This window comes from Mytilus californianus, unplaced genomic scaffold (assembly GCF_021869535.1).
Source record: "Mytilus californianus isolate M0D057914Y unplaced genomic scaffold, xbMytCali1.0.p SCAF_5, whole genome shotgun sequence".
NCBI lineage: Eukaryota > Metazoa > Mollusca > Bivalvia > Mytilida > Mytilidae > Mytilus > Mytilus californianus.
In genome coordinates, this window is record NW_026262701.1 from 42,076,702 (window position 1) to 42,365,059 (window position 288,358).

Here is a 288,358-nt window from a genome sequence, read left to right on the forward strand (position 1 = left end):
TATTTGTCAATGTCCCCTTTATAATCTCTTGAGAAAAGAGTTGTATGATAAAATTTAGATAAGTTGTAAAATTTTCGAAATGTTAAACGCAAGTGCCAAGTTTAATTGGCTTTTTATTGAAGAAAACCTAGAGGTATTGAAAATTATTGCAATTTATATTAATAAATGTTTTGAACTCATAAAGCTATCAATATAGTACAGATATGTTTTTATTTAACCCATTGAAAATATTTGCCTGTTGATATTAAATATATAATTGTTATGCTTTTTTTTACTAATATGTGTATGGCTCTGATCTGGCTGTTGTTTAAGATCTTAGAATTGAGATAATTATATTCATATTTATATATGATTATCAAAATTATTGTGTCAATTATCTAAATCATTGTAATAAATTACTTTGCTCTTCATGGGCCCTTTAATTGGAATAGAAATATCTTATCCATCTTATCTTATCTTATTCATCGGGAAAAGTTGTTTTTTACGAGTTTGAATCTTATTTTAATGATAAATGCATTTTCTACCCATGAAGCTATTTTATATTGCCGATGTGCACGCCATGCTAGATTCATTTCAATCGTATTGGTAGTCTGTCTCCTATGAAGGAAGGAATAAGTCCGGGAAAAGACGAGCATTTTGGTTTCCATAGGAATGCCGACTGTGTTATAAAAAACACGGTAAACAAACGTCACAAATATGTTGTACAGATAGTATAATGCTGTTAAGAAAAGGAAAAAAAAACGGGACTCTTGATGATGTCAGTTTCAGAGGAACTTTTTGTTTCAATCAGTGTAATTTCAATAGGAAAGTTTTTTATACTATTGCACGAGGAGATTGGCTAGGATTACAGTGGTGTAGCAAGGTTCAGTTGGCAGAGCACACGCGCAAAGTGGACTCACAAGGAGCGAGCGGCCCAGTAGCTCTGAGGATTTAGATACTTAAGAAAGCAAACCATATTGTATTTCTTTCCTTTTCTAGCAGTCCCTCTGGTTTTTTGTACCATTTTGTTCTTTTCTAAAATTGTCTGTATTGACGAGCTTAATTATATCTTTACAGATGGATATGAATGTTGGATTGCTGGTCGACAATTTACTTATAAACACATCATTATGATCAAGCTATCCTTGATGGATTGACGGATCGATGATTGATATCCAGTGGCAACTATTACGTGCATATCAAGACTAGAACATGTTATTATGGTATGAATACAAATTAAATAGACAGACACGTTTAATCGGATTTTAAATGCTAGTTCACGAGGTAACAGTCCACAAAACTCCGAGCCGATTATTTTTTGCTATAACTCTTTAAATGACACGTGCTTAACGGAGAAGTAGCAAATACCAATTTCCATGTCAATGGTTTCACCCGGAATCGACCCACGACTAATCGCACTTGAGGCAAGCAAGCTACCACGAGTCCACCGAATCTGCATGGTTTTTACCCCCTGGAAGACACAAAAGAACTTGCTAGCACCATACCACTGAGTAATTGACTAATTTCTTGCAAACATGCAGTACAAACATATTTTGACCCTTTCATAGAGACGTGTTGTTGACAATGTTAAAGTCTTCAGTTATAACGTGGTCAACCGGAATATGTGAATTGGAAACTTGCACTAGTTTAATCAGAAATACTAAGTAAGCCGAAACATGATATTAATTGAGTTTTTTTTCTATTCCTTATTGATTGGTACGAGGCTTAAATTGCTGTATTGGCATGAGGTTAAATTCATGTCCAATTGACTTCTCCGGTCCGTTTGCAAATCTCGTGCTATCGGGAGCTGCCCCTTTGTCTCTGTGGGATGTATAAATACTCAGCAACGTCCGACCGATATTGGAACTTTAAACCCGATACTTGGGGTAGAGAGAGGGATACGCTATTTGCACTTCAAAGAACGTTTGCTACAACTCTTTGACGGTCCGTATGTGGCATGTGGTAAGACTAACTCGCTTCCCTATCTAACATATCCTCATTTTCCAGTGGCAGTTCAAGTGTCCCGCCCTTCATCTCATCCGAAAACGTAGTATTGTATAAATGTGTTTTCGTCAAAGATATACATGCGATATTTGCCACTGGGTGTTCAGATTTGAAGTATCATTCAGAAGATTGTTTACGAACTGGTAAAACTAGGAAACAGTTTAAAGGTTTTGCGTATATATATAATGCTGAAAACCAGTTTTACTATAGGATTTGACTGAAAGGTTACGCATTGTTTGGCTACTTCAATAGTTTCGTCATACAGAGGACAATGTGCAAATTTTAAAAACACGAATGAAGGTTCGGCATTCATCGTCACACGTTGAGTCATACCTTTCATTTTACCAACATATCCCAATCTGCAAAGGTTACACTGCAATTCGTAAACAATCCAAATCAATGACGAATTGAGTATCTTTTAAATCAACATTTTACATGTACTGTAGTTTGGAAATATGCGGTGCGTTTAGACATTTAGTCCAAAAATATCTTGAAGCTGATTGGACACGACAGCGTGACATGAATATGAATTATTCCAGTTTAGTTGTTTGTTGCATCTGAGATAGACAACTGTTATTCCAGACGACACATTTATTGTTCTTGATGACGTCTTTGACAGACCTTATCACCAGTGACGACTCACACTAATAAAGTGTCACAGAAAACAGCGAAACCAAGAATTTTACTAAATGAAGTTTATTTACAAGTTTACAAAAAACACGGTTCTCCAAAAAAAAAAAATTATACTTTCAAACAATGCATGGTTTATCTCCGACTATCTCAATATAAAAACTGAAAGCAGTTTAAATTGCAAATACATATCCCATTCTTATCAAGCAGTATTCCATACTTCGAAAGTCACCTAGACTGTGTCTGTGCTCTGTACATATGTATGTTGCTCAGTTTACCTCGACAGAGCCAGAGAGCACCTGCTGATGGCGTTGGAGAGCTGATTTGAAGCTATCTACTGGCTTAGCCTATTATATATATATATTCTTCCAGCTGGTTCTAATGAACCAAAGTCTTAACGAAGAATAAGTTCAAAATATTGACTAAAAAATTCAGCCTGACTTAGTACTAACTAATTCCTCCATAAGACCAGAAAAAAGATAGTATTCGTTTGCCGAGTTGAAAAATTAAAACAGTCGGTTATCTTTGTTTTATTTAGTGTAAATTGCATGTGTAACCATTAATGATAACATTTTGATTTGTCCATAAATAAGCATGGGGCGAAAGATTATGTGGTGAGTAAAGACTGTTAAAAATATGGATTCTCTTCGTCTCTATCCCCGTACTGATGGAGATCCGTGAAAAATGTCACAATGGAGTGGCGAACAGTCAGTTGCAGAATATGGGGATTTGCAGGTAAATTAATTTAAAAATAAGTTCAATATACTTGTAATATGATTTATTAGGGTATGGTGTACAATACTAATCTAGAGAAATGATTACTATTCAAAATTGTCAACCCATAAAAGTCATTTCCCTGAGGGCGCAGCCAAAAGTGAAATAATTTTAGGGTTGACCTATTTTGATGTTCATCGCTTCTAAGGGGACATAATGGTTTTATTATACTTTTAAGAATTCTTTTTGTATCTTAGAATTTCTTGTTTGACCATTCAGAACCAAGGTAAACTTTTTGTTAAATATTGATGGCCCTGATAAGGGCCAATTGTTAAGCCAACTTAAGGGCTATCCTTGGCACTATATAAATTTCCAAACTTGTTTCCTAGTCACTAGATGGACAGTTCTGACCTAGCCATTGTTTTGATGGGGAAAATAGGGTATTCATGGGTGAATAATCATGATAATAGGGTTTCTTAATATTCATCATGTGCATCGCACATTGTTAATTTTTAGTTATTCTCCATCAGACAAACAAGATGATTTTTAGATCTACAAAAATGACAATATGACCAAACAATTGGATGACACCTTAAAGAGTTATTGTCCTTAAAAGTTAACTGATGATTTTTATTCATATTTTTTTTTTTGCATTTTGGGCAAAATTTGTAGTAGTTAAAGAGAAACTGTAAACATAAAAAATGATCAGCAATACAACATCAACAACAAGATATTTTAATTATCTACTAATCTGTTATGTTGGAGAGTGGCCAAATTATGTAACAATGGCATTGTTCAGGATGAAATTCATTTTTATCTTCAATGTCCATCACTTAGAACTGAAAGGTCCAGTTTCATTTTAGATTTGTCTTTTAAATTTACTAATTTTAAAATTTTTAATTACCAATCAAAATTTATATGGTTGATGTCAAATGAAGATCCTATTGTTAATAATATAATGATAAAATTAATAGATAGTTTAATAAAGACTAGAAGAGAAAAATTAAGTAATAAGACATGAGTGGCCCCAGCTCTTCCTTCAATAATACAACGGTACTGATTGTGTTCACTCGCTCATTATCTTTGGGAATACACTGTGTTTGTTGTCTCCCTTTTCCAAATAGTTTTAGTTTTATTGTAATTTTTCAATAAAAAAATCATCACAATTATTTGTACACTTTGAATTAAACTGTAATTGTTCTGCTCCTCTGGGCATCTTGATTGACAAATAAAATTGGTGTTGTTGTAACAGTTGTACAATAGTATGATGAGCAGAGGATCCCTATTGATTTAAAAGTCACTGGCTTTAGTTACTAAACATAGACTGACATTTTTGCAGTAAAGTGGATATTATTGGTGCTAAACCTTACATGGATACATTTGGTTACACTTAAAGAAAATATCACGGTTTATTTTGATGTCACTAGGTATAAGGTCAAGGTCATAGTTACTAAAAACAAATTTACTCTCTGAAATCATAACAGAAAAAATCCTATCTAAAACATGAAAAGCAGAAAAATATTAATTTCATAAAAACATAATGAATGTATTGGAAATAAATTATTTTCTTACTCAACAGATATAAAAAATCCATGATCATGATGATAAAACACTTGTAAACAGATAAATTTAATTGTATTTAAACAAAAAAAAACAACTCAAGTTCTTTTTCGCTCTATATTATTTGCTTATTTTTTTAAAGCTTATTACCATGATTACAGTAGAATTTTAGGGTTTTTTTCTTATTTTCTTCCACCATAAATATAAGACTCAGATAAGGAAAAGGGCAGTGATCTTGTTCTTCAGAAAATTGCACAAATCAGTGCCAAAAACAATAAACCTCTGGACTCACTTGAAAAAAGTCCTAACGAGAACCCTACAGTGTGAAACTTCAAATTGTATCAGTGTCAATTGGCATAAGACATGCTCTTACTTGCATGGAGTCAAAAAAGTTACTAAAAGAGCCGTCAAAGCTACCAGGCTTATTATTCAGTATGCCCAGCATGTATTTTGTATGTGCATATGTATATTTACTCGTCAGTCATTCAGTGGAGCTTGAATCAAAACAGTTGGCCAATCAACTATGATGTTGAAGAACCTTGAAAAAAAAATTCAGAATAAGAAGTAAAAAGAAATGAATATATTAAAGATCTGAAATCAACACCAAACGCATAGACGAAATACAGAAGTTGAAAAGAACACAACGGGTGATTCTAAACTTGATGATGATGATATTTCTCCATGAATGCTGGTTATTGCATGTGGGTAATTCACTCCGAAATGTTTCTCTGTATATTCAATACATGATAAATGATACAGGGCTGTACATCAGCAATCAATATATTTAACTGGGATTGACTCTACACCAACAAGGGTGATTTTTACGTACAAACATTGTAAAGAGAGGATGTAAAAATCAATATTGATTTTTAGATACATGTATAAATGTACAGTATGATGTATATATGGGTGTATTGTTTTACATTACAGGCAAGTGCAATGGCAGTGGACTGCACTGGACAATTTGCTGTCTTGGCTGGGTAAGTACTTAGACTTGATGATATAGATTTGATGTTTTGTCTCACTTTCGATGAATATTACAGAAAGCGAGGCATACTTGGCATAGGGATGCTAATCATGTAGCAGCAACAAGGAAAGTGTAAACTGTTCAAATTTAGCTTTACATTTCATAAGGTACAATAGAAAAATCTAGAAGAGCTGAATACTTTAACTTTTTGATCTGCAGTTTCTGTCTGGCATGTATCCATTGTCCTTGACCTCATTTTCATGGTTCAGTGGTATAAGATAAGATATTTTTATTTCCAATTATGGGCATAAATTTCTCACGAAGTGATTTTGCAAGCGCTTGTCACTTTCGTAATTTGCAAAACTGTTTTCAAAATGAAAGTATTTCAAATCAATTTCGTCACTTAAATTTGGAAAGTGTAAAAATATTTTCGCATGAAAATGCTATACTACCTGTCTACATGTTTCTGACAAGTTTATGACCCTCAGCTAATTAACATTTACAACAGGTGTTATAAAGTTGTGATTACAGCTAATCCGCTTATCGCCATCGGATGGGTAACTAATCCGGTTAATTATTTTCCCCAGTAAAGTTAGTCAGTCTGCATTTTAATTTCAATATTTCTCAAGGCCAACGACCACAATTTGCAGTTCGTTTGTCGTAGTTTCGTCGTTTGAACAAAATAGTTTTTCCCCGGACAGTTTGCATTTTAATTTCAATATATCTAAAACGATCATAATTTGCAGTCCGTTTGTCGTAGTTTCTTCAAATGATCGTATTTTCGTCATTTTTGATATAAACGTTCAATTTCGATTAAAAAGATAGAATTTTATTCAAAACAATCAGAAATGTTTTCATGTTAAAAACTTCCATCATCATCAACGAGTCAAACAGGTGCTTCTTTTAGGAATGTCCCCTGAAACTGATTGAAGTATAACTTTGAACTAGATTTTCAGATCTTATATCCTAATCTTCATATTTTAGTGACACATCAGTCAAATCATGCAATTACTGCCTAGTAAATTGATGCCTTAGTCCTTCAAAGTCTGACAAAGATGTATAGCTAGTAATATGCATACATCCTTGGTCCCTTGCTGTTACCCAAAATAATGTTGATTTTCATCTCGCGCAAAAGTGACTAAAGCCCTCATCATCCTAGCTTAAACCCTGCTCACTTAACATAAGTTATTGGATGACAACATAACAGTCACTACATGTATATTTGGTAATTTGGATCCTTGCAAGGTCTACATGTCTGCCAGACAAGGTTCACCTGACTTTGACCTCATTTTATGAATGGGTGACCTCATTTGCACAGTTAATTGGTCAACGTTAATTATTTTGTGGTTATGACTGTTTCTCAGATATATACTACACATGTATAATCAATAAGTCAGCTATATTTGATTTATGAAATGATCATAAGGTGAACATGTTTGTCTGCCAAGGTTCGTTTGTTACTTAAAGTTTTTTTCTGGATTTGTGATGTTTAGTTTATGTGATACTTGTTACAATGTATGAAAACCAAATCAGTAAAGCAGGTAAGACATTTCAGCTATTAACTGTTGTTTTTAGATTCTCATCAACTGTCAAGAAAAAGATTGACGTAGAATTCTATATATATATTATTTACATTCAATTTTAATATTCAACCCTGTATTTATAAATCATCGCTAAAATATCAAACCTGACCATTAATAACTTGACTGAATCTCAAGTGAACTACATATATCTATATCTATATATATATATAGCTTACACCTTTGTGAAATGTGATTTTATATATTCAAAGCTTTAATAGTACAAGTACAAGTATCGTTTTTTTCTACAACATTTAGAAAATATGGTAATCACTGTTCATATTGGTAGAAAATTCCAATGAAGATTTGAAATGGATAACTTTTTTTTCTAGATGGAAAGTTCAAATGTTACACTTATCCAAAATGAAGTCATTAGCTATTTGGTTAATGATCAGATTGCTTCAATATCGTGAGGACGCTGTTTTAGTTGACATTAACTTGTATTTACTTACTGTTCTCTTTTTTGTAGCCGTAAAGTGATGACCTTGGTAGATTTAGACAATCCAACTGATAGAGTAACAAAATTGACAAGACAAAGTAAATTTGATATAAGTTGTGTACAGTGGCACCCCTATCCTGTTTGTGGAGACCTATTTGCTACAGCTGTAAGTTTGTTAGTTTTGTTCATAGTCTGCTTCAACCAGTTTTAAGATATATTGAGATCTAATTTATGATTGAATGGAAAAACTAATGTATCCAATGCATTTACTGAACAGTTGATCATTTCAAGGATTTTAAATTTCATGATTTTTAGGGCCAAACCTGTTAGTAGGGATTTATTTCATATTTTTCTTGTCCATGATTTTATTCCTCTTTAAATGTCAATTTTACCTTAGGGGATATTTCATGTTTTTTTCTTATTCACGTAAAAAACAAAAAATAAATCTTTAAGTGGCCTTTTGGTGATTCTTATGACGACATGTGACTGTTATCTATGATACATATATACTTTTTATATATTTTTTCTAATATTATATGCAATCTTTCTGTGAAGTTTCAGTTACATTTTTTGCATTTGTTTCACCATATTATATAAAGATATTGTAATTGAAGGATAATGTTGTTATTTTCAGTGTAACCAGAGATTAGATTTATTTTCTTGGACGAGTTATGGAAATATCAATCAGAAATGTTCTATGAGAGGACACTCCAGAACTGTCAGGTATTTTTTCTTGGACTTAGAGATGATAATGATACAGAACCATATTAGTGATCTAGTGATATAAGAAAATTTAAAAATGGTATTATTAATATTACCAATAAGACAACCATCCACCAGAGACCACATGATGTTGATTTAATCAACTATAGGTCACTGTACAGCCCTCAACAATGAGCAAAACCCAAACCGTAAAGGAAGCTATAATTGGCCCTGATTTGGCAAAATGTAAGACATTTCAACTTTTCAAGTAAGAAAACCAACTGCCTGATTTATGTTCACTACAATAAAAATAAACAAATATGATAAAACCTACCAACGACAACCACTTATTTACAGGCTCCTGACTTAGGACAGGCACATGTATAGAATGTGCCAGTGTTAAACAAAACATGTTAACAAACTCTTGTAACATGCTTGTCTTAAGTAAGGGAAGTTATGGGTTAGAATTCCATCTGGGTCAAATCAAAGACTTTAAAAATTGTTATTTGCTGCTTCCCTGCTTAACACATGACAGTTAAGAGTAAGAGCAAAGATTGATCAGAAAAATTTGTCTTGTTAGCAAGCATATTGAAAATTAGGATCATTGTGTCCTAGTACAAAGCAGGGTATCTGCATGTTGCATTAATAAGATATCCTCTTGACAATGCATGTTATATTTGCTGCCATCAATTAATTGATTAATATTGATACCTACCTACCTACCTAGTCCTTGTTATGCCCGGAGGCACAAAGGGGAAAGACTAGATCTTTGCACTCATCTCTGTTCTGTGCTCTCTTTTCTATCTCGCCCCAATAATGAAGACCGTGACTGGAATATAATTTCTGAAGATAAAATCTTGAACACTCAAGCTTTGAAAAATAATTTTGATATGCTTTATAACATAGTGATATTAGAAGTTAAATGCTATTAATTCAAGACATTTTTTGGCTTGATTTGTATGGTGCATATAAAATTCTGCCTAAATTTTTGATGTTTTTAAAATCCTACTATCATTCCAAATGTTTGCAATCGACTCATTCTAAATGCTGACAACAATTTGAAAAATAAACTATATACTTTTCAACATGGAGATACAAGATTCAAAACATCTTTAAAATGCATACAATAGTTGTTGTGATAAAATGTTTTAATTGTGTGTTGGAGAATTCTAGAAAAAATAATTACCGGTATCATATGGAAAATTGAACCCATGGAAAATTGAACCTTGGGTGATTTTCCATAGCGGGAAATTGAAACCCCCATGAAAAATTGAACACACCTCTATAGACCTCATATTTTCAAATTGTCATAGCTATTTAAACTACTTTATATAGTTATAATGTTTAACCTAATGTACATTTGACATTTATTTAAAGGAAATACAGGGGGTTAAATTTTCCATGGGGGTTGGGTTCAACTTCCCACTATGGAAAATTGACCCTGGGTTTAATTTTCCATATTAGATTTTGACCCCGGGTTCAATTTCCAATATTACACCTGTGTTAATAGACCAATTTGAAACTTGTGATTGCAGTAATTGGTAAATTGTCTAAGTTTGTTTTCATCTTTGTAAATATTTTAAGGATTTGAATTTTTTTCAGTGATTTAGATTGGTCTCCTTTTGATGTTAACATAATTGCTTCCTGTTCTGTGGACTCTTACACACATTTGTGGGATATCAGGTATTTGACAATAGTTGTTAGAAATACTTTATTTATGTGACTGTTTTCTTGAACAGAAAAATTTCCTATGTATTTAATGTTTTGGAGGTTCACCAAGGAGACAGCAACCAAAAAACACAAAAAGGACATCTATAAGACAACATATAAGATTGTATCTCAAGTTCTAAAGCACACTGTGTCAATATAGAATAAATAGCTTTGACAGAAACTACCAAAAATCAACAACATCATTACAGCATTTAACTCAATCACTTTGTAACAAACATGTCATCAGCCCAGCACCTATCCCCCTCCCTGAAAAAATAATCAAATAAAATCTTTCATTCAATAAACAGAATCTTCTTTGCAAGCAAGTTAAAAACTCACTAAAGTACAGATTTTTTGTTGTTGTTGAGTAGCTGTATCATTGATGTATACCAGACTTATGCTTTAATTCATATACAGTATCCTGTAAAAAGATCTAAAAAAAAAATACCATCCCTGCAACCATTGTATATGGTTAACACTCATCATCATCTTCAGCTTAACTCTTCAAAAAACCTCAAAATGTTATCACAATAAATAAGAAAACATCACCCAAAGGATTTCAATTACTCACAATCTTATTGCAACTAATTGAATATGCTTAGAAGACAAAAATCATTTGGGATTTGGGAAAAGAAAAAAAAAAGGAAATTTGTGTTGATAAATGATGGGCCTGTTTTATTATCAAGCAACATATATGATGGGTTCTCCATGAAATTATGAGGCTGTTGTTAGAACATTTAGATATTGAAGAAAGGATTTTATAAACTTACAATTAATAATTTGATTTTGTTGCCTTACAGGGATCCAAAGAAACCAGCAAATTCATTTCAGACAGTAGGTAAGTGATGTATCACTATAATAAACATATAAACATATAATTATATATATATATAAAAGGTTATCATTATGAGAGGTGTATTAAATGAAAAAAAAAAGAGAAAAAAACCATGGACCGATTCATGCTAACAACAATAAACAAAAACAATTATGACAGCTAATAACCAATTATAAACACTGCATTATAGGCTCTTGTCTTGGGACAGGAACGCAAAGAAAGAGGCTTGGGTTATACAGATTTCAGTTTGTTCAACCCTCCCCTTTCTTTGGTCAGTGGTTAACAGTCCAACGATAGGACAAACCTAGAAAATCCGTTGAAAAAGACTTCTCATCAAAATTGGTATTAAGCTCAAACAAACAACCAACAAAAGGACAAAAGACTCAAAGTTCCAGAGGACTTGCAGTTACTGAAAGTGTTGAAAGTTCAATTTCAACTGATAGGTCAATATTTGTATTATTCTATCAATATTACACACAGCCAAGACAATATCTGTGTTAACAGTTTAGTTGTTTTGCTTTAATGCATACTAAGTCAAGGAAAAAATAAAAATTTACTTCATATTTGACACTTTAAAAGGCTAATTATAAAGTCTACAGAAAATTTAAGAGTGCTTTCAGTGTTTATTTCTTAAATGCTAATACTTTTTTGTTTATAGGAAAAATTCAGATCATGGCAAAGAACGATAAAAATTTGTCTTTATTTCTGAGGTTTACTAAAATAAGGAATAAATCAGTATTAACATAGAGCATTAATGATAGATTGTGACATTATGTTTTCTTTATCTTTATTTCCATAAACATGATAAACACTAAATCACTTGCTGTTTATTGTTAATAGCTGGAGCATCTCAAGTGAAATGGAACAAAGTGACTAATAACTTATTTGCTACAACACATGAAGGAGATGTAAGGCTGTGGGATCCAAGAGTAAGTTATCAGTGTAGATTTATAGATTATTGAAATAAGGATATAGCATTGATGCATTGCTGTTTTACAGGCAAAACAAATAAATATGTGTCAAATATCCAGATATGAGCTGGAGTCATTTAATGTTTTTTCCAGATATTTGGAAATCTGATTTTTAAATCAAATCTTCTTTATAGGTCAAAGTTTTTTAGAAAAAATGCCTGTGGTAAAACAACGGCTGCTTTGTGAAAAGGCAATGACAACACATTATCCTCCTTCCCTATATCACCCTGCTCAGCTGCTCTGTATTCTCGTATCATGGCTTTGAGATGTGAGCAGACATTATCAGTGATGTAACAATGTCTGAGGTAGAAGTTATGAGCGGCATCACAATGTGTGAGAAGACATTATCAATCTTACTTTCGTCAAGCGTAATACTGTTTAAAGGAGGGAGAAAAGAACAGTGATAGAAAGATAAACAGGTTATTGGGTTTTTACACAGTGATATTGTAAAATATCAGCCACTCGACACAATGTAAAGCTTTTTTGCTCGCTCACTGCACTTACTTACCAAAAAGATTTACATTGTGGCTCGTGGCTGATATTTTACGATATCACTGTGTAGAAAACCAAATTAGCTGTACATATCAACACAAAGTGTCAAAATTTAACATAAAAATTCAACATTAAAATGAACAACAAGCCTGGCATTACAACCTCTGTTCCAGGATAAATGGTTTACAATATTACTGTATCAGTTATTTAAAGGAATCCAGTAAAAAACCACATAATTGTTGTAATAGGAAATGATTAAAAAGATATTTAACAAAAAATGCATGCATCTACAAAAGAGGGAGAAAAGGGGACTGTCTTGAAGGTTATTTTCATTAGCTCTATATCTGTAATTATATTTAATCAAAACTACATTTTGAAATTAATTTATTATTCATATTTCTTTATGCTATATGTTCTGACACCCCTAGGTATGTGCACTACTTATATTCTTCAGACATTCTGGTCATTTTCCTATATATTTGCATTTAGATGGCAGATATCAAACTGATAAGATCTCCTTGGATGATAATAGTATTGTGTTGTTGTTTTTTAGAAGGGAAGTTCACCACTTCAATATATAGCTGCTCATTTATCAAAGATCCATGGTTTAGACTGGAGTCCAGAAAGTGAGACAAACTTTGCAACCTCAAGCCAGGATGGTACTGTCAAAGTGAGTGTGTAAAAATTAGGATGTACGAAAAAAAATAAGCATATAATGTTCTTAGGTCGTTTTGCTAAAATGCTACTTGTCAATTATTGACATCACTTGGTGATATTAAGGATATTTGTGGTGAAAATTCCCTAGAGACCACCCAAGCCAACATATCACATTTTACATGATAATTAATTAAATCTTACTATTTTTATCACCTAATTTACTTAGATAAGGGCATAACAATCAATTTAGAGTAACCTTTCAAGTAAGGAAAAGAGCAGATATGTATTGTTCAACATTTTTAATAAAAGATATAGCAACGAAATATTTTTGTAGAGTATTGTCAAAAGATATTATGCAATATCATTTATAAATGGTAACAATAATGGTTATTGAACATTTGCAATTTTTTCGTTTTGAATGTTTTGCCAGTTATTTCATGCATACTTGTGAATGTCAGCCTTTGTATAATATAAATAAAATCACAAGCTACTGCAATATAATATTCTAAAATATATATAAGCATGATTTTTGTATGTATAATTTCAGTTTTGGGATTCTTCCAACCCTCGTCAGAGTAAAGGTGTCATTACATCAGGTTCACCGGTATGGAGAGCTAGGTACACAGTAAGTTCTATCTAAACATTAGCTTCCTCCAACCCATGTCAGAGTGTCATTACATCAGGTTCTCCTATATTGAGAGCTAGGTACACAGTTAGTTCTTTATAAACATTAGCTTCCTCCAACCCTTGTCAGAGTGTCATTACATCAGGTTCTCCTGTATGGAGAGCTAGGTACACAGTAAGTTCTTTATAAACATTGGCTTCCTCCAACCCTTGTCAGAGTGTCATTACATCAGGTTCTCCTGTATGGAGAGCTAGGTACACAGTAAGTACTTTATAAACATTGGCTTCCTCTAACCCTTGTCAGAGTGTCATTACATCAGGTTCTCCTGTATGGAGAGCTAGGTACACAGTAAGTTCTTTATAAACATAAGCTTCCTCCAACCCTTGTCAGAGTGTCATTACATCAGGTTCTCCTGTATGGAGAGCTAGGTACACAGTAAGTTCTTTATAAACATTAGCTTCCTCCAACCCTTGTCAGAGTGTCATTACATCAGGTTCTCCTGTATGGAGAGCTAGGTACACCGTAAGTTTTATCTAAACATTGACACTGTGTTACTAGACAATAAATGTATAAGTTTTGGGTTGTTGGACTTGTGACTTCAAAATTTCAGCACATTAAATAAAAGGAAAAGTTATACTGTATCTCTTGTATTTTGATACATATAATTTTGTTTTTTACACACAGGTAATAAAATACAATAAATATTCTTGTAGCCATTTGGACATGGACTAATAACAGCTGTTGTCCCCCAACTAAGAAGAGGAGAAAACTCTCTATATTTGTGGAATTTTGAAAATTATGTAGCACCAGTACATCAGTTTGTCGGACATCAAGATGTTATTTTAGAATTTGAATGGAGAAAACAAGCAGAAGGTAATTTTAAAAGTGGAAATATTTTATTTGATTAATATTATATTTATACATATCCTTCTGCAATACTCAAATTATCTGGATTTTTGCTGAAGATTGACCTTCAAGGGGGCCTCAATGGCTGAGTGGTCTTAGTAGTTCATCTATTTTATCACTAGCTTATCAACACTGAGGTTGTGAGATCGAACCCAGAATATGGCAGGTGTGTTTGTACCCTGCATGGTAGGTGTGTTTGACTCCAATCTTAATTGACTAGGATTGCCAGTTTTCCTGTTGAAGGTCTTGGTTTTCTATCGGCACTCCGACTTCTTTCACCAAAAAAAATTGGCACCCATTAAAAATAGCCAAAAGTGCTGAAAGTGGCATTAAACACCAAATTTCAATCAATCCAAAAGTATGTTCAGGTGAGGGATCAGAGTCATTGATATTGGCAAATAACATGAGACAGTAAAATAAATGAAAAGTGAATCACTAATTTTGAAATTCATTTTTTTTAAATTATTATTAAATAACCAAGAAATATTCTGTATTTATTCAGACCCCTGCTGATTCAGTATTTCGTCACGGAGAAATTAGCTGAAAACAATCTTGACTATTTCTACCTCAGCCATGTTGGGATTGTGGTAACTGCAGTTACCACGATCAGTTTAACACCAGTGATTTCATGAAAAGGAATGTATTCATGATTATTTTTAATAGATTTTCCTGTATTTCAAATGTTTTTTTCTTAGTTAATTAACTTTATTAAGTTAATTTGACAGAGACAATGAAATTCAAAGTACATTTTATTGTTTCTTTTTATTAATAAAGGTCTCAAGGACTATCATCTTGTCACATGGTCCAAAGATCAAAGTTTAAGGATATGGAAAATAGACCAACACTTACAAAAGGTAATTGTAAAACTCCATCTTTGGAAATTATTGTATGCATAAATTTTTGCTTTTTTTTATCAATAGATAAATTGTGAGGCTTTGCATGAAAATCAGCTTACAAATAATGCAATCAGAAATGTGAGTTCTAATTAAAACAATATCAATCGTCAAATTTTTGCAATAATATAAATTTCACAAACATTTTTTAATTTAAGTAGCAATAAATTGATACCATGATGTGATACTGTGATTAATTTTTGCTTCAAAACAATATTAGGTATGCATGCTAAAATTGTTTAGCATCTGAAAAAGTTGATACAATAAAAAAATAAGAAGATTTGGTATGATTGCCGATAAGACAACTCTCCACCAGAGACTAATTTATATAGAATTTTAAATAACTATAGGTCACCGAATGGCCTTCAACATTAAGGAAAACCCATGAGTTGGTTCAGTTTTTATCATTTCATAAATTAAGAAAAAACAGTGTTCTTTAATGCATTGTACTTTAGAGATATCAAGTTCAGCAATGTGGTATACTTTAATACATCATACACGACATTTTTTACATGAATGTTAAATTCTAGTTTTCCATGAATTAACAATTAAATATATTACATGCATTCTAGTACACATAATTTGAAAAAATAAAAAAGGATCTGACATGGTATTTAATTTTCTGTCTTATAACTTGACGTCTTTGTGTTATCAAATGAAAATGAAAAATTGGATTGTAATTACTGTGGACTTATTATTAAGCGTTGTATACTATTTCTAGTTGATTTTTGTTGATACAGGTAAACCACGAAATTAAATGTTCAATGAAGTACAAATTTTCTATAGGCCTGCATGCTGACTTCGGCAAAACCACAAAATCAAATATCCATGAAAATAAAATTGTTCCTCAATCCCCACAAAAAAAAATTAATCAAAAGTTTGAAAAAACTATATTGATAATGTTCAAAAATATCTTTCTGATTACAAATATTTATATTGGTATGTTTTCAGATTAATATTTATAATTTTTTTCTTGAAAATTACCAGTTATGTGGTCAAGATGTTGGTGATATTAGTGATTCTTCAGAAAGTGAAAGCACATCATTACCCTACGACACCAATGGATCCAGTCCTCCAAAAGACCAAGAACATGATTTTCAGAGACAGATGTCAGCTAGTCCTGAAGTATACCCTGGTCAGAAGCCCCGAACTTTAGAACAGGAGTTTTTGATGGTCAATGTAGCTATAGATAATGTTAGAGTAGATGAGGTAATTGAATAAAGACACAGTATTTAAGTCACATCTTTCTATTGTTGTTGCTGAAGAGGTTTTTGTTTGAGATCCTCTACTCTATAAAGTAGGTAGTATAAAAGTATAATTGATTGATTGATTGTTGGTTGCTTAACGTCCAGTGGCAAATATTTCATGCATATTCAGGACGAGAACAAGTTCACAATAAATACAATAGGTAGGTTCTGTAATAGATTAAGGGATTAAGGTCGGAGAAATTTAGACTGCCACGGGAAATGAGGGTATATTGGATAGGGACAGAAATTAAGCCTTGCAACAGGTCACCTACGGACCCCTCAAAGAGTTGTTGCAAGGGTTCTTAACGTGCAAAGAACCTGGCACTTTCTTTACACGAGGCATTGGATTTAACGTCCCCATTCTGACCCGACGTGGCTGCAAATTTGTACATCCAGCACAGCCAAACGGACGCCCCACTTTAGCACAGGTTTTACTGTTGGTCGGAGGAAGACCAATGGTGACCATACTTCTATTCCCCAGTCTCCCTTGGGGGGTATAAAAGTATAACAAAAATACCGAACTCCAAGGGGAAGTCTTTTAAAAATTGACAAAATCAAATGCTATCAACCAACGGAACGAGTGAAAAACAACTGTCATATACCTGACTTGGTACAGGAACTTTCCAAAGAAAATGGTGGGTTAAACTTGGTTTTATAGCTAGCTTAACCTCCAAATCAAATGATGATTAATATAGCCATTGATTATGTCTGTAATGATGGGGGATATTTAGTTGAATTGATATACTTCAAGTCACAGACTATTTAAGTCTTTGCATAAAAATATCTTTTAGAGAAATCCTAAATAAGGATGCTTTCTCATTTCAAACAAGCTGTTTTTATTTTAAATTTTCATATTCTGTACTTGTAAAATACCACACAGCCTGTTCCATTTCAACAATGATAGTTCATAGATGTTTCCCTAAAAAAATTGGGTTTCTCTCCATAGAAGTAATTTTAACCTTCTCATGCTTTTAGTTCCAATCAATTGTTTTAGGCACTCACACAATTGATTCAGACTTTGAATGCAATCCAAAGGTACCATAAAAATAAAATTGAGAATGGAAATGGGGAATGTGTCAAAGAGACAACAACCCGACCATAGAGCAGACAACAGCCGAAGGCCACCAATGGGTCTTCAATGCAGCGAGAAACTCCTGCACCCGGAGGCGTCCTTCAGCTGGCCTCTAAATAAATATGTATACTAGTTCAGTGATAATGGACGTCATACTAAACTCCAAATTATACACAAGAAACTAAAATTAAAAATGATACAAGACTAACAAAGAACAGAGGCTCCTGACTTGGGACAGGCGCGAAAATGCGGCGGGGTTAAACATGTTTTTTGAGATCTCAACCCTCCCCCTATACCTCTAGCCAATGTAGAAAAAACAAACGCACAACAGTACGCACAGTAAAACTCAGTTTAAGAGAAGTCCAATGTCAGAATAGGAAACAAAAGAAAATAAACAAAATGACAATAATACATAAATAACAACAAACTACTAGCAGTTACTGACATGCCAGCTCCAGACCTCAATTAAACTGATTGAAAGATTATGTCTTCATCATATGAATATCAGGCACAATCCCTCCTGTTAGGGGTTTAGTATAATACCATCATAAAATATATGAGAAGAACATAACCCGTGTCATGACAACAACTGGTTAAAAAAGCTTATTGGGGTGTAAAAGCGTTGACCAAAGTACATTTTGTATGAATGTTAAAAAAGAAAAGCAAATTTCATGACTGTTCAAAAAAATTTCCACATTTACAGAAATAATTTCAGTGTTCTCCTCAGAAATGTTTTATATCATCCTGGTAAACAGGAAATTATGAAATATCATCTCGTTTCTAGAAACTATAGCATCACTTAAGAATTGAATGCTTCTTTTTGTAAATTTATTGGGGTGTAAAAGCGTTGACCAAAGTACATTTTGTATGAAGCGCGGAAGCTTTTACAACCCAATAAAATTACGAAAAGAAGCATTCAATACTTATAATTACATTTTTTGTCGAGCCTGCGACTTTTGTCGCAGAAAGCTCGACATAGGGATAGTGATCCGACGGCGGCATTAGCTAGCTTCTTAAAAGCTTTATATTTTAGAAGCTAGAAGACCTGGATGCTTCATACTTTGTATATAGATGCCTTATGTTTACGTCTGTCATATATCCATTGTCCTTGACCTTATTTTCATGGTTCAGTGACTACTTGAAAAAAAGTCAACATTTTTTGTAATGTTAATTTCTTTCTTATTATGAGTAATAGGATAACTATATTTAGTATGTGCGTACCTTGCAAGGTCCTCATGCCCGTCAGACAATCTTCATTTGACCTCGACCTCATTTCATGGATTAGTGAACAAGGTAAAGTTTTCGTGGTCAAGTCCATATATCAGATACTATAAGCAGTAGGTTATACTATATTTGGTATATGGAATGATTGTAAGGTGAACATGTCCAACTGGTAGGTGTAATCTGACCTTGACCTCATTTTCATGGTTCAGTGGTCAAAGTTAAGTTTTTGAGTTTTGGTCTTTTTTTCTAATACTATATGCAATATGTCAACTATATTTGGTGTATGGAAATATTTTATGATGTACATGTCAGTCTCGCAGGTTTTATTTGACCTTGACCTCATTTTCACGGTTCATTTCTCAGTGTTAAGTTTTTGTGTTTTGGTCTGTTTTGCATCAACTATAAGCAATAGATCAACTATATTTGTTGTATGGAAGGATTGTATGGTGTATATGTCTCTGGCAGGTATCATCTGACCTTGACCTCATTTTCATGGTTCATTGGTCAATGTTAAGTTTTCATGGTTAAGTTTGTTTCTTAGATACTATAAGCAATAGGTCAACTATATATTTAATGCATAAATTGATTGTAAGGTGTACATGTCTGTCTGGCAGGTATCATCTGACCTTGACCTCATTTTCATGGTTCATTGGTCAATGTTAAGTTTTCATGGTTAAGTTTGTTTCTTAGAAACTATAAGCAATACGTCAACTATGTTTGGTTTATTGAATGATTGTAAGGTGTGCATATATTTCTCATTTGGTTTATCTGACCTTGACCTCATTTTCTTGGATCATGTTAAGTTTATGTGTTACTTGTATTAAAGCTTTATATTTAGGACTATCAACATACAATTAATGGTTAGTAAAGAAGGCGAGACATTTCAGCATGTGCACTCTTGTTTGCTAGGATCATGAAAATACAATTTCTATCAAGTTTTTCTTTTATTTACCTGTGCACTTTATTGTGGAAGCTCGTGTTATCATGAATGTTACATTTCATTTTGAAATGAAGGTTAATTTCAGAATGACACGAGATTGCTGTTAGCCAATCAAAATAACGTATTATAATGAATCATACATGTAATGTAATTATATCCATATCACTATCTATCAGAAACTAATTTCAGGTAGCATCATTCTAGCAATATAGCATCACATTACACATTGCCCTGGGGAGAACACTGAATATATATTGGGTTAAATCATGTTAGGTTTTGTTGACAGTTGGGCCTTCAGAGGGTCAATTTTATCTTTTCAGTGTTCATTGTTTAAAGTCTGGGCCTTTGAAGGAAAGTTTTATCTTAACAGTGTTCATTGTTTAAAGTCTGGCCCTTTGAAGGAACAGTAATACCGTATAGCGTTATTTTTGCGGGGTGTTTATTTTCGCTTATTTTGGCGGGTAAAGGAAAATCGCGTAAATAAATTCCATGAAAATTTATGCATACGTTCGGTACTTTCTAATAACTAAAACGTTTTGTAAACGATCTATTTTTTCTAGGTCGACGGGTCAATAACAGTTTATGATAATTTGAACAACATAAATGCCAAGCCAAAGGGTATTTAGTTTATTGTTGTCAAATAATATAAGAATGTAAGGTACTCTGTCAGGTATTTTACCCTTATTAATTATTGTCAAAATTATAGTCACTCTTGATAATTTTATAATCTAATTAGTATATCAAAGGTCCGGTCAATTTCGTAACAAATCAACCGTAACTGTGTCAAAATGTAATCAATAAATAAGACATCATGCAGGTAAAACAATAATTTAACCATAACAATATGAACAATAGATACTTGTTTGTTAATTTTTACAACTTTTTAACTGCAACCATTAAGTATCCACCAAACTTTTTAATTAAGTCTCCCAAACGAAGTTTGGGAAGACTTATTGTTTTTGCTCAGTTCTTATTATTATTATTATTCTTCTTCTTCTTCTTCTTCTTCTTCTTCTTCCGCCGCTTTTAAATTTGAACTTGTCCGCACCCGTTCTCCAAAACCGCTAGTCAGATTAACTTAGGGTTTCACATTATGTTAGACTAACATGTCTAGTGGTGCAATCAGGGTTTTGTTTGTTCAATGGGGTTTATAAAGGGGTACTTTGAGGGGTAAAAAGAAAAGAGGGTTTTACTATAGAACCCTATGGGATTTTATTTTTTAAAATTTTCAAATGATTATAAATTGAAAACCGTTTGTGATAGACACAATCTTTTTAATTGAAAATGTTCTAAATGATAAAGCCCATTAAATGAAATACAGGGTTAGTCCCCAGGGGTCACCCCCACCCCCTGCCATTTAAGAAAGTTCTAATACCTTGTAAGTGGTCAAGATCCCCACCCCTAAACCATATATATTCTGGTTTGTCATGCTAAGATGGTTTGAATGATATACAGGGTTAGTCCCCAGGGGTCATCCCGACCCCCTGCCATTTGAGAAAGTTCTAATATCTTGTAAATGGTCGAGATCCCCACCCCTAAACCATATATATTCTGGTTTGTCATGATAAAGCACATCAAATGAAATACAGGGTTAGTCCCCAGGGGTCACCCCCACCCCCTGCCATTTAAGAAAGTTCTAATATCTTGTAAGTGGTCAAGATCCCCACCCCTAAACCATATATATTCCTGTTTGTCATGCTAAGATGGTTTGAAAGATATACAGGGTTAGTCCCCAGGGGTCATCCCGACCCCCTGCCATTTGAGAAAGTTCTAATATCTTGTAAATGGTCGAGATCCCCACCCCAAAACCATATATATTCTGTTTTGTCATGATAAAGCACATCAAATGTTATACAGGGTTAGTCCCCAGGGGTCACCCCCCACCCCCTGCCATTTAAGAAAGTTCTAATATCTTCTAAGTGGTCAAGATCCCCACCCCTAAACCATATATATTCTGGTTTGTCATGCTAAGATGGTTTGAATGATATACAGGGTTAGATTGGGGTCATCCTGACCCCCTGCCATTTGAGAAAGTTCTAATATCTTGTAAATGGTTGAGATCCCCACCCCTAAACCATATATATTCCTATTTGTCATGTCTCGAACATTTGAATGACGTATACGGTCAGTCCCCAGGGGTTCCCCCCACCCCCAATGTTCTAATATCTTGTAAATGGTTGAGATCCCCACCCCTAAACCATATATATTCCTGTTCGTCATGTAATGAACATTTGAATGACGTATAGGGCCAGTCCCCAGGGGTTCCTCCCCACCCCCAATGTTCTAGTATCTTGTAAATGGTCAAGATCCCCACCCCTAAACCATATATATTCTGGTTTGTCATGCCAAGATGATTTGAATGATATACAAGGTTAGTCCCCAGGCATCACTAATGCATATAACTTTACTGGACCAAACCAATTTTCACTGGACGTTGCCCAATGTCAGGCGACCCTGGGAATTACGAATTATGGGAGCTTCGTTTGGGAGACTTCGTAACAGCATCCTGTTACAATCATTTCTTGTTGGAATGGAGGAATCGACCAAAATAAAAACCTCCAAAATTTTTCGTATACTTTATTGCCCCTGAATCACGAAATTTTACACCTGCGAAAAAAACCCGCTTTACAGTATCTTTACCTTTTTCATTGCTTTCATTTCACAACCTTGTATGATGCATTTAGATAAGCTTAAATTTTTGCTGTAAAATGCCTACTGTGAAAACAAAGTGAAAATTAGACATAATGAAATTTGCTAATGTACACAGTATGTTATTTTTATTTTCAGCTGGATGTAAATACCAGAACCTGTAAAGTAACCGGGATGATTGGGAATAACAGTCTAAAGCTTATGATAACATTTCCTCATCATTATCCCATCCATGGCGTGCCTTTATTTGAATTCACAGACATATTGGTTGATAACAATGTCATGCTGAGACTGTTGAAGGTATTTTACAAATTTATCAAGAGAGGCCATATTAAGAAATACACTATCAAGAGAGGCCATATTAAGAATATACTGTCATCTTAAATTGGGTACATTTGAGGTTTTTTGGAAAAGTCAGTTGTTTGCATCATAAAGACATGGCTTTTTATATTCTGAATCTAGTCACATTTATAACAAGGTATTTCCCAATTAATTCCTAAAATGAAAAGTTTTGAAATGATGATACACAGTTTTATACCTTAAAATGACACTTTTTGAAATGCGGTGAATGGCAAAGTTACAAGCAATAGTGAAAAAATCAACAGTAATTATGTATCCAATATCTGTTCCCTGATACATACCTGAATGTAAAATAAAGGGAAATAGTCAGCCAATATGTTTTTTGCACAATGGATTGACTGGAAAAGGAAAATCACAAATAAGAAAAACAGTAATGCATTTGTACAATACATAAAAAAAGAATGATGAAAAGTTGAGTGAATAAAGCATTTTGGTTGGTTGGTAGATACATTTTGACTCAATTGGCCAAAAGGAATAAATAAGTCATATTTTGTCAAAATCGTTAGTAGACTCTTTATAGGAGGGATTGCCCTTAAATTATTTTCATAGTCCATAATGTTGGAGAGTGTCCTCTGTTGAAGATGCACACTGACCTAGTATAGGTGAGCAACAAAGGCTCTTTAGAGCCTCTAGTTATTTTGTGATCAATTTTGAAAAATAGTTTTCACAAAAGTTTTTTGTGTTTTTATAAAAATAAGGAGATGAGGTATGATTGCCAATGAGACAACTATCCACCAAAGTTCAAATAAAGTGGATGTAGGCAATTATAGGCAACCGTACGGCCTTCAACAATGAGAAAAACCCATACCGTATAGTTGGCTATAAAAGGCCCCGACATGAAAAATATGAAATAATTCAATTAAGAAAACTATTAGTATTCAACAAAAAAGATTTTACAAAATATTATGTGCATATAATTTAGTGACTGTATAGCTGTGGAAATTAATTTGAAGATAGTTGTTAATATTAGTACTGGTTTAATTTAGGTGTTGAAGGATACAGCAAATAGACATGCCAGAAGGAATTGTCTAGAACCATTACTGAGACAGTTTTCTACAACACTAGATTCATTGTCAGTAAGTATTTATTAGGAATATGATTTCAGGGACACATAACACATAAGTGACATAAAATATGTTGAATGAATTAAAAATTTTCGTCAGCCATTTCTCCAGTACTGCTGAACAGAATGACTTCATATTTCACCAGCAGCTTGATAGTGATGTGTTGTGAAGTGTGGTGCACTTTTAAGATCTGTCAGATACCTACTTCCTGTTTGTGGAATCTTTGAAGTTTTAAATATGTTGAATGACCTTAATCTTTTTTCCACATTTTTCTAAAAATAGTACTGAACAGAATGACTTTATATTTATATTTAGTTAGCAGCTTGGCAGTGATGAGTTGTAACATGTAACTATTTCAGACCTGCTAGATACCTTCCTCCTGTTTTCTGATACTTTGAATTATGATTGTGGGAATGTTTGATAGCACAACATGTGCATTTTTGTTGTATGTTTGTTTGTCTATATCATTTGGCAATTGGCATTCCCAAGCCTCAATGATTTTGCTATTTTAAATAATTTTTTTGCCAGGAATACACTGTTGGGTTTCTAATATAACAGTGACTTTGGAGAGATATATTTGTGAGCTACAGTTCATATAGTTTTCTGACTATGACATCGGATTGTCTACTTATAAGTTACAATATGTTCAAAATAACCATGATAGAAATGTTTTATTATACCCCCGCTTTAAAAAAGTGGGGGTATACTGTTTTACGTCTGTCTGTCTGTCAGTCCGTCCGTCCGTCCCATGAATATTTTTCGTCACATCTTTCTCAGGAACTACATTACAAGGATTTCTGAAATTTGGTGTCAGGGTTTATATGAGTCAGCTATACAGTGTGATGCGTTTTCAGATTCTTCACTCAACTACTTCCTTTTTACCGAACACTTGTATCATTTTACACATGATAGCCAATTTGAAAATTTTCGTCACATTTTTCTCAGGAACTACAATACAAGGATTTCTGAAATTTGGTTTCAGGGTTAATATAAGTCAGCTATACCATATGATGCGTTTTCAGATTCATCACTCAACAACTTCCTGTTTACGGAACTCTTACATATTTTTACACTATTAAAATTATCCACTTGCGGCAGGGGTATCATCAGTGAGCAGTAGCTCGCAGTTTCACTTTTTTTTTTTGTTGCTAATCACTTTATTTACAGTTTCAGACAGAAGAAAGGATAACACCAGATACAGAAAATTTACCTGCATTTTCTCCTTTCTATTTACCTTATGCCCGAGGAGATATACCTTATGTTAAGTTTGGATCCAGACAGGATTCTCATATTCCATTTCCTAGAACTAGTGGTGCAAGATTTTGTTCTGCAGGTATTTTAACATTATAAACAAGAAATTGATATAAGTTATTGAAACAAATCTTCTTTTTTCATATTTATTATTATATGGATAAGGTTTTTGATATGATAGATGATAAGTTATAGTTTTTCTGAAAGCGTTAAACGTATATGATGTTATGATGTTTTCTTCTTCCATCAAAAATTTGTTCTCGTAGTCTTGGTTAAAAAGCCCACTGGAGAATTCTTTATATGTATAAAAATAAGAAGATGTGGTGTGATTGCCAATGATACAACTCTCCACAAGAGACCAAATCACACAGAAATCAAAAACTTTAGGTCCCCGTACGGTTTTCAATAATTAGCAAAACCGATACCGCATAGTCAGGTATAAAAGGCCCCTAAATGACAAATGTAAAACAATTCAAACAAAACTAACGGCCTAATTTATGTACAATATGTGTATGTTTTGTCAAGGTAAAGTTATTTTGTGTCTATGAATGGCATTCTTCAATTTCACCCTTACTAGATTAATGTATTAATAAAAGAAGATATGGGTGATATATCAATGAGACAGCAACTTGACAACAAAAATAACCAAAAAGACATCTACAGGGTATATTGTTGACATTATATACAAAATTATATTTCAATAATCAGTCCTGTAATTTCCCTTTTTCAGAATTTAGAAGATTCTATTCTAATTATTGGTAATTTAATTGTTGAATATTTTATTGGTTTAAAATAAAGGCATTGTTAAAAAACCACAGTGTGAAATATATATTTTTTTCCAGTGGACATTGAGCAAAGATCAATGAATCAATATTTTTATACAGCATGAAACTTATGAATAATGCCTTTTAGGTCATTTAGTTATATTTGGAAGATCAAAAGAAGCACAGAAAGGATCAGATTATACACCAAAGTAAGTTACTGTCTGTGTCATGTGTGATGAAAGTATAAAGGAAGCACAATCATAGGGTCCATTCTAATTATAGTGCAAAAGTTGATTTTGGAGATGAGGTTTTGTACTATTAAACATGCATTTCAACAGTTTATAGTTATTTTAGCCTATGAAAAAAGTATTTTTTTAATAACAAATATTTGTCAAGTAGTGGACTCCACTTAATTGAATCCTTGTTAATTGCATGATCCTGTTATTTGTATAAAAGCCATGTTTATCTCTTACATATGTATTAAAAAAACCTTTTATTTGCTTAGGTAATAACAATCATTCCTGTTTAAAAAAAATACATGATGAAAAACATACAAGTTTTGAGCCTGAAAGTTCTCCTTAGATACATCTTTGTCATTTTGTAGGTAAAATATTTACTATAAATGTGTCTTTTACTGACTGCTGTTTTTATATTAAATTTTCAGGGCAATGTCTGACTTGAACAGCTTAGTTCAGAAAAACAAATTACGTCCACATCAGACAGTTCCCTTCAACTTTGCTACATATTCCCGCAGTCCTCCAACAGCTCAACCTGACATAACTATCGCTACATATTACTATGTAAGTAAAGAAGATTACTTTTTTATTACATAATGTCCAGAAGCATATTCAGTTGGATTGATGTAAGATGTTGATGTTTTCATTTGGAAGATGCTGCATACTGTCGATTCATTATTATTCCTTGGATACCAATTTTCATGAAAAACGTTGTTGTAAATGAATGACGAATTTAAATGTTTAAATTAAAAAATTATATTTCCCTTTGCCAGAATTTATAGGATTATTGGTAATTTTATTGTTCAAGATTACATTGGTTGAATTGTTAACCAACCATAATGTGAAATATTTGCCAATGGGTATTGGGCAAGAGCATATTCAGTTGTTCAGATTTACCAATTATCATGGAAATCATGGTTGTAGATGAACCACAAATTAAAATGTTCAAAGAAATAATAATTTCCTATAGACCTCTTCACAAACTTTTGCAAAACCACATAATCAGATATCCACCAAACTGAAATTTTTCTTCAAACTATAAAAGATTGCTACCTATAAAAATGAAACCACAGTATCTTACTTTTTCCAAAATAGTTTGAAATTTTGTTTAACCCTTTTACTAGGAAATTATAACTTTTTGCCCAACAATGGTTTTATTTCATCTTATTATTTATTTAAATGCACCATTATACACTGCTGGAAAATTTTGTTTTTATTTTTGAAATTTTGAAATTCTCATTTCATACTTATCTAATATGCTTGAAATATTTGCTACTGGAATTTAAGCCACCAAAAATCAGTCAGTTTCTATTTTATTTCCATTCAAAACAACGAGATTTTGATCTTGGAAATATTAACTCAATCAGTCTTTTATCATTCTATACTGGTCATTTTGATGTTTTGTATGTACACTATCATTGAAGAATGTCAAAAGTGGTCCAAAGAAGAACAGAGCACCAGGAAAGAGGTTCAGTACTGATGTAAGAGACACAGAAACCAAGAAACCAAATATTGCTCCCGTTAAAATATATGACAGTAGTAGACTTTTAGCATTGCATAAAATTTTGGGAGAACATTACATGTAAGTAAAGTCATATTAACAATCAGTTCAGTTCCTGAAACAGTTCTTGAATTAAACAGAATTTTCCCCAAAAATATACATGAGATTGTGCTATCAAAACTGATTCCAATTCATGTAAGACCTTTCTTTTTGTAAGCTGTCTCTTGGTATCGGGCCAACCTTTTCAGTGTATACCAGATGCCATTATGAGTGTAGTGTTATTGAAAATTCTGTTTTTATTCCCCTGCATAAAGTATTACTTTTGTATGTATGTCCTTTCCTAACATAAGTCCCAAAAATGGTTTCAGGATGCTAGCTTTAGTAAGCCTTCACTAAGTAATTTGAAATTTTTATCTGAGGAACCACTAAACACAGATCTATTTTGAATTTGACAGATTTCAAGTTTGTCTTTCCAGAGTTAGCCCTCTTTGTAACACAGAACATAGCATATTTTTTTTTGCTTCCACCAAATCATTTGTTATTTTCAATTATGTTATAGTTTTTTTGTCATGGCACTGGCAGTTTCATCTGACCTTGACCTCATGTTCATGGTTCATTGGTCAATGTTAAGTTTTTTGTGATTTGGTCTATTTCTCCGATACTATAAGCAATAGGGCCACTGTATTTGGTGTATGGAATGATTGTAAGGTGTACATATTCTGCCTGGCAGGGTTCATCTGACCTTAACCTCATTTTCATTGTTCATCAGTCAATATTTAGTTTTCATGTTTATTTCTGTTTCTCTGGTACTATAAGCAATAGGTCAACCATATCTTGTGTACTGAATGATGACATGTTGCACATGTTGTCTGGCAGCGTTCATCTGACCTCGACTTCATTTTTATAGTTCATTGGTCAATGTTCAGGTCTATTTCTCAGATACTATAAGCAATAGGTAATTGCATGGTGTGCATATTGTCTGGCATGGTTCATAGGACCTTGACCTAATTTTCATTGATCATTGATAATGTTGAGTATATGTGATATTTGTAGTAAAACATTCATATTACAGACTTTCAACATAAATTCAATCATGATTAGTAAAGCAGACAATACATTTCAACGTGAGCACTCTTCTCTTTTGTTAATACTAATATCAAGTCAGAAATCACACACAATTGATAATTTGTAACTCTATGGATATTAAAATGTTCATGGATTAAGAAAATGTTTATCCTTGTATAATTTTGCTGAAGAAATTTAACCAATTTAACTGTTTTTATGCCCCACCTTACAATAGTAGAGGGGCATTATGTTTTTCGGTCTGTGCATCCGTTTGTTTGTTCGTTTCATTCGTCTGTTCGTGTGTCCATCCATCTGTCCCGCTTCAGGTTAAAGTTTTTGTCAAGGTAGTTTTTGATGAAGTTGAAGTCCAATCAACCTGAAACTTAGTACACATGTTCCCTATGATATGATCTTTCTAATTTTAATGCCAAATTAGAGTTTTGACCCCAATTTCACGGTCCATGGAACATAGAAAATGATAGTGAGAGTGGGGCATCTGTGTACTATGGACACATTGTTGTTCCTAATCAAATAAAAGTTTCTTCTTGGGTTTATGCTAACATTTATATCAAACATAGGATAGGTAGGTTGCTCCCAATGTAGACATGAATTTTTATATGCCCGTCAAGAACTTAAAATTTTTTAATTTACCTATTCAAACCATATCATTATTATTTGCTTTTTTATATAAATCAGAAATAACCAATTTGAAATGGAAAAATTTTAAAGAAAAAAAAAGGAAAAAAAGAAAAAAAGGAAAAAAAATCCCCCCCCCCCCCCCAATTTTTTGAACTCCCTTATGATTCATCACCCCCAAAACTCAATCCCAGCCTTCCCTTTGTGGTATGGTACCTTGCAGTACAATTTCAGAGAGATCCATACACTTGAACACAAGTTATTGTCTGGAAACTAGAAAAATGCTTGTTTTTTTGCCCCTCTTTGGCCCCAAATTCCTAAACGTTTAGGGCAATTACCCCCAAACTCAAACCCAGCTTTCCCTTTGTGCCATGAAACCTTGTAATACAATTTCATAAAGATCCATACACTTACACACAAGTTATTGTCCTGAAACTAGAAAAATGCTTGTTTTTGGCCCCTAATTCCTAAAATTATGAGGCAATTACCCCCAAAATCAATCCCAGCCTTTCCTTTGTGGGATGGTACCTTGGAGTACAATTTCAGAGAGATCCATACACTTGAACACAAGTTATTGTCTGGAAACTAGAAAAATGCTTATTTTTGGCCCCTTATTCCTAAACGTTTTGGGCAATTACCCCCAAACTCAATTCCAGCTGTTCCTTTGTGATATGGAACCTTGTAGTACAATTTCAGAAAGATCCATACACTTACACAAGTTATTGTCATGAAACTAGAAAAATGCTTGTTTTTTCCCCTAATTCCTAAAATTTGGAGGCAATTACCCCCAAAATCAATCCCAGCATTCCCTTTGTGATATTGGAACCTTGTGGTACAATGTCAGAGAGATCCATACACTGACACAAATTATGTCTGGAAGTTACAAAAATGCTTATTTTTTGCCCCTTTTTGGCCCCTAATTCCTTAACTGTTGGTATCATAACCCCCAAAATCAATCCCAACCTTCTTTTTGTGGTATTGAACCTTATGGTAAAATTTCATAGAGATCCATTCACTTAAACTAAAGTAAGAGTGCGAAAACCAATGTGTCTTCGGACGACGACGTCGCCAATATCAAAATTTTGCGGTCGTATAAAAATTGCTGAATTTTTAGTTTCTGTTCTCTACTTAAGTTAGCCTCAACCAAATGTTATGAGACTTACACACAATGCTTATTATCACAAAACTCGGATCAAGTTCAAATTTAGGTAGCGTCACTTTTACTGTTCTTCAGTTATGTCCCTTTATAACTATATGATATGCAAGCGAGGGCATCATCTGTGTCCACATGTGGACACTATCTACATTTATTTTCACATGTCGTGCCGTATCTCAAAAACGATTTATCTTTACTGCTTAAAACTTTACACACTTCTTAGTTATATTAATCTAAAGATCTGTATACTTTTTGGTGATGATTCAGAATTTTATTTTAGAGTTATTGAGTGTTTTGTAAAAAAAAGGGGAGGGCGAGGAGGTTTCACATGTCGCGCCGTATCTCAAAAACGATTTATGATTATTGCTTAAAACTTGACACACTTCTTTATTATATTAATCTAAAGATCTATATACTTTTTGGTGATGATTCAAAATTTTATTTTAGAGTTATTGATTTTTTTATAAAAAAAAGGGGAGTTTTCACATGTCGCGCCGTATCTCAGAAATGATTTATGATAATTGCATAAAAGCTCACATACAAGACAAACGGGCGTATCATGCACTCGTGACGCAGCTGTTTATTTATTATGTTTTAGTATTAATACCGGTTTGGTTTTACAGAATAAACAAGTCAGATATATCTACAATGTGTAAACACAATACCAGTGTTGCTGCCACTGTTGGCAGAAAAGATCTTGTTCAGGTAAAATTTTTCTTGTAAAGAATAATGAGAACAACATATTAAGATATATAATACTGTTTTCATCCCATTAAATTTGCAAATAATAAGAAAAGGAGATGTGTTATACATGAATGAGACAGCAACCCATAGATACAAAAAAACCAATGGACATCAAGAGGTCAAAATGATTTCTTCATCAAAAGACCGCTGTCTATACAATATATCAAGTAGGATTGGCAAAGTTTTACCCTGTTTGGAAATCCTGATTAGAAAACATAGGTTTTTCTGGGACTGAGCAATACTCCCAAAAATGTTAATACTGGGCAAAATGATTTTAAGCTCACCTGGCCCAAAGGTGACACAAAATCAAAATCAGGGAATGACATTGATGACATAAGAAAAAAAAGAAGACTGTTAAATTTTTGAGGTTGAAATATCTAAAAAGCAGAAGATTTGAAACTTTGAACGGAACAGGGCTTGAAATTCAGGAGATTTTTACTCTGCCGGAAAAATCACATGTCGGAAAGATACAAAGTCAGTATTTAATTCTATAATAAATATCTAAAATGAAAACTGAAAGATGAATTAAAGGCTGAAGTAGAAGAAACCAAAGTTGTACGACTTAAAGTGAGATAGCATCACACTTCTGCAATATAAATTATTTTCAAAAAACACACATTTTCTCTTATTGCAAATTGTTTGTTTTTGTCGAGCCTGCGACTTTTGTCGCAGAAAGCTCGACATAGGGATAGTGATCCGGCGGCAGCGGCGGCGGCGTTAGCTAACTTATTAAAAGCTTTATATTTTAGAAGGTGGAAGGTCTGGATGCTTCATACTTTGTATATGGATGCCTCATGTTACGAAGTTTCTGTCAGCCACATGTCCAATGTCCTTGACCTCATTTTCATGGTTCAGTGACTACTTGAAAAAAAAGTTCAGATTTTTTGTAATGTTAAATTCTCTCTTATTATAAGTAATAGGATAACTATATTTGGTATGTGCGTAACTTGCAAGGTCCTCATGCCCGTCAGACAGTTTTCACTTGACCTCGACCTCATTTCATGGATCAGTGAACAAGGTTAAGTTTTGGTGGTCAAGTCCATATCTCAGATACTATAAGCAATAGGTCTAGTATATTCGGTGTATGGAAGGACTGTAAGGTGTACATGTCCAACTGGCAGGTGTCATCTGACCTTGACCTCATTTTCATGGTTCAGTGGTTATAGTTAAGTTTTTGTGTTTTGGTCTGTTTTTCTTATACTGTATGCCATAGGTCTACTATATTTGGTGTATGGAATGATTGTAAGGTGTACATGTCTAGCGGGCAAGTGTCATATGACCTTGACCTCATTTTCATGGTTCAGTGGTCAAAGTTAAGTTTTTGAGTTTTGGTCTTTTTTTCTAATACTATATGCAATAGTTCAACTATATTTGGTATGTGCGTACCTTGCAAGGTCCTCATGCCCGTCAGACAGTTTTCACTTGACCTCGACCTCATTTCATGGATCAGTGAACAAGGTTAAGTTTTGGTGGTCAAGTCCATATCTCAGATACTATAAGCAATAGGTCTAGTATATTTGGTATATGGAAGGACTGTAAGGTGTACATGTCCAACTGGCAGGTGTCATCTGACCTTGACCTCATTTTCATGGTTCAGTGGTTATAGTTAAGTTTTTGTGTTTTGGTCTGTTTTTCTTATACTATATGCAATAGTTCAACTATATTTGGTGTATGGAAATATTTTATGATCTATTTGGCAGTCACGCAGGTTTTATTTGACCTTGACCTCATTTTCAAGGTTCATTGCTCAGTGTTAAGTTTTTGTGTTTTGGTCTGTTTTTCTTAAACTATAAGCAATAGGTCAACTATATTTGTTGTATGGAAGAATTGTTAGCTGTACATGCCTGCCTAGCATGGTTCATCTGACCTTGACCTCATTTTCATGGTTCATTGGTCAATGTTTAGTTTACTTGGTTAATGTTAAGTTTATGTGACAGTTGTAATAAAACTTTATATTTAGGACTATCAACATAATATCAATGATTAGTAAAGAAGGCGAGACATTTCAGCGTGTGCACTCTTGTTCTTATATGTTAAAGAGATTAGGTACCACCTGGCTTATATTGATTTTGTATTTATTTATAGCTGTGGTCATTGGTGGCATTAACTGCTGATAAACGACTTCAATCATCTGAAGATCCAGATGAAGGTCCACCCTGGGGTCGACATCCTTTTGGTAGAAATTTAATGCAATCATTGTAAGTAATAATTGTTGTAAGGTTTATACAGTCTGTTACTATACTCAGCTTGAAAATGGAAATCTATACTAGTGTTATTCTAATCACATTTAAATACAGGTCCTTTGTGAGGGTAGGAAAGGGGTATCCCACATGATGACTGACAGTAAAATATTTGTTAAAATAACGTTAACAATTATTATTTTACTTTATTTAACGCTAAGGGGAGCTACTAAATGAGATTTGAAGAAGATGTTAAAAAATTAAGGCTCATTTGATGGTAACGGTATCTTAAAACAGACGTTTGGCACTTGATGATAAAAGGCATTCTTCCCTCCTGTGTCCTCGCTTTCCTTACAAGGATCTGACGCTGTGTTCTACTTTCTGTTTTATAGACCTTTCAGGATCCTCTGGTTTTATCGTAATGATACATACCTTCAAAAATGTGTAGATAGGAATCTCAAATTACCAAAACAGAAAGTAGAATGGAATGTTGTCAGATCCTTGTAAGCAAACTGTAGACATATAGGATCTGTATTAAACAGAAAGTAGAATGGAACATTGTCAGATCCTTGTAAGCAAACTGTAGACATAGGATCTGTATTAAACAGAAAGTAGAATGGAACATTGTCAGATCCTTGTAAGCAAACTGTAGACATAGGATCTGTATTAAACAGAGAGTAGAAATGAACAATGTCAGATCCTTGTAAGTAAACTGTTGACATAGGACCTGTTTTAAACAGAAAGTAGAATGGAACATTGTCAGATCCTTGTAAGCAGACTGTAGACATAGGATCTGTATTTGAATCAGATTGGTTTATTCATTTACAAGAACCTGATATTTTTGTTGGGTGTATAGACTTGTAATTGAACATATTGGTCATGAACTGTCTATATATTTTACATATGTTGCCTGTAAAAATAATTATCTTACCTCCTATACATTTCCAGGAATATCATTGATTAAAACCAACCGCGTGGAGACCGTGTATATTTCATATGGGGTTAGTAGGCATGGCTTATTTCAATACACGGATAGAAGTGGTGTTACGTCCCTTTATAAATACAACACGACGTTGGGATAAAACTGAAACGTTTCAACAAACGAAGAAATTGATGATGAACAATTGAAATAAATGCAGAAAACACATTAAAAGCTAACAAGTTGTTATTGTTGGCATTTGTTTTTGTATAGACCAATGAAAGTAGGTTCTTTATATTGAAGACTTGATCACTTTGATCAGGGTTGGAAAAGTATTACCTCCCCCCCCCCCCCCCCCCCCCCCTTTTTTTCCCGGGCTGGGCAATACTGGGCAATATGATTTTTTAAGCTTATTTTAACACAAAATAGTAAAGACTTGTTATAGTTTCATAGCATTATAGCTAAATATATACATTTTATACAGATAACCATTGAGAGTCATTTCTAGAAGATTGAAAATTCAATTTCATTCTCTTCTCCACTAATTCCATGTAGGCAGAATTCAAGATTTGCACATTTTAGGATACCTTGTTAATTTCCAAGCATTGTTTCAATAATCCAAACTTTGAAAAAATGCATTTTATTTGAATGTTTAAGTGAATTGTAAATTTAAATTGCTATGCAATCATACTGCTAAATAAACACCCTACATGGTCATGTCATTAACACTTATAGAAATGAAAAGGCTGATTATTGTTATATAAACATATCTGTGTTCTAATCTGAATAATTACTTATTAATTAGTGATGTACATATAAATTATTTAAAAGTAATTTTTTTTACCTGTAAGTGTTAATTGTTAATATTAGTTATATATATTTGAAAAAAAAAAAAAATTCTTTGGCTTTATGTTAACAGTTTGACCAATCTAGACAGAATGGTAATTTAATAGTTTTTTAGGAGAATTATTGCGAAAGGCTTTTTCCATTAATATTTGTCTAATGTGTCTTCATGTACACTTGTCTCAGAGTTGCTAGAATAATACTTTCTCAAATGTGTACACTTGTATTATAAGACTCTCAAACAAGTTAACTTATCTATAAATCAAAATATGTTTATAAATATCTTAAATGTATTGCATTTGTGTTTGATCACTGAATCCTCTTTAAAATTCAGGCCAGTATTTTATATTACCCAGTATTGCCCAGTATTACCCGGTTAAACCCAGTAAAACCCGGGTTTTCCCAGTATTTCCCACTGGGCTGGGCAATACTCATAAAACCCGGGTTTTTGCCAACCCTGACTTTGATAGGCCACTAGTCTAAATGCCACATGATAAGATAGTCTGTAAGATAAATTCGTAACACAGTGTGCTAGTGACCCAATACAATATATATGGGGTCAATAAATTTCTTATGGGGTTCGAGTTTCGCTCTCACCCCATATGGAATTTACTGACCCCATATATATTGTATTAGGTCACTAGCACACTATGTAACTAATAATATGTGCAAATGTAAATTAAGTATTAAAATGTTGTGGGCATTCATAAAAATATTAAATCCATAAATTCAGGCAAATGTAAATCTCCCATAAACTCCACTCTTCACAGAAAAAATTCACTTACAGCCTGAGGACAGGAATGTAACTGAACAATACAATGAGTTTAAACTAATACACCTTATTGATATTTGTTCGCCATTATTGTCCATCACAAACATTCCTGTAAAATTTGTACGTCATAAGAGAAAATGTCTGAGGCAAAAGTAAAAGTTGTATGGTGTCAATAGTTAAAGTATCTCAAAATCTGGGTTCAAATTTCACAGATTCTGAAATAGAGATGAGGTTTAAAGGTGAGAGATGAAACCCAGCGATTCTTTTCACAAAAATCTTATGTAAAAAAATACTTGTGAGTCATGAACATTCAATATAAGCATTACGTATGATAAATTTTTGTTGTAAGATTTTTTGTGAAAAGACACCCCTGCCCCTTAATAACACTTTTATGATAAAGCTGTTTGTTTTTGATTTTTGTAGAATGGAATATTATATAAAACTGAGAGATGTGCAGACTTTAGCAATGTTATGTTGTGTGTTCTGGAATGGTCAGGAACTGATGGCGCCACCTCCACCCAAACCACAGCAGTCAATATCAGTAGAATATTCAACACCACCAAATGTAAGATCAAAATTTCCTACCATGCTCAAATTTAATGAAAATAATATATGTATATGAATGTTTTTAAAGTCATACCTTAGAATACTGTGAATTCTTTTATTTTTTGTGGACACCAATTTTTGTGGATTTAAGAAAAATTGTAAATACTTGATTGTGTGGAGTTCACAAATTCTGCAAACAAGCCTAAAGTCAATTTGTATTTATTTGAACATTATAATTCATGGTCAATCTATACCCACGAAATTCACACATATTAGTACCCTGCAAATAAGAATGAATCCAAAGTATAGAAAAAAGTTTTATTTTTTTGGATCAGAATAGAATACTCAGAAAACAGAAAAAACACAAGTTTGCTCTGTTTTAGGGAGAGGTAAATGAAAAATTGAATTATCAGAATTTGTTGAAGATTTAAACAACTATTCAAAAATGATGGCTGAATTTCAAATGAAAATGTTTTTAACTTTGAAATTACAATACTGCAATGAGTTTGGAAGTCACACACACACAGGCAAAGATTGCCTTCTATGGTTTTAGCTTTACTCATTTGTTCTTGCATTTGCTCTCTCCAGTGTTTTATATTTTTGGCTTTCCTTACTTTTGGTCTCAAGTGTACTTGATAATAGTTTTTCCAGAAAATGTGGTGTGTACACAGAAAATATTCCAACATTAGACAAGTGTCTATACAATATGTTATTCTCTGAAATGCCCTGAGTCTAGAAAAGTTAAAACTGTAAAGTGATACATTTACAGTAACTAGATCTGCATTCTCAAAAAATGCCTATAAATAAGATTTTGGAGACCAAAAGTACAGAAAGCCAAACATTACATACACAGGTGAGCTCAAAATCAAAAGGGCATAAACAGAACAGCCAAAAACTGTTAAAAGGTCAACTGTGCCTTAGAGATCTGTAACCTTAGCTTTAGAACAATTACACTGTAAATCATTGTTTTTATTTTAGGACAGTTACCCATGTCCAATTCCTAAAATTCATTGCCTATTCCTTAGCTTTAAAGCAGATTAAGCTTGTATTTTTATGTTATCTAATAGAAAATACATTTGAAATGATGTCAGTGTCTTAGACAATTTTGTGTCTTTAGACATGTCTTAACATGAATAATGTCTTTATTAAAGACATGTCTAAGGACAAGAATTTGTCCCAAGATGTTTCAAGGCACTGAAGATCATTTGTTATGTATTACTATTGCAGAGAAACCATTTACTTTCATGTATTTAAAAATTCACCATTTCAGAATCAAAGGAATTGTGGGTATTATTTTCAAAAGTATGTCTGAACATAGTGATTGGTTTAGAACATTCTGAATAATTTACATCTAAAGTCAATAATAATTTAATGCTTTTGGGGGTAAAGATTGCATGAAATCAAATCAAAATCTTCATATTGTCATTGGCTTTTTATCTGTATTTTCAAAGCCTCATCTCTATGTTTGAGAGCACAAACAACATAGTGCAGGGAATTGAACATACTTCAGATCCTATCCATGTCCATGTCAAGCATTTCATTAATGATTTATACCCAGATTTTCAAGTTACAATTATGATGTCACATCATGTGCATAGTCATGATTATCAAGAAAACTGTCATATTGAAAATTTTATAAGTTGTGCATGGTATATGAATCTATATGTTCTAAAAATCAACTATAATTATATATTATGGACAAAGGGAAATAACTCCAATTTTGAATATTTTCTAAATGTGTTCCATTGCTCAATACAATGAAAGGTTTGATTTAAGTTCACATTGCAAAATGAAAACAACCTTTTCCCTTCAGTGCTAGACTTTGATTATATTTGTAGGACTCTAAAATGCAATGGTACTCTAAAGTGTGATGGTCACGCTAAAGTGTGATGGTCTACGCTAAAGTGCAATGGTACGACACTCTAAAGTGCGATGGTATATGACATGCTAAAGTGCGTTGGTTTAACACGCTAAAATGCGATGGTGTAAAGGGAATGGGGTTCAGGCAATGGTTTTTGATTTTTGCTGTGTTCATATTAGTTTTTCGTCTATTGTATTTTTTCTAAATCATGTCGTTGTCTTTCTCTTTTGATATGTTTTACACAAGTCATTTCGTGATCCTATATAGCTTTCTATGCGACGTAAGCCCAGGCTCTACTTTGAAGGTCATAACGTTATTAGGTGCATGAATCAACGATATTTCGTCTTTGGTGGATATTTGTTCGTTGAAAATTACACCACATCTTATTTGTTTTTTTGTTTATTGTTTATTTTGTATATAAATCATTCCGTGATCTTTCTCTTTTGATTTGTTATACACTGGTCGTTTTGATACCCTTTGGTCGTTAAAGAATACTATCTGCGGGGTTAGCCATACGGTAACCTATAGTTAATTACATTAATGACATTAAACATTGGATAGCAACTTGTCTCATTGGCAATCATATTATGATACTATATCTCTGGTCGTTAGGTTACTGTCTTGTTGATGAGTATCCATCTCTTTTACAGACATGACGAACCATATTTTAAAAAATTGTTTTACAAAATTATTCAAGTAGAAAGTTAAAAGTTTCTCGTTTTTTATATAGATTAGACCGTTGGTTTTCCCGTTTGAATGGTTTTACACTAGTAATTTTTGGCGCCCTTTATAGCTTGCTGTTTGGTGTGAGCCAAGGCTCCGTGTTGAAGACCGTACTATGACCTATAATGGTTTACTTTTATAAATTTTGACTTGGATGGAGAGTTGTCTCATTGGCACTCATACCACATCTTCTCATATCTATTTATTTCACGCAAGTAAATGACATGGGACGAACTAAATACTTTGACACTTATTGTATTTTCGCTCTCTTTCACGGTATACACCTTCCCCTTACTAACGTCAGTTTCTATGTTTATGAGAATTTTTTTTTTTCCAGTATGACACAGCGGGATCAATGGTTTGCATGGATCATATGTTTCTTGTTTGGTAGAAAATCTTTATCTGCACAAACATTCTCGTTTACTGGCATGTCCATTTTTGTTTGTACAAACGGCTTGTAGAGTCATAATGCGATTTAACGTTGCAAATGTCAATACTTCGAGGAAAAACGCACTTTAGCGTATCGTAGCATGTGCCATTAAATGGCGCAGACCATCGCACTTTAGCGTATCAAACCATCGCACTTTAGCGTATCAAACCATCGCACTTTAGAGTAGGCCATCACACTTTAGCGTGATCATCGCGTTTTAGCGTCCCTATCGCACTTTAGAGTCCTACATATTTAAGTACCTTTTCATGAAATTGCCTTTGGTCCTTCATAGATTCTTAAATGGTGAATTTATATCAGCTACTGTAAAAGTATTAATGTTTAAAGTGTACTAATTTTCCATCGCATAAAGGCATAAAAATAACACCACAAAAGGAACTATCTACAAAGCAAAATACTTATATTAAACTCTGAAAATAATTACTCCTGCACATGCGGTGACTAACAAAATCATGAAAAAATGGATGCAGTGAAAATTAATACTTTTACTGTAGTATATTTAAGTCATTGTTGAAGTAAAAATGCCAAGAGATAGGTGGAGCTTATTATGCTTTAGGATTTGTTATCTTTGAACTTCTTTTCACACATGCTTTTTAAAAAAAATAAAATTATTTTCAAGCTTTCGTAACTTCTTCAGATGTGAAAAGAAATAGAATTATAAGTCTCTGCCAACAAACTTTTAAGTGTTCTAATCTTGACATCTATAGATTGTATACTTGAAAGTTAATTTGATTTGAGCATTATTATTTAGGATTTCTTCTTCCAATATTAGTGATATATGCATGAAATTTTTATGATAACTATTTGCATAACAAAAAAACGACCAAAAAAAATGTAGTACTAAACATTCAAAAGAATTATTTATACAAATGCATTACAACACAAAATATAAACAATGATTTGATAAGAAATAACATAAAACAGCGATGTTTGTGCCTGGTATCTCTTTACTAGAATGAAGCTAGTTATTCTTTGGGAAGTACTGACAGCGGCTGGAATGTTTTACGTAAGTCTTGCACGGCAGGAACTATTGGTAGGATTATTTTTCTCTACTTTCTTCCGTCAATCTATTAAAAAAAATTTATATAAAAAAAAAAAGATTGAAGGATGATTTGAGAAAAATAATCCTCATTTATTCATATAAATTGTAATTATGGCTAAAAATTGTGGTATTTAGGCATTTCCATACAGGTTCATGTGACAACATCTTTAATTGAGACTTTTTATGTCAAAATTAAGACTTTGAAAGAAATGTACTTATTTATAAATATTGGCAATGTTTTAATGAAAGTATTCTAAATATTTTAAATGATACAAAGAAGTTTAGATTTTAACTTTCTTTTCTTTGATTGTTACCTCAAGCTCAACCACATTTCAATAATTTAATACTGGAGATGTGTTGTTAAAGGTTGTATGGAAAGTTGCTATTTAGTCTTTTAAGTTCCCTATTTGTTATAGTTCTTAATATTTGTATTAAAATATTTATTTTCAGGGATTATTGACTGTTTATTTTTTACCTTACTGTGCATAAGAATACCTGTGTAAGAAAAAAACAGGGCCACAATTTGCCTGTTAGGGTAAAGATAAACAGAAAATAGTCATATCAATTGGTTATGGGATAGTAAATTACACTTAGATGCATTAAACAGAGGGATAACAAGTAGTCAGTGTGCACTGAAGCCCCGAGAATGTTTTTCATCAAATTCCATAACATTCTGTGGATCCATTATTATTCATGGGCATACCTGCCAACTTTTCAAAATCTCAATGGGGGATTTTATGTGCAAGAGGACCTTATGCTCCTCTTATATTGTAATAAGTGTTCTTAATCTACTACTGTATTGTTTAAATGTGTATAAAACTATATATGTGCTTAGATACCCTTTTTAACTCATTTTAATGTCTGTTTTAAGGTTTTATTATTAAGAATTTCAAAATTTAGGTCAACACCTCTCAGGGGGGATATCCCCATATATCGGGATAGTTGGCAGGTCTGCATGGGACACCAGTTTTCATGGATACAGCTGAACCATGAATTTAAATGTTCAACGAAATACAAACTTTCTAGAGGCTTGTATGCAGACATCAAATCAAATATCCACAAAACTACAAGTTTTCTGCCATCCATGATAATTGGTACTCACGAAAAATAAATGAATCCCCAGTACCTGTTTTGTATTTTTTTCTTCTGTGGCTTTCTAAACACTGACTTCTTTATGCTTTTCTAAACAACCATTTGGATTTTAAAACGTCTCATTAGTTAATATTTTGGAGTATAATTTTGTTTACCTCCACTCCTACTGCTTTGAAGCTTCAATCTTTTCTTGCTTTTTATTGTGCCATATTAAAAAAAAGCTAACTTATTTCTTTAATATTTAATGCACTCTTGATAAAACTTTTGTGACTGCATACGATCTAAGTTTTCACTCTTTTGCCGTTAATACCATATATATATATATATGCATTTAATAACCTTTAAATGGCTAATTTCACAACCTTTTAATTCACATCTTCAAAATGGTTGTTTAGAAAGTTTATTATTTGGGTGTGAGTTAATAAATAATATGAATATTTAAAAATCTTACTGACATGAGTATGTCCGATTCTTTTTCTTCAGTACAACCCATATCATACGGTATCTTCCATGTCAAACCTTGTGAAGGGCTTGCAGAGTAAGTCAGTGTTACCAAATAACTAAAAAAGGCTGAATATAACTACTAGCTTAGAATGTCTGTCAAACATTTTGTTGCTTTTGATTTTCTTTATTTCGGTGTCCCTCTGGTGCTTTCCATTAACAGGTTGACCATTTTTAGACTGGTTGTTTGTTACAATTTAGAGCTTATCAATACTTATAAGAGATTGGGCAGCTTTAGGTCAAAACACAGAAAATTACATGTTTAATAGCTTTTGTGTTAGAATAAATTGTTGCTTTTAAAAGTTTATATTTACTATACAATTTTATTTAACTTTTTTTCATTAACTAAAATGAAAAATAGAATTAGAAAAAAATAATTAAGAAAAAGAACATTTTCACATATTATTGAAAATTGTTATTTTGTTGACTAAATAACTTATTTTTATATGCCAAACGTTAATGGTACATATGTAATATGATAAACTGCTGTCCATTGGTCCATCTACAATAAATGCAGGTAAAATTTCTTCGACTGATTTTTACTTGATTCAACACAAAATAATTTTTTGTGGAAAATATCTCCAATGATTACCTGCAATTTTGTTGTCTTTTGGGTTATATGTGCAACTTTGATTGTAAATAACGATGATTTTACCTATATTGGCATAAAATTTTACACAAATATTTCAACCAATATAGATGCATGCTTTTACATTTTGATGATTTTCTAATTTGTTGTTTCGCAGCAGTGAGACTATCATCCCTTTTTCGCCATGAAAATGACAGATGTATCATAAGTTAAAAAGCACAGTTGTTTATACTATCTTTATACTGTAATTTATCTCTGCATTTCCTTAAAAATGTTGATTAAAGTACTGTAAGGTTTAAATATGAATTAAATAGACCTAAGAAAAAGAGAATATGTTGATCATTTTAAAATTTTGATAAAAATTGTTCCATTGTTTTGTTCAATGTGGCTTTGCTGTTCATGCAATCTGCTAATAGAAAGTGCAAGTTACGTATACAGATTGTTTACTGTAAAATGAGAAATTTTCAATAATTTTGTGAATTAGATAAAATTACAAAAAAAACTTTTCCCACATTTTAATTTTATTTTCATGGTGAATAAGAGTTGGGGTTCAGGAACAAGAAAAACGTGAAGATCTCTTGAATAGGTTTGGACTTGGAAAATCGTGAAAATAAACCATTTTACAGTAATAAAGCATCTAGAAATAAAAAAAAAACAAACAAAAAAAACTGCAATGATATGAAGCACATTAGCATGTTTAGTGATGTGGCTAGAAAAAGAATACTTTAAAATTAAAATTGAGCAAACAACCAGTTCGACCAAAATTTAATCACTAAATACTTGTAGTGTGTCATTTATCACTTGTGAATTGTTGTACAGATATATGCTAATTTAAAGTTCAGAGGACTATTTTAACCTATATTTTATATAGTAATTCACCTTTCTTAAAAATAATTCTTTCACCCCTTCTGAGTCCCTTGAGTTCACCCATTTTTGTGGGGTTTGTTTTACACAAGCTACTGTTTTCTGTGTAGTGTTTTGCCAAATGTTGTCTGCTCATCTTTTTTATTTTGGCCTTGGTATTGTCCGTCTTTTTTCTGTTTTTGGTTTTTGATTGTGCCTTTTGTATCTTCTTCCCTTTGTTCACCATAATAACATGATTGATGTTCATTGAATTATTCTAATTGTTTAAATACACTTGAACTTGTATTGTCCATCATTTAGAAATTTTGCAGTTTGAATTTACAAAGTTGGCATTTAGTGTTACCCTTGTCCGTGCATTGGTCCGTACATCCCAAAATTAGTTTTCTGTTCTCTAAGTTTAGTTTGCTTCAACCAAATGTAATGAAACTTATACACAATGCTTATTACCACAAAACACAGATCAAGTTCGAATTTTTGGTGGCGTCACTATTACCATTCTTGAGTAATGTTCCTTTATAGCGTTATATGCAAGCACGGACATCATCTCTGTCCCATGGACACATTCTCCATTACAGCTAAGGAAAAATAAGTTACAAAAAAGTTAAAAACTTCTAAGTAAATTCTGTGAAACAAGAAAAAATGAAAATGAATGAGTAAAACAATTGAAAATTGTAGTTCTCATATACTAATAGTAATAATTTCACATCAATTATGGTTAGCTACACATAGTCCATTCCATATTTTTTTAAAGATGGTAGTTTTGTATTGAATATTTTGGCATTTGGAAAAATAGTCTTGTGAATTTGATTTTGGCATGTATGTGTATAAACATGTACAATAAATAACAGTTTGGTGTGTTAGATGTATCATTTTATTTATATCCATGGTTCCTTGTTGTATAAAACAAAATTATTTAAAGAAATTATAGATCTCTCCAACTGCCTCTTTTGTCTATTGACACAACTTGATGTCCAATATGAGCATAGTCCAATTTTGATAGATGTTTTGAAAAAGGCATCCTTTGAAATTATAGACCAATTTAGCCAAAAATATGCTTGCCTGAAACATTTTCTCCTTTTCATAGAAGTCATATGATCAATATAGGCCTTTACAGCCGCTAGATAGTTTTACAAATTTAGACACAAAGAAAATTCAAGTAAATGTATTTTTACGGTAATTGGTCACTCACAAATGTCTGTGTTTCAAGATCTATTGCATAATTTGATTTCTTTAGCTCCGTAAATAATATTCATAGATTTTCAACACCAATTATCAAGATAGCCCTTCTATTTTTTTGTGGAGGAGAATGATTGGTCAACCTGAAGTTTAAAAGCTACAATGTCCAGCATGAATAAATGTTATGTTTATATTTAAGTATGTTGATCCATACATATTGTATATTCAAGATTTCTTTCTGTTATATTTCTAATATGCTATTTTATTTAGTTCCCACCAATTTAGACTTTCCCTGAATGAGAAATGCTGTATTCATTGGATGTTTGTGTTCTTTTGAAATATATTCAATGAATAAAAATTGATTCACAAACTTGCTGTATATAGCAGAGTGAAGTCCTACAAAGTTTATGTAGTTGTTTATTGTATAAGTGGTATTTTTTTTTTACATCTGGTGAAATCAGTCATTCGCATACACGATCCCAAATTGAGTTTGATATCTGTTGACAAAATTGTAAAAATAATGCTCTAACCTGTTCGATAACTTTGATTTTTACAACACATTGTCGTGTAAGATTTCCCACTAAATTTTGAAAATTTATCTTGCTTGAATAAATATCTCAATCATCAGAGCATTCTGGCAGATTCTATATGAAACAAAAACTGAATTTCTTGCATTTGACACTCTTTTCCTTGATACCAGAGTGTTGAACCTTGTTGGCTAAATCTAAACCACATCGAAAAATACCACTTATGTGATGGTTAATAATATTATATTTTGTCATACATTAAGATCAATGTGATCTTTGTTTATGCTTGCTATTTTGTTGCTTTGTTCATATAGCAATACTTTGTTTTATGATGTTTTTGAGGGAGTTGGTAGGATAAGTCCCAAGCCCCCACCACAAATAATAAGACAAGGTAAAAGCATTTATGATTAAATTTACATTTATTTATTTTTTGTACTTTAGTGTATGAATTTAAATAAATTATATGTTTACTTGATTTGATAAAAAAAGCTACATTGAAAAAGGAAAAAAAAAGACTTAGTCTGTGTACTTACTTATAGAATTATTTTGAAAATGTCTGTTTTCTTCTTATTTTTATAACTGTATTTAATTTATTTTTAGATAGACCTATGTCTGCTTCAACTAAGAAATTAAAGAAAACAGTTAGATATATATTGATATATAAACATTTGAATAAACAAATTTATAAAATTCTTGTCCTACCTCTTCCTTTAAAATCATTATAAATTTCCTAAATAAAATGTTTATTGTTTGTTTGTTTGTAGGCTTTGAATACCATGTTCTAGTAAATAAATAATTTCATGGCAGTGAGTCATTTGTCTTGAGTCCCATAGTGTAAACTACCAACTTTTCAGTAACAGACTCTTTCACTTATATTTACTTGTGAATAGAGTGCACCTTTAATTCCTTCACACAATGTCAGGGCAGTAAATAATGGAACTAGAATTCCAAGGGTAATTTTCCCAATCTTTGTCAAATAACTAGCAAATTCAGTGCACCCTGCCATTTTTTGCAAATGACTGAATCCTTACATTGTGATTATAGGCTGAAGTGATCAGAACAGGTCTATAATTTGCAAACAAAATTTACCTACCAAATTTAATTGTCTTAATGGGTGGAATGGTGTTGTAGGAATGTGGTCTTTATCCCTACTACTCCTGTTATGGGCTGAAGTGATCAATACACATCTGCCACTTGCCATGGCAATTTCCCAACTTAAAGGATTATAAAAAAAGAAAAGGGGGAGGGTTCAGGCTGCATACTGATGTTGACTAAGAGTAGGTCCACTTGGTAATTCTGTAAGTCTATTGTGTATTGCAAATTTCATTTTAAGTTACATTTAGGATATATATATATTTATTATCATTTTTATCTACATGATATATCAAACATAGTCTTATCTTTTCTAAGTATTGTCTGAACAGTTTAGAAAAGGTAGTTTTTTTCTATACAGTGAATGAATATACCTGAATATATAGTAATAATTATTTGGTTTTCTTTTATTAAAATAGTATATTTGATAGATGTTTTAAACTATATTTATTTCAGATTATTCAGAACATCACTTTGTACTAACAGTATTGCTCTCATTTGAACCTTGACCTTTTGATATTTGAACTTGTAACCATACCAACTATATTTTATTTACACTGGTTAGATTAAAAAAAATCAAATGAATTATGTTATTATTGCTAAGGGTAGATATTGTAAATGTCACATTTCTTATGTTGAAGGACATTTAATATTGTTAATGGTCAAACTCTTTTGGTGATATAGTTAACTCTTATTAACATAATTATCTTTGATTTATATGTTCAATTACTACATCCTAGCTCACATGACCTAAAGGCCAGTGTGAGGTATTGCCATTACTTGGTGTCCATTTTCTGTCATAAATTTTAAGAAATTTTCTTTTCCATCTTAAGAAGCTATTTCAAAATTTAGTAAAGGTAAAAAAAACTTGGCCACTAGATCAACCTCTTCAGCAATTCTTTAAATAAGACATAGTGAAAAAATTGACAAAAAAATAAATATGGTAAAATTTGGAAAAATCCTGTAAGGGCTAATTTGCTACAAAACTTAGAAAAAATGATAAATTTTTAATCCTCTCTTAAGAATTATAGTTGGTGTTCAAACCAGTTGCCAAAAATCACAGATACTGAAACAGAAAATTTGACCAAAATATTGTTAAGATGGAAATCCTCATAAATAGTTAGGTGGCTTTTAATGTACAGTTGTGTAATAATAAGTTACAAAATTCATTTGGCCTACTTTTGACCTAATTGCAGCCTTTAAACTTTTGTACCTATTAGTTGTAACAGGTCATTTGTTGGTGTCATTCTGGTTGATCTAATTTTGACCTTGTTATGACCTTTGGCCTTTTGAAATTTTAGTTCTGTTTCAGTTGCCCCTTCAATTATTCTGCTTATGTTATGAATACTTATAAATCTAATATCAGCTAGATTTTTTTTCACTCTTGCTTTAATTTCATAAAAATTTAATATAAAAAAAAATTATCTCTGAAAGCGGGGCAGTGAAACAGACTTGAATCACCCAAAAAGTAGCATGTGTTTTGTTTTTATTTTATATTTAATGAAGTGTCTTGCAGCTAGAAAACATAGTTTTCCACTATTGTTATAGTATTGGAGAACATTTTTCTTTAATACAATAAACAAGGAATTATTTGAATCTGCAATAATTTTGAATTCTGGAAAATTGATAAGAAATATATGATGAAAACTAACCCAAATTAGGAGGTTTTTTGCATGCATGGCTAAGGGGGTTAGTTAGTTCGCACTGAAATATCAGTGAAAGTTAGATTAACCTTAGCCATGCATGGCTAACCCTATTTAATTGGGTTAGTTTTCATCATATATTTCTTATCAATTTTCCAGAATTCAAAATTATTCCAGATTCATTTAATTCTTTGTTTTTACTGCTTTGCTACAGGTGCCTGGTGAGCGAAACAAGGCTTTTCTTGAGTCTTGACTATTCTAACAATGATACTAAAAAATGACAGCAGTGAAAAATGTACTAAAACTATAATATTTCATAAAGATGATTCTAAAATTTATCACTTTGTATTCTACTAGAAAGTGACATTGTTACTAATTATCACATTTTGTTTGGTTTTCATTTTGTTTGATCACCACTAACCTTGCTTCATTATAGCTCTTCCTGTTGCCAACAAGCTAGCTGATATTGTTAGCCTGCTATCACCACCTCTCTCAGAAGTCTCATCACACCCTAACCTTCCTGAGTTAATACAACCAACCAACCAAGGTATGTCATGGTTGGGGATGGGATCTTGTCAAACCCTAACCTTCCTGAGTTAATTCAACCAACCAACCAAGGTATGTCATGGTTGGGGATGGGATCTTGTCATACCTTCACCTTCCTGAGTTAATATAACCAACCAACCAAGGTATGTCATGGTTGGGAATGGGGTCTTGTCACACCTTAACCTTCCTGAGTTAATTCAACCAACCAAGGTATATCATGGTTGGGATGGGCTCTTGTTAAACCCTTACCTTTCTAAGTTGGGGTCTTGTCACACCCTAACCTTCCTGAATTAATGCAACCAAGCAACCAAGGTATGTCATGGTAGGGATGGGATCTTGTCACACCCTTACCTTACTGAGTCAATACAATCAATCAACCAGCCAAGGTATGTCATGGTTGGGGTGGGATCTTGTCACACCTAACCTTGAAATGATACAACCAACCAACCAAGGTATGTTATGATTGGGGATATGGGGTCTTGTCACACCTAATTTCCTGAGTTGATACAACCAACCAACCAAGGTATGTCATGGTGGGGGATGGGGTCTTGTCACACCAAACCTTCCTGAGTTGATACAACAACCCAACCAAGGTATATTACGATTGGGAATGGGGTTCTGTCACACTCTTACCTTCTTGAATTAATACAACCAACCAAGGTATGTCATGGCTGGGGATGGGATCTTGTCACACCCTTACATTACTGGGCTAATACAACCAACCAACCAAGGTATGTCATGGTTTGGGATGGGATCTTGTTACACCCTTACCTTCCTGAGTTAATACAACCAACCAACCAAGGTAAGTCATGGTTGATGATGGGGTCTTGTCACACCTAACCTTCCTGAGTTGATACAACCAACCAACCAACCAAGGTATGTTATGGTTTGAGATGGGATCTTGTTACAGTCTTACTTTACTGAGTTAATACACCCAACCAACCAAGGTATGTAATGCTTTGAGATGGGTCTTGTTACACCCTTACCTTCCTGAATTAATACTACCAATCAATCAAGGTATGTCATGATTTGAGATGGGATCTTGTTACAACCTTACCTTACTGAGTTAATACAACCAACCAACCAATATATGTTATGGTTAGGGATGGGGTCTTGTCACACCTAAACTTCCTGAGTTAATACTACCAACCAATCATGGTATGTCATGGTTTGGGATGGGATCTTGTTACACCCTAACCTTACTGGGTTAATACACCAAACCAACCAAAGTATGTCATGGTTTGAGATGGGATCTTGTTACACCCTTACCTTACTGGGTTAATACACCCAACCAACCAAGGTATCTCATGCTTGGGAATGGATCTTGTTAAACCCTTACCTTCCTGAGTTAATACTACCAACCAACCAAGGTATGTCATAGTTTGGGAATGTGTTTATACATGCTACCAACCAATTTATATATCATGTTCTGCCCTACAACCAATCAAAGAGTGTCGTATGGAATGGATTTTGGAAATTCTTATATTTCTGAGTGAATACAGCCAGACCTTCAAATTGTTATTTTTATAGTTCGGGAAGGGATGTCGGCAGTCGCACACTAACCATCAAGACAGCTCTATAAATAAAAAGAGTTGTAGGATAAACTTCAAGGAGACATCAACTCAGTAAAGCAAAAAAAACTAAAAGACGTTTGATTGCTAACATATACTGTTTTCAACAAAAGACCAGTATGAATATAATATGTCAAGCATTGAATACCTCAGAACTAAAAAAGTAGTGAATAAATTTAGCAGAGAATATCACAGATTTTTCCATCGACACCAAATTCCTTAGAGGACAAAATAATGTAAAGATATAACTACCGACTTCTGTGTGTTGAAAGAACAGTAATTTTTACAAAAACTCCTTTCCTGTATCAAAGGCCTCACATTAAGTGACATGGATATCTGTATACCTGATGAGCAATATTAGCTTTGATTGCTTTAAAACTCCTTTTGAAAAAAAATTAAGTCCTATTATCTCAAAACCAACTCTGTGTGGTCTTGTGGTAGCATGTTCTTCGACAAACCGAAGATGTTAAAATTAGTATTTGCTACTTTTCTGCTGAGGACATCGCATGTAGTGAGAGCAAAGACTAGTCTGCACAGAGTCGGAATAATGTGTCTGTCGCTTAGTGTTTTGGTCTAGTACAAAGCAGGGTTAATATTCATATTACATTAACATGTTCTCCTCATGAATATGCTTTTAATTTGTCGCTGGATGTGAAACAGCTATCCATCATAGTCATCATCAGAAAATTACTTTTTCTCATGCTTGCTTCTCCCAGAATATATCGTATTTGTATGACAGTTATGACCTCAAATCATTATTGTGTTTCCTGCCGTCTCCACCTGCCAGTGACTCCTAGTGATCACTTCTTTCTCCTGGCATTGTCCATGTCACACTTTTGTTAATCTGTAATGCTGCCTTGAAAATGGATCAACAGACTTCAACCAAACTTGTACAGATTCTTCTAAAGGACATTTAAAAGTTGTGCACCTGCTATTTTAATTTTTGATCTGCGTGAATATTTGTGTTTTCAAACCAAAACATGGATCAAGGTATTTCTGCTAATATCAGTTTGTTAATTTGCAACTGCTTGAAAAGTGCTGTGCAGATTCTTCTAGAGGACATGGAGTTGTGTATCTGCTATTTTAGTTTTTGATCTAATTGATTTTCTAGGTTTTGCTATTTATGTGACACACCTCTTCCTCAGAAGATTTGAACATTTTGTTTTAGAGCTATTGCATTTGCTTGTCTATAGACCATACCTACACTTCTGAGTTTTAAGTTCCCCAATTGCGGAAATTTTAAGATTGGCTAAGAACAGTACAGTTAGAAGCTAGTATCTGTTTTTATCTTCATATAAGTCCTGTTTGAATAGAACTTCTTCACCTATTTTGCAGAAGAAATAAATAATTTGTAATTTTCAATAAAAAAACCAAGTCTGAATACATGCTTTACAATTTTCTTTATTTTCCTAATTTAAATTTCCCTCAATTTAATGCAGACTATTTTTTATTTTAGCAAAATACAAGAGTAAACAATGTTACATTTATTACAGCCAAAACTAACATTTGGTGTAGTTTTCTAAAAACATATTTTCTCTCTTTTTTTTTTTTAAATGTTAACATCCCAGAACTTATATAAGAATAATACAATATGCTATTGTTAATTAACAGAAAACATTTAATTGATAAACCACACTTTTCTTTAAAAATATGTCTTAAAAACATGTAACATGTACAGAATTGACATTTAAAACATGTAACATGTACAGAATTGACCTTTAAAACATGTAACATGTATAGAATTGACCTATGTTGTTTTTTTACCACAAGAAATGTTTTTCAGCTGTGTGATATTGGTAATCATTTATCAAAGTCGGAACTTGTAAATAAAAATTAAACATATTTTTTATTTAAAACATAATCAGTTGGTAAAATGTGCTGCAAAATGCACTTTAAAAAAAAACACTTTTGTACTGCAAAGCTGCCTTGATGCATTTTTGTTTCCATGTTTTCTCTAAAGTTTATACTTCTTTTAAATAAATTGGCTTGACTTATTTATTTGTCATTTTACCGATGAAAGCTTTATTAGGGGGATGACACTCTTTTGGAATGTTGGATATTTGGGGGGGGGGGGGGGGGGGGGGGGGTAAAAATAAGCGAGGATGTAGGATATGGGGGTAAAAAAGGGATCTGGGAAAAAGAAGGATTAAGAAGTGGGAAAGATTTACAAAATAAGCGGGATTTGTGAAATGAGCACACCTGTGTCATCCCACTCCTTTATTTAGAAAATGTATAATAGTGATAAAACAAAATCAGAATGATTTCTTTTGCAGTAATTTATTTTTCCCTTAAGAAATTTTTTTGTGTGTATGAAGTTGTACTATAATTTCATAAATGAAATTATTCCAAAAATTAATGTTATCAACAAAGATTGCTTCAAATGAACATAAATTGTTATCAGTAAAAACTTAAAAATTAAAGAAAATGATACATTTTTAGCTCACCTGGTCCAAAGGTAGACAAAAGCAGCAAAAATAATCAGCAAGACTTTGGCATTCACACGTTCATATTTTACACAAATAATCTTTTTGGATAGTATTAGTTTTATGTAAAATGCCAGGTGAGCAAGAACAGAATCCTGGTAGCCTCTAGTTACTTCCTCCAACACTAAACTACAGAATAGTTACTGAGCTACTTTTTTTATTATGTAGATTATTCAAGTAATCAAGAATATTTTAACAAATTTTATTTTAATTGTGTTTCATGTTGGCTATATCTGTCTGTCTTTTGTGTTTTATTTCTGTTAATTTAAAAGAAATCATCTTTAGCATGTAGGTCATATGAGTATCGGTATATACGCTAACAAGAGCTTCTCTTTTGTAGTTCATACTTTTACTAATAGATTTCACCAGGTTTTACTCTACAGATATTGTTTCCTGAAATTTGTATCTGTGGTAATAAGAAAATTAAAATTTTCAACAGAAAAAAGGTTTGTTTTATTGCCTTTTCAAAATGAAATTCATAGATGGTGAGTTTTGTTTATATGTAACACTGTATGGTAGAAAAATAAGATTAAATTAAAAAATGTAATTGCAATTTTTTTTTTAGCAAACCATGAGTACTGCAAAATCAGTATGTTTCTCCGATGATAAAATTTTTATTGTTAAGTTGCTTTATCATTAAAAACTCTACATTTTATTCATATCAACCATTAGTTTTCATAGATTTGTTCTAATACTTGTAGGCGTGATGAAACTAAAAAGGTCAAACAGTTATTCTGGATTTGAAATTGACACCATTGATAATGATTTCAAATTAGAAGAAGAGGAGGATATTAAAGAAAGACAAGATCAACTAGATAAGACAGCTCATGAGAATTATTGCAGGTAAAAATAGAGAATATCTTATGATTTTGTCATATTACATTTCTTTTGATTTTGTCATATTACATTTTCTTAATATATATTTTTACCTCACCTGGCCAAAATTGTCAGTTTGAGATATTTTCTGTTGTCCGACAATCACTGCTGCCATTCGTTCCAAAATTTGTTACATTTGTAGCTTCTCTTCTGAAACAACCAGGCCATTTGGAATGAAACTTCAGTGCTATGATCTTTTGTGGTGGTCAAAGCCAAAACCATAATCAAAGATAGTCATAAGAGCCTCTATGTTGTTGAACCATTTTTCACTCTTCTCTGAAACTTCTTTGCAAAAACAGTTGTCTCTGTACAAAACCATATCCAGTATTCCAGACCAATATGGTCATCAGAGTCTCTGACTAAAATACTTTAAAATCTCTCTCTAAAACAACTATGCCAATTAAAACCAAACTTTGGTATAATCATTGTGCAAAATATTAAATGCCAACAATCCTCTGTGGCCCTAATATGATTCAGTTTTCTGATTTCATAATCATCAGAAAAACTTTATAGATAGGTTACAGTAGCGGATCCAGAAATTTTCATAAGATGGGGCCCACTGACTGCCGTAAGAGGTGGGCCCGCTTAGTCATGCTTCAGTGATTCTCTAAATAACAAAATTTTTCCCACAAAAGGGGGGGGCACCCTGCCCCCCACCCCATATCGGCCTCTGGGTTAGAATAATCCTTGTATCATGTTTATAGTTCACATTCAGAATCATTTGCTGTTTAGCATCCAAGATGGCTGGTGTTGCTATAAAATTGGGAAATTGTTTATAGACATCTGATTAGATAACTTGTTTTATGAACTAAACATGCTAGGCAAAAACATTCACATATAATAACGCAGCACAAAGTAGGTTAGTTTGACCTTGACATCCTGTATAGACACTTGTCTTTTTATTTTGATGTGTTGTTGGGTTGCCATATTATTGACATATACCCTACATCTCCTTTTATTCATATTGAAAAATATTATATAATAGTCAGCTTTCTTGATTATTTCTTTGAAATGTCACATATATGAATAAGTGCCTGCTTCTCAATCAAGACCTTCTTCAACCATTTAGCTTGACGAGTGTTTGCCTTATTGTTTACAGAATATTGAAGAGTTTCAGATTTTATTTAAAATGTTGTTTAACTAAACATTTGTTTTGTTATCCATTTTGCAGAATGTTAGATCCTGTTGACAAGAACAAGTATGATGAATACTTGAGATGTTATGCCAACATACTTGACTGCTGGGGTTTAAAGAACCAAAGTAGAGAAGTGATGAAATTTGTTTCAAATGCTCCACCAGAACACAGAGGAATTGGTGAGTTAAAAATAAGAATTTTTGCAATTTTATCCTTTCTCTGACCAATAATATCGTAAAGTTAATAATTTCTTAATCAGCTTAAATATAGAATTCTGGTCATTTTCTTTTTTGCCTGACTTTAGGCATCCAATAAGGTATGTGTAGTGAAAGAAATTATCTTTGTGATAACATGTGTACTGGATCGAATATTTTAACTAATTATCTGCATAGGATAATGCTTCAGAAGTGGGGCTACATTGCAATCACATTGTCTGTCTGTCCATATGTATCCAACAAATATTTTCGTTGTACTTTTCTCAGGTACATTGTTTTACTCTTTGCATTGACATACATAGAAATCCTTTTCAAGATGATTAATACCCATTTTGTTTGTATCCAGACAATAACTTTAGAAAGCCTCCACTTAACCATTTAAAATATTTTTAGGGACCACTGTATGCAGATGTAGATGGAGTTTGATGATTTCATTAATGTCATTCACGAATTTAAGATAAATATGAACTTATAATTAAGGATGGATAAAATCCAAATCATTTGAATTTTTGGGAATGTTTTCAGAGTTAGCGGAACAAGTGTCAAGATCAAATTTGAAGAAATTTATATCTTTCTTTATGGAGATATGCCCCCAATAATGTGATGCTACTCTTATCTACATTATAGATATATAGACTGGGGATATATAATGTGATGCTACTCCTATCTACATTATAGATATATAGACTGGGGATATATAATGTGATGCTACTCCTATCTACATTATAGATATATAGACTGGGGATATATAATGTGATGCTACTCCTATCTACATTATAGATATATAGACTGGGGATATATAATGTGATGCTACTCCTATCTACATTATAGATATATAGACTGGGGATATATAATGTGATGCTCCTCCTATCTACATTATAGATATATAGACTGGGGATATATAATGTGATGCTACTCTTATCTACATTATAGATATATAGACTGGGGATATATAATGTGATGCTACTCCTATCTACATTATAGATATATAGACTGGGGATATATAATGTGATGCTACTCCTATCTACATTATAGATATATAGACTGGGGATATATAATGTGATGCTCCTCCTATCTACATTATAGATATATAGACTGGGGATATATAATGTGATGCTCCTCCTATCTACATTATAGATATATAGACTGGGGATATATAATGTGATGCTCCTCCTATCTACATTATAGATATATAGACTGGGGATATATAATGTGATACTACTCCTGTCTACATTATAGATATATAGACTGGGGATATATAATGTGATGCTACTCCTGTCTACATTATAGATATATAGACTGGGGATATATAATGTGATGCTACTCCTATCTACATTATAGATATATAGACTGGGGATATATAATGTGATGCTCCTCCTATCTACATTATAGATATATAGACTGGGGATATATAATGTGATGCTCCTCCTATCTACATTATAGATATATAGACTGGGGATATATAATGTGATGCTCCTCCTATCTACATTATAGATATATAGACTGGGGATGTATAATGTGATGCTCCTCCTATCTACATTATAGATATATAGACTGGGGATGTATAATGTGATGCTCCTCCTATCTACATTATAGATATATAGACTGGGGATATATAATGTGATGCTCCTCCTATCTACATTATAGATATATAGACTGGGGATATATAATGTGATGCTCCTCCTATCTACATTATAGATATATAGACTGGGGATATATAATGTGATGCTCCTCCTATCTACATTATAGATATATAGACTGGGGATATATAATGTGATGCTCCTCCTATCTACATTATAGATATATAGACTGGGGATATATAATGTGATGCTCCTCCTATCTACATTATAGATATATAGACTGGGGATATATAATGTGATGCTCCTCCTATCTACATTATAGATATATAGACTGGGGATATATAATGTGATGCTCCTCCTATCTACATTATAGATATATAGACTGGGGATATATAATGTGATGCTCCTCCTATCTACATTATAGATATATAGACTGGGGATGTATAATGTGATGCTCCTCCTATCTACATTATAGATATATAGACTGGGGATGTATAATGTGATGCTCCTCCTATCTACATTATAGATATATAGACTGGGGATATATAATGTGATGCTACTCCTATCTACATTATAGATATATAGACTGGGGATATATAATGTGATGCTCCTCCTATCTACATTATAGATATATAGACTGGGGATATATAATGTGATGCTCCTCCTATCTACATTATAGATATATAGACTGGGGATATATAATGTGATGCTACTCCTATCTACATTATGGATATATAGACTGGGGATATATAATGTGATGCTACTATCTACATTATAGATATATAGACTGGGGATATATAATGTGATACTCCTCCTATCTACATTATAGATATATAGACTGGGGATGTATAATGTGATGCTCCTCCTATCTACATTATAGATATATAGACTGGGGATGTATAATGTGATGCTCCTCCTATCTACATTATAGATATATAGACTGGGGATATATAATGTGATGCTACTCCTATCTACATTATAGATATATAGACTGGGGATGTATAATGTGATGCTCCTCCTATCTACATTATAGATATATAGACTGGGGATATATAATGTGATGCTCCTCCTATCTACATTATAGATATATAGACTGGGGATGTATAATGTGATGCTCCTCCTATCTACATTATAGATATATAGACTGGGGATGTATAATGTGATGCTACTCCAATCTACATTATAGATATATAGACTGGGGATGTATAATGTGATGCTACTCCTATCTACATTATAGAAATATAGACTGGGGATATATAATGTGATGCTACTCCTATCTACATTATAGATATATAGACTGGGGATATATAATGTGATGCTACTCCTATCTACATTATAGATATATAGACTGGGGATATATAATGTGATGCTACTCCTATCTACATTATAGATATATAGACTGGGGATATATAATGTGATGCTCCTCCTATCTACATTATAGATATATAGACTGGGGATGTATAATGTGATGCTACTCCTATCTACATTATAGATATATAGACTGGGGATGTATAATGTGATGCTACTCCTATCTACATTATAGATATATAGACTGGGGATATATAATGTGATGCTCCTCCTATCTACATTATAGATATATAGACTGGGGATATATAATGTGATGCTCCTCCTATCTACATTATAGATATATAGACTGGGGATATATAATGTGATGCTACTCCTATCTACATTATAGATATATAGACTGGGGATATATAATGTGATGCTACTCCTATCTACATTATAGATATATAGACTGGGGATATATAATGTGATACTACTCCTATCTACATTATAGATATATAGACTGGGGATGTATAATGTGATGCTACTCCTATCTACATTATAGATATATAGACTGGGGATATATAATGTGATGCTACTCCTATCTACATTATAGATATATAGACTGGGGATATATAATGTGATGCTACTCCTATCTACATTATAGATATATAGACTGGGGATGTATAATGTGATGCTACTCCTATCTACATTATAGATTTATAGACTGGGGATATATAATGTGATGCTACTCCTATCTACATTATAGATTTATAGACTGGAGATATATAATGTGATGCTCCTCCTATCTACATTATAGATATATAGACTGGGGATATATAATGTGATGCTCCTCCTATCTACATTATAGATATATAGACTGGGGATATATAATGTGATGCTCCTCCTATCTACATTATAGATATATAGACTGGGGATATATAATGTGATGCTACTCCTATCTACATTATAGATATATAGACTGGGGATATATAATGTGATGCTACTATCTACATTATAGATATATAGACTGGGGATATATAATGTGATGCTACTCCTATCTACATTATAGATATATAGACTGGGGATATATAATGTGATGCTACTCCTATCTACATTATAGATATATAGACTGGGGATATATAATGTGATGCTCCTCCTATCTACATTATAGATATATAGACTGGGGATATATAATGTGATGCTCCTCCTATCTACATTATAGATATATAGACTGGGGATATATAATGTGATGCTCCTCCTATCTACATTATAGATATATAGACTGGGGATGTATAATGTGATGCTCCTCCTATCTACATTATAGATATATAGACTGGGGATATATAATGTGATGCTACTCCTATCTACATTATAGATATATAGACTGGGGATATATAATGTGATGCTCCTCCTATCTACATTATAGATATATAGACTGGGGATATATAATGTGATGCTCCTCCTATCTACATTATAGATATATAGACTGGGGATATATAATGTGATGCTACTCCTATCTACATTATAGATATATAGACTGGGGATGTATAATGTGATGCTACTCCTATCTACATTATAGATATATAGACTGGGGATATATAATGTGATGCTACTCCTATCTACATTATAGATATATAGACTGGGGATGTATAATGTGATGCTACTCCTATCTACATTATAGATATATAGACTGGGGATGTATAATGTGATGCTACTCCTATCTACATTATAGATATATAGACTGGGGATGTATAATGTGATGCTACTCCTATCTACATTATAGATATATAGACTGGGGATATATAATGTGATACTACTCCTATCTACATTATAGATATATAGACTGGGGATGTATAATGTGATGCTACTCCTATCTACATTATAGATATATAGACTGGGGATATATAATGTGATGCTACTCCTATCTACATTATAGATATATAGACTGGGGATATATAATGTGATGCTACTCCTATCTACATTATAGATATATAGACTGGGGATATATAATGTGATGCTCCTCTTATCTACATTATAGATATATAGACTGGGGATGTATAATGTGATGCTCCTCCTATCTACATTATAGATATATAGACTGGGGATGTATAATGTGATGCTACTCCTATCTACATTATAGATATATAGACTGGGGATATATAATGTGATACTACTCCTATCTACATTATAGATATATAGACTGGGGATATATAATGTGATGCTCCTCCTATCTACATTATAGATATATAGACTGGGGATATATAATGTGATGCTCCTCCTATCTACATTATAGATATATAGACTGGGGATATATAATGTGATGCTACTCCTATCTACATTATAGATATATAGACTGGGGATATATAATGTGATGCTCCTCCTATCTACATTATAGATATATAGACTGGGGATATATAATGTGATGCTCCTCCTATCTACATTATAGATATATAGACTGGGGATATATAATGTGATGCTACTCCTATCTACATTATAGATATATAGACTGGGGATATATAATGTGATGCTCCTCCTATCTACATTATAAATATATAGACTGGGGATATATAATGTGATGCTCCTCCTATCTACATTATAGATATATAGACTGGGGATATATAATGTGATGCTCCTCCTATCTACATTATAGATATATAGACTGGGGATATATAATGTGATGCTCCTCCTATCTACATTATAGATATATAGACTGGGGATATATAATGTGATGCTCCTCCTATCTACATTATAGATATATAGACTGGGGATATATAATGTGATGCTACTCTTATCTACATTATAGATATATAGACTGGGGATATTTGTCCATCTGTGTCTTTATTTATTTTTTACTCCCCACCTAGGGGTATTATGTTTTTCGGTCTGTGCGTCTGTTCGTCCGTTCATCTGTCCGTCCGTTTGTTTGTTCGTCCATCTGTCCCGCTTCAGGTTAAAGTTTTTGGTCAAGGTAGTTTTTGATGAAGTTGAAGTCCAAACAACTTGAAACTTAGTACACATGTTCCCTATTATATGATCTTTCTAATTTTAATGCCAAATTAGAGTTTTGACCCCAATTTTACGGTCCACTGAACATAGAAAATGATAGTGCGAGTGGGGCATCCGTGTACTATGGACACATTCTTTTTCTCCTTATTATATCTTTTTTTTTCAGAATTCAGTGTGTATTGCTACAAATGTAACCAGCCAGTCCGTGGAGCACAATGTCTATCATGTAAATACCCAGCATTCAATTGTGCAATATGTCATCTAGGGGTCAAAGGTCAGTATATTTACATAGTGATCGATATTTTTCTTTATACTAACTTATATATAGGCAATGCTTGTGGATAAGACTTGACATAAAAACCAAAACACCATTGTTATCTCTGTACTCAGATCTAATGCATTTCATTTTGTTTAGTAACATTTCCTCCCATTCCAATTCTTTGTAGTAGTATGCTGCTTTTATTTCTAGAGTGTGGCATTTAGGATTAAGAGCTCAGAGTCAGAATAATGTGTCCAAGTAGGGCGACATATCTTTACCTTGTGAGCTAGCAAGAATAACTCAGCATGCAGGTCTTAGTAGTACAAAGTAGGGTATACTCATATCTCATTAACATGTTATCGCCCTGAATATGCATTTAGTATTTGCTGATGGACGTAAATCATCTGTTTATTCATTCATCTAAAAATGTCTCTAAGCATAATTAATTCTGTGTCTCTAAGCATATTTAATTATGTGAAGTAACAAAAAATGATTTCATGAACAATTATGACAGATTTTATCAAAATTATAAAATTCTGAAAGTAACTACTTTATATAGTATACTAATAAATACATATCAACAAGAAATAAGTGTTGTCAAGTTTAAAAAAAAAGAATTCCATAGTCTCTTTGAAAGCATGGCCAAAGAAGCCATTATAGTCTAGTCAATTTAGTGAACAACCTGCAACTAATTGCAACACAAAGTTTTTCTCTGAAAAACAAGTCTGTTACTATCTATGAACAACATACTAAAACTATACAAAAATATATTTTGCGGAAAGTGGTGTAATTCATGTAAGTATTTTTTAGTAACAGTAAGGTTATATGAGTTGCTTCCCCTTATTTGCCAAAATTGAAAAAATAAATTTATACAAAAAAATGTTCTGTATTTTTTGAAACAGTTGTAGTAATACAATACAATACATAATTATCTCAATTCAAAATAATAATATCACAAATGCATCACTTTCCTGTCTCAAAATTTGTATATTTAATTAAAGATATAGACCGAGATTGTGTTCTGCTATTTTACAATCCAAGAATCTAATTCTCCACCACATTGTTGGTATGTAATCTATAAATGGAACACTGTACTGAGATAAATTAGCCAACTTAGTCACAATCTTACTCAGTATTTGAAAGAATTATGCCCCTGTGTTAAGGCATGAACAGTCAATTTTAAGTTGGGGGAGGGGTTCTCGAAACACATGTTTTGTCCTTTATAAAAAAAATGCTTTTGCAAGACTTAATTTTTAAAATTCAAAGTCTTTAATGAATTTTTTTCCACAACTTTATAAAGAAAACATTTTTTTTTGTATTCTACTTCTTGAACAAACATGTTAAGATTTAGAATCCAACAATGTTTTTCATAAAAAAAAAATAAGAATGATGCGTGTTAAATGATTATATGTTAAATATTTTTTCACAAATGAAAATTTCAGGCTCCTCGAAGCAAATAACTACTCATGTAATTAGCGACCATCTCAGTATTCACACACCATATAAATAAAGCTTTGGCTGTAACACTGAACCCACTTTTCACTGGTTGCTAATCGGATGTGTACTGATTTATATTTCAATCGGTGCCAACATTATTTGTTCATCAACTGTAATAAGCTTTGAACTAGCAATTAGAACACAGTGTCACTTTGTTAATTGGTTATATACTCCATGCTGATCTTTTTGAGTCGAGCCCTTTCCAACTGAGTTTTACAATTGTACTTATGTTGTTTGCTATTCAAAACTGTTCCTGATTATGGGAGGGCTGAGTGCTCGCAAACATGGTCAACCCTGCACACTATGAATATGATGATCACAAGTAGTGGCCCTTTATTACTTGCATGATGGTTATTGTTTGCTGTCTGTCATTTGTTTTTCCATTTATTGTCTTAACAGTTTTATATTTAAACGATGAGCTATTATAGTTGTTAACATGCACACCCACATCATAGCTATCTCATCTGGAAAGTTTTCTCATTGGTAATCATACAACATCTTCTTATGTTTTTAATTTGGGGAGATTTTACAATAAACTATGGTTTCACTGGCAAGTGATCAAACATACTACCAAGAGATCACTGATAAAGTTTAGTCAATTTTAAAAGCTAAACATGTATCATGTTTATATTATTTAGGCATGAGGTGTATTTTTTTAAATATCTTTTCAGTCTGATTCAAATGAGTTGAATACAGGTCAGTACATTCCGGAGGCAAAAACGGTGTCTTTAACATTGATATTTCTGTAATAGAGTATAATTATGAATAAAGAGAGATTTGAGGTTTTTAAAGTCACTGAGAAAGCAACCCAAACGACTAACAAAAACCAACAGACATAATTTCAGATTAGTCATGAATATCTAAACGCTATCTTTGGCCATAAGTCGCCCACTTTTTTACAGTTCTTAGGCTATGGCTGATTACCTTTTATTAAATTAATTCAATGAGATATCTTAAAGAAGGAACTTGGTAATGCTTTTAACCATAATATTTTCATACAGCAGGCAACCCATGTTAGTTCTTTTGTTCCTGTAAAACATACATGTTTAATTCAGGGTACACACAAAAGGCGCTGTTACTATTAACACTTCCTCCAGGAAGTGATCCCATCAATTCATTCAACAGTGTTATCTCATTTTCAACATCCAGAATTGGACCACTTTGGTACAATTACTATTTAAATTCAAGCTCTTGAGGTAAACTTATAATCATATTGACAAAGCTTCCCTTGAAATAGCCTTTAACAGGAACAGATCTACATTTCATGCTAATTCAGTGAACTAGTATATGTTTCTAAATTTAAAAAGCTTAAATATCTAAAATTAAACGAAGATATTGATAGAGCTTGCTAAAAAAAACTGTCTGTTTTAACTGTGACTTTATGCAATTCAAATGTTGAAAAAGTAGCTAATGAAAACATACTCAAAAAAGGACTACAATCAATGACGATGCAAGGACACTAGAAAAATAACTCTTCCAGCAATTACATGGCCGAAATCAGAGTCAGTAACTAAAGTGATTAATTTTACAGTTATTTTTTAACACTATATAAATAATATAGCTGAGAGGGTGATAGAGCAGATTGTTACCCCGAGAAAACATTGTCAACTGAGGCGAAGCCAAGGTTGACAATGTCTTTTCGAGGGGTAACAATCTGCTCTATCACCCTCTCAGATATGTGTTATTTAATTTATTATACTGAATATTCTCTTATTACTGTCAATTAAATTTCAAATTCAAAGTAATAAACTATGACGTCTTGTACATTACAAACGTCCGTATTTAATAAAGCGCACACTTGATCAAGTGTCTCTGTGAAGGGTAATAGAGTATTTGCCATAGGATAGAGTCGTATTTAATAAAGCGCACACTTGATCAAGGGTCTTCGTGAAGGGTAATAGAGTATTTACCATAGAATAGAGTAAATTAACACCCTCGTATAAACCAATCAAAATATTGCATTTTTACGTGAAGTATAATAAAATCATTTGTTTTGATTATTATACATACACGTATAATTACTATAAATACATAACAGAAACATAAGATAAAAATTTCAAACTTCCACAAAATGCACTTCTTTAAAATGAGTTTTACTGTGTGTTTATTTATTCTACATTGTCTAAAGAAACTAGGGTAGGGTGAGTTCTCACACAACATGTTTTACCCCAGCCACATTATTGCACCTATCCCAAGCCAGGAACCTCTAGCCTTTGTTTGTCTTGTGTGTTTTTTGTTGTTTGATAATTTTGGTTCATTTGTATGTATTGGAGTTTCAGGAATGGTGTTCATTTCGCTGAACTAGTGCAAACCATCATTAAGGGGTCCGCTGAAGCCCACCTCCGTGTGCTGGATTTACTTGCTATGTTAAAGACCCATTATAGTGGCCTTGTTTTTTTCTTTGACACATTCCCTGTTTCCATTCTCCATTTTACGTTTTTAAAAGTCAAACTGGAAATAACCAAGATTTTTAAATTCTCATTTTTTTTTTGCCCCACACTTAGGGGTATTGTGTTTTTCGGTCTGTGCATCCGTTCGTTCCTCCATTCGTCCGTCTGTCCTGCTTTTATTAAAGTTTTTTGTTAAAGTTTTTGGTCAAGATAGTTTTTGATGAAGTAGAAGTGCAATCAACTTGAAACTTAGTACACATGTTCCCTATGATATGATCTTTCTAATTATACCCCACGCAACGAGTTGTGGAGGGTATAATGTTTTTTACCCGTCCGTCCGTCTGTCCGTCAGTCCGTCAGTCCTGTTTCTTGTCATCGCAACTCCTCTCAAACCACACAACAGAATTTCACGAAACCTTTTTAGATAATAAGGACATACTATGTAGTTGCGCATATCAACAGGAAATTGCGATTCAATTTTTTTTTTAGGAGTTACGCCCCTTTGAACTTATTTACTTTAATGTACTACTGCAACAGTTTGTCATCGCAACTCGTCTGATACCACACAACAGAATTTCATGAAACCTTTTTAGATAATAAGGACATACTATGTAGATGTGCATATCGACAGGAAATTACGGTTCAATTTTTTTCCTAGGAGTTACGCCCCTTTGAACTTATTTGCTTCAATGTACTACTGCAACAGTTTGTCATCGCAACTCCTCAGATACCACACAACAGAATTTCATGAGACCTTTTTAGATAATAAGGACATACTATGTAGATGTGCATATCGACAGGAAATTATGGTTCAATTTTTTTTCTAGGAGTTACGCCCCTTTGAACTTATTTGCTTCAATGTACTACTGCAACAGTTTGTCATCGCAACTCCTTAGATACCACACAACAGAATTTCATGAAACCTTTTTAGATAATAAGGACATACTATGTAGATGTGCATATCGACAGGAAATTACGGTTCAATTTTTTTTCTAGGAGTTACGCCCCTTTGAACTTATTTGCTTCAATGTACTACTGCAACAGTTTGTCATCGCAACTCCTCTGATACCACACAACAGAATTTCATGAAACCTTTTTAGATAATAAGGACATACTATGTAGATGTGCATATCGACAGGAAATTGCGGTTCAATTTTTTTTTCTAGGAGTTGCACCCCTTTGAACTTATTTGCTTTAATGTACTACTGCAACAGTTTGTCATCGCAACTCCTCTGATACCACACAACAGAATTTCATGAAACCTTTTTAGATAATAAGGACATACTATGTAGATGTGCATATTGACAGGAAATTATGATTCAATTTTTTTTTCTTATACAATTTTTTTTTCTTACACATATTTTATTCCTCCAATGACAATGTGGGGAGGTGGGGTATGTGAGCGCGCTTACTAAGGTTCTTTAATTTTTTAATGCCAAATTAGAGTTTTGACCCCAATTTCACGGTCCACTGAACATAGAAAATGATAGTGCGGGTGGGGCATCCGTGTAGTATGGACACATTCTTATTTTGTAAATAGTTCGTTAAACAAAATATTTCACACAACAAGTTGATTATTATTGATATCCATAACAAGAGGAATACATATGCATATAAACATAAGATAATATAAAGATCCTATGTTAAAAGTTTTAACCATGAATAAACGAGTTTTTTATTTTTACAATATTTCTCTACAAATCACATTTTACACAAAAATTACAATTTTTTAAAAATACTAATTACTATAGGACTTCTTAAGATAAACATCAGATGGTATTTTCTATTTAGATCCCAATTCTAAAGTTTTAACCACAAATAACCGAGATTTTTTTCATTTCCAGTTATTGGGTTTTCTGTCTTAAAACATATATTCAACCAAAATTACCCAAATACTAATATTGATAACTAAAGGACTTCACAAAATAAACATAAAATAGTATGTTCTTTTTTTCTATATAGATCAAATTTTAAAAATATTAACCATTAACAAAGAGATTTTCTACGTTTCCAGTTTTCCACGTTTTTTTCTTTAAAAATCACTCATTTCACCTCAAAATTACTTCAATATGAATAATACTAACTAGAGGACTACATAATAGTCGATTAAGATAAGGTTTCCTGTCTTCAACAAGCTTTAGGTCTAAAAATTCTTTTCCAGTTTTCAGCATTTTTTCTTTAAAAACCACATATTTCACCCAAAAATAACCTTTTCCGCAAATTATATCAATGTATAGTTTTAGTATGTTGTTAGTACAAGTCTATATCAGAATTTGCACTAAAAAAAGCTTGTGTTGCAATTAGTTGGAGGTTGAGTGATTTTTAGAGCTAAATTGACTAGGCTATATTATATGAAAATATAGTCAAAGACTATATAAAACACACAAATTTATTTGTTCAGACCAATTTAACTGCTCAAATGTATAAACTATAGCAATAAAATTACTTTTGAAAAGCCCAGTTAATACATGCATTCTCTTGTATGCAGATGTTTTCTAAAATGTAGCTTGCCCAAATCATTTGTTGAAATTTTACCTTAGTCATAGCTATGAAATTCTCACAGATATGTATTACAGCTAATGTTCAAGATTAATTTCAGTTTTATTGTATGAACTACTGAGATTTTATTAGCTTTCTAAACATTAACTTAAATACATATTAACCTTTTAAAATTTTAACACAAAAATATTAACTATGACATTCAGGTTAAACTTGATATTTGCAGATATGACACATATTGTTCAAAAAAAATATTAGGAATTGTCAATGAAAGTTGTATTGTACCTTTTAACAGACTATTTTGAAAACTTTACATGATGTCGGAGACCATAAATAAAAATATTGTCAATTTTGTCAGATTTAACTTTTCCTGTTCAAGACTATTGCCCCTGTAATTTAGAATACTATTTCTGGAGTGATAAACCTTTCTTTAATGGTAGCTGTTGTCTGGGGTATTTTTGACCACTTGTCTTAATTCTGATTACTATCTGCAAATGAATCTTTGTATACAGAAGCTAATAAAGTTTGTTTCATTGAAATTTATTGAAGACTCAGTTTATTAGACATGTATATTTTGGGGGCCTCAGTGGGCGAGTGGTCTAAGTAGTTCAACTACTGTACCACATGCCAACACTAAGGTTGTGAGTTCGAGCCCCGTAAGTGGTAGGTGCGTTCGACTCCAATCTTTATTGACTCTGATTGCAAGGTTCCATTGAAAAGTGGCATTAAAACACCAACAAATCAATCAATCAATCATGTAGATTTTGTAATCTTTTTATTTTTTTTGTAGGTTTATCAAACTTTTGTCTTGCTTGTGGACATGGTGGTCATACTGCCCACTTAACAGAGTGGTTTAAAGTGGAAAATGAATGTCCAACAGGATGTGGATGTCAGTGCTTAAAAGCCAAAATACATATAAGTTTACAGTAGATAACATGGATTTGTTAAGAAGTTTCCTATCATGGATAATCCTTAATCCGAGGATGGATATGACGGAAATGATACAAATAGGTTTACTTCAATCTTGTCGATTTTAGAGAAGTTAAATATGAAGGCCATTTTTATTTTGAGGATTGATGGAAAAGGATAATGACCAATGGCTATTTTTATTTTGAGGAATGATGGAAAAGGAAAATGACCAATGGCCATTTTTATTTTGAGGATTGATGGAAAAGGAAAATGACCAATAAGTTTACAGTATTATATCATGAATCTGTATGGAAGTTACATGTATTATTTAACTGTTTTGAAGATGGATTAGAAAGTTGTGTGTCTTACATGGTCAACAGAGTGCAAGTATTGTGAGTCATTGAAAGAGTTTGTATTGCATTAAATATTGCTTATTAATTCACTTATTCACTTGAAAAATATTTGACACAGTCATTTTTCAAATCAGTCATACAACAGGTAATACTTATCAGTATTATAAGAGAAGAATTAGTCACAAGAAGGTAACAAAAAAGTCCTCAGTTGATGGTATGAATGTGAGGTCTAAAGTAGACAGATGTTATGTTAGTATGTCCTGAGTTAATGGTATGAATGTGAGGTTGCAAGAATGATTGTACTTAAGATGTCATGTAATGTAATACCATTGTCTTTCAAAGTTGTTTGTTGTAATAAATGATATTTGTTATTAATGTTTATAATATTTCATAATTATTGATCAAATTGGAGGTTTCCATGTGATTGACTCTCTTTATTTGTCTTTAATTTTTATTTAATCATGAAAATCAAACTAGCAATTCTGAAATCCTTCAAACTTTTATAGTTTTCTGAACCTATATAAAAAACTTTTATAGTTTTCTGAACCTATATAAAAAGAAATGGAGAATGTGTCCATTGGACACATATAAATTCCCCTCTTGCATATAACGTTATAAAGTGACATAACTCAAGAACAGTAAAAGTGACTCCACCCTAATTCGAACTTGATCTGTGATTAGTGGTAATAAGCATTATTTATAAGTTTCATATCATTAGTTTTAGACAAACTTAAGTTAGAGAACGGAAACGAAATACTCAGCAATTTTTCCATTTGTAAAGGGCCATAACTCTAGAACGGTAAAAATGACACCACCGAAATTCAAATTTGATCTGTGTTTTGTGGTAATAAGCATTGTGTATAAGTTGTGGAGACATCTAGGAAACAGCATTCTTTCTCTTTCATTGATTGTTGGTTCCTTAACATACAGTGGCAACTATTTCTTGCATGTTCTAGACGACCTCTTTCAAATGTCCATGCTATATGTCTAGATCTTAAAATCGTGAGTCATGAGATGTTATTAATGAATTGAACAGGCCACTTCAACTGGGACTACATGTATATCAAATCTACCATCAATATGTGGGGTATTCATGAGGGTCTGGATGGGGAGTTCTTTATTTTTATGCCCCCGCTGTAGAGGAGGGGGCATTAAGTTTTAGCGTTGTCCATCCATATGTACGTACGTACGTCCATATGTCCCAAAATTGGTTTCCATTCTCTAACTTTAGTTTGCCTCAACTAAATGGAAAAATTGCTGAATTTTTTGTTTCCGTTCTCTATCTTTAGTTTGCCTCAACCAAATGTTATGAAACTTATACACAATGCTTATTACCACAAAATACAGATCAAGTTTGAATTTTGGTGGTGTCACTTTAACAGTTCTAGAGTTATCCCGTTTACAAATGGAAAAATTGCCGAATTTTTGTTTCTGTTCTCTAACTTAAGTTAGCCTAAACCAAATGTTGTGAAACTTAAACACAATACCTATAACCACAAAACTCAGATCAAAAACAAATTTGGGTAGTGTCACTTTTACTGTTCTTCAGTTATGTCCCTATATATCTTTACATGATATGCAAGTGGGGGCATCATCTGTGTCCCATGGACATATTCCCCATTTTTTCATACCGTTTTTCTCTATTCTTTGATTATTTTGCTCATAATTTTCTATTCTTTATTATTTTTGCATATTTTTCTCTATTCTTTAATTTATTTTGCCCTTTATTCTGCAGCTATTTCCCATTATTCTCTATTCTTTAAACCCTATCCAGACCCTCATACATCAAAGAGAGAACAATTCAATGACAAAAATAACCAATGGATTGTGAGAATTCAACCCATCACCCCTTTTTGTCAGAGGAATGAAAAAACATAAAGAATATGCATAGATACATGTGTACATATGGCTAAAGTCACTTTACAAAATACCTTGTATTGTTTAAACTGTCAAATTATTTATACATCTTGTCAATCAGCAGTCAAAATTAGCCTTAAGAGGATTCTTTAGCTTGTTCATTTACATTGTACTGTATTTGTACATTTTCGAGTATAATTAATTTCAAATATAAGGTATTAATTAACAAGGATTTATTTTAATCTGGAATAATTTTCAATTCTGGAAAATTGATAAGAAATGTGTGATGAAAACTAACTGAATTAAGGGGGGAGGGGGTAGTTAGTTCATACTGAAATTTCAGTGAAAGGAACCTGAACCTTGGCCATGTGTGCATACAAATAAAAATCTTATTTTCATATAAAGTAAATGATAAATCAGAATTCATGCAGTTTCATGTCAAGAAAAAAAAAGTTCCAATATACCATTTCTATATTTTAATAGAAGATAATACATATAAAAGATAACAGGAATCACCAAAAATATTGGACAGTACAACTGACCACACCAAAAATACTGGACAAAACAACTGACCACACCAAAAATATTGGACAGTACAACTGACCACACCAAAAATACTGGACAGTGCAACTGACCACACCAAAAATAAAATACTTGCAGATGTGCAAACAAATACTGATATGAAAGTTGTACATTCTCAAAAAAAAAATAGTTTGATAATTATATCCTTCCCATTTAACTTGAAATAAAGGATACCAAAGATATGCTAGGTCGGCTCTAAGACATAATGTATTAGTTTTCCTCTTCCCAGGTAGGTTTAACCTTGATTTACACCAATGAAATGCCATTGAGGTCCTGTTGAAAAGTTGACTTTTAAGAATGAAGTGGGGAGTCCCGTTTCCGATTAATTTTCAACTGAGACTACTATTCTGTTTATAGAGCAAGATCATGTATCTTTCAGTTGATGCTATATTCCAGCAGATGTTTTTACTGTCGGTATTCCTTGATAAGTGGTTGCTGCTACAAAAGATGCTACTCAACCACATACTCTTAATAGTAAAGTTGAAATTCATGGTTTTTATCTGTAAGGGTCAATGTCACGAACTTAAGACTTCTTCTCATCAGATCATACGTACCCAAATTTTTCAGTGTGGTTCATGATATTACTCAAATTTCTTGAAAGACACGAATAAATTCACATTTCCTTTTAGATATAAAATGTGCTTATATAATTTCGGTTTTATGGCTTTTCAGTTGCTGCCAATAATTGTTCTTCAATTCAAAAAGGTCCAAGCCATCATTCTTGTTTCATTCATGGTCATTAACTTTTATCAACGTCGTTTTACAAGCTGCAGTTGTCAAGGACATGTACTTAAGACTTACATTCCGAAGTACATAAGGATACATTGTAGTCTTCCATATGGAGGCTCAAATAAATTTTCTATATCCATATATTCATTTAAAAAAAATCATTATTTCTTTCAGATAAATGAAATTTTACCGTAGGATTTTTTTTTTATTTATTTGTGCCTGTTATATTTCTTACAAGTTATTATTATTCAAATAAATGCCTATATGTATGAGCATAAAATTATGACGAAAAAAATGCAGACCACTTAAATCAATAAGAATTCCAGCTATTGTTCTTGAAATTCACATGAGAGATGAAATTATCCATGTGATAAATCTTCATATCAACGGATTACATTTCTGAATCTCTTCGTGACTGTAAATTTTAAAGACTGTATAAGTAATATTTCAAAGAAATAAAGTTTTACTGCTCTATAGCATATTCTATAATATCTGAGATTAAACTAATTTGTTATAAGTACATAAGTTAACAAATTTCATACAGTTCCGTTATTTTGATTGTCCGAGTCGCTCCAGAAGAGAGGCGAAAGGTATCAAAGGGAAATTCAAACTCATAAGTCGAAAAGAGACTGACAATGCCATGGCAAATAACTCAAAACGAACAAAAGAAAAATAACAGTATACAAAACACAAGATCGAAAAACAAAGAACTGAGCAACACGAACCCCACCAAAAGTTTTTTTTTCAGTATAAAATGCAACCTCTATGACCGTATACGTGCTCTCTTTGATAGCGTGAAAGTAATGCATATAAAAACAAACAAAAGGTTTGATTAAACTTGTGTTTTCATGGTTGTAGCATAAAAAATGTATTTATAGGAACTGAATGCGTCTTTTTGTAATTTTGTAAAAGCTTTGAACGTGCGCACGCTTAGTATGAATTCCGCGCTTCATACAAAATGCTTCGGTCAACGCTTTTAACACCCCAATAAAAAAGAAGCGTTCAATATAAATGTTGGGCCAATTTCCACTTCTTTTTTTTTTACTCGAGGGGTCAAAATCAGAAATCTGTTAAAACCTCACTCATAGCACTCAAATTTAGAAATACGCAATGATGTTAGAACCTCAAAGTTCACACATGAGGCTGCCATACTGTGAATTTTATATAGATTTGAATACTTTTAAAAATTGGCCGTGATCGAAATAAGTTCAGGGAAATTGACCCTACCTCTTTATTTTGACCGGTTAAAATTTGTTCCCGAATGTCCCCAAGTCCTTGTGTGATAATAAACAAAAGATGCGTCATATGCCCTGAGCAGATGAATTTTAAGTCAGTACAAGTACTTGTTTTTAGGTGCAAATAAAAAAGAAACATTTTGTATTTCGTTGTCAATGAAAAGTGCTGAGAATAACATATTAACTTGCTTTTGTCATATATATTTTTGGTAATTTAACCTTAGGGTAACATACTTTAACATCCATTTAATTTAATTTTAATCAAACACGTTTTGATTTAATTTCATAGAATCTTCTCTTTTGTAATGTATATATGGACTGAAATTCGAATAGCTATTCTGTCGTACCTCAATAATAAAAATGCTCAACAAAAAAAAAGCGGTTGAGATTTGCATTACACTCGAGGAACAATTTTGAGATTTGCATGTACACTCGAGGAACAATTTCTATCGAATTTCAGGAGAAAGCTCATATCATTGTCCCTTGGTTTCAGTAGGCTTCACCTGCCATTTTAGTAAGATATTCCGAAAAATCATGATTCGAATTATTTCATTGATTCTTCGAATTAAGCGAAATAATGAAAGAAATATCTGAAATACAAAAGTTGCAAGCATTGTCGGATAAAAATTTCAGTCACATGGCATTCGATCAATGTTGAATTTGGCAATTGTTCTCGACGCTTCATTTACCCACAGGTACTACACGAGATTATAACACTGAATTTAGTATGTATACATGTATATAGGTTTGAACTTTGTATTCAATTTAGACTTTTACATGTATGTAGTACTACATATATTAAAAAAAAAATCTCTCCTTGTACTCGCGCACTTACCAAGTGTTTGTTAAAAATAACAGAACCAGATAAAACCTTTCAATCTTCGAAGTAAAGTGTGGTTTTACCCCCACTAGCAATATGTTGACTATCTTGTTAAAACCTACACCATTTCTGTTTTAATACTGAAAAGTTTACAGTTCTAGGTCAAGAGTTATTTATTCAGCAACACTCTTTGTATCCAGCCTGACGTTTTTATTTTCTAGATTCTAACGGACTCTTCTGTAAAAAGCAATGAACAAGAGATTTCAAACTCATTCAGAAAATGTTACAAAGTTTGTTTATTCGTTTTTTATGTCCTTACATAACACGGAACCATAAAGATAGATTTATATATCCATATATACAACAAGCATAATAAATCCTCAAAGATGGGCCATTTTTTACGTGGTCAGGTCTCACGATTATAGCTATTAATGACCTTGAAGCTTGTTTTACTGCGTATTACAGGAAATAAAGACATGTCAAACATTACTCCTCTTCAAAAGAACATTCAATAAAATGTTTGTTAAATAATTTTAACGAGTGTTGATTTTAATAGTTTATGACAATTTTCCGAATTAAGATGAATGACAAATTTATAATTTTCACTCACATGATCGGAGTCAGACATGGCATACATTTAGCACCTTTTCTTTCTAGTATTATTTAATTTATACACAACAAACAGTTAGCTCCTGGAATTTTTTTGTCAAAAAGGTCAGTATTTGTTTTTCTAAATTGCAATTAATTTTGACTGTTTACAAAACATTAAATTGATAATAGTAAATATATTTCGAAGAAAAAAACTCATGAAGAAAACCGCAATCATGATTTTATGCATGTTCGGCGTAATTTTATTGTCAATTACTATTTTTAGCATCTAGTCATTGAAAAGCTTACTATACATATACAAAGTATAAATCAAAATATATCCTTAAACATATTAAACAATAATTCCAAAAACAAAATACGTCAAATGCAACTCTTTTAGCTGTAGCGAAGGTGGCGTTCTATGAAAGTCACAGAATGAAAGAAGACAAAAAAAAAAAAAAAAAAAATCAAAGTCGAAGTTCGATGTCAGTTCAGCTTTCATGGACTAGCATATACATAAGCTAATATGTACAGCTAAGTTGGTCTGCTTTTCGTTTAATGTCATCTGAATACACATAAAAAAGGTAGGACCAAATTCCCCTATAATATCCTTTCACACTAGTGCCTCCTTTAATAAATCTTTAAATATTTACTACAATTAACAGTATCATATATAGTCTTGTGTATACTATGTGTGGTTGTTATCGCATTGTATTGAATTTTTGAATTAAAATTCAAAATGCTTTTACATCTAGAAAAAAAAGATCAATAAAGAAAGATTTCGATAAGTTCAGAATGTTTATTCAAACATTTAACGTCTTAACCTGTGTGTTGTCTTTCAGTTGCACATTGATTCAATTTTGTCCTGGTTGTCCTTTGACACAAATTTTATAAAAACATGTAAAATTAGCAGTAAAGTACAGAAACTGTTCATAGAACCAATGTATAGCAGTAAAGTAAAGAAACTGTTCATAGAACCAATGTATAGAAGTAAAGTACAGAAACTGTTCATAGAACCAATGTATTCGGAACTGAATACCATTTTAATTGTATAAATGTTTAAAATTTCTTATAAATTAATTTATTCAGATTCAGTCACTCTGTAATATTCAAATTGAACTAGCTTTCCCTAACTTTAAGATTTTGACCATGATGGTAGCGAAACAAATTCAGAGGAAATTGCCAATGCTTCCTTTTTAACAAAAAACAAAAATGTGTCCATAGTACACGGATGCCCCACTCGCACTATCATTTTCTATGTTCAGTGGATCGTGAAATTGGGATTAAAACTCTAATTTGACATTACAATTAGAAAGATCATATCACAGGGAACATGTGTACTAAGTTTCAAGTGAATTGGACTTCAACTTCATCAAAAACTACCTTGACCAAAAACTTTAACCTGAAGCGAGACAGACGGACGGACGGACGGACGAACGAACGGACGCACAGACCAGAAAACATAATGCCCCTCTACTATCGTAGGTGGGGCATAAAAACATGACATATCTTATACATTCTTGACTTTCAAATATTCGGCTTTGAGCGATCCTGATGAAGGGTAAATCCACAGAAGCGCTTGTAATTTATAAAGTGTTATTTTCATTTTTCACTGTTGCAGATGATAATCAGAATTTTTATAGCGTTGTCACTGGTTACCAGCGCCAATGCCATGATTGAAGAGATTTCGGTTCCCCCTAATCTACTGGAATGTTTTCAACATTACGCATCTAAAACAAGTGCCGCCAAGACAGTAGGCCAATCAATTCATTGGATGTGTACCCATTTATTTACATGGCGAGAGTCTGGAGTTAAAGGATGGTTAATGTTTAACATGACCCACGAGGCCAGGGTTTGGTACCATTCGTTGTTACCTGTTATCAATAAAGGTTTTACTGTAAAGAAAAGGAGTGCCCGGATGTCTCGGGGATATCGCATAAGAAAAGAAATTCGTATGATGACCAATAGGGAGAGAGATGACTTCTTTCGAGCAATTCAATTACTAAAAGCTGATTCAGTAAGTAATACGTTTATCTATAATTTACTAATTACATTGATATCTGAAACAACATATGATTTCTAATTCCCAGTCTTTTATTGATTGATTGATTGTTGATTGCTTAACGTCCAGTAGCAAATATTAAAAATGAGGGTATATTGGATAAGGACAGCAACTCTGCCTTGCAACAGGTCACCTATGGACCCCTCAAAGACTTGCTGCAAGGGTTCTTAACGTGCAGAGAGCTTGGCAATATCTCTACACAAGGCTTCGGATTTAACGTCCCCATTCTGACCGGAAGCCCCACTTTGGAAAAGTTTTACTGCCAGTCGGAAAAAGACCAAGAGTGACCATATTTCTATTTTCCAGTCAACCTTTGGGTCCCGGACTTTAAACTTTCTGTTTACATAGTCTTGAATTATTCGAAACACTAAGGTACTTCTACCCCAGCCATATAAACTTTAGCCGAATTTGGCACAACAGAATTTTGGGTCCTCAATGCTCTTCAGCTTCGTATTTGTTTTGGCCGTCCAACTTTTTTCTTAATCGAGCGCCACTTATGTGTCGTAAGTAGATGAAATGCGCGACTGGCATACCAAATTACGAGTTTGTATATTTGATGAGTATGGACTAACCAAATATACCCATTCCCAGTGGTGACATGACATATTATGTTTCTTCAAATTGAAAACACACGAAACATTGTTATTAGACACAAAGACCACGAGATTGAGAACCCATCGAATGAAACATTTGGTAGAACGAGAACAGGATATGTTTTATCAACACACGAACCAAAATATAAAACTATTGGTATAAAATTAAAAAAAAAAACTGAGTAAATTTTTATATGAAATTCCGTAATCATTTCATTTGCGCGAATTTCGTTGATATAAACACACCTATAATACTTTGCATAATGATTATATTCCCTTTTTCAAAACAGGATAACCTTTGACCTGTTTTTGGAAAAAACGCTAAACAAATTATTCGAGATTTTTTTTAATCCATTTATTTTCCCCCTTTTTGCCAAGGAAAATCGAAAGCATTTTGAATTTTAATGAAGGAAACACATTATACCCAGAAACCCTAAGGTAGATCGGTAAAACAAAGTTATGCATGTCTTGCAGACTCATATATAATCAGTGGTAATCCAAAGCTATGAATAGGGAGCATATTGTTTTTGGATTGTCGTAAATTGTTTTAATCTTTCAGAGTATTCAACCAAACAAATATAGTGCGTTAGCAGCATTGCACGAAGGACTTGCTGTCGACTCAGCTCATGGTGGTCCAAATTTCCTCGGATGGCATCGGTATTTTCTGCTAATGTAAGTGCCTGTACCCTTAGATTATCACGGCATAAGCTGGTTATAGATAACATTTAAAAAATCATTATCATTATATGAGGAAGCAGTTAAACGAGCAAACAATGTAAGTAATCCTTTGAAACTAATTTTATTTGTATGTTTTCCCAAGTTGTTTAGATTTTGCTATTTCTTGACAAAAAAAAAGAACAAACACTTGAAATTAAATGAGCACCATAAAAAACCTAAATACTTAATTGCATAAAAAATGTCTTCAAAGAAACCTTTTCATTGAATTTTTTGTCGACAGGTTTGAGAATGCTTTAAGAGAGAAAGTTCCTGATGTGTCAATACCGTATTGGGATTCATCCCTTGATGAACCAATGACAAACCCAAGACAGTCATGCTTATGGAGTGAACATTTCTTTGGTAATGGTGATGGTATTGTAACTGTCGGTCCATTTGCGGACTGGAATACTGCGGTTGGACCGTTAATTAGAAATATGGGGCACTTTGGTGAACTTTTCAGTAAAACAAACATTGCAAACATTATGAGTAGAACATACGTTTCAGAAATAACAGAACCGCTTGGATTACCAGAATATAACATAGAAGTTCAGCATGGAGAAGTCCACAACTGGGTTGACGGACAGTTAGGCGAGTTAAGTACGGCAGCCCATGATCCGGTCTTCTACCTTCATCATGCATTTGTTGACTACTTGTGGGAACAATTTCGAAGACAACAACGCATGCGCGGCATTAACCCAGATCTGGATTATCCCTCCATTGTTAACCATACATTACATGCAGCAAATGCACCTCTAGGATTTGGTAATCTTCAAAATATTGACAGTTATAGCGATTATTTAATTAGTGGTATGTATGAATACATGCCATCACCGTCCTGTTCATTTGAAAATCCGTCTTGTGGTTCTCCGTTCCTTCAATGTGCTGCAAATTTTACAAGCTCGTATTGTGTATCCGTAGACCGATCCGCGCTTGGGATGAGCGCTTCAAATATTCAACAACAGCAAACAATGAATAACAGAGGTAATGTTCAGCGAAGGTGGAAACGACAAACACCGGTGTTCTCCTCCAAAACGTCATGGCAATCAATGAACAATGCGAATAATTTTAATTCAGGTGCAATGTTCCAAAGAAGTTTCCAAAATTCAGTAAATATGATGGGACAGACCAGTCCAGGAACAATGCAACGAATGATGCAACGACAACCTCAGTCTCCCTCAGCTATTTTGGCAGCATCTGGTCGACAAATGATGAACCCAATGAGAACCCAACAAAACCAAGTCGGTGCGGTACAACAGAATATCCAGAACTTTGTAGCATCTAATAGAAGGATGATCGAACAGTCAATGGCTCCGAATCCTCTTAGAGGATTCAGTAATATGCAACATGAAATGACATGTCCGGCTATTCCTGTCAATCGACGTTACCAAAACTCGTTTAATATCAACGGCTTAAGTGATGTGAACCAGTGGGTATATTTACCGGTTAAGATCATATACAAACGTCCGCCAAACTACAATTATAATTCATATCCAATCATCAATGGCGCTTTATCTAATACAAACGATATATACTCTTCAATGGGTTACACCAATCTTCACCAAAGACTGAAAACAATTCAACTGGCAACATACTCCAGTTGTAAAACTTCCACTTCCGGTGCTGGAATGGTTTATGTACAATCAAATGGATTGAATTATCTTGGAACTTATAAAGAATTTGCAATTGTTGATAATCGAATGGCCTTATCTCTTTCAACAACATTCATAGCTGTCAAAAGTCCAGAATTAGGTGTTACAGATGTATTGTTGTCTGCTTTTGATTCTTGTGGAAGAATATGTACTCCTTACTGCCGTAATCCTGCGTCACCAACTGGTGAGTCCCATCCCTGTTCCGGAGCATTACGGGTTACCTCAAATTATCCGAAGTTATATAGTAAAAACTATGGGGACGCTGTACTAACAACATGGAATATGGCGACTGGAAATTGTCCAAAACTAGTAGAAGATCAAGTTTTTGTTTCATTTTATTGTGATTATGTTCAAGAATGGCCATTACCGGGCCAGATGCCAATACAAACACCACCAATGCAACCACAACCACAACCAAACAACCAAGGATTTATGCACTTCTTACCTACTATTCCACCAAATACAGTAAGAGGTATAGTTCCAAGTCACGAAACAACCGCCGTCATCATTGCTAGTAATGTTGGTAAGTTTTAATTGAACGAACGTTATTAAATTTATCAACTGATCAACTCTGTTCAAATAACAAACAAATAAGAATGTTAATACAAAATGCTCAATGAATGAGACTACCACCGACACCACCACCACTATACCATAACAAACAACAACAATAACGATAAACATTTGAAAAAAATATTGATAATAATGATAAAGAAAATAACAAAAAAAATAATCCAAATAATCCAAGCTTTATGGTCTATTAAAAGTCTATTTCTGCACGAGTTTTTCTTTTAGCGCTTACAATTGCTTGATAAATAAATATTACTATCGACGTCACTATGTATACATCCTAACTCAGAAGAAAGCAATACTATGGTGGCCGGTTAAGACCATTTCGCGTTTTCGCCCTTCATATTCTATAGGGCGAAAACGCGAAAACGTGAAATCGCGAAGTCAAAAACGCGAAAACGCTAAATATTTTTTTCTTTCCTTTTTCGCGTTTTCGACTTTGCGTTTTCGCGTTTTCGCCCTATAGAATATGAATGGCGAAAACGCGAAATGGCCTTAACCGGCCACCATACCATACAGATTGACTTTTCAAATCCGAAGACTTCATTACATTGTGCGAGGTGTCACGTGCAGTAACTTAGCTATAAATGTTTTGAATATTAGTGCATTACATTTTTCAGTAACGAATTAAGGCATAAAGGATAAAAATTTGAAGGAAATAACTCTCACATTATAAAAAAAGACTAAAAAAGATTTTATGTAAAAAAAAAGAGTGCTAAATTTTGGTCGTTTGAAATTGTTTTGTTCGCCAGACAGGGTTCACCTGACCTCGACCTCATTTCATGGATCAGTGATTAAGGTTAAGTTTTTGTCCATTTCTCATATACTTTAAGGTCAACTGAGTGTAAGGTGTACATGACCGACTGGCAGGTTTCCTCTGACCTTGACCTCATGGCTCATTGTTCATTATTAAGTTTTTGGGGTTTGGTTTATTATCAGATACTATAAGAAATAGGTCAACTATATTTGGTGTGTGGAATGATTGTATGGGATTCATGTTGTCTGGCAGAGTTAATCTGACCTTGACAACATTTTAATGGTTCAATGGTTAATGTTCAAGTCTGTTTCTCAGATACTATATTCGGTGTATGGTATGAAAATTAACCAAGATAAGTAAATCAGGCGCGACATTTCTGCGTGTACACTCTTGTTGTATATATATATATAACATTCTTTTTTTGAATGATTTCAGCGTGTGATGTTGGGTATGGATGTATAATTGGTGCACAGTGCAGACCTTGCCAACATGGGATTGCCATCAAGTGTCATGGGACATGTTCTTTGTACGCACAGTGCGGCATGGGGACATTTTCGTTCAAACGCTGTGTTGACGGTGGCAAATTTGACGCTGCTACGAGCACTTGTGTTACAGGAACATGCGCTGAAGACGAAATGCCACCGAATTATACAGGATATAAAATGAACGGGGCTCAAACTGTCACTAAACGTACTGAAGTGGGTGGAGATTGATATTAGTTTCAATATTTTTACTAAGGTTGTTGGTCATATACATAGTTTTATTGTAAAATATATTGTTTTATTTACTAAGTGTTTGTGCTCTCTGTGACATAACAGTTGGTAAAATGAGATATAGGTATGTTGTTTTCTTACTCATTTGTTGTTTTACTCATTTCAGACATGTTTGGTAAGATTTGCTTTTATCTATGACTCGTACATGACTAAAAAAAAAAACAAAAAACAAAAACCTGGAAGGCTTACCCTCGGGTGTCAAAGATTATCCAGCATTACACTACTTCTAGTGTTGAATTATTTATTTCTCAGTAGTGCTAATGTAATTTCAGTTAATATCATGTATCTCAGGAATAAACACAATTTTGCTCAAACTTTGAAGTAGGAACTTGTTTACAAACCAAATAACTCCTTAGCGACCATGCAATTAAATTAGTTGAGAAGATTTTTATGAAAATTACAAAAAGTGATTAGGTGAGATATTCTCGTGTGTCCACACTGGAAGTAACCATAGAACGTACAATATGCTCGTGTTCAATCTTTTTGAAACATTCAAATATGTTTTATGCAGCCACACTGAAGCACATTCACTATTTCAGTCAAAGGGAACTAATTTCCCATTAAATTCAATGGATTAATTTAGTCTCACTATTTGTCTTTCATAGTACATGTGTAGAATAGTTTGTTACTTGTTTATAGCACCAGGACCATGGACTGTCAGTGTTTAATTGTACTCGCTTAAGTGATAAACTTATGTTTTAAAATGGCTTTAGCCTTATTGTTGTGTCTTATTCAAATGTTATACAATTTCTAAAGATGACAAGCTAGAATTCAGCCCATCACACGTAATTGTTTTTCCAACTATTAGGTCGTACAAGCAAGATACCAATATTTTACATTCCCGCTTTGAAACCTGTACAATATAATACACTTTCGATGTTTTATATAGACAGGGGCTCTGCAAGTGAAGATTTTCTCATCAAGATTTCTCTACATCGTGTAGATTGCCGTGTAAAGTGACAAGGTGCTTATACTAGTATTTCATAACACTCAGTGTGAAGTCTAAAAGTAATTCAAAGTTTGTTATTAGTAAAACATACTCGAAAATTTCGACATCCATGCTTATGCATTTGAACTAAGGAACAGAATTTAAATAAGTACTACTAAGACAGTACGATCTCCAAGGATAACAAATCGGAGTGATCAAAATAGTTAGAGGGAGCTATCATCCTGTTTTTCATGTGACACGTGTAAACTAACCGAGGTTAAGATAAAGACTTTAAGGTAAAGTCGGTGTGACTGAAGAAAATGTCTTGAGAATTAAAAAAAAAACTACAACTGAGAACTTAAAATAGACGTTACCACACATTTATAACAGCTGGACAATACACATTCCTATATAAAATCAAGATTTACAATAGGCACTGGATGGGATTCTAAGTACTAACAATTAACTTTCATTATTACAAAAAATTATAAACGATGTTTTATCAAATTATATTTTTTTACACGTGAAAAATCATGTCAATCGGCCCAAGTAATCACCAGAACAATGCAATTCAACTACAGTAATCATGTCAGTCAGCCTCAATAATCACAAAGACAATGCTAATCAGCTACAGTTATCACCAAGGTAAACATGTCGGTCAGCCTCCGTAATCACCAAGGTAATCATGTTAGTCCGCCACAATTATCACCAAGACAGTTCGAGTCAGGTATAGGCATCGCCAATGTAATCATGTCTGTCAGCCCCAGTAATCACCAAGACTGTTCCAGTAAGCTGAAGTAATCACCAAGGTATTCATGTCAGTCAGTCCCAGTAATCACCAAGGTAATCATGTCAGTCAGTCCCATTATTCACCAAGACAGTTCCAGTCAGCTAAAGTAATCACCAGAACGATGCAATTCAACTACAGTAATCACCAAGGTAATCATGTCAGTCCGCCACAATTATCACCAATACAGTTCCAGTCAGCTACAGGCAGAGTCAATGTAATCATGTCTGCCATCCCCAGTAATCACCAAGACTGTTTCCAGTCAGCTACAGGCATCGCCAATGAAATCATGTCTGTGAGCCCCAGTAATCACCAAGACTGTTCCAGTCAGCTGAAGTAATCACCAAGGTAATCATGTCAGTCAGTCCCAGTAATCACCAAGACAGTTACAGTCAACTAAAGTATTTACCAAGGTAAGCATGAAAATCAGCCCTAGTAATCACCAATACAATTCCAATCAGCTTAAGTAATCACCAAGGTGATAATGTCCGTCAGCTCGAATAATCACCAACTTGAAGAAAACAGACAATTAAAAGAGAAAGTCATTGAACAGCAATCAAGATCAATGAGGGAAAACGTGTTACTTGATGATTAGTCGAGGACACTGAAGCAATTTTGAAAGAAAATGAAATACAAATAGAAGAGGAAATAAACTTTCTGTGTTGTACACAGACTGAAACTTAAAGAGGACAAGAGGCATAATGGCTAAATTTGTGCGACGCAATGTTCAGTTAAGTGCTGAATGCAAAAACTGAAAGCAAATTCGATCTGAAAACTAATAGATACACAATGCAAATGTGGCCAACTTTTTCCATGAGTCAGTTCAGATAATTTCACCTAACGCGAAAGCGAAATACTTTGTTATTTTATATTTTTATTACTTTATATTCAATTCGTCTGTTTTAACTTAAGAATAATGTACCCTTATGTTGTTTCAATGCTAAACATATGGAAAAAAATCCACAGGCTTTCTCCTTGTACTCCTATATTTGGCAATTCGGTGCTCAAAGACAGAGGATTAATGCATGCAGTGCTAGCAAGGATTTTCCTAAAACAAGTATATACATAAAGATATTGGTTAAAACAAGTATAGAAATGGACTTGTTTAAGTACACATTCTAGGGGGCGCTCGACTTTATTGACTCAGCACGAGTTTTTTTTATTGTAAACGTTGTTTAGGGCTTTTTGTAGACGGTAAATAATAGCAAATCATGAACAAACAAGTGGGTAATCTATGTTTATAATTTTATAACGAAATTCTCTGTAACAAAGTCTGGGTTTTTTTTTGCAAAAATATTAACTTAATTTGCCACCAAATAGATATAGGAAGATGTGGTGTGAGTGCCAATGAGACAACTCTCCATCCAAGTTACAATTTATAAAAGTAAACCATTATAGGTCAAGGTACGGCCTTCAACACGGAGAAAATCCCCATTTTCTAATAAATGCAATGAAATATTTAACAGTATTGCTTTGAACAACGTGTCCCTTTGGTATATGTACAAAATAGTATGTCACTTTTATTCAGTGTATTTTTACTGTTCTGATATTGTAGCACTTTGAAAATTTCGTAATACCCAGGCCTACAGAAGGTGTCATAAACCTTACCATGATGCCTCATTTGTGTTTGATGTCGATGAAACGCATAAGAAAAAATACAGATAGGTATGGATGACAACATAACTATTTTGAAAATGCGAAACTCTTGGAACAAAGTTTACAATTGTTTTAATTTATTTCGAAACACGTGTGTTTGAAATCTTATATAAAATATAATTACTGAACATTTTTCAAAAGAATTTGTATTATATTATGCATTACTTTCAAAAACCTTGAAATGTATACCAAATAAACTCATTTTCAAACTGTCACAACATATATGTCAAACACATCAGCCATGTAGAATATGTTGTAAATAATACTTGTTTAACACAAAACGAGACATGCGTAGGTGTCTCCTTATCTTGTATCCGTTCTTTTAGGTGTTCAAGTAATTTGTTCTCATTAGCAAAAGAATGTAAACATTTTGAAGTTCGGTAAAATAATATAAATGTAAGTTTTAAATCAAATGTTTGAAGTCTGATGATTAAAGGAGAATGTATGATCATAAAGCAATTTTTCTGGTTCATTGAATTCGAAAACAAAGAGGTATTATAATTCCATTAATTATATCCTTCATATTTGATTAAGACATTAGTTAGACGTCCGTATTTACATTGTTGAATTTTGTCTTCCATATTTGCATAAGAGCGTTAAACGTCTTGTACTTTAAGCCAAAAAAAAAGCAAAAAGTTAACTTCATTTTGATCTCATCAGCGGTCAGCTTTTATTGGTGGAGGAACTCGACCTTTGGCAGGAAAACTGAAAATCCAAGTTAATTAAGATTGGAGTCGTACGCATCTTGTGATAAATAATTATCCACGATAAGAGGACTAAGCTTTACCAAAAAAAGATAAATTACCACAAGATGTATTTTAAAAAAATGTCATTGTGAATCTTTTGGGGTAACGTCTTTGTTGATATCTATTTTGTCCCAAAATTACATGTGAAATGGACATTTTAGCTCAAATATTTCAATTTCGGCATGTTTATGACATCAAAGTGACGTTACAAAGGCACTTACATGTCGAGATTATATTAATGACCAATTCAGTTATTATTAAATTAAACACAATTTAGAATTGTTTGATTTTATTATTTTTGCCACTATAGCTCTGAGTCTTATTCAAACGCCTCCTTTTGATCTGTTCATATACTAGTATGCATGTATTACTAATAATGAACCTAGGTGAGGAAATTGGTTAGTTGTACAAAAGAACAGACAATACCATGACCATTATGGAAAAAGGCGAAAAGACCATTCGGACTAAACAGGGAGTCGTAGTTGCTTACCGCTTCTTGTGTGTGTTTATTTAACGATACAATCAAATATCTCAAATCAACCTGTTTCTTTACAAACAAAACTTAGAAATAATAGTAAGGTGAAAGAGAAATATAAATACCCAAACTAAAATCCGTTATTAGATATAGTTACATATACATTTTTATTAAGGACAAAACTCAAATGTATAGTAAAAGGAAGAAGAAAAAAACAACCCGCAATAAATCACATATTGTCGTGGATATTTAGATATATGGAGAAATTATTCAAATGAGAAGAAAACTTTATTTTTCTTGAAAACGTTGTTATGACAAACGACTACCCCCTCCCCCCCAAAAAAAACACAAAAAAATCCCAAACATATATAAAAAAGAGACAGAATCAAAAGAATTCTAGAATTATCAAACCCTTTTTCAAACTTTTTCTCAAACTTTCAATCACCAATCACCCCCCTACCACCCACACGCACACTTTTTTTCGCCGTCCATGCCTCCCATTCGGACTAAACAGGGAGCCGTAGTTGTTTACCGCTTCTAGTGTGTGTTTATTTAACGATACAATTGTACATCTCAAATCAACCCATTTCTTTACAAACAAAACTTTGAAATAATTGTACCGAGAATTGTACTGAGCCCAGTTCAAATATTTCATCATGTTCGGAAAGTTATATCCGTTGTGGATTTCAATAGTTTCTTACTTCCTGTTATTTCAGGCGGGAAATCATTACTGACTTCGACTTTCGAGTCACCAGCTGGCTCTATTTAACCCTAACTTTTCATTTGCTCCTCATTGCACTTACTGTTGTTTTTATGACAAGTTTTCAGGAGAAAGAGGAGTGCGGTGCATCGGTAAAAAAACTTGTCTTGGTTGGAGCCCACACGAAAATATAACAATAACTGTTGGATATTAGTGTTATTTCATCACAGAAAACGACGTCTGGTTTTCGTTTCCATGTTGTTTATACTGTGGTTAAACATTATCTTCCCGTAGCAGTTTGTGTTGTGTTACAGTGTATATTAATAGCAAGCCTACACCACGCCACTTTTCGAGTTTAAAGTTGGTAATGTAGCTTTGCTTACACTTATCTTTGTTGACTTTCATACACGAATTTCATAATATTACCTGTCGAACTTCTTTGTCTATTTTTAAATCATAACATTATTACACCCGAATGAAAGCAACAACAACAAACACTTGCATAGATGTGATATTTATTATCATGAAGATTATATTCGTTACTGTGGGTACTGTTTGGACTTGAGTAAAAAGAAAAAAAAATGTAGAAAAACCATGCGGAAAAGTATTGACTCACTCTTGAAAATAGCATGTATGATCATGTATATATTGACGACATTGCCAAATTGTTGGTTGTTATTTACGTTTGTTTACGATGTAAATGAATGTGCCATGATTTCTTTAATATTGACTGGAGTTACTTCCCTTCGTGTAGCAGTATTAAATCGAAATTGTTTAAATGATAAATTAAGATTCAGACAAAAAAAGATAGCTTTATTAAAAACTAAATTGTAATTTTGATATGGAGTAATTACAGTTTATCAGTAGGAAAAATAATGAGATATTTTGTAAATAATCACAAGTATATAAACCTTCACTAAAAGTAGTAGTTATGAATGTACATGCAAATGAAATATGAGTAGCAATGAACTTAAATAATATTACTTGAGTGTATATACATCTCCAACCTTGTCTAAATTTAGGATTACCGTGTAGATACGTCAAATTTTTTGTATTGTAGATTATTCAAACCTAATGTAAAAGTGAATGCAATGACACTGTCCAACAAGATACTCTGATAAAAGTTCATTGAATTGTGTAAAACAATATTGACTATTATATGATATTCTCTTTAATTCAAGAATATGCATTAATGACAGTGCCTGAGAAATTGAGAACCGAATAGAATTATTATAGAGAAACTGTTGGCTTTCAATATCATAGCATTGATTTTACATCAGGGCATCTTTATAGTCCGCTTACGATGGTGGGGCATTATGTTGTCCGGTCTGCATCCGATTGTCCGTTTCGTATCGGTTTAAGTGTTTGGTTTATGATCGTTCATCATGAAGTTGTGGTCACGTCAATTTGAAACTCAGTACACATGTTCATTATGATGTGAAATTTTTAAAGCCTATGCAAAATTAGAGTTTTGACCCAGATCTTTTCTGTAAACCCATCCAGACCCTCTTATATTAGTGGTTAGCAATATACATAATTCTACGACCAGCATTCGGTTGATAGAGAGAACTGTCTTTAGGAAAGGAATAATGACAGTTTTAATTTATAGGATATATTAAAGAAAGACGTACTAATGCAAACAAAAAGAAAGAAACAATAGAGGGATGACACATTAGTAGAGAGAATAAAAGCACTCTCCGGGGTGATGACAAAAAAGGAGATAAACTGAAGACGATAGTAAAATGACCAGAAGTTGCAAACTAAAACGCTTCCAGCCAAAATTATTTGAATGAAACACATTGGTATCGAATGTGGCGAAGTTGGCCAATACTACCGAAATCCAATCAATCCTATACCTGCAACTATTTTTTTTAAAAGTTAGCCATATTTCTCTGACCGACTAATTTGGATGCCAATATTTAAAAATAGATGTTTAAAATAATCCATTGGTTAATCCTTAACCAATATTCAGGACAATGGTGTGTTAAAGCTAGAACTATTAAATACAGTATTATTATTTATTGATCCCAGGTTTGATTTAAAGTGAATAAATATGACCGTGCTTATCTAAACCAAGATGAAAAGTAGCAATATAACGTCCTAGCGCACGTTTTAACAATCTCACAAGGTAGCAAAACTTGCATCTCCCATTAGCGCATTGTTTCGCATAGGGAGCGGTTCCAGTTCGTGTTTCTGTAACTTTTTGTTTTGTTTTACGAGAATAGGTTGTTGGCCTGTCGCTCAATACCCAACCTGAAGAGCCAGGTAATCTTTATTCAAGGTTGCTTTCCTTTAGATCAGTTGCCGACCAAGGCTGACGAGTCAAATCTACCCGGATTTTATATCAGAGTTATCTTCTCCTAGATGGATCACCTCCCAAGACCTCCATCCGGCCGGCTATTAACCCATAACTGGGACAAGGTTGATGAGTGCTTGGGCATGTCCACACTTCGATGGGTCTATACACTATATCTCTATGGTCCTTACTACTCCGAGACCCTCGACAGTTATGCCTAGGACACTAGAACCTAGTTACCATGTGCTGTCGCGAGTAGGCACTGTATATGTTTTGATAGTGCAGAGGCTATATACTGACAGGAAAGACTTACGCAAATGGCTTTCTTTTCACCTACACAATAGACTAGCCAGCAGCAGTGGAAGAGTCTCTGACTCGCCACCGCACTAGACACACACACTAACCTGTGGTAACACCACCAACACACAAGGTAGCAATACAGTTAGGAAATAAAACTTAAATTCATCCCTATAATTTTAACGGTTCCCTTTTCCGAAAAACTACGTTTAACTGCTAATCAAAGTTTCAAACGTATATATTTATGTAATCATATTCCACAGATTTTGTTTCAAATAGTAACAAGAGGCTATGCTATATTCATTATACTTTTATCTTTTATGTTTGATTATCGCTATTTTACGAAATTTTCCTTTGATCTTACTGACTGATAATTATATATTATCGTTGGTTATCTCAACGAGATTGATTTTCTCGCTTGAGCCGGTACGGCGAAAGCGAGAAAAGCAATCGAGTTGAGATGACCAATGATAATCTGTTTATCGCTATTTTACCTATGAAGACGTTGTTAATTTCCTTGACAACGGCACGTGTTCCCTTAGTTTCTAGCGATAATTTTCATATCACTCGTCTCCGCTGAGAACGGAAATTATCAGTCATCAAGATCAAAGGAAAAATTCGTAAAATAGCGACAATTTCCTTTCTCAGCACAGTAGAGTGATATGAAAAGTTATCGCTAGAAAACTAAGGGCGCACGTGCCGTTGTCAATGAAATTAACAACGTCGTCATATCATAGGTAAAATAGCGATAAACTGGGTTGCGTTCAATATCGTAGCGGCTACGTAGTGCTACGTAAATTTATGACTATTGAACGAGTAGCTAGCCTAGCTGCTATCAATATCTATGTAGCAGCTAGGCTAGCTAAACGTTCAATAGTCATAAATCTACGTAGCCCTATGTAGGCGCTACGATATTGAACGCAACCCAGATTATCATTGGTCATCTCAACTCTATTGCTTTTCTCACTTTCGCCGTACCGGCTTAAGTGAGAAAATCAATCTCGTTGAGATGACAAACGATAATCTATGATTATTTGTTAATCATGTTGAGTGGCGTTTTTGTACAGCTTGTGCTTAAGATAATTTTTACTGTTTACAGTTTATACCTAACGTTACAGTACCCAAATTTCACCGAGTACACAAATTGCACCTATTCAGCAAAAATAGCAGCGGAATTCTTACTAGTTTTCTTTGAGATTAAACAATTTGTATTTTTATGATTTGACTTTATACAAATACACGTCTTTCAACATAGGTAAATATATTTAAATATACACAAAACGTTCACAGTATATATCAAGACATGAAGCATTTACTGATCTTTACTGGAAAAAGTAAAATTTACGGAAACGTCGCCATGCGACATCCACAAAAAGTCATCTTTTAAAAATGAGCAAATAAAATATGTTACAAGCATCTATTTCTTAACAAATGAATAGTAAGCATGGACTAATGTCAAATTGTTCTAAATATTTGAAGAAATAAAACAAAACATCTGTTATTCGATTTTTAAGGATGTGAATTTAAGCATGGATGCAATTTGGGTACTCCTCATTACTGACTCATGGGTCGTTTGGAGGTTGGTTCAAACCCATTTTTCTATTATTCAATATGGATTCAAAATTAAATTGGTGTAACTATATAGTAAATAAGGATACATCTACAAAATAAACACAGAATGGAAACTTTTGTATTGATCATAAACAAACGTAGGTGAAAAAACTGTCAAAATAGGTGCAATCTGGGTACCCTCACGTTAGGGATCAATTGGCAATTTCAACCATGTTGACTTATTTGTTGATCTCATCTTGCTGAACATTTTTGCGATTATATTGTGTGTCAATCTATCTTAGTTTCTGCTAACAATTCTTATCAAAATTGGTTATTTTCGGTTATGTTGACTTATTTGTAGATATTATTGTGGCACAGTGCATAACATCTTTGCTATTAAAATGTTCCTCCCTATAAAATGCAAAAAATGTAATAAAGGCCAAAAACCATCATTAAAGGACAATAACTCCTTATATGTTTGTACTAACATGAGCAACACGACGGGTGCCACATGTGGAACAGGATCTGCTTACCCTTCCGAAGCACCTGAGACCACCACCAGTTTTTTTGTGGGGTTCATGTTGCTTGAAGTCTTTAGTTTTCTATGTTGTGTTTTGTGAACTTTTGTTTGTTGGTCTTTTTCTTTTTAGCCATGGCGTTGTCAGTTTTTTTTTCGACATGAGTTTTAATGTCCCTTTGGTGTCTTTCGCCTCTCTTCTATAAGGGGTCAATTGACAATTTTCACCATTGTGACTAATTTATACATATTTTTGGCAGAACATTATTGCTATTTACAGTTTGCCTCTATCTATGGTTTCTGCAAAAATCATCTTTTAAGGGCATTAATTTCTATAAGGGTTCAATTAACGATCTCGGTCGTGTTGATTTTACTTTGCTGAACTTTTTTTTTTATGAAGGCCATAATAGTCTATTATATTTTTCAGAGATACAAACAATCAAAAATTTGTGAAAAGGATCTATAAATGTATATAATGTACGTAAAAAGCATCGATACAAATCAATTTTATTCCCTTTTTAATTTAAATTTCTCGAAAAAGCGTCAACAGAATTACACGGATTCGTTTTATTTTCAGTCAAAACCATTTAAAGTAGGTAGAGTGAAGAAGTGTCGGAAGAAAATATAAGCGTCAAGCTGCTACGGCGTCAAGCTGCAATATTGGTGTTCATGATTTTTCCCTGCATCAATCATCCTTTATATTTAATGATTAAGACGGGGGAAAAAGAATGTGGTGACCCGGCCCCTTATATTTTCATACCATTTAAACGAAAATGAGCATAGCGACAACGTATCATTTTAAAATTCAATATTGTGAACGGAATCTTTAGAATTCACAATGTTAAGCAATTAAAATGAAGTTTAAGTGGCTTTTTGTTACCCACATCAACATTCTATACATTGTTAGTTTTTATTTTTTTGTAATTAATTAAATTATCTTAAATCAGTTGTATCTCTAGAATCTAAATATTAAAGCTGCATATACCATTTATTTTATCTACATGCATATGTAGTTTAATGAGTTATGGATGTATACAAAATTTCGAAAAATTCCGAAATATTGACCAACTATATAGATATAAGAAGATGTGGTACGAGTGCCAATGAGACAACTCTCCATCCAAGTCTCAATTTGTAAAAGTAAACCATTATAGGTCAAAGTACGACATTCAACACGGAGCCTTGGCTCACACCGAACAGCAAGCTATAAAGGGCTGCAACAAAAATGACTAGTGGAAAACCATTCAAACAGGAAAACTAACTGTCTTAGTTAAAGTCAGTTTGTAGATGATGCATAAGATTTGCCGACATTAGTTTAGTTTGTAATTTCATCAAGTATATCAAGAATATTTCGTGGTGTTTCAGCAACCAAGCTTAAGTTGGTTTAAAGTTTTAGCACTGAGTTGCGAGTTTCTTTGTTTTAGTTAGTAGTACTAATGGATTCCAGGGGCGGATCGAGGATTTTAGGTTAAGGAGGGGGGGGGGGGGGCGCAAACATAAATTTTTTTGAGGTAAAATTATCGAAATATACTTTATTAAGCTGAGGACAACCCATGCTTTGCAAATTTTATGGGGGAGGGGTGGGGCACGCCCCAGCCTGAATCCGCCCCTGGTTCGAAATGGACAGATGTTTATGTCCAGCAGGCATTGAAATAGTTTGAAAGTTTATTGAACAATCATGATTGTATTGAAATGACAGACTTGACATATTGACGCGAGTTTTCTTTATTTACTTCTATATTAATATTTCTAATATATTTTCATAGAGTGAATGATTTTTGGTATAAATGGTTATTTTTTTCTCAATGATTTCGAAAAGTATTATCGCTACATAGTTTGTATATATCATAAATTACTGGTAGCAGGGGCGGATCCAGCCATTTTTAAAAGGAGGGGGGGGGGGGTCCAATCATATGTCCCAATTCAAAAGCATTGATCGTCAACAAAAGGGGGGTTCCAACCCCCGGAACACGGTGTGATGATTGACAAGTATGTACATTTGAAATGGTTTGTGCCACAGCAGTAACTACCTTGCTCCACAAGTTTGTAAGGATTAGTGATATGCTTTTAGAATTATAATGTATTTTTTTTTAAATAGGTTGAAATAACTGAGAAGTATGCGAAGCACGTAGTTTTGGTTTAGAGTTATTTCCCTTGTTTTAGGATGTTTTTAATATTCACTTAATATATCAATGTTATTAATATGAACAACTAAATATTACACTAAAAGATATTTATACTATGATTTGATGATGAACATGATATTTGTACTCCTTATGTTCACAACTTAATTGTATTTTTGAAGTGCAATGTAATCAATTATACAAAATTACACAGCATTAGTACAATATTCTTTCATTACATTTAATGGTATTATACAAAATTACAATTAAGTTGAGAAAATAAGGAGTACAAATATCATGTTCATCATCAAATCATAGTATAAATATCTTTTAGTGTAATATTTAGTTGTTCATATCAACTTTACCACCCTCTTACCACCACCTCCGTGTCCTGCAGGCACTTGCCCGCAGGTGGTGTCAAAAGTTACACGTGCTTGTGTTCTTTCAAAGTTCATAAAATGTGGAACAAATGTCCTCAATTTCTCTATTCTATTTATAAGGGGACACGGATCTGGGACTATTATACTAAGTATAATAGTCTCGATAATAGTCCCAGGTTGGAGGCATTAATGTCATTATAACCATTGTGAGGGTACTACTGGAAAGAAGTCGTTTAAGAATAGATCAACCAAGGATTTGTTTATTGGATCAACGGTGATATCATTTTTAAACTGTGATACCCAAACAACCTTGGTATGAAATTCTGGACAGAAATCTCCGGCCTGCAGGTGAAAATAAAACTATTTTTCAGGAAGATATTTTTTTTTACAGTACATGGCTTTAGCTGTGGGTCTGTTGTTAACCGTGAAATCGAAAGCGGATACCAATTAAAGTGGTAATTTATAACCATAAATCCAATAAAATGAGAAAAGTTAAAAGAATGAAAGATAAAAACAACAGTAACCGTTGGGCTTAACATTACACAAAAACTAAAGATTGTGCCAGTGACGGATCCAGAAATTTTCATGTAAAGGGGCCCACTGACTGCTAAAGAGGGGGCCTCCCTAGTCATGCTTCTTTGATTCCCGATATAATAAATCAAATTTTTCCCACAAAAAAGGGAGGGGCAGGGTGCTCTAAATCCGCCTCTATGTGCAACACGAACCTCCAAAATACATGGGGTGAACTCAAGAACTGTGAATGATAAAGTTAGGAACTTCCTGCTCAACATGTGGCAACCTAGGTTTGAGCATACATGTAATTGCCAAATTAAGTAAGTAAAACTTTCATTTGATTCGCCATATTGGCACACATGTGAAGATAATATCTGGTGAGATTTTCGTCGAATATCATGTCAGAGGAGATAGTGTTAAAAATATTTGCATGGTTCATGGAGGGTGGTAAAGGGTTATTTTCGTGCAACGTGTTTTGCCATTTTTATTTCACGTGCAGCCGTGAAAAAGGTTCGTTATTCACCGTGTTTCGTGAAATCGGTAAAAAGATCAACGTGCAAGAAACTTTTTATTGTTCGTACATCGTGAAATGGCAATTTTATTTCGCGTTCTTCCGTGCAGATACCCCCCCCCCCCCCCCCCCTTTACGCCCCTCTTCATGAGTTGAAAATTATAAAACAGAAAACAAAATGTATTGTTTAACCTTGGACAAAAAGATCAAGTCCAAAACTGGCTATTATTTGTGTAGGCTAGCTTAACCTTGAAGAGTATGCAATTCTAAATCAAGGAGGCGGTATGCAATTTCCTAATAATATTACAAAAGAACTTGTCACAGATTCTTAACTAAACGTCTACCAGATTAGTAAAATTTCCAATTCACTGACATCTGTTGGACATAGATACTCAAATTGCAGAATCTTATTAGTAATAAAAAAATCTGTGTTTTCTGTGACAACATTTTGAAAAACATATGTTAATATTTTATTTATTAATAATTACACTCTAACTGTCTAACATTTTTAATTCTTCTCTGATTACAGTAATTCTCGTTTGTCAATTTTCCCAACTTCCCATGCTCCCCTCAGCAGAGTTATTTAATTTTGAATGGAACAAAATGTGAATGAGTTATAAATAATATATAAATGATTGAATATTCTTTATTTAGTTTTTCTTTATTCTCAATTCTTCCAGAGACATGTATATGCTCTGAGAATAATGTCTCTGCATGATTCTTCATAATTAAATATACTCAATTATTCTCTATGATCCTTCATTCTATATTTTTGCTTTTCAACTATCTATTTTTTTTTGTCCTTATTTAAATCCCCATATTTGATACCAGACTAACTCTCATATGTACGAAAGCTTGGCACGTCGAATACGGAAACCCGGAAATCTTTTTACCGTTGCCGTTTTCATACTATGACGCAAAATCCATGGACGCTCGTCTGCTGCTGAATTCAAGTTTTACTGTTTAAAAAGAATGGACAAAGATAGTAACCCATTTCAATATATCTGTTAATAATAACTTTTTGACCCATCAGTTTGAAAAACCAAAGGTCTTTGTATCAACTATCTGACCATTGTCGATTAACTGGGGAACGAAACAAGGGAAGGTCTATTAACAGGACAGATAAAACCAGGACAGTTATTTTCGATACGTTTTCATCTGTAACTTTTGTTTTAACCAACATATTGTTAAAATTTAAATTGTAGAATAAAGAACAGGGTATATACATTAGAAACTAAGAAAGTCAACGCAACGAAAGTGTTTCGTTTTGATGGATTACGTACCAACTTATTGTACTTGGAAAGCGCAATGAAAGGTAAATATAATCATGCACATTTTTAGGAAGATGCTATTGCTATACTTTTCACGAAAAACCATTTGACTTTATCCATGTCATGCATGTAAACCCGAAAATCAGTCAAAGATTGGCAAAAACGGAAGCAAGTCAAGGGTAACACGAATGAACGAATAACACCGTTTTTAACCGAATAACACTTGAAATGACCGAATAACACTCGCAATTTTAATATTAGCACATATTGGTGACTTTTAATAAAAACATTGATTATAAAATAATATTATAAGAAATCACAATGCCAATGGCAATGGTCGCCATGTTGGATGTACACACTATATTTATAATGATCTTTATGAATTTACCTGCTTTCTATATATCATTTTTAAGCTATAAAATACATTTATGATATACTATTATTCAATAGGGGAAAGTCGGCTAATTGCGGACACTTTTTCAAATCCGGAAGTTTGGATAACGTCGAGGCCAATTGCGGACATACTGGTGGTTGCATTTGACAGGAGAGGATAGAGGGGTATCAAATGGACCATTTCCCGCGTTTTCAGGTCTCCTCTCTTGATTTGTAGATTGCAAACTCTTAAAACCCGCGGAAATGCCGAGTAGGGTAAATGCGGACAGGGGGAGTTAAAATACGGACACCTTGTCGTCAAATTGCGGACACTTATTTTTAAACATTTCTTGCTATTCAAAACGCAGATATTATGCATATATAACATTAGCTCGCATGAATACCCCTCAGGAATACCCTTTCAGTGCATCTTAAAGCATGTTTGAGAATGGTTTTCTCGCATTAACTGGTAATACATGTGGAAAGGTGAGAAAAAATAAGATTAAAAAAGTTCATTAAATATCCTATACCACACCAATTATTAAATGATATAAGATGGTACTGACAACTTCCATCGGGATATTGTCTTCCAAGATGCATGCGTGCATATATACGAGATATAGTTGTGATAACTTTCAATTTAAAATCGTATGGCATTCATTGTAATGTGTTTTAATGTCCTAATCACTTAAAAATCCGTAGCCCTCACTCAAGAGCATAAGATGCCTTGAGGCGAGATTTTTTTAATTGCATTTTCCGATACTTATAAGATAATTTTATTAAGGCCCCGCCGAATGGCGGACGCCCTATAGTGATCAGTCTGTCCGTCCGTCCATCCGTAACAGATTGTGTCCGCTCTATATCTAGAGAACCGTTATGATTTCAAAGTTTATATTGACATGTATATTAACCAACACCAGAGGGTGTGTCATAATTTATGTACAACTTCCTAGGTCAAAGGTCAAGGTCAAAAACTTTGGTTTTAGTTGACAACCCCATGTCCTATGGTAAAAATCGTTTCCGCTCTATATCTTGAGAACCGTTATCCTTTCAAAGTTTATACTTGACATGTATATAAACCAACACCAGAGGGTGTGTCATAATTTATGTACAACTTCCTAGGTCAAAGGTCAAGGTCAAAAACTTTGGTTTCAGCTGACAACCCCATGTCTAATGATAAAGATACACATTTTTTACCACACATTATTCACAGCGGGGCCCACAGAGATGGCTCCCATCTCAATGATATCTAGTTTATCCTCGGGTTTCTATGTACTCTTTGACAAACATGATTTTTTGCGGCCCATCCAACACCATGAACATCTGAAAACAGTTTATGGAATGGGTAAAAAGGGTTAATTTTTAAGAATTGTTAAATCAAAAATGGGAAAACGCAAGGTGTGAGGGAACATGCAAATTTTGTAAATTGGAATGTTAAAAAAAAAAAATAAGAATATGGAAAAATAGACACCAAAAAATTTAGGGAGTTATGGAAAAGTCAGTATTATGTTTAGTTTTATATGTATTGTCTATCATTTGTTGTTTCTAATGTATTGGTCTTTTATTGGGCAATGTATGAAAAATATATGTTGAAGAACCTAGCCCGTAATTATAAATTATGTAATTCATTGACCGCTCCCGACATGTGTAACTTCAAAGCATAGTTTAGCGGCGATCGATGTCTTTCAAAATTACTGCACTTTTCTTGTATCCCTGGTGCTTTCGACTTGAGAACCGTCGTAGACAAGCATCGCACAAGTTGGCACTCCGAGGCAGGTAGGGAGCAAAAAAGTGAACTTTGGTTTATTTTTAGCAATAGTACCGCTTAAGTCGACGCTAGGGGCCGTCTTGACCTTGTAGGATATGAATGATTCGTTCATTGTTGAAGACCCTACTTCAACTGTCAAGATGAAGAACAGGAATAAAAGCCCTGTTCATTGATAACTTTTTATTTTTTTCTATGTATTGTGTGCGATTTTGTCCCATGTACATTTACTCCATATCCTTTATTTTCTCTTATGAATACTGACCCATGTCACTCCTCAATGAAGGGTCTTGCTGGCTTAAGTCCAATATCTCGAAAATGAAAAGTAAAAAAAAATGAAAGGGAGCTTCCCCTAATGTTACTAAGTGTTGTGCTAAAATTTCTTTTAAAATCTGTCGGAGTAAATTTGAGTTATCCTACGACATAGAAAGTGTAGACGGACGGATGAAAAGACGGGCAGAGTGATTACTATAATAGGGCACCCACCAAAAGTCGACAGGCCATAATAAAGACGTAGTGCTGGAGATTGTGGTCACGCATGATGATACGCTATTGGCGTTCGTTGCATTTCGTTACATATATACTTTTTTCTATATAATGCCTGTTCTCTGACCAATAATGGCATCGGATTTGATCCGACTGGCAAAAGGATACCAGCGTGTGTAGAACATGCATACCTAGTTCTGTGCCTTAGATGAAATGTCTAAAACACAACAGGTTAACGATAGGTGCAAAGGATGATTAATTACTAACATTAATTCGTCCATGCAGGTAAAAAAAAAAAAAAAAACGTGAGGCATACGTCGTTCACATGAGAAAATTACCGAACCAAATATGGAAGATGCAGGTGATACAGTTTCACCCGAGGAGGAGGATGAGGACGAGGAAGAGCTTATCAAAACTTTTTAGATATTAAATAGGTTACATTTGAATTTTTATATGATTACAAAGCTTTTAGTTTATGATTATTTCATAACTAAAGAAAATAAGTTTTTGATTACCAAAGCAAATATTTAATGATTATGTGATTATGCTGGCAAAAATTTGGTGATTATGCGATTACTGGTATCTCCCCATGAGGGGCCTCGTTTGTTTTTCGATTTGCCACAGACGGATGGACAAACAGACAGACAGACGACTGGATGCACAAAGTCGTTACTGTTGGACGCTCACAAAAGTCTAAAGAGGTCTTTAAAACCAATGTATTAGTTACATTATTTCTATCATGTTTTGAAAAAAAAGTTTTATGAAAACATTTCTTTCAAAAGAATATTCGTGATATCAATAATTTTATCTGTCTCTTCCGCAGTACGAATGTCCAACTCTTTACATCTTATATTTGATTTTCTAGCAATAAACACAATGCTGCTGAATTCATTTCCCTTATCACTTTTCGCATAGTAGTGTTGATACATATTCATGTTTTGATAAACGTATTAATTTCATAAATAAATAGCCAATAACATCATTATCAAATAGCCACTCGTCTACGAGACATTGTTGCAATTTCATTCGGGTGATTGTTTTCTGTACATTTTATTTCATTCCATTTGCTTTCGTAAAATGTCCTAAACATGTAGACATTCTGTAAAGAAAGAGAAATAGATTGGCTTGCCATCCCGGGGATGACGTTTACAGTTTTTGACCTATTGAAGATGTGTGCAAGTTGCCAACTGGAGTGGAAATCAGACTTGTAAACGCATTATGTTCGTAATATGCAAAATGAAAGCAAATCAAATAAACCCAAATCAAAACTTTATTGATATAAATGTATCGGATTGAAACTAATAATGCTAGATTATAAGAGAGTTTTGTTTATTTCCGTCATCATGGTATTGATATATGCCCCACTGCACGTGTTAGTTGTTCAAAATATCTTGTGTCCGCATTTCGGCTATCATATTATTTTCGGTGGCGAAAATGCGGACACTTGCTTAGTCCTGTTTTGTAATCAAAATTTAGACAAATCAGTAAAAATAATTAAAAGAAATGTTTCCTTGCATAAAATACGCAATGCTGATCGCTTTTCAACACATAAATTGCCATTCTTACATGAGCAACTGTGTATTGAATGTGACACGCTGACTTTGGACCTTTTTCAAAATTTTCCGGTTTTCAAACTTGTTGACATAAGCTATTTATAGCATGCAATTTCAATCACATGACATAAAAGTAAATCGTAAGCAATAGACACAATAACTTTATTGCAACAAAATAGAGATTCAATAGTAAACAAAACACCTTATTTCTTATATCTATTTTATTTCAATTTTTCATAATTTTATTGAAAAGTGAGATATTCGTTTTCCGTCCGCATATCGGCGCTGTCCGCAATTAGGCGATTTTCCCCTAATCAATGTTTAAAAGTCAACAATATGTGCTAATATTAGAATTTCAAGTGTTATTCGGTCATTACAAGTGTTATTCGGATATTAACGGTGTTATACGGTCATTCGAGGTACTGGCAAGTCAACTCACCCCATTGCCATTGGCAAAACTCCCCATTTTAAAATTGCTCCACTCTTGTTTAGGGAGCTACCATTAGATCTTTATGGGAAAGGGGGCTTTGACGAAATTGTCTGTCGTCATCGTCTGTCATTGTAAACTATTTCAAAAATCTTCTCCTCTGAAACTACTGGGCCAAATACCTTCAAACTTTAGCTAAATGTTCCTTAGGGTATCTAGTTTATAAATTGTATCCGAAGTTTTGATCACTGACAAACATGGCCGCCATGGCTAAAAATTGAACATAGGGGTCAAATGCAGTTTTTGGCATATATCTCAAAAACTAAAGCTTTTAGAGCAAATCTGACATGGGGTAAAATTTTTCAATTGGTCAAGATCTATCAGCTCTGAAATTTTCAGACGAATTGAAAATTCCATTGTTGGGTTGCTGCCACCGAATTGGTAGTTTTAACAAAATTTTGCAGTTTTTTGTTATTATTTTGAATATTATTATAGATAAATATAAACTGTAAGCAGCAATAATGTTCAGCAAAGTAAGATCTACAAAAAAGTTAATACGACCATAATTGTCAATTGACCCCTTAAGGAGTTGTTGCCCTTTAAAGACAATTTTACACAATTTGTTCAAGTTTGCTAACATTTAAAAATCTTCTCCTCTGAAACTACTGGGCCAATTACCTTCAAACTTTAACTAAATGTTCCTTAGGGTATCTTGTTTATAAATTGTATCCGAAGTTTGTATCCATCGACAAACATGGCCGCCATGGCTAAAAATAGAACATAAGGGTCAAATGCAGTTTTTGGCATATATCTCAAAAACTAAAGCTTTTAGAGCAAATCTGACATGGGGTAAAATTGTTTAACTTGTCAAGATCCATCGGCCCTGAAATTATCAGACGAATGGAACAATCCATTGTTGGGTTGCTGCCACCGAATTGGTAGTTTTAACAAAATTTTGCAGTTTTTTGTTATTATTTTGAATATTATTATAGATATATATAAACTGTAAGCAGCAATAATGTTCAGCAAAGTAAGATCTACAAAAAAGTTAATATGACCAAAATTGTCAATTGACCCCTTAAGGAGTTATTGCCCTTTAAAGACAATTATAAACAATTTGTTCATTAAGTTTGCTAACATTTAAAAATCTTCTCCTCTGAAATACAGGTGAGCGATTCAGGCTCTTGAGAGCCTCTTGTTTATTCAAAAACCTGATAAATTTTTAGATGTTTTGTAGATGTTTATATCAAAATATTTTTATTTTCATAAATAAAAATTCAGGAATTATTAAATGAAATATTGTTTTAAATTGATTTAATGATTAATTATTAAATGTTAATTATGTATGATTACTGCTAATTGGTATTTATACACAGCCTAATTTGGTGTTATTGTTGAGTGTTTAAAAATCATGATTGTTGTCATGGTTGTTTTAACTTGCTTTGATGTAAATAATGCATGTATTAAGCTTGGTATGCAGTCTTCACGCTGAACCACAGGCCCAGCAGCCCAGGCTTGTAAAATTGCTCTCGGGCCTGTAAAAATCATATCTACAGGCCAACAGAATCTAACTAAAATTTTCCCAAAATTGAGCTCTGGGCCTGTAGATTTTAAAGTTCATCGTGAAGACTGGGTATGAGTAAAACTTTGAAGTTATGGGGTTTTATTCATTAAACATGTTAAAAAAGGGGGATTTTCCAGTTTTCGGATAATAACTCAAAAACACTTTCACCAATTTGCAAGAAACTTTGGTAATTGTTTATATCTACTGTAAATTCAGAAACTATTGCGATGTTTTTATTATTGCGAAAAATGCGACAGGGTTATAATCGCAATAATTTAAACTCGCATTTTTAAATTTTTTATATGAATTAAGCAGGATTTTTCTCAATATCGCAAACATTAAAATCACATTTTAGTCTAAAAGGACAAAATCGCAATAATAAATGCACGCAATAATTTCTGAATTTACAGTATTGTCGTAAGCTCCCTTTCGATTTTTATTAATTTTAGATTTTATGTTTCAGAGTTATGTGATTTTATTCATAAAAAAGGGGGGATTTTCATATTTCAGAAAATGCTTTGAGCAGTTATCATGAAACTTTGGTGACTGGTTAATATATCTATTAAGATAACCTCCCTTTAGTTTTTCATGAATGTCTGATTATGACATTGAAAAGTTATTGAACTTTATTCTTTGAATAAGCGATGGGTGTATCATGTGCTCATGGCGCAGCTGTCTATTTATTTTGGGCCAGGTTTTCAAATTGGTCTACATGCAGGGGTTCAAATTTGCTTTAAAAAATGAAAGGTCCTGGACTATTTGAAATTTTCAGTCCAGTGAAAGGTCCTCCATAAGAAATTTAATGGTTCTGTTTAAAGCATATGATCTGTGTTAAGAATGGTAGGTTCTTGACTTGTAATTTAAAAATAAAAAGTCCCCTCCTAGAAAAGACAGGTCCCTGACCTCAGACTTGCACTATTTTGAACCCCTACATAAATAAAAGGTTCAAAGGGACAAAAATTAACTTTATTTTTTTCTTCATTGTTCTTAGCAACTTCTATGACTTCAATCCATTGCTTTTTGATATTTGATAATACAAGTTTAATATTAGTAAAAAATAATTCTTATGCAATTCGTTGGTTATGATAATTTTCATATGACTTTGACATATATATATTTTGAAGAGGTAAATTCCACGTTCTACCAGTCCGTAACTAAGAAAGCCACCATTTTGAATTCTGATTTATTTTGGTATGTAATTTCTCACAAATTAAACATGAAAGTCACATTTTGTGTCTCAAAATGTGCACAAAATGTTCTTTTTGTCAACGTTGAAACCATTCTGAAGTGTACGAAAGGTATAAATAAAATGTACGTCTAGAGTTTTATGTTTGACATCATGAGTATACATATGACGTCACATTGTTTAGTTGCTAAAGACAATGCAACAGTTTCGCGGACTTTTTCATTTATTTCATTTTACGCCAAAATATTTGTTAAATGGTATTTATTTTAATATGCTGCATTAGAATGTAGATAACTGTATTGTATTTTAAGCTTGGCCTTTGTTAAACTTGATTTTACTGTCACATCACTAGGTAAATACAGATATGATTATCCCCTAAATGTATAAGCTAATTGTTTGCAAAACTCTTTGAATACTTATTATAGTCTTGCATCCACATGCTATTAATAAAGTACTGTTTTCTCCCTTTCAGCAGAACATTGTAATACTACAAATGGACAGAGGAGTTGACTATTGATAGTGACTGATAATGGACTGGAGTAACCTAGGGTCCAATGACTCCATGCCTGACAGTCCATGTGTACATGTATGTCAACAGCCAATTCTAAGTAACCTTAAACATATATATACAAAAGACCTAAAATAATAGTATGTGCATCTATGGAGACTTATATGTCATTGTTATCACACAGTGTTGTGTGGCTTCATTACTGATTAGAGACTACTCAGATTATCCTTTACTTTAAGTTCAAATATAATGTATATACATGTACTCAATGATTATGACTTGCCTCCATTTAACTTGTAATAATTAGTTATGATGCAGGATCCAACAAAAAGCATATTTTTTTTTTACCTACATTTTATGCGTCAGTCTCACTGATTTATTAAGTACCTTGTAAATGTATATGGATATATGTATGAATTTAAATTGTGATACTTAGTTTTGAGTCTTGCACATATATACATCATTGTACATTGTCATAGGAGTTAAGATTACTTTGATCGCTGTCAGACAATGACAGAGTGTTTTGAACATTGCTTCATAATGTTGATCAGATTACCTTATTAAATTAATAAAATGTTATTGTCACAGAATGAAATTTTTAGTATTTTAGAAATAAGGTCTTACAATGTATGGTAGGATTGTCAATGAGAAAACTTTCCATTAGTCGAAGAGGATTAAAAAAATTTAGGTCACTGTATGACCTTCAACAATGAACAAAACCATACTATATAGTCAGCTGTAAAAGATCCTGACAAAGTGAGCAACAATCCAATCCAAAAAACTAGTGATGTTCCAATTACCATGTGCAGTATTGGTTATAATATAAAAATATCACTTGTTTTCTCTCTCTATACCAAGGGAGAACTGTATAGCCAATTTATTTTTATTGGAAAGCAGTGCATCAGGTTCAGATTTTATATAATAATCACAGGAATTTTAATTTTCAGAATTAGCTCCTCAGATGTAAGTGGAAGGGAAGCTATATACATTATATGTTTAAATGAAATTAACAACAGGATTAGATATTGAGGAGATCCTATAGCTACAGTATATATAAATGTAACTGGTATGTATTTGTTACAGTATTTAATTTCCAAATGGTATAACAAAAGTACTGAATTCCAAGGCAATTTCAAAAAATTTGTAAGGGTTAGGCAGAACCCAGTGTCTCGCCTACTTTTGCTGTTAATCGCAGGCTCAACAAAAATGAGGAAAGAAGTTAATAAAAATATTCCTTTCGATACTATCTTTTGATTGTAAGAAGCTTCTGTCCAAGTTTGGTAAAAATCCAGGATGGTTTATGAATCAAATAAATGTTTTAAATCTTTAACTGCAGACTGTATGTAATGTTAACTGGAAGAAAAACTAAGTCCATTTATAAGTAAAGTACGGATGAACAGGTACACAATTTTAACAAAATTTCCTTCTAGATACTAGCTTTTGATCATAAACAAGCTTCTGTCCAAGATTGGTAAAAATCCAGGATAGTTTAAGAAAGTTATTAAAATTTAAAAAACTTTAACCACAGAGTGAATGTAATGTTTCCTGGCATAAAAACTAAGTCCATTTATAAGTAAAATAAGGAAAAACAGAATTTTTTTTTACAAAATTTACTTCTGGATACTTTCTTATGATCATACACAAGCTTCAGTCCAAGTTTGTTAGAAACCAGGATAGTTTAAGAAATTTATTAAAATTTCAAAAACTTTAACCACAGAGTGAATATTTGTGGACGCTGCAGACGACGGAATGTAGGATCGCTTTGTCTCGCTTTTTCAACAAAAGTCGAAGGCTAGACAAAAAGGGAGGTCAATGGTGGTAGCTGCTGGATTTTAACATCAAAAAAGTGCTTTTTTAAGTTATTGCCCTTATACTTTGAATAGAAAAAATATGTGCAATAATGGGGACATTGGAACTCTTTTCTTCTATTATAATTAATAAATGTATATACAAACAACTGCAACATTACCAAAAAGTTTCAGAACATTTTGACTTTCATCTGAAATGTTTACAAATTCCCGCTTTCATAGCAAATTTCAACCATAATGAAACTCCACAGCAGAGGTAATCAAAAAGTAGTGCAGATAAACAATTTGCAGAGCATTTGGAGTTTTGATTTATACCCCTTTAGAAGATAAATCACAAATTTTGTAACTAGATGTTTACAGAATGCATAGAGCTATAGACATACCATTTTTAGCTCACCTGGCCCAATAGTTTTTGGTTATTATCTTGAACTTTATAATAGATAGAGATAAACTGTAAACAGCAGTAATGTTCAGCAAAATAAGATTCACAAATAAGTCAACAGGATCAAAATGGTCAATTGACCCCATAAGGAGATATTGCACTTTAAAGTCAAATTTAACAATTTTTCGTAAATATTTGTAATCTTTTACAAAAGTCTTCTCCTGAAACAACTGAGACAAATTTGACCAAACTTGGCCATAATAAGCATTAGGGTATTTAGTTTAAAAATAGAACATAGGGGGAAAAATGCAGTTTTTGACTTATATTTTTGAAACTAAAGCAAAAGTATAACGGTTGCATTATTTCATGCATCAATTGTAAAATAAAAAAAATATCAGGTGAGCGACATAGACTCCTTGAAGCCTTTAGTAGGTATTGTAATTTAATTGAGGTTAAGACATGTAAGAAAGGGGCTTGAAAAATGAGGAATTGTGTTTCTATAGGCACTTAGTAATCTAGATCTATAATACTAAAATAACAAGGTCCAATTTGTGAGCCGGCATGACATAAAAATGACGATTCAAAGAATTCAACTTTATATATAACTTATATATATAGGACAATGATGTTGATTAAAAATTACACCATTCCAGGCCCATTTGTTTTCCACATAATTATTACTACAAATAATTAACAAGTTCTGGGTTGAAGGGTTCAAAAAGAAAGATTTTGAAAGCAGAGAAAACTGTGCACCTAATGACCAGCATGACATTATTAGATGACAAAACGAAAACTTAAAATCCAGGCTAAAAATAATCCTACGGTACTTTGCTTCAGTCACGACCCCATGATGTCCCATGAGTATTCTAGTATATATTATCTATACAGGTAATGTGTAGTACACATGCATGAATAGAGTTAGTTTTCATTATTAATTTATTTTGATAAAAATGAGAAGATGTAGTATTATTGCCAATGAGACAACTATCAACCAGAGTCCAAATGACTGAATGTTAGCAACTATAGATCACTGTATGAACAGCTTTCAACAATGAGCAAAACTGATACTGCATCTAGCAAGCTATTAAAGGTCCTGAAATGACAGATGTAAAACAATTCCAATTTACGTAAAAGACATTAAATGAAAAATAAATATGATAAACAACAACTATTATATTCCACTCCAGTTGTTCACGCGATATATATATATATATGTAAGTTTGGTAAATCATTGGAGATTAAATTGATGTTATCATTTTTGCCTGATTGGTAAGCCAATATTTGATGTATGTTTTACAAAAAATATATGCTGTTTTTGTCTCGCTTGACGGAGTCAAAAAGCGAGACATAGGTATGCTGTTTCTGGTGTTGGTGATGACGGCGGCGTCAACAATGTATTAGTTTGTGATTAGGTCTAGTTTATAGTGAACCACAAGCAGTAAGTCGAAGATATTTGGTATGCAGTTGTATTAGTTTGGCACATCTCATTACCATGGAGATTATTTGGCCCTGCCCCCTCAGTTATGGTCTATTGACTTTGAAACTCTTGCTTAGTCTTCATGTATTAGTTTGTGATTTGGTCAGTTTATGGAGAACCACTAGTGGTAAGTTAATTATGATTGGTATGCAGTTGTATAAGCATTGGCATATCTCATTTCCATGGAGATTATTTGGCCCCGCCCTCTCAGTCATGGTCTATTGACTTCTAAATTTTTGCTTAGTTTTCATGTATTAGTTTGTGACTAGGTCAGTTTATGGGGAACCACTAGTGGTAAGTTAATGATAATGGGTATGCAGTTGTATACGCATTGGCATATCTCATTTCCATGGAGATTATTTGGCCCTGCCCCCTCAGTCATGGTCTATTGACTTTGAAACTTTTGCTTAGTTTTCATGTATTAGTTTGTGATTAGGTCGGCTCATGGGAAACCACTAGTGGTAAGTTAATGATATTTGGTATGCAGTTGTATTAGCATTGGCACATCTCAGTACCATGGAGATTATTTGACCCCGGCCCCTAAGTTATCGTTTATTGACTTTAACATTTTCTTAGTTTACATGTATTAGTTTGTGTTTAGGTTTTGCGTTGTATTAGCAATGGCACATCTAATTTCCATGGAGATTGTTTTGCCATGTACCTTCAGTCATGGTTCATTGACATTGAATATTTGCAAATTTTACATGTTAAAGTGTTGCTATTTTAATTTCAACATTTGCATTATCGAATTTACCAAAAAGCGAGACATGTCTCTGTGATTACAGTTTATTTTTTTTATTACAGCAACTGTATTCCAAGAGTTTGATGGCCGATAATGTATTACAGGATTTTATCATTCAAGCAACATCTTAGAAGGATATGTGCAACTGTATGAAGGAAGCCTTGGGTACAAATAGCAATTACAGCAATTACATGCAGGAGAGAACTCTTAAACATTAATAACAGACATGTAGTCATTATATGGGAGTGGTGTATTCAAGAAATCTAAAACACATGGAATAAATATTGTGTATATTTTTTCAACAAGTACTCTCAGAATATAATACAATTCAAATTCAAATTATTGTGCCAACATGACAATTACACTCTAAAAATGGAAAATGAATGTTTTAAACTGAATTTTATATAAATATTTGAAATAACAAGAATTTTTAGTTTATTGTGCAGGCAAACTTTGAGATCTTCTAATGGTATATGCCTGTTGTTTGTCAACATTTGTTTTCTTTTTGCCTTAACCTTAAGATTGGTGTTAAAATATAAAACTGAAATACATATATGAAATAAGAAGGAAATATTAATGGTTGTAAATAACAGCAAGACTTTCAATATGGTATATCAAAATATATTTCACAGAACTTTCTATTTCAGTTTATTAATACAATGAGATATGAGGTATAAATAAATCAGACAGCTACACAACAAAAACACATGAAAGACATTAAGATGCTAACATACAGTCCTCAACAATGAACAGGTGTCTAAACAATGTCATGATCTACTTAATTAACCAGAGTCTATACCAATCAAAGAGCTGCCATCAACACCAAATTCTTTAAATATTTTTTTTCATTAGGATGAGACTTTAGACAACCACTGAAAAGGTTCCTGGCTTGAAACAGGCACATGAATATGTGATATGTGGCAGGGTGAACTACTTTTTTTCTTCCAAACTTTCAAAAGAAAAATTGGCATCTTTTGCAAGTAAGACAATTTCCATAATGTGATTGGATTGTCTCATGACTGATAACCACAAAATGACTTGTACATACATATTAAAAATGAAATATACATTAGTGCATACATATTCTATAAATGAATCACCAATCCTTACATCACTTTTAAAAAAAAGTATTGAGACTTGAACATAACCGAAAAAAATTCTAGGAGTGAACTAAGGTGACCTGGATATTTGCTTGCCTTCTTTGTTTTATTGCATCTTATCTCTTGCATTGGAGATATTGTGAGTTGGGAGTTGATAGATAAATATTTTTTGTATTGTTTAGGATCAAGAAAGTAAAATATAATGGAAGTACGAACACATAGTCAAGACCAAGAAGAATATTTATATTTATATATATCAAAATAGAATGTGTACTAGATTAGCATTAACTTATCTAAAATATGCTCAAATACTGTGAATTTGTGTGATTGATGCTCAATTCACCTTAATTTCATTTTAGAAAAATTAACATGAAAGCTTGATTCACGTTAGTTTCACATGAAAAATTTAACATTAATTGCACGAGAGTTTCATGTATAAGCTTGTCTGAGATGAATCTTACATGAAATTTACGTGAACAAAATTTGCCTGTGTTTGCCAGAGAAAACACATGTATAACGCATGTGTTAGAAAAATGTGTTACAAATTGCATGTAATTCACATGAGAACTGAAATACATGTCAACAATCATGGTAATTGGACAAATAGGAGGACATTTTGAAAAATATTTAATACAGGCACCATGCCTTTTACATGTAGTAATCACGCATGTATCACAGGTGTATTTCCTTACGCATGTAATTCACATGTGAAACGCATGATCACATGTGTGTATCATGCGTATCACATGTGTTTTTCACACATGCGTGGCATGAAACGTCTCTTTCACATGCGTGTGACACACATGTGAAACGCATGTGTCACGCATGTTCACATGCGTGGCATTTTTGCCAGTGTACACCCTTTGGTTTTCTTTTATTTCCTTTTCTTTTATATTACTTATTCATTTTTTCGTCGAGCCTGCGACTTCTGTCGCAGAAAGCTCGACATAGGGATAGTGATCGACCGGCGGCGGCGTTTACTTACTACTTTTAAAAAGCTTTATATTTAAGAAGGTGGAAGACCTGGATGCTTCATACTTTGTATATAGATGCCTTATGTTGTGAAGTTTCCGTCTGTCATATGTCCGTTGTCCTTGACCTCATTTTCATGGTTCAGAAACTACTTGAAAAACATATAATAGGATAACTATATTTAGTATGTGCGTGCCTTGCAAGGTCCGCATGCCTGTCAGACAGTTTTCATCTAACCTCGACCTCATTTCATGGCTCAGTGAACAAGGTTAAGTTTTCATGGTCAACTCCATATCTCAGATTCTATAAGCAATAGGTCTACTATATTTGGTGTATGGAATGATTGTAAGGTGTACATGTCCAACTGTCAGGTGTCATCTGACCTTGACCTCATTTTCGTGGTTGAGTGGTGAAAGTTAAGTTTTTGTGTTTTGTCTGGTTTCCTAATACTATATGCAATAGGTCAACTATATTTGGTGTATGGAAAGATTTTACGATGTATATGTCAGTCTGGCAGGTCTTATTTGACCTTGATCTCATTTTCACGGTTCATTGCTCGGTGTTAAGCTTTTATGTTTTGGTCTTGTTTTCGTTAACTATAAGAAATAGGTCAACTATATTTGGTGTATGGAATGATTGTAAGGTGATTATGTCTGTCTGGCAGGTATCATATGACCTTGACCTCATTTTCATGGTTTATTGGTCAATGTTAAGTTTTCATGGTTAAGTTCGTTTCTTAGATACTATAAGCAATATGTCAACTATATTTAATGCATAGATTGATTGTAAGGTGTACATGTCTGCCTGGCATGGTTCTTCTGACCTTGACTTAATTTTTATGGTTCATTGGTCAATGTTAAGTTTTCCTGGTTAAATTCGTTTCTAAGAAACTATAAGCAATAGGTCAACTTTATTTGGTGTATGGAATGATTGTAAGGTGTATTTCCGGTTTTGTTCATCTGACCTTGACCTCATTTTCTTGGATCATGTTAAGTTTATACGATACTTGTAGTAAAGCTTTATATTAAGAACTATCAACATAAAATCAATGGTCAGTAAAGCCGGCGAGACATTTCAGCGTGTGCACTCTTGTTTTATGTACATATAAAACCTTATACTAATTATTTTTTTAAATTCACATACACATATTTAGGCCTATTTGGGTTTATACAAAATATTTTGGCTACTAAATTCACATACACAATTTGGCATATCAAATTTCTCTACTCTTTACTTGGCTGCTGGTATACCATGACAAAGTTGCGCTGCCGCTCGCTGTCGTTTGCTTGGCATTTTCTCCTGTTCCGGCTTTTGTTGGCTCCTATTTTAATTTTTTTTTAAAATCTTTTTTTGTTCTTTATTTAAAATTTTAACTTTTTATTTTCTTTTATTTATTTAAGTTTATTATTTTATTTATCAAAATATTGTTAATTTTACATTTTATTCATGTTATGTTTTTTTCTTTTTGTCACTCAAAATTATATCAATTACCATAATGTGAACATAAATGATTTAAATGCACAAAAAGGCGCAAGCCAGGGCCGACATTACAAGACCCTCATATGGGTAGTCAAGGTCATTAAACCCCCCCTCGTCATCGTCGTCAATTGTTCTGTAAATTTCTTATAACTTTATGATTGTTATTACAGGGTGTTTTACGTGACTGATTAATAAATACCCTGAACCCTAGCAAAGCGACTTGACTTTTATAGTATGAAGCCTCCAAAAGTTAGCTATTACACATACATCAAATTAAATACCACGGCGACTTGGCCTTCATCTTTCATAGCATGGTGATTTTACCTAGAATTGCCATAACAACGACAAAAAAAATTCTAAAAAATGTGCGCATGGTCAACGCTTTTATAATGTACAACCCTATAAAATTACTAAAAGAAGCATTCGATACTTATAAATACATTTTTTTGCTAGGATCATGAAAACACGATTTCTATCCAGTTTTTATTTCATTTACCTGTGCACTTTATTGTGGAAGCTCGTGTCATCATGAATGTTGATCAATTTTACATTTCATTTTGAAATGAATGTTAATTTGCTGTTAGCCAATCAAAATAACGTATCATAATGAACCATACATGCAATGTAATTATATATATATATATATATATATATATATATATATATATGATAGGTAGGTTCTGCAAGGTGGAACGGGACGACCGGAATGAAGAACGGGAATTTTAACTGCCACTGGAAAATAAAGGTGTGTTTGATAGGGGAAGGCATTTTGTCTTACATGATGCCACATACGGACCCCTCGGAGTTGTTGCAAGAGTTCTACAACGCACATAGAGCGTGGCATTCACCATACACAAGACAAACACTGTAGTATAATTTTTGAATAATGTCTTTATTGGAACTTACATTGATTTTGTTTTTATAAATTAAACATAATTATATTTTTAAAACGTTTATACTTATTGGCAACCATATCTCCTTATTCTATTATATAGTGACTTGTTTCTTATTATGCTAGATATTGAGACACTGTTAACTGTTACAGAGTGACTTCAGTTTTGTACTTTAACTCCTCTAGGTAATGTCAGTGGCGGATCCAGAATTTTTCATAAGGGGGGCCCGCTCCAGTCATGCTTCAGTGATTCCCTATATAATCAACCAAATTTTTCCCACGAAACATTTCTTATTGTGTTTACTGTCTTTTAACAAACACAGTTAAAAATTTAAAATGTGTATGACAAACGAAATGATTTGTCAACTTTTCATTCTTTATTATAACATACAACCAGCATATGGTGTTTTTGTATCTTGGTGAATATGATATGAGAGAGCATGTTCTCTTTAAAAAATTAGTATAGTGTTATTCAAGACTATAAAAACAGGATTATCGGGAAGGGAAATGACTGAAATAATATCTTCGAACTTTAGCATGAATAGCAGAGTTGCTTACCCTTTAGACCCTGATCTGAATTGCAATCACATCTGTGTTTGTTTCTTTCAACTTTGACTTGACTTCGGAAACTGCTATTTTAATTTTGTAATGCATACAAACAATCTTAATGAGGAGAACTTTATTAACTTCAAATGAGTCCAATCCGGAGTGAAGCAGATAACCCATAAAAAAGACATACAATATACAGTACTACATATAGTATACAAAAGTATATGGAATATAAAACAAACCATCTGTCTAAAATCAGTTTATATTCAGCGATATCGAGAAGGTGAATAACATCATCAATTCAAATACTTCATCAGGTATTATTGATACAATTTCCATCCGGAGAATGTTGTTCTGGTATGACTATCCACGCTCAAGATTTTACCCTGGTGGTCATAATTATTCCTGATGTAAACTTCCGTGCCTTCAGGTACGTATTTGATGACAAAACCTGTTGAGCATGCGTCATCATCTAAAGTTTCCGTATCTGTATGCAATACGCCAATTACGGAATTGCCAGTCATTAATTCTGTACCGTATTCTCCGTATTTCAAAGAAGGAACGATGTCAATAGTACGCGAATCAACGCAAAAGGTCAAAGTGAACCCGTAAACACCAGAGGAAGGAGCTGTAAACTTTCCTGTACTGGTACTATATCCAACACCGTAATTTGCTTCTGTTTTGTCGAATATAATTATGTCTCCGATAGCCATGGAAGCACTTTGTGAATTTGCACTGTCTTCTGATATGTAAGATGAAAATGCAACTTTGCAAGAACAACCTGAAAGAAAACAAAGATTTCATCATATAATATAATTCAATGTACATTAAAACGTCCTAACTACCGTATTGATATATATATAATTTCTGGTACTTCCTGTTTGAATATCCTGCTGAAATGTCTTCCAAAAGATCTATCTCTTGGCAAAATATTGTGGACAAACATTGAATAAGAATACTCCAAATCAAATTATTTTATCTCGTTTTTTTTGTCCCTTTTAAATGACTTTTTTTTCTCGGTTTTCTAACTGTGTTGATGTATTTACAGAAGAGAAATCTAAGTTTATTGCATTCTCTACTGGAAAAAGTCGCGTATATGAAACGCTCGAAAATCAGTCGGTTAACAGTACCTTACGGAATAGGACAAAGCGGTAAGTCCTTCTGAAGCGATGGGGAACTGACTATACAACAAACAAAACTGTAAAATATGAGAAAAATGTAATCAATTTCTTGAAAAAATATAAAACACATCATAGGTTATAAGAATATAAAGCTCATTCAGTTCTCATGAATATTGTAATTACTTGTATTAATTTTGAAAACAAAATCCACTGCTGCACATGGACAAAAAAGCTTTTTATTTCAGAAGGAAAATTCGTTAAAGGCAATATTTCAATTTTAATTTAAGGCATTATTGAATTTTATTTCTCGTTGGTCCAAATAATTTGTTATTGTAAAAAATATATGACCTTCAATGAATCTGAAGTTGTGCGATGGCGTAGAATTTACGGACTACTTTTTTGTTTTTAAAACACATTACCGAAAAACCTTACCCTTTCACAAACTTATCACTGGCTTTCACGATGTCTTACTTGCTATAAAGTCACTATTACTACCAAATGATTGTAATTCGGATAGAGGTTACATTGCATAGTATGAACTGTTGTAAAAACAGCCATAAGTATCAGATAACATAAGCCAGAAGTATATCAGATAAAGGAATTCCTCATTTGTGCGGAGAAGAATTAATACACGTCAATTTTCATGTGGGTACCTCGTAAGCCCAAAAACAGTCGAAAAGAAGCTATATCTTTTGCATAATCACGTCCGCTGCGGGATCATTGATCGATTGATCAAATATATGTGTTATAGTACCCTAATTTTGTTGTCTTTTGTTATACAATTTTTTGCGTGAACCCCCTGTTACATTGGTGAGTTTTGGAAGTGTCTATGGGCCATTCGATATCCTCGAACGTCATTGATCATTTATACAGGTAGTTATCTATGTCTTTGATACGGTCCCTCTATGGTTAGGCTACCACGTGACACTGTAGATTTCAACAATAAAAGTTTATTTGTAGATTGGATAGTAAAACAATAAGACTAGGTTGCAGTCAAAAATCATTTATATGTTAGAACCTATTTGCCTTTTGACAAAACATCTGTGTTTTTAATAATGCGAATGTTTAGTAAATATCAAGTATAATGATAACGCAATTATTTAATTCATGCTTTGAGACGGTCCCTGTACGCGTTGTGTATGTAGTATTTAACACAGCGTGCTGTTGTGCATTGTGACAATAAACCTGGGAATAATTATTGATATATAATGTAAACTTTCTGAACGTTTATCATTTGATATTTTGTATTTCAATCATAGCATGGGAAAATGTCGGAAAGCATGAAGAAAACGATATTTCTGTTATAAATATTTATCTTTGGTCGGAAACGCAGTGGTAGGAAAGCAGAAAGATAATTAAACAAAAGTATTTTTCTGTCAAAAATATCTAATTTCATTAATAGATACTACCAGACCAAGAGAATATTCATTATTAAGTTTAAACTGAGACTGAATTTATTCTTAATAGAATATAATTAAAATTGTCATATATACGTGCATTATGTCTCACAGGTTTGAACAGTCATTACATTTATGAAATTATATGCAACGTGTGAGCAACCATGAGAAAGGATGCGTACCCAAAGTTAGCTAAATATTTAAATTTTAAACGGTCGTGAATGAAAAAATACTTGCATGGTTTCAATTTACAAGGATTTTCAATCCTGGGATCTCACAAAAAACGTAATTAATATTTTACAATAATCACAACAAAATTTAATTACTATGTTAATTATTCTATATTGTTTTAGTATGGATTTATAAGTCTCGGCTCTCTTCAACTTTGTACTTTATTTGGCCTTTTTAACTTTTTTTGATTCGAGCGTCACTGATGAGTCTTTTGTAGACGAAACGCGCGTCTGGCCAATGTTAGACTTTAAGAAGAGATTGATTTGATAAATAAAATGTCCATCCGTAAATGCTTGACGTTTGTGTTTATTGATATTATATTCTAAATTTTCGGAAATGTATGTTAATTATAAAATTTCAATTCTTTTTTTGTTTGTTTGTTTTAATAGTTCAACCTTATAACATCTAAATATTTGCACTATGGTACGATTTTGAAAATTGTATTCAATGTGTTGACCAGTTTTCCTACACGTCTTGGTTCATTCACATTACATATCACCTTGTTCACACGCACACTATCGGTTTGCGCGTTCACACAAATTCCGGATTAAATGGCAATGAATCCGGAGTCAAAACACTTGAGGTAGGTAGTTTGACATCCGAATTCAACTATTAGATTAATATATGTGATGACGCAAATGCGTATTCTTATCCAGAGTTTCAGTGTGTATGCTTTCTCTTTACTATTTCTTGCGCAGAAAATACCATGTGCATGCATAAATCTTAATTTCGCTTGCGAATGCGAATTTTCGCTTTTCTTATCTAAATTCAGGACACGGCAGTAAGAGCTTGACATGTGACTTTCAAGCACGGTCATCATCTATTACTTACGATTTTCTACCCCAGGAATAGATTACTCTAGATGTATTCGGCAAAACCTTTGTTTCGAAATTTTGGGTCCTGAATTCCTTTCAACTTCGTACTTTATTAGGCCTTTTAACTTTTTTTATTCGAGCGTCCGGCTGATGTTTCTTTGTAGACTTAACTCGCGTCTGGCGTACAACATTTCAACCCTGGTATCTTTTTATATCTTCATATCTTTTTATATGAATTGGTTCTTTTGAGAGTATTTTCAGGTATTAACACTGGACACTTTTAATTTGCAAAACACTCATTTGCAAATCCGCCGCCGCCTCTCCTTACAGCTACAGTGTCGTGTATATAACCAAAATGTGCGGAATTACATGGGATTCAATAAATTCATTGCTTTTCTGCTGTTATTATTATATATATTTTGTAATTTGATTTAGAAAAACATGGGATTTTCAATATCCCATGGGATAAGGCAAATCCCATGGGATTGACCATTATCCCATGGGATTTTGGTTAAATCCCATAGGATTTTTTGGGGTCCCATGGGATAATTGTAGTCCCATGGGATATTTGTTGTCCCATGGGACAAACAAAATCCCATGGGACTATAATTATCCCATGGGATTTTTAATATCCCATGGGACAAAATAAAATCCTATGAGATTCAAAATATAAATATACAGTAATGTGTATGTTATAATGAATTCTGTGGTAGTAAATTGTTTTAAGATGAATCTTTTTAGTTGTATATCTTTTTTTCCTTGGAAATGTTAATGCAATTATATTGTTCTATAACTGATCAAAACTAAACTTTTAAACAACAAAGTAGATAATGTAAGTATCAATATATGTTTATTTATGAATTCTAGAATACTTTTTTGAAACACAATTTTTCCCATTTGAAATCAATGAAAACTCTTTTATTAGGCTTAACATACTAGTAGCTTTTTACATAAATCTATTTTTTTTCAGGATATCCCTCCACCCAAAAAATTAATAGTTTCTTATCATCCAGCATTGTGTGATCGTAATGTATAGTCCACTTTTTGGCCATTCAGCACAGAACATTGTCATTATTGTGGTTTTAATATCTTTTGACTTGAGATATTTAATAGAACTTCAATTCATTGACTGAGTGATGAAAATAATAACTGATCTGACTTTTGTCTTTGAATTTATTCTGGTCTTGTTTCTGTGTTTTCTCCTTTTATTCTAATTGATGAATTTCAATCCTTCTGAAAAAGAACCAATAAAATCCGAAGTTATGGATAATAAAAAATTGTTTGCATACTTGTAGCAATAACATATGATTTTCAATAAAAATAGCTATGCTACTGATTGTTGAAGGTTGTCCAGTGTCATCAGTTGCTAACCTCCTACATTCTTTGGTCTCTGATGGAGAGTTGTCAAATTAGCAATATACCACATCTTCCTATTTTAATATTATATAACAATCAATTTACGTATTCTTCTTTATAACATTTGGGTATTTTCCCCAGTTATATATATATATATAGATCAATGTTAAAACTTTAGGCAATTACAATAACATTGAATCAACATTCCATTTTTCACAAGAATTTGCAATATATTATACAAAACGCCAACAAACATACATATTTAAGCTTCTGAAGTTCTGAAAGAGTTCCACTTGTGTTTTATTTCAATGAGAAAATACCTTGAATTCTTTGGACATGTTGGAAATTATAACATTGATACAAAAAATTATATTGGTTTTTTTTCTTATTTTTGTGTTGTTCGGTTGCTGTCTCATTTTTATATATATGGTTATACATATATCCTAAATCTTCTTTTTTTAATACTTAAATATTAATAGTAAAAATGGGATATTTTTTATTTTGATAATCTCAAAACATTATTATTCTATCAAATAACTTATTTTCAAGTTCACAAAACACCAATGTGTCAGATATTAATTTTAAGACATGTATAAACATGATCAACAAGCAGTTGACAGGATGTCATGCAAAAATCTCACTAATATTAAACTTTCACAAAAACTCCATACTCAGCGAGTACTATTAAAGTTCTTAGTACAGGACAAATTCCTAGTACAGGATACCATGCCTGGCAAACACTACCATGTGTCAATGTCTAGTCAATCATGTAATCAGGCTCAAAATCTTAGTTTGGCACTGAATTTAAAAGTTCATCACATAATGAACATGTGTATGAAATTCAACTTCATGGTAAGCTATGTACCTTAACCTAAAAATTTAACCTAAGAATGTACTATAACTTCACATTATGACATTTCTATGTTCAGTGATCCATAAAATCAGGGTAAAAACAGTTAATGTGGTGTATAATGTATAAACAAGAGTGCACACGCTGAAATGTTGCGCCTTCTTTACTAATCATTGATATCATGTTGATAGTCCTAAATATAAAGCTTTACTACAACTATCACATAAACTCAACATGATCCAAGAAAATTAATTCAAGGTCATATAAACCCGACAAGAAATACATGTACACCTTACAACCATTCAATATACTAAATATAGTTGACCTATTGCTTATTATTTCTAAGAAGCAGACTTAACCAAGAAAACTAAACATTGACCAATGAACCATGGAAATGAGGTGAAGGTCAGATGAACCATGCCAGGCAGACATGTACAGCTTACAATCCTTCCATACAACACATATAGTTGACCTATTGCTTATAGATTAAGAAAAACAGACCAAAACACAAAAACTTAACACTGAGCAATGAACCGTGAAAATGAAGTCAAGGTCAAATAAAACCTGCGAGACTGACATGTACATCATAAAATGTTTCCATACACCAAATATAGTTGACCTATTGCATTTAGTATTAGAAAAAAAGACCAAAACTCAAAAATTTTACTTTGACTACTGAACCATGAAAATGAGGTCAAGGTCAGATGACACCTGCCAGCTAGACATGTACACCTTACAATCATTCCATACACCAAATATAGTAGACCTATTGCATACAGTATAAGAAAAACAGACCAAAACACAAAAACTTTACTATAACCACTGAACCATGAAAATGAGGTCAAGGTCAGATGACACCTGCCAGTTGGTCATGTACACCTTACAGTCCTTCCATACACCGAATATAATAGACCTATTGCTTATAGTATCTGAGATATGGACTTGACCACCAAAACTTAACCTTAAATATAACTAGAGGCGCTCAAGAGCCTGTGTCGCTCACCTGTATTTACTGATGCTTTGGAAATCATGTAAAATAAGGTTAAAATCATAATTAATAGTATTAGATATTAGATATTATAATGATATCTAAGATAATAACAAAAAACTGCAAAATTTTTGTAAAATTACTAACTCAGGGGCAGCAACCCAACAACGGGTTGTCGGATTTGTCTGAAAATTTCAGGGCAGATAAATCTAAATCTGATGAACATTTTTGCCACCTGTCAGATTTGCTCTAAATGCTTTAGTTTCAGAGATATAAACCAAAAACTGCATTTAACCCCTATGTTCTATTTTTAACCAAAGTCGGCCATGTTGGTTGGAAGGCGGGGTCATCGGACAAATTTTTTAAACTAGATACCCTAATAATGATTATGGCCAAGTATGGTTAAATTTGTCTCAGTAGTTTCAGAGAAGAAGATTTTTGTAAAAGATTAAAAGATTACAAAAATTTACAAAAAATTGTTAAAAATTGACTATTAAGGGCAATCACTCCTAAAGGGGTCGACTGACAATTTTGGTCATGACAACTTATTTGTAGATCTTACTTTGCTGAACATTATTGCTGTTTACAGTTTATCTCTATCTATAATAATATTCAAGATAATAACCAAAAACTGCAAAATTTCCTTAAAATTACCAATTCAGGGGCAGCAACCCAACAACAGGTTGTCAGATTTGTCTGAAAATTTCAGGGCAGATAGATCTTGACCTGATAATCAGTTTTACCCTATGTCAGATTACTCTAAATGCTTTGGTTTCAGAGATATAAGCCAAAATCTACATTTTACCCCTATGTTCTATTTTTAGCCATGGCGGCTATCTTGGTTGGTTGGCCGGGTCATCAGACACATTTTTTAAACAAGATACCCTAATGATGATTGTGGCCAAGTTTGGTTAAATTTGGTCCGGTGGTTTCAGAGGAGAAGATTTTTGTAAAAAGCTAACGACGACGGACAACGACGACGGACGCCAAGTGATGAGAAAAGCTCACTTGGCCCTTTGGGCCAGGTGAGCTAAAAAAGAAGATGTGGTATGATTGCCAATGGACAACTCTCCACAAGAGACCAAATGAAACAGAAATTAACAACTATAGGTCACCGTAAGGCCTTCAACAATGAGCAAAGCCCATACCGCACAGTCAGCTATAAATGGCCCCGAAATGACAATGTAAAACAATTCAAACGAGAAAACTAACAGCCTAATTTAAGCACAAATAAACTGCTTCGCTTAGCGCAGCTGGATACGCCCGCAGAGGTCTAACCCTGAACAGTTCCTAGGGGCAAAAATGGACACAATATTCAAGCTTGATACAGGTCTGAATTTTGAATGTAATTAAATATTTGACATATTATAGGTTTCTGAATAAATGTAGTCAAAGAACTTGAAATTGGTTATATGAATTGAATTTATATTCAATTAAAGATTTCTTGCTATTGTGCAATACACTGTGCTGTTGTGCAATACTTAGTAAATCTGTTGTCAGACTATACACAAATAAAATCTTATAACTTGGAAACGTAAAATCGAAAATTTATAAAAATCAAAAGGGAGCTTACAAAAATAGATATAAACAATTTACCAAAGTTTCATAAAAAAAGCTGAAAGCATTTTTGAGTTATTGTCCGAAAACTGGAAAATCCCCCTTTTTGTAATGAATAAAACCCCATAAATCGGAACTGTATTGTCTAAAATTTATAAAAATCAAAAGGGAGCTCATGTCAATAGAAAAAAACAATTCACCAAAGTTTCTTGCAAATTGGTGAAATTGTTTTTGAGCTATTGTCCGAAAACTGGAAAATTCCCCCCTTTTTTAATGAATAAAACCCCAAAACTCGGAAAAGGAGAACCTGAAATTTATAAGAAACAAAAGGGAGCTCACATCAATAGATATAAACAATTCACATAAGTTTCATGCAAATTGGTGAAATTTTTTTGAGTTATTGTCCGAAAACTGGAAAATCCCCCCTTTTTTAATGAATAAAACCTCAAAACTTGGAAATGGTAAATCCGAAATTTATAAAAAAACGAAAGGGAGCTCACGTCATATATAAACAATTCACCAAAGTTTCATGCATATTGGTTAAAGCGCTTTTGAATTAATGTCTGACATGTTGACGACGGACGGACTGACAGACGGACGGACAGACAGACAACGGTATACCATAATACGTCCCGTAAACGGGTGTATAAAAATGAACGAAAAACAAATATGTAACACATAAACAAACGACAACCACTGAATTACAGGCTCCTGACTTGGGACAGGCACATACATACAGAATGTGGCAGGGTTAAACATGTTAGCGGGATCCCAACCCTCCCCCTAACCTGGGACAGTGGTGTAACAGTACAACATAAGAACAAACTATAAAAATCAGTTGAAAGAGGCTTAACACATCAGATGGATAAAAATACAAATACTACAAATACAAGTGGTACTTGTACATCCAAACAACAAAAAGACACTAAGTACAGATCTGAGAGTACTCGCAGTTACTGACAGCTAGTTCAAAGCCACTAACAACTAATAAAAAAAATCATGCATCTAAGACTAAGTTCTTGTTCACTGATCCATGAAATGAGGTCTAGGTCAAGTGAAAACACTCTGACAAGCATGAGGACCTTGCAAGGTACGCACACACAAATATAGTTATCCTATTACTCATAATAAGAGAGAAATTAACATTACAAAAAATCTGAACTTTTTTTTAAGTAGTCACTGAACCATGAAAATGAGGTCAAGGATAATGGACTTGTGACAGACAGAATTGGTATCATGAGGCATCTATATACAAAGTATGAAGCATCTAGGTCTTCCACCTTCTAAAATATAAAGCTTTTAGGAAGTTAGCTAACGCCACCGCCGTAGCCACCGCCGGATCACTATCCCTATGTTGAGCTTTCTGCGACAAAAGTTGCAGGCTCGACAAAAATACATGAACATTTTAAAGTACTAAATTTTGAGTATATACATGTAAAACCACAAGTTACTAACTGAAGCTCATGGTGAACTGTAACCAAAAACTTTAAGTGAATATAATTTAGAGAAAGACAGATGGATGCACAAACAGTATCAAAACAGAGCATAAAACTTACCGAACAAGATGTTTTACATTTATCATTCAGAAGCAGGAAAATTGAAGTGTTTCTTTTCTTTCTCTGCCCTCCATGATATAAACTTCAAATTCATTCATGCAAAATATGAAAATCTGCAAAAGTAGGACCTTGTACATCAGCTTATCCACATTTTAACTTTTGAACTGCATTGTTCTTTTCATCTTGCTGGCAACCTAAACATAAAAAAAATGATAAACACATAATTCTGAAATAACTTCGTGTATTTATTTTTGTTGGTACAAACAGTTTTTCCAAATTTAAACGAAAACATCATCACTAAAAAGGACGTCATAGTCATACTTACCTCCGAAATATTTAAACAAACCAAAATTAATACTTGATTAAGATCTTGTCATAAATGTATAGCATGGATACCTCTTATTTTTGAAGACCATATGTCTATTGCATACTTATATTCCTTTGTACAAGAGTATGCATATTAATATTAAAGATTGATTCTGAGGACTTTAAAATCAAAGAGGTAGTGCCATTATCCCCTGAATTCATTACACTATACAATGCCATAAGGCTACTCCAAGTTGTATGCCAATCTTTAACATGTTAAATTAGCATGATTAATTTAAAGGGAAACTTCGCAAAAAAATAAAAAATTGATATTATGTCCATTCTGTATAAAAAAGCACAAATTCATAAATATTAAAGTTTTATTCTGCTAGATAAGAGATCACCATCGATTTTAAATTTAGAGTATCAATTCTCTGCGTGCGGCCATTTTGACATCTTCTCGGTTTAGAAACCACGATATATCTATAAACCACAAAGGACCAAAACCAGCAGTAACCTAACGTAGTCGCATTTATCCGACTAACTTGATACGGAAAATGTAATTATTTTTTTTAATAACTATGGTCTGTCGTTTTTAAACTGTTTTTTCTTTACGAAGTTTTTGAAACAAGAAATTTATATGGGAATTAGTTAAAAAGTCAAAGTTCAATGTCATAAATAAGTGTTCCGTGTTCGAAAATCTAATTTGTTCATAATTCTTTTATGTAATAAACTTATTTAGATAAATTCGGACCTTCTCTTATCTGATCACCAGCATGGCTAAAGAAATTATTCCCTGGGGTATTGTGAGGTGACACGTCCAGGTATTCAAGCGATTTCCTGTCGGGCTTAAAAACTCTTATTACACAATTACATAAAGCATGTTCATGCATCGCTTCACTTCTGAGGGAATTGATCAGTGTACACAGCCGATAACTTGTAACTTTCCATTTTGAAACTATCAGGTGTTAATATCTCTGTCTTGCGTGTCCGATATTGATATACTAGTCATTACTAAACTCATACGCTTGTTTATAAATAACATTTCTGGTGTAAAGAATGATATTTATGAAAATCTAAATAATTCCAAAAAAAGATTTGATAAAATAAAAATCTATTTACATATTTTTTCCAAGGGAAAATTGGGGAAAATGTAAGTATATACTCGTTGTCAATAATGATGGACATTTTGAAACATGAAAGACTATTGATTTAACAAAAATGTACGCACTTGTCGATCATTGGTTTATACGCCTAGATAGAAAGTTACGGAACTTTAGATAGTCGCAATTTAAAATTGTATATTGAATATAAGAAAGAACATCCAGAACCGATTTGATTTAAATACAGGTCGATATCTAACTTGCTTTGGTTCATCGAAGTTATGGACACAGTAAAATCACAGATTTATATTTCAATTAGATTGTTCTCGACTGACAGTTGAAGAAATTCGTCATCATCTCAATTGTTGGGTATAATGTATATTAATGTGCACATGGTTCAAATAGAACCTTATGCCAATTTTCCTGTTCCGACATGCATGTAATATATATGCCACTGGACGTACACTAATGATCCCCAAAAAGTTTATTTGAAGAAATAAAGAAACTTCACTCCGGATAGACTGATAGTAGTTGTATTAACGTCTGATCAGCTTGAGGGTTGATTAATTTATTACGTTAGCTTGTGGGGGAATAAACCATTCCCAATATTGCACTTATGCATAAAATATTAAATAAGAGTAATATAAGAGAAAATATAAATACGAAAAGTCGCATATCTGATAAAAAAAAGTCTCACCAACTATAGGATTTCACGTACAATTGTCATTATAATCGAAATAACGGACAGTCATTAAAATACATGCATGTACGTTTTGATAAAAAGGGGTGCCGCAGTTGCATATTATTCATCATAAATCTATTTCAAGTTTATACTTTCCTGTTAGTCTTATCAGTTAACGCAGAGACATGTAACTATACATCTCTAGTTAACGACAATCAACTATATAAATATCTGAATCTGATGTGACTTACCGTTCATCTCTAGTGGTTCATCTCTTTCATTTTTTTTTCTTCTTTTTTTTTTGATTTGGGCAGGAACATAAACATTGTTAGATATAATGTTCCCAGGTTTGAGGGGGGGGGGGGGGGGTTGGAGGTCAAGTCTATCGAAAGTTACAAAATAAGAACATTGTATTTATGAATTTACAAGAAGAATTCTGTTCTTGGACGTAGTTTTCTTCTTCTTTTTTTTTAGTTCAGTGATTTAAATTGAGAAAAAATCTAGTCAGAATTTAAATCGTTCCGGCAATCCCCCACCTAAGACTCCTCTAAAATCATGAATGGTCATGCTTCACAATCATCAGAATTTACTTTGCATTGGTACATTCTGTATCGGTAGTGATTAACCTTGACATTTCCGGGTATAACAGAGCTACTTGTATATTACCTGTATGTGGTTAGGTACATCTTCCCATGAGGTCTTACGTATACAGGTTCACATTTATAATGGTTTCTGATATAACAAGGTTTTATGACATTCACACTTCTGCATGTTCTGTATACCAGTTTCTTATCTTATTTTCAGACCGAATGAGGATGTGAATATTTTCCAGGAAAAATATTGAGTATCAAAGTATCAAATTAATTTCGGGATATTTTTCTTTTTTGGTATTAAATCACAGAAATTTAAAGAATATACTGCTTATAGATATAAGAAGATGTGGTATGAGTGCAAATGAGACAACTCTCCATCCAAGTCATAATTTATAAAAGTAAACCATTATTGGTCAAAGTACGGTCTTCAACACGGAGCCTTGGATCACACCGAACAGCAAGCTATAAAGGGCCCCAACAAATTACTAGTGTAAAACCAGGAGTATTCTTGTCAGTTAAGACAGACATATAATTATATGTTTATATATATATATGTCTGCGGTATAGACATGGTTTATGAATGAATGATATGTCTTGCAAAGGTACAAGATATAAAGCACATTGAAAATTGATTCCGCCGGTCTGTCTCCTTTCAATAAAGGAAAGTTGACGTTAGATTGATTCTGTAAAAAAATTTTAAACATCGTTGGTCAAATAGCTAAAGTATTTGTTGTGAGATGTAGAATATTTTAATAAGGTAAATGTAGATTGCTTTGGACGGACCAAACTATATTAATGTAACTGATAATTTTCTCTGCACATTTAAATATTCAAGGTTACCGATGATAATTCAAAATAGCACAGTTTTTGGTTTATACGCTCGTTTTCGTGGGCCATTTTTATTTATAAAATTATTTCATTGAAAGTTATTCAGAATTCCGATGTTACAACAAAATACTCACCCATCTATTTAAAAACTGAGCTAACGAAAAATATAAAAAAATATATATAACGGCGATTCAGGTATTTTGCCACCATATTCCTCCCCAAATAATTATTTTTTTCTGTCTCAAACCCACATTTCTCTTTTATCATTTTTGTTTTATCTTTTTCAAACCGGAAAATAATTTTTGTTCGTAATTATTCGATCTCATTCCAATAAGACAAAGTTGACCTTAAATTTCCTGTCAACTTTTTAAACATCTTTCTTCAAATGGCTGAAGTATTTATAAGTTGTGAGATTTAAAATATTTTGATAAGAACATTAATTCCTGAATATGTAAATAAAGATCGATTTGGACGGACCAAATTATATAATTGCAATTGGTAATAATCTATTTCAAATATGCAAGGTTACCGATTCTAATTTAAAATAGTACAATTTTTAGTTCATACACTCGTGTTTAGAATGCCATTATTATTTATTCAATTAAATTATTTCAGTATTTCATTGTTACAAAAATATTCAGCAGTCATAATTCATTTTAAACTGAGCTTACGGAAATATAAAAATATACCACGGCTATCCAGTTATTGTGCCACCATATTACTCCCCCAAAATAATTATATTTCTTTTTTTTTTCTGTCTCAAACTATCACTCCCGTTTATCATTCATACGAAATGATGTTCACACCTGGAACGGTGAACCGTGACGGCTAAAATTCACTGAGTGAAGATCAAAAGATTAGAATTACAGAATGCAAACCTTTAAATACCTTGAATTTAACCACGCATTCAACAGGTAGTCACTAAGTGTCACAGTACAATACACATTGTATTTATTTTACACAGTACTAGCGAGAAATGTTTGCTAGACTGAAGTAAAAGGTGAGAATACAAACATGCATTTTTAATACACTATCAGTTATATATGTTTGTTGAAAATATCCGTCTGAAAAAAAATTCATAAAAATATTCTATTGTATGATTTACTTTTATTACTATAATGACTATAATCATATCAGAAATCCTTAAAATATAAATCGTACATTTTATTTTTAAAAATTGCACGGCTGATCACTTTACTTTCTTAATTATTAGTTGGTTAATAGCTACGCCAAAAGTCGTCGATGCGCTTTAAATCGCGTTATTAGATGATTAACGAACAAGACTTAAATGAGATTAATTCCACTCCCGGCATGCAAAAAGACTTAAACTACGTCACAGAAGTCAGGAAGTTCGAATAAATAAAATTAATAATTCCCAATTTTCTTCTTTATTAGTTTTCATATCCAGATAAAACTTGGTGAATATGTTTTTTATGGTATTATGAACATAATAAGATGATAAGTAAAAAATCGCGAATTTTCCCTTTAAAGGGAAACTTCGCAAAAAAATAAAAAATTGATATTATGTCCATTCTGTATAAAAAAGCACAAATTCATAAATATTAAAGTTTTATTCTGCTAGATAAGAGATCACCATCGATTTTAAATTTAGAGTATCAATTCTCTGCGTGCGGCCATTTTGACATCTTCTCGGTTTAGAAACCACGATATATCTATAAACCACAAAGGACCAAAACCAGCAGTAACCTAACGTAGTCGCATTTATCCGACTAACTTGATACGGAAAATGTAATTATTTTTTTTAATAACTATGGTCTGTCGTTTTTAAACTGTTTTTTCTTTACGAAGTTTTTGAAACAAGAAATTTATATGGGAATTAGTTAAAAAGTCAAAGTTCAATGTCATAAATAAGTGTTCCGTGTTCGAAAATCTAATTTGTTCATAATTCTTTTATGTAATAAACTTATTTAGATAAATTCGGACCTTCTCTTATCTGATCACCAGCATGGCTAAAGAAATTATTCCCTGGGGTATTGTGAGGTGACACGTCCAGGTATTCAAGCGATTTCCTGTCGGGCTTAAAAACTCTTATTACACAATTACATAAAGCATGTTCATGCATCGCTTCACTTCTGAGGGAATTGATCAGTGTACACAGCCGATAACTTGTAACTTTCCATTTTGAAACTATCAGGTGTTAATATCTCTGTCTTGCGTGTCCGATATTGATATACTAGTCATTACTAAACTCATACGCTTGTTTATAAATAACATTTCTGGTGTAAAGAATGATATTTATGAAAATCTAAATAATTCCAAAAAAAGATTTGATAAAATAAAAATCTATTTACATATTTTTTCCAAGGGAAAATTGGGGAAAATGTAAGTATATACTCGTTGTCAATAATGATGGACATTTTGAAACATGAAAGACTATTGATTTAACAAAAATGTACGCACTTGTCGATCATTGGTTTATACGCCTAGATAGAAAGTTACGGAACTTTAGATAGTCGCAATTTAAAATTGTATATTGAATATAAGAAAGAACATCCAGAACCGATTTGATTTAAATACAGGTCGATATCTAACTTGCTTTGGTTCATCGAAGTTATGGACACAGTAAAATCACAGATTTATATTTCAATTAGATTGTTCTCGACTGACAGTTGAAGAAATTCGTCATCATCTCAATTGTTGGGTATAATGTATATTAATGTGCACATGGTTCAAATAGAACCTTATGCCAATTTTCCTGTTCCGACATGCATGTAATATATATGCCACTGGACGTACACTAATGATCCCCAAAAAGTTTATTTGAAGAAATAAAGAAACTTCACTCCGGATAGACTGATAGTAGTTGTATTAACGTCTGATCAGCTTGAGGGTTGATTAATTTATTACGTTAGCTTGTGGGGGAATAAACCATTCCCAATATTGCACTTATGCATAAAATATTAAATAAGAGTAATATAAGAGAAAATATAAATACGAAAAGTCGCATATCTGATAAAAAAAAGTCTCACCAACTATAGGATTTCACGTACAATTGTCATTATAATCGAAATAACGGACAGTCATTAAAATACATGCATGTACGTTTTGATAAAAAGGGGTGCCGCAGTTGCATATTATTCATCATAAATCTATTTCAAGTTTATACTTTCCTGTTAGTCTTATCAGTTAACGCAGAGACATGTAACTATACATCTCTAGTTAACGACAATCAACTATATAAATATCTGAATCTGATGTGACTTACCGTTCATCTCTAGTGGTTCATCTCTTTCATTTTTTTTTCTTCTTTTTTTTTTGATTTGGGCAGGAACATAAACATTGTTAGATATAATGTTCCCAGGTTTGAGGGGGGGGGGGGGGTTGGAGGTCAAGTCTATCGAAAGTTACAAAATAAGAACATTGTATTTATGAATTTACAAGAAGAATTCTGTTCTTGGACGTAGTTTTCTTCTTCTTTTTTTTTAGTTCAGTGATTTAAATTGAGAAAAAATCTAGTCAGAATTTAAATCGTTCCGGCAATCCCCCACCTAAGACTCCTCTAAAATCATGAATGGTCATGCTTCACAATCATCAGAATTTACTTTGCATTGGTACATTCTGTATCGGTAGTGATTAACCTTGACATTTCCGGGTATAACAGAGCTACTTGTATATTACCTGTATGTGGTTAGGTACATCTTCCCATGAGGTCTTACGTATACAGGTTCACATTTATAATGGTTTCTGATATAACAAGGTTTTATGACATTCACACTTCTGCATGTTCTGTATACCAGTTTCTTATCTTATTTTCAGACCGAATGAGGATGTGAATATTTTCCAGGAAAAATATTGAGTATCAAAGTATCAAATTAATTTCGGGATATTTTTCTTTTTTGGTATTAAATCACTGAAATTTAAAGAATATACTGCTTATAGATATAAGAAGATGTGGTATGAGTGCAAATGAGACAACTCTCCATCCAAGTCATAATTTATAAAAGTAAACCATTATTGGTCAAAGTACGGTCTTCAACACGGAGCCTTGGATCACACCGAACAGCAAGCTATAAAGGGCCCCAACAAATTACTAGTGTAAAACCAGGAGTATTCTTGTCAGTTAAGACAGACATATAATTATATGTTTATATATATATATGTCTGCGGTATAGACATGGTTTATGAATGAATGATATGTCTTGCAAAGGTACAAGATATAAAGCACATTGAAAATTGATTCCGCCGGTCTGTCTCCTTTCAATAAAGGAAAGTTGACGTTAGATTGATTCTGTAAAAAAATTTTAAACATCGTTGGTCAAATAGCTAAAGTATTTGTTGTGAGATGTAGAATATTTTAATAAGGTAAATGTAGATTGCTTTGGACGGACCAAACTATATTAATGTAACTGATAATTTTCTCTGCACATTTAAATATTCAAGGTTACCGATGATAATTCAAAATAGCACAGTTTTTGGTTTATACGCTCGTTTTCGTGGGCCATTTTTATTTATAAAATTATTTCATTGAAAGTTATTCAGAATTCCGATGTTACAACAAAATACTCACCCATCTATTTAAAAACTGAGCTAACGAAAAATATAAAAAAATATATATAACGGCGATTCAGGTATTTTGCCACCATATTCCTCCCCAAATAATTATTTTTTTCTGTCTCAAACCCACATTTCTCTTTTATCATTTTTGTTTTATCTTTTTCAAACCGGAAAATAATTTTTGTTCGTAATTATTCGATCTCATTCCAATAAGACAAAGTTGACCTTAAATTTCCTGTCAACTTTTTAAACATCTTTCTTCAAATGGCTGAAGTATTTATAAGTTGTGAGATTTAAAATATTTTGATAAGAACATTAATTCCTGAATATGTAAATAAAGATCGATTTGGACGGACCAAATTATATAATTGCAATTGGTAATAATCTATTTCAAATATGCAAGGTTACCGATTCTAATTTAAAATAGTACAATTTTTAGTTCATACACTCGTGTTTAGAATGCCATTATTATTTATTCAATTAAATTATTTCAGTATTTCATTGTTACAAAAATATTCAGCAGTCATAATTCATTTTAAACTGAGCTTACGGAAATATAAAAATATACCACGGCTATCCAGTTATTGTGCCACCATATTACTCCCCCAAAATAATTATATTTCTTTTTTTTTTCTGTCTCAAACTATCACTCCCGTTTATCATTCATACGAAATGATGTTCACACCTGGAACGGTGAACCGTGACGGCTAAAATTCACTGAGTGAAGATCAAAAGATTAGAATTACAGAATGCAAACCTTTAAATACCTTGAATTTAACCACGCATTCAACAGGTAGTCACTAAGTGTCACAGTACAATACACATTGTATTTATTTTACACAGTACTAGCGAGAAATGTTTGCTAGACTGAAGTAAAAGGTGAGAATACAAACATGCATTTTTAATACACTATCAGTTATATATGTTTGTTGAAAATATCCGTCTGAAAAAAAATTCATAAAAATATTCTATTGTATGATTTACTTTTATTACTATAATGACTATAATCATATCAGAAATCCTTAAAATATAAATCGTACATTTTATTTTTAAAAATTGCACGGCTGATCACTTTACTTTCTTAATTATTAGTTGGTTAATAGCTACGCCAAAAGTCGTCGATGCGCTTTAAATCGCGTTATTAGATGATTAACGAACAAGACTTAAATGAGATTAATTCCACTCCCGGCATGCAAAAAGACTTAAACTACGTCACAGAAGTCAGGAAGTTCGAATAAATAAAATTAATAATTCCCAATTTTCTTCTTTATTAGTTTTCATATCCAGATAAAACTTGGTGAATATGTTTTTTATGGTATTATGAACATAATAAGATGATAAGTAAAAAATCGCGAATTTTCCCTTTAAGTTTCATAACTCCATGTGTACACTTTGAGAATCTTACAATACTGTTCATTCTGATTTTCAGAACTTATTGTGAGGTTTTTATTATTTAATGCGACTGAGAGCTGTATTGAATTCTTATATCTGATACACATTTATGAGCTGAAGACCACCTCCGGGTGCTGGATTTTCTTGCCGTGTTGAAGACCCATTGGGGCTTTGGCTGTTGTCTTCTCTTTGGTTGGGTTGTTGTCTCTTTGACATATTCCCCATTTCCATTTTCAATTTTATGTTTGCAGGTTTTTCTTAAATCACAATTATCAATCTCACATGTTTGTCCATTATTCAAAATTAGCAACAATAAATCGCACAAAAATTAACATTGTTAAAGCTTTTTTTTAAATTCAAAACAGTTGCCCAAAACCATTAAATTCCTTGTTTGATTTATTTATATTTATTATTATTATTCAAAGCCTTTTATAGCTAGCTACATGGTATGGCTTTTGCTCATTGTTGCATTCATATCGTTACCGATACCAAACTTGTGCATCGATCGATCGTTTGGTCTCTGGTGGGGATAGGCCTGCTGAAGAAGTTTCAACTTGGAATTTGCCGGATAATTTAGTATTTATCCAAAAATGTAGAAGAAAGATATTTATAACCTAAATTATGTTGAAATTAAAGATGTAAATTGTCTGTAACATGTTGTTTCATTTTGATTAGTGAGGTACTGGTGACCTGACGAAATTTATAAACATGAACTTTTGACCTATAGGAGTTACCCTACTGGAGTTTGGATCCAGGTCTGTTTGCCCTGATTCATATTTAACCTAAATTACTTGTTAGCCTGAATAAGTTAATATCTGTTTGCCTTGGGTCCATTCGCCCTGATTTTATGTTTTTTGTTATCTTGATGTATAATGTTTATTTTTGAATAATATTTATATTGTATTGCTACTACCAGATAAATTACATTATTTTCCTTTGATTTGCACTATAGAATACAGGTATACAGTTTTTAATATAATACAACTGAAGACGATTTTACAGTGGCGGATCCAGAAATTTTCATAAGTGACTGCCTATAGCTAAGAGGGGGCCTGCTCCTGTCATGCTTCAGTGATTCCCTATATAATCAACCAATTTTTTTCAAGAAAAGGGGGCCCGAACCCCCCCCCCCCCCCCCCCCCACTAAATCTGCCTCTGCTTTAAAAAAAAACTAAAAACCATTATTAACTGCATGTATTTATCTTAATTGACAACAATTTCTTGAGTTTTTCTCATTTGTATCACCCTGCTATATATAAATATTATTTTTGTCACTTTTTAAAAATAGGAATGGTTTAAATTCCTCAATAATTTTAGTCAATTAAAAATGTATGAATAAATTATTTAACCTTTATACTATTAATATCAATATATTTCATTTTTGATAAAAATAGGGCAAACGGATTCTATGGGCGAGCAGACATTATACCCTTGAGGTGGTTTTAAAAAGCTTACAACTTAGATGTACCATAAGCATGGAAAAACAATTCAGCAGTTTCACAAAAAAACTTACAAATAATATTGATAGTCATTAAGTCATGTACAATACAGTATACTTACGATTACTTGTAAGTCTTTTTTTTTGTAAAACCGACTCAAGTATACTTATAATCAATCTTAGTCGTAAGTATTTTTGTGAAATTGACTCCTGGAGTCCTTATATACTATTTATTCATCTTTTGGATAATTTGTTAGGTTTTTTAATGAATATACAGTGGCAGATCCAGAACTTTTCATAAGGGAGGGCCAGCTCCAGTCATGCTTCAGTGATTCCCTATATAATCAACCAAATTTTTCCCAAGAAAGGAGGGGCCCGGGCCCCCAAGCCTCCCCCTCCCTTGGATCAGCCTATGATATATGTTTATATATCTCTCCGATATGCCATTTCAAATCAAATGTGTATTTAATAAAACTTTACAGTAGAAAAGTAATGGATATAGTTATTCATTTCACATTTGGGAATTTTTCAAATTCACAGCATGCCGGTGCCTATGTTCAAAGTGGTGGGTTTTCCGATTCTTTTCATCACCCTCGTTGTATTGCGGAATAACGATTTAGGCCAATTGAGAAAAACATCATGTCTGTGGTTGATAATAGCAGAGACATATAATACAATTGTATTATATGTCTCTGATAATAGTGTGTGTGCATTAATTTTCTATACCTTCTTATTTAATATTTTTCCAATTTTGAGTACTGACGGCAAGAGTTTTAACGTATAGTGTACCAATGTCTTGAGGCCAATGTGCTATTTACACGTGCGATCGAGGAATGCAGGGGAAAGAAACTTATCAATTATGTTTATTCTTAAGACAAAAATTAGCCGCCGTAAAATGAACCGAGTCGAGGAGGTTACTGACACGTAATAGGGCAGAGACATATATACACATATGTGTATATATGTCTCTGTAATAGGGTCATCCCTCGAGAACATTAACTAGTACATTGATAATTTACTATGCAGTCAGTATCCCGAAAAAAAAACAACGTATGGATGCAAAACGCTTAGTGGTTTCGGCTGACTACTAATACGTGCACTTTGTCTCAAAATATCCCGAATGGTTGTTTCATTACCAATCATACCACATCTCCTTATTTTTATATATACGAAAGCTTTATCCATATTTTTTGGTGTATTGATGAATGTGTAAAGATACATTTTAAAATACAGCACAAGAGATGCAGATTATATAAAACTTATAAGTCGAAAACATACTGACAAGGCCATGGCAAAAATTTAAAAACGACCAAATGACGTACAACAGTCTTTAAAACTTAACTATAGCATACAAAACGCAAACATTTAAAACACATAAGAAGCACCCAGACAGTCAAATAGAAATTAAAAGAATAAATAATTTGTAAACTAGACCTACAGCTATATTTTCTTATCATCTAACAGTAAACATAGGTTCTGGTATTATGTGATAAGTCATTTTTACATCGCGATGACCTTGAGGTCATTCGATGTATTGCTATCGCCTAGATTTCCATTATGTAAATTAGTTTTGGGTTTGTAACCGATCTATAAACATGATAAATATGCGCACATAAACGAGTGCAAAATAACATTCCTTGTCATTTGATATAAATACATCTCTTCAATGAATACTGATAAAAATATTTTTGTTTACAACATAAATTAATAATGTGAAAATGTTTTGTAGTTAGATATATATATATATAAGTAAAAAATCATTGATAATATCAATGCACACGTACCGAAAAATTGTGTTAAAGCATGCGGAAGAATATCTCAAAGAACGTTTTGCGACAGGACCGGTAACTCTGTAATTGTTTTTGCTGGAAAATATGAATGCCTACTCGTATCCAATCTTAGAAAAATCGAATTTTTACAGAAAAGTGTCCACCATGCACTTGCATTGCACTATTATTAGAACAGTAGAATAGAATGATATACAAACGAATGCAAATCATATATATATGTAACTGTTATTTTAATATAATATATAACAACAAATCAGTGTATACTGATTTGTATCACTACAATATAATAGTTATTACGGTGAAGTTGAATTTCCTGTCATTTATTCATCATACTCGCACGCACTTGTCTAGAAAAAAATATATCTCTGTACATTAACCTCAGTTTCAGGTAAAGAGATATGTTGTTTTTTTTCTGAGACAAGTGCTTTTGACCATCCTCAAGAACTTGTGGTCATCCGATGTTCAGTACTTCAGTACTTTGATTTTTTCATGCAGACCCAGTTTCATTGATACTTTGAACTTAAAGTGGTTTTATGCATTATATCAGCCCAGATTTTCATATGTGTGTAATTTTATTAAACAATTCAACAATACACATTCTAAACAGGTTAAATTCAATTTACAAATTCAGATCTACTGGCATTCAACACCCAATTACTTACTTGCTGTATATTGCTAACTTTGATTGTATATTGTCAATCCCTCAACATCATGAATACGCCATGCGAGGTGTTGGCTATGTTTGATACAGGGTGGCGGCTTCGAAGCGTAGAACAAAATCCAAGTAAATGAAAGTATAAAATTTTGTTGTTGAAAATTTTAAGAACTAAATTCCTAAATTTGTACTTAACTCCGTTCTACGGGTAACATGGTTGTTTGATATGAAAATAGGATTTAAATTAATTATTTTGCAATTGTTTAAATATATCAGAGAAAGTTCTTGACGAATTGACTTTATTTATAGATAGTTCAGGAAATGATTAATTCGCCTTCAAATAGTTTTTTTTTATCAAAAACTTATAAAAAGGAGACATTTTTGACAGCATGAAGCCAGTTAATTACCAAACCACTTTGATTGTTTTCTTAACAATCATTGTTCAATATTAATATTCAAAAATAAATTTTGTTTACAAGTCCGTTTCCTTTTAAAAATATTTCAGAAAAATACTGAAACGTTTTTAAAATTAAGTTTATTCAAAGAAAAAAATATCCCAAAACTGAATCGTGACTTTTTACTTGTTACTTTATGTTGTACGTTCTAAGTGTCAATCCTAGCAAACACAAATTTGGAAATAAAATCGATTACAATGTAATTTTATAGAAGAAAAAAGGGGGTTAATGAACAAATTATTACTATACACTCATATACTTCTAAAAAGATTTTAATTTGTAAGCTGTCTATAGATAATGCTAAATTATTTCAAGAGTTTCAATTAATTGAGGAGAAAAAAAAGATTATAAACAGTTTAGTTTTCGACGCCTACTACTACAAAAAATAGTGATTCTTTTTGTAGATTTGGTACTTCAGTTTCGACTCAAAATTTCCTATTGAAATTGTTAGATGCAAAATATTTAGGAGAAGATTGTATTTGTAATTTATGTAATTGTGGTAATATTGGCGACGCGATTCATTATATTATAGCAAGGATTTGTACAAATCCTTGATTATAGAATGTTCGGCAATAGACGAAAGTAGACAAACCCTATTTTAACGGGGTTTTGATCTCCAAGGACGCCACATTTTACATCGAATAAGATCTATATTTTTTAACGTTTTCAAATGAAATAACTTGAATTGAAAATTTCCCGACTATGTGAAGATTACTTCTATTTCTAAATGGCTTCATTTATTACATACAAAACGAAAAATGTATTAAACTTCTTTTTGTAAAAACAATATTCATGTATTTATATAATTTTTCCAAGGATACGTTTTTTTTTTTTTTTATTGCAAAGTTTACTTGTATGTTTTTATAACCATCACCAATCAGTCCTAATTATTAAAGATCAAACGACCTAATCAAAATGATGATTGGTATTGAATATGATCATCGGTCATGCATGACGTTTCCCAAGTTGGGTTGATTTTATCAAAACCAAAATTATAAGATCAAAAATTAAATTATCTATCGAATGTATACCTCAACGCTCACTAAAACATATATACATGTCCTGAGTGACTTTTTATGTCCTGTCTGCACTCAGGAGGTCCTCAGCGATTTTTAGACGTACCGTTAATTTATAGACATATATATTTGAAGCTGTTCTTAATTATGTACATTATCTATAGGTATACATGTATCAGACAAAAAGACTTTCCAATGAACTTAGTTCTAGTTATCTTATGTCCTAGTCACAGGCACTTGTCTCAGAAAAAAAATGTCCTATATACTTTTAATGTTATATTAAGTTATATAGGAATCAAAATTCTGAGAAAAGTGCCAGTGGTCCTTGTGTGAAATAAATCCACTGAGAATTGATCTTTTTAAACACATCTATATATACGTTTTCTCAAGGGTTTGTACATGTAAAGTGAAATTATGTTTTCTCAATGCGTAGTTACAATAGACAATAGACAATATTTATAAGCACAAACACATTTACATTAAATGGTTATGGCATACAGTATTGAGACAAGAAACTGACAATAGTTAAATTGTCTATAATTATATTAGAGTGGCAGTGGTATTCACAGGGGGAAAAAAGACTATAAATATGTGTGTATCGACAATTAACACATTATTAATGTTCATGAACAAAAAAAAAAACAAAAACAAAAATTAGGATACATATTAAAAGAAACATAAGTTATACAGATGTTCTCAAATAAAAAACAATCATTAATATACTTTATGGTGATTTTTATAATGACTGGCAGACTGCTATTTAAAAGTGCGGTCATATGCCTCAGTGTTATAGGTGACTGCAATTTAATAAAATTGAAATTAAGATTTTTATTAATGTTATGTATATAGGTATCCCTCAATGATGTATAGCATGGACAGACTGAGAAGAAATGGTATTCATCCTCAATTTCTTGTCTACTGCAGGATAGGCAAATAACATAAGTTTATTTGCTACTTTTTTTCTTCTTTATTTTATATAAATGATTTTTTTTTTCAAATTTTAACATTTTTTTCTTCGAAAAATTTGTAGTGTTGCAACAGGGATAGACACAGATACTTAACTACATTTAACGAAAGAAATTTTGTGTAATGTCATCAATCTGTATTACACATCAACAGGATGTTCTCTAGAAAACTATAGTATTTCTAAAACGTTATACACACCCCAGGGTAAACGCACTGTCGTAATGGAAAATTACTGCATGCTTTAATTACCTGTAATCAGCCATGCAACAAATCAGTTGACTGACCATGTCATTACAGTTTAAAAAGTTTTTCCTTAGATCAAAACGGAATATTTATTTTAACTTTAAAATTTAAAACTTTAAAAAGTATACTTTGACATAATTATGAAGTAAAAGAATTTAACAATTTAATAATTGGATTTTTCCAAAGATTAAGATACAATTATATTTATTATTTTGGGACTGACAGATATATCACAGGCACTTGTCTCAGATTTTTTTCCCCCATATACCTTAATTAAAGTATATAGAATTTTTTTTTCTGAGACAAGTGCCTGTGAGATATATACATGCATAAGTCCCAGACATATATACTTGTAAATAAAAATGATTTACATAATTACTGGGAAATAATATAATGTTTCAGTTATGTTGGTGTCACAAATACACATGAATTATTTGATGATGCATGCTGGAATTTCTTATCTAAATGCATGACGGTGACCACAGACATATATATATATCCATTTACTGATTCTATAATTTCTTGAGAAAAAAAAATCTGGAGGGAAGTCAGAGGGAAGTGAAACAAACATTTTAAGCTTTTATTAAACATTGTTGGGAAAACAATAAAATACGACACTGAGTTTTGAAAAAAAAGTTTATGATTGGTCTTGATTTATTTTTTAAATAAAGATAGAAACAATTTTTTTTCCAAAGGAAAAAAAACAATGCCCCCTTTTTAGCCACACCGACACACGCCGATGAATGGAGAATTCCAAGTAGGGTCACAAGGTCACATTTTCAAACTTTTTCAGTCGCCCAGTCTCAAAAAGCAATTTTGACTGGCATTGTTTTTAGTCGAATTTTATTTTTGCAGGTCAGGTTGCAAAGTGGCAGGTCGGATTTGACCATGTTGACAACGGTCATAAAAAACATCCGAAAAAGCGTTGAATCAAACGATATGAACCTACACAGTTTTATATTATAAGACTCACACACATCAGTGTGCTAACTGTGCTGGGTGAGGTGCTGTAACTTGATCTACATGTATCATTAAGTTACAGTACTGTTAGGATTTGCCTGCCTTTTTACAGGGACTTTCTATACTAACTGTTAGTATAGACTGTCCCTTGCTTGAAAGTATGGTTCTCTGCTCAGCAACGGGTGCGTGATTGTAGCAGTAAAATACATCGGGGGGGGGGGGGGGGGGGGGGGGGTGGAGGGGGAGGGGGCACTTCAATACTTAATTGATAGGGGGTGTCGCTGGGGTTCTGTTACCCCACCCTTTTCATATAATTTAGATCTTAAAAATGTATACCTTTTCATATATTGCATGGGTAAAATTGAAACCTTTTCCCATATTGGTTGGGTTTCGTGGGGTGTGTTGGAAAAGTGGATTATTTAAGGCTAAGATTCTGTGTGTAATGTTTACTTACGGCGAGACTTTCGGCTGTGAAAAAATAACAGGGCTTTGCATATACAAGCACTTGGAACTTATTGACCTTATCATATATTTCTGATAGTTTTCCCCACCTATTCCCATATTTTCAAGCTGGAAAAAGTGACCTATACCAGCGGCACGTCCTATCACCTTGTATATAGGAAGTGCCCCCCCCCCCCCCCCCCCCCCCCCGGAGTAATATACGCAAATGTATAAGTTAATACCTTAATTCAGGAGCACAGTCTGTCTTTACCGTAAATAACTTCGAGATTTATATGTAAGTTTACTTTGCTTATCGATGTTCCTGTAATTCAGATTTATATTTATTTGTGAGACCCCCGTCACTATTTATATTCACTCAAGAGTCACTCAAAGAAAGGGGTTCTCCGTTACTGGGAAAATCTTATCTGATTTAGGATCAATTTATTGGTTACACTCCCCTATCACCAGTGATTCTTTGTTGTATAAAGCTGACATTCTGAAAAAGGTATACTGTTGACTATCAATTTGCATGATTAGTTACAGATGTCGACTCGGACTACTGCAAAAGACAATAATCAGTTCACTGATTTAGATTGAATAGTGGTTCGGTTAATTCTCCTTTTCCCCAAACAAGTAAGAATTAGGTTACATCTTTAGGTAGTCAAAATAATTATGACGTCTTGCAAGACTATTTTATTTTTTTTTCTATCTATCTATCTTCATATTTCCGCACTCAGTCACAACTTTGACTATTACGTGCCCAGAAAAAAAGTTAAAATAGCCTTGCAAGACGTCATAATTATTTGGACTAATCTTTTGGCAAATATGGTCGTACAACAGGGGTTTGTTACAATTTGCCGGATTTTCTATCCTTACAAACCCTGAAAAACTAACCAGGCCAGGTGATAAAAAATCTGGCTCCACTTTTTATCCCACCAGAAAATCAAAAGGTTGTCTCCTTAGGGATCTACCATTTGATTTTTTAGGGGGGGGGGGGGGGGGGGGGGGGGGCTAGGATGAAATTTGAAAAAAAAGCAGGACAGGAGTTTTGAGTAAAAAAAAAGGCAGGATGAGCAACATGGCAAAAAAAAAAGGCAGGATGACATTTTATGTAAATAAAGTCAGGATAAACTAATAAAAAAAAAGGCAGGACTGAATGGAGTGAAAAATATAAAGGCAGGACAGAGATTACAACTTAAAAAAAATGCAGGACAACATTTTTCATCCTAGCAATCCCCCCCCCACCCCCACATAAAAATCAAATGGTAACTCCCTTACACCTACATGACAAAAACATATACAAATATGGTATCATTGGACATTGCCAATGTGACGGCTCTTCAACAGAAACTAAAGAAGTTAACAACTATATAGGTCACCATACAGATTTCAACAATGGGCTAAAAAAGAAATGTTCAGAATGTTGAAAAAAAAATCTACTGTCCATTTAAATGGCATCGAAACTGGCAGCTGACTGATAGGAGTTGTTGCCTTAAATACAGTTTTTTACCTTTTTTTTTTTTTTTCTTCATATTTCTTGAATTTGCCTTTTTATCTCTAAAACTGTAATATTTAAAGAGAAACTTAAATCTATTTAAAAAGTTATTGCTTTTCAATGATGATTTTGATCCAGTTTTTGCAAAAACTTGGAAACTTTAAATCTTGGGTAAACTTCTTATATTATACTGCCTGGTCTCTTGGTAGCGTGTTCACCCCAAGTGCAGAAGGTTGTTTATTTTGAACCCAACGGGGTAAAACCAAAGACTTTAAAGTTGGTATTTGCTGCTTCTCCCCTAAGCACGCAGTATTATTAAGGAGTAAGAGCAAATACTGGTTTGTTCAGAGTCAGAATTATGTGTCAAGGTAAGGTGACATGTCTCTCTGAGAACAAGTGTAAGAGATAAATTAGTCCTTGTAAAAATTGTCTGGTCTGACAAATATAACTAGTATAGAAAGTCCATGGATACAGAATTTACTAGTATATTTAGTCCGATGTCAGTAATTTATGTCCCCAGACTAATTTTCCTAGTCCAAGACATCACTATTCCTAGTTAAAAATGTCCAGTTTTTATACGGCAGCAAAAAATTTTTGCGGTTGTATATTGGTATAACATTGGCGTCTTCATCCGAAGACACATTGGTTTTCGCAAAATAACTTTAGTTTAAGAGAATGGATCTCTATGAAATTTTACCATAAGGTTCAATACCACAAAAGGAAGGTTGGGAATGATTTTGGGGGTTATGGTACCAACAGTTAAGGAATTAGGGGCCAAAAAGGGGCCAAAAATAAGCATTTTTGTAACTTCCAGACAATAACTTGTGTGTTAGTGTATGGATCTCTCAAACATTGTACCACAAGGTTCCATATCACAAAGGGAATGCTGGGATTGATTTTGGGGGTAATTGCCTCAAAATTTTAGGAATTAGGGGCCAAAAAAGGGGCAAAAAACAAGCATTTTTCTAGTTTCATGACAATAACTTGTGTGTAAGTGTATGGATCTTTCTGAAATTGTACTACAAGGTTCCATATCACAAAGGGAAAGCTCGAATTGAGTTTGGGGGTAATTGCCCAAAACGTTGAGGAATAAGGGGCCAAAAAGGGGCTAAAAATAAGCATTTTTCTAGTTTCCAGACAATAACTTGTGTTCAAGTGTATGGATCTCTCTGAAATTGTACTGCAAGGTACCATACCACTAAGGGAAGGCTGGGATTGATTTTGGGGGTAATTGCCTTAAAATATTAGGAATTAGGGGCCAAAAAGGGGCAAAATACAAGCCTTTTTCTAGTTTCAGGACAATAACTTGTGTGTAAGTGTATGAATCTTTATGAAATTGTACTACAAGGTTCCATATCACAAAGGGAAGGCTGGGTTTGAGTTTAGGGGTAATTGCTCTAAACATTTAGGAATTTGGGGCAAAAAAACAAGCATTTTTCTAGTTTCCAGACAATAACTTGTGTTCAAGTGTATGGATCTCTCTGAAATTGTACTGCAAGGTACCATACTACAAAGGAAAGGCTGGGATTGAGTTTGGGGGTGATGAATCATAAGGGGGTTAAAAAAATTGGGGAGGGGGGTTCCTTTTTTTTTTTTTTTTTTTTTTTTAAATTTTCCATTTTAAGTTGGTTATTTTTTATTTATGTATAAAAGCAAATAATAATGATATGGTTTGATTTCATCAAAAATTGAAATATTGGGGTTCTTTGATATGCTGAATTTAACCGTGTATTTAGATTCCTAATTTTTGGTCCTGTTTTCAAATTGGTCTACATTAAGTTCCAAAGGGTCCAAAATTAAACTTGGTTTGATTTTAACAAAAATTGAATTCTTGGGGTTCTTTGATATGCTGAATCTAACCGTGTATGTATTTAGATTTTGGATATTGGACCATAATAGGTAAATTAAAAATTTTTAAGTTCTTAGACCACATTCATTCTGGTTCAGAAACCTATGCTGTGTCAAATATTTAATCGCAATCCAAATTCAGAGCTGTATCAAGCTTGAATGTTGTGTCCATACTTGCCCCAACTGTTCAGGGTTCTAACTCTGCGGTCATATCAAGCTGCACCCAGCGGAGCATTTTATTCTAATACTGTATGCAACATGTCAAGTATATTTGGTGTATGAAAATTTTTAAGGATGTACATGTTAGTCTGGCATATTTTATTCGACCTTGACCTCATTTTTATGGTTCATTGCTCAATGTTATTTTTTTGTTTTTTGGTCAGTTTTTCTATTTTCTTATTTTCAAATTAGCAATAGGTCAACTATATTTGGTGTATGGAATGATAGTAAGGTGCATATCATGATATGTTTGACTGAGAAGTTTCGTCTTACCTTGACTTTATTTTCATAGTACATTGGACAATGTTTAGTTTTTGTGGTTTGGTCTATTTTTCGGATACTGTAAGCAATAAGGCCCCTATATTTGGTGAATGGAATGATTGTAAGATGCACATGTCTGTCTGGCATGTTTTATATGACCTTGACCTCATTTTCATGGTTCATTGGTCAATGAAAAGTTTGCATTGTTTTGTCAGTTTATCATATGCTTTAAGCAACAGGTAAATTATATTTGGCGGATGTAACGATTGTAAGGTGTGCATGTCTGTCTGGCAGATTCATATAACCATGACCGTATTTTATGGTTCTTTGGTCAATGCTAAGTTTTCTTGGTTTTTTTCTTTTTATCAGATATTATAAGCATATTTCTACTTGTAAGTGTATGGAATGACTGCAAGGTGTCATATAAAAATAAGAAGTCGTCTGTCTGCCAAGGTTAATATTACTGTGACCTCATTTTCATAGAATATTGATAATATTAAACAAACAAAAATGATGAGCATGACAAGATATACAAATGATCCCAAATTGTCAGTTGCCTACTAATTATGTAATAGTAGTTATTGTCATTAAATGATAATGTTTACCCTTTTATGTGTAGGGCAAGAACATTAAAGATAAAGGGAAACTATAAACAAAAGAGATTATCATCAAAAATAGATTTACAGACGTCAACAAAGCCTAAATGGTAAGTCCACTTCTATAAAAGTTATTGCCCTTGAATAATGATTATTATGAAAATAAGATGTGGTATGATAAATGAGAAAACTATCCATCAGAGTTCAATTAAGTGGATGAAAGCAATGCAATTACTTATTAGAGGCCAATGATGACCTGTAAATAATGAGAAAACCCATAACCTATACATGATATAGTCATCTATAAAAGACACCAAAAACAAAATTTGGAACAAAACATCAATTCAAACTTCAAATATACCAGACTAATTCATAAAAAAGAACAAGTTATGAAAAAACAAATATGACGGACGTGAACCAACATCAACCACTGAACAATGTACAGGCTCCTGATTTCGGACAGGCAAAATATGGCAGGGTTGATATAAAAATAAGAAGCGGTATGATTGCCAATGAGACTTTTCTCCAATAAGGATCAAATGACATGAAATTTAACAAAATTATTTCACTGTACAGCCTTCGACAATGAGCAAACCCTATACTGCATAGTAATCTATAAAAGGCCATGAAATTCAAAAAACAAATGTAAAACACTTCAAAAGGGCATGGCGTCATTTAAAAAGGGCATAATGTCTTTCCATGCTAAACATGCTCGGGGGAAACACCACCAAGGCGAAAGCTAAGTGCCTGATTTTTGCATTAAACAATAAACAAAAAACAAATATGATATATAGCAACAATTGACAACCACTGAATAACAGGCCCCTGACTTGGGACAGACACTTACAAAATGTGGCATGGTTTAACATGTTTGCTGGCACCAAATCCTCCTCTAATTAAGGACAGTGGTGCAAGTGTCAGTTCAATATAAAAACTATGAAATCAGTTGAAAAGGGCTTTTTTCTGCTCTTGGGTCAGGTTAATTTTATACATTCCTGTTTCATTCTCAATTTTATTAACTCATTAGAATGCAACAAAGCAGAAAAACAGCTACCAAAAACACAGACCGGATGTGGCTGGAAATTTATTCTTTCCCTGTAACAAAAAAGACTCAACATACAGATCTATTAGTACTCACAGTTACTGACAGCTAATTCATAGCAAATATCAACTAATAAAATAAACATTTTGTGAGCACCCAACCCACCCCTAACCTAGGACAGTGGTTTTAATAACAGCACAACCTTTGGACAAATTGTAAACATTTGTTGCAATCGGCTTAACTCAAAAGACTGCAACAAGGCACAAAAACAACTAATATGAAAACCATAGACACAAAGCACTGAAATAAGAGTTCTTACAGTTTTAAATATTCAAATGAAAGTTTTATCAAAAAGGACATAAACATGATAAAGTAGCCATTTTATTGCTGTATTTCTCTTCATTTATAATTTTTGAGTTTTGTGTATTTGTAGGTCAGACATCTTGGTTTTCATGATCATCATTCAACAGGTCAATACTGAACAGAAAACTTGAAGTTGATATTTTCTACATAGTGTGACTTTTTTATTAATTTGAAATGGAATGTGTTTTTTTCCTACATAAGAAAGAGGAAATTTCAACATAATGACTATAAACAAAAAGGTGTCATATTATCATGATCATAGATGCACAAGAACTAAATCATGTAAATGCAACAACGTAATTATCAATTGAAAGAAGGGAGGAATGAAAAAGTATATTAGTATTTTGTTGTCCAAATGAACTTGCTTTGTCCACTCATTTAAATCGCTCCATCCAATAAAGATGTACGGAGGAAGATTTTTGAAGAACAGATTGCAAAAATGTTTTGTCTAAGAATTGTAGGAATATTCTAGTGGATGAAATAATTTATTTACTTGACTCTTATATAGTGGACTGAATAATTGTACATAGCAAGCTGAAACAAGAAAACTAAAACTTAACAGGAAAAGTGTTTATTTTATAAATTTGCAAATATAAACGTAATATTATGAACACCACAAAGGTATAAGATTCAAATCGTTTGCATATTCATGTATTGCAATAGAACTGTAACAAAGAAAACTTTACCTCATTAAAAGAGTAAACTATTAACTGTGCTTTGTCAATTTATTCAGTCAGAATATGAAATATTTTTTTCAGTTCTATTTTTCATAATAAAACAAACAAGACAAAGATTTCAAATCAATATTTTTTTCTTTTATTAAGACATGTCATCATTTTATTTCAGTTAAAGGATTTTATTTTTTGACTTTAAATATTATTATACTTTCCAAAATAATAATAATCTTTATTGTCATATAAACAAATTAAAAACATGTTTGTGACAAAATGAAAAAAACCAAAATACACTCATATTTATATTATAAACTTTTTACTACCAAACAGAATTCATTGTAACATACACATTACTGTATATTTATAATTTGAATTCCATAGGATTTTATTTTGTCCCATGGGATATTAAAAATCCCATGGGATAATTATAGTCCCATGGGATTTTTTTGGTCCCATGGGACGACAAATATCCCATGGGACTACAATTATCCCATGGGACCCCAAAAAATCCTATGGGATTTAACCAAAATCCCATGGGATAATGGTCAATCCCATGGGATTTGCCGTATCCCATGGGATATTGAAAATCCCATGTTTTTCTAAATCAAATTACAAAATATATATAATAATAACAGCAGAAAAGCAATGAAATTATTGAATCCCATGTAATTCCGCACATTTTGGTTATATACATGACACTGTAGGTCTAAGGAGAGGCGGCGGCGGATTTGCAAATGAGTGTTTTGCAAATTAAAAGTGTCCAGTGTTTATTCATAAAACTTCTGAAAATAAGATATTCTTCAAAACCAAGTTTTCCTGTAGAATATTTGGATTGATTTAAGTAAAATCAGGAAATCCTTAAAATTTGATATGTTTTATGAGACCAAAATAAGTCTCTATATAAGAGGTCCAAATGAAACTGGTGTGTTATTCTCAAGAAAAATATACGAAACCTTCTTATAAGCTGGGATTTGCAATAGGATTATGAAAAAAAATGATGTACTCTCCCAAGTAATAATTAAAATAGTCGAGCCTTAAAATGTATATTCAAATAATAGCTGTATATATACACTTTTCTATTCACAACTATCCTACATTGCTTTCAACTGACTTGTATAAGAATCTACACATAATTACACATTTTTAATAAAGGTGTTTTAACAACACCATTATCTTATTCTATTCACAGTCAATTATTTCAATTCAAAAGCAAACAAAAATTCAGCAACAATTTTTTGGCGACCAGTCGGTCCGAGTACACAGTTATCGTCCTTTGATTTTCGTTGTCCGCGAATATAGTCCTAAGTGTGGACAGTGTGTTACTTGCCAATTTTTTTTATACCCCTTCCAAATTTATTTCTCCATGTTTTATGCCTCAAATAGCAAGTAAGGGGGTGAAATGACACTGTAAAAAAATTTGGGTCATGAATTTTAAAGTAAAGTAGTGATTTGGTCCAGCTGAAAAAGGGTTAAAAATTAGCACTTCGGAAGCTGTCAAAAGATTTCAAGACCCCCTTAACATAAAATTGTCCATATTTTGAGTTAGAGCCGATGAAGTTTTCTATAATTTTGATATAATTTGTCCCAAAAGTAGTACAACACACTGTAAAAATATTATTGAGAAAGCGCAGGTGGGATTTTTTTAATTTTCATTTATTGTCTAAAAGAAATGCACTACGAAATAACTGTGTACTCGGACCTAAGAGGTCAAATCAGGAAATATAGAATCTGTACTTTGGCAACTTCCCTGAATGATTTGATGGTGTCAATTTGTCAAATAGCATAAAACTAAAGGATTTAAACTTTTATTTGATAGAATTTCTGCAAAAATGACCAATTTTGGCATTATATGGCAAAATAAGCATTTCATAGCTTTTTCAATTTTGATGCATAAGTGGCATTCTGACTTTCTATCTGACAGGTTTTCATATGTCAATATTTGTGTTTCTATGCTTTAATCCAGTTGTGTTACTCATTTGTGAACTTTGAATCTACAGAAAAGAAGATTATCTCAGACAATATGTGCAAAATGTGTTGTATAAATGACCCTCGTCTAACGCCCTGTTTGGATCAAGTTAAATGTGAGGAGCTTGGTACATAAAAGTTGAAGTCCATCATAAATATCTCACTAAATTTGTATAAAAAGAACTTAACAATGTCTGTTGTACCTGTTTCATTTCACATAATATCTTTCTTTTCTTCTGTAGGATAGCATGTGGTTCAAATATAAGCCTGTTGAGACTAAAATTGCATGCAAGTTTTTCACTAAAAAGTGAAAAATCTTTGTATCAGACCATACTGTCTGCACAAAAAGTTGAATGCAAGAGTCTTTTTGTGCTCAGATTTATTGTATCATGTCACTTGAGTATAGAAATGATAGAAAAGACACAAATTTTTATTTCCTATAGCTTCAATATGCATTTTTAAATGTAAATATGTGCTACGGCCGAAATTGACCCTAAATTATTTTCAGTCTTACTTGGCCTAAGACCCTTTTAAACTAATATGATATGTTATTTGTAAGTTTTCTTTCCATTTAAAGTACATTAAATACATATGTAAGGATTATTTATAACCAAAAAGCTTCACAAATTTAAAATTGCTGGAAAATATTACATCTTCATGTAAGGCTCCCCTTCATTGGAAAACCTCCATTTTTAGGCACAGGCTCATATAGATTTGACTTTTGAATAATTATGCTAAGTCTGATATATCAAATGAGTACTCTATTGCTTTTAATACATGATATATTATATATTAAGGCATTTTAAAAGTATTTTTTTGCAAAATTTGAATTTTAAAAGCCCCAAATGTTGATAGTTGAAATTTTTCAATTTTAACGTCTAAATTTAACACGCAAAGTTGAATATAGAATTAATCATATTGTCTATAATATATATCCTATTGCCATGAAACTTTTTAAGCAGTCTTATAATTTATTAAGCTTTGGTCATACCAAGTTTTATTAAGATTGGTCAACTTTTTCTATCCTATTATAAGAGGTCAAATCAGGAAATATAGAATCTGTACTTTGGCAACTTCCCTGAATGATTTGATGGTGTCAATTTGTCAAATAGCATAAAACTAAAGGATTTAAACTTTTATTTGATAGAATTTCTGCAAAAATGACCAATTTTGGCATTATATGGCAAAATAAGCATTTCATAGCTTTTTCAATTTTGATGCATAAGTGGCATTCTGACTTTCTATCTGACAGGTTTTCATATGTCAATATTTGTGTTTCTATGCTTTAATCCAGTTGTGTTACTCATTTGTGAACTTTGAATCTACAGAAAAGAAGATTATCTCAGACAATATGTGCAAAATGTGTTGTATAAATGACCCTCGTCTAACGCCCTGTTTGGATCAAGTTAAATGTGAGGAGCTTGGTACATAAAAGTTGAAGTCCATCATAAATATCTCACTAAATTTGTATAAAAAGAACTTAACAATGTCTGTTGTACCTGTTTCATTTCACATAATATCTTTCTTTTCTTCTGTAGGATAGCATGTGGTTCAAATATAAGCCTGTTGAGACTAAAATTGCATGCAAGTTTTTCACTAAAAAGTGAAAAATCTTTGTATCAGACCATACTGTCTGCACAAAAAGTTGAATGCAAGAGTCTTTTTGTGCTCAGATTTATTGTATCATGTCACTTGAGTATAGAAATGATAGAAAAGACACAAATTTTTATTTCCTATAGCTTCAATATGCATTTTTAAATGTAAATATGTGCTACGGCCTAAATTGACCCTAAATTATTTTCAGTCTTACTTGGCCTAAGACCCTTTTAAACTAATATGATATGTTATTTGTAAGTTTTCTTTCCATTTAAAGTACATTAAATACATATGTAAGGATTATTTATAACCAAAAAGCTTCACAAATTTAAAATTGCTGGAAAATATTACATCTTCATGTAAGGCTCCCCTTCATTGGAAAACCTCCATTTTTAGGCACAGGCTCATATAGATTTGACTTTTGAATAATTATGCTAAGTCTGATATATCAAATGAGTACTCTATTGCTTTTAATACATGATATATTATATATTAAGGCATTTTAAAAGTATTTTTTTGCAAAATTTGAATTTTAAAAGCCCCAAATGTTGATAGTTGAAATTTTTCAATTTTAACGTCTAAATTTAACACGCAAAGTTGAATATAGAATTAATCATATTGTCTATAATATATATCCTATTGCCATGAAACTTTGTAAGCAGTCTTATAATTTATTAAGCTTTGGTCATACCAAGTTTTATTAAGATTGGTCAACTTTTTCTATCCTATTAGGTCCGAGTACACAGTTATCGTCCTTTGATTTTCGTTGTCCACGAATATAGTCCTAAGTGTGGACAGTGTGTTACTTGCCAATTTTTTTTAATACCCCTTCCAAATTTATTTCTCCATGTTTTATGCCTCAAATAGCAAGTAAGGGGGTGAAATGACACTGTAAAAAAATTTGGGTCATGAATTTTAAAGTAAAGTAGTGATTTGGTCCAGCTGAAAAAGGGTTAAAAATTAGCACTTCGGAAGCTGTCAAAAGATTTCAAGACCCCCTTAACATAAAATTGTCCATATTTTGAGTTAGAGCCGATGAAGTTTTCTATAATTTTGATATAATTTGTCCCAAAAGTAGTACAACACACTGTAAAAATATTATTGAGAAAGCGCAGGTGGGATTTTTTTAATTTTCATTTATTGTCTAAAAGAAATGCACTACGAAATAACTGTGTACTCGGACCTAAGAGGTCAAATCAGGAAATATAGAATCTGTACTTTGGCAACTTCCCTGAATGATTTGATGGTGTCAATTTGTCAAATAGCATAAAACTAAAGGATTTAAACTTTTATTTGATAGAATTTCTGCAAAAATGACCAATTTTGGCATTATATGGCAAAATAAGCATTTCATAGCTTTTTCAATTTTGATGCATAAGTGGCATTCTGACTTTCTATCTGACAGGTTTTCATATGTCAATATTTGTGTTTCTATGCTTTAATCCAGTTGTGTTACTCATTTGTGAACTTTGAATCTACAGAAAAGAAGATTATCTCAGACAATATGTGCAAAATGTGTTGTATAAATGACCCTCGTCTACACCCTGTTTGGATCAAGTTAAATGTGAGGAGCTTGGTACATAAAAGTTGAAGTCCATCATAAATATCTCACTAAATTTGTATAAAAAGAACTTAACAATGTCTGTTGTACCTGTTTCATTTCACATAATATCTTTCTTTTCTTCTGTAGGATAGCATGTGGTTCAAATATAAGCCTGTTGAGACTAAAATTGCATGCAAGTTTTTCACTAAAAAGTGAAAAATCTTTGTATCAGACCATACTGTCTGCACAAAAAGTTGAATGCAAGAGTCTTTTTGTGCTCAGATTTATTGTATCATGTCACTTGAGTATAGAAATGATAGAAAAGACACAAATTTTTATTTCCTATAGCTTCAATATGCATTTTTAAATGTAAATATGTGCTACGGCCTAAATTGACCCTAAATTATTTTCAGTCTTACTTGGCCTAAGACCCTTTTAAACTAATATGATATGTTATTTGTAAGTTTTCTTTCCATTTAAAGTACATTAAATACATATGTAAGGATTATTTATAACCAAAAAGCTTCACAAATTTAAAATTGCTGGAAAATATTACATCTTCATGTAAGGCTCCCCTTCATTGGAAAACCTCCATTTTTAGGCACAGGCTCATATAGATTTGACTTTTGAATAATTATGCTAAGTCTGATATATCAAATGAGTACTCTATTGCTTTTAATACATGATATATTATATATTAAGGCATTTTAAAAGTATTTTTTTGCAAAATTTGAATTTTAAAAGCCCCAAATGTTGATAGTTGAAATTTTTCAATTTTAACGTCTAAATTTAACACGCAAAGTTGAATATAGAATTAATCATATTGTCTATAATATATATCCTATTGCCATGAAACTTTGTAAGCAGTCTTATAATTTATTAAGCTTTGGTCATACCAAGTTTTATTAAGATTGGTCAACTTTTTCTATCCTATTAAGAGGTCAAATCAGGAAATATAGAATCTGTACTTTGGCAACTTCCCTGAATGATTTGATGGTGTCAATTTGTCAAATAGCATAAAACTAAAGGATTTAAACTTTTATTTGATAGAATTTCTGCAAAAATGACCAATTTTGGCATTATATGGCAAAATAAGCATTTCATAGCTTTTTCAATTTTGATGCATAAGTGGCATTCTGACTTTCCATCTGACAGGTTTTCATATGTCAATATTTGTGTTTCTATGCTTTAATCCAGATGTGTTACTCATTTGTGAACTTTGAATCTACAGAAAAGAAGATTATCTCAGACAATATGTGCAAAATGTGTTGTATAAATGACCCTCGTCTAACGCCCTGTTTGGATCAAGTTAAATGTGAGGAGCTTGGTACATAAAAGTTGAAGTCCATCATAAATATCTCACTAAATTTGTATAAAAAGAACTTAACAATGTCTGTTGTACCTGTTTCATTTCACATAATATCTTTCTTTTCTTCTGTAGGATAGCATGTGGTTCAAATATAAGCCTGTTGAGACTAAAATTGCATGCAAGTTTTTCACTAAAAAGTGAAAAATCTTTGTATCAGACCATACTGTCTGCACAAAAAGTTGAATGCAAGAGTCTTTTTGTGCTCAGATTTATTGTATCATGTCACTTGAGTATAGAAATGATAGAAAAGACACAAATTTTTATTTCCTATAGCTTCAATATGCATTTTTAAATGTAAATATGTGCTACGGCCTAAATTGACCCTAAATTATTTTCAGTCTTACTTGGCCTAAGACCCTTTTAAACTAATATGATATGTTATTTGTAAGTTTTCTTTCCATTTAAAGTACATTAAATACATATGTAAGGATTATTTATAACCAAAAAGCTTCACAAATTTAAAATTGCTGGAAAATATTACATCTTCATGTAAGGCTCCCCTTCATTGGAAAACCTTTATTTTTAGGCACAGGCTCATATAGATTTGACTTTTGAATAATTATGCTAAGTCTGATATATCAAATGAGTACTCTATTGCTTTTAATACATGATATATTATATATTAAGGCATTTTAAAAGTATTTTTTTGCAAAATTTGAATTTTAAAAGCCCCAAATGTTGATAGTTGAAATTTTTCAATTTTAACGTCTAAATTTAACACGCAAAGTTGAATATAGAATTAATCATATTGTCTATAATATATATCCTATTGCCATGAAACTTTGTAAGCAGTCTTATAATTTATTAAGCTTTGGTCATACCAAGTTTTATTAAGATTGGTCAACTTTTTCTATCCTATTAGGTCCAAGTACACAGTTATCGTCCTTTGATTTTCGTTGTCCACGAATATAGTCCTAAGTGTGGACAGTGTGTTACTTGCCAATTTTTTTTATACCCCTTCCAAATTTATTTCTCCATGTTTTATGCCTCAAATAGCAAGTAAGGGGGTGAAATGACACTGTAAAAAAATTTGGGTCATGAATTTTAAAGTAAAGTAGTGATTTGGTCCAGCTGAAAAAGGGTTAAAAATTAGCACTTCGGAAGCTGTCAAAAGATTTCAAGACCCCCTTAACATAAAATTGTCCATATTTTGAGTTAGAGCCGATGAAGTTTTCTATAATTTTGATATAATTTGTCCCAAAAGTAGTACAACACACTGTAAAAATATTATTGAGAAAGCGCAGGTGGGATTTTTTTAATTTTCATTTATTGTCTAAAAGAAATGCACTACGAAATAACTGTGTACTCGGACCTAAGAGGTCAAATCAGGAAATATAGAATCTGTACTTTGGCAACTTCCCTGAATGATTTGATGGTGTCAATTTGTCAAATAGCATAAAACTAAAGGATTTAAACTTTTATTTGATAGAATTTCTGCAAAAATGACCAATTTTGGCATTATATGGCAAAATAAGCATTTCATAGCTTTTTCAATTTTGATGCATAAGTGGCATTCTGACTTTCTATCTGACAGGTTTTCATATGTCAATATTTGTGTTTCTATGCTTTAATCCAGTTGTGTTACTCATTTGTGAACTTTGAATCTACAGAAAAGAAGATTATCTCAGACAATATGTGCAAAATGTGTTGTATAAATGACCCTCGTCTAACGCCCTGTTTGGATCAAGTTAAATGTGAGGAGCTTGGTACATAAAAGTTGAAGTCCATCATAAATATCTCACTAAATTTGTATAAAAAGAACTTAACAATGTCTGTTGTACCTGTTTCATTTCACATAATATCTTTCTTTTCTTCTGTAGGATAGCATGTGGTTCAAATATAAGCCTGTTGAGACTAAAATTGCATGCAAGTTTTTCACTAAAAAGTGAAAAATCTTTGTATCAGACCATACTGTCTGCACAAAAAGTTGAATGCAAGAGTCTTTTTGTGCTCAGATTTATTGTATCATGTCACTTGAGTATAGAAATGATAGAAAAGACACAAATTTTTATTTCCTATAGCTTCAATATGCATTTTTAAATGTAAATATGTGCTACGGCCTAAATTGACCCTAAATTATTTTCAGTCTTACTTGGCCTAAGACCCTTTTAAACTAATATGATATGTTATTTGTAAGTTTTCTTTCCATTTAAAGTACATTAAATACATATGTAAGGATTATTTATAACCAAAAAGCTTCACAAATTTAAAATTGCTGGAAAATATTACATCTTCATGTAAGGCTCCCCTTCATTGGAAAACCTTTATTTTTAGGCACAGGCTCATATAGATTTGACTTTTGAATAATTATGCTAAGTCTGATATATCAAATGAGTACTCTATTGCTTTTAATACATGATATATTATATATTAAGGCATTTTAAAAGTATTTTTTTGCAAAATTTGAATTTTAAAAGCCCCAAATGTTGATAGTTGAAATTTTTCAATTTTAACGTCTAAATTTAACACGCAAAGTTGAATATAGAATTAATCATATTGTCTATAATATATATCCTATTGCCATGAAACTTTGTAAGCAGTCTTATAATTTATTAAGCTTTGGTCATACCAAGTTTTATTAAGATTGGTCAACTTTTTCTATCCTATTAGGTCCAAGTACACAGTTATCGTCCTTTGATTTTCGTTGTCCACGAATATAGTCCTAAGTGTGGACAGTGTGTTACTTGCCAATTTTTTTTATACCCCTTCCAAATTTATTTCTCCATGTTTTATGCCTCAAATAGCAAGTAAGGGGGTGAAATGACACTGTAAAAAAATTTGGGTCATGAATTTTAAAGTAAAGTAGTGATTTGGTCCAGCTGAAAAAGGGTTAAAAATTAGCACTTCGGAAGCTGTCAAAAGATTTCAAGACCCCCTTAACATAAAATTGTCCATATTTTGAGTTAGAGCCGATGAAGTTTTCTATAATTTTGATATAATTTGTCCCAAAAGTAGTACAACACACTGTAAAAATATTATTGAGAAAGCGCAGGTGGGATTTTTTTAATTTTCATTTATTGTCTAAAAGAAATGCACTACGAAATAACTGTGTACTCGGACCTAAGAGGTCAAATCAGGAAATATAGAATCTGTACTTTGGCAACTTCCCTGAATGATTTGATGGTGTCAATTTGTCAAATAGCATAAAACTAAAGGATTTAAACTTTTATTTGATAGAATTTCTGCAAAAATGACCAATTTTGGCATTATATGGCAAAATAAGCATTTCATAGCTTTTTCAATTTTGATGCATAAGTGGCATTCTGACTTTCTATCTGACAGGTTTTCATATGTCAATATTTGTGTTTCTATGCTTTAATCCAGTTGTGTTACTCATTTGTGAACTTTGAATCTACAGAAAAGAAGATTATCTCAGACAATATGTGCAAAATGTGTTGTATAAATGACCCTCGTCTAACGCCCTGTTTGGATCAAGTTAAATGTGAGGAGCTTGGTACATAAAAGTTGAAGTCCATCATAAATATCTCACTAAATTTGTATAAAAAGAACTTAACAATGTCTGTTGTACCTGTTTCATTTCACATAATATCTTTCTTTTCTTCTGTAGGATAGCATGTGGTTCAAATATAAGCCTGTTGAGACTAAAATTGCATGCAAGTTTTTCACTAAAAAGTGAAAAATCTTTGTATCAGACCATACTGTCTGCACAAAAAGTTGAATGCAAGAGTCTTTTTGTGCTCAGATTTATTGTATCATGTCACTTGAGTATAGAAATGATAGAAAAGACACAAATTTTTATTTCCTATAGCTTCAATATGCATTTTTAAATGTAAATATGTGCTACGGCCTAAATTGACCCTAAATTATTTTCAGTCTTACTTGGCCTAAGACCCTTTTAAACTAATATGATATGTTATTTGTAAGTTTTCTTTCCATTTAAAGTACATTAAATACATATGTAAGGATTATTTATAACCAAAAAGCTTCACAAATTTAAAATTGCTGGAAAATATTACATCTTCATGTAAGGCTCCCCTTCATTGGAAAACCTTTATTTTTAGGCACAGGCTCATATAGATTTGACTTTTGAATAATTATGCTAAGTCTGATATATCAAATGAGTACTCTATTGCTTTTAATACATGATATATTATATATTAAGGCATTTTAAAAGTATTTTTTTGCAAAATTTGAATTTTAAAAGCCCCAAATGTTGATAGTTGAAATTTTTCAATTTTAACGTCTAAATTTAACACGCAAAGTTGAATATAGAATTAATCATATTGTCTATAATATATATCCTATTGCCATGAAACTTTGTAAGCAGTCTTATAATTTATTAAGCTTTGGTCATACCAAGTTTTATTAAGATTGGTCAACTTTTTCTATCCTATTAGGTCCAAGTACACAGTTATCGTCCTTTGATTTTCGTTGTCCACGAATATAGTCCTAAGTGTGGACAGTGTGTTACTTGCCAATTTTTTTTATACCCCTTCCAAATTTATTTCTCCATGTTTTATGCCTCAAATAGCAAGTAAGGGGGTGAAATGACACTGTAAAAAAATTTGGGTCATGAATTTTAAAGTAAAGTAGTGATTTGGTCCAGCTGAAAAAGGGTTAAAAATTAGCACTTCGGAAGCTGTCAAAAGATTTCAAGACCCCCTTAACATAAAATTGTCCATATTTTGAGTTAGAGCCGATGAAGTTTTCTATAATTTTGATATAATTTGTCCCAAAAGTAGTACAACACACTGTAAAAATATTATTGAGAAAGCGCAGGTGGGATTTTTTTAATTTTCATTTATTGTCTAAAAGAAATGCACTACGAAATAACTGTGTACTCGGACCTAAGAGGTCAAATCAGGAAATATAGAATCTGTACTTTGGCAACTTCCCTGAATGATTTGATGGTGTCAATTTGTCAAATAGCATAAAACTAAAGGATTTAAACTTTTATTTGATAGAATTTCTGCAAAAATGACCAATTTTGGCATTATATGGCAAAATAAGCATTTCATAGCTTTTTCAATTTTGATGCATAAGTGGCATTCTGACTTTCTATCTGACAGGTTTTCATATGTCAATATTTGTGTTTCTATGCTTTAATCCAGTTGTGTTACTCATTTGTGAACTTTGAATCTACAGAAAAGAAGATTATCTCAGACAATATGTGCAAAATGTGTTGTATAAATGACCCTCGTCTAACGCCCTGTTTGGATCAAGTTAAATGTGAGGAGCTTGGTACATAAAAGTTGAAGTCCATCATAAATATCTCACTAAATTTGTATAAAAAGAACTTAACAATGTCTGTTGTACCTGTTTCATTTCACATAATATCTTTCTTTTCTTCTGTAGGATAGCATGTGGTTCAAATATAAGCCTGTTGAGACTAAAATTGCATGCAAGTTTTTCACTAAAAAGTGAAAAATCTTTGTATCAGACCATACTGTCTGCACAAAAAGTTGAATGCAAGAGTCTTTTTGTGCTCAGATTTATTGTATCATGTCACTTGAGTATAGAAATGATAGAAAAGACACAAATTTTTATTTCCTATAGCTTCAATATGCATTTTTAAATGTAAATATGTGCTACGGCCTAAATTGACCCTAAATTATTTTCAGTCTTACTTGGCCTAAGACCCTTTTAAACTAATATGATATGTTATTTGTAAGTTTTCTTTCCATTTAAAGTACATTAAATACATATGTAAGGATTATTTATAACCAAAAAGCTTCACAAATTTAAAATTGCTGGAAAATATTACATCTTCATGTAAGGCTCCCCTTCATTGGAAAACCTCCATTTTTAGGCACAGGCTCATATAGATTTGACTTTTGAATAATTATGCTAAGTCTGATATATCAAATGAGTACTCTATTGCTTTTAATACATGATATATTATATATTAAGGCATTTTAAAAGTATTTTTTTGCAAAATTTGAATTTTAAAAGCCCCAAATGTTGATAGTTGAAATTTTTCAATTTTAATGTCTAAATTTAACACGCAAAGTTGAATATAGAATTAATCATATTGTCTATAATATATATCCTATTGCCATGAAACTTTGTAAGCAGTCTTATAATTTATTAAGCTTTGGTCATACCAAGTTTTATTAAGATTGGTCAACTTTTTCTATCCTAAGAGGTCAAATCAGGAAATATAGAATCTGTACTTTGGCAACTTCCCTGAATGATTTGATGGTGTCAATTTGTCAAATAGCATAAAACTAAAGGATTTAAACTTTTATTTGATAGAATTTCTGCAAAAATGACCAATTTTGGCATTATATGGCAAAATAAGCATTTCATAGCTTTTTCAATTTTGATGCATAAGTGGCATTCTGACTTTCTATCTGACAGGTTTTCATATGTCAATATTTGTGTTTCTATGCTTTAATCCAGTTGTGTTACTCATTTGTGAACTTTGAATCTACAGAAAAGAAGATTATCTCAGACAATATGTGCAAAATGTGTTGTATAAATGACCCTCGTCTAACGCCCTGTTTGGATCAAGTTAAATGTGAGGAGCTTGGTACATAAAAGTTGAAGTCCATCATAAATATCTCACTAAATTTGTATAAAAAGAACTTAACAATGTCTGTTGTACCTGTTTCATTTCACATAATATCTTTCTTTTCTTCTGTAGGATAGCATGTGGTTCAAATATAAGCCTGTTGAGACTAAAATTGCATGCAAGTTTTTCACTAAAAAGTGAAAAATCTTTGTATCAGACCATACTGTCTGCACAAAAAGTTGAATGCAAGAGTCTTTTTGTGCTCAGATTTATTGTATCATGTCACTTGAGTATAGAAATGATAGAAAAGACACAAATTTTTATTTCCTATAGCTTCAATATGCATTTTTAAATGTAAATATGTGCTACGGCCTAAATTGACCCTAAATTATTTTCAGTCTTACTTGGCCTAAGACCCTTTTAAACTAATATGATATGTTATTTGTAAGTTTTCTTTCCATTTAAAGTACATTAAATACATATGTAAGGATTATTTATAACCAAAAAGCTTCACAAATTTAAAATTGCTGGAAAATATTACATCTTCATGTAAGGCTCCCCTTCATTGGAAAACCTCCATTTTTAGGCACAGGCTCATATAGATTTGACTTTTGAATAATTATGCTAAGTCTGATATATCAAATGAGTACTCTATTGCTTTTAATACATGATATATTATATATTAAGGCATTTTAAAAGTATTTTTTTGCAAAATTTGAATTTTAAAAGCCCCAAATGTTGATAGTTGAAATTTTTCAATTTTAACGTCTAAATTTAACACGCAAAGTTGAATATAGAATTAATCATATTGTCTATAATATATATCCTATTGCCATGAAACTTTGTAAGCAGTCTTATAATTTATTAAGCTTTGGTCATACCAAGTTTTATTAAGATTGGTCAACTTTTTCTATCCTAAGAGGTCAAATCAGGAAATATAGAATCTGTACTTTGGCAACTTCCCTGAATGATTTGATGGTGTCAATTTGTCAAATAGCATAAAACTAAAGGATTTAAACTTTTATTTGATAGAATTTCTGCAAAAATGACCAATTTTGGCATTATATGGCAAAATAAGCATTTCATAGCTTTTTCAATTTTGATGCATAAGTGGCATTCTGACTTTCTATCTGACAGGTTTTCATATGTCAATATTTGTGTTTCTATGCTTTAATCCAGTTGTGTTACTCATTTGTGAACTTTGAATCTACAGAAAAGAAGATTATCTCAGACAATATGTGCAAAATGTGTTGTATAAATGACCCTCGTCTAACGCCCTGTTTGGATCAAGTTAAATGTGAGGAGCTTGGTACATAAAAGTTGAAGTCCATCATAAATATCTCACTAAATTTGTATAAAAAGAACTTAACAATGTCTGTTGTACCTGTTTCATTTCACATAATATCTTTCTTTTCTTCTGTAGGATAGCATGTGGTTCAAATATAAGCCTGTTGAGACTAAAATTGCATGCAAGTTTTTCACTAAAAAGTGAAAAATCTTTGTATCAGACCATACTGTCTGCACAAAAAGTTGAATGCAAGAGTCTTTTTGTGCTCAGATTTATTGTATCATGTCACTTGAGTATAGAAATGATAGAAAAGACACAAATTTTTATTTCCTATAGCTTCAATATGCATTTTTAAATGTAAATATGTGCTACGGCCTAAATTGACCCTAAATTATTTTCAGTCTTACTTGGCCTAAGACCCTTTTAAACTAATATGATATGTTATTTGTAAGTTTTCTTTCCATTTAAAGTACATTAAATACATATGTAAGGATTATTTATAACCAAAAAGCTTCACAAATTTAAAATTGCTGGAAAATATTACATCTTCATGTAAGGCTCCCCTTCATTGGAAAACCTCCATTTTTAGGCACAGGCTCATATAGATTTGACTTTTGAATAATTATGCTAAGTCTGATATATCAAATGAGTACTCTATTGCTTTTAATACATGATATATTATATATTAAGGCATTTTAAAAGTATTTTTTTGCAAAATTTGAATTTTAAAAGCCCCAAATGTTGATAGTTGAAATTTTTCAATTTTAACGTCTAAATTTAACACGCAAAGTTGAATATAGAATTAATCATATTGTCTATAATATATATCCTATTGCCATGAAACTTTGTAAGCAGTCTTATAATTTATTAAGCTTTGGTCATACCAAGTTTTATTAAGATTGGTCAACTTTTTCTATCCTAAGAGGTCAAATCAGGAAATATAGAATCTGTACTTTGGCAACTTCCCTGAATGATTTGATGGTGTCAATTTGTTAAATAGCATAAAACTAAAGGATTTAAACTTTTATTTGATAGAATTTCTGCAAAAATGACCAATTTTGGCATTATATGGCAAAATAAGCATTTCATAGCTTTTTCAATTTTGATGCATAAGTGGCATTCTGACTTTCTATCTGACAGGTTTTCATATGTCAATATTTGTGTTTCTATGCTTTAATCCAGTTGTGTTACTCATTTGTGAACTTTGAATCTACAGAAAAGAAGATTATCTCAGACAATATGTGCAAAATGTGTTGTATAAATGACCCTCGTCTAACGCCCTGTTTGGATCAAGTTAAATGTGAGGAGCTTGGTACATAAAAGTTGAAGTCCATCATAAATATCTCACTAAATTTGTATAAAAAGAACTTAACAATGTCTGTTGTACCTGTTTCATTTCACATAATATCTTTCTTTTCTTCTGTAGGATAGCATGTGGTTCAAATATAAGCCTGTTGAGACTAAAATTGCATGCAAGTTTTTCACTAAAAAGTGAAAAATCTTTGTATCAGACCATACTGTCTGCACAAAAAGTTGAATGCAAGAGTCTTTTTGTGCTCAGATTTATTGTATCATGTCACTTGAGTATAGAAATGATAGAAAAGACACAAATTTTTATTTCCTATAGCTTCAATATGCATTTTTAAATGTAAATATGTGCTACGGCCTAAATTGACCCTAAATTATTTTCAGTCTTACTTGGCCTAAGACCCTTTTAAACTAATATGATATGTTATTTGTAAGTTTTCTTTCCATTTAAAGTACATTAAATACATATGTAAGGATTATTTATAACCAAAAAGCTTCACAAATTTAAAATTGCTGGAAAATATTACATCTTCATGTAAGGCTCCCCTTCATTGGAAAACCTCCATTTTTAGGCACAGGCTCATATAGATTTGACTTTTGAATAATTATGCTAAGTCTGATATATCAAATGAGTACTCTATTGCTTTTAATACATGATATATTATATATTAAGGCATTTTAAAAGTATTTTTTTGCAAAATTTGAATTTTAAAAGCCCCAAATGTTGATAGTTGAAATTTTTCAATTTTAACGTCTAAATTTAACACGCAAAGTTGAATATAGAATTAATCATATTGTCTATAATATATATCCTATTGCCATGAAACTTTGTAAGCAGTCTTATAATTTATTAAGCTTTGGTCATACCAAGTTTTATTAAGATTGGTCAACTTTTTCTATCCTAAGAGGTCAAATCAGGAAATATAGAATCTGTACTTTGGCAACTTCCCTGAATGATTTGATGGTGTCAATTTGTCAAATAGCATAAAACTAAAGGATTTAAACTTTTATTTGATAGAATTTCTGCAAAAATTACCAATTTTGGCATTATATGGCAAAATAAGCATTTCATAGCTTTTTCAATTTTGATGCATAAGTGGCATTCTGACTTTCTATCTGACAGGTTTTCATATGTCAATATTTGTGTTTCTATGCTTTAATCCAGTTGTGTTACTCATTTGTGAACTTTGAATCTACAGAAAAGAAGATTATCTCAGACAATATGTGCAAAATGTGTTGTATAAATGACCCTCGTCTAACGCCCTGTTTGGATCAAGTTAAATGTGAGGAGCTTGGTACATAAAAGTTGAAGTCCATCATAAATATCTCACTAAATTTGTATAAAAAGAACTTAACAATGTCTGTTGTACCTGTTTCATTTCACATAATATCTTTCTTTTCTTCTGTAGGATAGCATGTGGTTCAAATATAAGCCTGTTGAGACTAAAATTGCATGCAAGTTTTTCACTAAAAAGTGAAAAATCTTTGTATCAGACCATACTGTCTGCACAAAAAGTTGAATGCAAGAGTCTTTTTGTGCTCAGATTTATTGTATCATGTCACTTGAGTATAGAAATGATAGAAAAGACACAAATTTTTATTTCCTATAGCTTCAATATGCATTTTTAAATGTAAATATGTGCTACGGCCTAAATTGACCCTAAATTATTTTCAGTCTTACTTGGCCTAAGACCCTTTTAAACTAATATGATATGTTATTTGTAAGGTTTTCTTTCCATTTAAAGTACATTAAATACATATGTAAGGATTATTTATAACCAAAAAGCTTCACAAATTTAAAATTGCTGGAAAATATTACATCTTCATGTAAGGCTCCCCTTCATTGGAAAACCTCCATTTTTAGGCACAGGCTCATATAGATTTGACTTTTGAATAATTATGCTAAGTCTGATATATCAAATGAGTACTCTATTGCTTTTAATACATGATATATTATATATTAAGGCATTTTAAAAGTATTTTTTTGCAAAATTTGAATTTTAAAAGCCCCAAATGTTGATAGTTGAAATTTTTCAATTTTAACGTCTAAATTTAACACGCAAAGTTGAATATAGAATTAATCATATTGTCTATAATATATATCCTATTGCCATGAAACTTTGTAAGCAGTCTTATAATTTATTAAGCTTTGGTCATACCAAGTTTTATTAAGATTGGTCAACTTTTTCTATCCTAAGAGGTCAAATCAGGAAATATAGAATCTGTACTTTGGCAACTTCCCTGAATGATTTGATGGTGTCAATTTGTCAAATAGCATAAAACTAAAGGATTTAAACTTTTATTTGATAGAATTTCTGCAAAAATGACCAATTTTGGCATTATATGGCAAAATAAGCATTTCATAGCTTTTTCAATTTTGATGCATAAGTGGCATTCTGACTTTCTATCTGACAGGTTTTCATATGTCAATATTTGTGTTTCTATGCTTTAATCCAGTTGTGTTACTCATTTGTGAACTTTGAATCTACAGAAAAGAAGATTATCTCAGACAATATGTGCAAAATGTGTTGTATAAATGACCCTCGTCTAACGCCCTGTTTGGATCAAGTTAAATGTGAGGAGCTTGGTACATAAAAGTTGAAGTCCATCATAAATATCTCACTAAATTTGTATAAAAAGAACTTAACAATGTCTGTTGTACCTGTTTCATTTCACATAATATCTTTCTTTTCTTCTGTAGGATAGCATGTGGTTCAAATATAAGCCTGTTGAGACTAAAATTGCATGCAAGTTTTTCACTAAAAAGTGAAAAATCTTTGTATCAGACCATACTGTCTGCACAAAAAGTTGAATGCAAGAGTCTTTTTGTGCTCAGATTTATTGTATCATGTCACTTGAGTATAGAAATGATAGAAAAGACACAAATTTTTATTTCCTATAGCTTCAATATGCATTTTTAAATGTAAATATGTGCTACGGCCTAAATTGACCCTAAATTATTTTCAGTCTTACTTGGCCTAAGACCCTTTTAAACTAATATGATATGTTATTTGTAAGGTTTTCTTTCCATTTAAAGTACATTAAATACATATGTAAGGATTATTTATAACCAAAAAGCTTCACAAATTTAAAATTGCTGGAAAATATTACATCTTCATGTAAGGCTCCCCTTCATTGGAAAACCTCCATTTTTAGGCACAGGCTCATATAGATTTGACTTTTGAATAATTATGCTAAGTCTGATATATCAAATGAGTACTCTATTGCTTTTTATACATGATATATTATATATTAAGGCATTTTAAAAGTATTTTTTTGCAAAATTTGAATTTTAAAAGCCCCAAATGTTGATAGTTGAAATTTTTCAATTTTAACGTCTAAATTTAACACGCAAAGTTGAATATAGAATTAATCATATTGTCTATAATATATATCCTATTGCCATGAAACTTTGTAAGCAGTCTTATAATTTATTAAGCTTTGGTCATACCAAGTTTTATTAAGATTGGTCAACTTTTTCTATCCTAAGAGGTCAAATCAGGAAATATAGAATCTGTACTTTGGCAACTTCCCTGAATGATTTGATGGTGTCAATTTGTCAAATAGCATAAAACTAAAGGATTTAAACTTTTATTTGATAGAATTTCTGCAAAAATGACCAATTTTGGCATTATATGGCAAAATAAGCATTTCATAGCTTTTTCAATTTTGATGCATAAGTGGCATTCTGACTTTCTATCTGACAGGTTTTCATATGTCAATATTTGTGTTTCTATGCTTTAATCCAGTTGTGTTACTCATTTGTGAACTTTGAATCTACAGAAAAGAAGATTATCTCAGACAATATGTGCAAAATGTGTTGTATAAATGACCCTCGTCTAACGCCCTGTTTGGATCAAGTTAAATGTGAGGAGCTTGGTACATAAAAGTTGAAGTCCATCATAAATATCTCACTAAATTTGTATAAAAAGAACTTAACAATGTCTGTTGTACCTGTTTCATTTCACATAATATCTTTCTTTTCTTCTGTAGGATAGCATGTGGTTCAAATATAAGCCTGTTGAGACTAAAATTGCATGCAAGTTTTTCACTAAAAAGTGAAAAATCTTTGTATCAGACCATACTGTCTGCACAAAAAGTTGAATGCAAGAGTCTTTTTGTGCTCAGATTTATTGTATCATGTCACTTGAGTATAGAAATGATAGAAAAGACACAAATTTTTATTTCCTATAGCTTCAATATGCATTTTTAAATGTAAATATGTGCTACGGCCTAAATTGACCCTAAATTATTTTCAGTCTTACTTGGCCTAAGACCCTTTTAAACTAATATGATATGTTATTTGTAAGGTTTTCTTTCCATTTAAAGTACATTAAATACATATGTAAGGATTATTTATAACCAAAAAGCTTCACAAATTTAAAATTGCTGGAAAATATTACATCTTCATGTAAGGCTCCCCTTCATTGGAAAACCTCCATTTTTAGGCACAGGCTCATATAGATTTGACTTTTGAATAATTATGCTAAGTCTGATATATCAAATGAGTACTCTATTGCTTTTAATACATGATATATTATATATTAAGGCATTTTAAAAGTATTTTTTTGCAAAATTTGAATTTTAAAAGCCCCAAATGTTGATAGTTGAAATTTTTCAATTTTAACGTCTAAATTTAACACGCAAAGTTGAATATAGAATTAATCATATTGTCTATAATATATATCCTATTGCCATGAAACTTTGTAAGCAGTCTTATAATTTATTAAGCTTTGGTCATACCAAGTTTTATTAAGATTGGTCAACTTTTTCTATCCTATTAGGTCCGAGTACACAGTTATCGTCCTTTGATTTTCGTTGTCCACGAATATAGTCCTAAGTGTGGACAGTGTGTTACTTGCCAATTTTTTTTATACCCCTTCCAAATTTATTTCTCCATGTTTTATGCCTCAAATAGCAAGTAAGGGGGTGAAATGACACTGTAAAAAAATTTGGGTCATGAATTTTAAAGTAAAGTAGTGATTTGGTCCAGCTGAAAAAGGGTTAAAAATTAGCACTTCGGAAGCTGTCAAAAGATTTCAAGACCCCCTTAACATAAAATTGTCCATATTTTGAGTTAGAGCCGATGAAGTTTTCTATAATTTTGATATAATTTGTCCCAAAAGTAGTACAACACACTGTAAAAATATTATTGAGAAAGCGCAGGTGGGATTTTTTTAATTTTCATTTATTGTCTAAAAGAAATGCACTACGAAATAACTGTGTACTCGGACCTAAGAGGTCAAATCAGGAAATATAGAATCTGTACTTTGGCAACTTCCCTGAATGATTTGATGGTGTCAATTTGTCAAATAGCATAAAACTAAAGGATTTAAACTTTTATTTGATAGAATTTCTGCAAAAATGACCAATTTTGGCATTATATGGCAAAATAAGCATTTCATAGCTTTTTCAATTTTGATGCATAAGTGGCATTCTGACTTTCTATCTGACAGGTTTTCATATGTCAATATCTGTGTTTCTATGCTTTAATCCAGTTGTGTTACTCATTTGTGAACTTTGAATCTACAGAAAAGAAGATTATCTCAGACAATATGTGCAAAATGTGTTGTATAAATGACCCTCGTCTAACGCCCTGTTTGGATCAAGTTAAATGTGAGGAGCTTGGTACATAAAAGTTGAAGTCCATCATAAATATCTCACTAAATTTGTATAAAAAGAACTTAACAATGTCTGTTGTACCTGTTTCATTTCACATAATATCTTTCTTTTCTTCTGTAGGATAGCATGTGGTTCAAATATAAGCCTGTTGAGACTAAAATTGCATGCAAGTTTTTCACTAAAAAGTGAAAAATCTTTGTATCAGACCATACTGTCTGCACAAAAAGTTGAATGCAAGAGTCTTTTTGTGCTCAGATTTATTGTATCATGTCACTTGAGTATAGAAATGATAGAAAAGACACAAATTTTTATTTCCTATAGCTTCAATATGCATTTTTAAATGTAAATATGTGCTACGGCCTAAATTGACCCTAAATTATTTTCAGTCTTACTTGGCCTAAGACCCTTTTAAACTAATATGATATGTTATTTGTAAGTTTTCTTTCCATTTAAAGTACATTAAATACATATGTAAGGATTATTTATAACCAAAAAGCTTCACAAATTTAAAATTGCTGGAAAATATTACATCTTCATGTAAGGCTCCCCTTCATTGGAAAACCTCCATTTTTAGGCACAGGCTCATATAGATTTGACTTTTGAATAATTATGCTAAGTCTGATATATCAAATGAGTACTCTATTGCTTTTAATACATGATATATTATATATTAAGGCATTTTAAAAGTATTTTTTTGCAAAATTTGAATTTTAAAAGCCCCAAATGTTGATAGTTGAAATTTTTCAATTTTAACGTCTAAATTTAACACGCAAAGTTGAATATAGAATTAATCATATTGTCTATAATATATATCCTATTGCCATGAAACTTTGTAAGCAGTCTTATAATTTATTAAGCTTTGGTCATACCAAGTTTTATTAAGATTGGTCAACTTTTTCTATCCTAAGAGGTCAAATCAGGAAATATAGAATCTGTACTTTGGCAACTTCCCTGAATGATTTGATGGTGTCAATTTGTTAAATAGCATAAAACTAAAGGATTTAAACTTTTATTTGATAGAATTTCTGCAAAAATGACCAATTTTGGCATTATATGGCAAAATAAGCATTTCATAGCTTTTTCAATTTTGATGCATAAGTGGCATTCTGACTTTCTATCTGACAGGTTTTCATATGTCAATATTTGTGTTTCTATGCTTTAATCCAGTTGTGTTACTCATTTGTGAACTTTGAATCTACAGAAAAGAAGATTATCTCAGACAATATGTGCAAAATGTGTTGTATAAATGACCCTCGTCTAACGCCCTGTTTGGATCAAGTTAAATGTGAGGAGCTTGGTACATAAAAGTTGAAGTCCATCATAAATATCTCACTAAATTTGTATAAAAAGAACTTAACAATGTCTGTTGTACCTGTTTCATTTCACATAATATCTTTCTTTTCTTCTGTAGGATAGCATGTGGTTCAAATATAAGCCTGTTGAGACTAAAATTGCATGCAAGTTTTTCACTAAAAAGTGAAAAATCTTTGTATCAGACCATACTGTCTGCACAAAAAGTTGAATGCAAGAGTCTTTTTGTGCTCAGATTTATTGTATCATGTCACTTGAGTATAGAAATGATAGAAAAGACACAAATTTTTATTTCCTATAGCTTCAATATGCATTTTTAAATGTAAATATGTGCTACGGCCTAAATTGACCCTAAATTATTTTCAGTCTTACTTGGCCTAAGACCCTTTTAAACTAATATGATATGTTATTTGTAAGTTTTCTTTCCATTTAAAGTACATTAAATACATATGTAAGGATTATTTATAACCAAAAAGCTTCACAAATTTAAAATTGCTGGAAAATATTACATCTTCATGTAAGGCTCCCCTTCATTGGAAAACCTCCATTTTTAGGCACAGGCTCATATAGATTTGACTTTTGAATAATTATGCTAAGTCTGATATATCAAATGAGTACTCTATTGCTTTTAATACATGATATATTATATATTAAGGCATTTTAAAAGTATTTTTTTGCAAAATTTGAATTTTAAAAGCCCCAAATGTTGATAGTTGAAATTTTTCAATTTTAACGTCTTAATTTAACACACAAAGTTGAATATAGAATTAATCATATTGTCTATAATATATATCCTATTGTCATGAAACTTTGTAAGCAGTCTTATAATTTATTAAGCTTTGGTCATACCAAGTTTTATTAAGATTGGTCAACTTTTTCTATCCTATTAGGTCCGAGTACGCAGTTATCGTCCTTTGATTTTCGTTGTCCACGAATATAGTCCTAAGTGTGGACAGTGTGTTACTTGCCAATTTTTTTTATACCCCTTCCAAATTTATTTCTCCATGTTTTATGCCTCAAATAGCAAGTAAGGGGGTGAAATGACACTGTAAAAAAATTTGGGTCATGAATTTTAAAGTAAAGTAGTGATTTGGTCCAGCTGAAAAAGGGTTAAAAATTAGCACTTCGGAAGCTGTCAAAAGATTTCAAGACCCCCTTAACATAAAATTGTCCATATTTTGAGTTAGAGCCGATGAAGTTTTCTATAATTTTGATATAATTTGTCCCAAAAGTAGTACAACACACTGTAAAAATATTATTGAGAAAGCGCAGGTGGGATTTTTTTAATTTTCATTTATTGTCTAAAAGAAATGCACTACGAAATAACTGTGTACTCGGACCAGTCAGCGGGCTTGGGTTCACGTATTGCTTTTCTTTTTTTAAAGAAAGCAACTTGTTTCACTTTCTGCTCATCTACAAAAGTTGGTTTCAACAGTGGTGATGATGTAGACTCGATTTTTGATTTTTACTTTAAAATATGTATAGTAAATCAACTATCAAGACATTACAATGAGACAAGTTCTCCTTTGAATTGATACAAGTCATCTGCTAGCTTAGATGAAGGTCTATCTGGAAATTTCCTTGTAATCATGGGTTCCTTGTTAGTTTTCTTGTTGTTTACTGCGCGTATTTCACATTTTCTACGATATCTTGTATATCTGACATCATGCCAGGCCAATAAATGAACTCTCCGGCTTTGGTTTTGGATTTCACGATTCTTATATGTTTTTCATGAATAAGTGTCACAATTTCTTTGCGTAAGTTTTGTGGAATTATAAGCTTCAGTCCTTAATAGATTAGAAATATATGTTTTGTTATTTCTTAACTGCCTATACTGTTTCACTCCGTTTATTTTCGACTTATGAGTTTGAATGTCCCTTTGGTATCTTTTGTCTCTCTTTTAAGAAAAATCTGCAAAGTGGTTCGTCCTGGATGAAGGGCGAACATATGAATAAAATGTATATAGTGTAGGAATAGAAATTATGCCATGAAGCTGTTACAGTTAACATTCAGAAGACGTGAAAACTCTTCAATCGCGACATCAGATTTAACTTCTTGTCCGCTCGCATATGTCGACGTTTTCATAAATCATGTTCTAATATATACTACTGGGTGAACTATATTTCTAACACCAGTCACCCTAAGGGTGTCACTGTAACCCAAACGAAGACATTTTCTTTAGCGGAGAACGGACAATCCTAGTACGATACCTACATTAACTAGTAGCATCATATTAACGAGCTCTTCAGAAGGGAAAGTTTTTTTTGGACAAAATATTATAAAAACATCCTTGAATTAGAAAATCATAAAAAAATTTAAAATAAATTAACTCTCCGGCTTTGGTTTTGGATTTCACTATTCTTATATGTTTTTCATGAATAAGTGTCACAATTTCTTTGCATAAGTTTTGTGGAATTATAAGCTTCAGTCCTTAATAGATTAGAAATACATGTTTTGTTATTTCTTAACTGCCTATACTGTTTCACTCCGTTTGATAGTTCCTCTTTTTTTTGTGGCCATCCATCGTCGCTCGTTTTCTTCAACTGTTTCATCAGTTTCTGTATGTTTTTTGAACTGTTTCTCAGGTGATATAAGAAGAAGAGCATTGAACTCAATCCTGTTGATTTGTATATCAGTTTATTTATAGTATCTGATACATACATAGATTTTCCTGGCTTAGATTTAACTGTAATGTCATACTCCTGATGTTTTAATACTAATCTTTGTATTCGTGGTGGTGCATCATTCAGTGGTTTACTGAACATATTCTTTAGTTGCTTGTGTTCGCTTTCAACTTGTCTTTCGTATACATAATGATGGAATTTTTGGCATCCAAAAACAATAGCGAAAGTATCGTTTTCTATTTAAGCATATCTTTGCTGAGTGAGTTAGTGCTATTGATGCATAGGCAATAGGCTTGTCGTCTTGAAGTAAACTGGTATCTAAGCCTTTCGAGCTCAGCTTTCGAATAGAATAGGCGCATTTCTGGTCATGTCTTTGAGTTTATCAAAATATTGTCTTGTTCTTTTTCCCAGCACCTTTAATTTTTTCTTCTGACAGTATTCTCAATTAGAAAGAAATTTTCTGAGATAAGTTACAAAACCAACAAATGTTAATTTTTTTTCTTATTTTTGTTTTCCTTTCTTTTTCTGAACAGCACACACATTTTCAGGGTCTGGTTTCAACTCATGATTACTTGTTGTGTGGCCAAAATAATGAACTTCATCTTTCCTCAATTGACATTTTGATTTACTTAGTTTTGAATTGCAATGTCTTACCTTATCTAAAACATTTTTTCGTTCTCTCATCATGGATCTGTACTGTAGCTCTCCAAATGAGTATATCATCCACGATTACTTCTGCTCCTTCAATACTGTTCATGATTTCAGTCTCTTTAAATATTTCCGGAATTGACGTAATTCCAAAACGAAATGGTGTATTATGATAGCTTACTGCTGCCTTCATCTAGTTATAGATGACAAAATCCTGATGATTAATTTTACTAAAAACTTTAGTATTTGAAATATTCGCTACTACTTCCTCCACAGGTAGTGTTCTCGGTTGATTGCTTTGTTTAAGTCCCTCGGGTCGATGAAGATTCTTACATCTCTATTTGATATAACCTCGGTCACCATACTATTGACCCATGAGGTAGGTTCTTTCTGTCTGACAATTACTCCTAGTTTCAGTATACGGTCAAGTTCTAACTTGTTTCTACCTTAAAGCGAAACGTGCAGCTTCCTTGGTTGGTGTACCACAGTGGTACTGTTTGGATCTACGTGTACTTTATGTAAACCTGGTAAGTATCCAAGTCCAGCAAATAGATATGGATACTGTGATTCTAGGGCTTACACTCTTTTGATTAAGCCTACTTCTGTGCATGTCACAGCTCCTGATACTGATAACGATTTGTATTAACAACATGCAATTACACATGATATTTACCGCTAGACATTAAACTAAACTATTTCTATTGTAAAATACCGAAATTTCGTCTCTCTATTAAAACATTTGATGTAAAAAACCTTCGGACCACCACTTTTCGAGAACTCTGGGTAAACATCCATTCATTCTGATCAAGAAAGAAACTCACGACTTTTAAGGGAAGAGAGTAATTATAAACTATTAAGTGCAACTTACCATTACAACTGGATATAAGTATCATCACAATGAAGAACGCTGCATTTGATGACATTTTCATTCTAGACTGGCGTTAAAACCTGTTTATGTAAATAAATTGCTTATGTCTGATTGAAAAAAACTTAAAAATTGAAGAGGGCTGTATAATATAATTGAGAAAAGCAATCAATGACGACGGATATACTTGTCGTAACTACAATCCCGAATAAGACTTATCACTGGGTTTGTACTTAAATGAGAGACACAACGGGTGCCACATGTGGAGAAAGATCTGCTAACCTTTCCGGAGCACCTGAAATCACCCCCAGTTTTATGTGGGATTCGTGTTGCTTAGTCTGTAGTTTTCTATGTTTTGTTTTGTGTACTGTAGTTTGTCTGTATGTCTTTCTTTTTTAGTCATGGCGTTTTCAGTTTTTTTTTGACTTATGAGTTTGAATGTCCCTTTGGTATCTTTTGCCTCTCTTTTAAGAAGAATCTGAAAAGTGGTTCGTCCTGGATGAAGGGCGAACATATGAATAAAATGTATATTGTGTAGGGATAGAAATTATGCCATGAAGCTGTTACAGTTAACATGCAGAAGACTGAAAACTCTTCAATCGTGACATCAGATTTAACATTCTTGTCCGCTCGCATATGTCGACGTTTTCATAAACCATGTTCAAATATATACTACTGGATGAACTATATTTCTAACACCAGTCACCCTAAGGGTGTCACTGTAACCCAAACGAACTACGAAGCCATTTTCTTTAGCGGAGACCGGACAATCCTAGTACGATACCTACATTAACTAGTAGCATCATATTAACGAGCTCTTCAGAAGAATAGATTATAATACTAATTATATTCTTATTTATAGTTTTGACACATTCCTTTTTTCATCTACGTTCGAACAGACGTGTTAAAAAGTTCATTTAAACACAGAATAAGTCGCATACCAATCTTGGTACTCGTAATTTTAATATTTGTTCGACAAAATATCATGGGTAATGGGTTTTACTCTAGGTAAACCTTCAATAAGTATTACTTAACTATCTTATTTAAAGATCCTTATAATTAATTTTTCAAGTATAATTATATAAAATTAAACAAACTTCTTACCTGTTTGTTTTTCCAACAGGCACACCAAATACCCGGGAACGAATGAATAGTGTCTTGTCCCACTTTTTCAAATAACAGGTAAAAAAGTGAAGAAATTACGAGGGATAATCCGGCAGATGTTTGTAGGACAATTTGGAAGTTTAAATGTTAGACAATCGATTATTGTTTTTTATAGTAATTTATTTATGTAAGTGTGCATCAGATAATTACTGGTAATTAACCAACGCAACTTATAAAATTTATAATAAACATGGCGAACATTTGGTGTTTACATATTTTATTTTTATTTTGTGATATTTTGTTTAACTACTGTTAAAATTAAGGACAACATAATACAAAAACTATGTGTATTCTTACTTCATAGAAGATGAAAAAAAAATGAAAAATTGAACAAATATATATTTAGAAGTAATTGAAAAATCATAAAAAAAATTAAAATAATGTTCAGCTATGTCGATTGTACAGATGGTCAACGCAAAGACTGGAAAACTTCGGATCAAAGACAAGTCGACCTAGAGATAAACTTTTTTTGTCTGTATAGGGTTACATTTTGTCTCTGTAACTGGTGAACTAGCAAGGTGAAAAAACCAAGGACAGTGTGTCGGTCTAGTTTAGGACACGTTTCATATTCATTTACCATTAACATGTACTCGTCCTGAATGAAGGAAAAAGAAAAAAAAAAATGCGGCAATGTGTTTAAAACTTAAATTGCACTTGACTTTAGAATTATAATAAAATGTATCAATTTGCCTTTAGATGATATATTATTTAATCCAAAGTGCATTTTGACTGATGATGTATTCAACAATTCATATCTACGTTTATAAAACTTATACAAATGCTAGCATGTAAATGCAATAATTACTTTTAATTTGGTATTGTAAAACAAACAACAATTACATTGTGTATTTAAGAACAGTTAACATAATTAAATAATGCTTGACAATCTGAACTTTTGATGTGGGACTATCGGAACTACAAAATTGTGTTTTTAATTTCATTTGGGTATATCAGCTAAATTTTTAATATTTCATCTTATTCGTATATAATTATCTTTTATCAGTATCGTTGCACAATATTCAGATTTAATACTTTTTTCCTGTCTGCATAGAATCGTGAGAGTCGGAGGATAAAATCATTATTTTAGTTCGTAATAAAAAAAAATCCTGTCAGCATAGCTATATTGTTTAATTGTCAGTTTTTTACAATCGACTTTTTCTTTAATTGTAAGCCCCCGTCACAGTAGACCAAGACCATGAAGATCCCATTGCGATATATATATAATAAAAAAATAAGATCGCGGTTACATCGTGGTATAGTCGGCTTGAAAATTCAATATTTCATAGTTTCCAAGGATCGAGAATGGTCCGGAGAGGTCGGCTTAGCGACCCCGACAGTTAGGTGCGTCCCGTAACATTCGGGGAAACAGCCGATTTTGTCTAGTCGGATTACAGTCGTGACTATGTCGTGACAGATTCTGCTGTATCGGATCAAAATCGTAACAAAGTTCTGTGTTTTCTGGACGGTGTCCTGTTGAACGGGCATGATCTGGAGAAATTTTGACGATTGAGTGCAGATTGTATCCAGATCTTGCCGAATGCGAACCGTCTTTGTTCCGGAACAGTCCAGTTATAAATACGAAATTTGGCATCAATATCCACGTCGGAGTACCGACAATTACAGACTTCGATGCGATGGAGTCTAGACAAAGCCTTTTGTAATGCGGTACAGCAGACTGTGATAGGATTGTGTTCCGGTAGTACCTAATCATCCCGAATATGGCGATCTTTTTAATAGGACGGGACTATCACATGAAACGGGTTTCTAACGGATATCTTCCGTCAGCGTCGATTTACTGTCTGGTCATTGTCTGATCTCTGTCGGATTGCATTCGGCAGAATCGGGACGCTGTCGGGACAGATTCGGTCGTTTTTACCATGAGAAAGATACAAATGGGATAAGAATCGGATTGAGAACGGGATAATCGGGACAAATGCGGATGGAAACGGCTGAATTTGGACGCTTCTTGAACACTATCTGATTAATTGTTGTCGTGATTAAAGAAATGTTTTTACATTTTTTAATAAAAGTTTAAATTTCCAGCCACCATTCACAGGATCTTGATCAGACATTTTTTTATAAATTTTAATCGGGAATGGTCCTATCAAGGACGGCAGTAAAAATCGTGAATGTGTGACCCCGGCTTAACCCTTCTTCCAAGACCTTCATTACGATCTCAATACGAGTCTACTACGACAGAACCATGACTCCACTACGTTTCCATTCCGTTGTCACTGCGCTCTTCCTTCCTATCAATATCTTGACTTTTCCATTGAACACACCAGTTTCCTTTAGAAAACATGCCGCCAAAGGTATCAAAAACACTTAGATGTCGTGGTGCTAAAAGTAGAGGTACCAACAAAATGAAGTCGTGCAATTATCATGGCTATAATAGTTAGGTCGTACTGAGAACGACAAGCGTGTATTAGCAGCATATTATTGTCTTCCTCATCGTAGTATTATCGTATAAATATCGTAGTAGAAGCGTAATAAAGACGTTGTGAAATCGGGATAGTCGCAATGAAATAGTAGTGAGATCGCAGATATTTATTTTCTATTGGCTTCCCCAATTGCATCACGTTACCAATACGATGCTTCTACGCCAATCCCGATGATGCTACGTCCTTACTAAGACCTTCCTACGCTTCTTCTACGACTTGTTTGTAGCCACGACTGCACTATGAATGTTTTGAGCATGTTCAAAGTTGGTCATTGACCTCCACAATCATGAAGACTTGGCACGTCCTAACTACGACTTAACCACACTACCGCGATTTTACTACGACTTCCAAATTTTTTTCATAATTTCTGAGGTCGAAGCGGGATCGTGGTCCTAGTAGGATAGGGGTATTAGAAAGCAAACACTTCGATATAAAGCATTACAAAGAGTGTTCCTGTTAATCCAAACCTAATAAAAAATATCATGTTTTATGTATCTGAGGTTTTCAGAAATTACAATCCGTATCTACAAATTTGCAGTCACTCCCCCTTTTTTTTTAACCATAAGATGAATTTATTTGATGCCCTGTATGGAAAAAAAACTATTGTATGCTCCTTGTTTTCTGTAAAATGATAATAGTAATTCTGATGATAATCATCATTATATAACATAGCAGAACTAATGTTTTATAATTATAGCCAGTTTCAAACATTAAAAGAGTTCTACCTTACCATTATATATATAATAATTTGGGTTAAGTTTACTTAATCTCCCCTAACTAGGACAGTACGGTATTTCTTCCTATGCGGTTTAATATACCTTTTTAAATTTTAAGGTTTTTATCTTTTTGAATGTCATAAAAGTTATTATATAAGCCTATTTAATTATTGGCGAAACCACGAAGAGAGATACGGTTTCATCATTATATATTTCTATATATACAGACCAAAGTCTGTCATACATTCAAACAAACAAGAAACCAAAAAAAAAAACATAAATTGAAACTTGATGTTTGTTTTGTTGTATTGACATTTTGATTGCACATTTTTTAGATTAAAGTGTTTTGGTTTGTTTGAATTAAATGTGATTAATTTGAATAAAAAATATTGTTAGATAACGTGTCAAAACATATAATGCTAATTTTATACATTTATAAAGAGTTTTAGCTAAACGCTATATCGAATCATTTTAAGAAGGTCTACCTAAAGAACTCGGTGAAGGATAGCACGGAAGTTTTCCTATGTAGTTTAATATACTTTTTTAAAAACTCAATGAAGTCATTGAAAGTTTGTATATAAGCATATTTAATTATTGTGATCATGAATGGAAACATGCATGTTTTTATTAAAATTTTATATAAACAGATCAAGTTTATATCAAATTCATGACGCAAAAGAATATATTCTATCTTTATAATAAGAAGTCTAGACACATGTCACTTTCTGTTTCTTATATTCTAAAATATTATTATAATTTGATAAAGAAGTATGGGAAACTACGAAAAAAAACCCCAAAATATGCAGATTGACATATTCCAGTGTTAAATGCCTCTCGGATTTAAATTCGTAAATAAATCGGTGAAATATATTTACGCGTAAAATTATTATATTTTCACAATTGTTATGGTAACATTTGAGCGCGTTTTATCTCAAGTGACATAAGTAAAATGTATTTATATAAGGGTAACCATTTTTAAAAAAAAGTATAAACAAAAATACCGAACTCGAAGGTAAATTGAAAAGGGAAAGTCCATAAAAACTGACAAAATCTAACTCTACACTCTTTCATCCAACGAAACGAATGAAAAACAACTATGTACAGGCATTTTTCGAAGAAGAAAAAATGGACGATTAAACATTGTTTTATAGAAAGCTAGTCATTTAGTAAAATAAAAATGCAGTAAATTCGTTGTCATTTTTGAATCGCTTATTATCAAGATACCAGCATTTTGCACCCAAAAATCAAGATTCCAGCTTTTAATTTGATGTACCAGACGCGCGTTTCGTCTACATAAAGACTTATCAGTGGCGAATAAAAGGTGTTTGGAGACCAAATTATTTACAAAGTTGAATAGCATGAAAAACCAGAAATTCAGAAAAGTTGTGCCAAATACGACAATGGCAATCTTTTGGTGTTTTGATTAATACAACATTTTATAAACAATAAATTTACGAACAAGTGAACATATCTATGATAATTTATGTTAAAACAAAAGTGCTGACTACTGGGCTGGTGACAGTTCACTAAAAGTGGCACCCATGTCGACTAAATGGTTGTAAAATTCATTAAAAAAAACAGACTTATCATTTGGTACGCTAAACGCGCGTTTCCTATATATAAGACTCATCCATGGTAGTCGAATCAAAACAGTTGGAATGCTATGAAAGTATATGTTCATCACTTAGTCTAACGAACTCTTCTACTTGTCAACCAACAACATATTCCATAAAGAATGTAACCAAAAGTCAGAGTGCATTGATATATCATATTGCATTAGTGCCAATACATAGCTTCAAATAAGTGATGTTATACGGGACAAAAAGATTTTTAAAGCATATTTTGAGAGCTGTACTATACAATAAAAGGGTTATTGCATTAATATTGGTGAACAGTTTTACGCTTCGAATACATGACATTTAAAAGGTTGTGCAATATGAAAAAAATGTCTCGGGAGAATGTTCACCAATATTCATGCAATAACCTATAGTATCAATTTCTGATTTATAGATGTAACTTTCTGAAATGTTAAAAGTATTATCTGTGACTGTATTCTTGCACTTTTATAATTTGATGGTACGGATATTTTTTTCTAATCCCAGATGTAGTGCTACCAACACATTAGAATTATTAAACATTTCAGTTTGGTGGAAAAGGAGTCACGGTCATCGAAAATAGACAACGCCTGCAGTTCACAACGTTTTTCTGGTTGGTTTGATATACTATGTTAAAAAACCCGTAACCGTAAAAAATAATGAAAGGTTGCTCCCTCCCTAAAATATTTCCTCGACACAATCAGTATATACTATGTTCTGTGAAGTTTTTATATGATACACACTCTTTATCTGAATGTATAAAGTATGAAGAGGGTTGAAAACTTATAACGTTTCATACTACAAATGTTATCAGTATGTTCAACAATTTACGTAAAGAAATCAGAAAATTTGAAATGATAGCCAACGAGACAACTCTCCTCCAGAGACCAAATGACGCCAAAGTAAGCAACAACGATCATGTGAATTTTCAGTACGAATTGATAAGGGGTTCTATTACTAAACATGCATGCAAGGCTTCTATAACATATTTGTGCATATATTTCCACAAACAAAGATTTAAATCTTATCACTATGAAAACATGACAACATTCCCCTGACACTAACCAATGATTGACTTGGGTATTTTATAAGACATTCCCTTCACTTATACAGTATCCCGTCTGGCAATAAAACCATTGTTATAACTGACTGAAAATTGGCCTTTCTTGATGCATAGTCATAAACTTGTAATCAAAGTATGGATATTTTATGGGCACCATCGAGCCAACACTTTAAAAGCAACCTTTTACAGCTTGTTGTGTTAAACATGTAAACAATCTAATATTTTTTTACGTTTTACAATAACTATAAAAGAGAAGATGTGGTATGATTGCCAATGAAACAACTCTTCACAAGAGACCAAATGACACAGACATTAACAACTATACGTTACCGTACGGCCTTCAACAATGAGCAAAGCCCATACCGCATAGTTAGCTATAAAAGGCCCCGAAATGACAAATGTAAAACAATTCAAACGAGAAAACTAACGGCCTAATTCATGTACCAAAAAAATGAACGAAAAACAAAAATGTTACATAGCAACAACTGACAACCACTGAATTACAGGCTCCTGAATTTGGACAGGCACATACATACAGAATGTGGCGGGGTTAAACATGTTAGTGGGATCCCAACCCTCTTCTAACCTGGGACACTGGTGAAACAGTACAACATAAGAACGAACTATAAAAATCAGTTGTAAAAGGCTTAGCTCGACACATAGATACAAATAGAAATACACATAACAAAAACACAGAATGGACGTGGTTGGGTACTTGTATATCCCAACAACAAAAAGACACTAAGTACAGATCTGAGAGTACTCGCAGTTACTGACAGCTAGTTCAAAGCCGAAAACAACTTATAAAAAAAATCATGCATCTAAGATTAAATTATCAAACAGTGCACATCCAACATCCAATGGATTTAGTGTAAAGACGTCATTAACAGTCAGAGAAAAACATGACATTGTGCAATGTTAAGATACAGGTATCGACATATTGTAGATCCATGAAAGTGCATGTATTTAATAATAAATAATTAGTTTGCTTTTAATTTATTGATAACAAAATCAATAATTAATACTAATAAAAACAATATTCAAAGATCAAATTGCAGTGTTGAATTGGTAACTTTTTAGAATAAGTTTATTTAAAGGATCGAAAAGTTTACCAGGATTGTTTCTAAATTTCCGGGCACGGTAAACAACATCTTAAGTTGTTCTACAGGTACAACCAAACTTCAAAACCAAATCTTTATATCTTTGAAAGAATTTAGTAAAGGTTTTAAGTAAATGTTTTAAGTAATTTGTGGAAACAAAATCCCTGAGTTAATAATTTACCAGTAATTATTACGTTCATTAAAATCTAAAACGTCACAACAGACACGGGCATACTGAACGAGTTGTGAAATATAAACACCGTAAGATGGTGCCAAAGGAACATCACCATCCAGAAAAGGAAAACTAACAATAGGGAACGAAAATTCGTCCCTTTTGTCGTAAATTTTAGTGTGGAGTTTCCAATCTTTTTTAGATGGAGGACTTTTTTCAAAAAGCTTTTAACCTCTCTGTCCTGGACGATATTGAGGTCCCCCGTAATAACATGGCCATAGGGATCATATCTAAACTTCGACGATTCACAGTTTCAAGTTAAAATAGTATTATTTTCTACATTGACGTCTGATGTTACTGACGTATAATTAAAAATTAAATTTTTGCTGGTTTTTTTTTGTATATGTACGAAATAATAGGTGGTTCTGTGTTATCAAAATATGAACGTTTGTTTACTATGATGCATTGTGTACACATAATCAAGAAATATGTATAGCTTTTTAATGAGTCGATTGTTTATCAATTTATCTCAAGACTGCATTGTAAACACTTGTCCGTGACATTTTGTCCTGAGGCTTTCTATTGTACATTCGTTAAAGATGATGTTCTGTTAAAAAACAAAATGTATGTTCCTATTGAATTTGATCAAATTTCCGGATTTAACGCCGTTCTTTTCAATCGCATAACCAAACCATTGTGTTTTGAAATAATGATTTGTCAAATAATTTGTTCGTGGATACATGAAATATTTCCCAATGGCCTTTATACGATCAACAATCAATGAATCCAAATCTGTGGTATATCAAATCGGAATTACACTATTTAAAGAATCGAAATAATCAGTTAACCTTACTATTAAAAATGTTTTAATGCAATATTACAAATATTACTTGTCTATGTAAAATGTCATATCGACGGATATATCTAAATTTTATTTAAATTTTAAGACATACGGCTGCAAAGCTCCTTTTCAATTTACCTATGGAGTTTTGTGATCTTCTTAAAGTTTCTTGTTCATTTACATTTTTTTTACCAATACCTTGATTCTAATCCATGCATAAGACAGCTTGAAAGATAACTTTGTCGCCTGGAATATACACTAGACAATCAGCTTTCTACTTTACAATCCACAGCCTTGTCATACCGTAGGTTTTCGTAAATTATGTGTATTTCTTTATATCATTTATAATAATTTATGATATACGCATAAGATAATACTCTCCAAAATAACAAAGTTCCTTGGTGTTTTCAACAGAAAGTATTTGTTCTAACTTATAAGTTGAAGGTTAAGATCAATAATTTTTATTGATAAACTTTTTTCATATATCAGTATATTTTTGACAATGTAGAATAAAATGAAATTCATCCTCTACTTCATTTATTAACACATAATACACATTCAACTATTTCTACTAAATCCATAAAAACAAAATGTTTCAATACATAGATTGTGTGAGGACAGACGAATTTTCGTTACCCATTTTCGAGACATTATAGTAATACATTTTCGCAAACAAATTTGTAATTCTACATTTGATACAACACATATATATATTCTACACTTTGGTAATTGTAAACAAAATGTGCAAATCATAGGCGAGACTGCCTACATGGCGGCTATTTAGAATTCGGATACCGCGGCTTTTACACAGGTTAATAAGTTTTGGTTTCGGTATCCATTGGTTCTAGGATCAGGATTGGTCTGTTAAAGTTGCGTTAGCAACGTCTGCAAACTATTCACCAACCCTATCTTAAATTCTATCATGTAAAAAATAAATTATTTTGTACAAAGTTATTGTAATTAGCAGTTCTTGTATTAAAATAAAATAAAAAAAAAAATAAATAAAAATAAAAAATAAATAAATAAAAGGGCATTCAGCTGTGTACATGATCATGTTGGTGATCTGTGATTTTAGTTCAAAAATAAGTCCACATCTTGAATCTTGAAACATGATGAACTATATTGGGGTTTATATACATAACAAATGATATACTAGTAGTCATTTTTTGTACCATTTAGTTCTTAATATATTTTCAACCAAGCGAATTTGTCAAATACGATATTTTAATTATTTTCACATATGAAGCATAAATGTTTTAATCATTACAAAACGACCGCAACCTTGTTTATTATTCTCTTTTGACAGTGGGACTGCTTTACAAATACATTTATAAATTTCAAAATCACACGTAGTATTGTGTGGAACATTTTTTAAACTCAGTCTCATAAGTGCACATCAATTGTTTAAATTCATGAAATTCAACATCACATGTATTATTTATCCAACATTCTAATAAAACTCAATCTCAAAAGTGCCTACTTTCATTTTTTTTTAAATTTGTCATCTTTTATTTTTGCCTCAAATTTCCAACGGATCCTATACTATGATCATATCACTAGAGATTTTACTACCGGCAACGGAATCATTTTCATTATATTCAGACTCATTTTAAATTTTCTCTTTTTAATACTATCATAGGTCACTTCATTTGGCCCACCTGAATAAACTACACCTCCAATAACTAATATATGACGAATGAACAAAGCATCAACATAAGCCTCTCGGGCTTTTTTTTAGCAACGAGATGAGGGATTTTCCATTATCAACAAGCGACTTTGTATATTGATCCGTAATTGAAATTGTGGTACCCTTTACTTTATAACTATTCTTTCAGATACCATCGCGCTTCTGTCGATCATTAATTCTACAAGAATTGGCATAGAACGCTCCAGTTCGTTATCTCGTCCATTCGCGCCAGTCTTCTTTCCAAGTCAAAAGCAGCTTTTAATCACAGATAATCCTCGATGGTCAGGTTATTTTCGCACATTTGTTGAATAGAGCAGCGCAATTTTCCTCGACAACCTCTATTTTACCGTGATATGGTTAACTGTCAGGCATAAATTCACGCTGGATTGTTTTAAAATTGCTGTCTTAACTTTCATTAGCTTTGGCAATTTTATTGAGATTTTCTTTGAAGTCGGTTAAAGGTTTAGATTCATTTTCATGGAGTCAAATTATTTCCCGAGTGATGCCTAATCCTAAGTAAGTTTCTTTTAATATTTTTTTTCTCTTTGATTAAATTATTCATTTTTCTATTCTTTCCTTTAATTTTTTTCTTTTTCTTTTAGTTTTTGTTTCTTTTTTCCGTTTTTCTTTACTTTATGGTTGGTTACTTTAGGGTATTTTCTAAGTTTTTCTCAAACATATTTTTACTTTTTTTAAAACAATATATCAACAAATGAAATGGATAGCGAATAATAAATACATATTGAACAAAAACTAATTGTAACTAAATACGTTCTCCTTAATGTTTTTAATACTAGACGAACAATTTCATCAATGTTTCTGCTATAGACTTTTCAATGTTGGTCTAGTTTTGTTCTAATTGTAGGCACAATACATTAATGTATGATTGTTTCTGGGGCACTTTTGTTTAAAAATGACTTCGAACTCCCGTTGTCAAAATGAGGAAGGACCGAATCATGTCGGAAATCTTTCAGATTTCAAATGTATTCTTTCCTAAGTCACTTAGAAAAGCAGTTCCTTTTTTTCCCAACTGACCATGTATTTTCTGAAAAGGATTATATGTCATAACGACTCATTAAAGTTTTAGCTTTACTATCATTGTAACCTTGAAACAGGGTTACCACGAAGAAAGTTATTGCATTCAAGGTTCCAAGCGGTTAAGTTAAAGTCTTCATTTTGGAAAGATTTCGAATATCATCATAATGTGGTCGATGGTTATAGATTATCTTTGTCAAATACGAACAATATATATGTTTTATATGTCTAAACCACTACCGAATTATCTTTTCCTTGAGAGTGACATTACCGAATGCGACCTTTTAACAAATTTGTACTGCGGCCTAGCATGAGTATGAAGGTGACTGAAAAGATATATATATATAATTAATAAGGGCAAACAATTTATAAGAACGCAACAATGTTGGCTGTAGGTTAAACAGACACGCAATTCGTAAGCATCAAATTAACCTCAATGATTTATGTTATTTATGTACTCAACTACATAGTGAGAAATTAAAATTGACAAAGTGCAATCGAATTTGAATACGCTTGTATCTTCAAAACACTGGTCGTCCTGAATATGCATGAAATATTTGCCACTGAAGGTTAAGCAACCAACAATCAATCAATCAATCAAAACACTGGTAGCAAAAGTATTATTTTTTTATTTCATTTTCAGATTGGTAACAGTTTTTAAAAGGTAAAAAACAAATTGAAATTTAAAAAAAAAAAAAAATCAAACATAACAGCTTAAATACAATTTATTAAGTGTTCTTTTAATTTACAATATTATAAAACCGTGGGCAATGGTTGATCTGTCATGTAACTCCGGGAACGTGAAACCATTATCTTAATCATTAAACTTGCTGGGAATAATTCTTAACGAGTCTAAAAAATTCATGCTATATTTCGCTACCGTGCATGTGATTTGTGATTAAATGAATCCTACAAATTACTAAATCCTACAACCCATGAGAACTATGGTCAATTCGAGCTAGGTATGTATTAGTTTTGATTCCATACATATTATTTGAACTTAAAGATGCCCTTGTATAAAATATTTACCTTTAAACAGTTTTCCCTTTCCATTACGATTTTATTGTTCTATCTTTCTGCTGAAAACATGACTCAGAGAATATTGTCCAAATAAAATCCCAATGTTACTTTACAAGTGACATGGTGGTGTTAAAATAGATTTTTACCCCGAACTGTAACGACAAATTAAATACGAGTTTTTCAATTGCTGAATATATAAAACCTGTTACAAGAAGATTTTAAGTAAAAGCATAGAACACTTACACATAGCATGATAAATAACTGAAGATACACATAATCTAAAAATGAATGCAACTGAGCTTATTGTACAATTCTACGAAATAATTGTCAATCTTTTTGGTAAATATGGTTGACCATTATGGATTATATTTGTTACAGATTACCAGCTGCAATTCTGCGTTCCTTTATTGCGACATAACTGAATACGATTGATCACCGATTTTTACTTGGGAATGAGTAATAAGATTGTTGCCATTTGTGCAACTGGATCTGCTTTCTCGTCCAGAGAGCATGCGTTCATCTCTGGATTTTTATAAGATTCATTCTTCTCAATCTACAATTTTCTGTTAGAGATTTTGATGACTTAATGTTTGCTTCCCATAATTTTTCTTAAGGTTATGTTGATAAAATTGAAAATGGAAATGGGTAATGTGTCAAAGATACAATAACTCGACGAAAGAGCTGAAAACACCACAAGCCCACCAATGGGTCTTCAACACAGCCAGAAAATCCGCACCCGGATGTTTTTATTGTATTAGTCGAATGGTTTTTGATTGACTCATACTAGTTTCAAGCTCTTTTTTTAAATTCCAAGTAAATTTAGTAAATGAGCTATTATGTAATCCCAATATTCACAGCCATGGTCATACCTGTAAAATATAAGAGGAAATTTAGTTATGGTAACAGAAAAATAGCATACAAGATCTGAACATTGAGAGTAAATAAATAATCTTGTGTTATATGCATTAGCTTTACTGACGATGGAATTTATCTATAACAACATTTACCTGAATGAAATAACGCTATAAAATAACATTTGTTATTCTAAACATGTAAAATAAGTACAAACATATGACTAAATTTAATAACAGTTATTGTTAATTCATATAAAAACATCAACTAAAACTGAAGGGACTAGCTATATATATATATATATGTTAAGGTTAGCAAACGAGTATATCATTACAATGCAATCTACACAAAATATACAATGTAAAGCTTTATACTACTATATAATAAGAAAACAACAAATGAGAACTTTTTAAAGAGAAACAGAAGATACCAAAGCTATATTCAAACTTATCAGTCGATGGCAAACTGCAAATGTCATGACAAAAAAAACAAAAAAACGATCATAAGACATACCTCAGTCTACAAAATACAATATAGAAAACGTAAGACTGAGCAACACGAATCCCCCCCAAAAAACGATGGTGATCTTATTATATTACACCATAAAAGAGATTTTGATTTTTTTCCTAGATTTTCGAAATCGATTCCTGGGAAATGAATCAAGGACTTCTCTTTTTCAAAACAATTCTACCATTTTTTGTTGCTTTGTTCATGTTTCAAATCGTGTCATACAAAAGTCAGCACATGTGCATACTAAACAAGTTACAATTACCATGGTAAAAATATTACCATACAATGAATTAACTATGCAGGTATAAGAAAGATTTATTTTTATGTACATTTATTACTTTAAAGGGTCACCATATTGAACTCAAGAGACAATGATCATAACATAACATTTAAAGTTATAGTATTGTTTATGATATTCATGAATAAGAAGTATCAGTATCAGTAACAAAACATTCTCATTGCACGGTGAATATAGGATGTATCACTGAGTGTCCAAAAATCCGTTGATTTTTTTTATTGAAATACTTTAACGTGTCACAAAATGGAGTATCCAAATTATTTTTGCAAAGAATTCGGCTAAAGTCATCGCTAAGGGCCGTCTTTAACTTGCAATGAGGTGAGAGTTGTTTTTGCTTCGTGTTGGAGGCCTCACTGTGACTTTGAGATGAAACACAGCAATAAAAGCGCTGTTTCTTTGCTTTTTGTTTGTGTTTTTGCTGTGCATGAATTGATTTTGTTTCATGGATGGATACCCAATTTCCTTTTTTTTTCTATTAACATGATATTGTTCCTTTAAAATATACGATAACATTGAAAGATAAATTAAATATAATGCAATAGTTTGTATTTTGCCAAGGCTAACCCTTAAACATATTTATGTAACGAAATATAATGTAAATTCAAAGTTGTACTAGATTCTAAAAAAACTAATAGCTCTCAAGCTTTTGAATTCTACAACGATATTTTTTACTTTCTCTACCGGTAAACTTTGGGTACCGTTAACGTAAAACCCATTGTACATTTAATCGGTTAGTTAAACGTCAGATGAAAAAAAGTTATAGTTATACAGATAAATTAAAATAAACATCAACGATTAGTCTCAAAAGAATGACTACGTTATTGTTTATGTATAAGCCAATAATCTAAAAAAATATTAATATTTTTTTATTTACCGTGCATTCAAATACTGCCATGCAACTTTAAAATTAGTTTTTATGATTTTAAGAGCTTGCTCTGTATTTATTCAATGAACACACGTTTAAAAAGTTCAGTCTTTTGACATGGACGTAGTACAAAAATAAAATCCGCTAGTAGTCCATGCGATAGGAACATGGTATATTTTTCCGAAAAATATGAAGTTTATCTCGTGAACAATTCACATACACTTTTAATTGTATCTCTAACCTGTACATAAAGCATCGTTCCAGTCATTAACACACGAGCATATTAAATCGCCATAGTTGTCCTGACTACAAATTCCACCATTTGAACAGTAATCAGGATGACAGGTATTGTCTGTGAATAGCGAAAAAAACATTTATCTTACACTTAAAAATGCTATTGTAATGTATTATATCTCTATAAACTCTTTGCATTAAGTGTACCTATGCCAATTGCGTTATAGTTACTATGATTACAGTTATAGGGTATTTGTTTTGTGTTTTTGTTCGATATTCAACACGTGAATACTGAAACTTGACCTTTGAATTGAGTACAAAATAGAGAAAAAAACTTTATCTGTCAAATTTACATTTAAATCGATCACAGGAAGCATACTTCTTTTATGAAGGCTGAAACTAAAGATTGGTAATATTTATATTGTGATATAATTTGGACACGTTAGTTATAAAAATGCAGTTGTGATGTTACCGTGACATCATGAACATATCGAAATTGACACATTTGATCTAACAGGCCTGTTTTCACACACTTTTTGGTACATGTAGTTATCGACCAAATTCTTTTTACCAGCATTAACGTTTTTGTATTTGACATCTTGTACCAAAATAACTTTACCAATTTTTAACTATTAATGAACAAATCTCAAATGAAGCTATACTTTTGGAGTTTGCTTTTTAGCACGAAAAGCTATTTATGTGCCGTTTTTATATAAAAGAAAAACCCGAAGCATTGAACGAGCGATGACCCCTCCTAAGCTGATTTTACTGCAAGTTTTAGGCTGCAGTACATACAGGACGACCGAATAAGTTACACAATTAAAATAAACTACTTGACGTTTTAATAAAAAGAAAGTGATCAAATTAATGTGACAATATATTTATTATTGTGCAAATATCCAGACTCTAGTATTTCATTAAATAAAAAAAAAAGAAGATAAAAATTTATAAAAAATTGGTGTTACGTGTGTTGGTTGCTTTGTATTTGAATAATATAATTATTAAAAAACACATTTAAAAAAATCAGACATTAAATTCACAATAACCAAGCATCTATCGCGGGACTGTCACAACGACAAAGTATAGGTGTAGTACTATGCCTTCAAATAACTTTAAATTGTTCCATAAATAACAGTTAATAGTATGCATCAAACAGAAACAGAACTCATTGAGTATGAAATGAAACATCAAACAATTTGAATGTAATGGAAAAGCGAGCCTTTTGAAATAGAGCATTGACAAGTGCTCGAAGCATAATACGAAGAACACTGTGTTTCTTCAAAAACAAATCTCTATGCGTGCCATGTTAAGCACTGGACCAGCTTTAGTCAAACAATCATAATTTTTTTAATGTTCATCTTGAGAACTGGCACTACCCATGCTTACAGTATGCTTACTTTGCTCCTTGAGACGGCTAATATCAAATAAAAAAATCGTTTGCACACTAAACAAATATCCAAAAAAGAACTTTCAAAGGGATAAACAAATGATTCGTTCACCCGGGAAAAAGACTGTCTGGTTGTTTTATTCAGGACTGCCTGAAAACTCAGTTAATTATTTTGTGACAAGTAAAGAATGTGTGAAATCCTTAATTACATGTTGATTCATCTAATCATTTTTCACTGAAGCTCAGATGATAATAAAGGCGGCCTTATCCAACTTATACTTTTAACGCTTACTGTACATAACATAAAATTTTATTCAAAAGTTATGTGATGCAATTACATCAAACAGCACTTTTGTTAATATTGAAACTATCCAGCATCTCTCTATAAACAAAGAGGAAACTAGGTTATCATGTATATCACATATAGCGAAAATGTAAACAATGTCAAAAATTGAAAATCTATCAGATGATGCAACAGAGAACAAATATTGGATGCAACGAATAAAATCAAGACACACATGTACATAACCATCTTAAACAGAATTTGGAATCCCTTTTGTATCTTTGAAGAGTTCGTAAAAACAAGGAACGTTATCAAGTGTTTCTGAAATATTTATATTAGTTCTGGTTTACACCAGAAATTGAAGAATTTACAAATCCAGTTTATGTGAGAAATCCTTGTAAACATATTTCTTTAAATTACCATTGTAAACGACTTTTTGGAGTTCTCTATATTTTTTTTCTTTCTTTATACAAGTCTCATTTAAATGGCATATGTATTGCATGTATGTACTTAGACAAAGCTACGAGTCACCTTGACACTTAGGACTTTTCTTTTTCAAAACATCTTACAGACTTCTTAATGAATGAGATTTCATCTGATAATTGTTTGAAATTTTTGTTTTAAACACACTAGTAAATTGATTTTATTCTTGAACAGTCATTTCTATCTGAACATCAGCTGAGAGTCTGAACAAAAATGTGTAGTTATGCTCAGTCTTTCAGTCTTATTCACTGCGGTTAATTCAGTACTGTTCAGACAATTCGCTTGCGGCTAACGCATTACTATTAAGTAGCTTTTAGACAAATGAGTATGTTGTTAATGAGAACAGGTAAATGACAAATACGTAATCATCTGATCTGAACAGATCTTAATTGGCTGCAAGCTAATTGTATGTACAGTACCAGATTTACCGTGTTGAAAATTGACGTAAAGACTTCAAGTGACTTAATAATTTATTATTTAGTCTGTAAAGAGCAGTTCAAAATTAGTTTACTAGTGATACATATGTAAATTTACAATTGAATTTCCGTTTTTCAACTTGTCGATTTACCAATAGCTAAGATTTTACAGTTGAAAACAGTCACGTTGTGTACCATTGTGTGCCATTAGCTAGCAATTACATGCCAAATGTACGCCTCCATTACACAGAATATTCTATATTTGCAATAAGTATTGTATAAAGTAAATTAAATCAGGAATTACTCCTTTTCACACACGTGTATTTATCGTGGCTTTCCAATTGAAAATAAACTTACAGAAACAATTATCAAAACCGCTTGCTTGAAGACTTGACAGTAGAACATTATCCCGATCAAAACAGGTTACACTCTCAATAGTAAACGCTTTTGATTTCAGCCAGGACCAAAAGGGATTGTTGCAATCACAGAATGATCGAAGATATCTGTTCATAATAAAAAGAATTAATTATTGTTTATGTTTTTTTTTAAATCTAGTAATTTAGTTAATACGATAAGGCTGTTTGAAAAAGGACCAAACGAGGGGTAAAGTTTATGAACAAAGACAGTAATATGAAAACAAACCTATGAAACACACAAACATATTCAAGGAAATGCTATCGGTTATACAGAATAGCATTTCTTGTAGCAATGTTACTGCATCAGGATCGTATTTCGACAAGTGATGATCGAGTATGAAAAAGGTGAACGTTCTTAACCTAATAAAGAAAGTTAAGAGCTTATAAAACAAAACAAATAATACTAAAGGTAACTTAAAATCCGAACAAAGAAACAGCTGTGTATGAACAGGTCCTTTGTCTTGCGTATATCGTTAAGGTGTGTTTTTTGTGAGAACCAGATATTTGTGCTATCAGGTAATGAGCATAATGAGTGATTGCGTTTCTGGAAACAATATTCATGATATATGCCAGTGAATATAATGCGTGGACTTATAGCATAGTGCAATCAAAATCTGAAAAAATAAAAGGAAACAAAATTACTCTATTTATATAAACACAGAGTATCCTTAATGTTTTGGTAAAAACATACGCATATGGTTGAGCCTATAAAAAAATCGGTGTTGAACCGATGTTTAACTATTTCACTTTACAACTACAAAACAGACAAATATTATAACTAAAAAACGGAATTATAAGAACACAAAACATAAAGAATCACATCCAATAGTAACACAAAAAATAAGAGTATGACATAACCGTTATATTTTTAAATTCAAAAGCAAAAAGGTAATATATGCATTAGCATTAAATAAATAGAAATATTTAAGTATAAGATTACAACTATTACTGTATCAATCATGTCTTATGGTAGGGCTTATTTTGGTTGACTTCAACAACTGAAGGTAATAAAACTCAAAATCCACCAATCAAATACAATGCGAGTTTAAATTCACTAGTGCTAGCACCAGGATATACTAGCACACAATAACATGAAACAAAGTTATAACGATCATCTGACTGAATTTAACACGCTTGAAATTACAAATAACGACATGTAAAAGTTCCTAAGAATACTTTGCTTATATTTAAATGACGTATCAACACTATATCAATGGCATGCTTTTTGGACTGTTTGTCTGCGAGACAGTTAACCACATATATCATCTTCCTAATATAGATCATCCAAGGGGAACACTTGGTTTTTAACAAAAGACAAGTCTCTTTAACATGTCATGAACGAATTATCTATTCATACACTGCTTAACTGACTTATTAATATCTTGGAAGATGAGTTTCATAGATTACTTTCCGTTTCACACCCTTGGGCTATTCCAAAAACAGAAAAAAAAACAGATGCATACAGTCACAGGTTATATCTTGTAAAACAATCAACTTTTTAATTGGTCAATGTTAACTTGCAATATATTTGATAACTGCTCCTATAGGTCCTAGAACTTTAATCAAAGTGAACTTCACCTTTAAATAAGAGTTGGTCGGAGGACTGTTTTATTGATTTCCAAAAAGTATATTTTACACATATGAGCTTCTAAAGTAAAATCAGGATGGATTTAACTTTGAAACCAGTCTCCCTCGCACGATTTCTACCAAGACCGCCCAGAATGAACAAGACCTGTTCTGAAGTATTACTTTTGATATAGAATCTGACATAATTTCACAAGCAAATAATTCGTCTTAAATTGAGCTAAATTCTTACATTATTTCACAAGCAAATAATTCGTCTAAAATTGAGCAGAATTCATCAATACCATTATTAAAAACGGCAATAGAAATATGAATATAAAATTGTAGAATACCACATAAAACATTTAGCTGTTAAGGATATGGTAATAAATCGGTTAATATAAACTTTATACTTACAGACTGTCTAAGTTGATCATGTTGATGTTATTTGCATAAGTGTAATTCCTGGCAAATGCATTCAAACCTCTTGAAAAAACAAAATTAAAATGACATTATCTAACCTTATGAAAATAACATGTTATGTAGACTATTGATTCTATTTGACTGTTTTGGTGCACCAAAGATAATATACAAATGTACAATTATAACTAATTTCTCTAATAATGTTTAGCCTTTTTTATTTTTCAGCTATGTGGTGAATATCTGAAGGGAAAACGAACAAAACTCGTTTTTTTAAAGAATAAGTATATTGAGTCTAATATTTGCTTTAAATGATGCTGGGTCGATTGAAAATTAGCATATATCTTTTTCAAAGTTGCAGCTATTAAATATTTTTACAGTGGTAGAAGACTTGGACAAATTTTACATACTAGAATCAGAATGGAGAGCAGTGGTCTGAATGAACATTTGTATGGAAAAAATCTAGTTACTGATCTTCTCTGTAAATGTAGACGGATAGAAACATCTTTATTGTCATATCCGGAATATCAATTACGAGAGACTATGCTGATTCAATTGTCATATCAGCCGAATATTCATAACTTATCGCTATTTTACGAAATTTTCCTTTGATCTTACTGACTGATAAATTCCTTTCTCAGCACAGAAGAGTGATATGAAAAATTATAGCTAGAAACTAAGGGCGCACGTGCCGTTGTCAATGAAATTAACAACGTCGTCATAGGTAAAATAGCGATAAACAGATTATCATTGGTCATCCCAACTCGATTGTTTTTCTCACTTTCGCCGGCTCAAGCGAGAAAAATCAATCTCGTTGAGATGACCAACGATAATCTATAATTATTGTATGGTAATCCTTTGATATCCGATATTACAAATACTGATAACTTTCTTACTATTCAAAATTTTATTCTTAAAACAAAGATTCATGTGAAGTTTATATACATGCGTTGAGATATAACTATGTATAAAAAAAATTACCGTATATTCATAATAATATATCACATTTGTGGTACGACACAGTAGCAAAATTGGTCAACACGTACTATCGGTAAAATACATTATTTTTGACGACATCCATCTATTATTATAAACATAGGAGAGGAACTTGTAAAAGTGAAAACTGACTTGCTTTCCAATCCTTATTAAACTGTCTTATTTTAATGTTTATGTTATTATTTTCACAATTAAAAAAAAATAATAATAAGTTGTGCTAAAACACTAAACCCCCTGCAATGGGACGAGTACTCAAAAGTACAACCAATGAAAAGTAAAATAACAAAAATACCGAACTCCAAGAAAATTCAAAACGGAAAGTCCCTAATCAATGGCAAAATCAAAAGCTCAAGCATATCAAAGGAATTAAAACAACTGTCATATATTCCTGACTCGGTACAAGCATTTCCTTATGTAGAAAATGGTGGATTAAACCTGGTTTTACAGGTAGCTACACCTCTCACTTGTATCACAGTCACATAACATATTATTATATTGACAGCAATGTGTGAACAAAACAACCAGACATAAAAGGTACAAATGTCGAAAATAGGGATACAGCAGTCAACAATGTTTTATAATCTCAATCACTATAACAACAAACAAATATGTCAACAAAGAAAAACAAAATGGCATATAGACAAAACACATAAGCAAAAATGAAATACAAAATACAAAAAAAAAATCCCCATAGCAAAATAACACAATGACGGGATGTATAAGTACCCAGCCACGCCAAAAGGGTATTACCAAAAATGCACTAAACAGTTAAGATAATTATTTAAAAAGACAAATAAAATAACACTATAATACGTAATTAAAATGATAAACAACGTCAGTACCTAGAATCTATACTTCAAGACCATCATGTATTATTTGTGAAGTTGATACGGAATATTTATCAACAAGGTGTTGGTATCTTCCGATGAACTTTTTTTCGAAAAAGGACGAGACGTTCATTGACATAATCCTGGTTTACAAAACAAGGATTTGGTTTCGTGTTTTTTATTGACTCTTACGTTTGACAAAAGTGCATGGATTGTTTGATTCTTGATTTACACGCAACAGGAACTCTCACACCAAAACGTTTGATAGATAGGGATGTATAACAACGTGAAAAAGTTAGGAGCCATATTATCAAATGGACCATAAAACGTATAGCCATAGTCATATAAAGTATGAGAGATTTGGAACTTTACTTTCTTGAAAATAAATAAATAAAATCCAATGTTTTGTTACAGATACAGTTTGATTGGATGAATATCTTGACTTATTACAGAAGTTGACAGTGAAGACCGGATAAAAGCTGCACTTTACAATTTTAAAAATCACGACAACTTCCCAATGTTAAATTTTTTATTTGTACGTTCCAAATCCTGAAGAATTAAGTATGTAGTGTATCAAAAGTTTTCAATTTGTAAATATAGTTTGTTGACAGTAATGTAAATGTGTCCAATATATACATTGTACTCAGTTCATTACTGGATATTACTTCAGATCATTATTGAATATTACTTCAGTTCATTACTGGTTATTACTTGCAATACGAAGGGCTCAGCTAGTTCCCGGTGAAGATAAATCTAGAAAGCGTAACGAAATCCCCACAAAAGTGCTATTATAATTTTGTGGACCTTTGCGTTGGGTTTTTTTATGCGATGGAGTCATTTGTCTACTGAGAATTTTAGTTGGCCCTTTGGTGTTCTCTCTATGCACTAAAAGAAAAATTTAAAACAATTAAAAACCAATTGTTCAGAGAACAATTGAAGGTCTTTCCACCCATAAAGAACAATTTTGATATAGAACTATGAAAATTCAGTTTGAAATATCATATCCAGCGTCAAATGATAGCTTATTGTACACTGATTCCAAAAATATATGGTTTCTATACATTTTTTTCTAAATAAGGGAGATAAATTGTTACTTCCGGTTTGAAAAATGTCACTTCCGGTTTTATTTGATAGTTTACTTGAAACTGATTCCAAAAATATATGGTTCAATATACTTTTACATTAAATAAGTACAAAAAATAGCTACTTCCGGTTTACACCAGGTCACTTCCGGTTGTTTTTTCCATAGTCAAGTGGCTTGCCACGTAATGCAAAAAGTCCCATGGCTTTATCATGTATACATATGAGGTAAAAGCAAAGGTCAAAATCTAGAACGTCAATTTTACCTTGAGCTCAATTTCAAGGTCATAAACCAAGGGCTTCAAATCAAGACTATAGGTCTTAATTATATATGGTTAATGAGTTATATCACTATATGCTTAACTTTTAATAAACGAGGGGAGAAAACTCCAATTAAATGTTAGCGTACCCTTTTAACCAAAATTTATGTGTTACGACATGTCGCAACTTACAATTTAGTAAAAAGATGTTGTCAATATCTTATACGGTTTTTGAAAAGAATTGACAATAAGCCAAAATCAAAATTAAAATAATGACCTTGACCTCTGACCTTGACCTAATTTTCTTATTTTTGGATCAAGGACCTCAAATCAAAATATCCTAGGTCTCTATCACTTATGGTTTACAAGATAGAAATGCAAATCACTTATATCAAATGCATAAGGGGAAATAACTCTCATATGGAATATTCATATCACTTCGGTCAAAATAGGACAAATCATGCAATGGATATAACGAGCAATTTTATAAAATAAATTTGTCGCTTTCTTTTACGGTTACGGAGGAGATGCAGTCACAAGGAAAACGGTGTTCGGGGAGATAACTCCTACAAAGAAAATTGTTCAGCTAAGAATGGGTGAAAATAAAAAGCGCATAAACTGTATGATACTATATAAGAAATATCTAAGCGACATCTTGCGAAACAAAATTTGGCGGAAGAAAATAATAATAATCAGAACAAATACAATAGGTCTTTCCACAGAAAAGTGGAAAGACCTAATAAATAACCAAATGTTATGAAAAAACATAAGCAGCTTATACTTACACATAATATGATAATGTCTTATTATGAAAAGCTCCGTCTTCTACAGTGGTAATGGAATCGTAACGCATATTTCTGAAATACATAAAAGCAACATAATATATCACGTAATTTGCTTGTACATTCAGTTATTTTCATTGATTAATGACGCGTTGAAACATCTACCTAGATTTAACCTTTGACATGACTGTGGTTGCAGCTATCGATTTATGTCGAATGTCCAAGTAAAACATGTTTTGCATTTATGATGTAAGCGTGTTATAATGTCTTTTCATTGGTCGGTAACAGTTAATTCATGAACATGTCAAACGCTCTGACACTGGTGTACAATTTGCTCTTATTGTGTGAATACTTTAATGGGTTGGTTTTAGATTGATTTGAAAACTAACATTTTGTGGGAATTAATTTATCCTTTTTTATGACTATACTCTCCGAAACAAAGTAGCGTAAGGTAACATGTGTGTGACCCGTCCGTCCGTCTGACAGCCATGTTCTTGTCATACAGCTCCTCTGAAACCACATAACATAACTTCATGACTTTGAATATAATAAGGACAAAGTAAGTAGATGGGCATATTGACAGGAGATTATGATTCACCGTTTTTTTTACTAGGTGTTTGATTTGATAACGGTTTATGTGATTACGGTGAATCAATTTATCTTATGTCGGAATTTTCTTTGCTGGGGATTTGGTCCTGATCAGTGCTGTGATCTTTCAAATATATATATATACAAAATTGATATATATGATTTTATTTATTTTTCTTTAATAAACGATTGAAGCATATACATGATATAATTGAAATGTTATAATCTTGTTTGTCGTGGGGTTATAAGTTATCAATTTAAAAAATGGCTCTCAATGATGGTACAGTAAGTGAAACACATAAGTGCTAATTTTTCGAAAATTTGGAACACGCTTTCGTACATTTGTGTCCTTTCTAGCGTAATAGAATTTTACAAGGATCCAATAACTCCACAATTTTATCTATTGTTATCGCTTGGATAACACGCTGAACTTAATTATGATTCATTGCATATTTATTTCAAATACAGTACAAAGGAAGTCTTTAAGTTTGGTAAAAGTATTTAAAAAACTAAATATATTTCAAATTAGTCTTGACAATTTGGAACAAAACACAGATAATGGACAAATCGGTCATCTACCAAGATACACACATCTTTTTGGAGATATCGCCCTCAGTGCCATGAACTATTTATTAAGTTAAAGCATGTTATTAAAAAAAAATCACATTTCAATCTGACCTATAGCAACAGCATTTGTTTATTTTCAACTTCAACTGTACCAGTTAAGAAATTTTTACTTGGTATTTCTAATCAAGCGGTTATAAATAAATCAATTAAATGTTCTAATGTGTACAGATGTTCATCTTTTGACCATATGCGTGAAAAATTTCAGAAAGGTTTGCTTTCGTTTTTATAAGTAAACTTTGATAGAAGTATCATTTACATTCAATTCTGGGCTCCTAGTATTATTTACTACATATATGTTTGCATCACGATAAAAACAAAAATTCTTAAATATCAAGTAAATTCTTCGTACAAATAAGAAATATGCGAATACAATCAACAAAATTTGCAAAAAAGGTTTTACTTATTACTTTTTTAACATTCTATATTTCATTGTGATCCGAGTGGTGAGTTCATTCCAGTTCTTGGTGATTTTTATGCCATGTGTTCTGACGACGGTTGTTTCTCTTTATAATTTTGTTTCGTTATGCCTTCATGTTTTACTCTCTTTTTTGACATGTCGTTTTAAAATTTTCGCCTTGTTTAATACAAATAAACATACAAAAGCTCATCTTTTTGTAGGTAATCAAATATTTTGAAATAATAACTGAGGATTAAAGACTGATAAATAAGAGACATATTACATGAAGTATGTGTCACTTTGGAAGTTGCTTGGGATCACAGTCAATCCTTTAGAATTGCAATTTACATTAACTTGTCCAATGTATGGCCAACTTGTGGAACAGGTGCAGTTGTCTGAACATAATAAAACCACGTCTATAGACAATGCAATTACAAGTAGTCTAACTGCTTTATTGTAGTACATCGTGTTCATTCTAAAATACAAAAGAGCTATTCAAGCTACATAAATGAAGATCAATTGTGTTTCTGTAACCTGCGATACATTTTACCTAAAATTTGGATAACTTTTGTTCTATAAATGTAAGTATATATATAAATAAAACTCGTTAAAAGTGGAACTGATAACATATTATATTGTATTACCAAGATCGCTGTTACCTGAATATCATAAACTAGCACTCTTTTTAGTTCTACAATATAAAGCATAAACAATAAACAAAATAAAAAGTCGTGCATACTAACGAACACCAGTAGCAAGATTTAAGTCCGAAACGGTCATTTTGGTCTGATCAAGTCTTAATCGCCTTGATTTACTGCTAGGGAAAAACGTTAAGACCGGTTTAGACTTTCAGACTCTGTTCCGATATATCGTGTTCAGTCAGATCAGTCGGGTCAAGATAAACAAGACAGATTCTTCTAGCGTTCAAATAAGACTTGATTAGATCACGTTCAGATAAAATAAGACCAAAGGTAAAAAATCTGTTTAGTTGCTGTAAGATCGTGTTCAGTCGTGTTAAGATTTTAAATATTTTAAATAAAACGAGCGACACTTTATCTGTGTTTATCAGGGGTTACTCCCCTTTATGAATAAAATCGGCATAGCTAGGAGGATATTCTTTTGTGGTCTTTTAATGTAATACTGTATATCTATTTCATTAAATAACGTATGCAAACGTACAATTCATTTTTTCCCGATAGAATTTTTAACATTTAATTGGTTATATAAGAAAAGATTAATTGTCTTAACCGGGAAATGTGTTAGTCATTAAAACTTTGCAGTCGTCACGTGCTTTCTGACATAAAGTAGTCCTGTATTTATTCATTCCGCCCGTAAAGATATAATGATAAGTAATATATCCCAAAGATGTTCTGAAATTTTCTTATACATTTTTTGTTTCTAATGTAAAATAATAGTTCTGATCCATATAAAATTTGTCAAGAAAAATATATTCTTAGTATCTAATTTACTTTAAATTTTTAAATATTATACAGATGACAGTTGCTTGGTGAAAGTTATTTACATTTCAATAAACGGATTATCTAAGCAGTCAACCGAAACGGGTTGTCATAAACTATCTAAATAATTACCCATGCAACGCTTATGATGTTTTATCTATGGACGTAAAATGAATAAAGTTCCATGTTTTATCTTATATAAGGATTTACCGGGTAAAATTATTACATTGACAAATAAAACATTATTTTTTCAAAAAAAATGCAACAAGAATAAAGAATATTTTAAGAATTTAGTTGACAGTTTATATTTACCATTAGGTACCTATAAAGACCGATTTCGATACCTCTCTTGATTTTTTTTTTATCATCAAGTTTTTTTTAGCAAGAACTAATACAAGAATAAATCATATAGAAAAATATCAAACAACGATTGATAAAATCTTGTGTACGGTTTATATTTCTGTTTCGTATCAGATTTTTTTTTATAACACCAGCGTTACTTCTCATTTAAAAAACAGTGAGATGCTTACTTGCTTTTTCGAAATTGACCAAAAAGCTATAGAATAACGTAGCGAAATGACTACATACTTAAAGATTATACCTTTGTTTTTCCATTTTGAATTGTTTTACACTTGTCATTTTGGGGACCCTTATAGCTTGCTGTTCGGTGTGAGCCAAAGCTCCGTGTTGAGGCCGTATTTTTAATCTATAATTGTTTTATACTTTGTAACTTGGATGGAGATGATTATTTGGCACACATACCACATCTTCTTATTTATATTAACCGGGAGCAGTTTATAATATTTTCATTTCGATAAAAAGATATATGCAATTCAGTAAATCAAATCGATTTGTACAATATTGTTACATTCAAAAGTCTTTAACTGAAGTAAATGATTGATAGAAATACATTATTTGTATTGCATCGCTCCTAAAATAATGTCCAGTGTCAAATATTACACATCGATGATCACTTAGATGTTCAACTGATTCAACCAAAAATTAAACTTAGGACTAGGATCAAATGCAATTCATTACGTTACAATTGTATCCAATATTAATATTGCTAATAACATTCAGTCGAGGAAAAGACACATGTGACATTGATATGCATTGGTTTGTTCTAGCCTGATACGGCGAGCGCGTGTCGACAAAAAAGGTCATGTTAACAAGAGAACAATTGTTGTGAATCAGAGCCAAATTGACCTTTGTTCCAACTTTACTCATAAATAATGCGTGCTTGTGGACAAAAGGTCACAGACGAAAGGTCACAATTCAGTTTCTGAGACTATTTTCTTTGAAAAAGAGAAAATACTTATTTAAAAAAATATATTTTGTATGTATCTTGAACTATTGTATATATAAACCAACTCTGTAAACAAATGTATTAAATGAACAAATAATTGTTTAGTAAACAGACTATCAAAGTGGATTGGTACCTAAACAGCTTCATGGTGCTAAGAAATATAATATCATTTGCATGATTAAAATTTAATAAATCTTCATTTACCAAGGCTAATGAACAATTTCATAAACTGTAAAAAGAATATATGTAATACAAAGTAATTTTTCAAGATATTTCTCTTACATACTTAAACAATTGTCACTTCCTGTCCTGTGACTTTTTGTCCTGTGACTTTTCAGTGTTCGCTTACTGTTAAGAATAGGACCTCTCTTACCCAGGACCTCCCTTACTAATTGAGAGAAAGCTGTCGGGACTACCAATCCTAAGTGTTAGAGAGAATAAAAAGTACATCAGTCATTCTCAATTTTATATGTTTTGCGTAAAACAAAACGGTTTTAAATGTTGAATTTAAGGAATGCTCGGATTTAAAAAAAAAATCTTTTTCGTTTGCTTTTCGTTGAAATCATCCTGAATATTATGTAATATTGTACGCTGAACATTCAACGATCATGGCTAAGCATGTGTTCTTCAAAATGCAATCTGTAGAAGAAAAAACACGGTTTTAAATCATGTACATTGGAAATCAAGAATCGTGTGTCGTGTTCGACCTATAATCCTTTATTAAATAGTCGAAATTGACTATTAATATATAGTTTTGTTTTGCACCTACGTAACTCTATATATGCATGTTTTTGCCACTTTGCTTGGAAAAATTATCATATATCTTAATTCTCTTTCAATAACATTTCCTTATTCAATTTGCTACTCGTCTACCAAAAAAAAAAATAGATATTGTTTCATTTTTGCCATTTTTTGGTTATAATAAGTTCTTGGTAGATGTATGTCCTTTATGATCTCTCAGGTAAATATCAAAAATGAGTCCTGAGTTTTGACGGTTGTGAATTAAGGATTAGTTACTTTATGGAACACTTATTTCCTTGGATGGTAGTACAAACTTGTATTTTATCCTTTAAAGTTAGTATGCCTGTTTAGTAATTTACAGTTTTAAGGAGAATTCTTCGTCTTTTGCAAATAGATGAAGAATAAAATGAAAATTTGCTTTCGATTGCATTCAGGCAGAGAGAAATATGTTTTGTTATATTTCAGACGATTTTAAGTACGGATATTAAACTATAATTCTTAATCTCTTCCAATTTACAAATATAATTTGGTATTGTTTTTTCTGCAAATGGTAGAAGAAACTTGTATGTTCTAGGTCTGTGAAATCTTGAAAATATGACGTTCCCGGAAATCACAAGTCGCTATATTGAATGCTTGTAAAATTCAGAAACTTGCAGTACGCTCATATTTAATACTTTTCTGTTAAAAAAGAAAGTGTAAAAATAAGAAGGCGAAAACGGGAAAAGGGGAGGGTTGTTACACGAACACTTTCTTCGCAATTTAATTCTAAACGAATAGTGATTATCTAACTTTTTGTTCAAATATCGAATACACAATCAAATCTCTAACTTATCCACGCTTGCAATAACCTTTTTATTGACAGGTTTCTGCTGGCATTTGATTGGACAACAGTTTAATGTAGGAGTGACAATCTATCACATTTATCCAATCAGCTGTCTTGTTAAACAAACCTGTGTGCGATGACCCACTGTCCACATAGTTTAGTTTAGAGAGTTTAGTTGTTTTTTTTTATAATGAATTGATCATCAAAAGGACGTTGTTGCTATTGTTGGCCAGGGACTTTCTATACTAATGAAAAAGTCCATGTGTGTGCTTGTCAGATAGAAATAGACAACGCTTATATTTAACAATAAAAAAAGTGATGAAAAAGAAATATTACTATGCATTGGATGGATATTTAGACTAATTCACTAGCTGTGTTATACAGACGGAGAAATAACGCCACGTGTAGCCAGGATAAAAAAAATGATGATTTTAATTATGCTAAAAATGATATATTATCCAATCAAAGGGGAAGCGATATGTCGGCTCCTGAATCCGCCACTGACCAAGCAAATTACGACATAATTAAACAATTGTAAAAAAAATAATAGAAAAGCGTCTTTTTTATCCCTTATATTTTATGATATTTTGTGGACAATATAAATCTTAAATCAGTGTTTCAAAGTCATATCAGATAAAAAAAAAAATAATTGCAATTTCTGCCACAAAAAAAAACGTATTTTAGAATCACGAAATAATTGAAATCGAATTTGGATTAGTTTTGTGCTCAATGGAATTTATTAAGACTTTAAAATATCTGTTCCTTTATATTCGCTATTTTGAGATCGAATTTAATGAGGTTCATATATAAGTATGTGCCAAAACAGAAAAAATACAGTTGCAAATCAACGGGTACGTCTAAACACTGCCCAGGACCTCCTGAGTGCACTCAGGACATACAAAGTGCACCCAGGACTCTTTTAAAGTCATCGTATATGCACACAGGAAAAATGTTTACATTCTTTTCACGTTGTCTATTTTAGTGGAAACTTTTGGAATATTTTGAAAACGAACTTAAATAGATATTCAATATTTTTATAAAATAATGAGGGCACGTGTCACTAATTCACAACTACTCAGCCGTGAATAATCCAATCAACAAAATTGATTGGATTATCCTAATGGCTTATGAATATTCAGATTCAATATTTTATTAATCTATCTTATGAATATTATGTTATTAAAACAGTGTTTTTTATTAAAATTTAATAATGCGAAATTTTAAAGTTTTTTCGAAATTGATTTATGTAATTAAATACTTTGTGTATTGACTTTAACGATAATGGAGAAAAAAACCTCAAAAGTCCCATTTAATGTATTTTTATACAGTTTATGTGTAATGAGTCAGCTAAATTAATTTTGTTATTATACGTTCTGCAGTTCTAAAGTAAAAGAAATAACAATTGATATTGTTTTATAGTTTGTCTATTATCAGTTCGTTTTTTTGTTTTTCTTCGTGAATTTTTTCTCCTTTCCAACATCAATTAAATAAACGAATATCATATTTTATTTAATATAAACATACAAAGTGTTTTTTGTTTTGTTTTGATAAGTCTAATATCTGGGTAGAGTACGTGCTTTTATTGGTTTCTTTCTTTGGTTTGGCTTATGGGCAAGTTTTTGTTTTATCTTTATTTAACATCTGTGCATAAGGACTTATTCGTTGTAAGAACGGACTGAGTATCTTTCAACAGTCTGCAAAATAGTCTTTCTCGCTGTTCTTGATTATGAGTCTTGCAAAAACAACATTAAATTGATATGAAATAACATGTTTTCTGTAAGACCAAAAAGTTCATAATTTCTCATGAGCTCGATTTAAAACCAAATCTTACTACCTGAAAATGTTAAGAAAAAAAACCAAATATGATAAATGACGGGAGTTCAATGTACGCATTATTTAAGCCCGTTTGTGAAAGGGGGGTCGGTCTTGATTGGGACAGAAAACTGACAGAAAAATGGAGTCAAATTCATTATTCAGAATTTATTTTCTCATTGAAATTCGTTCAGGCTTGTAATCATGGTAATACTGGAGAAGAACGATTTTAAGGAGAAACAAAACTTTACTGTTTGAGTTTGATTATTTGAAAATCGTATTTTGATAAGTACGGCAACAAATACAGATAAGAACGGGCTTTATTCAAAACCAAATATTGCCTTATTAAAATGTTGATGACAAATTCCTTCTTCAGATTTTATTTCCCTATTCAAACTCGTTTGAGGAATTTATTACTCACTCATCGGTACAGCGGATATAGCTTAATAGGTACTTCGAAGGGTGAAAAGCTATATACCGTACATTCATTTAACTATGCACCGTACAGAAGGATTTATGTGGTCAGCTATACACTGTACACAACGCTTCTTTTCGGAATAAAATATCGAAAAATAACATATGTATGAAAGATTTCAATGCCAATTATTGAAACAGCTATACTTATTACGTACACACAGTGCATGGCCTTCTATCAGAAAAAGAGTTGCAATATTGAATATAGAATCATATCGGATGAGACGAGCGCCAACTTCTTTGACAAGTATTTGCACATGTTTTAGTAAGCGTTCTTGTTTTAGGAAAATAATGAGACTTCTCTAATCATCAACCTACGACCAAATCATTTCTTAAAACAACAATTATGTTTAGATTGAGTACACATTGATATTATGTAAACAAAACAAAGACTTTCTTACCGTGTCAGAAGAAAAATCGATCAGGTTAGTACCTATATCCGCTGTACCGATGATACACGGTGTTACTGGACAAGAACGAGTGAAAAAAGCGACAGTGTCTTGTAAATATGTGGATACACTTTCAATAGTCACACACATATTTTATATACATTTATTTCGGGAATTATTTTTTAATTTATTATGCGCTCTATTGATGCCAGATTTTCCTTTTTTTACTATCAATGTTCAACCACACCTATATATGCATTCTTATATTATAGGACTTTCCTCGTAGATGAAACAGGGGTTTTATCCAAAAAGGACGTCACGTTTTGCAATGAATAAGATCTATATTATTTTTAACGTTTTCAAATGAAATGAATTGAATTGAAAATTTCCCGACTATAGACAAGACAAGACGTATACATGTACATATACGAAGACTTCGTTTGGATGTGACATGTCTTTAAAATTAATACAGTTGAAATAAGACTGAGAATGAAACTTTTTTCTGTTAACTATGTACCATAAATTTAGGTACATCTCTCTACGATTAATCAGTTCAGTTCAGTTCAGTTTCTTGTATATTCCTCCATTAATTGTGGAGCACTACCCATAGGGTATAATTGTAGCAACTATATACACCTTAGAACATAAGGAAACATTTAATTATGTACAGATGACTGAATTTAGGCAATAATAATTACTAAATAATTAATATTATAACTAATTCATAGGATTGTCATCATAAAATTTTAAAAATAATATTCATAATGTGCTGAAGTGTAAGAATAAGTTAAGTAAGAACTGGATATATTTACAAATAAGAATTTAGAATTTAAGTGGTCTTAAATTAAACTTTCTTATAATTGTTAGTTAAAGGTGCTATACGTACATCAGAATTTATAATGAGAAGGTTATTTTATAAGACTTATGTAAAAGGGTTGGGGTTTAGAACGATTCATCATATATACATGTTTTCCTTCACAGTTTAAAGTTACCTTATTTCGGATCTTATCATTATTCTTTAAAGGTAACTGGATATTTTAAAACTTTGCAAAATTTTTTATTTAATTTAGGTCCTAATACGTCATAAAATAGTAAGATGGTAAAGTAGGGAACTATTTTATTTTCAAAAAGTTTACTTATACTGTACTTGTGTTCAAGTTTTTTATCCTTTTTGTCCTCTGAGTATATGCATGGCTTGGGTGAAAGAAAAGCAATTGATCTATTCTCATGCAAATAACCCTTTCAATTATGAATTCTTATAAACTGAACAAGTAATAGCTTTTCTAAAAAGCTAGCCGTCTCATAGCTGATGAAAGTGGAAAATGTTTTCTCTTTGTAGTTCAATTCGTTCAAAATTGTATGTAAATTGTAGTAGATAACAAAAATTATAAAAGGCTTATACCTTTTTTTAGATTTACCAATTTTTTATTTGGGGGGGGGGGGGGGGGGGGGGGGGGAAGTATTAAAACTGGAAATTGGGGGTAATGTCGTTTTATCGATTATTTTTTTTCAAACAGATATCGGAGTTGATCGTTGGCTTTTTCTTTGGTTGTTTGCTTGTTTTTTGTGTTAGAAAAGTATGGCCGCTTCCACCTGAAAGTTTTTCGTTCATAATAGGCATCGAAAAGTGTAGAGACTAGAGAGTGAAACGTAGTAAAATTTAAACATATAAGAACACAATTAATATATTTCCAACGGTATCTCACATCTTTTCAAAAATGATCCTTAAAATGTAAAGCTTCACATATATGTATGGTTATTTTTGTTGTCGATGAAGATTTTGTCTATTCATTGCAATCTTATTAAAATTAAATCTCCGCACTTGCTCCTCGTTGTTTATATGTCGCGCGTGCGCGACATATAAACAACGAGGAGCAAGTGCGGAGATTTAATTTTAATTAGATTGTATTCATTGTAGTTGGACTGCAATGTGGAATGCCCCACGCCTCTTTTTCTATATTTGAATAATGAGTATCCTTAACAATTAAATGTTTCTTTTTTCAGATTATTTGGTTTTATTGGACTTCTTGATTTTATTTTTTGATGAAAAATACTCAGAGTCGTGAGACGGGTAATTTGTTATATAAGACCTATTGTAAGCGCCTGAAAACAAAGTAGTTTCGCCGCCATTTTTTTTCAAATCATAATAGACGTCGTTGGTTATAAAGAAGGTGATAAGTTCTGCAAAGCTACTTTAAGTTCACTATGAGGCCATCAACATAAGAGAATCAACAAATTTGACCAAAACTTAATCAAGCATACAGCTTGATACTGTATCTTTTGTTATTGTTTTACTTGTACATATCTTCATATTTATTTACTGTACCATTTAATGTTGGATGACGAATAAGGCCCTTATCATACTTACCCTTAAAAGCTTGACATACTGGATTGACATAATCTTTTGTGGGAGACCGTTCGTATGTTGACATATAAATGTCTTTTTGTTTTATGATCATAGTATATGTATGTTTATACTTGTTTTTACAATTCTTGTAGAAAACATACAATTAAGAATAATCTTTTAAAGTGCCAACAGTATTTTCGTCTTTTAAATTTATAATTTTCTTTTATTTCTCTTTCTCTCATTTAGCATGTCTAGTATAAATAGTCAATAAACCTCAAAACAAACATAAGAAGTTTGTTCCTGACCCTGCTCATAGTTCCAAGTAATATCTGAATTATTTTTTGCTATTAAGATTTTTTTTTGTAACAAAAAAAAATGTTCCGGCGTGACATTTGCTCCGCTGGAACTTATTTCATAGGAAATATGTTCCACCGGAATTTATATCACAGAAAATTTTTACCCGGAATATATATTTTAAGAAAATATGTTCCAGCACTGTAAAATTTGTTCCGGAACTAATTTTTTTACTAAATGTTAAATAAGTTCCGGGTGTTATAGATTTACATGATGCATTAACTTTATATCAAGCAAAACATTCTATAGTTGTACCTGACAAGTTTAATATTCAACATTGAAGTCTTTAAACAGCACGACAACGTTCAAAATAAGGTAAATCTTTGAGAAATTCAAATTAAGTCAGCATATATATTGTACGTAGATAATATGATTAAAAAACAAATGCACAACTATGATTAAAAACTGCGATAAATATTTAAAACACAATATTTAATTTTTTGTCTCGCCTTGACGGAGTCAAAAAGCGAGACAAAGGTATGCTGTTTCCGGCGTCGGCGGCGGCGGCGTCGTCAACAATGTATTAGTTTGTGATTAGGTCTAGTTTATGGCGAACCACAAGTGGTAGGTCAATCATATTTGGTATGCAGTTGTATTAGCATTGGCACATCTCATTTCCATGGAGATTATTTGGCCCTGCCCCCTCAGTCATGGTCTATTGACTTTGAAACTTTTGCTTATTTTACATGTATTAGTTTGTGATAAGGTCAGTTTATGGGGAACCACTAGTGGTAGGACAATGATATTTGGTATGCAGTTGTATAAGCATTGGCATATCTTATTTCCATGGAGATTATTTGGCTCCCTTAGTCATGGTCTATTGACTTTGAGAATTTTGCTAAGTTAACATGTATTAGTTTGTGATTAGGTCAGTTCAAGGGGAACCATTTAGGGTAGGCAAATGTTAATTGGTATTCAGTTGTATAAGCATTAGCACATCTCATTACCATGGAGAATATTTGGCCCCGCTCCCTCAGTCATTGTCTATCGACTTAGAAACTTTTGCTTAGTTTACATGTATTAGTTTGTGATTAGATCAGTTTAAGATGAACTGCTAATGTTAAGTAAACGATATTTGGTATGCAAATTTATTGGCATTTGCAAATATCGTTTCCATGGATATTATATAGCCTCACCCCCTCTTCATGGTATTGACTTTGAAACTTTTACATAGTTTATAAGTTAATGTTTGTGTTTAGGTTTGTTTAAAGGGAACGACTTATAATAATTAAATGGTATTCGGTATGCAGTTGTATTAGCTTTGGCACATCTCATTTACATGGAAATTGTTTAGCCATGTACCTCAGTCATGGTTCATTGACTTTGAATATTTGCATAACTTATGAAACATGTTAAAGTATTGCTATTTTAATTTCAACATTTGCATAATCATAATTACAAAAGGATGAGACATATTTCTGTGATAACAGTTTATCTACAAATTCTGATATGAAGTAACATATGTTGAATTGCAATATTCATAAATAAATGATTGATCTATAAAAAATTTCTGACGGATTTTTCTTATTCTTCGCTTATCTGCCTCATTAAATTATTGTCATTTGGATATTTTTGTATGGATAATGTAATTAAACATTTTGCTATACTCCACAGAATCCATATTGGATGTTTACACCTTTTATTTATTACATTATCAATATAATACATATTTCACAGACAAGGAACTTATTTCACCAGGTAAGGAACAAATCTCACAAACCTGGAACTTATTTCACTAGGTAAGGAACAAATTTCACAAACCCAGAACTTATTTCACCAGGTAAATTGTGGAACTTATTTTATAGAGATGGAACAAATCATATAGAAATTATCTTTTAAAAAAGTTCTCCCAGAATATATTTCCTGTGATATTTGTTCCACTGGAACTTTTTTCACAGGAACTAATTTTGGCTCACATATTCACAACTATTCTATAAATTATAGTTAGACTTGGGAGGATAAAAAACTTTAAAATGTTGTAATGACATGTCCATTGAAGAAGACCGTAGATTGAACTTTAGAAGTAAATTGTCACGTTTTGTTTGTTGCTTAATTGGGTTGCTGTCTAAATTAATTATGTATACTTCACATCCCCTTTAAAATCATTCATAGAAATTAAACATTGCTTAAAATATGTTAGCATACATCGTCTGAGAGTAGTTTTTTGCTCTTCTTATATTCCCTTTTAGATATATTTTTAGTCTTCTGTTCTTCAACCTCTGCTATATCTTGCTAGGAAGAGCTAGCTAGGTAGATCTAGACAACATCCAACTCAGCCAAACGATCTTGGGGTGTGTGTGGGGGCACTTATTATGTAATGAGTGGAAAGGATGAGTCGCTGGGATAGGTCACTATTTGAAGCTTCATGAAATTGCATGAGGTCGAGAAATTTAGGTGAAATATAAGACAAGGTTGATGATTGAATCTGAAACTAATCAGATGTCGATATTTTTTTACAGATGCAATTAAAATCACCAGAGATTGTGTATATGTGTCTCTAAAATCACTTTCGTAAATGTTTAAGATATTTGTCAAATCTATTTACTAGTATCTCCCCATGAAATAGCGTAACAATGATAGCTATGTGCAGGTATATATACTTATTGTAAAAAATATATGATAGCTAGGGTAACTGCATGTATGTTCTTTTATCATTCAATATATATAGTCAAATGCGTTTTGTTAAAATATACTTTTTCACTCATTTGGTCTTTTGGAAAATGTTGTTTGTGCTGTATTTAGACCCCTCTACCAAGGAATTTGTTTTGCATGCACACGTATAAAAATTGCGGTTTTTATCCAACGCAATCATAGGTTTGAACGTTGTTTTCAATTTAGACTTGTTTATATTTTTTCGTTTGGGCTTGTATTATATTTGCCTTCGGACTTATATGATCCGTTCATCCTATTTTGACTCTTTCATTTTCCTAAAAGTTTTCTTATGTTTTCACGTATAAAATGTACGTAACATGAAATAATCACGTGTGTGTTTACAAATCTTCAGGAGATTTGGCTATTGATAGATAAGTGTTACCTGTGTACCGATATGCATGATTGGTAACCAGGCAAATCTATTTACTAAAATAAAGAGTTCAGATCCGACACTCTACGGGATTAAAAGACATTTACTAGGTTTGAATTGTCCCAACCAATGAACGAAATTTAATTATGACAGCGTCAGTAATATCTTCCAATTAGGTAGTAAGAAAGCCTTCAGCCCGCAGACTGTCCATCGTTCAACTCTTAATACCGTCTCCGAGGAGACGGTAATAAAAAGTAATCAAACAGAACTCAAACTATAGGAGATGTGGAATAAACTTCAATTTGACAGCAACCAAACGACAAAAACGCCATAGGTAAATCAGATATGTCTTTGAGTAAAAGCCAATTTCTATTGTTTCACTGTTTTTATTTCAAATAGCGCAATTAAACAATCACTTTTTCCAAATATATTTTTTCTAACAAAGCATCAAAGAAAAGATCAACAGCCCTTTTATCATTACTACTTAGCAACAAGGAAACATAATTTACCAGTTAAAGATTGGTTGGATCAATTTTCAAGGTGATCAGACATTACACAAGAAGAGCGCGTGCCCCGTAAAAATGTTAACTTGTATTTGTAGTATTTGTATTTTTATCCATCTGATGAGTTAAGCCTCTTTCAACTGATTTTTATAGTTCGTTCTTATGTTGTAGTTACACCACTGTCCCAGGTTAGGGGGAGGGTTGGGATCCCGCTAACATGTTTAACTCCACATTCTGTATGTATGTGCCTGTCCCAAGTCAGGAACTTGTAATTCAGTGGTTGTCGTTTGTTTATGTGTTACATATTTGTTTTTTGTTCATTTTTTGTACATAAATTAGGCCGTTAGTTTTCTCGTTTGAATTGTTTTACATTGTCATTTCCGGGCCTTTTATAGCTGACTGTGCAGTATGGACTTTGCTCATTGTTGAAGGCCGTACGGTGACCTATAGTTGTTAATTTCTGTGTCATTTGGTCTCTTGTGGAGAGTTGTCTCATTGGCAATCATACCACATCTTCTTTTTTATGATAACTTTTAAATCTCTTAAGATTTTCGAACCAACTTTGAACATATTTTTTTACATTATAATAATCAATCTTAATTTACAATCTTGGTGCATATTTAACCTTTCCATTCATATCCTTAGTTCAGACGACATAGTACTATTGGCAGAAAGTGCTGATGATTTACAGAAACAGCTGGATTCTTTCAGTGAATACTGTAATATTTGGAAGCTTAAAGTTAACTAAAGTGATGATTTTTTGTAGAGGCAGAATGCCGTCAAATTTACATTTTTAAATAGCTATAGACGGCACTGACATTGAAAATATTAAAAGAATTCAACTATTTGGGCATATTATTATCTAGAACTGGTAATACTAAAATAGCACAGAAACACCTAGCAGAAAAAGCCACACAAGCTATGTTTAAGGTGTTGAAATCAGGCCGCATACATAATCTTTCCACTCAGTGTCACTTAGATCTTTTCTATAAAGTTGTGAAACTCATACTTTTGTATGGATGTGAAATTTGGGGCATTATGATGTTGAAATTATAGAAAGAATCCATCAGAAATTCTGTAAACTTCTTTTGAAACTGAAAATTCCACACCTAGCTATATGGTATACGGAGAACTTGGTAGATATCCTTTAAATTAAAAATAGTATCTTATTGGTGTAAATTAGTATCTGCTAAAGAGACTAAGTTATCTTCTATCGCATATACACTATTAAAAACACTATTTACTGTTAATAATGTATGTACATTTTTTGTGAGTGAAGATAAAAATATATTGGATGAATGTGGTTTTTCAAATATTTGGATTTCTCAATGTTTTGGTAATGATATATGATTAAAAAATGCACTAAAGTTGCGATTACAAGACCAATACAAACAGTTGTGGAATACACAATTTCAAGAGTCTACATAATCAGTAAATTATAGAATTTTTAAGTTAGAATTAAATTTTGAAAAAAAATATTTTGATATGTTGGATATGCACGAAAGTATTATTTTATGTAGATATAGAACCACAAACTACAGACTCTCAATAGAGACAGGGAGGTGGAATAATGTTAATAGAAATGAGAGAAAATGTCATCTTTGTAATATTGGTAGCATTGGAGACGAATTTCATTATCTGCTAGAATGTCCATTTTTTAACGACAGTAGAAAATTATACCTTGATAAGTACTATTTGGCTTATGTTAATACACTAAAGTTTAGAAAATTGATGAGCAAATTAAACAAAAATATAGAGCTAAAAAGATTATGTAAGTTTATAAAGTTTATAAATAAACATGTGGGTCTTCCTAGCTAAAATGTATATTATTTGGAAACCACTGTATTGTATATATGTTTTGTAAATAGATGCATATTCATGTACATATTTTGCACTCTCTCTGTACCTATGTATCTGCAATGGTTATGGGAATAAAGATATTGGTATTGGTTTATATGAACTCGTCAAGCTTCGGTGGATTCAATCAACACTATGATAACTGGACACATTATACAAAAGTCGGCGCGTGCCATGTAAAATGTTAATAACTCTTTCATTTCTAAATACATTTACACCAAAATTTAAATATATGCTCTTTATTTACAACATTATCATACTGAATGACCTTGGTACTTATATGACTGTTCCATCATGGGCTTAGTGCAGTTTTCAGAGCTTAGTGCACCAAGGTGGCCTAGGTGGTGTTTAGACGTACCGGGTAAATCAGTCTTCAACAAGAAACAGGGGCGTGTTTTTTTGTTCTTCGGTAGTGAGCCAGAAGAGGTCCATTTCTGTTTTTTTGCATAGGGAAGATCTTCTGGCCCTCTTCCACCTCTTCGTTTTTGATAGGTAGTTTAGACGGCAGAGGCACATAACAAACATGGCGTCGTTTAGTCTAAATGACATTAATAAATTTATGAATGCAGATATATTGGAATGTGAGCTGTGTTATTAACGTTTTTATGGTATGACAGTCTTAATAGGACATCCCTGTATGACGGTAAGCTGGATAAATATAAGAACTACACGGACAATTAAAAGTTAAGGGACGACTATTTGATATTCTAGGGAAGGGATTTTGATTGATTGGTGTTTAACGCTACTTTCATCACTAAGTTGGGCTATTCCGTGGTGGTCAGTTTAAATTTATAAAGGGCATTATTAACATTTTTAATCTGTCGCTTATTATGCATATTTTTCAGCTCTTAATTACCAGCCCACCCCACTAAATGAATGAATATCAAATGGATTTTCTTCTTATTTAACACAAGTTTAATTGGTTGATTGTTTGTTGCTAATTATTAACGCCCAGTGACAAATATGTCATGCATGTTCAGGACTCGGTTCAAAACACGAGTTTAAAAGTCAGGTAAATAAATAAAAACGAAGAAATGTATGATTGCTAATGAGGCAACTATCCACCGGAGTTCAAATATGAAGTGGATGTAAGCAATTATAGACAACCGTAATTAAGGCCTTCAACAATGACAAAACCCGATACTGTCAAAAGGCCCGACGTGAAAAGTGTGAGAAACAATTCAAACGAGAAAACTTATATTGTAATTTTTTTATAATTAAAATGTATCATCCACATGAAGGGGCGTAACTCCTAATATCATTCTGACACACTAAACGGATCTTAACCCGATCTGAAAATTTTGAACATTACTTTTTATATTTGGTCTGAATTCGTCTAAAACCGTCTTAACATATCTTGATTAACAGCTAGAGCCTTCTGTCTTGTTTATCTTGACATGAATGAACGGACTGAACACGACATATCTGAACAGCGTCTGAAAGTCTTAAAAAGTCTTAACGTTTTTCCCTAGCGGTAAATTCAGTTGATTCAGACTTGATCAGACCAAAATGACCGTTTCAGACTGAAATCTTGCTACTAGTGGAAACAAGAATAACATTCACAAAATAAATCACTAATTAAGCACATTGACGTTCTATTTTCAATACAGACATGACAGTAACCAAACTCTCCAAGTGAATCATGTGTAATGCAAGGGATTATTTTAACATGCCATATGCGCGAAACCCACAAGTTAGTTTCAACCTAAGCAGGCGCTTTAATAGAACTGATAAAACAAAAAGGTTAAGCTCAAGCTTGTAAATAACAAAAGGACAAAAACAAAGTATATGTTTAAGAACACAACATTCCGTCTGTGCCTGTCCCAAGTTAGGAGCCTGTTATTAAGTGCTTATCGTTGGTTTCTATGTCATATTTTATTCGATTATTGTTATTGAATAAATCTTAAAATTGCTAATATATAATCTTTTTTTTTCGTTTAAATTGAAATAAATTTTGTCACGTCGGGTTTTTATATAGCTCTCTAAACGGTATGGATTTTGTTCATTTGCATCGTGCTCCCTATAGATGCTTATAACATCCATATCATTTAGGATTTAGCAGATAGTTTCTTCATTGGCATTCAAACCGCATCTTTTATTTTTATATATGTTAAAAAGACACGTCCAGTTTATTTACTCGATTCAAGATAATAGTTAATTTAACTATTTTGTTTTGGTGAAGAAACACTCAAACATAAAAAAAAACCCGATTATTTATTGCTGCAACTGAGGTGTGTGCAGCGACTGCATAGGGAATATGTACCTTTTGGTTGATACGATTTTAAAGAGCTTGTCTTTCCTGGTCGTACACATATTGGAAAACATAATGGTTCCTACTATCGTAAGCGGAGAAATAAATACAATTTAAAACATAGTTATTATATCATGTTATCATTTTCCTTTCAATAAACATGAAAAAGCAGGCTAGAGTTTTGTGCAAAATCAGTTAAAGATATTGCGAGTATATGCTACCGGTATTCATCCTTTTCCATCAATCGTGGCAAAAAGAAACAAACTATTCCATTGAAAAATTCCCGTTTACAATAAAACGTACATTAATTGTATCGACGGTTGTTTGTGTATAAGGTATACCCATTAATATCATTGAAATCAAAAACATATATTACATAATTTAAACAGAATGCAACTTTTGCTTGAAATAGAATTTAACAAAATAGACATACCTTAGTGAACAGTATAAACAATGTGGGTTTTAAATCCAAAGCTACATAATATAGATACGAATCGAGCTACAAATGTAGGACAGCTCTCTTTTTTCTATTCAGTTTAATCATTGAAGGGAAAATTCGTTGTCTATTCATCAAAACGTCATATAAATTTTAAAAATGGAGTTTGAGGATACAATAAGGATTCGTTTAGGATTTTGAACAACAAACAATATTGTTTTAGATAGTTCTTTTAGTTTTCTGCATTTTAAAATACTGGTTTCTACGAATATTTAGTTATCAAAATATGTACATGATGTATCTTATATAAAAAAAATTAGAAACTACTGTTTAGATCGTTATGTAAATCTATAATGGGTGAACTTTTTAACTTGGAATATTTTCAGAAAACTAATGTTTTGTTTTTGCCTTTTTATCGCTTCCATGGCCGATGAGGCAAGGTGAACTATCGTCCATCTATATACTTTACGCCCGGCGTTCGTCCGTCGTTGTCCTAAATTCATCTTTTTTTAACACACTTTCATAAATGGTTTAATCCAAACTAAAAAAAAAAAAAATCCTATTTTTATTTTTTTATATCTCGTAGCTAATGCGTCTTTAATAATAATGAGAATCATATGTATTTTTTTTTTGTGGAGAACATGGCTGTTAGAGGCAATCTTTGATTCAGATTCGGTAATTGTAAACAATGTTCTTCTCTTTTACTACAGGGTAACTTGCTCTTAAACTTTGAGGATATATGAAACCTAAGTATCTATAACCGAATTTGTCAAACTATTATCAGTAAAATCATAATTTCCCTTAAATCAATGGATTGATTAAACATACCAATGGATCGGAACCTCTGCTGATGGACTTTTGGTTCCTTAGGGTAGTATCCGCCCATTAAAATATTGTTTTGGTATAAGCATTATTAACTTGATTGATTGATTGTTGGTTGTTTGATGTCCAGTGGATGAATAATTTGATAATTTTGTTTGTAAATTTCAATCACATAGTATCATGTAATTATATTTCAACTTGCTGTAAATTCCCTGGAGAAAAGTTACCTAAACGGTGTAGTTTATCTTATTGCGACCTACTGGTTTTTTGCTTTCAAAACTGTTAGTAACATTCGTACAAGATGATAGCCTGAAAATTAAAGCAGAAACTTTTGAAAGATAATTTTTCAGTTAAAAACATCGCCTATACAGCGGAAAGTGAAGTTAAAGGATTCTGCTAAATATTTGCATTCTTCTTCAATAGACTCTGTATGACGCATATTAATGACGAATACGCTTACTTGTGATTTTTCCATTTGTATGTTTCTGGATTCAAATAAAACCTGCATATTGAGTATGTATCTCCAAGTTGATACACAGAAAAAGTGTCGTAAAGTCATCATTGACACGTTGTTTTTGTTTTACCGCCAACCTTGTTGCAGAGAAGAAAACGATTAAAAAAAATTGTATTTCTTTTTTTAATGTAGGGTTCAGTTCATATACTAAATAAATATAGTTCTTTGATACACATTTATCTAATATTAATCAGAATAAACATTCATAACCAAACCAAACATGTTTATTGAAAGTAAAATAATGCATTTGTTTGGTATATCTTTCGATGCATGACTAAACAAAACCAGTATGTAAAATGTAAAATATAAATCAACAGCGTTACAAGGTTAATATATGTTTTTTCTAAAATTCCTTTAATATTATTCAAAGTTAATTTTTGTAGATGCAATTCACATGATTTCGTTAAATTTCGGATATCTTTAAGAAATGAATATGAAAGGGATCTCTACTTCTATAACATAGTATACCTTTATTTAGATGAACCAAAGTTTCAGAACTTACGATTCCCGTGGGTGACAGGGGAATAGAAATATGGTCACTTTGGTCTTTTTCCGATCGGGAGAAAATCCTTGATAAAGTGGGGCGTCCGTTTGGCTGTGTGTGATGTACAAGTAAACAGCCACGTCTGGTCAGAATGGGGACGTTAAATCCGATGTATCGTGTAAAGATAATGGTGCCACGCTCTCTGCACAGTAAGAACCCTTGCAACAACTATTTGAGTGGTTCGTATCTATCTGTTCCTATCCAATATACTTTCATTTTCCAGTGGCAGTCCAAATTTTCTGCACCAGATGCACATTTCGAAAATGAATTGTCTCTTCAGAGATGCTTGAAGCCAACAAAATTGAAATTCCATGATGAAGAGATTATAAACCAAAAAAGGACAAAACGTATAGCCAAAACCGGCCATAGTATCAGAGCTTTGCAGTAGGAAGATATATTCTATAATTGTAAATCTTTTATAACAGCAAATTTTATTAACAATATCCGTAATTTCATGCCAGTAACGAAGTACTGGCTACTGGGCTGGTGGTACCCTCAGGGACAAACAGTCCACCAGCAGAGGTATCGACTCAGTGGTGGTTTTTAACATTGACAGTACCAATGTTGCTGCATTGCAGTTGATTGTGGCCAAGTTTGATTAAATTTGGCCTAGTAGTTTCAGAGAAGATTTTTGTAAAAGTTAACTGACGCCGACGACGGACGCCAAAGGATGAGAAAATTGTTGAATAATAAATAACCAAAAAATTGTTTCCCAGTATCGTGTACACAAGGGTCAAGTGTCGGGTTAACAAATATTAGTTTTAGAATTGTACATGCTTGGATTAAATTTTAAAATAGAACTATAAATCTTGCTTAAAAGATGATTTTTGATTTCGTCGTGTTTATAACATCAAGCTGAAATGTTCAAAAGTGTAATGTTGGATAAAAAGAGCATTCTTTTATAAAAAATAAAGTAGAAAAAACAGACACAATCTAATAGTGAAAGACCTACAAAGTTTATAAAATCAACAATATTTTTCTAATGACCATACTCTATTATGAAGAGATTAAAAGTACACTGTTTCGATATTTCAAATAATTCATTATTTTTATTTTTTAACAATCTTTAGTGCAAATTTTCTCATGATATGCCAGACTAGAGAGTCTCTTGAATTGTTTTCCTCATTTGAAACATATAAGAAATCTACCATTATGAATGGCGTTGGTGTGTTTTTTGAGAGAACATTTAGACAAAAGAACCAGATTGCATAATGGACACTCATAGGTGGACGAGGTCTCATCCTTGCGTCAATAGCACGTATTTTGATGATTCAACAAAGATTTGTTGTATTGAAAAGTAGCGTTACAAACAAAACATATTTCCTTTAGTGCAGCATCATGAGAACTCTCCACTAAATTTGAGCATCTTGATGTTTCACCAAAGGTTTGTTGTATTGAAAAGTAGCGTTAAAAACAAAACATATTTCCTTTAGTGCAGCATCTTGAGAACTCTCCACTAAATTTGAGCATCTTGATGTTTCACCAAAGGTTTGTTGTATTGAAAAGTAGCGTTAAAAACAAAACATATTTCCTTTAGTGCAGCATCTTGAGAACTCTCCACTAAATTTGAGCATCTTGATGTTTCACCAAAGGTTTGTTGTATTGAAAAGTAGCGTTACAAACAAAACATTTTTCCTTTAGTGCAGCATCTTGAGAACTCTCCACTAAATTTGAGCATCTTGATGTTTCACCAAAGGTTTGTTGTATTGAAAAGTAGCGTTACAAACAAAACATATTTTCTTTAGTGCAGCATCTTGAGAACTCTCCACTAAATTTGAGCATCTTAACCTCCGGTGATTCGTCATTAACTAATGATGAAAATGAAAGAATTTTAAAGAATGTATATGAATTTATTAAAGAGTCAAAGAGGTTTCTGGTTGTATAATATAGCACAATAAAGTGCATATATATATGTATATTGTGTACAACCATTCACATCATCACACATCATCTTTTTTACATATCAAATATATATAATGTATTGTATTGTTTGCATGAATGCTTTGTTCATATTTTATTGCTATAAATTGTTCATGGGAGAACACTTTATAAGTCCTTAGTTTGATTAGCTTGTGTTTCATCCTTTTTGCATATGTAAGCAAAAAATATATATTTAAACTAATCATGAGAGGCATTTTTACTCGTGTAATTGTGTTGTAAACCCTATCCGACAAACGTAAACGTTGTACTAAACTATATGCAGACAAATTCCGTACTTGGATTTGTCTTATTTCATACATATGATTCTGTTTCGGATTTGTCTTCATTTCCAGGGGTAGGACGGCCCTAATGATGTGGCGTTTCAGATTGTGTTGGTAACGGGTGGACAATTGGCAAACATTGCAACTAAATTCTTTTATATTTTCACTCTATACTTCAATTCTGACAAGAGATTCGGCAAGCAATCGGATTTCGAATGATTCATCAATATCTTATTTCTGAAAATCGAAAGAATTGAAACATTAATTTTAATTGTTTAATATTTTATTAAATCAACTTTTCAATATGTAGGTACAATATTTTGAGTCTCAAGAAGATTGTGAATTATAAAATAACATTACCATTTGGTTAACCAAGCTTAAATGTCCAAATGTTTTGTATTTGAGGGCTAGCAATTTCACCAGACAATGGAAAAACAAATATTTCAAAATGTTTATGTCGATAAAATGTTTTACTCGAAGTAGTTGTAAAAACATTTCTGAAGGTTTGGCGTAGTAGTTAAGGACTAGAAAACTAGACTAATAACCTCTGCATTCTGTGTCTCGCCTTCAGTGACATTTGTTGTATGCAGGACAAATATATCGGGATGAACCTCAACGGTTATGGCAATATGAATAAGAGGAGATCCGTTGAAAAAGTACCGAAAGCTCTCAACCAAACACCTTTATTAAACATTTTTGATGAAAATAAAAAGTCAATGCACCTTAAAAATTTCTAATTTTCTAAGCCAGTTTTGTCATTTTTCACAAACAATCAGTGTGTCGATTTTAATTTTCCTTTGTTTTTTACAGCTTTTGTTTAAACATTGTATCAAGTTTGGGTATTTGAGGGCTCGCAAACATGTTTAATCCCTTCATGTTCTGTATCTGCCTGTCCCTATGTCAGCAGCCTATAGTTCAGTGGTTGCCATTGGTAAATGTCTGTCGTAATTGTTTTCCGTTTAACTTTTTGTACCTTAATCAGGTCGTTGGATTTTTGATTCGAATTGGTTTGTATTTTTTGTATGTCGGGTCATTTTGTGGCTTACAAATATACTTGTACATGCAATATGAGTTTTGCTCATTGTTGAAAACCATACCTATGGTTTCTTAAATCTACGTTTGACTGGTTGATAATTGTCCTATTTGCAATCATACAACATTTCCTTATTCTTATTTAATTTAAACATATTGTACTATAAGACCTGAAAAATTGGGGTAGTGGAATTTTCAAACAACACAACCATAATAAAAGTTGCACAACATAAATAGATTTAAAACATTCTGAAAAATTGAAAAATCTGGGTTTAAAAATGGAGGATATGTTAATTATCCAAAATAGGCACCGGTTTTTGTAAAAGTTACTGAATAAAATAAGGAAACAATTTCAAACAGTTTAAATACATGTTCAATATTTCAAAACGAGTATCATAAAGCTGTGAAGTTTCAAGGACATTGGTTGTAAAAGAGGGGCAAAAGATACCAGAGGGACATTCAAACTCATAAATCGAAAATAAACTGACAACGCCATGGCTAAAAAAGAAAAAAAGACAAACAGACACACAATAGTGCACAAAACACAACATAGAAAACTAAAGACTAAGCAACCCGAATCCCACCAAAAACTGGGGGTTATCTCAGGTTGTAAACTATAGGAGCAGTCGATTACACAGAATACTAGCAGGTACTGTCTTTTATACATTTTATTGAAAAGGATTTAGTTCCCAAGTATGGAAAATAGGGAAAATGTCCCCAAACAGTTCGATACATGTAATACTATTACTAAGTCCAAATTTCCAATGATAGTGTGCAATCTATCTGTGAAGTTTCAATAATCTTGGTTGACAACTAGGACGAGTTGGTTACACAAATTAGGTACCGTCTTTTGTAAATTATGCTAAAAAAAGTTCCCAAGTTGGGGAGTGGTAGGAAAACAGGTGCACAACTTATATATGCGTGCAATATATATAAAGTTTCAAGAATCTTGACTGAAAATGGAGTTGATTACAAAAAGTAACCAACTTTTCAATTCCCGCCTGTCCGATACAACTATACCATAAGCAAAATAAAATTTATGGATAACGATTAGGTATTACTAAAACGGATTGTAATAACTACTTCAATTTAAAATAAAATAGGTACTTTGACCTCAGAGTAGATAAAAACCCAATCCCGCCCCACACCAACCACTTCATACTTTCCAAAAGCTAAAAAAAAAATGCTATCTACTATTTTCGGATAATTTTCAAAAAAGGGATTTGTAGACTTTAAAACAATCATAAGTATAACAAAATACAAAGCCCTGTTTGCTATTGGAACCCCTATACAAGATCAAACAACTTTTTCAATTAAAAAGCACAATGCGACTCATTACTGAGAAATCCCAGAAAATTTCATTGAATTCTATTATATTGTTTGTAAAGAGTGGCGGATGGGTGGGTGACTCGTACACCATTTCAAAACAAATTGTATAAAATAAAAAACAACATTCAGTAATACGTTAAGAAACAACAAATAAAAAATTAGAGATGCACTATGCAAAGTCTGTTCATCAAGAGTCCGTGAGAGTTTAATTCCCGTCAATAATTGTGGACAAGAGAAGCCTAATCCAAAAAAGAAACTCTGGTGTCAATTCTTTTTATACGGGAAAACAATCCGAAAATTATTGGGATCGAAATAAAAAACAACGTGAAAAATAAAACTCGTTTAAAAGTTTAAAAAGGGAGCCTGTGGGGGCGCGGTCTATATACCATTAAATGTATTTACACATCAGACCGTACTGGTTACCGGAACCTTGGATATACCAAATCAGGTACTTCATATCTGAGAATTAGAGCTAAAATCAGATTCCTAAAAACAAGAAAAAATCTTTGACGCAATTTATAGAGAAAACTTACTTTGGAAATTTGCAATTTTGTACTTTGATAAGACGCATCAAATTTAGTATCTCGAATTGAGTGAGATTCCCGGGAGCATTTGATCAAATTTATACTTCTTAGTAAATGTCTGGACTCATATGGTAACAGAATTATAAATTAAATCAATTAGATGCTACACATATTAGACAGAAAACTGCAGATGATAAAACCTTTTTAGATTTATCCATACATTTTTGTATGATTCAAAATTATCAATCAGAAGTAGTTCCACAAGGATCACCAGTTCTTCACCTTTCATTTGATACCTATATTACCAAAATATATTCAACATAGTTTGATATTTACACCTATGCGTAAGAACTATTTTGTTTTAAATACGTACTAGTATATTCTTTTTGACCGGACCCGATATAGTGGTGTTACATCTTACATTGTCTACACGAACGCAAAGAATTAAGCTCAAACCGGTGCTAAAGGCCGTCTAAAACTTGCAGTGAGGTGCGAGTTTTTTTTTTTTTTGCTTCGTGTTGAAGGCTTCACTGTGACTTTCAGATAAAGATCAGCAATAAAAGCGCTGTTCTTTTGCTTTTTGTGTGTTTTTGCTGTGCTTTAACCGATTTTGTGTCATGGATGGATACCCCATATTTTTTGATCTTTTATTATCGTTTCTTCTTTACGATGGGTTGTCTGTTTTTTTTCATTGATAATGTTATCTATTAGCTACCTGCCTAGAAAATTTCAGGGCAAAAATAATTTTCAATTTCTGTCAACTGTCCGATTCATTTATGGGCCAAATTCTGAAAAACGTTTCCCTCTATATGTATGAAATATTAGTCACTGAACAGTAAGCAAGCACCAATCGGTCTGAACAAGCAGAATGATGAATGAATTTTTGCAACTGCAATGTAGGGTATGCCAACGATCATCCAAATCATGTAAATAAACCATGGTTGATGAGGGTAGAGGATTACGAAATGGCTATCTTTCTATAAAGGTTTTGTCTTGGATATCGACATATTAACAATCAGCTACAAACATTTCTGTGCCTGGTATTTATGATGAACATCCAAATGATTATACTTGGGTATATAATATGGTCATCCCTTACACTTCTACAGTCTGGTAGTGATGGATGTATAAATACGCAGCCACGTCTGGTCGAAGTAGACGTTATATACGATGCATGTGTAGAGATTGCATTTTAAATGTGTATGACAAACGAAATGAGGATTGAAATAATCCATCCGAATTGGTTTATCCCCAAACAGTATCTCTAATCGTGAGAAATATTCTAACTCCGTTATAGGTACCGCAGTCATGTCCACTATCTATCTGACTATACCATTTTTGTCGGAATCATTGCCATGGAATATACCAGCAAATTGAATAACTGATATCACATGACAAGTGATAACACGAATAGCAGAGATGCTTACTCTTTCGGCCTGATCTTTCTTTGATTTAGAATTCATGCAGAGCTATTTGTAATCACTTCCATGTTTATTTGTTTTAACCTGGACTTATTGCATTGGAACTGACCTCGGAATATTTCCATTTTAATAGATATAATGCATAAAATTTCGAAGTACAAAACTTTATTAATGATTCTTATCCAGACTGTAGCAGATAACATATGAAAAAAGACATTAAATTTAAAATATGCAAAGAACTAAAATGTTCTTTAAAAATGCAAGACATGGAATATTGAAGAAAACACGTCTGTCTAAAATCACTTAATTTAAACAAAAAGTCGAGGAGGTGAATAAAACTGTCAAATTCAAATATTATTGATATAATTTCCATCCGGAGAATGTTGTTCTGGTCTGACTCTCCTTGCTCAAGATTTTTCCTTGGTGAGCATAATTATTCCTGACGTAAACTTCCGTACCTTCAGATACGTACTTGATGACAAAACCTGTTGAGCATGCGTCATCGTTTTTCGTTTCCGTGTCTGTATGCAATACGCCAATTACGGAATTGCCCCTCATTAGTTCTGTACCGTATTCTCCGTATTTCAAAGCACCGCCGTCAATAGTACGCGAATCGACGCAAAAAGTCCATGTAAACCCGTAAACACCTGAGGAAGGTGCTGTAAACTTTCCTGTATTGGTACTATACCCCAGTCCGTAATTTGCCTCGATTCTATTGAATTTGATTATGGCTCCGTCTGTCATAGATGCACTTTGTGAATTTGCACTGGCTTCGGTCATGTACGATGAAAATGCAACGTTGCAAGAACAACCTGGATGAAAAAAAATAGAAATTTAAAGCATCCTAGCTACCTGTTGATATATAATTTAAGGGAGTTCGTGTCTGAATATTCTGCTGATATAATATGTGTCCATAGCCTAGTTTATTTTTTGGCAAAACATGGTAGACATAAATTTAAAAAGAATGTTCACATTAGGATATGAAATATTTCGATTGTACACGTAAAAGGACAAAATAGAATTGTTGTAACAGACCTATACTATAGTATTTGTATTTGATATATCGTGAATCTATGGAAAAAAATCCTTATTAAGACAACCATGGAATTGTTATCGCCTTCACGCGGGGGGTCTTTGATTCTATCCCTGTGACCTACTCAATCGAACATTTAAATTGGAAAATGTTGCTTCTTCGCTAAGTACTTAAAAGTATGAGTATGAGCAAACACTGATTGGAGGAATAACGTGTTCTTTCTAGGATATTGTATTCTTACAGAATGTTACTGTTTGAGCTGACACCCGAAAAAGATCCGACTTAAAATTCATATTCATATGACATTTAATTTAAAAAGATCTCGTCCTTAATCTTTTTGAAATATCGCCTACTGGACGTTAAATATTAATCAATCCCACGCTTTATTTTAGAATGATGTTCTTGTGATTTCTAGTAGGACGCAAAAACCCAGTTAAGCGTGTCAAAATAGTACCAAGCATATCCATATGACACAAACATGTTATTATCCTGACATTACATATACATGCATTTACCACAAGACGTTAAGTATCCATGTATTCTGGCAATGAAAGGTAACTACGATGTTCAATTATGAAATCAAGGAAACTTAGATTAATTGATTGAAGGAGAATGAGAGAAAGACAAATACAGTATAATAAAAACTGTATTTTTAATATCGTCAATCGTTATAATGAATCTATGAAAAACTGTTTAGCGCTATAAAAAACCCGCCTTCATGGAGTAGTTGTCTTTTTGACGAGGAGAGTCGTTGGTTCGAACCAACCCTGTTACTTAGTGAACCGCTGAGAGGGAGAGATAGAGATAGAGAGAGAGAGAGAAGAGAGAGAGAGAGTTACAATTTATTAAGTTAATCTTACCATAACATCTGGTTATAAGCATCATCCCAATCAAGATGAAAAACGCTGTATTTGTTGACAGTTCCATTCTTTGATCACTGGCGTTAAATCCTGTTCATACAAAGTAGTTGCTTTTCTGATTGAAAAAAAAACGTACACTCATATTAAAAACCAATTAAGTTATATTAATAATATTAACCTTATTTACAAAATCACATTTTCCTCTTTTGATCCAATTTTGTATATACGTGTAAAGGTTAACTGACCACGTTATCTGCCACACACCAATTTTGGTACCCGTTATTCTGTTGCATGTATATGTATTTATTAAGTTTTAAAAACATCGTGGGTAATGGAAATATGTTTTACTATAAAAATTAGAATTTCCATTACTTAAACCATATCTTAAAGGGGCATTAGCTACGAGATATAACAAAATTAAAATATTTTTTTTTTGTTCAATCATTAATGAAAATGAAATAGTGAAATAATAATTCGCTTTTAGCAGCCAATTTGGTTCAATTTTGTCAAAATAGGCTAAGAAACATCCCTGATGAATTATTCACTTGCAAGTAAATAATTCGACCTCATTGAATCCGTTTTCATGTGACCTTCAATTTAACCTCTTAGTTGGGCATGGGGACAAGACAAAAATACACACGAACTGTTGATACATATTATCGAGTCCATGCATTGTTAATTGTTTATTTTAGACTTTTTGTAATTTGGATATACGTTTTAGTATGTTATAAATCAAATATGAGAACTTGAGTCAAATCGGTGAACATGAATTTGACAGCTAATGCCCCTTTAAAAACATTTAAGATACAAAATCATATTTTTAAGTATTGTATAAATAAAACAAACATACATTGTACTTCTTACGCATATGTATTTTCCAGAAGGCACTGGTACCACATATATAGGTACGACTTAATTTATAGTATACTTGTTATTGTCGTCATCAACTTTTGCGCATTTAATTTAGATGAACTTTTCCGGTTGGACAAGACAGCCAAAGGAAACATTTCTTTTGGTCGTCCAATTATATGTACCAAAGATTAATATCAGTGTTGTTGTTTTCAATAAACAACCTTTTTTTGGACAAATTCACTTTCACCGTGGCACCATTAAAAATCATATCCGTGTAAATCGGATAAATATTTATTTTCTAGCTATAAACCTATAATCTCTTTAGATCATCAAGTCTATTTATAAATAAGTGAAAAATGTCCTGTAAACATTTATTTGTATAGTCTTAAAAGCACTGCAAAAAATATATATATTTTGCTTCCGTTTACGATGGATATATCAACTGATAAAAATATGTTTTACCTTAAAATAAAGATATAATACAAGTCATTTCATCCTTCATCGAATTGTAGTCTCGAAGCGTTAAACCAACAGAGTGTAGCGTTCATTAGGGGAGGGAACTGCAAATAGCGATAGAAAATAATGATACAGCTTTACAGATTTTAATGTTTTCTATCAATCAGATCAAGTTTGCAGTAATTGTAACTTAGTATTATCAGAAAAATATTTTGTCTAGTATATCCGAAGCTCTTTATTTACCGTAATCTGTACAAATTGGTGAAAAAGCAACTTGAATGCTATATTTTTTTTTTGTTCATCGTGAAATAACCATTTTATCTCCCATTCGTCTGTGTACATACCCCTCTTTATGACCCTCATTTAAGGAAAATAGCTCCGATAAGTCACCAAACAGTAGATGTCGTACTGCCAATTTTTTTTGCCGTTTCCATTTAAGTTTCTGTCTTAAGATATTTGTTTTCAAGATAAAAGGAAGAAATAGTCAAAATTGGTAAAAAAGAAAAAAAGAGAATAACTCCTTTCACGAATCAAGCGATTGTTTCATTCATGTCAGTATTTTGATTATTTTGCTGTTTACCTATTAAAAATTTAGGGATAATAAACAAAAACACTAAAACTGGTCAAATATCCTCATTTAAAGACAATAACAACTCGAATTAGTTCATTGATGGGTTTCATAATATCAATTCAATTTTAGCAGATCTTATTTTGCCGATCATTTTATTGATTATATAATTATGATTGCCAATTAGATTGATAGTTTTCAAAATAATGAATAGAAAATAGGGCAAATTGATGAGCAGTAACTCCTATAATGAATCGTTTGATGATTTTGGTAGAAATATACAGTATGTAGATCTTGACATTTGAACAGCATTTTTACTTCTATTAGACCATTACCCTAAATCCACTTGAATTTGAATGTGTACTGATTGATATATTTGTCTTAGATATATGATCGTTTTTTGCTGTTTATCATATTTGTTTTTCGTGTATTGTTTAAAAAAAAAAAAAATCAGGCCGTTAGTTTTCTCGTCTGCATTGTTTTACATTAGTCATTTCAAAGCCTTTTATAGCTTGCTATTTAGTATGGATTTCGCTCATTGTTTAAGGCCGTTCGGTGACCTATAGTTGCTAACATTCTATGTTATTTGGTCCCTGGTTGAGAGTTGTCTCATTGGCAATCATACCACATCTTCTTATTTTTATATTATGATACAGATACTTTTAAATGAAAGAATTAATACTAAACAATAAAATGGAAACGGACAGAAAGAGCAGTAAACAGCCCAAGGCCACCAAAGGGTCTTCAACACAGCGATAAAATCCCGCACCCGGAGGCGGGCTTCAGCTGGCCCCTAAACAATATTGTATACTAGTTCAGCGAAAATAGAAGTCACACCAAACTCCGAATAAATATTTCTTCGATATCATTTACATTTTGCAATGTCCCTTTGCACTAGAAAAAAGGGGTTTCAAAATGAAAGTACAACTTGTAAATATTTGCAGTGAAAATGATTATAGCTATGAGTCAAATTCCTATAAACACAAATATTTTCATGTTTTGAAAACAACTTAATGCACTATTATTGTACACCTAAAATATAAACTGTGAAGCCTTGGGCACAATAACTGATGCTAATCAGTTTAGGGAAGTGAAAGAATAATACAGTTGAATTAACATGAACTACTGTGCATGGAGGACAAGTTTAGTGCTTAACCCTCTAATCCCGATCATATTTTATTTTATGAATATACAAATGATGGTTGCAGACTGTTAAATGTATGTTCACATTTTTCTGTCGCCCTTGGTATTGGCTGTCTTTCTTCGAATTACGATATGAGATTACTGACTTTGTAATCTATATATTTTTCAATCTTTGCAAGATACTGTCTATATGAAATATCTTCTTAGACGTCCCAAATGATAACCTTTATCAGTTTGTTTTCGACTCATGAGTTTGAATGTCCTTTTGGTATCTTTCGCCTCTCTTTTAGAATACTCACAAAAATTTAGACTGCCACTAGTATGTTCGACAGGTTTAGAAATAATTTCGGCATTCTTATACTTTTGGTTCTAAATCCATACAGAGATATACTTAACTCACCCTAACACCAGCCTTAACCCTAAAATCTAACCATTACTCTATAAGTAGAGGGGCCCTTAAAGGAAATGCTCATTGTTGAAGGCCATACCTATAATTTCTTAAATCTACGTTATATCTGGTTGATAGTTGTCTCATTTGCAATCATACAACATTTCCTTATTTTTACATTTTTAAACATATTGTACTATAAAACCTGAAAAATTGGGGTAAGGGAATTTTCAAATAACACAGACATAATAAAATTTGCACAACTTAAATAGGATTGAAACAGTCTGTAAAATTGTAAAATCTGGGTTGAAAATGTAGTATATTTTGATTATACAAAATAGGCAACGGCTGTTGTATACATACTGAAAAAAATAGGGAAACAACCTCAAACAGTTTAAAAGCATGTTCAATATTTCTAAACGTGAATAAATAAGCTGTGAAATTTCAAGGAGCAGTCGATTCCACAGTATACTAGTAGGTACTGTCTTTTATAAATCTTATTGAAAAGTATTTAATTCCCAAGAATGAAAAATAGGGAAAATGTCCCCAAATAGTTCGAAAATACTATAAGTAAGTCGAAAATACTATAAGTAAGTCCAAATACCAATGTTAGTGTGCAATCTATCTGTGAAGTTTCAATAATCTTGGTTAAAAACTAGGACGAGTTGTTTACACAAATTAGGTACCGTCTTTTGTGAATTATGCTAAAAAAGTTCCTTAGTTGGGGATTGGTGGTAGGTAAACAGATCATTAATAGCAGGTGCACAACTTAAATGTGCGTTCAATATATATATATATATATAAAATTTCAAGGATCTTGGCTGAAAATGGAGTTGATTCAAAAACAAAAAGTTACCACCTTTTCTACGCCCGCCCGTTCGATAACACTAAACAATAAGAAAAATAAAATTTATATATAACGATAAGGTTTATATGATAGTAATAACTACTTCCATTCAAAACAAAACAAGGACTTCAGAGTAGATAAAAAACCCATCCCGCCCACAGTACCACTGAAAAGGGGGAGGGGTCTGAGGGGGTCCAATCCCGAATTCCTTAGGATTTTTTGCTTAATCCCGATTTCCCGGGCCTTATTTGACAATATCCGAAAATCCCGATAAAATAACAGATGCCTTTTGGCAATTAATGATTGTATACTGTTCAACGCAATCAGTCAGTCTGTTGTGCTCACTAGATTATATAAATAAGATAAAGCGAATCTTCCCGGCAGTCAACAGTGTGTTATAATCTTAATCACTATAAAAAAACCCAACTATGTCATCTAAGAAAAACAAAATGGCATGTAGACACTCTATAGAGCACATAAGCAAAAATGAAAGGGAAAAATACAAAAAATTATCATAGCACAATAACACAATGGCGGGATGTATAAATACCGAGCCACGTAAAAAGGATATTACCAAAAAATGGACTAAACAATAAAGGTTAAAAACGTAAACGTTGTTGACGTCGCTGAGGACATATAAGGGCTAAACGTTTTGAGACGTTCTGGCGTTTTAAAGTGGACACGTTTTGGCGAATAACAATTATCGGACACGTTTCGGGGATGTGAAATCGGACACGTTTTGGTGATTTGGGATTTTAAGGACACGTTTGGGCGAAAAATACACGTTTTGGGGAATCGGAAACGTTTTGGGGATGGACATGTTTGAGAGTGTTACATATGTTATCACTCTTCTTTACACTGCAACTTTTTTGTGTGCCAGTCCGAAACCAGGATACAGTGTCAAGTAGTTGTGTGTATACAGTGAATTCAGTGTTGTTGTTTTTTTGTTTTTTCTGTTATTTCTTTATTTGTGTCTTTCCATTTAATTGTGTACATTTTTTTTTAAATTCAATATGGCCCTCTTTAGCTCTGTGGTATGGGTGATCACTGCCGCAGTGACTGACATTATTCTGTAAATAACTTTTCAAAATCGTGTTTGAAAATTCATAATCCCAATCCCTCTCTTTCTTATGGAATGTTTGATAATGGTATGAGCTTTAGGCTGTTACCTAACAAAGAAGATGTATCATACTGTTGCAGCATTGTGCGCTCATTCTGCCACTGTTGCTGTGTGTTTATACTAAAGGTTTCAGAAGGGACACCAGCGTTTTTAGTCTGTCTGGCCAATTTCAATATAAAACTACCGAATCCCTTCTCTACGGCGGATTATTTTATACCACAATAGCTTTCTATAAATTGTTTGAATGCTGCCAAGTTTTCAAACTTGGTAGCGTTTTCTGGTTTAAAAAAAATGTTAACGTTTTCTTCGCTGAATGGCATTTTTGTGGTTTCATTGTAGTAGGCAATGGTGTCCTTAATTTTGATTTCATTTTTTGCATCATCATCATCCATTTTTTGGTCTGCTACCGGAAGACAATCAATATTAAAAAAAAAAAACAAATCGATATCTTTATCTAACTAATTACGCATAATTGTATTGATCAGTTAACCATAACCAAATTACTGACATTACTGGTAAACATTTTTGTCATTGTTGATCATTCTTTAACTTATTTTCATATTAACGTTGAATGTAATTTGTGGGTACATAATGTTATAGATACTTATCATACTCGCTAAAACTACATACCTGATCAACCTTATATCAATACACGCATGCTAATTTGTTTTTTGTCTTCAAACAAGAGTCCCAATAGATAAAAATCCCGAATTCCCGAACGTAAATCCCGAAATCTCGATGATAATATAGCTCGTTCCCGAAATCCCGAACTTAAAAATGGACAATCCCGGAGTCCTGATAAAGGTCCGATCCCCCTTCCCCCTCACCACTGCATACTTTCCAAAAAGTTAAAAAAAAATGCCATTTACTATTTTCGGATGATTTTCAGAAAAGAGATTTGTAGTCTTTAAAACAATCATCCGTATAAAAAAGACAAAAGTTCTGTTTGCTATTGGAAACCTTATACAAGATCAAACAACCCTTTCAATCAAAAAGTATAATGCGACTTAGAAATCACTGAAAATTTCATTGAACATCATTATCTTGATTGTAAATAGTTGCGGACGGATGATTCTTATTCCATTTCAAAACAAATTGTATGAAATAAAAACATTGTGTAATACGTTAAGAAATAACATATAAACTATTGGAGATTCACTATGCAAAGTCTGATCATCAAGAATCATTGAAAGTTTAATTCCCGTCAATAGTTGTGGATAGGAGATGCCTTATCCAATAAAACAAAAAGTATACAAGAAACCCTGATGTCTATTCTCTTTATATATAGGAAAACAATCCGAAAATTATTGGGATCGAAATAAAATACAACGTGAAAAATACAACTCGTTTAAAAGTTAAAAAAAGGGAGCCTGTGGGGGCGCGGTCTATATACCGTTACTTACACATAAGACCGTACTGGTTACCGGAACCTTGGCTACACCAAATCAGGTACTTCATATCTGAGAAACATTCAACATATGCCCTCTTTTTTAGATTTATCCATACATTTTTTTATGATTCAAAATTATCAATCAGAAGTAGTTCCACAAGGATCACCAGTTCTTCACCTTTCATTTGATACCTAAATTACCAAAATATATTCAACATAGTGTGATATTTACACCTATGCGTAAGAACTATTTTGTTTTAAATACGTACTAGTATATTCTTTTTGACCGGACCCGATATAGTGGTATTACATCTTACAATGTCTACCCGAATGCAAAGAATTAAGCTCAAACCGGTGCTAAAGGCGGTCTAAAACTTGCAGTGAGGTGCGAGTTGTTTTATTTTGCTTCGTGTTGAAGGATTCACTGTGACTTTGAGATAAAGAACAGCAATAAAAGCGCTGTTCTTTTGCTTTTTGTGTGTTTTTGCTGTGCATTAACCGATTTTGTGTCATGGATGGATACCCCATATTCTTTGTTCTTTTATTATCGTTTTCTTCTTTACGATGGGTTGTCTGTTTTTTTTTCATTGATAACGTTATCTAGTAGCTACCTGCCTAGAAAATTTCAGGGCAAAAACAATTTTCAATTTCTGTCAACTGTCCGATTCATTTATGGGCCAAATTCTGAAAAACTTTTCCTTCTATATGCATAAAATATTAGTCACTGAACAGTAAGCAAGCACCAATCGGTCTAAACAAGCAGAATGACGAATGAATTTTTGCAACTGCAAGGTAGGGTATAACAGTCTCCGGGACAAGTTTGCACTTCCGCTGAGTGCAAAAGTTGTCACCTTAATTTTTGGAGTTAAGTCAAAATGAAGTTGATAACTTGGTTGGTATTGGTTCCCTGATATTTGTCCTAAAAAATTTTGGTTTTAGCACCACTGTTGAAAAAGTTATGCCCCTTTTTTCAACAATTTCCTCAGAGGAAAAGTAGTTTTCCTCAAGGGAAATCAAATTTCCCTGAAGGAAAAAGATTTTTCCTTAAGGGAAATTGTATTTTCCTCAAGGGAAAAAGATTTCCCTTAGGGAATTTGCTGCATTAATATTTCCTTTGAGGAAATTCTATTTCCTGTGAGGAAATTTGCGGCTTCAAATTTTCCTTTGAGGAAATTCTATTTCCTCTGAGGAAATTTGAGGCTTCAAATTTTCCTCTGAGGAAATACTTTTTCCTGTGAGGAAATTTGCGGCTTCAAATTTTCCTTTGAGGAAATACTTTTTCCTGTGAGGAAATTTTGTCAACAGCAATTTCCTGTGAGGAAATTTTTGACAAACACTTTTCCTTGAGGGAAAATTCAAGACCACAAATTTCCTCTAAGGAAAATATTGTTCTCCAAATTTCCTCTATGGAAATTTCTCTTATTCAATTTTTACCTCTATGAAAATTTCATAACAGTAAAAACAGTATGAATATAATTTTTCCTGAGACTGAATAATTGATACAAAAGATAATTAAAACTTTAATAAAATGTTCACTGATGAGTAACATGACATACAAAAACAATAGGCTAGCTGTTTGAGACAATACAATAATAAGCAAAACGCTATGAATATCATACTATTTGTGATGTTATCAATATTGTGCTCATATTTGCAGATTAAATAAAATAACCACTTTTCATGTTAATTTAACTTTTCTGCTGCGTACAATTATTCAATCCCCTACAAAACAGTTCAGTGCATAAATAATTCCATCCACCAGACATCTTCCTTCAATTGGTAGAGAATACATTTTTGCAATTTGTTCTTCAAACATCTTCCTCTATATAGTTGATATGACAGAGCTATGTACATGAATGGATAAAGCTGGTGTTTATTTCGACAAAAAAAATACTATTTTTTCTACATTTCTCCCTAATCCTTCAGTGTAGGTTGTTGCAATTACACAATTGTGTTCTTGTGCATCTATGATTGTACTCCATTTTGTTTACAGCCATTTTGTAGAAATTTCCTATTTTCTTTTTCCAGGTAAGCACACATTTCATTTCACATTAATCCAATTAGCACACAATGTAGAAAAGTATTAACCTTAAGTTTCCTCTTCTGTATTGATCTGTTGATGATCATGAAAACCAAGAAGTCTCTGCACCTATAAATACACAAAATATAAATTTAGAAAAAAACAGCAATATGAAATAAGCTTATTTTATCATGTTTAATATGAACATTTTGAGAAACTTAAATTTGATATTCCTACTAATCATGATTATGAGTTCTGTTATTTCAGTGCTTTGTGTCCACGACTTAATATCAGTCGTTTTAGTGCCTTGCAGTAATAATGAGTTGAGCCACTTGCAACAGTTTTTACAGTTTGTTCATATGTTGTGCTATTTGAACCACTGTCCTAGATTATGGTTAGGTGGAGTGCTAAGAGACATGATTTTTTTATTACTTGTTATTGGCTTTGAACTAATTTAGATTGTTTAAATCTTTTCATGTTGGGGTCTTTATTGGCTGACTTATAAGGTATGGGTTTTCTCATTATCGAAGGCCGTCATTGGTCTTTAATTGCTTGCATCCACTTCATTGAACTCTGGTGGATAGATAACTCATTTACCATACCACATCTTCTTATTTTTATAGTAGTCATCATTCAAGGGCAATCACACTTATTATATAGAAGTGGTCTTACCATTTAGGCCTTGTTGTCTTCTGTTTATCTTGTTTTGCCGATCATTTCTACTGTACAGTTGTAATTGTTTATATTTTTCTTTATCTTCTATATTTCTTGCCCTAAACTTAAAAAAGGTAAAAATTATAATTTAATGACAGTCACTATAACTATTATTATACATCAGTATGTGTTTTTCTATATACCATGATATAAAAAAGAATGAAATATTTGTGCTATTTCATTTCACAGACTATTTGCCAGTCAACAGTTTCAAAGACATAACCACGGTCAATAGTTTAACAAACAAACATTCCCGTACTTTTTCATCGTGTTCATACTAATTTTTCAATGGACAACAATGACGTGATTAACTATTCTTCTATGATTTGTGTGCTTGACAACATTAAACTCTGAAATATTGTTAACAGTATAATCTGTATGTGTCTGTCGTCAAAATTTCAAATTAATATATTACTTACAGAAGCAATTAAAACAAGAGGCTCACAAAATGAATGTGGTCTAAGAACTTAAAAATATCTAATTTACCTATTCAAACCATATCATTATTATTTGCTTTTATATATAAATCAGAAATAACCAATTTAAAATGGAAAATTTTAAAGAAAACAAAAGGAAAAAAAGTTAAAAAAAATCCCCCAAATGTTTGGAACCCCCTTATGATTCATCACCCCAAAACTCAATCCCAGCCTTCCCTATGTGGTACATTACCTTGCAGTACAATTTCAGAGAGATCCATACACTTGAACACAAAGTTATTGTCTGGAAACAAGAAAAATGCTTGTTTTTTGGCCCCTTTTTGGTCCCAAATTCCTAAACGTTTAGGGCAATTACCCCCAAACTCAATCCCAGTTTTCCCCTTGTGATATGGAACCTTGTAGTACAATTTCATAAAGATCCATACACTTACACACAAGTTATTGTCCTAAAACTAGCAAAATGCTTGTTTTTTGCCCCTGTTTTGCCCCTAATTCCTTAAATTTTGAGGCAATTACCCCCAAAATCAATTCCAGCCTTCCCTTTGTGGTATGGTACCTTGCAGTACAATTTCAGAGAGATCCATACACTTACACACAAGTTATTGTCATGAAACTAGAAAAATGCTTGTTTTTTGCCCCTTTTTGGCCCCTAATTCCTAATATTTTGAGGCAATTACCCCCAAAATCAATCCCAGCATTCCCTGTGTGATATGGAACCTTGTGGTACAATGTCAGAGAGATCCATACACTAACACACAAGTTATGTCTGGAAGTTACAAAAATGCTTATTTTTGGCCCCTTTTTGGCACCTAATTCCTTAACTGTTGGTACCATAACCCCCAAAATCAATCCCAACCTTCCCTTTGTGGTATTGAACCTTATGGTAAAATTTCATAGAGATCCATTCACTTAAACTAAAGTAAGAGTGCGAAAACCAATGTGTCTTCGGACGAAGACGACGACGCCAACGTCATACCAATATACGACCGCAAAAATTTTTTGCGGTCGTATAAAAATCTATAAGCTATAACTCAAAATATGGACAATTTTATGTTTAAAGGGTCTTTAATTTAGTTTGACAACTTCACAGACATACTAATATTTGACCTTTTCAAACTATACCAAATCACTACTTAGGCCCCAAAAAAATATGTCTGTTTAAGGTTACATACTTTAGAAAAAAAGGCTAGGTAAGATGGTATTTCCATTTTATTTTATTTTATTTTTTCATTTTATTTTTTGCGACATGATTTTGAGTCATGCCGTTTCGTATTGTCGTGGTCTGAGTTGATCCTTGGCCGAGTTGATCCTTGGCCGATTTTACCCGTTATTTTAATGATTGGATTATTTGCCTTGGTTATTGGTTGGGGAAAAAATGGCGGCAAAGTGTTTATTTCATCACATGAGTCACGAATTTCCTTATAACAGCTGTCATATTCACGATTGTGAACATTGGGATGTATCAGGCAATTGATTTATATTATTGGCAACACAAACTTCATTTTTGACATGAGTTCAGTTAATTTTTGACTTTACAACGGAAATAAAATGACTTAGGGTCGGCGCTCAAAAGGACGGTCGGTCGGGTAACCGTAAACAGACATATATTTTTGTTTGGCCTTAAGGATGTTCGCTACTCCATTTCAAAATAACAAGATTTTTAAAGAATATGAATAAAGGAACTAAATAAACAGAAAAAATGAAGGGTCCGTGTGCTTGTTTTTAAGATATAAGCCAATAAAAATTTGGCGGGAAGTGATTCTCTCTAGATTTTTCATACACTAAACACTGGCACCTTTTTCTTTCAAAAGCTATGGAAAAATAACAAGGATTTTATAAGATTTTCAAATATGGCTTTTTAAACTATGTAATAAAAATATGAAAAGAAAAGTAGGGGTTTGCGGGCAAAATTTTTTTAATGGCACTGCATGGATAAAACCAGAGGATTCCGAATATCTGGTAAAAATGTAATTTCATCCGCAATAAATTTGGAAGGAGTATGAAAATAATTTGCAAGTTATACACTATATCCACACTAGAGACCTAAAAGAGTAGAAATACTAATTTTAATCAAACTTGGCATGAACTAAGATTAGGGAATTATAAGACAGTTTACCTAGTTTCATGGCAATAGCATATATACATTAAAGACTATAAGTTTGAACTTTGGGTGTTAATTTTTTGCCGTTTAAAGTTTAACGTTTAACTATCAAGATTTGGGCCTCTATAATTTAAATATTGCAAAAAATTGCTTTTTAAATGTCTTTATAACTATTTATATATAATTGGGTATGTCACATGTATGTACATGATGTATTTTAATGTAAAGCAGCTGAATACTCATTTGCTGTCTCAGATTTATTTCACTTCTTCAAAAGTCGAATTTATATGAGCCTATGCCTAAAATTAGAGATTTCAAAATTAAGGGGGGAGGCGGCTAATATAAAAATTCTTCATGTATATCTAAAAAATTATTTGTATTTCAAAAGGAAAGAAAGTTACTTATCTGCTTATAGCATACCACATGAGTAGAACAAGGTCCCATTAGGCCATGGAAGACTGAATAACATTTAAGGTCAATATATAGGCAGTAACACATTTTTACATGTATATGAAAAGGCATACACATAAGCTAGAGGAAATAAAAAAGTGTTTCTTTTTGGTAATTTGTAGGCTAAGGTGACATCATACAAGAAGTATGAGTGATTCTAAAACTAAAATAAAATAAATTCATCCCCCTACTTCATTGTACTTACTTTTTATGCATAAAAAATATAAATAAATAAATTTTGAAGTAATACATGGTCCACACTAGGAAATCTTTTTGTAAAAAATGAAAATCAATGGATGATAACTGTGTACTTGGACTAACAATTAAGATTTCACATGCTGAAATGTCTCGTCAGCCCAATCTCAATCAGTGAAATAAACTATTGTTTATTTTTTTTTAAAGTCATATGGAAGTAGTCCAAATAATTATGACGCATTGCAAGGCTTTTTTTTGGTAAATGGACAGAAAGTCACAGGACAAAAAGTCACAGGACATAAAGTCACAAATTTGATAGGACAAAAAGTCACAAATAATTTGTTGACAATTGTTTGAATATATAAGAGAAAGATCTTGAAATATATTCTTTTTATTACATATATTCATTTTTAAGTTTAGAAAATTGTTCATAAGCCTTGATAAATGAAAATTTATTAAATTTTAATCATGCAAGGAATATATTTCTTGGCACAATGAAGACATTTAAGTACCAAGCCACTTTGACATTTTGTTTTCATAACAATTATTTGATCATTATTGATATTTATTGAATAAATGTTAATTACAAAGTTGCTTCGTATATAGTAGTTCAAGAAAAAACAAAAATTTTATTTTTCAAATTAGTGTTTTCTTGTTTAAAGAAAAATAATCTCAAAACTGAATTGTGACTTTTTGTCCTGTGACTTTTTGTCTGTGAGACTTTTTGTCCTGTGACTTTCTGTCCTACATTCTTTTTTTCTCTCTGACGCCGTAGGAAGGAGAAGTGAGTTGACATAACATGTATGTTATCATGCAAAATCAACAGTAATAAGTATACCTTTGATTGTCATCGTCACTGCAAATGGATCATTATTACTAGGGGGAATGAAACCAATAAATTGATCGGATCCGATATGAAGTTCCCTGTAACGGAGAACCTCTAACTTTGAGGTAATATTATTAGTGTCGGTGGTCTCACAAATGAATGAGGGTGAATTGCAGGTACATTAATTAGCAGAGAATAGACAATTATCAACTTGTTGTTCATTATCTCGCAGTTATTTACGGTTAAATAGCTGTATATATCCCAAAACAGGTGCTCGGAGCTAGTACTAGTCTATGACTTTTAAGTAACAATTATATTTATATTCACAATCAGTGGCGGATCGAAGGGGGATGGGATCCGGGGGTTTGATTCCCCTTTTTGTGAACGATCATTGCATTTAATCAGAGATTTAATGGAGACATATATTTCAGTGGCGGATCCAGAACTTTGTGTAAAGGGGGGGGGGGGGGGGGAGGGCGCTGACTGACCTAAGGGGGGCCCGCTTCAGTCATGCTTCAGTGATTCACTATATAATCAACCAAATCCCCCCCTCCTGGATCCGCCTATGTACTATGTATTAAGACCCCCTTTATCCTGGCTAGAATCGCCCCTGATATTACATGTAAATCAAGTCCCGGGTTAATTACTGTTAGCATAATAGCATAACGGTAATCACAAAGAGTGTGGTAATTTTATAAAGGACGAGGATTAATAAATATACAATTCTTGAAGAGGGGGAGAGTGCACTTCACGATGATCGAAAATAAAGTGCCTTGCATGTTATTTTCATCATCTTGTCTGAAACAGTCTGAATAATGATTTTCAAGGCGAAGCGCGAAAATAAGTCATGTGAAATACTAACGTTGTACGGACAAAGCCTTAAATCCCTCAATGTTATGTCAAATGAATTATAGCGAGGAAAAGTAAATTTAATTTAATATCAAAACTAAATATTTGTTATATTTCGCTCCTGATTTTTCAAGAAATCATAGAATCAATAAATGTATAAATTTCAATTATGCATGTCTGTGTGAGATCCATTTCATCATGAGACCAAGGATTTCTGTAAAATCCTTGATTGGACCCTTTATATATATATGTCTCTGATACAGTTTTCTATTTTCCCCGGAAAAGTTTAAAAAATATATAATCTTTTGGGAAATAATCCGATTTTGTTGAATTATTTCCTTTCATAATTATGATAAATCCTTTTAGTTCTTCAATTTTAAATTTAGATAAATATTTCATTTTGATCTAACGACAAACTTTTTAAATTGTAGTGGCATGGTCAGTCAACTGATTAGTTGCATGGCTGATTACCAGTTTACTGGTGACCCAGTAATTTTCCATATGACAGTGGCGTCTACCCTTGGGGTGTGTATAACTTATTTTGAATACCTTAATTTTCTGGGGAACATCCTGTCCACGTGTAATACTTAGTATATATTGCAACAGATGACATTAAACAAATTTTCTTTGTAGCATCGGTGTCCATTTCATGTTCAACCACTCAAAATTTTCACAAAAAAGATAATATAATAAAATCATTAAAAAAAAAGATTAAAAAAACACTAGCAAATAAACTTCGCAATGAGTAAACGGGGATTTGTGTTTTAAAGGGTTTATTTCAGTGGATATATTTTATACTAGATAACTAGACCTGAAATAACTTTTTTTTTTGTAATATATATTTTATTATTTTCATATCATTCTCAAATCTCGATCATCTTAAATAAAGATGTATAAAAAATAATTTTGTTATAACTCATAAATATATGGTTGATCATAATTGTTACAAATTATAAAATGGTAAGTCAATGCCCGATGTGCCGCCGTCTGTTGCAAAACTACGATTTAATCTTTTAAATGAAAGACGTGCACTGCCTTCATCGGAATAGAGGAAAGTCCACCTAGTGTACATTAAAGAGTATCCGTTTGTTATGCTGAAAAAAAAGGGGTCATCATAAACTTTTTAGCAGACCTTCTCGTGTAAAAAAAACAAACTTTTAACTGAATTAAACAAAAAAATTATCAAACAAAACTCATTAGAAATCTCATAGTAACATTTTGTTTAGACCTGAGATAACTTATAGTAAGATTATTTATATAGAACAATAAAAAAAAAAATTCCAATCTGATACACGTACCTATAATCTGGGACTATTATACTAACTATTTTTTAGTATAATAGTCCCAGCTATAATGTACAAAATTTTGAACAGCTTCAAATATATGGCCTTATCATTGGTAATATATCATATTTGTATCAGTTATTGCTGAACGTGTAACCAAATTAAAATGAAGAAATAGGCTCGAAACCGCATTTTTTAAAGATATTTTTTTTCAATCCCAAAATAGATAATAGATATGCAGATTAATTAAAGTCCCGATGAGATGATTCACTTTCTTTTCTACCGAAGTAAATATATTAACAAAGATTTAGGATATCAATAAATTATTAAATTCATCAATTTATTAAATTTGAACATGTGAACCAAACAACGAAAAACAATAAACGGGAAATTGGCTATACCTTTTTGGTATTAGCCATAAAGCCACGTATGTACCAGCAATTTTAACTTATTGTTTTCTTAACCTTTAAAAAATACATTTTAAAATGAACTACTTTATTTATAGTAGTTCAAGAAAAATATATATATATATTAAAAAGTTTTAAATTTTGTCCACGCTGTGCATAAAATAGGAAAAAAAATTAAGGCTGAAAATGCACCAAATATTTATATTCAATATGAATATTCACATTTTGTCTATTACAACAATTTTTGAACAACTTGTTGTTGTAATAGACAAAATTTGAATATTCATATTGAATATAAATATTTGGTGCATTTTCAGCCTTATTTTTTTTCCTATATATATTATATGGCCTTCCAAATACCGTTTCGATCCCTAACATCACTGAAGAGACATTAAATGTCGAAATCCGGTAATGGTGTACAAATTTTTGCACCTCATGTTTGCGGTATACCATCTTTTTCGTAACTAAAATTTAGTGGTTGTAGTTGTTTCATATCTGTCATATTTATATTTTTTTAATTTGTTTTGTTATAAACTAGAAAATTAGTTCTACAGTTGGGATTATTTCAATTTTTCGTCTGAGGGCCTTTTATAGCTGACTACTTTGACAATAGGGTATGGACTTTCTCATTATTGAAGGCCGTCACTGGCCTATAATTGCTTTCTTAGAGCCATGATCAATAGTTTTCATATTTAATATAAAACATCTTTTTATTTTTATAATAATCATGATAATCATCTTTCAAGGGCAATAACTTTTATAAAAGTGGCCTTATGAGTCTTATCGAGCATCACTGATGAGTGTTTTGTAGACGAAACACACGTCTGGCGTAAATACAAAATTTAATCCTGGTATCTATGATGAGTTTACTTACCATTTAGGTTTTGTTGACTTCTGCAAATTTTAAATTGCCTATCATTTCTCCTGTTTATAATTTCTCTGTATCTTCTATAGTTCTTGTCCTACACATAAAAAGAGTAAAAATTATTATTTAATGACATCTTGCATCAATAATTATTTTGCTGTTTAATGTATATATCAATACGTGTTTAATAAAAAGCTGTACCATGAGTGCTTGATAAGCTTGTTGCCCTTTTAGCTTGGGTTTATGCTTTAAATGAATTTTAATGATCAACTACAATATAGAAAAACTGTGAGCACTGCGCAACTAAGACCCCCACCCCCTACAAAAAACAAAACTACAGGCTCGCTCACCTGACTCTATTTGGGTTTTTGAAATCATAAAAAAAAGATAAAAATCATAACAGATACTTTAATAATGATTGACGCCATATTTGGTTTAATATTGTCCTACTCCGCTGGGGGCCGTCTTGGATGATGGATCAGCTACAGAGTAACAACACTTGGTCAACACCTCATAAGGAACATTCATGCTATGTTTGGTTTCATTCCATTCAGTGGTTCTCTAAAAGAAGACATTTGTATGTATTTCCTATAGGGTCCTATCTTAAACTAAGTCCCCCGCTGCCGGCCATCTTGGATGATAGATCGGCAACAAAGTAACAACTCTTGGTCAGCACCTCATAAATAATTCAGTGGTTCTCTAGCATTTTTCTAGAAGAAGTTCAAAATGTAAAAAGTTAACAACGGCAACGGACGACGACGGACGCCAAGTGATGAGAAAAGCTCACTTGGCCTTTCGAGCCAGATGAGCTAAAAAAGGATATGCACACAGAGTGGTATTCATTGAAACAAAACATGAAAATAATTTGGCTCCATTTAGGGATATTGCAAGTGTATATACATTTTGTAAGTTTAAGGCCGTGATTTTTGAACAAATACAATTCTAAAACCTTCCAAAGTGTGAAAATGGACAATTTTAAACAATTTTCCAACAACTAAAATTCCATAACTCTGCATCTTATATAAAAATAAATAGGGGATGATACTCCGGCTTGCATATCATATAAAGTTATAAAGGAAGATAACTGAAGAACGGTAAAATTTATACTACTAAAATTATAACTTGATCTGATTTTGTGGTAAAAAGTTTTGCGTTAAAGTTTAATAAAATTTGGTTGAGGCAAACTTAATTTAGAGGACGGAAACGTAAAATTCATCATTTTTTCCATCTGTAAAGGACATAACATTAGAACAGACTGAGTCAGTAAAAGTGACACCACCAAAATTCAAACTGTTTTTTGTGGTAATAAGCATTGTGTGCAAGTTTCATAACATTTGGTTGAGGCAAATTAAAGTTAAAGATAGAGAGCCGGAAACCAAAAATTCAGCAATTTTTCCATTTGTAAAGGGGCATAACTCTAGAACGGTAACACTGACACCACCAAAATTCACACTTGATCTGAGTATTGTGGTAATAAGCTTTTGTAAAAGTTTTATAACATTTGGTTGAGGCAAACTAAATTAGAGAACAAAAACCAATGACTTTGGGACAGACGGACAGACAGTCAAGGGTTGACCCACTATCACATGACTATGGGTCATAAAAATGTAAAGGGAGTTTATGTCAACATATAAAATCAATTCACCAAAGTTTCATAAAAATTGGTGAAAGCATTCTTGAGACTATCCAAAGTCTCAATATACAATAAAAACTTAAATCAGAATTTTTTTTTTAAATTGAAAGGGAAATTATCATGATTATGTTAATTGGCAATATTAATAAATGCATGCAACAATTTCTGAAATTTACAGTAAATAGGCTTTTAACACCACCATATTTTTGCACCTGTCCCAAGTCAGGAGCCTATATGTGGCATTTGTCAGTTTTGTATGATTTTTAATTTTAGTTTCTTTTATATATTTCGGAGTTTAGTATGACGTCCATTATCACTGAACTAGTATACATTTTTGTTTAGGAGCCAGCTGAAGCACGCCTCAGGCTGTGGGATTTTCTCGCTGCATTGAAGTCACATTGGTGACCGACTGTTATCTGCTCTTTGGGCAGGTTGTTGTCTCTCTGACACATTCCCCATTTCTATTTTCAATTCTATTTTAATTCAATTATAAATGTTAGGCTTCTTGTTGATTTGTTTTACATTTGTCATTTCGAGGCCTTTTATTATATTTACAGCTTTCTATATGCATAGGTGCTTGAGGACAGGATCCTGTTTTGAGCCCCCCCCCCCCCCCCCCCCCCCGCCCCCATAGTCCCTCCCCTTTATTATCATAAATCTTAGATTTTTCAATATATATCACTTATTTGTACCATATATATACTAATATACCATATTTTTACTCTTAATATGCATGTTTACTATCAACGTGAATCTCGACTCCTGTCCTCAAGCACCTATGTCTATATGGTGTGAATTTTGCTCATTGTTGATGGTCGTACGGTTATCTATAGCTCAGCGAAGCAACATCACAACTGTTTCCAAGTTTGTGATGTCAGAGGACTATATTCATCTTTCCGACTTTCGGATCATTTGTTGATTTTTCATGAATATGTGCCATTCCAATATAAAATAGCTATATCATGTATATATTTAAAAAAAAACTTTAAACTAGGATACTCATTTGGGGAACTAATGATTTGTTGGTTTTTCCCTAGTACAAATAATTATGACGTCTGGCAAGGCTATTTTTTTTCTGGGACGACTAAATAGTCTTGCAAGACGTCATAATTATGTTTTCCCCACCATCGACATCGTCCTGTGGACGAAACGAGTTTGGCGCATTAACAAAAAAGATCATGTCTGTAGTGACAAGTTAGTGTGTGCTTACCAATATTTGAATTTTATGAGCCTTCTTTTTGAATATTTTTTTCATTTTTTGGTACAATACTGACGTCGAGTGCTGTTGTTGTTGTGCTGTTTATTTTTTACAAAAGCGATCAAGTAATGCAGGGGAAGGAAACTTACTCAAAAGACCAAAATGAGTCGCAACTAATGGTACATAAACATTTTTCTATGCAGTCAGTATCCTGATATACATGTATATACTCTTAGACTCATTTCACAGAAAAATCGTACACTTAAATTTAGATTTTATAACTTAAATTACGAAAGATGATAATTTTTCAAATAAGCCCTTGTAACCAGGTGCTGCATTTTTTAGCACGCGTCAAAAAACAGTTAAAAGTGCCGGGATCTGACAGAGCTTTCAAGAGCTATTTCTGTTACTGTGAGTTTATTATATATTTATCACAAAAAGCTAATGCTAATTTCTTTTCTTTTAATATGGGTCTATATGAAGCCCCCACCCCTCCTCCATCTTATCTGATTAATTTACGATCACTCTGAGTAAAGAAAGTAAGTCACAATTGCTTATATAAGGTATTTTAAATTCTGGTTGATAGTTGTCTCATCACCAATCATACTACATCTCCTTATTTTTTTACAATAAAGCTATATTTAGATGCGGTATAGTGATGAATGTGTAAACAGGGCGATGGAAGAAATTCAATATTGATCCTTCAAGGGACAAGTGAACGTGGGAGATATTCATTCCCTACTGTAAAATATTGAGTTTTTGGTTGATTAATGTCGGGTGTGTCTGACGTACCGAATAATATATGATAGGTACATGTAGGTCTTGTAATTGAGACCGCCCGTGATACGGTCGGAAAATTTCGACTGCCAACGAAAAAGGATGGACAGAAAATTGGCCTAATACCAGGCTACTTACAGTCCACTCGAAGAGTTGTTGCAAGGATTCAGCGTCCCCATTCGGACGTGGCTGAGCACAGCCCAATGGACGTTCCACTATCATTACTGCTAAGGATTTATTGCCGGTCAGAAGTCTGTAACGACGCTATTTCTATAGTTACTCTAGTTCGCTTACGAATTCGCTTCTTGTTCCATTAAATATAAAGGAAAGAGTTATCTAATATATATGTATATATATATACACGTCTAAATTGAAAACAACGTTCAAACCTATGATTGCGTTGGATAAAAACCGCAATTTTTATACGTGTGCATGTAAAACAAATTTCTTGGTAGAGGGGTCTAAATACAGCACAAACAACATTTTCCAAAAGACCAAAAAGTGAAAAAGTATATTTTAACAAAACGCATTTGACTAACAGGTCGAACAACTGATGTTCTTAAACCCTGCTGACTGCCATTGGCTATTGCCAAATAAATTGATCACCAGATGTAAAAAATGGATCTTACATATTAATTAAATACCAAACAGAAAACAATAAACTTACGAAAAAGATGGTATACCGCAAACATGAGGTGCAAAAATTTGTACACCATTACCGGATTTCGACATTTAATGTCTCTTCAGTGATGTTAGGGATCGAAACGGTATTTGGAAGGCCATATAATATATATAGGAAAAAAAATAAGGCTGAAAATGCACCAAATATTTATATTCAATATGAATATTCAAATTTTGTCTATTACAACAACAAGTTGTTCAAAAATTGTTGTAATAGAGACAAAATGTGAATATTCATATTGAATATAAATATTTGGTGCATTTTCAGCCTTAATTTTTTTTCCTATTTTATGCACAGCGTGGACAAAATTTAAAACTTTTTAATATATATATATATTTTTCTTGAACTACTATAAATAAAGTAGTTCATTTTAAAATGTATTCTTTAAAGGTTAAGAAAACAATAAGTTAAAATTGCTGGTACATACGTGGCTTTATGGCTAATACCAAAAAGGTATAGCCAATTTCCCGTTTATTGTTTTTCGTTGTTTGGTTCACATGTTCAAATTTAATAAATTGATGAATTTAATAATTTATTGATATCCTAAATCTTTGTTAATATATTTACTTCGGTAGAAAAGAAAGTGAATCATCTCATCGGGACTTTAATTAATCTGCATATCTATTATCTATTTTGGGATTGAAAAAAAATATCTTTAAAAAATGCGGTTTCGAGCCTATTTCTTCATTTTAATTTGGTTACACGTTCAGCAATAACTGATACAAATATGATATATTACCAATGATAAGGCCATATATTTGAAGCTGTTCAAAATTTTGTACATTATAGCTGGGACTATTATACTAAAAAATAGTTAGTATAATAGTCCCAGATTATAGGTACGTGTATCAGATTGGAATTTTTTTTTTATTGTTCTATATAAATAATCTTACTATAAGTTATCTCAGGTCTAAACAAAATGTTACTATGAGATTTCTAATGAGTTTTGTTTGATAATTTTTTGTTTAATTCAGTTAAAAGTTTGTTTTTTTTACACGAGAAGGTCTGCTAAAAAGTTTATGATGACCCCTTTTTTTTCAGCATAACAAACGGATACTCTTTAATGTACACTAGGTGGACTTTCCTCTATTCCGATGAAGGCAGTGCACGTCTTTCATTTAAAAGATTAAATCGTAGTTTTGCAACAGACGGCGGCACATCGGGCATTGACTTACCATTTTATAATTTGTAACAATTATGATCAACTATATATTTATGAGTTATAACAAAATTATTTTTTATACATCTTTATTTAAGATGATCGAGATTTGAGAATGATATGAAAATAATAAAATATATATTACAAAAAAAAAAGTTATTTCAGGTCTAGTTATCTAGTATAAAATATATCCACTGAAATAAACCCTTTAAAACACAAATCCCCGTTTACTCATTGCGAAGTTTATTTGCTAGTGTTTTTTTAATCTTTTTTTTTAATGATTTTATTATATTGTCTTTTTTGTGAAAATTTTGAGTGGTTGAACATGAAATGGACACCGATGCTACAACGAAAATTTGTTTAATGTCATCTGTTGCAATATATACTAAGTATTACACGTGGACAGGATGTTCCCCAGAAAATTAAGGTATTCAAAATAAGTTATACACACCCCAAGGGTACACGCCACTGTCATATGGAAAATTACTGGGTCACCAGTAAACTGGTAATCAGCCATGCAACTAATCAGTTGACTGACCATGCCACTACAATTTAAAAAGTTTGTCGTTAGATCAAAATGAAATATTTATTTAAATTTAAAATTGAAGAACTAAAAGGATTTATCATAATTATGAAAGGAAATAATTCAACAAAATCGGATTATTTCCCAAAAGATTATATATTTTTTAAATTTTTTCCGGGGAAAATAGAAAACTGTATCAGAGACATATATATATAAAGGGTCCAATCAAGGATTTTACAGAAATCCTTGGTCTCATGATGAAATGGATCTCACACAGACATGCATAATTGAAATTTATACATTTATTGATTCTATGATTTCTTGAGAAATCAGGAGCGAAATATAACAAATATTTAGTTTTGATATTAAATTAAATTTACTTTTCCTCGCTATAATTCATTTGACATAACATTGAGGGATTTAAGGCTTTGTCCGTACAACGTTAGTATTTCACATGACTTATTTTCGCGCTTCGCCTTGAAAATCATTATTCAGACTGTTTCAGACAAGATGATGAAAATAACATGCAAGGCACTTTATTTTCGATCATCGTGAAGTGCACTCTCCCCCTCTTCAAGAATTGTATATTTATTAATCCTCGTCCTTTATAAAATTACCACACTCTTTGTGATTACCGTTATGCTATTATGCTAACAGTAATTAACCCGGGACTTGATTTACATGTAATATCAGGGGCGATTCTAGCCAGGATAAAGGGGGTCTTAATACATAGTACATAGGCGGATCCAGGAGGGGGGGGGGGATTTGGTTGATTATATAGTGAATCACTGAAGCATGACTGGAGCGGGCCCCCCTTAGGTCAGTCAGCGCCCTCCCCCCCCTTTACACAAAGTTCTGGATCCGCCACTGAAATATATGTCTCCATTAAATCTCTGATTAAATGCAATGATCGTTCACAAAAAGGGGAATCAAACCCCCGGATCCCATCCCCCTTCGATCCGCCACTGATTGTGAATATAAATATAATTGTTACTTAAAAGTCATAGACTAGTACTAGCTCCGAGCACCTGTTTTGGGATATATACAGCTATTTAACCGTAAATAACTGCGAGATAATGAACAACAAGTTGATAATTGTCTATTCTCTGCTAATTAATGTACCTGCAATTCACCCTCATTCATTTGTGAGACCACCGACACTAATAATATTACCTCAAAGTTAGAGGTTCTCCGTTACAGGGAACTTCATATCGGATCCGATCAATTTATTGGTTTCATTCTCCCTAGTAATAATGATCCATTTGCAGTGACGATGACAATCAAAGGTATACTTATTACTGTTGATTTTGCATGATAACATACATGTTATGTCAACTCACTTCTCCTTCCTACGGCGTCAGAGAGAAAAAAAGAATGTAGGACAGAAAGTCACAGGACAAAAAGTCTCACAGACAAAAAGTCACAGGACAAAAAGTCTCACAGACAAAAAGTCACAGGACAAAAAGTCACAATTCAGTTTTGAGATTGTTTTTCTTTTAACAAGAAAACACTAATTTGAAAAATAAAATTTTTGTTTTTTCTTGAACTACTATATACGAAGCAACTTTGTAATTAACATTTATTCAATAAATATCAATAATGATCAAATAATTGTTATGAAAACAAAATGTCAAAGTGGCTTGGTACTTAAATGTCTTCATTGTGCCAAGAAATATATTCCTTGCATGATTAAAATTTAATAAATTTTCATTTATCAAGGCTTATGAACAATTTTCTAAACTTAAAAATGAATATATGTAATAAAAAGAATATATTTCAAGATCTTTCTCTTATATATTCAAACAATTGTCAACAAATTATTTGTGACTTTTTGTCCTATCAAATTTGTGACTTTATGTCCTGTGACTTTTTGTCCTGTGACTTTCTGTCCATTTACCAAAAAAAAGCCTTGCAATGCGTCATAATTATTTGGACTACTTCCATATGACTTTAAAAAAAAACAAACAATAGTTTATTTCACTGATTGAGATTGGGCTGACGAGACATTTCAGCATGTGAAATCTTAATTGTTAGTCCAAGTACACAGTTATCATCCATTGATTTTCATTTTTTACAAAAAGATTTCCTAGTGTGGACCATGTATTGCTTCAAAATTTATTTTTATATTTTTTATGCATAAAAAGTAAGTACAATGAAGTAGGGGGATGAATTTATTTTATTTTAGTTTTAGAATCACTCATACTTCTTGTATGATGTCACCTTAGCCTACAAATTACCAAAAAGAAACACTTTTTTATTTCCTCTAGCTTATGTGTATGCCTTTTCATATACATGTAAAAATGTGTTACTGCCTATATATTGACCTTAAATGTTATTCAGTCTTCCATGGCCTAATGGGACCTTGTTCTACTCATGTGGTATGCTATAAGCAGATAAGTAACTTTCTTTCCTTTTGAAATACAAATAATTTTTTAGATATACATGAAGAATTTTTATATTAGCCGCCTCCCCCCTTAATTTTGAAATCTCTAATTTTAGGCATAGGCTCATATAAATTCGACTTTTGAAGAAGTGAAATAAATCTGAGACAGCAAATGAGTATTCAGCTGCTTTACATTAAAATACATCATGTACATACATGTGACATACCCAATTATATATAAATAGTTATAAAGACATTTAAAAAGCAATTTTTTGCAATATTTAAATTATAGAGGCCCAAATCTTGATAGTTAAACGTTAAACTTTAAACGGCAAAAAATTAACACCCAAAGTTCAAACTTATAGTCTTTAATGTATATATGCTATTGCCATGAAACTAGGTAAACTGTCTTATAATTCCCTAATCTTAGTTCATGCCAAGTTTGATTAAAATTAGTATTTCTACTCTTTTAGGTCTCTAGTGTGGATATAGTGTATAACTTGCAAATTATTTTCATACTCCTTCCAAATTTATTGCGGATGAAATTACATTTTTACCAGATATTCGGAATCCTCTGGTTTTATCCATGCAGTGCCATTAAAAAAATTTTGCCCGCAAACCCCTACTTTTCTTTTCATATTTTTATTACATAGTTTAAAAAGCCATATTTGAAAATCTTATAAAATCCTTGTTATTTTTCCATAGCTTTTGAAAGAAAAAGGTGCCAGTGTTTAGTGTATGAAAAATCTAGAGAGAATCACTTCCCGCCAAATTTTTATTGGCTTATATCTTAAAAACAAGCACACGGACCCTTCATTTTTTCTGTTTATTTAGTTCCTTTATTCATATTCTTTAAAAAGCTTGTTATTTTGAAATGGAGTAGCGAACATCCTTAAGGCCAAACAAAAATATATGTCTGTTTACGGTTACCCGACCGACCGTCCTTTTGAGCGCCGACCCTAAGTCATTTTATTTCCGTTGTAAAGTCAAAAATTAACTGAACTCATGTCAAAAATGAAGTTTGTGTTGCCAATAATATAAATCAATTGCCTGATACATCCCAATGTTCACAATCGTGAATATGACAGCTGTTATAAGGAAATTCGTGACTCATGTGATGAAATAAACACTTTGCCGCCATTTTTTCCCCAACCAATAACCAAGGCAAATAATCCAATCATTAAAATAACGGGTAAAATCGGCCAAGGATCAACTCGGCCAAGGATCAACTCGGACCACGACAATACGAAACGGCATGACTCAAAATCATGTCGCAAAAAATAAAATGAAAAAATAAAATAAAATAAAATGGAAATACCATCTTACCTAGCCGTTTTTTCTAAAGTATGTAACCTTAAACAGACATTTTTTTGGGGCCTAAGTAGTGATTTGGTATAGTTTGAAAAGGTCAAATATTAGTATGTCTGTGAAGTTGTCAAACTAAATTAAAGACCCTTTAAACATAAAATTGTCCATATTTTGAGTTATAGCTTAAAGATTTTTATACGACCGCAAAAAATTTTTGCGGTTGTATATTGGTATGACGTTGGCGTCGTCGTCTTCGTCCGAAGACACATTGGTTTTCGCACTCTAACTTTAGTTTAAGTGAATGGATCTCTATGAAATTTTACCATAAGGTTCAATACCACAAAGGGAAGGTTGGGATTGATTTTCGGGGTTATGGTACCAACAGTTAAGGAATTAGGTGCCAAAAAGGGGCCAAAAATAAGCATTTTTGTAACTTCCAGACATAACTTGTGTGTTAGTGTATGGATCTCTCTGACATTGTACCACAAGGTTCCATATCACACAGGGAATGCTGGGATTGATTTTGGGGGTAATTGCCTCAAAATATTAGGAATTAGGGGCCAAAAAGGGGCAAAAAACAAGCATTTTTCTAGTTTCATGACAATAACTTGTGTGTAAGTGTATGGATCTTTCTGAAATTGTACTACAAGGTTCCATATCACAAAGGGAAAGCTGGAATTGATTTCAGGGGTAATTGCCCAAAATGTTCAGGAATAAGGGGCCAAAAATAAGCATTTTTCTAGTTTCCAGACAATAACTTGTGTTCAAGTGTATGGATCTCTCTGAAATTGTACTGCAAGGTACCATACCACAAAGGGAAGGCTGGAATTGATTTTGGGGGTAATTGCCTCAAAATTTAAGGAATTAGGGGCAAAACAGGGGCAAAAAACAAGCATTTTGCTAGTTTTAGGACAATAACTTGTGTGTAAGTGTATGGATCTTTATGAAATTGTACTACAAGGTTCCATATCACAAGGGGAAAACTGGGATTGAGTTTGGGGGTAATTGCCCTAAACGTTTAGGAATTTGGGGCCAAAAAGGGGCCAAAAAACAAGCATTTTTCTTGTTTCCAGACAATAACTTTGTGTTCAAGTGTATGGATCTCTCTGAAATTGTACTGCAAGGTAATGTACCACATAGGGAAGGCTGGGATTGAGTTTTGGGGTGATGAATCATAAGGGGGTTCCAAACATTTGGGGGATTTTTTTTAACTTTTTTTCCTTTTGTTTTCTTTAAAATTTTCCATTTTAAATTGGTTATTTCTGATTTATATATAAAAGCAAATAATAATGATATGGTTTGAATAGGTAAATTAGATATTTTTAAGTTCTTAGACCACATTCATTTTGTGAGCCTCTTGTTTTAATTGCTTCTGTAAGTAATATATTAATTTGAAATTTTGACGACAGACACATACAGATTATACTGTTAACAATATTTCAGAGTTTAATGTTGTCAAGCACACAAATCATAGAAGAATAGTTAATCACGTCATTGTTGTCCATTGAAAAATTAGTATGAACACGATGAAAAAGTACGGGAATGTTTGTTTGTTAAACTATTGACCGTGGTTATGTCTTTGAAACTGTTGACTGGCAAATAGTCTGTGAAATGAAATAGCACAAATATTTCATTCTTTTTTATATCATGGTATATAGAAAAACACATACTGATGTATAATAATAGTTATAGTGACTGTCATTAAATTATAGTTTTTACCTTTTTTAAGTTTAGGGCAAGAAATATAGAAGATAAAGAAAAATATAAACAATTACAACTGTACAGTAGAAATGATCGGCAAAACAAGATAAACAGAAGACAACAAGGCCTAAATGGTAAGACCACTTCTATATAATAAGTGTGATTGCCCTTGAATGACTACTATAAAAATAAGAAGATGTGGTATGGTAAATGAGTTATCTATCCACCAGAGTTCAATGAAGTGGATGCAAGCAATTAAAGACCAATGACGGCCTTCGATAATGAGAAAACCCATACCTTATAAGTCAGCCAATAAAGACCCCAACATGAAAAGATTTAAACAATCTAAATTAGTTCAAAGCCAATAACAAGTAATAAAAAAATCATGTCTCTTAGCACTCCACCTAACCATAATCTAGGACAGTGGTTCAAATAGCACAACATATGAACAAACTGTAAAAACTGTTGCAAGTGGCTCAACTCATTATTACTGCAAGGCACTAAAACGACTGATATTAAGTCGTGGACACAAAGCACTGAAATAACAGAACTCATAATCATGATTAGTAGGAATATCAAATTTAAGTTTCTCAAAATGTTCATATTAAACATGATAAAATAAGCTTATTTCATATTGCTGTTTTTTTCTCAATTTATATTTTGTGTATTTATAGGTGCAGAGACTTCTTGGTTTTCATGATCATCAACAGATCAATACAGAAGAGGAAACTTAAGGTTAATACTTTTCTACATTGTGTGCTAATTGGATTAATGTGAAATGAAATGTGTGCTTACCTGGAAAAAGAAAATAGGAAATTTCTACAAAATGGCTGTAAACAAAATGGAGTACAATCATAGATGCACAAGAACACAATTGTGTAATTGCAACAACCTACACTGAAGGATTAGGGAGAAATGTAGAAAAAATAGTATTTTTTTTGTCGAAATAAACACCAGCTTTATCCATTCATGTACATAGCTCTGTCATATCAACTATATAGAGGAAGATGTTTGAAGAACAAATTGCAAAAATGTATTCTCTACCAATTGAAGGAAGATGTCTGGTGGATGGAATTATTTATGCACTGAACTGTTTTGTAGGGGATTGAATAATTGTACGCAGCAGAAAAGTTAAATTAACATGAAAAGTGGTTATTTTATTTAATCTGCAAATATGAGCACAATATTGATAACATCACAAATAGTATGATATTCATAGCGTTATGCTTATTATTGTATTGTCTCAAACAGCTAGCCTATTGTTTTTGTATGTCATGTTACTCATCAGTGAACATTTTATTAAAGTTTTAATTATCTTTTGTATTAATTATTCAGTCTCAGGAAAAATTATATTCATACTGTTTTTACTGTTATGAAATTTTCATAGAGGTAAAAATTGAATAAGAGAAATTTCCATAGAGGAAATTTGGAGAACAATATTTTCCTTAGAGGAAATTTGTGGTCTTGAATTTTCCCTCAAGGAAAAGTGTTTGTCAAAAATTTCCTCACAGGAAATTGCTGTTGACAAAATTTCCTCACAGGAAAAAGTATTTCCTCAAAGGAAAATTTGAAGCCGCAAATTTCCTCACAGGAAAAAGTATTTCCTCAGAGGAAAATTTGAAGCCTCAAATTTCCTCAGAGGAAATAGAATTTCCTCAAAGGAAAATTTGAAGCCGCAAATTTCCTCACAGGAAATAGAATTTCCTCAAAGGAAATATTAATGCAGCAAATTCCCTAAGGGAAATCTTTTTCCCTTGAGGAAAATACAATTTCCCTTAAGGAAAAATCTTTTTCCTTCAGGGAAATTTGATTTCCCTTGAGGAAAACTACTTTTCCTCTGAGGAAATTGTTGAAAAAAGGGGCATAACTTTTTCAACAGTGGTGCTAGAGCCAAAATTTTTTAGGACAAATATCAGGGAACCAATACCAACCAAGTTATCAACTTCATTTTGACTTAACTCCAAAAATTAAGGTGACAACTTTTGCACTCAGCGGAAGTGCAAACTTGTCCCGGAGACTGTTGTATGCCAACGATCATCCAAAACATGTAAATAAACCATGGTTGATGAGGGTAGAGGATTACGAAATGCCTATCTTTCTATAAAGGTTTTGTCTTGGATATCGACATATTAACAATCAGCTACAAACATTTCTGTGCCTGTTATTTATGATGAACATCCCAATGCTTATACTTGGGTATATAAATATGGTCATCCCTTACACTTCTACAGTCTGGTAGTGATGGATGTATAAATACGCAGCCACGTCTGGTCGAAGTAAACGTTATATACGATGCAGAGATTGCATTTTTTAATGTGTATGACAAACGAAATGATGATTGAAATAATCCATCCGAATTGGTTTATCTCTAAACAGTATCTCTAATCATGAGAAATATTCTAACTCCGTTATAGGTACCGCAGTCATGTTCACTATCTATCTGACTATTTTTGTCGGAATCATTGCCATGGAATATACCAGCTACTTGAATAACTGATATCACATGACAAGTGATAACACGAATAGCAGAGTTGCTTACTCTTTCGGCCTGATCTTTCTTTGATTTAGAATTTATGCAGAGCTATTTGTAATCAGTTCCATGTTTATTTGTTTTAACCTGGACTTATTGCTTTGGAACTGACCTCGGAATATTTCCAATCAAAATGCATAAAATTTCGAAGTACAAAACTTTATTAATGCAAATGATTCTTGTCCGGACTGTAGCAGATAACATATGAAAAAAGACATTAAATTTAAAATATGCAAAGAACTAAAATGTTCTTTAAAAATGCAAGACATGGAATATTGAAGAAAACACGTCTTTCTAAAATCACTTAATTTAAATAAAAAATCGAGGAGGTGAATAAAACTATCAAATTCAAATATCATTGATATAATTTCCATCCAGAGAATGTTGTTCTGGTCTGACTCTCCTTGCTCAAGATTTTTCCTTGGTGAGCATAATTATTCCTGACATAAACTTCCATTCCTTCAGATATGTACTTGATGACAAAACCTGTTGAGCATGCGTCATCGTTTTTCGTTTCCGTATCTGTATGCAATACGCCAATTACGGAATTGCCCCTCATTAATTCTGTGCCGTATTCTCCGTAATTCAAAGGGCCGCCGTCAGTAGTACGCGAATCGACGCAAAAGGTCCATGTGAACCCGTAAACACCTGAGGAAGGTGCTGTAAACTTTCCTGTATTGGTACTGTATCCCAGTCCGTAATTTGCCTCGATTCTATCAAATTTAATTATGGCTCCGTCTGTCATAGATGCACTTTGTGAATTTGCACTGGCTTCGGTAATGTACGATGAAAATGCAACTTTGCAAGAACAACCTGATGATGAAAAAATAAACTTCATAGTATAAATATAATATTATGTACATAAAATTGTCCTAACAACAACAACTTACTAAAATTACATTTTTTCGTATTTATGGGACTTCATGTCTGAATATCCTGTAGACATACTGTTTCCATGGCCAAAAGTTAATTTTTTGGCAAAACATGAAAGACATAAATCTAAAAAGAATATTCACATTAGGACACACAATATATTTACTCTACATTTAATAGGACAAAATAAAAACGTTGCAATGACCTATATTTGTATATGTATTTTATATATAGTCAATCGGAAAATACATCAGTCTATGAAAAAACTGTTGTACCAGTGGAATTGTTATCGTCTTGAACGCGAGAGATCGTTCATTCGATCCCTGTTACCTATTCAATCGAACATTCAAATTGGAAATTGTTGCTTCTTCCCTAAGTTCTTAGGAGGATGAGTGTGAGCAAAATCTGATTGGCTCAAAGTAGCAATAACATGCCCTTGTTGGATAAATTGTATTCTTAAAGGATGTTACTATTTGAGCTAGCACCTGAAAAAAATCCGACTTAACATGGTTCATATTCATATAACATTTAATTTAAAAAGATTTCGTCCTAAATATTTTTAGAATATCACCTGCTGGACGTTAAACATTCATCAATCCCTCTCAATATATACGAGCTTTATTTTAGAATCATGTTCTTAGGATTTCTAGTATTAACTGGTGAACTAGGACGTAAAATATCCAAATTAAGCGTATTAAAATAGTACCAAGCATATTCATATGACACATATATGTTATCGTACTGACATTACATATACATGCATTTACCGCTTAACCATAAGTATTGATTTTTCATTCATTCTGATAATGAAGGGTAACTACGATTTTCAATTATGAAATAATAAAGGAAATTTAAATTGATTGATTGAAAGTGAAAGATAGAGAGAGAGGCAAATACAGTATAACAAGAGCTGTATTTTTAATATCGTCAATCGTTATAATGAATCTATGAAAAACTTTTTAGCCCTATAAAAAACCCGCCTTTATGGAGTTGTTGTCTTAAACGAGGAGGGTCGTTGGTTCGAACCCACCCTGTGACCTAGTCAACCGATGAGAGAGAGAGAGAGAGTAATAATTTATTAAGTTAAACTTACCATAACATCTGGTTATAAGCATCATCCCAATCAAGATGAAAAACGCTGTATTTTTTGACAGTTCCATTCTTTGATCACTGATGTTAAATCCTGTTCAAATATAGTTGCTATTCTGATTAAAAAAAAAACGATCACTCATATTAAAATCAATTAGATCATATTTATTTACTAATATTAATCATATTTACAAAATCACATTGTCCTCTTTTGATTAACGTTTATATAGACATGTAGAAGTTAACTAAACACGTTATCAGCCACACACCAGTTTTGGTACCCATATATAAATTCTGTTACAAGTATTTGTTAAGTTTTAAAAAGAACGTGGGTAAGGGAAATATGTTTTATTATAAAACTTAATATTACTTAAATCATATCTCAATTAAAGATACAAATTAATATTTTTTTAAGTATTATATTATATAAAAATTTAAAATAAAACAAACATATACTACTTACGTATTTGTATTTTCCAGAAGACACTGGTTCCACATACATGGGTACGAGTCAATTTATAGTATACCTGTTATTGTCTTCATCAACTTTTGCGCATTTAATTTAATGAACTTTTCCGGTTGGACAAGACTGCCAAAGGAAACATTTCTTTTGGTCGTCCAATTATATGTACCAAAGATTAATATCAGTGTTGTTGTTTTCAATAAACAACTTTTTTCCGGACAAATTTACTTTTACCGTGGCACCATTAAAAAAATCATTTCCGTGTAAATGGGATAAAAATTTATTTTTTAGCTATAAAACTACCATCTGTTCAAATCATCAAGTCTTTTTGTAAATTTATTTAAAAATGTCCTGTAAACAATTATTTGTATAGATTTAAAAGTACTGCAAAAATATATATATTTTGTTTCCGTTTACGATGGATATATCAACTGATAAAAATATGTTTTTATCTTAAATAAAGATATAATACAAGTGATTTCATCCTTCATCGAATAGTAGTCTCGAAGCATTAAACCAACAGAGTGTAGCTTTCATTAGGGGAGAGAACTGCAAATAGCGATAGAAAATAATGATACAGCTTTACAGATTTTAATGTTTTCTATCAGTCAGAACAAGGTTGCAGTAGTTGTAACTTAGGATTAACAGAGAAATATTTTGTCGTTTACACGAAGCTCTTTATTTACCACGATTCGTACAAATTGGTGAAAAAGCAACGTGAATAATATTTTTATATTTTTTCGTTCACCGTAAAATAGCCATTTTATCTGCTGTTCGTCTGTGCACATACCCCTCCTTACGACCCTCATTTAAAGAAAATAATTCCGATAAGTCACCAGACAGTAGATCTCGTATTGCCAATTATTTTTTATTTTTGCCGTTTCCATTAAAGTTTCTGACTAAAGATTGTTTTCAAGATAGAACGTAGGATTGATTGATTGATTGTTGGCTGCTTAACGTCCAGTGACAAATATTTCATTCATATTCAGGACGAGAACAAATTAACAATACATACAAAAGGTAGGTTCTGTGGAGGCCGTCCGGGATGAAGGACGGGGTCATTAAGACTGCCAAATGAAAATGAGGGTATTGAATAGGGACAGAAATTTAGCCTAGCAAGGGTTCTTAACGTGCAAAGAGCGTGGCACCCTCTTTACACGAGTCATCCGATTTAACGTCCCCATTCTGACCGGTGGTGGCTGCTTACTTGGACATCCCGCACAGCCAAACGGACGCCCCAATTAGGCGCGGGTTTTACTGCCTGTCGGATGGAGACCGATGATGACCATATTTCTAATCCCCAGTGGGGCAAGATAGTAGGAAGAAATAGTCAAAATTGGTAAAATAAAGAGAATAACTCATTTTACGAATCAAGTGATTGTTTCATTCATGTCAGCATTTTGTAGATCAAGTATTTTCATTACTTTGCTTTCTACAGTTTCTGTTTACCTATTATAAATTATTGGATAATAAACAAAATATAAAAATTGTTCAAATATCCTCATTAAAAGACAATAACACCTCCAATTAGCCCATTGATGGGTTTCAGTAATATCAATTAAATTTTGGCAGATCTTATTTTGCCGATCATTATACTGATTTTATATACTTATGATTACCAATGAGATTGGTAGTTTTTATCAATATATACCAGTTTTCAAAATAATAAAAAGAAATAGGACAAAAACCCTTAAACTAGCCGGAATCTTCTAATTTATGAGCAATAACTCCTATAATGAATCGTTTGATGGTTTTGGTAGAAATATATAGAATGTAGATCTAGACATTTTGATGGCGGCAATGTTGTGTTGTTGGTTGAATTAATTAAAAAAATATAATCTAGACATTCGTAAGAGTTGGCTTTAAGTTGGCTTCAGTAGTAGAGCTTTGAAAAGGTTTAGGGCGGATGCCAAGACGATGGCAATAGCACAAATTAAGGAGATAAACGATTAAGAATCAAGATATTTAAGGGTGGGATCCCGTTAAAAGGTATTTCTCATTCGATTCTTCTTGTCAGAAAGAATACGAATAGGTAAGTAAATAGTTCAATCTGCTTGAAATATTGACCCTGTATCCCAAGCTTCGCTTACAAGGATCTGACGACGCTCCAGTTCTTCTTTCTGTTTAAAGACCTTTCGGGACCTTATATTTCGTCGTGATGATACACCTACAAACTATTGAGATTATATCATATTATATCATATTTATATTATAACCTTTAAATAAACTTTTTCTAAACGGTTACCAATTCAACACTGTTACTAGATCTTTGTTTTATCGGTATAAATGTTGATCTTGATATCAATCAAATAAAATCCAACTAAAACTAGTGTTATACACATGTGTACATTCACATGCACGGTCCTACAATCTTTCGATACCTATATGTTGGCATTGTACAAGGTTATGTTTTTTTCTGACTGCTAATGACGTCTTTACCCTTAATCCGCTTGAATTTGGATGTGTACTGATTGACATATTTGTCTTAGTTACATGATTATTTAATTACTTGTTATTGACTTTGAAATAGCTTTCAGTAACTACTCTCAGATCTGTACTTTATATATTTTGTATTTTTGTTAGTTGTTTTTTTGTTTTGTATCGATCTGATGAGTTTAGTCTTTTTCAACTGATTTTTATAGTTTGATCTTATGTTGTGCTTTTACACCAATGGGCCAGGTATGGGTGGATTTGCGCGCCCGCAAGCATTGAAACCCTGCTACATTCTGTATGTGCCTGTCCAAAGAAAGGAGCTTGGAATTCAGTGGTTGTCGTTTGTTGCTGTTTATCATATTTGTTTTTTCGTTTATTGTTTTTTTTTAAAACAAAATCAGGCCGTTAGTTTTCTCGTCTGCATTGTTTTACATTAGTCATTTCAAAGCCTTTTATAGCTTGCTATGCAGTATGTGTTTCGCTCATTGTTGAATGCCGTACGGTGACCTATAGTTGCTAACATTCTATGTTATTTGGTCTTTTGTTGAGAAATCATACCGCATCTGCTAATTTTTTTTATATTATGATACAGATACTTTCAAATGAAAAAAAATATACTAAACAATAAATATTTCTTCGATATTATTTAAATTTAGGAAGAGATGTCCCTTTACACAAGAAACGTGAGAAAATAGGGGCTTCAAAATGAAAACACAACTTGTAAATATTTGCAGTGAAAATGATTATAGCTATGAGTCGAATTCCTATAAACACAAATATTTTCATGTTTGGAAAACAACTTAATGCACTATTATTGTACACCTAATATATAAACTGTAAAGCCTTAGGCAAAATAACTGATGCTAATCAGATCAAGGAAGTGAAAGAATACAGTTTAATTATCATGATCTACTGTGCATGGATTACAAATTTAGTGCTTAACCCTCTAATCCCCATCATATTTTATTTTGTAAATATACAAATGATGGTTGCAGACGGTTAAATGTCTGTTCACCTTTTTCTACTGCCCTATTGACTGTCATTCTTTGAATTACGACATGAGATTACTGACTTTGTAATCTATATATGTTTAAATCTTTGCAAGATACTGTCGATTCCATCCATGTGATATATTAAAATCTCTTCTTAGACGTCCTAAACAATAACTCTATGTTTTGGTGGGGTTAGTGTTGCTCAGTCTTTAGTTTTCTATGTTGTCGTTTGTGTATTGTTGTTCGTCTGTTTGTCTTTTTCTTTTTTTAGCTATGGCGTTGTCAGTTTATCTTCGACTTATGAGTTTGAATGTCCCTTTGGCATCTTTCGTCTCTCTTTTAGAATACTTAGAAAAATTTAGACTGCCACTAGTATGTTCGACAGGTTTAGAAATAATTTGGCATTCTTATACTTTAGGGTCTAAACCCAAATAAGAGATATACTAAACTCACCCTAACACTAGCCTTAACCCTAAAATCTAACCATTACTCTAATAGTAGAGGGGCCCTTAAAGGAAAAGTGGTCAACCTACTGACATCCAGGTAGTTCTTGCATTGTTTTTTGCGAGCATATGCTAAAAGTATTCTAGAGAACCCTACTTTCTTTTTTGTTCCGAAATATTTCGTAGTTTCCAGTACAACTCTGCAAAATTTGGACTTGTTTCTTGAGTGATTTCTTGTAGCGTATTGAAATACAATCATTACAATTGGAGAGTCTCTTTACTTAAAGAGGATTTGCATTTCCACCTTAAAAACAGTGATATGTTGAAATCTTCTTGTTTGAAATAAAGCAGTGACTATCAAGGAAAAATATTTGATTTCATCGTGGAACAAGAATTTTATTTGGGGTTTTCATAGCATTATTTTACAGTGTATTTAATTCAATCTATCCTTGGATAAGTTTATAATCTAATTGATTTATACTTCTATTGTTTATTACCGCACACAGTATATTTTAAGTACTTTAAAAAAAGGAATTAATTTTTTTATGAAATTAAATAGTGCCATGGTGAATATTATTAACTCCAAAAATTAGAAAATAAAAGAATAAAATCGACAAAAAATAAAAACAACACAAAAACCTAAAAATTAGTCATATCCATCTATAACAACCAACTTTGCTTGAGTGACTTGAATTCTTCGTTTCTTTATAATTTTTTACTTTATAAGCGGACAATTTTAAGACAGCTTTGTTATAAATCATGTCAGCACTGAGCTGATGATAAACTCGAGGACTGATAGTCTACCAGCAGCGGTATTGATGCAGTGCTGTAAAAATGATAAAAGAACAGAATTCCAATGTCCCCCGCGTTGCACATATTTTATCTATCCAAGGGCAACAACAAAAAAAACACTTTTTTTTTGTTGTTCTTTAAAATTTAAAACAATTTGTAAATAAAAAGCGTGAGCGGAGGACAAAAAAAGTTTTTTATATTGTATACTAAATATTTCAAACAGACCTTCAAGGGCATTACTTATAGTATATATAGTATACTATAAGATTCATAATAAAATTCTACCCGTGAGAGCGCTAACGAGGCCATTTTTCATAAATTTAATATTTCCAAGGGTCATAATATTTAAAAAAAAGTCGATCGTCCACCATTATAGAACTTGTCCGAGATATTGCTAATATTAATTTGTAGTATAAGTTTTATAAAAATCTGGCAAGATTTGTACCCGTGAGAGCGCTAACGAGGCCATTTTCCATAAATTAAATTTTTCCAAGGGCATAACTGTTTTAAAAAAAATCGATCGTCCACCATTATAGAACTTGTCCGAGATATTGCCGATATTAATCTATAGTATAAGTTTTATAAAAATCTGGCAAGAATTGTACCTGTGAGAGCGCTAACAAGACCGGACGGACGGACACCCGCGTTACGCGGGGGACAAAAATAACACTTCATAAATGTCATGTTTTTGCTAAATTCTGATTGGATGAAGATGTTGTCTTTTACGTAAATGTTTATCTTGCCTACCCGGAAAGTCCGTGTTTAAGTTAATGGAGCAGTAAAAGGCCGACTATAAATTAGCTGACGCGTTAACCTTTGGTACTAGAATCCTCTGGATGAACCACCCAATTCAGATTTTGATAGTAAGTTATGTTATGATTTTTTATATAGTTTAATTCTATACGATGCTATAATTTATATAACTCAGTATTTTCACTTAAGATACTATGACAAAAAATGTATTGTTAACCTTTAAACAAAAATGAAAGTGAGAAAATAAATCTTTTATATACACCAGTAGCAAGATTTAAGTCTGAAACGGTCATTTTGGTCTGATCAAGTCTTAATCGCCTTGATTTACTGCTAGGGAAAAACGTTAAGACCGGTTTAGACTTTCAGACTCTGTTCCGATATATCGTGTTCAGTCAGATCAATCGGGTCAAGATAAACAAGACAGATTCTTCTAGCGTTCAAATAAGACTTGATTAGATCACGTTCAGATAAAATAAGACCAAAGGTAAAAAATCTGTTTAGTTGCTGTAAGATCGTGTTCAGCGTGTTAAGATTTTAAATATTTTAAATAAAACGAGCGACACTTTATCTGTGTTTATCAGGGGTTACTCCCCTTTATGAATAAAATCGGCATAGCTAGGAGGATATTCTTTTGTGGTCTTTTAATGTAATACTGTATATCTTTTTCATTAAATAACGTATGCAAACGTACAATTCATTTTTTCCCGATAGAATTTTTAACATTTAATTGGTTATATAAGAAAAGATTAATTGTCTTAACCGGGAAATGTGTTAGTCATTAAAACTTTGCAGTCGTGCTTTCTGACATAAAGTAGTCCTGTATTTATTCATTCCGCCCGTAAAGATATAATGATAAGTAATATATCCCAAAGATGTTCTGAAATTTTCTTATACATTTTTTGTTTCTAATGTAAAATAATAGTTCTGATCCATATAAAATTTGTCAAGAAAAATATATTCTTAGTATCTAATTTACTTTAAATTTTTAAATATTATACAGATGACAGTTGCTTGGTGAAAGTTATTTACATTTCAATAAACGGATTATCTAAGCAGTCAACCGAAACGGGTTGTCATAAACTATCTAAATAATTACCCAAGCAACGCTTATGATGTTTTATCTATGGACGTAAAATGAATAAAGTTCCATGTTTTATCTTATATAAGGATTTACCGGGTAAAATTATTACATTGACAAATAAAACATTATTTTTTCAAAAAAAATGCAACAAGAATAAAGAATATTTTAAGAATTTAGTTGACAGTTTATATTTACCATTAGGTACCTATAAAGACCGATTTCGATACCTCTCTTGATTTTTTTTTTTATCATCAAGTTTTTTTTAGCAAGAACTAATACAAGAATGAATCATATAGAAAAATATCAAACAACGATTGATAAAATCTTGTGTACGGTTTATATTTCTGTTTCGTATCAGATTTTTTTTATAACACCAGCGTTACTTCTCATTTAAAAAACAGTGAGATGCTTACTTGCTTTTTCGAAATTGACCAAAAAGCTATAGAATAACGTAGCGAAATGACTACATACTTAAAGATTATACCTTTGTTTTTCCATTTTGAATTGTTTTACACTAGTCATTTTGGGGACCCTTATAGCTTGCTGTTCGGTGTGAGCCAAAGCTCCGTGTTGAGGCCGTATTTTTAATCTATAATTGTTTTATACTTTGTAACTTGGATGGAGATGATTATTTGGCACACATACCACATCTTCTTATTTATATTAACCGGGAGCAGTTTATAATATTTTCATTTCGATAAAAAGAAATATGCAATTCAGTAAATCAAATCGATTTGTACCATATTGTTACATTCAAAAGTCTTTAACTGAAGTAAATGATTGATAGAAATACATTATTTGTATTGCATCGCTCCTAAAATAATGTCCAGTGTCAAATATTACACATCGATGATCACTTAGATGTTCAACTGATTCAACCAAAAATTAAACTTAGGACTAGGATCAAATGCAATTCATTACGTTACAATTGTATCCAATATTAATATTGCTAATAACATTCAGTCGAGGAAAAGACACATGTGACATTGATATGCATTGGTTTGTTCTAGCCTGATACGGCGAGCGCGTGTCGACAAAAAAGGTCATGTTAACAAGAGAACAATTGTTGTGAATCAGAGCCAAATTGACCTTTGTTCCAACTTTACTCATAAATAATGCGTGCTTGTGGACAAAAGGTCACAGACGAAAGGTCACAATTCAGTTTCTGAGACTATTTTCTTTGAAAAAGAGAAAATTCTTATTTAAAAAAATATATTTTGTATGTATCTTGAACTATTGTATATATAAACCAACTCTGTAAACAAATGTATTAAATGAACAAATAATTGTTTAGTAAACAGACTATCAAAGTGGATTGGTACCTAAACAGCTTCATGGTGCTAAGAAATATTATATCATTTGCATGATTAAAATTTAATAAATCTTCATTTACCAAGGCTAATGAACAATTTCATAAACTGTAAAAAGAATATATGTAATACAAAGTAATTTTTCAAGATATTTCTCTTACATACTTAAACAATTGTCACTTCCTGTCCTGTGACTTTTTGTCCTGTGACTTTTCAGTGTTCGCTTACTGTTAAGAATAGGACCTCTCTTACCCAGGACCTCCCTTACTAATGGAGAGAAAGCTGTCGGGACTACCAATCCTAAGTGTTAGAGAGAATAAAAAGTACATCAGTCATTCTCAATTTTATATGTTTTGCGTAAAACAAAACGGTTTTAAATGTTGAATTTAAGGAATGCTCGGATTTAAAAAAAAAAATCTTTTTCGTTTGCTTTTCGTTGAAATCATCCTGAATATTATGTAATATTGTACGCTGAACATTCAACGATCATGGCTAAGCATGTGTTCTTCAAAATGCAATCTGTAGAAGAAAAAACACGGTTTTAAATCATGTACATTGGAAATCAAGAATCGTGTGTCGTGTTCGACCTATAATCCTTTATTAAATAGTCGAAATTGACTATTAATATATAGTTTTGTTTTGCACCTACGTAACTCTATATATGCATGTTTTTGCCACTTTGCTTGGAAAAATTATCATATATCTTAATTCTCTTTCAATAACATTTCCTTATTCAATTTGCTACTCGTCTACCAAAAAAAAAAATAGATATTGTTTCATTTTTGCCATTTTGGTTATAATAAGTTCTTGGTAGATGTATGTCCTTTATGATCTCTCAGGTAAATATCAAAAATGAGTCCTGAGTTTTGACGGTTGTGAATTAAGGATTAGTTACTTTATGGAACACTTATTTCCTTGGATGGTAGTACAAACTTGTATTTTATCCTTTAAAGTTAGTATGCCTGTTTAGTAATTTACAGTTTTAAGGAGAATTCTTCGTCTTTTGCAAATAGATGAAGAATAAAATGAAAATTTGCTTTCGATTGCATTCAGGCAGAGAGAAATATGTTTTGTTATATTTCAGACGATTTTTAGTACGGATATTAAACTATAATTCTTAATCTCTTCCAATTTACAAATATAATTTGGTATTGTTTTTTCTGCAAATGGTAGAAGAAACTTGTATGTTCTAACTTTTTCAGAGGTCTGTGAAATCTTGAAAATATGACGTTCCCGGAAATCACAAGTCGCTATATAGAATGCTTGTAAAATTCAGAAACTTGCAGTACGCTCATATTTAATACTTTTCTGTTAAAAAAGAAAGTGTAAAAATAAGAAGGCGAAAACGGGAAAAGGGGAGGGTTGTTACACGAACACTTTCTTCGCAATTTAATTCTAAACGAATAGTGATTATCTAACTTTTTGTTCAAATATCGAATACACAATCAAATCTCTAACTTATCCACACTTGCAATAACCTTTTTATTGACAGGTTTCTGCTGGCATTTGATTGGACAACAGTTTAATGTAGGAGTGACAATCTATCACATTTATCCAATCAGCTGTCTTGTTAAACAAACCTGTGTGCGATGACCCACTGCCCACATAGTTTAGTTTAGAGAGTTTAGTTGTTTTTTTTATAATGAATTGATCATCAAAAGGACGTTGTTGCTATTGTTGGCCAGGGACTTTCTATACTAATGAAAAAGTCCATGTGTGTGCTTGTCAGATAGAAATAGAAAACGCTTATATTTAAGAATAAAAAAAGTGATTAAAAAGAAATATTACTATGCATTGGATGGATATTTAGACTAATTCACTAGCTGTGTTATACAGACGGAGAAATAACGCCACGTGTAGCCAGGATAAAAAAATGATGATTTTAATTATGCTAAAAATGATATATTATCCAATCAAAGGGGAAGCGATATGTCGGCTCCTGAATCCGCCACTGACCAAGCAAATTACGACATAATTAAACAATTAACAACCTTGTAAAAAAAATAATAGAAAAGCGTCTTTTTTATCCCTTATATTTTATGATATTTTGTGGACAATATAAATCTTAAATCAGTGTTTCAAAGTCATATCAGATAAAAAAATATAAAATTGCAATTTCTGCCACAAAAAAAACGTATTTTAGAATCACGAAATAATTGAAATCGAATTTGGATTAGTTTTGTGCTCAATGGAATTTATTAAGACTTTAAAATATCTGTTCCTTTATATTCGCTATTTTGAGATCGAATTTAATGAGGTTCATATATAAGTATGTGCCAAAACAGAAAAAATACAGTTGCAAATCAACGGGTACGTCTAAACACTGCCCAGGACCTCCTGAGTGCACTCAGGGCATACAAAGTGCACCCAGGACTCTTTTAAAGTCATCGTATATGCACACAGGAAAAATGTTTACATTCTTTTCACGTTGTCTATTTTAGTGGAAACTTTTGGAATATTTTGAAAACGAACTTAAATAGATATTCAATATTTTTATAAAATAATGAGGGCACGTGTCACTGATTCACAACTACTCAGCCGTGAATAATCCAATCAACAAAATTGATTGGATTATCCTAATTGCTTATGAATATTCAGATTCAATATTTTATTAATCTATCTTATGAATATTATGTTATTAAAACAGTGTTTTTTATTAAAATTTAATAATGCGAAATTTTAAAGTTTTTTCGAAATTGATTTATGTAATTAAATACTTTGTGTATTGACTTTAACGATAATGGAGAAAAAAACCTCAAAAGTCCCATTTAATGTATTTTTATACAGTTTATGTGTAATGAGTCAGCTAAATTAATTTTGTTATTATACGTTCTGCAGTTCTAAAGTAAAAGAAATAACAATTGATATTGTTTTATAGTTTGTCTATTATCAGTTCGTTTTTTTGTTTTTCTTCGTGAATTTTTTCTCCTTTCCAACATCAATTAAATAAACGAATATCATATTTTATTTAATATAAACATACAAAGTGTTTTTTGTTTTGTTTTGATAAGTCTAATATCTTGGTAGAGTACGTGCTTTTATTGGTTTCTTTCTTTGGTTTGGCTTATGGGCAAGTTTTTGTTTTATTTTTATTTAACATCTGTGCATAAGGACTTATTCGTTGTAAGAACGGACTGAGTATCTTTCAACAGTCTGCGAAATAGTCTTTCTCGCTGTTCTTGATTATGAGTCTTGCAAAAACAACATTAAATTGATATGAAATAACATGTTTTCTGTAAGACCAAAAAGTTCATAATTTCTCATGAGCTCGATTTAAAACCAAATTTTATTACCTGAAAATGTTAAGAAAAAAAACCAAATATGATAAATGACGGGAGTTCAATGTACGCATTATTTTAGCCCGTTTGTGAAAGGGGGGTCGGTCTTGATTGGGACAGAAAACTGACAGAAAAATGGAGTCAAATTCATTATTCAGAATTTATTTTCTCATTGAAATTCGTTCCGGCTTGTAATCATGGTACATGTAATACTGGAGAAGAACGATTTTAAGGAGAAACAAAACTTTACTGTTTGAGTTTGATTATTTGAAAATCGTATTTTGATAAGTACGGCAACAAATACAGATAAGAACGGGCTTCATTCAAAACCAAATATTGCCTTATTAAAATGTTGATGACAAATTCCTTCTTCAGATTTTATTTCCCTATTCAAACTCGTTTGAGGAATTTATTACTCACTCATCGGTACAGCGGATATAGCTTAATAGGTACTTCGAAGGGTGAAAAGCTACATACCGTACATTCATTTAACTATGCACCGTACAGAAGGATTTATGTGGTCAGCTATACACTGTACACAACGCTTCTTTTCGGAATAAAATATCGAAAAATAACATATGTATGAAAGATTTCAATGCCAATTATTGAAACAGCTATACTTATTACGTACACACAGTGCATGGCCTTCTATCAGAAAAAGAGTTGCAATATTGAATATAGAATCATATCGGATGAGACGAGCGCCAACTTCTTTGACAAGTATTTGCACATGTTTTAGTAAGCGTTCTTGTTTTAGGAAAATAATGAGACTTCTCTAATCATCAACCTACGACCAAATCATTTCTTAAAACAACAATTATGTTTAGATTGAGTACACATTGATATTATGTAAACAAAACAAAGACTTTCTTACCGTGTCAGAAGAAAAATCGATCAGGTTAGTACCTATATCCGCTGTACCGATGATACACGGTGTTACTGGACAAGAACGAGTGAAAAAAGCGACATTGTCTTGTAAATATGTGGATACACTTTCAATAGTCACACACATATTTTATATACATTTATTTCGGGAATTATTTTTTAATTTATTATGCGCTCTATTGATGCCAGATTTTCCTTTTTTTACTATCAATGTTCAACCACACCTATATATGCATTCTTATATTATAGGACTTTCCTCGTAGATGAAACAGGGGTTTTATCCAAAAAGGACGTCACGTTTTGCAATGAATAAGATCTATATTATTTTTAACGTTTTCAAATGAAATGAATTGAATTGAAAATTTCCCGACTATAGACAAGACAAGACGTATACATGTACATATACGAAGACTTCGTTTGGATGTGACATGTCTTTAAAATTAATACAGTTGAAATAAGACTGAGAATGAAACTTTTTTCTGTTAACTATGTACCATAAATTTAGGTACATCTCTCTACGATTAATCAGTTCAGTTCAGTTCAGTTTCTTGTATATTCCTTTTTTTAATTGTGGAGCACTACCCATAGGGTATAATTGTAGCAACTATATACACCTTAGAACATAAGGAAACATTTAATTATGTACAGATGACTGAATTTAGGCAATAATAATTACTAAATAATTAATATTATAACTAATTCATAGGATTGTCATCATAAAATTTTAAAAATAATATTCATAATGTGCTGAAGTGTAAGAATAAGTTAAGTAAGAACTGGATATATTTACAAATAAGAATTTAGAATTTAAGTGGTCTTAAATTAAACTTTCTTATAATTGTTAGTTAAAGGTGCTATACGTACATCAGAATTTATAATGAGAAGGTTATTTTATAAGACTTATGTAAAAGGGTTGGGGTTTAGAACGATTCATCATATATACATGTTTTCCTTCACAGTTTAAAGTTACCTTATTTCGGATCTTATCATTATTCTTTAAAGGTAACTGGATATTTTAAAACTTTGCAATTTTTTTTATTTAATTTAGGTCCTAATACGTCATAAAATAGTAAGATGGTAAAGTAGGGAACTATTTTATTTTCAAAAAGTTTACTTATACTGTACTTGTGTTCAAGTTTTTTATCCTTTTTGTCCTCTGAGTATATGCATGGCTTGGGTGAAAGAAAAGCAATTGATCTATACTCATGCAAATAACCCTTTCAATTATGAATTCTTATAAACTGAACAAGTAATAGCTTTTCTAAAAAGCTAGCCGTCTCATAGCTGATGAAAGTGGAAAATGTTTTCTCTTTGTAGTTCAATTCGTTCAAAATTGTATGTAAATTGTAGTAGATAACAAAATTATAAAAGGCTTATACCTTTTTTTAGATTTACCAATTTTTTATTTGGGGGGGGGGGGGGGGGGGGGGGTATTAAAACTGGAAATTGGGGGTAATGTCGTTTTATCGATTATTTTTTTTCAAACAGATATCGGAGTTGATCGTTGGCTTTTTCTTTGGTTGTTTGCTTGTTTTTTGTGTTAGAAAAGTATGGCCGCTTCCACCTGAAAGTTTTTCGTTCATAATAGGCATCGAAAAGTGTAGAGACTAGAGAGTGAAACGTAGTAAAATTTAAACATATAAGAACACAATTAATATATTTCCAACGGTATCTCACATCTTTTCAAAAATGATCCGTAAAATGTAAAGCTTCACATATATGTATGGTTATTTTTGTTGTCGATGAAGATTTTGTCTATTCATTGTAGTTGGACTGCAATGTGGAATGCCCCACGCCTCTTTTTCTATATTTGAATAATGAGTATCCTTAACAATTAAATGTTTCTTTTTTCAGATTATTTGGTTTTATTGGACTTCTTGATTTTATTTTTTGATGAAAAATACTCAGAGTCGTGAGACGGGTAATTTGTTATATAAGACCTATTGTAAGCGCCTGAAAACAAAGTAGTTTCGCCGCCATTTTTTTTCAAATCATAATAGACGTCGTTGGTTATAAAGAAGGTAATAAGTTCTGCAAAGCTACTTTAAGTTCACTATAAGGCCATCAACATAAGAGAATCAACAAATTTGACCAAAACTTAATCAAGCATACAGCTTGATACTGTATCTTTTGTTATTGTTTTACTTGTACATATCTTCATATTTATTTACTATACCATTTAATGTTGGATGACGAATAAGGCCCTTATCATACTTACCCTTAAAAGCTTGACATACTGGATTGACATAATCTTTTGTGGGAGACCGTTCGTATGTTGACATATAAATGTCTTTTTGTTTTATGATCATAGTATATGTATGTTTATACTTGTTTTTACAATTCTTGTAGAAAACATACAATTAAGAATAATCTTTTAAAGTGCCAACAGTATTTTCGTCTTTTAAATTTATAATTTTCTTTTATTTCTCTTTCTCTCATTTAGCATGTCTAGTATAAATAGTCAATAAACCTCAAAACAAACATAAGAAGTTTGTTCCTGACCCTGCTCATAGTTCCAAGTAATATCTGAATTATTTTTTGCTATTAAGATTTTTTTTTGTAACAAAAAAAAATGTTCCGGCGTGACATTTGTTCCGCTGGAACTTATTTCATAGGAAATATGTTCCACCGGAATTTATATCACAGAAAATTTTTACCCGGAATATATATTTTAAGAAAATATGTTCCAGCACTGTAAAATTTGTCCCGGAACTATTTTTTTTACTAAATGTTAAATAAGTTCCGGGTGTTATAGATTTACATGATGCATTAACTTTATATCAAGCAAAACATTCTATAGTTGTACCTGACAAGTTTAATATTCAACATTGAAGTCTTTAAACAGCACGACAACGTTCAAAATAAGGTAAATCTTTGAGAAATTCAAATTAAGTCAGCATATATATTGTACGTAGATAATATGATTAAAAAACAAATGCACAACTATGATTAACAACTGGCATAAATATTTAAAACACAATATTTAATTTTTTGTCTCGCCTTGACGGAGTCAAAAAGCGAGACAAAGGTATGCTGTTTCCGGCGTCGGCGGCGGCGGAGTCGTCAACAATGTATTAGTTTGTGATTAGGTCTAGTTTATGGCGAACCACAAGTGGTAGGTCAATCATATTTGGTATGCAGTTGTATTAGCATTGGCACATCTCATTTCCATGGAGATTATTTGGCCCTGTCCCCTCAGTCATGGTCTATTGACTTTGAAACTTTTGCTTATTTTACATGTATTAGTTTGTGATTAGGTCAGTTTATGGGGAACCACTAGTGGTAGGTCAATGATATTTGGTATGCAGTTGTATAAGCATTGGCATATCTTATTTCCATGGAGATTATTTGGCTCCCTTAGTCATGGTCTATTGACTTTGAGAATTTTGCTAAGTTAACATATTTTAGTTTGTGATTAGGTCAGTTCAAGGGGAACCATTTAGGGTAGGCAAATGTTAATTGGTATTCAGTTGTATAAGCATTAGCACATCTCATTACCATGGAGAATATTTGGCCCCGCTCCCTCAGTCATTGTCTATCGACTTAGACACTTTTGCTTAGTTTACATGTATTAGTTTGTGATTAGATCAGTTTAAGATGAACTGCTAATGTTAAGTAAACGATATTTGGTATGCAAATTTATTGGCATTTGCAAATATCGTTTCCATGGATATTATATAGCCTCACCCCCTCTTCATGGTATTGACTTTGAAACTTTTACATAGTTTATAAGTTAATGTTTGTGTTTAGGTTCGTTTAAAGGGAACGACTTATAATAATTCAATGGTATTTGGTATGCAGTTGTATTAGCTTTGGCACATCTCATTTACATGGAAATTGTTTAGCCATGTACCTCAGTCATGGTTCATTGACTTTGAATATTTGCATAACTTATGAAACATGTTAAAGTATTGCTATTTTAATTTCAACATTTGCATAATCAAAATTACAAAAGGATGAGACATATTTCTGTGATAACAGTTTATCTACAAATTCTGATATGAAGTAACATATGTTGAATTGCAATATTCATAAATAAATGATTGATCTATAAAAAATTTCTGACGGATTTTTCTTATTCTTCGCTTATCTGCCTCATTAAATTATTGTCATTTGGATATTTTTGTATGGATAATGTAATTAAACATTTTGCTATACTCCACAGAATCCATATTGGATGTTTACACCTTTTATTTATTACATTATCAATATAATACATGTTTTTATAATGTACTTGAATTATAACTTTAAGCTCACTGATAACAATGCTCAGTATAAAAGATAACTTGTATAACCAGTGGACATATTTCACAGACAAGCAACTTATTTCACCAGGTAAGGAACAAATCTCACAAACCTAGAACTTATTTCACTAGGTAAGGAACAAATTTCACAAACCCAGAACTTATTTCACCAGGTAAATTGTGGAACTTATTTTATAGAGATGGAACAAATCATATAGAAATTATCTGTGAAAAAAGTTCTCCCAGAATATATTTCCTGTGATATTTGTTCCACTGGAACTTTTTTCACAGGAACTAATTTTGGCTCACATATTCACAACTATTCTATATATTATAGTTAGACTTGGGAGGATAAAAAAATTTAAAATGTTGTAATGACATGTCCATTGAAGAAGACCGTAGATTGAACTTTAGAAGTAAATTGTCACGTTTTGTTTGTTGCTTAATTGGGTTGCTGTCTAAATTAATTATGTATACTTCACATCTCCTTTAAAATCATTCATAGAAATTAAACATTGCTTAAAATATGTTAGCATACATCGTCTGAGAGTAGTTTTTTGCTCTTCTTATATTCCCTTTTAGATATATTTTTAGTCTTCTGTTCTTCAACCTCTGCTATATCTTGCTAGGAAGAGCTAGCTAGGTAGATCTAGACAACATCTAACTCAGCCAAACGATCTTGGGGTGTGTGTGGGGGCACTTATTATGTAATGAGTGGAAAGGATGAGTCGCTGGGATAGGTCACTATTTGAAGCTTCATGAAATTGCATGAGGTCGAGAAATTTAGGTGAAATATAAGACAAGGTTGATGATTGAATCTGAAACTAATCAGATGTCGATATTTTTTTACAGATGCAATTAAAATCACCAGAGATTGTGTATATATGTCTCTAAAATCACTTTCGTAAATGTTTAAGATATTTGTCAAATCTATTTACTAGTATCTCCCCATGAAATAGCGTAACAATGATAGCTATGTGCAGGTATATATACTTATTGTAAAAAATATATGATAGCTAGGGTAAGTGCATGTATGTTCTTTTATCATTCAATATATATAGTCAAATGCGTTTTGTTAAAATATACTTTTTCACTCATTTGGTCTTTTGGAAAATGTTGTTTGTGCTGTATTTAGACCCCTCTACCAAGGAATTTGTTTTGCATGCACACGTATAAAAATTGCGGTTTTTATCCAACGCAATCATAGGTTTGAACGTTGTTTTCAATTTAGACTTGTTTATATTTTTTCGTTTGGGCTTGTATTATATTTGCCTTCGGACTTATATGATCCGTTCATCCTATTTTGACTCTTTCAAAATTCAAGAGTCTATCCTAAATTGAGGTAAATTATATGGCCTTCCAAATACCGTTTCGATTCCTAACATCACTGAAGAGACATTAATTGTCGAAATCCGGATATGGTGTACAAATGTTTGCACCTCATGTTTGCGGTATACCATCTTTTCCGCAAGTTTATTGTTTTCTGTTTGGTAATAAATTAATGATAAGATCTAATTGTTACATCTTGTGATCCGTTTATTTGTCAATCGCCAATGGCAGTCAGCAGGGTTTAAGCACATCAGTTGTTCGACCTGCTAGTCAAATGCGTTTTGTTAAAATATACTTTTTCACTCATTTGGTCTTTTGGAAAATGTTGTTTGTGCTGTATTTAGACCCATCTACAAAGAAATTTGTTTTGCATGCACACGTATAAAAATTGCGGTTTTATACGTGTGCATGCAAAATAAATTTCTTTGTAGAGGGGTCTAAATATATATATATATATAAAGGGTGGGGTATTGGATGTCTCAGCTGCTCACCTCTGCCATAGAAAGGTCGAAGTGCCGCCGCCGCCGCCCCCGCCCCCTGAGATAAAAATTCTTGTGTAAATTAATATTAATCGAACAGAAATTATTTGATATCTCCGTTTTAAAATGTTTGTGTTGCCTTTAGATTATCTTACTGAGTAGGGGGCCTCGGTGGCCGAGTGGTCTAAGTAGTTACTACTGTAATAACTAGCCAGTCAACACTGAGGTTGTGAGTTCGAACCCCGCTCGTGCGGGTGCACTCGACTCCAATCTTAATTGACTAGGATTGTCAGTTTTCCTATCGAAGGTCGGTGGTTTTCTCCGGGCGCTCCGGCTTCCTCCACCAATAAAAACTGGCCGCCACGAAATAGCCCAAAAGCGGTGCTTAAAGTGGCGTTAAAACACCAAAAATCAAATCAAATCAAATCTTACTGAGTATAAATAAATATAACCTAAGAAAAAGGCATTTTCCTAAAAGTTTTCTTATGTTTTCACGTATAAAATGTACGTAACATGAAATAATCACGTGTGTGTTTACAAATCTTCAGGAGATTTGGCTATTTATAGATAAGTGTTACGCATGATTGGTAACCAGGCAAATCTATTTACTAAAATAAAGAGTTCAGATCCGACACTCTACGGGATTAAAAGACATTTACTAGGTTTGAATTGTCCCAACCAATGAACGAAATTTAATTATGACAGCGTCAGTAATATCTTCCAATTAAGTAGTAAGAAAGCCTTCAGCCCGCAGACTGTCCATCGTTCAACTCTTAATACCGTCTCCGAGGAGACGGTAATAAAAAGTAATCAAACAGAACTCAAACTATAGGAGATGTGGAATAAACTTCAATTTGACAGCAACCAAACGACAAAAACGCCATAGGTAAATCAGATATGTCTTTGAGTAAAAGCCAATTTCTATTGTTTCACTGTTTTTATTTCAAATAGCGCAATTAAACAATCACTTTTTCCAAATATATTTTTTCTAACAAAGCATCAAAGAAAAGATCAACAGCCCTTTTATCATTACTACTTAGCAACAAGGAAACATAATTTACCAGTTAAAGATTGGTTGGATCAATTTTCAAGGTGATCAGACATTACACAAGGAGAGCGCGTGCCCCGTAAAAATGTTAACTTGTATTTGTAGTATTTGTATTTTTATCCATCTGATGAGTTAAGCCTCTTTCAACTGATTTTTATAGTTCGTTCTTATGTTGTAGTTACACCACTGTCCCAGGTTAGGGGGAGGGTTGGGATCCCGCTAACATGTTTAACTCCACATTCTGTATGTATGTGCCTGTCCCAAGTCAGGAACCTGTAATTCAGTGGTTGTCGTTTGTTTATGTGTTACATATTTGTTTTTTGTTCATTTTTTGTACATAAATTAGGCCGTTAGTTTTCTCGTTTGAATTGTTTTACATTGTCATTTCCGGGCCTTTTATAGCTGACTGTGCAGTATGGACTTTGCTCATTGTTGAAGGCCGTATGGTGACCTATAGTTGTTAATTTCTGTGTCATTTGGTCTCTTGTGGAGAGTTGTCTCATTGGCAATCATACCACATCTTCTTTTTTATGATAACTTTTAAATCTCTTAAGATTTTCGAACCAACTTTGAACATATTTTTTTACATTATAATAATCAATCTTAATTTACAATCTTGGTGCATATTTAACCTTTCCATTCATATCCTTAGTTCAGACGACATAGTACTATTGGCAGAAAGTGCTGATGATTTACAGAAACAGCTGGATTCTTTCAGTGAATACTGTAATATTTGGAAGCTTAAAGTTAACTGAAGTGATGATTTTTTGTAGAGGCAGAATGCCGTCAAATTTACATTTTTATATAACTATGGACGGCACTGACATTGAAAATATTAAAAGAATTTAACTATTTGGGCATATTATTATCTAGAACTGGTAATACTAAAATAGCACAGAAACACCTAGCAGAAAAAGCCACACAAGCTATGTTTAAGGTGTTGAAATCAGGCCGCATACATAATCTTTCCACTCAGTGTCACTTAGATCTTTTCTATAAAGTTGTGAAACCCATACTTTTGTATGGATGTGAAATTTCGGGGCATGGTGATGTTGAAATTATAGAAAGAATCCATCAGAAATTCTGTAAACTTCTTTTGAAACTGAAAATTCCACACCTAGCTATATGGTATACGGAGAACTTGGTAGATATCCTTTAAATTAAAAATAGTATCTTATTGGTGTAAATTAGTATCTGCTAAAGAGACTAAGTTATCTTCTATCGCATATACACTATTAAAAACACTATTTACTGTTAATAATGTATGTACATTTTTTGTGAGTGAAGATAAAAATATATTGGATGAATGTGGTTTTTCAAATATTTGGATTTCTCAATGTTTTGGTAATGATATATGATTAAAAAATGCACTAAAGTTGCGATTACAAGACCAATACAAACAGTTGTGGAATACACAATTTCAAGAGTCTACATAATCAGTAAATTATAGAATTTTTAAGTTAGAATTAAATTTTGAAAAAAAATATTTTGATATGTTGGATATGCACGAAAGTATTATTTTATGTAGATATAGAACCACAAACTACAGGCTCTCAATAGAGACAGGGAGGTGGAATAATGTTAATAGAAATGAGAGAAAATGTCATCTTTGTAATATTGGTAGCATTGGAGACGAATTTCATTATCTGCTAGAATGTCCATTTTTTAACGACAGTAGAAAATTATACCTTGATAAGTACTATTTGGCTTATGTTAATACACTAAAGTTTAGAAAATTGATGAGCAAATTAAACAAAAATATAGAGCTAAAAAGATTATGCAAGTTTATAAAGTGTATAAATAAACATGTGGGTCTTCCTAGCTAAAATGTATATTATTTGGAAACCACTGTATTGTATATATGTTTTGTAAATAGATGCATATTCATGTACATATTTTGCACTCTCTCTGTACCTATGTATCTGCAATGGTTATGGGAATAAAGATATTGGTATTGGTTTATATGAACTCGTCAAGCTTCGGTGGATTCAATCAACACTATGATAACTGGACACATTATACAAAAGTCGGCGCGTGCCATGTAAAATGTTTATAACTCTTTCATTTCTAAATACATTTACACCAAAATTTAAATATATGCTCTTTATTTACAACATTATCATACTGAATGACCTTGGTACTTATATGACTGTTCCATCATGGGCTTAGTGCAGTTTTCAGAGCTTAGTGCACCAAGGCGGCCTAGGTGGTGTTTAGACGTACCGGGTAAATCAGTCTTCAACAAGAAACAGGGGCGTGTTTTTTTGTTCTTCGGTAGTGAGCCAGAAGAGGTCCATTTCTGTTTTTTTGCATAGGGAAGATCTTCTGGCCCTCTTCCACCTCTTCGTTTTTGATAGGTAGTTTAGACGGCAGAGGCACATAACAAACATGGCGTCGTTTAGTCTAAATGACATTAATAAATTTATGAATGCAGATATATTGGAATGTGAGCTGTGTTATTAACGTTTTTATGGTATGACAGTCTTAATAGGACATCCCTGTATGACGATAAGCTGGATAAATATAAGAACTACACGGACAATAAAAGTTAAGGGACGACTATTTGATATTCTAGGGAAGGGATTTTGATTGATTGGTGTTTAACGCTACTTTCAACACTAAGTTGGGCTATTCCGTGGTGGTCAGTTTAAATTTATAGAGGGCATTATTAACATTTTTAATCTGTCGCTTATTATGCATATTTTTCAGTTCTTAATTACCAGCCCACCCCACTAAATGAATGAATATCAAATGGATTTTCTTCTTATTTAACACAAGTTTAATTGGTTGATTGTTTGTTGCTAATTATTAACGCCCAGTGACAAATATGTCATGCATGTTCAGGACTCGGTTCAAAACACGAGTTTAAAAGTCAGGTAAATAAATAAAAACGAAGAAATGTATGATTGCTAATGAGGCAACTATCCACCGGAGTTCAAATATGAAGTGGATGTAAGCAATTATAGACAACCGTAATTAAGGCCTTCAACAATGACAAAACCCGATACTGTCAAAAGGCCCGACGTGAAAAGTGTGAGAAACAATTCAAACGAGAAAACTTATATTGTAATTTTTTTATAATTAAAATGTATCATCCACATGAAGGGGCGTAACTCCTAATATCATTCTGACACACTAAACGGATCTTAACCCGATCTGAAAATTTTGAACATTACTTTTTATGTTTGGTCTGAATTCGTCTAAAACCGTCTTAACATATCTTGTTTAACAGCTAGAGCCTTCTGTCTTGTTTATCTTGACATGAATGAACGGACTGAACACGACATATCTGAACAGCGTCTGAAAGTCTTAAAAAGTCTTAACGTTTTTCCCTAGCGGTAAATTCAGTTGATTCAGACTTGATCAGACCAAAATGACCGTTTCAGACTGAAATCTTGCTACTAGTGATAGTATCTCTTCAACAGCACTTATGTGTCGACATGAATTGTCATTGACATGGTCATAATTTTTTTACAAAATTTTGAATTTTTCGAAATACTAAGGATTTTCTACCCCAAGAACCGATTACCGTAGCTGTATTTGGCAAAACTTTAAAGGAATTTTGGGTCCTCAATGTTCTTCAACTTCGTACTTTATTTGATTCGAGCGCCACCGATGAGTCTTTTGTAGACGAAAGGCGCGTCTGGCGTACAACATCGTGGTATCTATGATACGTTTATTTATATTCAAACACAAGTTTGCTAAATGCATATAAAAAGTTTTATTTTTGTTGTATAACACCAATTTAAATGCCTTCTTTCTTCACCAATAGTAACAAAATTTTATTCATCTTTAAGCCTTGAAGCAACCAGTACAGAAACAGTCAAAATGAGAGTAACATGCTATATAACTACATGTTTCGTCCTTATAGGAATAATACTTGTGAACAGAAGCTATGGTAAGTAGAAATCGATGTAACGATTTATCTACTTTAAAAATACAAAATAACTCTGCCCTATAATTAATAAGACAGAGAAGGTCTTAGAAAATTAGAACATTTTATAAAAAAATATGTATAATAAACGACAGCCTGCACAAAATTTATTAAGAAAAAAAACAACCCTCATTTAACTTATGATAATTTGAAAATACTCGATGTCTTTTAATGATGTGCATGCATTATAGGAACTTATACCCTTTTTTCAATTTTATAGAAAATTTTGTATTATAATATTTTTTTTTGTTGCAAATATAATGATAATTGACATGTGTCTTTCTTCTGTGCAAATCTTTTATTCAATCTACCGACTTACAAAATAACACGTCTTCATGTTTCTATGTCTCGATCGGACTTTTCGAGAACCTATGTTTTACACAACAAAAAATAAATTGAGTTATCTTATTCATACGAAAAAGACATAAATCTGACATAATCATTCTCTTAAAACAGTATCAATATGAAAAACTAGCCGTTTTAACTGTGATATAGATATACAACTATTATTAAATGTACAACAAATAATGTAAATTAATTTTATTACATGCCCCGAAGAGCATGTGTTACTTTTATTTACACCCATATTAACATTCATTTTGACGCCATGACTCTTTGGCTACCTTCTTTTGATTTATGATACAAGAGAGAGAGAGAGAAAGAGAGAGAGAGAGAGAGGAAATAATAACAAAAAAGCCAAATAGGGCCCTTATCGCAAAAACAATTTGGCAACACGAATACCACAAAATATTAAGATAAATGAAATACAATGCATACATGCATCGTTCATTTTTTCTTTATTTTCTTTGTACAGTTTGTGCTTGCAACGTCGCCTTTTCAGCGTACATGACCGAAAGCAGTGCCAATACACAAAGTGCGTCTATGGCTAATGGAAACACAATTGTATTTAATAGAATAGAAGAAAATACTGGTGGAGGATACAGCACTACCACGGGAAAATTTACCGCTCCTTCATCGGGCGTCTACGGCTTTTCATGGACCTTCTGTGTCGATTCTCGTACCAATGATGGCGGCGACCCTTTGCTTTACGGAGAATACGGCACAGAATTAATGAGGGGAACGTCTGTGATTGGCGTACTGCATACAGATACGGAAACAAAGTACAATGACGCATGCTCAACAGGATTTGTCATTAAATACATATCCGAAGGTTGGGAAGTTTACGTCAGGAATAATTATGCTCACCAAGGAAAAATCTTGAGCAAGGAGAGTCAGACCAGAACAACATTCTCTGGATGGAAAATAAATAGTTGAAACGTTTGTTGAGCATTGTTGATCGGATATGATTGACATTCTGACATCGCAGTACATGTCTTTATTTTTATCATTAAAATATATTTAATTTAAGGATAGCTGTTTCAAGTATTTAAAAAAAACCAGACGTTTCTAATGTCAGATGCTAGTAAGTAGACAATAATATTGAAAATGAAGAAAAAACATCTCTGATTTGTTTCCTCTTTATTCTTACACCGAATTTCGCCGTTTCGTAATCTAAAGGACTATGGGTAATTTCATTGTTTGTACCCCAAAATGAAAACAGTCACGTCATTGGTTGAATTTCAATTCTTTGGGACATTGTTAGCCAATAGTGGCGTTTTGGTGTACGCTTTTGAAAATATTACCCAGAATGCATTAGATTCTGAAACGGCGAATTATTTAATGGAAAAGGAATGATAAGAACCATTTTTGAGCCTCTGTAAAATAGTAAAATTATTCAAGCTTTCCAAATTATTTTAATTTCATTATTAATCAGTAGATTGATATAATCTGGAAACAGAAATGCAGAAAGGTCAATTTTTATGTCATAAACATGTCAAAATTGACATATTGAACTAAAATAGTCATTCTACACGTTGTATTTGGACAAAATATGTAATGAACTTAGGCTTCACCCAAAATTTTTCACACATTAACATCTTTGAAAAGTCCATCATGTTGCCAAATTTCTTTTTGGGTAAAGAATTTGCTCATATTTAAATATTTATATCTGAAAATCAGGATTTTTCCCTAGTTTTTCAGTAATTGCAATAAGTTTGAAGCAATGATGAAAATATCTCAGATATGATTAAAAAAAATATTGATACCGACATCTGACAGACTAATGTTTAATAAATAAACATCTGCATGGAAGATTTATAATACTTTTTGATTAATGAATTCAAGGGACCAACAAGTGAGAATATCATACCTTTGTCTTTGTATATTGAATCGTTTGTATAATTCAGTTATAATTATAAAAAAAAATTGAAACTAATAAACACAATTTATAGCAAATAGTTGTTATTCACACTCTGTATATTATTATAGAAAATAAGTGATTTTGTGAGCACGTACCCAATATCAAGATGTTATTTTTTAGACCCCATGAGATAAGCATTCAAACGGAAATGAGAGTCTAAACTATATATTCAAAATGATAGATTGAGTGCTATCGGCTTTATGTTCCGTGGCATACATTTCAAGCATATTCAGACTTCCTTAAAATACAATGCTCAATCGGTTAAGTATTTGTTAAATAATGCCCTAAGTCGGTATTCCTGTTCAAATTAATGGGACACTATATACAACAGAAATTACAAAAAAACACAGGACAATAAAACAGATCACATTAACATCAAACTCCTCCGAACAAAACCAAACGTGCAATCAAAGACAACCAACAACGAACACCATATAGTACCCATCAAACACGTTCAAAGTTTTTATTTCCCAAAGACGCCAACAGGGGTATGTAAATAGTAACAAGCAAGTTATTTATACTTATTGACTGGGTATGCGTGGAATAGTAAGTTAATTGTCCTCCGAGCTGCAACTATTGCCCTGAGGCGTAGCCGAGGGCAATAGTTGTTTCCGAGGGGACAATAAAGTTACTATTCCACGAATATCCAGTCAGTAAGTGTTTTATTATACCGAAAGAGACAACAGACACAAAGTTATGCCAAGGACTGAGCGACACCGCTGACCAAATTTTTTTTTTACATTTGTAAGAGACAACGGACACATAGTGATGACAATTATCCGATTGTAAATATGCATTCAAATAACAAGCAGGCAATTGTAAGTTTAAAGCTTCATTTTTTTTAAAACAACAGAATAAATTCAATAACCGAACAACGATTTCAACGAATTCATTTGATCTGTCATTACTTTTGTTGAAAGTAAATATTTACAGAACCATTGTTTATACTGCTGATAGCGAAACACGAGGGAGACTGAAATACAGCTGGGATCTGAAATGTGTTAAACTACAAGTTGGTGCATTTGTCACTGTCTGAGAATTATTTTGAACGGGCACTTGATGCGTTTCACTAATGCCCACTAAGGCCCATACTATGTCTACTGTTAATGCCCCCATCGTCAAGGGCTGTGATGCAGGTACTACGTACATGTATGCAGTGATTTGTACATCTTTAAGAAAGTTCGTAATCGGTACTTATATTGGACATCATGCTACCAAGTGAATTTTTTCCCACGGGAACATTTTCATACCATAGATCACCGGTAGACGAAACTCTGGACGCAAGCTTCGGTCTCTGCCAAAAAATATTATCTAGCGGGTTAAGTTTGCTCATGTACTTTGTAAATGTGATAACTGGACAATTTACGTCACCTGAAATTAGAAATAAAA

General features: G+C 32.3%; 3 protein-coding genes and 7 long non-coding RNA genes across 20 annotated transcripts; 6 read left to right on the forward strand and 4 right to left on the reverse strand.

The window, feature by feature from the left end:
• Positions 1 to 3,253: 3,253 nt before the first annotated feature.
• LOC127702222 (GATOR complex protein WDR59-like) lies at positions 3,254 to 69,372 on the forward strand. Of its 8 annotated transcripts, none has more exons than XM_052206325.1 (27): positions 3,254 to 3,348; positions 5,818 to 5,867; positions 7,904 to 8,039; positions 8,508 to 8,596; positions 10,178 to 10,258; positions 11,086 to 11,123; positions 11,961 to 12,049; positions 13,137 to 13,253; positions 13,788 to 13,865; positions 14,579 to 14,738; positions 15,546 to 15,625; positions 16,652 to 16,873; positions 22,935 to 23,096; positions 24,143 to 24,232; positions 25,388 to 25,553; positions 26,384 to 26,444; positions 26,900 to 27,035; positions 27,896 to 28,053; positions 31,453 to 31,534; positions 33,659 to 33,771; positions 36,711 to 36,852; positions 42,483 to 42,537; positions 48,828 to 48,938; positions 53,693 to 53,834; positions 55,039 to 55,181; positions 61,257 to 61,364; positions 68,526 to 69,372. In XM_052206325.1, the coding sequence occupies exons 1-27, from the start codon at positions 3,298 to 3,300 to the stop codon at positions 68,663 to 68,665; spliced, it is 3,000 nt and encodes a 999-aa protein (XP_052062285.1). In that variant the 5' UTR covers positions 3,254 to 3,297; the 3' UTR covers positions 68,666 to 69,372. The 8 variants fall into 8 exon arrangements, 6 of the variants coding, with proteins under 6 accessions (XP_052062285.1, XP_052062286.1, XP_052062288.1 ...); XM_052206326.1 differs by lacking the exon at positions 42,483 to 42,537 and adding an exon at positions 40,820 to 40,871 and having other exon boundaries at positions 3,265 to 3,348; XM_052206328.1 differs by lacking the exons at positions 42,483 to 42,537; positions 48,828 to 48,938 and adding an exon at positions 40,820 to 40,871 and having other exon boundaries at positions 3,265 to 3,348.
• A 7,057-nt stretch (positions 69,373 to 76,429) lies between these two features.
• On the forward strand, positions 76,430 to 81,869 carry LOC127701984 (uncharacterized). The gene is made up of 4 exons (XM_052205956.1): positions 76,430 to 76,825; positions 78,023 to 78,135; positions 78,422 to 80,352; positions 81,592 to 81,869. Exons 1-4 carry the CDS (start codon positions 76,430 to 76,432, stop codon positions 81,867 to 81,869), a joined length of 2,718 nt encoding a protein of 905 aa, XP_052061916.1.
• A 14,762-nt stretch (positions 81,870 to 96,631) lies between these two features.
• On the forward strand, positions 96,632 to 109,309 carry LOC127702239 (uncharacterized). Its single transcript, XR_007982337.1, has 4 exons — positions 96,632 to 96,724; positions 104,506 to 104,619; positions 105,489 to 105,607; positions 109,013 to 109,309. It is a non-coding gene; the product is annotated as an uncharacterized LOC127702239 (long non-coding RNA).
• Positions 109,310 to 114,057: 4,748 nt separating this feature from the next.
• LOC127702237 (uncharacterized) lies at positions 114,058 to 175,567 on the reverse strand. The gene is made up of 3 exons (XR_007982335.1): positions 175,413 to 175,567; positions 174,312 to 174,391; positions 114,058 to 114,723 (listed from the first exon to the last, which is right to left on the reverse strand). It is a non-coding gene; the product is annotated as an uncharacterized LOC127702237 (long non-coding RNA).
• On the forward strand, positions 141,778 to 147,684 carry LOC127702242 (uncharacterized). Its single transcript, XR_007982341.1, has 3 exons — positions 141,778 to 141,829; positions 145,639 to 145,725; positions 147,091 to 147,684. It is a non-coding gene; the product is annotated as an uncharacterized LOC127702242 (long non-coding RNA).
• An 8,278-nt stretch (positions 175,568 to 183,845) lies between the features above and the next one.
• Positions 183,846 to 218,269, reverse strand: LOC127702230 (uncharacterized). Of its 4 annotated transcripts, none has more exons than XM_052206341.1 (8): positions 201,086 to 201,119; positions 200,710 to 200,901; positions 198,818 to 198,889; positions 194,867 to 194,935; positions 192,828 to 192,973; positions 189,909 to 190,019; positions 187,152 to 188,011; positions 183,846 to 186,132 (listed from the first exon to the last, which is right to left on the reverse strand). In XM_052206341.1, the coding sequence occupies exons 1-7, from the start codon at positions 201,094 to 201,096 to the stop codon at positions 187,977 to 187,979; spliced, it is 636 nt and encodes a 211-aa protein (XP_052062301.1). In that variant the 5' UTR covers positions 201,097 to 201,119; the 3' UTR covers positions 183,846 to 186,132; positions 187,152 to 187,976. The 4 variants fall into 4 exon arrangements, 2 of the variants coding, with proteins under 2 accessions (XP_052062301.1, XP_052062299.1); XM_052206339.1 differs by having other exon boundaries at positions 183,846 to 186,448; XR_007982330.1 differs by lacking the exon at positions 201,086 to 201,119 and adding an exon at positions 218,196 to 218,269 and having other exon boundaries at positions 183,846 to 186,448; positions 187,152 to 190,019.
• Positions 218,270 to 236,749: 18,480 nt separating this feature from the next.
• On the reverse strand, positions 236,750 to 242,064 carry LOC127702233 (uncharacterized). The gene is made up of 3 exons (XR_007982332.1): positions 241,998 to 242,064; positions 237,935 to 238,040; positions 236,750 to 237,391 (listed from the first exon to the last, which is right to left on the reverse strand). It is a non-coding gene; the product is annotated as an uncharacterized LOC127702233 (long non-coding RNA).
• A 10,539-nt stretch (positions 242,065 to 252,603) lies between these two features.
• On the forward strand, positions 252,604 to 258,069 carry LOC127702236 (uncharacterized). The gene is made up of 3 exons (XR_007982334.1): positions 252,604 to 252,647; positions 256,782 to 256,887; positions 257,428 to 258,069. It is a non-coding gene; the product is annotated as an uncharacterized LOC127702236 (long non-coding RNA).
• A 1,886-nt stretch (positions 258,070 to 259,955) lies between these two features.
• Positions 259,956 to 261,875, reverse strand: LOC127702241 (uncharacterized). The gene is made up of 3 exons (XR_007982340.1): positions 261,709 to 261,875; positions 261,250 to 261,339; positions 259,956 to 260,096 (listed from the first exon to the last, which is right to left on the reverse strand). It is a non-coding gene; the product is annotated as an uncharacterized LOC127702241 (long non-coding RNA).
• A 16,023-nt stretch (positions 261,876 to 277,898) lies between these two features.
• LOC127702234 (uncharacterized) lies at positions 277,899 to 287,004 on the forward strand. The gene is made up of 3 exons (XR_007982333.1): positions 277,899 to 278,010; positions 284,573 to 284,673; positions 285,524 to 287,004. It is a non-coding gene; the product is annotated as an uncharacterized LOC127702234 (long non-coding RNA).
• The last annotated feature ends 1,354 nt before the right edge of the window (positions 287,005 to 288,358 follow it).

Coding starts and splice junctions, on each gene's coding strand:
- LOC127702230 (XM_052206341.1), bottom strand. Junction 198,890..200,709: donor CAAAGTGACACATACTTCAT/GTAATATGTCTC, acceptor TATGTATTTCAG/AAATATGCGTTACGATTCCA. Junction 194,936..198,817: donor AAGACATTATCATATTATGT/GTAAGTATAAGC, acceptor TGTTTTTTCAAG/AGGTTTGAATGCATTTGCCA.
- LOC127702222 (XM_052206325.1), top strand. CDS start 3,298: ATGTCACAATGGAGTGGCGAACAGTCAGTTGCAGAATATGGGGATTTG. Junction 26,445..26,899: donor GGATCAGATTATACACCAAA/GTAAGTTACTGT, acceptor TTAAATTTTCAG/GGCAATGTCTGACTTGAACA. Junction 42,538..48,827: donor CCTTGTGAAGGGCTTGCAGA/GTAAGTCAGTGT, acceptor GCTTCATTATAG/CTCTTCCTGTTGCCAACAAG.
- LOC127701984 (XM_052205956.1), top strand. CDS start 76,430: ATGATAATCAGAATTTTTATAGCGTTGTCACTGGTTACCAGCGCCAAT. Junction 76,826..78,022: donor AATTACTAAAAGCTGATTCA/GTAAGTAATACG, acceptor TTAATCTTTCAG/AGTATTCAACCAAACAAATA. Junction 78,136..78,421: donor CATCGGTATTTTCTGCTAAT/GTAAGTGCCTGT, acceptor TTTTGTCGACAG/GTTTGAGAATGCTTTAAGAG.